The following is a 288,358-nucleotide window of genomic DNA, read 5'->3' on the forward strand; positions in this document are numbered from 1 at the left end:
TCCTTATTTCTGTATCTTAAAGTTTTTCGCTCGCTACGGGGTCTTTCAAGCTGACGAAGGTATATTTCAAGTGTTTTGTAGTCGCATAGTAGAAACAGAGTTGGCTGCCCTGTCACTCGCAAGCCTTGGTATTTTGAAAGATGCACCTAAGATGACGAACTCTAGTGCTTCATTTTCCATCTCTTTCATACTACCGAAGACAATTTCCAGTAAGACACTGGATTTTATGAATTATTAATATTTCGAACTTATTCCCACACTTCTTCATTTATGCAAAGCTTTAATTATCTTGATTAATTCGTCCTTTCGGAACCATATTAAAATTCAAGATTTTACCGCCCCCAAAAACCTGCCACCTGGATGGTGGTATGGTTCGGCCCCCTCCCCAAGCCGGCTTGGATAAAGAAGAAGACATTATTGAGTTTGTAGAACGCAGCCTTCAACAAGCACATGTAGAATTTATGCGTATATCGGCGTTCCACATACAACAGTTAGACGGGCAAACCATACTGTTCACAGCGGATTCAAGCCCTTCGAGAAGGAGATAGAGGTAGACGATCGGGATTTTGTACTCGTAGTTGGCTGGTTGCAAATCGCCGAGTAATCCCACTAATACTGTTTACTGATGAAGCCACTTCAATAACACTCGAATTTCACATCGGTGGTCCAACGAAAACCACATGCATTAGTGGAAACATATTTTTGATAACACTTTTCTCTAAATGAGTGTTGTGATAGACAATCAGCTGATTGTGTTACCACGTCGTCTTACAGGGCCTCGTTATCTAGACCTTCTTCAAGACGGTCTTACAAAATTATTGGAAGATGTTCCTTCGGCTACAAGGATGGGTGTGTTCACTTCTCCTCCAAATGACAGACCGGCATCCTTGGAGGACCTCATTGGCCGGTAACCTTCACTCTCCCCCCTCCCTTTCCACCACTATCTCTGCCTGGCTGTTGCTCAAACTGGGACTTTCACATTAATGTAAACAATAGTTTACCTGTTTTCCGCGCTGTGGTTGCGAGATGAGTCTATACTTACACTACTGGCCATTAAAATTGCTGCACCAAGAAGAAATGAAGGTAAAGGGTATTCATTGGACAAATATATTATACTAGAACTGACATATGATTACATTTTCACGCAATTTGGGTGCATAGGTACTGAGAAATCAGTACCCAGAACAACCACCTCTGGCCGTAATAACGGCCTTGATACGCCTGGGCATTGAGTCAGAGCTTGGATGGCGTACACAGGTACAGCTGCCCATGCAGCGTCAACACGATACCACAGTTCATCAAGAGTAGTGACTGGCGCATTGTGACGAGCTAGTTGCTCGGCCACCATTGAGCAGACGTTTTCAATTGGTGAGAGATCTGGAGAATGTGCTGGCCAGGGTAGCAGTCGAACATTTTCTGTATCCAGAAAGGCCCGTACAGGATCTGCAACATGCAGTCGTGCATTATCCTGCTGAAATGCAGGGTTTCGCAGGGATCGAATGAAGGGTAGCGCCACGGGTCGTAACACATCTGAAATGTAACGTCCACTTTTCACAGTTCCGTCAATGCAAACAAGAGGTGACCGAGACGTGTAACCAACGGCACCCCATACCATCACGCCGGGTGATACGCCAGTATAGCAATGACGAATACACGCTTCCAATGTGCATTCACCGCGATGTCGCCAAACACAGATGGGACCATCATGATGCTGTAGACAGTCCCTGGATTCATCCGAAAAAGTGACGTTTTGCCGTTCGTGCACCCAGGTTCGTCGTTGAGTACACCATCGTAGGCGCTCCTGTCTGTGATGCAGCGTCAAGGGTAACCTCAGCCATGGTCTCCGAGCTGATAGTCCATACTGCTGCAAACGTCGTCGAACTGTTCGTGCAGATGGTTGTTGTCTTGCAAACGTCCCCATCTGTTGACTCAGGGATCGAGACGTGGCTGTACTATCCGTTACAGCCATGCGGATATGATGCCTGCCATCTCGACTGCTAGTGATACGAGGCCGTTGGGACTGAGCACGGCGTTCCGTATTACCCTCCTGTACCCACCGATTCCGACCATTCCTGCTAATTGTCATTGGATCTCGACCAACGCGAGCAGCAATGTCTCGATACGATAAACCGCAACGGCGATAGGCTACAATCCGACCTTTATCAAAGTCGGAAACGTGATGGTACATATTTCTCCTCCTTACACGAAGCATCACAACAACATTTCACCAGGCAACGCCGGTCAACTGCTGTTTATGTATGAGAAATCGTTTGGAAACTTTCCTCATGTCAGCACGTTGTAGGTGTCGCCACCGGCGCCAACCTTGTGTGAATGCTCTGAAAAGCTAATCATTTGCATATCACAGCATCTTCTTCCTGTCGGTTAAATTTGGCGTCTGTAGCACGTCATCTTCGTGGTGTAGCAGCTGTAATGGCCAGTAGTGTAGGTATGCACTTCCATTCTGTCCCTGTAGCCGCACATAATTTCGAAACTGTTTTCGGTGCAAGATTTTGTGCACGTGTTATTTTCGATTATGTCTCATAAATGTTCGAAAGGATTCATATCAGGCAGTCTCTGTGGCCATATCAACAGTTCAGTTGTCCAGAATCGTCTTCAAACTAGTCGTGAACAACTGTGACCTAGTGACCTGGCGCATTATCATCCATAAAAATTCCAACTTTGTTTGGGAACATAACCGATTATTGTAGAACCTAAAGAACACCGTCATTTTTATTGTAGGTATGCACTTCCGTGCTTTAAATGAGCAACCTAGCGGAATCGTCACAACCAATAATTTTCCGTGCTAGGAAAGAATAAAAGTGTGAAACATAATGTTCAAAAAATGCACTGAGGTAACAAAAGTTATGGGATACCTCCTAATATCGTGTCTGACCTCCTCCTGCCCAGCATAGTGCAGCAGATCGTCGTGGCATGGACGCAATTAACCGTTGGAAGTTCCCTGTAGAAATATTGAGCCATTCTGTCCCTGTAGCCGCACATAATTTCGAAAGTGTTTTCGGTGCAAGATTTTGTGCACGTGTTATTTTCGATTATGTCTCATAAATGTTCGAAAGGATTCATATCAGGCAGTCTCTGTGGCCATATCAACAGTTCAGTTGTCCAGAATCTTCTTCAAACTAGTCGTGAACAACTGTGACCTAGTGACCTGGCGCATTATCATCCATAAAAATTCCAACTTTGTTTGGGAACATAATGTCCATGAATCCGAACATAGTCATTTCCACTCAATGATCGGTTTAGTTAGACCAGAGAAGCAAATATATGCCATGTAAACAGAGCCCACACCATTATGGAGCCACAATCAGTTTGCACAGTGCCTTGTTGACTGACAAATTCGGTCCAAGGTTCAAATGGCTCTAAGGCCAGTATTATGCTATCAAATTTCTTTCTCCAATATCTTTGTCAAAGAAAGTTGATGGTGTAAAAGGGAACTTTATCGAATGTCGTCAAATATATGATCAAATCTAGGGCATCGCTGTAGATTTGATCAAAGAAGTCGCTTGTCTTCTGTTCACTGTAATATGACATGTTACCACGTGGAGCGCTAGCGTCGCTGCAGCGTTCTATCATCTGTAGTGTTTTTATAAACATTGCCGGTAAATACAATTGGTGTGTACCAACAACTACAAAATTAATAGAGATGTATAAATCTGAAGAGGCGCTTTACAACGTGAGGCACCCTGAATACAAAAATGGATTAAGGGGATTGGAGACCTAACCTAACCCAATCCTCTCCTGTAGCAAGGAATCGGAGTGTTACAGTGAGCCTGTCTTCTGCAGATGTAGCAGTTCTTAAGTGAATATTGTGCTTTGTGATATGAGGATACACTTCACTGAGCACATACAGAAATGCATGCTCATCCATTCTTAAGTAATTGATGTACGACTTGACGTCCCCCACTATAAGCTCACGTAATAAGTTTTGTTAAATGCTTTTATCGTGTCGTCGTAAAACCCACGGCTACGTCCAGGTACGTTTCCTTTTTTTTTCCCACTTCTCTTCCGCAGGTGCACAGTGCAATTGTGGTACATGCAACTGCTGCGGTTAATAACAAGTTGTTGTTGTCAGCCATCTTGAACTTTGACGAAAAATATGATGACAGTGTAATACCCCTACTAGCGCTACGTCAAAGATCTTTGTCAAATATATTTGACGGAATATTTGATCACATCTTTGATAAAGAAATTTGATAGTGTAATACCGGCCTAAGTACTATGGAACTTAACATCTGAGGCCATCAGTCCCCTAGACTTAGAACTACTTAAACCTGACTAACCTAAGGACATCACACACATCCATGCCCGAGGCAGGATTCGAACCTGCGACCGTAGCATGCGCGCAGTTCCGGACTGAAGCGCCTAGAACCGCTCGGCCACAACGGCCGACTCGGTCCAAGGCTTCGTGGAGTCTGTACTACGCTCGAATCCTACTATCAGCTCTTATCAACTGAAATCTGGACTCAGCTGACTAAGCAACGGTTTTCGAGTCGTCTACGGTCCAACTGATACGACCAAGTGCTGCAGGCGATGTCGTGCTGTTGGCAAAAGCAATCAGTTCGGTCCTTGGCTGCCATAGCCCATTAACGCCAAATTTCGCCGCACTATCCTAACAAGGGAACCTCCCCATCGCACCCCCCTCAGATTTAGTTATAAGTTGGCACAGTGGATAGGCCTTGAAGAACTGCACACAGATCAATCGAGAAAACAGGAAGAAGTTGTGTGGAACTATGAAAAAATAAGCAAAATATACAGAGTAGTCCATGTGCAAGACAGGTAACATCTAGGGTGGTTTGAGCTCATGAGCGCCGTGGTCCTGTGATTAGCGTGAGCAGCTGCGAAACGAGAGGTCCTTGGTTCAAGTCTTCCCTCGAGTGAATAGTTTACTTTCTTCATTTTCGCAAAGTTATGATCTCTGTTCACTGTAATAAGTTTAGTTTCTGTGTTTTGCGAACGCACCGCAAAACCGTGCGATTAGTAGACGAAAGGACGTACCTCTCCAATGGGAACCGAAAACATTTGATCACAAGGTCATAGGTCAACCGATTCCTCCACAGGAAAACACGTCTGATATATTCTATACGACACTGGTGACGGCATGTGCGTCACATGACAGGAATATGTTGTCGACCCACCTAACTTGTACACTTGGCGAATGGGTAAAAAGATTCTTCTACCTTGCCCGATTTAGTTTTTCTTGTGGATGTGATAATCACTCCCAAAAAAGTGATCGCATCGGACGGACGACGGACAGATAATAATTGTCTGAAAATAAGTTTTCGCTCGAGGGAAGACTTGAACCAAGGACCCCTCGTCCCGCAGCTACTCACGCTAACGACGGGACCACGGCGCTCCTGCGCTCACATTATCCTTGATGTTACCTATACTGTATTGCGCATGGACTACTCAGTTTGTATATTTTGCTTATTTTTTTCGTAATTCCACAGAACTTCTTCCTGTTTTCTCGATTGATCTGTGTTCAGTTTTTCAAGGCCTATCCACTGTGCCAACTTATAACTAAATCTGAGGGGGGTGCGATGGGGAGGTTCCCTTGTAGGATATACGTTCGTCGCCTGTCTCGTGTTAATTCCTGCGGTTATTTCACACTGCGTTGCTTGTCTGTTAGCACTGAAAACAATGGTATTCTGCACACTTTTGACACTGTTGGTCTCCGAATATTGAATTCCCTAAAGATTTTCGAAGTGGAATGTCCTATGTCTCTAGCTCCAGTTACCGTTCCGCGTTCAGAGAGAGTCTGTTGATTTCCGTCCTGCGGCCATAATCACGTCGGATACCTTTTCTCATGGAACACCTGAGTACAAATGACAGCTCCACCAATACACTTCTCTTTTATACGCTTTTATGCGATACTACTGGCAGCTGTGTATGTGCATATTGCTGTCCCGTGAACTTCGTTACCTCAGCGTATGTCCGCTCCAGGAGTAGGCGCCATCTCAACTGGTATGGAGTGCATCAAAGTGAAGCATGCAGCTATACAGGTACGAATACTGAAACCCAGTTGGCATGGCTGCAGAACATGTCAGGCTGGGGAGACCTAGGCCGGTATGCCATTTCTATCAGCCAACTTGCAGGTAGTTTGGGAGCTTCTCCGCATTCATCTAGTAAAGCTGAATGCTGGCCACAGGTTACTCATTACACAAGCAACCCAGCAATGTAGCTTTAATTATGCATTTTGTTCAACTTTAATTACGACAGTCGACATTAAAAAAAATAGATGGCATGACTGATACCCAATACATCTATTAACATGAACCAAAGTGCAGTTTAGTAAGGAAATTATTACAGATGGAATGAAAGTCCTATAAGCAATTTTGTAAAAATTTTGTCTCTTGTTTCTACACTTTGAACAGTGATATTTCTTGCTGATTATTTTTGTTGATATCCAATATGATTTTCTCCAAAAAGGTGACATACATAATCCTATAAATAACACAAAAACAAATTTATTGGATAGAAAACTGTAATTTTAATATATATTCTTACAGATTTAATTCTTGGAGCACGGCACGATATGTCTTCCTCTTCACGAGCCTTGTAAGTCAAAAGCGACAATTTTAGATTCCCGAATCCTCTTGGGAAAAATTCTGCTGACGGCCGTACTTTATATACGAAGTTACAGCTTACAGCATAAAAAAGCACAGGAAATGATAGATTGTTTGAGCACTGACTACCTACAAAGACAAAAGTTACCAGGAATAAGTAGGAACAAAACATGTTAAGGAAATAATCACTGAAACTATAACACTTTTCATCTGCCATGGGCTTGTTATTGGTGGACGTTAAATTCAATGGGCCCTGACTAGCGGTCTCATACATTTAACATTTAGAACCTAGCATATTTAAATAACCCCATTGTCCACACTGACACACTCACTACAAAGTGTGTTGCAGATAACCAGGTTTTGCACATTGACTCACATTGATAATCTGGTTTGAAGAATGCCGCCTATGACCGTTACGAAAATTTAGTTAGCATAAGCAAACCACCATTCTAGCAAACATCATCGCATCGCTAACTAGCTTCTCTACCCTACCTGCTCTCTTACATTCGTAGATTCCTAATGTGAAGCGTTTTAACCGCGTTTGGTGTTGTTCTTGAAAGAAATGTCTCTATCCGTACAAAATTACAGTTTTGATCCAGAAAAGAAAATAACAGGGTAGAAAAAGAACGTTTGAATATAAATTTTCAACAATTATGAACAGTTTCATGCAGGAAGTAGAAATAAGAAAACATGCTAAATAAGTATATCGACGGTGATCACTGGAACTATAAGTCAAGACATGTATAAAAACTTAAGAAAGAGGAAAACGTTGCTACGTAGGAAGAATTTTTAACATATTAAAATTTCTTTCCCAGTTATTATTCAAGGCAATGATGACTACCAGCTTTTAATGACGCGCTTATTAATGCTGATCAAGCTGAAAGTATTGTCTAACAAAATGGAATAAGCGTCACTCAGCGACATCTAAGTTAGACTTTCTGAGCTTTATGTTTGATGTCGCCTTGTCACTAGTTTTAGATTATTCTTCTAAAAACAGCTACAACAAATGTCAGGAAGCTTATTTCATGTAAAACACTTCAGAAATCTGGTCATTTCCTTGTCACTGCTGAAATGATCAGTATAAGACATTCCTGTCATTTTCTAATACACACACAGTCACACACAAAGAAAAAGGCTTTAAACTGTTGTAACCGCGCAAATAATTGCCCTTGTAGTCTAGGGTTTCCCAGGGGTCATGTTACAAAAGAAAATACGGATCCCCACGTAGGAGGTTCGAGTCCACCCTCGAACCCTGGGTGTGTGTGTTGTCCATAGCGTAAGTTAGTTTAAGTTAGATTAAGTAGTGTGTAGGCTTAGGGACCGATGACCTCGGCAGTTTGGTCCCATAAGACCTTACCATAAATTTCCAAAAAAATACGGAATCAGGTAGCCCCACGAATATCAGGCATATATTAGACTGGTGCGTAAGTTCGTAGCGTTTTTGTTTTGCGTGTTGGATTTCCGGTTGCTATGGGTTTATTCATCGATTATCATTTTTGTTTGTAGTTCACTGTTGCTGTTTGAATTCACATATTGTCATTTTTTCATTCGGAGATAGTGAGTGGAGTTGTGGACGCTAGAAAAGGGAGTCCCAAGTGGAGAAATCGGAACTTTTCCAACATATTCATATGTTTGAGTTCACTAGAGGAGTGACAGCACCCAGAGGAGGCAACCGAAACATTTTCGTCGTGTATGGGGATAATGCCGTTGGACAGAGCACGACAAGGAAATGGTTTCCTTGTTTTAAGGAGGATCGCTTTGATGTTAGTGACTCTCCACGTTCAAGAAGACCTTCGTGGTTTGATGAAGATCGTTTAAACATATTAATCCACAATGAACCACGATAGTGTAATCAAGAATTGGCAAATGTGATGAAATGTCATCATTGCAGCATCGTGCGACATTTGCATGCAATGGAGAAGATTCAACAATCAAGTGTGTGGGTACCGCATGCATCTGTGCATCACTGCATCATCATCAATTGGCTCGTGAAGAGCACCGACCATTCCTATCCTGTATCGTTACTGGTAACGAAAATGGTGTTTTTATGCTAACATAATGAAAAGAAAGGAATGGTTGAGTCCAAACAAGGCAGCAACTCCCCGTACAAAGATCTGCGTGCATTCGCAAAAGATAACATGCCTCTGGTGGAACAGCGACGGAGTGGTGTATACGAATTGCTCCCCAATGGGTAACCATCACTGCTAACATTTGTTGTCAGTAACTGAGACGTCTTGCAGACGCATTCCAAGAACAACGACGAGGAAGACGGTAATGCCAACCTGCATTCTACTGGACTGACAAAAAACACTATGCAGGTTGACAAAAAACACTTTACAGAAGTTGGGTTGGGAATTCATTCCGCACTCTCCTTATTCACCTGAAATTTCGCCCTCTATATTTTCAGCTTTTCCGCTCTTTGTCGAACAACATTCAAGGAACTTCCTTTCCGGATCAAAATGCGCTCCGAACATGGCTTAACATGGCTCGACGAGTTCTTCGCTTTAAAACCACGTGAATTCTACAGTAGCGGAATCGGGAAGTTACCTCATCGTTGCGAAGCTGTTATAAATAGTGAAGGAGAATATACATATTAGATGACTAAAGTGTTATGTGTGGCTAACGGCCTCGCCGCAGTGGTAACACCGGTTCCCGTCAGATCACCAAAGTTAAGCGCTGTCGAGCTGGGCTAGCACTTAGATGGATGACCATCGGATCTGTCCAGCGCTTTTGGCAAGCGGGGTGCACTCAGCCCTTGTGAGGCAAACTGGGGAGCTACTTGACTGAGAAGTAGCGGCTCAGGTCTCATAAACTGACATATGGCCGGGAGAGCGGTGTGCTGACCACTTGCCCTCCATATCCCTATCCAGTGATGCCTGTGGGCTCAGGATGACACGGTAGCCGTCGGTGCCATTGGGCCTTCATGGCCTGTTCGGACGGAGTTTAGTTTAGTTTTTTAAAGAGTTATTTGTACCTGTTGTGTTTATGATTATGGAAAAACGCTACGAACTTTTTCCACCAACCCAGTAGCATTGACTCGCACGCTGTGCAGAACCGCGATTCATCGCTGAACAAAATGCGACACTGTTCATCAGCAGTCGATGCTCTTCGGTCAGAGAACCACTCCAAATGTAGCACTGTGGTGTTATATACATGGGACGGTAATTTACTAGTCTCCAATGCCGGCCGCTGTGGCCGAGCGGTTCTAGGCGCTTCAGTCCGGAACCGCGCTGCTGCTACGGTCGCAGGTTCGAATACTGCCTCGGGCATTGATGTGTGTGATGTTCTTAGGCTAGTTAGATTCAAGTAGTTCTAAGTCTAGGGGATTGATGACCTCAGATGTTCAAGTCCCATAGTGCTCAGAGCCATTTGAACCAGTTGAACTAGTCTCCAATCAATGGTAGCGGGATGGAACACCTATAAAGTCGTCACCAGATGATGATGAATGAAATCTATTTATACAATGAAGAGCCAAAGCAACTGGTACACCTGCCTAATATCGTGTAGAGCCGCCGCGAGCACTCAGAATTTCTGCAACACGACGTGGCATGCACTCGACTTATGTCTGAAGTAGTGCTGGAGGGAATTGACTCCATGAATCTTGCAGGGCTGTCCATAAATCCGTAAGAGTACGAGGGGCTGGAGATCTCTTCTCAATAGCACGTTGCAAGGCATCCCAGATACGCTCAATAATGTTCATGTCTTGGGAGTTTGGTGGCCGGCGGAAATGTTTAAACTCAGAAGACTGTTCCTGGAGCCACTCTGTAGCAATTCTGGATGTGTGGGGTGTCGCGTTGTTCTGCTGGAATGCACAATGGACATGAATGGATGCGGGTGATCAGACAGGATGCTTACGTGCGTGTCAACTGTCAAAGTCGTATCTAGACGTATCGGTAGTCCCGTATCACTCCAACTACACACGGCCCCACACCATTGCAGAGCTTGCACCAGCTTGAACAGTCCACTGCTGACATGCAGGGTCTATGGATTCATGAGGTTGCCTCCATACCCGTACACCTCTATCCGCTCGGTACAGTTTAAAACGAGACTCGTCCGACCAGGAAACATATTTCCAGTCATCAGCAGTCCAATGTCGGTGTTGAGGGGCCAAGGCGACGCGAAGGCTTTGCGTCTAGCAGCCATCAAGGGTGGAACCCATATCGAAGATGTTTCATTGAATGGTTCGCACGCTGACACTTGTTGATGGCCCAGCATTGAAATCTGCATCAATTTGCGGAAGGGTTGCCTTCTGTCACGTTAAACGATTCTCTTCAGTCGTCATTGGTCCCGGTCTTACAGGATCTTTTTCCGGCCGCATCGATGTCTCAGATCTGATGTTTTACCAGATTCCTGATATTCACGGTACACTCGTGAAATGGTCGTACGGGAAAAATTCCCACTTTATCGCTACCTCGGAGATACTGTGCCCCATCGCTCGTGCGTTGACTATAACAGCACATCGAAACTGACTTAAATCTTGAAAACCTGCCATTGTAGCAGCAGTAACCAATCTCAAATGTTCAAATGTGTGAGAATTCCTAAGGGACCAAGCTGCTGAGGTCATCGGTCCCTAGCCTTACACACTACTTAAACTGACTTAACGCTAAGGACAACACACACACACACATACCCGAGGGAGGACTCGAACCTCCGGCGGGAGGGGCCGCACGCTTCGTGACACGGCGCCTCTAACCTCGCGGCCACTCCGCGCGGCTTTAACCGATCCAACAACTGCGCCAGATACTTGTCTTAAATAGGCGTTGCCGACCGCACCGCCGTATTCTGGCTGTTTACATATCTCTGTGTTTGAATACGCCAACTTATACCAGTTTTTTTGGCGCCTCAGTGTTATGAATAGAAAGAAAGCTGTATTTATTCCCATAATAATGGCCGTAGAAATTATTTTCATTCTGTAGTACTACGGAATTTACTTAATAAAGAAAACATCACGTATAATTATTTGCTTCTTTCTGAGAAGAAATTATGTTCGGTACGTGAACATAAAGCAGTGGACACACAACAAACATGCACTGTGTGAGACCTACTTGGCAAATACACTCCTGGAAATGGAAAAAAGAACACATTGACACCGGTGTGTCAGACCCACCATACTTGCTCCGGACACTGCGAGAGGGCTGTACAAGCAATGATCACACGCACGGCACAGCGGACACACCAGGAACCGCGGTGTTGGCCGTCGAATGGCGCTTGCTGTGCAGCATTTGTGCACCGCCGCCGTCAGTGTCAGCCAGTTTGTCGTGGCATACGGAGCCCCATCGCAGTCTTTAACACTGGTAGCATGCCGCGACAGCGTGGACGTGAACCGTATGTGCAGTTGACGGACTTTGAGCGAGGGCGTATAGTGGGCATGCGGGAGGCCGGGTGGACGTACCGCCGAATTGCTCAACACGTGGGGCGTGAGGTCTCCACAGTACATCGATGTTGTCGCCAGTGGTCGGCGGAAGGTGCACGTGCCCGTCGACCTGGGACCGGACCGCAGCGACGCACGGATGCACGCCAAGACCGTAGGATCCTACGCAGTGCCGTAGGGGACCGCACCGCCACTTCCCAGCAAATTAGGGACACTGTTGCTCCTGGGGTATCGGCGAGGACCATTCGCAACCGTCTCCATGAAGCTGGGCTACGGTCCCGCACACCGTTAGGCCGTCTTCCGCTCACGCCCCAACATCGTGCAGCCCGCCTCCAGTGGTGTCGCGACAGGCGTGAATGGAGGGACGAATGGAGACGTGTCGTCTTCAGCGATGAGAGTCGCTTCTGCCTTGGTGCCAATGATGGTCGTATGCGTGTTTGGCGCCGTGCAGGTGAGCGCCACAATCAGGACTGCATACGACCGAGGCACACAGGGCCAACACCCGGCATCATGGTGTGGGGAGCGATCTCCTACACTGGCCGTACACCACTGGTGATCGTCGAGGGGACACTGAATAGTGCACGGTACATCCAAACCGTCATCGAACCCATCGTTCTACCATTCCTAGACCGGCAAGGGAACTTGCTGTTCCAACAGGACAATGCACGTCCGCATGCATCCCGTGCCACCCAACGTGCTCTAGAAGGTGTAAGTCAACTACCCTGGCCAGCAAGATCTCCGGATCTGTCCCCCGTTGAGCATGTTTGGGACTGGATGAAGCGTCGTCTCACGCGGTCTGCACGTCCAGCACGAACGCTGGTCCAACTGAGGCGCCAGGTGGAAATGGCATGGCAAGCCGTTCCACAGGACTACATCCAGCATCTCTACGATCGTCTCCATGGGAGAATAGCAGCCTGCATTGCTGCGAAAGGTGGATATACACTGTACTAGTGCCGACATTGTGCATGCTCTGTTGCCTGTGTCTATGTGCCTGTGGTTCTGTCAGTGTGATCATGTGATGTATCTGACCCCAGGAATGTGTCAATAAAGTTTCCCCTTCCTGGGACAATGAATTCACGGTGTTCTTATTTCAATTTCCAGGAGTGTACTATGGAAATGATGGGGCGTGAACATTATGTTACTTTGAGTGCGTTTCCTTAAAATTGTGTATTTCCTCCAAGAAAAAAACATTTTGCCATGTACAGTGAGTACATCAGTTCCAATAGGCATTCTTGAAAAGGAACTGACAATGTAGCAGCGTTTGTGGTCGATGTCAGTAACTGAATGTGCGAACCTAGCAACTCGTGAGAGATGCAGAAGACGTTTCTATGCAGAAGTCGTTTCTGGTCTTAGTCACTTATTCTAAAAAAAACTTTGCTTCCAAGTGAGCGCTGCAGAATATAGTCTGCCGTTCTGTCGCTAAGTATCTCGTTAAAGCTACACCTACGACCCCATGCAGGAGCCGTAAGAGAAAAGCCTTGAAATCGTGATTGCTGCGTCAGTATCCATGTCTCCATATCAGTACAGAGATAAGATAATATACTGCTCATAGAACACACAATTCCATTCCACGTGTCACTGAAGGCTGCAAACAAAAGACAGATAAAGAGGAGTTGGAACCAATAAAGGCTTACCCATTATTCACTAAAAAGATTTTCGTCGCTATACATGGGGTTGTATGAATAAAAACGAGATCATTCTTAGAGGAAGAATATCAGAGCAAAAAACATTCTCTGAGGAAGTTCTCAATTCCGCATGAATAAAAAATTCGAGGCATATTCCCTGACGAGGGAGTTCGTTCTCACTACCTCCCTCCTCCTTGGAGAAGGTTCTTGGTGTGTGTCGTCTGCTACGCCCGCGTTATCTTAATTTCATTCAACTCGCTCAAACAGGCAAACTATTCGTTGTACAAATACGGGACTGGCATCAGTGTGTTCTGGAAGAGCTGCTCTCTGTTTCAGTTGTAAGTGCGGCTACAAATTATTAAGAAGTTACGGACATTTTACGAAAATGCGTTTTCTGACGATGTTACAGAATTTTCGACATGCTGGAATCTTCTTTGTTTTTGAAGTTAGGAGAACTGATTATGCTAAATAAATCTTAACTATACATCACATTTTCGTCTACTACAAACCGAAACTCTCAAAGTTTTCTACTATCAGATTATTTTGGTTAAATAAGACGAATAACAATTCGCTGACACCTCAAGTATTTAAGGGATCGCCCGTGCGCTTTTATTACAGGAGACAGATCGCTGGGTTTGTAATAAAACTGTTATTATTTTTTCTGAATCGCCTAACTATTTCTAACGTAATAAAATATAAGATATAGCTTAACTGTTCTCCTACACCTGTGTAAAAACATCGATCTGCTAAATAGGACAAAAATGTTTTCATTTTCGCTTCGTCTGAAACGTGAGCCGGCCTTCTTTCACGATTTTCGCTAAGGAAGTTTGCCACCCAAATAGTGTTTTTGATGTTAAACCTGTATAAACTAATACAGTTTCCCTCTTGGGTATTTCTTCGGCCTACGTATATCCTTTTTGGCTTTAGACCAAAAGAAATTCTGCCATTTTACTAAAAAAACCTCGGTAAAACTTAATCTCAACAGAGCCAACAGCTCGAAGTACGCTACAGAGCTCATTTCAAAAAACCCATAATGTTGTCCGCTTGTGAGGAACTTCTGTAGTTTTATTCAAGCGAAGTTTGAGAATGTTCTACGCGTTGAGCGATTTCCTCCATCCTTTTACTGAAATTGAGAACATTGTCAGGTGAGGTATATTTTTTGACTCGTTTTATACTAGCGAACCTTAGAATGTTCTCCGAAATTCCGAGAATAAAGCACATTCTCCGTTTTATTCATACGACCGATGAAGCGAAAGGTTAAAAAGTTTTTATATAACACAGGAAATGATGTGTGTAATAAATGCTATATTTCTAAACCAGTGACAATAGAGCAACTATCGTATAAATCTGTATTCGAGGGTCTCCGTTTTAGTGACGTTTTCCCGTATCTTTGCGGAATCTGCATTTTAAATTGGATTTGGCAATGTTTGGTTGTAGAAAGTGGGCGGATGCCCTTCCTGTCGCTTTCTCCCCCCCCCCCTCTCCGTCGCCACCCCCCCCCCCCCCCCCCACTCATTCCAGTGCCACGATGCTAAGAATGAAGAAGTTTTCCCCTAAGGCGAGATTTAGACGGAATCAGCATATCTGTATTAACAAAGTTACTGGTAAAAAAGAAGTAAAAAGACCTACATGTGTGTCTGTTGACGATTACAAGCAAGTCACGAGTGCATAAAGGAAGAATAACTTCATTCTGTTTACGGCTCTGACTAGCATATCGAAAATGGAGAAAACTTCCGAAATAGTATAACCTGCAGCGTGGTTAAATTAAACTTTCAATACGTGAGCCAGTGTAAACGGAAAACTATTTACCATATCGGAACCCAACTTTTTAAGAATGATGTTCAGACTGTGCGCTGTAGGATTTGCGTCGTTAGTAGTATTAGTGTCATGACTTGCCGTTAGCCGACAGTACTAGTACGGCGACGTAGGGCTGAAACGCAAGCATCATACATTACGCTGAGGTGAAAAATTTCATAAGATATCTCCTAATATAGTGTCCGACCTTCTTTCGCCCGTAGTGCAGCAACTGAAGTGTTTGGGAGTACCCTGCAGAAATACTGAGCCATGTGACAGTAATGCTGGTGCAGGATGCTGTACACGAACTGACCTCTCGATTATATCCCATAAAAGTTCGATGAACTTCATGCCAGGCAATCTGTGTAGCCAAATCATTCGCTCGAATTGTCCGGAATGTTCTTCAAACCAAACGCGAATAACTGTGGCCCGGTGACATGACATGGTTGCTTGGGAATATTTGAAGCACATGAATGGCTGCAAATTGTCTCCAAGTAGCCGAACATAAAATGATCGGTTCACCTGGACCAGGACGGTCGGTTTAGTTGGACCGGAGGACCCAGTCCGTTCCACGTAAACAAAGTCCTCACCATTATGGAGCCACCACCAGCTTGCAGAGTGCCTTGTTGACAACTTGGGTCCATGACTTCGTGAGATACGCGCCACACTCTAATCCTATCATCACCTCTTACCGACTGAAATCGTGACTTATCTGACCAAGCCACGGTTTTCCAGTTGTCGAGGGTCCAACCGATACGGTCACGAGCCCAGGAGAGGCACTGCAGGCGATGTCGTCCTGTTAGCAAAGACGCTCCCGTCGGCCATCTGCTACCGTAGCCCATTAACGATTTCTGCCCACTGTTCTAACGGATACGTTCTTCGTACGTCCCACATCGCTACACAAACGCCGCTGCTCTCGGTCGTTAAGTGAAGGCCGTCCGCCGCTACGTTGTCTGCGGTGAGAGATAATGCCTGAAATTTGGTATTCTTGGCGCGCTTTTGACACTGAATTCCATAACGATTTCCGAAATGGAAGGTCCCAAGCGTCTAGTTCCGACTACCATTCCTCGTTCGAAGCCTGTTAATCGCCGTGGTGTGGCCACAACCACGTCGGACACCTTTTCGCGAATAATTTGAGTACAAATTACAGCTTCGCCAATGCACTGACCCTTTATGCCTTCTGTACTCTATATTACCGTCGCCATTTGTTTATGTGTATGTCGTTATCCCGTGACTTTTGTCACCTCAGTGAATAGTGGCATTCACCACGGGTCTCCGCGCGCCCGCTACGGTCGCATGTTCGAATCCTGCTTCGGGCATGGATGTGTGTGATGTCCTTAGGTTAGTTAGGTTTAAGTAGTTCTGAGTTCTAGGGGACTGATGACCCCAGAAGTTAAGTCCCATAGTGCTCAGAGCCATTTTTGAACCACGGGTCTGGACACTGTGATCAGGGCCTTACTTGTAAAGTTGTTACATCAAAACAACAGCAGAAGTGTTGCTGCTCTTTGCCAGTACCAACATATTAAAGGAATACGGAATGGTCCTCTTTCCGTACTTGGTTCAAATGGCTCTGACCACTATGGGACTTAACTTCTAAGGTCATCAGTCCCCTAGAACTTAGAACTACTTAAACCTAACTAGCCTAAGGACAGCACACACATCCATGCCCGAGGCAGGATTCGAACCTGCGACCGTAGCGGTCACGCGGTTCCAGACTGTAGCGCCTAGAACCGGTCGACCACCCCGGCCGGCCCGTACTTGGGCTGAAGAACATGATTCGCAAGTTCGATTTAACTGGCGACTTGAGAATTGCTCCGGGTAGAGGCCGACGGCCAGTTGCGCTACAGATAATCGCAGTAGTTACTGTTGCGATGGGTGAGAATGCCGGACGCAATGTGCGATCTTCGAGTAGTGCACGAACTGTGTAGCGACAGTTGAACGTCCCATGGTCTACCTTCCGAAAAGTGCTGCGAACATTTGTGAAATGGAATCTCTAGGGCAGTTCCAGACTGACGTGGATGCAGATGGTCGTCCCATTGAGAAATGTTTGTAACCTGGAACTTAAACGTGGAACATAGTTAGCAAATGTTAACTTCTCACGTGGAAATTAAAATGCGTTCTTTCAATGGTTTAATCGTTATTTCTCTTCTCTACGTCCCTACCAATGTTTCCACAAAGTTCCACTGTACTATTATCACTCGTTTCTCATGGAGGCCCTCTTAAGTAGCGAAAGTTTAATTACAACCATCCAGTAATTCAAGAGCCAGAAGAAATTTATCTGGTCAACTGTGCAGTGGAATAAGTGTTCAGATGTTTTTCTAAAGCATAAAATGTGAAATATTCGAATGGGGATTGCGAGGCAGGTAAAATTTTCAAAATGCAGGTATTCTGCCACGTCCATGACATTTAAATTAGGTAATAGCATATACCTCGCAAATGGTCTAAAATCGATAGGTAAAGTTCTGCTTGTAGGAAAAAATGGGTTTTGCAATGTTAGACGCACCTCAACTTGCCACATGTTTTTCAGTTTGTAATAAAATAATTGGTTCTTCTGACGCTATCGGGTATTGCGTTTCTTTGGAACAGGCAACGCAGGAAGCAATACGTGAAAAAAGTCACACTTACTTCACACAGATAATGCAGTGTTTCGTGATCGTGACAGAAACATAAGCACACTTTTCTCGATGCCATTGTTTCTGTCACAGATTTTGGTATCGGAAATATTTTATATGGAGAAGTGGATGAGGAAATTTTGCTTTGTGAGCTAAAACGGTAAACAATTACGAAGCACCTACCAAGAAAAGCTTCCTGAACTAAGTGGCAGAGTGGAGGTGACTCGAGCGCGAAAGACATATCAAGGGTCTCTCAAATTTCTAAGTTACAGTTATCTGGAAGGTAGTCCAAGTACTTGGTTTTGGTTACTTTTTGTACTTGCATGCTGGCCACGGTGGCCAAGCGGTTCTAGGAGCTTCAGTCCGGAACCGCGCGACTGCTACGGTCGCAGGTTCGAATCCTGCCTCGGGCATGGATGTGTGTGATGTCCTTAGGTTAGTTAGGTTTAAGTAGTTCTAAGTTCTAGGGGACTGATGACCTCAGCAGTTAAGTCCCATAGCGCTCAGAGCCATTTGAACCTTTTTTTTTTTTTTTTTTTTGTACTTGCATCTCAAACAATAACATGTTATTATAGTTCATAGGAGAACCAATATGAAGTAAAGTATGTGGAATTTTCTATCTTGCATTCAAGTAACTGACAAATTGTGTAGGTTATACATACTAACTGTGAACTCTGCATTCAAAGAAAATGACAACCTTTTTTATTTTAGTATCTCTGTTTGGTTTACAAAATGCTTTCCAGGCCGTTTTTACTCCTCTAAGTATTATTTTCCTGGCCATTCTATCACTGTCTTCAGCTACGCTAAAAAAAATCTAAAATCTCATCAACAAGTTTTATGAATTCATTGTTAACCTCTATGATGTTCTTCAATATGTGTTGGTTATAGAGCAGTGGGGCTCAGTGACGTTAATTTTCTGATCTCCTTACAATACTGATTTGTTAAGTTCCGCTAGTCTATTAACGTTTTCCTTCAATTTCCCAGATCAAAATTCATAAAATTTCTCTCAGTTCTGTTGTGAACAGCACTGCTTGATTGATTCCTCTTGCAGTTCTGAATTTCGCACTATCCTAATTACATATAATGTAAGCCATTTTCTAACATAGGCGTTGTCTCTCAAAGGTAGCTAAGAGATATTTTACTGATACGGAGTCAACATCTTTTACAAAGTCTATGAAACCAAGATGAAGCAATAATTTAGACTTATCCTTCTGTTCTATAAATTCATTCATGACCCGCTACTGCTTTGGGGTGACCGCAGTATTCACTAACCACAAGGGGTGTAGGCGCCTGCCCAGCATTCAATTGTCACAGAGATGGTCGCTTCCCAACTTCTACCAAACTGCCCGTATCCTCAGAGGAAGCCCTGTTGACCTAACGAGATTCACAGATGGTCTTCTACCGACAGAAAGGCCATACAGACATTTCTGGTGTCACACCGCCCCGGCATGGTGACAGGAAGGCTGCCTTTCCAGTAGCTACGCTCCGTGTACTCACTAAAATAACCGCGAAATTGAGGCAGAAAATTAATTACTATTGCATAACGACGTATGACACTATTGTCACATCGTGCGACTAACGTCACTATACTTTTGTTGTTGGGTCTTCAGTCCAAAGACTGGGAAGATGCAGCTCTCCATGTTACACTATCCTGTGCGAGCCTCTTCATGTGCTTACTGTATTCATCTCTTGGTCTCCCTCTACGACTTCAGACCCACCCCCCCCCCCTCCCCTCACTACCTTGGTGTCTCGCAAAGTGACATATCAACTGATTCCTTCTTTTGGTCAGCATGTGCCACAAATTTCTTGTATCTTCAGTTCCATTCGGTACCTCCTCATAAGTTACGTGATCGACCCGTCTAACTTTCAACATTCTTCTGTAGCCCACATCTCGAAAGCTTCTATTCTCTTTTTGTCTAAACTGTTTATCGTCCATATTTCACTTCCATGTATTGCTACACTCCAGACAGCTTCATTCAGAAAAGACTTCCTCACACTTAAGTCTATATTCTATGTTAACAAATTTCTCTGCTTCAGAAATGCTTTTCTTGCCGTTGCCAGTCTATATCGGCCATTATCAGTTAATTTGCTGCCCAAATAGCAAAACTCATCTTCTATTTTAAGTGTCTCGTTTCCTATTCTAATTCTCTAAGCATTATCTGATTCAATTCGACTACATTCCATTACCCTTGTTTTAGTTTTGTTGATAAACATCTTATACCCTCCTTTCAAGACAGTGTCCATTTCATTCAACTGCATTTCCAAGTCCTTTGCTGTCTCTGGCAGAATCACAATCTCATCGGTAAACCTCAAAGGTTTAATTTCTTTTCCATGAACTTAAATTCCTACTCCAGAATTTTCTTTGGTTTCCTTGCCTCTTAGTACAATATACAGATTGAATAGCATCGGGGATATGCTACAACCCCGTCTCATTGCCTTCTCAACGACTGCTTCCCTTTCATGCCCCTCGATTCTTCTAACTGCCGTCTGGTTTCTGTACAAGTTGTATATTGCCTTTCGCTCCCTGTATTTTACTCCGTGTACCTTCAGAACTTCAAAGAGAGTATTCCAGTCAACATTGTCAAAAGATTTCTCTAAGTCTACATAAGCTGTAAACTTAGGTTTACCTTTCCTTAACCTATATTCGAAAATAAGTCGTAGGGTCAGTGCTGCCTTGCATGTTCCTATATTTCTCCGGAATTCAAACTGATCTTTCCCGAGGTTGGCTTCCACCAGTTTTCGATTCTTCTGTAATAATCCGTGTTAGTATTTTGCAACCATGAGGTATTAAATTGATAGTTTGGTAATTTTCATAACTGTTAGCAACAGTCTTCTTTGGAATTGGTGTCGCTACTTTCTTCTTGAAGTCTGAGGGCATTTCGCCTTTTTCATACATCTTGCACACCAGATGGAATAGTTTTGTCATGGCTGGCTCTCCCAAGGCTATCAGCAGTTTTCACGAAATATGGTCTACTCCCGGGGCCTTGTTTCGACTTACATTTTCTAGAGATGTGTCAAATTCTTACGCCTCTTTAATTTTCCTGTAGGTGGTATCTATGTTTCCCCTAGTGAAACATGCTTCTACATCCTTACATTTGTCCCGTAGCCATTCCTGCTTAGCCATTTTGCACTTCCTGTCAATCTCATTTTTTAGAAGTCTGTATTCCCTTTCGATTGCTTCATGTGCTGAATTTTTACATTTTCTCCTTTCATCAACTAAATTCAATATCTCTTGGGTCATCCAAGGACTTCTACAAGGCCTTGTCATTTTATCTATTTGATTCTCTGCTGCCTTCACTATTTCATCTCTTACAGCTACTCATTTGTCTTATACTGTATCCCTTTCTCCATTTCTATTCAACCGTTGCCTAATGCTTCCTCTGAAACGCTCAAAAACCTCTGGTTCTTTCAACTTATCCAGGTCGCATCTCCATAATTTCCAACCTTTTGCCAATTTCTTCAGTTTTGATCTGCGGTTCATAACAAATACATTGTGCTCAGAGTCCCCCAAGCATGTGCATTTTGGTGTGAAGACTGTGGAGATGGCGACTTTCCTGGCAGTGAGCAGCTTCAACGAAGGGTATTCAGCAATTCTGAAGACGATGACGACGATGGACGTCACCCTGGGACTCTATTCGACGCAATTCGCCAAGCATCCGGACGACCACCGGATTCAAGAGGCCGAAAACCGCTTGGCACCGGCCGTACGAGCGGCTCTGGAGCAGCGTAGGATGCCCCAGATCGAGCAGAATGCCCTCTTCAAATGGTTCAAATGGCTCTGAGCACTATGGGACTTAAGTTCTGAGGTCATCAGTCGCCTAGAACTTAGAACTACTTAAACCTAACTAACCTAAGGACATCACACACACCCATGCCCGAGGCAGGATTCGAACCTGCGACCATAGCGGTCGCGCGGTTCCAGACTGTAGCGCCTAGAACCGCTCGGCCACCCCGGCCGGCAGAATGCCCTCTATGAGGAAGAGGAAGGACTAGTTTATGGACCCGGAATAGCAGATCGAACGTAAGTTGCAAAATATTGCATTTATATGCAGTCAAAACTTCAAACGCGTATTTCTCGAAATGACTTTTTTTATCGCGCGGTATGGTAACTTCAAATCTGCTGAAACGATTGGCATGATTCTTTGTTTCCGACGAAGCTAACTAAATTGTCTAGGAGTTGTACCACTTTTATTCCGATCCATCAACTATAAATATTTTTACTTTACGTGGACCGCTGCAGGGCGTACAGGAAGAGAGTCAGTGAAGTTCTGGAAGGTACCGAGAGGTATGTGGAGCCATGACGTCTCCAGTGGAGTGGCCAGCTGCGCTAAGTTTCTCGGCTGAGCATCCAAGACGCCAACAGCCCTATCGAAGTAGTCCCACAGATTCTCGATTGTGTTTAAATCCGAGGAATTTGGTCGTAGGTGGAGTAGAGTAAACTCATCGTGGTTCTCTTCGAACCATACACGTGCACTGCGAGCTGTGTGACAAGTTACATTGTCCTGCTGGAAAGTGCCATCGTGCAAAGGAAAAACGCACTGCATCTAACCGTGGACACGGTCCCCAAGGATAGGTCCATAATTGTGTTGATCCACTGTGGCTTCCAGAATGACGAGATCAACCAGTGAATTCCATGAAAATGTTCCCTAAACCATAACGCTCCCTCCTCCGCCCTGGACCCTTCCGACGATTGTTGCAGTGTGTTTTCGATCAGTCCGATTGAGCACTAAACGTGATTCGTGAGAAAAGGCCACCTGTCGCCACTCAGTGGTCGTGCAACTGCGGCATCGCTGTGCAAATTCCGGCCTTCGTCGCCTATGAAAAACAACGGTCAGCATAGACGCTTTAACCAGGCTCCTGTGCTGCAGGGGCCCTTACGCAGCAACGTTCACTGAACGGTCGGTTGGGGGAGACCGTTGGAAGCCGCTTCGTTTGTCTGGGCGGTCAGCTGCTCAACAGTTGCACACCTATTCGCCCGTATACATCTCGCAGCCTTAGTCCACCCGTGTCATCTAGGGCCCGTGGTGCACCACAATTGCCTCGGTGGCGGTTTTGGGTAGCGCCATTTTTCCCATACACGGAATACTTTAACCACGGCGGCACGCGAACGGTTAGCAAACTTAGCCATTTCGGAAACGCTTCCATCCTTGGCGCGAAGGCCATGATCATTCCCTCTCGGATGATAGATAATTCGCTACGTTTCCGCATGAAGACAGCGACTGCACTGATTACCGCGTCGCTCTTAACACGCTTTATATTCCTTCCACTGCTAGTGCTGCCACCTTCCATCTGTGAGTGGTTATTGCACGTTGACGTCGAACATAAGCGGCAGTCACATTAATTTGACTGGATCGTGTGTATCGCTTTGTCAGTAGAGAGGTGCTTATGGACATCAAACTGAACTTCTGTTTGAAGGTTATTCTCACAGAGACGGTTCAATATTCTGTTGTAACCCACTTTTTCAAAAATTTTTGAGAAAAAGGGAGTGAAAGAAATGGGTATATACACTACTGGCCATTAAAATTGCTACACCAAGAAGAAATGCAGATGATAAACGAGTATTCACTGGACAAATATACTCGAACTGACAGGTGATTACATTTTCACGCAATTTGGGTGCATAGATCCTGAGAAATCAGTACCCATAACAACCACCTCTGGCCATAATAACGGCCTTGATACGCCTGGGCACTGAGTCAAACAGAGCTTGGATGGCGTGTACGGGTACAGCTGCCCATACAGCTTCAACACGATACCGCACTTCATCAAGAGTACTGACTGGCGTATTGTGACGAGCCAGTTGCTCGGCCACCATTAACCAGACGTTTTCGATTGGTGAGAGATCTGGAGAATGTGTGGACCAGGGCAACAGTCGAACATCTTCTGTATCCAGAAAGGCCCGAACAGGACCTGCAACGTGCGGTCGTGCATTATCCTGCTGAAATGTAGGGTTTCGCAGGGATCGAATGAAGGGTAGAGCCACGGGTCGTAACACATCTGAAATGTAACGTCCACTGTTCAAAGTGCCGTCAATGCGAACAAGAGGTGACCGAGACGTGTAACCAATGGCACCCCATACCATCACGCCGGGTGATACGTTAGTATGGCGATGACGAATACACGCTTGCAATGTGCGTTCACCGCGATGTCGCCAAACACGGATGCGACAATCATGATGCTGTAAACAGAACCTGAATGCATCCGAAAAAATGACGTTTTGCCATTCGTGCACCCAGGTTCGTCGTTGAGTACAACATCGCAGGCGCTCCTGTCTCTGATGCAGCGTCAAGGGTAACCGCAGCCGTGGTCTCCGAGCTGCTAGTGCATGCTGCTGCAAACGTCGTCGAACTGTTCGTGCAGATGGTTGTTGTCTTGCAAACGTCCCTATCTGTTGACTCAGGGATCGAGACGTAGCTGCACGATCCGTTACAGCCATGCGCTAAAGATGCCTGTCATCTCGACTGCTAGTGATACGAGGCCGTTGGGATACAGCACGGCGCTCCGTATTACCCTCCTGAACCCACCGATCCCATATTCTGCTAACAGTCACTGGATCTCGACCAACGCGAGCAGCAATGTCGCGTTACGATAAACCGCAATCGCGATAGGCTGCAATCCGACCTTTATCAAAGTCGGAAACGTGATGGTACGCATTTCTCCTCCTTACACGTGGCATCACAACAACGTTTCGCCAGACAACGCCGGTCAACTGCTGTATGTGTATGAGAAATGTCAGCACGTTGTAGGTGTCGCCACCGGCGCCAACCTTGTGTGAATGCTCTGAAAAGCTAATCATTTGCATATCACAGCATCTTCTTCCTGTCGGTTGAACTTCGCGTCTGTAGCACATCATCTTCGTGGTGCAGCAATTTTAATGGCCAGTAGTGTAGTTTGAGGTCACTTTCGTAGCTCCACTTGTATGAATGAATGTTACTACTGCTTACGTCCGTCTATCAGGAAATACGGCTTGACTAACCGAGTAAATGTTAACTCTACGAAGGTGGTACCAAGTCAGCACAAGCTTTTAGTACTTTGGCTGAAATAGCATTCAAGTCAGAAGAGTTATTGCTTTTCAGTAACCGAATTATTTCTGTGGTCTTTTTTACTGTAGATTTCCCAAAATCGAAGTTCGCAATGCCCATTTAAGTAAATCTTATAGATCTCCTTTCATTGATCCACATATTGTTCCTGGGTTTTCAGTTACTGTCTGGAAGCATTCATTGGATTTAGTAGCCTATTATATGCATTTAAAATCATTTTTCTCACTGCTACTTTCGCCAGGGAACCGAATATCAGCTACCTTACTGAGTGTATTGGTTGCATGCCTAATAATGCTCCAAACTGCTCTCGAATTTTTTTTGTGCTTGGTTTTTGCCTTTTTCATGGCATGGTAAATGATGTTGGAACACTGCCAGTACGTCTCTTTAATTTCTGATTAGAGCTACACGTCCTTTGGTACAAGGTACTGTAATTTCAGATGCTTGTCACCCTATCTCTAGACTTCCACCGCAATTGTTACTTACTCTTTGTAAAGGGAACTGGATTCATACTGTTGTCAGAATATTTTTAATAAAAAAGAATTAGAATTCCCATCTATTGTGTATCCTTAGTAAATTATTTCTCGTTGTTCGCCACTACAAATTCTAACTGAATAGTGTAACTGAGTCGGCATTTTCATTTCTGTGAAATGTTACTTTCCCTTCTTAGTTAAACCAGATTAAAGGGGATAATTTGTTACTGCCATTTGACCACTATGCTCAGAGAAACCATTTATTATCGGGCTCACATCTATTTCATGTAAGACATTTGGATTTAGAAATAATTTGTAAATGACAGTTGCGCTGTGTCCTATTCTTCTTGATAGAAATGTTACTGTCGGAATCAAAACCAGAATGGACAGTGCCTTCGATCAAAAGCACAACATAAGATCAGCATTGAAATTTCCGCCCACAGTTACTGCCCTGTTAGTTTCATTGCTTAATGAGGTTTCATACATTTGCTCTAGTGCACCTGTAAACTCACGTAACGACTAACTTATGCTTTTCTATTACTAAAGCACAGCACTCAAAGAGCCGTTCAATGTAGTATTTGTGGCCTGGGAATTTATTCCACTTTTTGTGTATATAGGCGCTACCTCATTCCTCATATTACAACTAACTGTACCCGCCTAGGTGCATCCACACAAAGTGTGACTTCCACATGATATCTATTACACATATAATATCTGCAGAAATATCTTTAAGCCGCGCGGTCTTGGGCGCCTTGCCACGGTTCGCGCGGCTCCCCCCGTCGGAGGTTCGAGTCCTCCCTGGGGCATTGCTGTGTGTTGTCCTTAGCGTAAGTTAAAGTTAGATTAAGTAGTGTGTAAGTCTAGCGACCGATGACCTCAGCAGTTTGGTCCCATAGGAACTTACCACAAATTAAAAAAAAAAAAAAGAAAAAAGAGCTTTCGGAATTTTCGCTTACTTTTAATAATGTGAGAACGTCACTTTCCTGGGAAGATTCGAAAGAGCGCACACTCTGCTGCTGAGCGAAATATTAATTCATGTTTCTTGTTCAACGAGCTTCTTATGTTGTATTGCAAAAGTCCAAATTTATTATGACTCTTGCCTTTTGTGCTATCCAAATGGTTGGTTTTTGCTTCTACACTTATTTAGTAAATGTGTCGATAGTTGTTTAGCAGCTCGTCTTTCAGAAAAACATACCCTAAAAATGCCTAGTGAATATATTGGTAATCACGGTGCTCGGACACACAGTGCCCTTGTCACATTAAATGTTCCTGGAAATTAGTCGTGCAAGTAACTTCTTATTGTAAACATACGGATGTAGACCATGGCGTATGTGGTGCGACCGTGTGAGAGGCGAATCATATCACACACATGTGTTTCAGGCTATCCCCAACGCCTCTAATAATAGCTAAATTATTTTCTTTGTCAAGATATTTCCCCATGGAACTTAAATAACAGATGTCATCACTAAGTCCTGCAATGCTTTTAAAAATACCACTTACCTTGTAATCCCTGTCCAGGTTGGGCATTTCTTACTTACTTGGACATTTTCTTGCTTTCCAGGAAAAACCTGCTTCTTGGTCTTTTGAAACTTATGGCTACTAATAGCTTTAACTTGCGTTTTTTTCCTGTTTCGACAGTGTTTCCCAACGTCTTGGGTTGTCTTTACACTTTTGTCGACAGTCTCCAGAGCAGTGAAGCTGATGGAAACGTCTAATCTGAGTTTAAGCAGACTTGCATCTTTTCTCAAACCACGTGCCTTATTTAACAGATCTGATCACAGTCCAATCATCTACCCTGTAGTTAAGCTTACTTCTGTTAAGTGCAGCTCTCAGCTGTTCTAATTCTGTTCTTAACGCTGCCAGATCAGCTATGACTTTTAAAATCAGTTGCTTCTTCTCCATAATCGCGGAGCGATAAGAGCAATTATTACAGGATCAACGTCTAGTCACATCGCCATGCAAGATGGTTGCTTCACAACATCCAACATGCAAAAACTGTAGACAGTCTCTCTCACTCCTCAGCGGTAGTTTCCACATTTATTCACTGGGAAGATATTTTTGTTAGTCGACACAGATGTTCAACGATAAACAGCGATTACGCGAGATTTGGTTGTTAATTTAATGTAAACAATTGGCCAATTTTATAGAAGAAATGCGTTTATGTAATATACAAATATCACTGATTTAGCTAAATATTATGTTATTAACCCCGTACCGCCGGGCGTCGCGTATTCGTCGCGAATACGCATCATACCAGTGCGGCTAGTAAGTGTAAGATTGACTGTTTTCGAGCGCCAGCGACAGTGGGTGCAAATTCTACAAGAAGCTACCAACGCTTCTGAAGTGAGCTGCCATGTCCTAAGCGTTTCGGGTGTTTCTAGAGCGACTTTTTTTTTTTTTTTTTTTTTTTTGTAGTCCCTGAAGAAATGTGTTCAGACATTGTGGGTTAAATATTTATATGTTTTTAACTGTAAAGAAGCATATGCTAAAACTACACCTACAGATGCACAAAAATAAACTTTTTTGTCACTAAAATATCGAATTTAGCGGCGCTTGCGAACTTCAACGATCTTTCTGTTATCAGTGTTGCCAACGAGCACCTACAAGTTATAAAACCCGTTGTTACATTGTGTTTGGTTAGGCAGCTTCATTTTCTTCCATTTGACGTTTACACTTACTGTGTTTCAACAACGGCATGTCCAGTGCTGTGCGAGGAGACCGCACTCGTTGAGATAGGGATGAATTTGCATAAAGCGTAAGCGTAGTTATCCGCGTGAACTTCGAACTCGGCGCTAATTTTCTTGGATGACGTAGATGCTACCGTAGTTCCTCGAGCGGCCGTGTGAGGCACTGCCGTCGAGCTCCGCCTGCAGGCCAGCTGTTGCAAGCAAAAGCAAAGTCGTTGATAGCGGAGAGGCATTTCAGTGCCGATATCTGTAGGTCGTTGGTGGTGGAAGTTGTGGAGTTGTGCGGCTTAACTAGTGCGTGTTTACGTGTGGAGGGACTGGTAGTAAATTCTTTGTTATTTCTCTCTCGCCCGTAAATTCCGGACGGTAGTGAAGTCAAACAAAAGTCAACGACGTAACATTAGCATATCAAGATTGCACTCTCCGGACGTGGGGAACATCTTTGATACTGAAGAGCAAACAACATCTTAGGTAATGTATTTGTAATAAACAGTTACGGAACGTTTAAGGGTATTGAATTGTAACAATATGTGCAAACATAACCTAACAAATTACGCTCATGTACGTTGATAGTTCTTCGAAGAGCAATCATCCTGTTCCATACATTAAGCACTTGACGTTTATTATAGCCCTGAGAAGAACAGAGTTTTTCTTCCTATGTGTATGCAAATGATAAAGTGTGACGTGTAGTAGGAAACAAGGCGATATATTTGTCAGCATAAAAGTTTTTTGACATGAATATATTAAATTCCTGTACATGTTTGTCTTAAAATTTGCAGATGCTTTGTATTATAATGTGAGCGAAAACTTGGTATCTTTATATTGTTGTACCGGTTGCGACTTAAATACGTCAACATTTGTAGCAAGAAAAGAGGTAGATCGCGAAGTTCGAAATGTAGGAAGACACCGACGTACCACTTGCTGTTGTACGCGAGAGAATTCAATCTGGCGTCAGTCCATGTTCGGTACTTTCTCCCCGTGGAGAAAGCAGGATACTAACTTATAGTTACTGTTATTCCACAGGGCTACGAAATAATATGAAAGTAAGCTGGGCTCAGAATTAAAGGCTTTCTCACGTCAATATAATTTTTTGCTACAAAAACCGAAATTTTCATAGTGAATCGTTGAATCCCTCAGTTCCCTGAAGATCGGTATACCTTTGCGCTAGCAAAGATCATTCGAGAAACAGGTAACATGTTACGTAATCGAGAGCTTGTCTAGCTACCAGCCGAACAGCGCAAATATTTTGTATTAAATTGAGAGAAGAAAATCGACTACGGCACTGTTTGAGAACATTTGTCAACAGCATAGTTCCTGGAACCCGTAGACATTGTCCCACAGAACGTGCAAATGTTTGTATGCTAAATCGTAGTTTCTCAAAGCGTCTCTTTGGCATTAGAAAAAAAAAATCACGAGGAAACATTTACTTGCTTGTTTACGAGTAATGATTACTTTTGGAACTGGCCTAGTCTCTTGCTTGTTACTTAAGTTATCCCTGGTCCCATCTTTCACTTTCCCCGCGTCATGTCTGCCCGCGTAAGATTTGCCCTTGACTTAATCTATATCTGCGTCCCGAATTTAATTTTTGCCGGAATCTATTCTGTATTAGTTTCTTAACTGTTCTTGGAAGATTATTTGTACAACAGCCAGACAGCGAGTTGATAGTGAAAGTAAGTGGATGGACTACTTTGAGTAAAGCTATTTTCGAGAAAAGCAGTTTGCCATTTTTCTTGTCGGTTTCCCCCTTCAGTTTCGGAGCACTTAGTAGAGTTGGTGTTTGCTGTGTTCAGGCAATTCCACTGGACTGCCCTCTGACAGACTTACAAATCTTCTCTAGTGACTTCGGTGGTGTCGACAGTTTTTGATACGTACATCTCACATGGGAGAAATAAGCAGTAATTAAGGATCGTTCTAATCTGCTGCTGCAAAAGTACCAAGGCTGTGTACATTGTGCTGAGATAAAATTCCGAAGGAAAGTTTTACATAATAAGCTCTAAATTGTCAAACAAAGTAGTCTGGTCTCGGCGGACTTGAACAGTTTGTATAAGCAAACAACAATCAGAGATCAATATACAACTCGAGTTACCATTCCACGGAGATATTCATTCTAATCTCATATTAACATTTGGATGCATCTATAGTCAGGATGTTCGACAATATTCGTGTATCAGACAGACTGCAAATCGGTATGTCACTGAATGTCGACCATACGGGGACCAAGCTGTTTCATACATCCCCGCTAAGAAGGCAATTGCGCGGAGATGAGCAAGGGGATACAGACGTCATTCTGTTTGATGGTGGCATTTCACCGTCATCGTTATCGTTAGTTGCTTTTTACCCGATCTGCCAAAGGCGTTTGATTGTGTGCATCGGGATACTCTAGGAAAGCTTTATAGAATTCGTGCTTTTACAAACAACGGATTTGCGCTGAGTACCGGTACAAGTAATGCTGGATGGGCAGAAAATTTTAAAAATCATGGAGGGGCGATTTTGAGTCCAGTGATACCTTTTTATACTGTATATTTGATTTATTATTCATCCAAAGTTCATCTCACAAAGACCTAGAATTTTTCATCATAATAATCAAAATACACATATAGAGTATAAAAGAATGTTTTTAGGAGGATAGGACGGGTGGTTGACCGTGCCTCTGATCAAGGAATCATCATGGGTTTTGCTTGAAATTATTTAGGAATAGCGTAGACAACCTAAATCGGATGGCTAGGCGGAGCAAACTCCATTCTTCTGCACAGCCTCATTCTTTTGGCCCCTATTGTGCAATATCATTTGATTTTCACGAGATAGCCTGTAATGTGAATGACCTACTTAACATACATCGAGCAGAGTTAGTAATTTTGCATGGTATTTAATGCCGTCAGAGAGAAATCGACAAAAGAAACTGTTAAAAATGTGTTACAAAGAATTATTAAGTAAGTCCTCGAAATTAAAAATGGACTCGCTCGCAAACAACAAATAGAATAACTCCCATACAGGTGAATCATATGAATAGGAGTCAATAAATAAGGTGCAGTGGTCCAATTTTTTTCTGTGTGCGTGTTGAAGAAGAAACAATTATACTGAAGTGCTCAAACGACTACCTTCGGCAACTTTTGTTCCTCATGTCATTGTTTTCATATTATTACTAGTCTTGAGAAAGAAACAACACCTCAACATATTTAGAATATTTCCGTTTATTATAAAATGTTTTATAACTGCCTGGGGCAACTCAAACCTTAGAAGTGTTCATGCTTAACGTGACACTTTGATGTAATTCCATTTGTCTAGCTAAGCGACACATTGAGTTGCTATGTTAGCTCTGTACATTGGAAGCTGGGTATGGGGGGACATTTCATTCACTTAATAGGAATAGCATGTTTTACCTCTCACTTACAAGGAAGTTTTGAACTGTGCAGTAGGGACAAGTCTTAAATTTTACGAAATAGCTACTGCGTCGAATACCTCTATTCTTAAAATGATTGTTGTTATCGAATTCTGATGTGCTGTGGTCAGTCAGTAAATTTGTTTCTGTTTCTATCAATCATGTCATTACTACTTTTGAGGCAGCGTGGAAGGTATTCCTTATTTATTGGGTGACTATGTACCCATTACTATCCTCTTATCTTCATAGAGTGAGTGCAAGAGAAGACAATCCTGCGCTGTAAAAAAACTACTCATTTCATTGTTACAATAGTCCGTTATGCAGAAGACACTGCTTATCCTTCCCACCCATGAGACAGAATATCAATTTCCGAATGTCTCATGAGGGACCTATGAAGTGTCTGCCCCTAAGACTATTGGGAAAAGCCCCGTAAATTAGGTGGGAATCGTGCAATATACAAAGTGCGCGTACGAAATCAGATTCAAACGTTTATGTATGTTGTGTAATTTTCAAATATTAGGTAAAGAAATAAAACTACATTCATCAGTGTGTATGAGAGAGTGATGTTATAGTTTTGGTGGGTAAGAGGAGAAGCGGAAAGCTTAACTGGAACTTCTTTGACGCTTGAAACATTTTATCGGGCCGGGACTCGAACTGTGTTTTACTACTTACAGAGCTACTAAGCACTAATGGGAACCTGTTCTAAGGCTTCATTCTGCCAGTTCGTTGTAGCTTACAGTATGAATGGCTTTCACCACTGGCAATGCTGCTTGCATTAAGAATGTCGAACTTATTTCCTCTTCCCTCCTCTCCTCGTCGTTGAACGATAAATCTTGTGTTCCGAAAAGTACTTCTGAGCAGAAGACAGGGGTACTAGTTTAAGTGAAACAGAACTTAATCCTCTTTAGGTGTTCGTTGCAAGTCGGACAGCTCTCTATTTGCGGCGGCATGCCTACACTGTGAGCAGCGTTTAGTTATGCCAGTCGTCACCAAGTGACGTCTGGTCGAGCGTTACGCCGAATCTTGTGCCTTAGCACGTGCTGGACTCGCAGCTATCAGAACGCAGAGGTCCCGCGTTCAAGGTGACACGGCGGCGCACAGTCAGGGTCATGTGCCTCTCCCTTCCAGTGGCACAGACGCATTAAGAAGCGCTTCTTCGCTGCAACACTGAGGCACAAATTGGAACACTGACAGAAAGTGAAAGTGACGCTTTGTGGTCATTCATTAGTGATAACACTGAAACATCTCAACCATCCGGTGCTTCCCATTAATGAGAAGGCCTCATCACGAAAAAAAAAGCTCGTTCACATATACAAGCAACCTTGTAAACAGCCTATGTGATAATAAATGGAAATGTCGTGTGGCTAGGGCCTCCCGTCGGGTAGACCGTTCGCCTGGTGCAGATCTTTCGATTTGACGCCACTTCGGCGACCTGCGCGTCGATGGGGATGAAATGATGATGATGAGGACAACACAACACACAGTCCCTGAGCGGAGAAAATCTCCGACCCAGCCGGGAATCGAACCCGGGCCCTTAGGATTGACAGTCTGTCACGCTGGCCACTCCGCTACCGGGGCGGACGCCTATGTGATAACGCATTCGTTCGATAAGCGATTTTTCTACTTTCGTGGCATTTCGCGATCATTAAGAACGACTGAGAGAGGCGTAGTAGTGTCCACCGAGTCGTCACATTTACCACCAACTAGACAATGTGGAATGTAAATGGCGTTAAGCTTTTGTAAGTTTATATGTTAGAGCCAGAAACTATCCTAGGATCAACATTAGACTGCCGAAACTCTGCATTTGTTGCTTAACCCACGTACAGTTGCCGAGCTCCGCCTCTGTAACATGAACGTTGACGAAAAAATGTCTGATAGCCCTTGAGACTAGGGATATGCTCGTAGTCATATGCGAGAACCGTAGTGGTGGATTGAGACGTGTGAGAGATGACAGACTCGCAGCCATAAATTCGACTCAGCTGAGCAGTAGTGAGTTGAGTTAAAGCGAAAAATAGTAGCAAGCAAGATCACTTCAGACCGGCCATGGAATTGAGCCATGTTGTGGGAGGGATGAAAGGTACTACCATACGTGGTCTGTGGTTTCCCTTGTTAGGCGAAGCTGAACGAAAATATTAAACATTATCTGCAATGTTTGCTGGCTGTTAATATTTATTTTTATTTTATATGAGCGAGGTTTCTACGGCTGCCGCCGCCTCTCGCACCCCAATCTCCATCGTTCACCGTCATTCCAGTCTCCTTCATTAAGACCTCTCGCCGCCATTGCTTCGTTGACGTCTTTCCAGCATCTCGCAGGTCTACCGCGCTTTCGTCTTTGATGTGGAGTCCATTGCCATACCCGTTTTGGCCATCTTGTGTCTGGCATACGCTGTAAGTGACAATACCAGAGTAGGCCCTTCCTTTCTATGTAGTCTAGGATTGTGCTTTTGACATTGATAACCTCTCTGATCCTATCATGTCCATTATGGTCAAGTCTGGAGTATCCACAACTCCGTCTCCAGAAATCCATCTCGACAGCCAGCAGGCGATCTTTCTGCCTCTGAGTTAGTTCCCACAACTCTGCACCATATGTTGTGATACTTTCAATCATTGTGTGGTAGATGGTATGTTTTGTTCAGCGCGTTATGTTTTTGTTCCAGAGAATACCATTTAGTTGTTTTATGGCTCGCTTGCCCTGGCCTATTTTATTGTTTACATCATCCACACTTCTACCTTTGGATGACAGTGTCACTCCCAAGCACTTAAAAATATGACACCCTTTAACAGAATCAGAACCGAGCTGTAAGTCGTTAACAGTATTTTCTCCCACTTTCAGATATTCTGTTTAAGATACGTTTATGACAAGATCCCATTTTTCATATTCGTCTTTTAATTTGCGGAGCATGTAATTTGCATCTTCCTCATCTCCAGTTACTAACACTTGGTCGTCAGCAAAACAGAGTGAACAAGATCTCGTAGTCTATAGGGACACCCATTCTTCCGCATTTCCTTTTCCATGATTTTAGTGTCTCCTCTAGGTAGATCTTAAAGAGTGTAGGGGCAGTGTGCATCCCTGGCATATTCCATTTGTCACCTTAAACTCTTGAGGTAGTTGATTTCTCACTTTAACCATTGCCGTACAACCGTGGTAGAAGAGTCTGACAGCTTTCACATAGCTCGGTGACACACCATTATCAATTAGACTTGACCATATCTTGTTCTGTGGAACTGTGTCATAAGCTTTCTGGAGGTCTACAAAGACAAGGTGGGTTGTAAGGCCCCTTGCTGTCCTTTTCTCCACTAGGTTTTTGAGGGTACATACTCCATCAGTACAGGAGCGACCAGATCTGGATCCATTTTGTTCTTCAGATTCAGTTATTTCTTCTTCTATCCTCCTTTTTAGGATACGGCCATAGACTCTCGCATTGGATGGCATCACACTAATACCACGATAGTTGCACAATTCCTCCTGTTGCCCTTCTTAAATATTGTTGCCTTTTTCCACTCCTTTGGGGCTTCGTCACCTCTAAGGCATTTATCAAAAATCACTGCCAATATCTCAGAGTTTTGACGGTGCTGCTTTAACCAGTTCTATATAAATATTTATATGTATTTATCTATATAAATATTTATTATAATTATATTAATATATTGCTGAGACTTTCGGGTGTTGCGATGGATATCGCAGAAATTTCCCCTTAGTAAGACAGACAAACTGCTTGTCGTGGTCTACTTGAAGTATGTCCCATATGTAGAAGTATTTGTACTTTGTACACGAGGTGTACCAACGTGTAGGTAGGCTTATCAATACATATGAGCTTCCCGAAGTTTCGACCGTTCAGTAACCGCAAACATACCAACAAAGTTAATCTGTCTGTCCTATGAATGTAGTTAGCTGAGGTGCTTGTGTGTAGCTTTCCCTATTTTCTGATAGAGAACTTTTGAGGCGGCGACCTATTTCAGCACTTTCACTTCACATTTCATCCTACTTCCATAGGAGACACTTCCGCTTCCGATTCTGCTTTATTTGTCGACTTTTCACCTGTACTGCGCATTGATTACATGAGTGGCTAGCGTGTGGCAATGTAGGTAACCGACCCTCTGTACCTGATCTAACATTTCATTCTTGTAGTAGTTTTTTCAATTAAGTCTACCAGGTTTTGACCAGCAGAAGTCTTTTTCGCCGAGGAACAGGAGGAACTTGCACACTCAGTAAAACGTATTTATTCCGAGGTAATTCAGCTGCTACATTCAATCTGGGTTGGGCTGTTTTAAAACTCTGAAGCAAAGTCTTATTTCTGTTGTAAGAAAAACAGTTTTTCAATAATTCGTCAAATATGTAGCAAAACTTCATCCTTCTACGACTATCTTCGACTGACGAATATCATCTGACACATTTTACAGGTCAAAGTTGAATGAACTACCTGCCCATGATTACAATATGCTCCAAGTATGCAAGTAAAACACTGGAACCAAGTGGGCCTGTTACATGGCACGGCGTCATCTAGCATACAACCACATGACTGTAGTACAGAATATCGAAGCTGCAAATAACTATTTAAAGATTTTGTTATTTCTGTTTTGCATTGTTCATTTTTACTGTTACACTTATTTTGTTTTTGATTGGGGTATTGCTTGTTACATTGTGTGCCGCATAAATTTTTTATTGCATTATTAACTTGAGTGCATAGGTGTCCGCAAGAGGATGGGTGGGGAGCAAGAGGAGCACTTGCTGCCCTCTGCCCCCCCCCCTCCCCCCCCACTTTCGAATGTGCTCCAGCACACAGTTTTAATCTGCCAGGAAGTTTCATATCAGCGCACACTCCGCTGTAGAGTCAGAATTTCATTCTAGAAATATCCCCCAGGCTGTGGCTAAGCCATGTTTCCGCAATATCCTTTCTTCCAGGAGTGCTAATTCTGCAAGTTCGCAGGAGAGCTTCTGTGAAGTTTTGAAGGTAGGAGACGAGGTACTGGCGGAATTAAGGCTGTGAGGACGGGGCGTGAGTCGTGCTTGGGTAGCTCAGTTGGTAGAGCACTTGCCCGCAAAAGGCAAAGGTCCCGAGTTCGAGTCTCGGTCCGGCACACAGTTTTAATCTGCCAGGAAGTTTCATTACAGCACGTATTTGTTTTAGTTTGTGACAGAGAAACTATTCCTCGTGACACACTCAAGAAACACTGACTTCGTGAGGATACCATGGAGAACTGCGTCTAACTTCAGAACTGATGCTATGTAGAGGTGTCAGATACAGATTTGAGGGGTGATTTTTGACTATTCTCAAACGAGTACACAAAACGATAACTTGAAGACGTAAATTGGCTTATGGCCGTACGCACACACAATATATATTTAAGTGCGTTGCAGACGGTACTTCTCATTGTCATATATTAGGATTTTTTTTAGTTTCCCTCACGGATGGAACGTTGGACAAGTAATTTACTTTCTCATTCGCTATTGAAACAGTCTGTGGGGAGCTGAAGATTATTCGTGGATTCCACCCTGAAAGCAGTTCCTTGGAATTTTCTCAACATGTTTTCCTGAGTATTTGCCTGCCAGTCGACGTTTTAACATTCCTCCGAACATCCCGTGACTCAACCCTTTAATCATTTTCTCTGTCCTTCGCATTGTAGACCGGTTGATAGCTGTTAGTGAACCTGCTGTGCATCCCACACGCTTGAGCACATTATTCCATTCCAGCATCCTCGTGGAGGGTCTAGGAAAACCACGGAAAACGTCACTCAGTGTTGTTGGACGGGAATTCAAAGTCCGCTCTTCCAGAATGCGAGTCCAGGTGTCTTGAGAAAATTCTCTCGGTACGACATAATCACATCTCGAAATGAAACTAAAGGAGTACGCCACGTAGTTCAGAATGTGTTTCCTCCAGTCTGCAACGCTGGCAGTGGTTGGGCGTCGTGCCCAGAGTACGAGGGAGGCAGCCAGTTACGCCGAGGGCAGTCAAGCGAGGTGTCGCCGCCGCGGAGGCCCGCCTGGACATCGCTGGCCGGTGGCTGCTGACCATTGGCTTCTGGCCACTGGCTAGCAGGCGTGGCAACGCTGCACACCCGAAACACGGGATGCACGCGTCTGCGGAAATATCCGCTCTGCTCGTCCGGCCGCTGCGTTGAACCCTATTGACAGCCACAGGGTGAGGCATGCGGCTCCTGGTCATGTCCGCCAGTAAGCTCACTGAACTGTACAGGACCTATGGTGTCAGTAGCCCAGCTACTAAGGCTTTGTCGTTCAATACGAATGTCCGGAACCTCATGCTACAGCAGAGCTTTATTCATGAACTAGCTGTATACCTGGCGTTGCCCGGGTGTATATTTATTCCAATGTTCCATTAGTCCATCTCCTCCTCCTCCCCCCCCCCCCCTCTGTCCGCCTCCCCCACCGCCAATCTGACCTTCTCTTCCCGCCCCGTATCTATGCTCATCTCCTCCTTCACTCTTACTGTCTGTCCATCTCCTCCTGCCCCGAATCTCTCCACGTTATCACTCTAACCCCAATAGGAGGCTGGTAGTTCTTACCCCCACAGTATTTCTTTTCTAATTGTAACTAATATGTGTGCCAAATTTGGTTAAAATTGTTCAGGCGTTTAGGATGAGCTTTTTATCCATGGCTTTGCCCGCCTACGCACATGTCAAGCGTATTTCGCGTCTTCATACATGTGCAAGTAGCTCTGTCTTTTTACGCTTTCACGACTAAAGCACTGAACTGATTTCCATAAAATTTGGTAGCGGAATAGCTTGAACGCTGAGGATTTGAAGAATATAACGCAAAATATGGAACAAAAATTGCTCATTGAAAAAGTGTTTACTATTTGACTTTTGACCTTTATCATGTTCGTGAAGATGCTTTTATTGGTTGTGTTCTACGTAATACGATTCAATGTAATGCTTACACAATCCTCTACGTGTTTAACCGATACTTTCATACTAATATCACTCAAAAGTCCGCCACGTATTAGCCGCTGAGCGTCATGTCTCTCTTAACTTCCACGATTCGGTCAAACACGTGCGAATAGGTTGTGGTCATGTCGTTAGCGTTCCTGCGTTGCCGGGCTCGATCCCTTCCCGGTCCTTTTTCTTCTCTCTCTCTCTCTCTCTCTCTCTCTCTCTCTCTCTCTCTATATATATATATATATATATATATATATATATATATATATATATATATATATATATATATAATTTCCGAACATCCCAACCGGTATCGCCTGGCCAGTAAAGCCATACGTACACTTCATCTTATTTTACTGTTTCGCGAGCGCAGCAGTGGGTAACAGCTAGAGTACAATGCTTATGTAATCATCAACGTATTTAATTCATGCCATCCACATTAAATTATAAATGCGAAAGTAGCTCTGTTACATTTTCACGACTCTACCGCTAAACCGATTCCGATTAAATTTGGCATAAGAATAGCTTGAACAGTGAGGAAGAGCTAGGTCACGTTATAAAGTTGTATCTTTTTGGGTATTATTCACCTTTTCAAATATGGTGTACGTGAGTAGGACGCAGATGACGCTGGCGCGCTGGTCGGTAACTCTTAGGTTTTGTAGATTATTCAGTGCCAGTGAAAAACCTTTGTTATTGAGAGCGTGGTTTATGATATTCATGTGCTACACCACTTGGCATTGCTGAAGAGTTCTGCTGCAGATACAACAATAAAATAGGACGGTGAGCCCGAGAACTGTATTTAAAACTAATACTGTGAGCCTTGCAAACGTAAGTGTGATTAACAGCATGGTTTCAAAACAACTCAAGCGGCGAATGTTACTCGGATCCTGTAAACCTCAGAACAATCTGATGTCTGCCGGAACTTAGATTCGGAACATCAGGTGTTTTAAGGGCTACACAGACATTAGAACAGTCACAAGCGGTCGCATTTTAGACGCTGAGGGTCAGGCGCGTCTTTTCCGAGACGCGTGAAGACCTAAAAAGAGCCATGCGGTTACATGTGGAACGTCGGGAGCCCCATGTCAGACTGCATTTATCTAGCATCTATTAACTGACTATGTTAATCATAAATTAGTCATCTAAGGGAAGGATAAAAAATGTAAAAATGTAGACGTTATAATGCATTGAAATGGAAGGAAGAAGTGGTTGGCGTTTGCTGTTCTGGTGGCAAAACCTCACATCCAGTCCCAGGCGAACCAAAGGAACTCCTGTAACTCTACTTCTGCACGAATGTAATGAAACGAGGCCTGTCTTAAATGTAATTAGAAAATATAATGCTTTCAGATTCGACATACAGCAAAGTAATACACACATTCATTATGTACCTACATGCCAGCTCTGCGTACATTTCTTATACATACGTCTCTAAACCAGTATATATGCAGACATCTCGAAAAATTACTTGCTTGCTTACTCACTGTAAGTTATAACAAAACCACTGATATGCGAGCGAAGCAAAAGGCAACAGCCGGCATTTAATATATTTCAACGCATTTGTGCACATGTTTCACCTGTATCTGACGCAGCTCGAACTTATGACTTCGTATCTGCTGAACTATATGCTGTACAGTGATACAATTTTGCAGGTACATCTAGTGGTATATCTGCCTAATGTCTGCAAAATGTGTTGTGAATAGACTTAAAAATACAGAAGTAGTACGTTAAAAGATCGTTCACGGTGCGACAGTTTTCACGCATCTCACTATTTGACATCATATCTCCTGAATTGTGTGTGTCGTACAATGATACATTTTTGGAGGTACATTCAGCAACATACGTAGATACTGTTTGTGAAACGTGTTGCGAATAAAGTTCGTAGTAAAGAAGCAATAAATTAAATCGTCATGCTTTCTTGCGTCAGTTTTATTGCATGTACAGCGAAAATTTAATCAGCCTTAAACGTTTTTCCTTTCATTTTGTTGGGGTCGTCAGCGAGAAAAAGTTTCGTAAGTGTTTGAAATTGTGTGTAAAGTTTGTTGAGATCTCTTAGTGCTCTCATTCTCAAATACTGGATGACAGAAGTATAGTCACTTGCGCGTCCTGGGCTATGCTGCTTTTTCACCCTCACCCCTTTGATAAATGATTCGTTCCCCCCCCCCCCCCCCCCCCCCCCCCTCCCCATCACGCGGTTTTTGAGAAAGTCAGCAGTGAAGTTGTTTCTGTTTTGTGTTTCGAAAATGGAACAGCAGTCTTTTCAGCAACGTTATGCCATCAAGTTTTGTGTTAAACTCGGGGAATCCGCGAGTGTAACTTTTGAAAAGTTTAAATAGGTGTATGGCGCAAATTCGTTATCGAGAGCACAAGTTTTTCGCTGGTACAAATGTTTTGAAAGGCTTTGAACACGATGAAAATGAACCCCTCGCTCAGGGAGACCTTTGACTTGAAAACCGACGAAAACGTTGAACTCGTGCGTGCTCTTGTGGCATCAAGGCGACGCTTAACAATAAGGGTGATGTACTTAAAAGGCTCAGGAAAAGGGTGAATCGGGTGAGACGGGATATTGCAGGCAAGTGGGTGCTGCATCATGACAACGCCCCGTGTCACGTGGCCACTTCCGTCACGTAATTTTCGACCTCAAAAGATATTCCTGTTGTTCCACAGCCCCTCTAGTCACCTGACCTGAGTCCTTGTGACTTTTTCTTTCCCCGAAATTGAAAATGTCTGAAAAGGACTTCATTTTGGGACTCTGGAGAACAGTCAAGCGAATGTAACAAACATGTTAAAAGCCCTACCGACTGAAGCATTTCAGCGCTGCTTCCAAGACTGGGAACGACGACTCCGCCAGTGAGTAGCTGCCGAACGGAACTACTTTTAAAGAAACAATATTTTGTTTGAAAAAATAAAAACTTAGGCAGATAAAAAATGTCTCATTACTTTTCACACACACCTCGTATAGGACGATGCAGAAATAGATGACTAGATCGTATTAAGGAAGGTCTGAGGACTCGAAGAGAAAACTGGGAAACAATATCAACAGCAGTGTGTCAAGATAGAGCAAATGGAGGCAAATTGTCCATAAACACCCTTCCGTGCTCGCTGTAAGGATACGTAGATAGCCGGCCGGAGTGACCGTGCGGTTCTAGGCGCTACAGTCTGGAACCGCGTGACCGCTACGGTCGCAGGTTCGAATCCTGCCTCGGGCATGGATGTGTGTGATGTCTTTAGGTTAGTTAGGTTTAAGTGGTTCTAAGTTCTAGGGGACTTATGACCACAGCAGTTAAGTCCCATAGTGCTCAGAGCCATTTGAACCATTTGATACGTAGATGATTGTGACTGCTTCCAGTAATCATACATTTATAGGAAGCTCTTCTGTTTACGCGCAGTACGTTAAATTGTTTTTGTTAAGGGTCACGAAATGATACAGGCCATGATGGCTGTTTTCGGCCATTAAAAAGCATCATGCGATCTCAATTGTTTGGTGACTATACGGCATATACAGCATGTCAGTTGTAAATTAGAGCGGCGATTGTAACGTGTTGCAGTGTAGCCAACCAATCGGGATCTCAGGATGGCCTCTAATGCCCGAAACCAGCCACTTAAATCATTTAGCTGCTGTGATTTAAATAAATACACTAGATTTTGAAATAAAAGTACGTCATTACCTTCTCAATTGTCAACGGCATCAAAAAAATGAAATCCATCCAGTTGTATGTGACGTAAAGCTCACCTGGCTGCTTTAATGGCATTTAATTGGCAGGGAGCAGAATACGTAAGTTATCTGTACACTTAATTAGACACCAAGACGCTCTTTTCCTATTTACTGTAATAGTTATTCGACAGAATTTCTACAAATCTGTGAGTTATCAACATTGACATTGTTCTGACAAAAGCCACCACCATTAACGTCTGTTGTTATTATTATTATTATTATTATTATTATTATTATTATTATTATTATTATTATTTCATGAAGTAACACAAGGGTGTACAGACCAGGATCGGTGTGCCAATCGGGCAAAATCGTCGTGAGTATTGAGACAAACATCTCACCGACGCACCGGCTTGAGGATGCCTTTTTGGTTAAACACGTGCCCTCCTGCGTAAATAATTCCGTTAACTGCCAGCTGCACATCCTCGTGCGATAGGAATCGTCGACCCTTCAAGACCCTTTTTTTAAGGGACCGAAAGCATGGTATTCGCATGTGGAGAGATGAGGACAAAAGGGCGGGTGCTCGAGTGTCTTCCACTTAAGTTTGCCTAACTTCTGCGTTACGACATTTGCGATTTTGGTGCGTCTTGAGTCGAATCGCGACCAACACTTAACCTGGCTCACCATTCCAAAATGGTGGCTTTCGACAGACATGAAGCTCCGTAAACATTCATCGTTCTCCGATGGATGGCTGTACTTCATGTTTTCCACATTTACCGCACGCAAGTCGGACAGACAGGAATGGCACACTGATCTCTTGCCCGTATGTCTCTGCTTATATACCCGCATCGGAGTTGCTCTACATTGCGTATACGCCGCAGCAACGCCCTCGAACGCAAACCTTTTGATTGCCGCCCCCCACCCCCTCTGCACTCACGTCCTTTACGAAATATGAAATGGATATAGTGGAATATTTTCGCAGCGTGTACAGATTTCCAGTGACAGTTTTTTTTACAGGGGGCTGCTGAAATACGATCTGCTTTCGTCTACCATCAAGCCTCATTTAAGTTCCTTCACAATTTCCAAAAAAACTCATGTTGTTTAAAGGAGGGAAGCAGCACACTTCGGAATTACTTTGACGTCGTTCGTACCTCTCTGAGTTTCTATATTACCTCCCCCGCCTCCTCTACTTTTTCTCTACGTTCTTGTCTGAGAATGTAGCGGAAGCTGGAAGCCCAAACTAGAAGAGAGACGAAATACTTCTGAATCATTACGTCAGCATATGGCATTTGAAGCATGGTGTAGCAAACAATTTTCAATCGTGAAACAAGTGATAATGATACTTGTCTATACACTGGTGGTAAAAATGGCTCTGAGCACTATGGGACTTAACTTCTGAGGTCATCAGTCCCCTAGAACTCAGAACTACTTAAACCTAACTAACCTAAGGACATCACACACATCCATGCCCGAGGCAGGATTCGAACCTGCGACCGTAGCGGTCGCGCGTTTCCAGACTGCATCGCCTAGAACGGCTCGGCCACTCCGGCCGGCCACTGGTGGTAAAAAAAATGCAGCACCAAGGAGTAGGTATGCGACACAATCGAAAGTTTGTAGGCGTGTTTTTACATCTGAAGTTGTCTATTCAAATGTCGCGCCAGTTGCGTGAGAGTGGCGCTCGTAGCACCACAGTCAGGATGCAAATCAGATTTGCTTTATGTACACGCTGTAACGGCCGTCAGCGTTAATTACCTTTGGGATCGGACGTGGTGATTTTAGTCAAGAATGCCTTTAAGGAGACGAAAACGGCAGTAACAACACATCATCGAGTTTGGTCGAGGTCATATAATAGGGCTACTGTACCTGATTGCTGGCAGCGGTGATTACGGGAATGTATTGTCGCCAGAAGACCGGGCTCCGGATGGCCAGTTGGCATTGGCAAGAGGGAAAGGAAAACGATCGTGTTGGGAGGATTGTTCTGGCTCATCGTGCTGCATCTGCAGCAGCAATTTGAGCAGCAGCTGGCACCACAGAGACACAAAGAACTGTTAAAAGTCGGTTACTTAAAGGCCAGCTTTGAGCCAGACGCCCTGTAACGTGCATTCCACAGGCCTCAAACCGCCTCCATTTGCGACTTCAGTGGTGTCAAGCAAGAGCTCATTGGAGGGCAGGCTGGTGGTCTGTTGTTTCTGGTAAAAACTGGTTCCGCCTCAGTGCCAGTGAAGGCGTTGAGTTGGTTAGGAGGAAGCCAATTCAGGGCCTGCGACAAACCTGTCTCTGTGGTAGTCACATTCAACCTACAGCTGGAGTAATGGTCTGGGGTGCGATTTCGTATGACAGTAGGAATACTCTCGTGGTTATCCCACGCACCTCGACTGCAAAATTGTCGTCCGTCGGGTGATTCGACCTGCTGTGCTGCCACTCACGAACAGCATTCGAGGGGGTGTTTTTCAACAGAATAACGCTCGCCCACATTCCGCCGTTGTAACCCAACATGCTCTACAGTGTGTCGACATGTTGCCTTGGCTTGCTCGATCACCAGATCTGTCTCCAGTCGAGCACATATGGGACATCATCGGACAACACCAGCGTCATCCATAACCAGCATTAACCGTCCCCGCATTGACCGAGCAAGTGCAACAGGCAAGGAACTCGACCAACGAACTGACGTCCGGCACTTGTACAACACAATTCATTCATGTCTGGATGCTTTCATTCAATATTTTGCCGGTTATACAGGTTATTAATTTACCATTTAATTTATCCGTTAAACTTTGGTTACACGATAAATCAGTCAAATCTAAAGGCCATAATTCAACTAAATACCTAGGAATTTCAATTACGAACAACTTAAATGGGAAGGAACATACAGAAAATGTTTTGGTGAAGGCTAACGGAAGACTGCATTTTATTGGTAGGACATTTAGAAAAGGTAACAGATCTACTAAGAGGTTGCCTATACTACGCTTCTCCGTCCTCTTTTTAGAATATTGCTGCGCGTGTGGGATCCTTACCAGATAGGACTGCCGGAGTGCATCCAAAAAGTTCAAAGAGGGCAGCACGTTTTACATTATCTCGAAATAGGGGAGAAATTGTCACTGAAATGATACAGGACTTGGGGTGGTCATCGTCAAAACATATGCGTGTTGCGTTGCGACGGTATCTTCTCACGAAATTCCAATCAGCAACTTTCTTCTGCGAATGCGAAAATATTTTGCTGACGCCGACCTACATAGGAAGAAACGATCACCATGATAAAATAAGGAAAATCAGAGGTCGTACGGAAAGATACAGGTGTTCGTTCTCTCCGCGCGCTATACGAGATTGGAATAATGGAGAATAGTGAAGGTGCTTCGATGAACCCTCTGCCAGGCACTTAAATGTGATTCGGAAAGTATCCCATGTGAATGTAGATGTATCAGCATTTCAAAATTGCAGTTGCTAATCTCACGCTTACATGAACCTGTGATATTGCAATATTACCCACTTTCATGGTACCTAGAGAAATGTATTCTCGAAATTTCATTACTCGACGCTAATTATTCGGTGGTGATGCGGTTTTTTTCCTCGATAGTGTATGTTTTCCGAGTCAGTGAATGACGATGAGGATGACCTTATCTTGTAGTGCAAAAATGAACTTCCGCTTCGACGATTCCACGTCAACGTGCGAAATGGCTCGAGGTAATTGTCTCTTGTATCACTGAGTTTCTAATTAATGCCTACACTTGAGAGATAGACTAACAGTTCGTTTTTGGCCAGTTCGTTTCCTACACTTCCGAAGTAACGAAGTAGCGCTATTACGCTACGGGAAACAATAGTCGCATCCTCATTATGTTGGAATCGCTTGCATATTCATTGTACGTACGCGGACTTTTAAATCGTTAGTCTATTGTTACGGCGAGCTAAACAAGCGCCGGAAACGAGCGTGTCCCTGCCACGTTGACGTTAGTACCAGTTGTGAGTTAAAGCGCTGCATCACTCCACGCAGCCAGCGTGGCACATCAAGGTCATCGTCATTCGGGTCTGTAACTCGACTGCTCATACTGTATTATGCTCTTGTGCGCACCCAAATAACTGTACGGAAGACGGAAAACTTTGAAATTAAGAGGCTTGTAGCTCATTCGAGCCACCTGTAAAAATGGCACGCAGGAAGATTCGCACGCGCGACCACATGGTTGCATGTTGAAAATTACATTATGAAACTACAGAAACTTTACGAAACATTTCGGTGCTATGGTCACCACCATACAGATTATCAGACTGAAGAATAGGGTTTCTTTGAAAAGGAGACGCCCCTTTCGCATTTCCTTCGCTGTCCTAACCCAGTCAACGCTTGTGCTCGGGCTCTAATGACGACGCCCTCAGTGGTACAGTAAACCGTAATAAGTAGAGCCCGGAATGTCAGGCACTGTCAGATCGTGAAACATGCATGCGTTCATGCAGTACCATTATCATTAAACATGTAAAATGGCGAAGCAAAACAATAAGAACATGCGGCATCAAAATTCATTTCAGTATTTGTTAATATTTTCTTCTAAAACAGTACGCAACTAATTTCTCCAGACTTTCTTCACTTAGGCTCAGCCGTGTATCAGGCAGATATTTTCGCACACAGAAAATGACCTTTCTAAGTCACTAGTCGTAACACGTGAGTTCTTTAGTGAAGAAATTTCAGACAATCCGATCAAGTTGAAAGTCTTCTATATTTTAGCCAGAAAATAGTTGTTTTCGGCTTCATAAACTCAGAATCGGGATTTGATCCGATTCTTTTCTTATCTTTTGCTGCAACAATCCCTTCTCCGTAGGATGACCACATAGATTTCTCAACCTCTTCAGTAATGGAGATATGCCACCAACCTGTGGCTTTCAACTGTGCGCAAAATTTTATTTTATGTAAATTAGGTCTCGCTTCAAATGTGCTTTTCTTGACTGCCACTTCTTCGTGTTTAATGGTTCAAATGTCTCTGAGCACTATGGGACTTAACTGCTGAGGTCATCAATCCCCTAGAACTTGGGACTACTTAAACCTAACTAACCTAAGGACATCACACACATCCATACCCGAGGCAGGATTCGAACCTGCGACCGTAGCGGTCGCGCGGTTCCAGACTGTAGCGCCTAGAACCGCTCGGCCACAACGGCCGGCCGTGTTTAATGCAATCCGCACTAATGGTTTCGAAAAGGTCTACGACCCCCCCCCCCCCCCCCAAATCACCCCCAGAGAAAGATGCAGAGGCCGACGGACTTCATTTAACGAGAGCAGCGGCGTTTGCGTAGTAGAGTTGACAGCACTAAGCAACATTGCGTGAAATAACCTCAGAAACAGATGTCGGACGTACGACGAACGTATGTGTAAGAACAGTGCGTCGAAATTTGGCGTTAATGGGCTGTGGCAGCGATGCGAATGCCTTTGCTGAAAGCACGACATCGTCTGCAGCCCCTTTTGGGCTCGTGACCATATTGGTTGGGCTCTAGACGACTGGAAAACCGTATCCAGGTCAGATGAGTACCGATTTCAGTTGGTAAGAGGTGAGATCAGGGTTAGTGTGTGGCGCAAACCACACGGAGCCATGGACGTAAGTTGCCAACAAGGCACTGTGCAAACGGATGGTGGCTCCATAATGGTGAGGCCTGTGTTTACATGGAATGTATTGTGTCCTCTGGTCCAACTGAACCGATAAGACTGGAAATGGTTATGTTCAGCTACGTGAAGGCCAGTTGCAACCATTCATAGACATCATGTTCCCAAACAACGATGGAATTTTTATGCACGATAAAGCGCCATGCCGGAGCGCAGTTATTGAGTTTTGGTTTTGAAGAACATTCTGGACAGTTCGAGCGGATGGTTTGACCACTCAGATCGCCCGACATGAATCCCATCGAATATTTATAGGCCATAATCGGGAAGTAAGTTCGTGTACAAAATCGTGCACTGGCAATACTTTCGCAATTATGGATGGCTATAGAGGCAGCTTGGTACAATATTTCTGTAAGGAACTTCGAACTAATTATTTTGCCCATGACTCGCCCAGTTGCTGCACTACGCCGGGCAAAGAGGGATCGGACACTATATTAGAAGGTATCCCATGACTTTCGTCATTTCATTGTAGGTTAGGATATAATATTTTAATTCCTCACCGGCCTTCATCATATGCAGGCAGCATCACTGAACAATAGGACCGTGCTTTATTTAAATTTACTGGTATGTGAAGTAGATTGACTTTTATCTACGTCTACTGAGCCGAATGAGGGCGCTTGAGCTCACTACGAAGTGCAACAAAATTCGCAAAATTACTCATTTTCTGTACTTTCGTCGTAATTTTCGTCCGTAATTCATACGGAAAAAAACCACCAATAAAAGGTGCTGGTATTAAACTGATTGCATTATATTACTGAGGCGAGAAAAATAATGTAATACGCATTATAAATGTCTAAATTCATGCCGTTATGTCGATGAAATCTTCGAAATACGGATTTACTCCCCAAATGACCAAAAATGTAATCATCCATGCAACGATTCGGGCTTTGTTAAAAACCTTTCTTTTTATCGTGGTGTCACCAATAATTGTTCAGTTAAAATTTTGTTGAATGCTTGCTTTTACGTTCAGACGCAACGTAAGAGGTTAGGTGTAGGATGCGTCAAGGGTATTAAGTGGTCCATCACACAGATATGGGCTGGACAATAGAATGCAAGCACCGAAGTGCAGATAGCGTATCACTGTGGCCATTGGCCACGGTCAGGTGGCGATAAGTGCTGATAACGAGGACCGTATCGTGCATTTACTGAACTAACATTTCAGCGTTCCGGGGATCAACACTCCCATCTGCGAGCTTAAACGTGGGAAAATTAAGCGCTGCATGGAATGTTTTTGAAAGGACAGTGTCACAATACTGATGGAAGTGACAAAACTATAAAAAAAAAGCTGTAATATCTGGCCAGCTGGAAACATTTTAACATGAAACATGTGTCGTGCCTTCCATTTCCGGAAATGCAGAGAGATAAAAAGAATTTTGTAGAACTATCCAACTTGAACTATGCAACAACTGTTTTAATTCGTAAGAAAAATAGGAAAAAAAACAAAGTATCGACACATCAGCCTCTACTCCATAGGGCAGTAGATACCCACTAAGAATCACCCATAGCCTAATGTTCAGAGAGAGGTTGGATTTAATCCACCAAGGGAAAGAGATGGTCATAGAAGAGTATACAGCGCTATCGACCATTTGCAAGCCTGAAACGAAATTACGGAACGGTGTTGCGAGTATTTATTACCACTTTGGCTTGGTATTCATAGATTTTGAGAAAACCTGAGGCTCAAATTACAATAAAATCTGTACCGACGACTCTTAAGAACCAAGAAATTCATTCCTTTAGCGTTAATATTCTGAAGACAGTATACATCATCTCATTTCAGCAAGATTGTGGGAAATTCCGGATGGATAAAGAGATTCCTTATTATAATTTTTTCCAGCTACCGTAGAGCAAGTGTGTAGATTCATAAAATGAAATAAACGAAGGAAAAAAGTGTGTTAATGGATCACATATGTATATCTTTCATTCTTCTGATGACTATTATGCATTTGGCTCCATAGTGTGGATGAAATTCAACGATAGACGAAAGGATTTATTAGAATTAATTTTAAAGAGATCAGAAAATCAATTGCAGTAAGACTAAAATAATATGCAATCAGCTGTCGATAAAAACAAATTGCCAATGATGTAGTAGAGCCAGACAACTGTTTTTACCACGATTTCTTTACGTTGTTTTCTTGTCTGCCTGCTCGGTAAAAATTTTGCAATTGATTTTAAACTAACTTGCAGTCAGTTAGTCTTTAAATTTTAAACATAGCTTAGCACGGGATGATGATGCATTATTAACTTGCTTTCTCGTGTATTATGTGGCGGTGAGTACCGTTTACCACTGTCGAATCTGTCTCGTTTTTAACTTCACGGCCTTTCCGCGAGATATGCCTTGGATGAAGCACTGTGTTGGTTGAGTCAGATGACGAGAATTTGAGAAGTAAACAAGAAATTCACCGCATGTCTCCATTGTAATCTCATGTCTGAATTCGACTGAAAAATTTGGCACACGCAAGACTAAGTAAAAGTAACTGTAAATGCACCTGATGATGGCAGCATGCTGCCGAAACGCGTCTTGCTAATAAATACCATATAAAATTGAGTTAACAATACTTGAAAATGAGTGAGATTATGGGTTGTGAGAATTACTCAATGACTTATAAGTAAACAACAGAATTCTGCCAGTTTGTGTTGGCGACAATAAGAGATCTGTTTTACTCCTAACTTTGCAATAAATGCTAAATATTCTTGGCGTGTGTCGTTCGACAACCCACTTTGGTGTGAGAATGCTATAAAATGCCACTAGATTACAATATTGTTAACAAACTTGTGTAATGCAAATGAAATGGCCAATCACCATGGTCAGGGCCAACTGAAGCAGAGCGTTGAAACATCATTGACTCGCAAGTCGCCGAAGTGGCGTCAACTCAAAAGGACTTGCAATACGGCGGCCGAACTCCCCCGAATGGGGCCTCCCGGCCAACAATGCCATACGATCATTTCCATTTTTGTTACGGATGAATGTGAAAAAAGGATGAAACTCTCTCTCTCTCTCTCTCTCTCTCTCTCTCACACACACACACACACACACACACACACCCTGCTCCTGCCGAATAGGGAAAAATAAAAATAAAGAGAAAGCCTGCCGAGTGTCTGACCAAATTTGTGATTGGATTCAGAACTCCATTGCAGATAGAACTGAACACGGCGCTCTCAACGGAACAAATTCGGCTAATGTAATTTCAGGAGTATCTCTAGGAGCTGTGACAGGACAGTTACTGTATACGGTATGTAGATATAAATGACCTAGTGTACGAGTAGGGAACAGGCGGCCCCGGGATGTACCGTCTCCTGATCTGTTTGTCAGGCCAGCGCAAGAAATTCATGGGAAGGAGATACAGGGTTGAATGGCTCTGAGCACTATGCGACTTAACTTCTGAGGTCATCCGTCGCCTAGAACTTAGAACTAATTAAACCTAACTAACCTAAGGACACCACACACATCCATGCCCAAGGCAGGATTCGAACCCGCGACCGTAGCGGTCGCTCGGCTCCAGACTGTAGCGCCTAGAACCGCACGGAGACTCCGGCCGGAGATACAGGGGTTCACATTGTACTTCGCCCGTGACACAGTTCCGGATGTTCATCATTCTGTTGTTCCTAGTCATCCGAACTATTATTCGACAAATATTTAAAAAATGCATGCCAACACTGTTTGTGGATATTGACCTCTCTGTGGCCAAAAATCGCGAAGATACTTCTAATCACTTGTGGACTGGGACCGCCTGTCGTATTGTATTTTATTTTTCTATTCTTTCTCATATCAACGTTAGTAAATAATTCTTGTCCATTGTGGACGTATTAGAACGCTGCAGTTCTTGAAACTGAAGATAATTTATAGTGAATAAGCAACAAATATTTGCTTTTATAGGCGTTTATTATTCCGTGATGAATCGTCAAGATGCCTGGCATCCTTTTTTCAGATGTTTACATTTATATACTCGTCGTGAACATTGTTCCTTTACTTACGATGTTCTACAATAGCTGTCTTAAAAATTTCCGTTGCCATAGTAAAGAAACAATGTTTTAAAGATATTAAATGTAAACATCTGAAGATGAGATGAACATAATACGAATGTACCATCAGAAACGCGTGTTTTGAGAACCAATTAGTTGTCGTGTGGTATCGGGAAATGGGTGCAGTTCGTATCGGTACGTTACTCCATAGGCATCAATGTCGCGAGCGCTACGGTTTTGACCTTAGGAACGCTGTTGCCACGTCACGCAACGAGCCTGCCTGCGGGCTTATGTACTTGTATGTGAATCAGGCGTGCGGTTCACCACAGGTTGCCGATGCCTTATCTAGTGGATAACGTGGAAAGCTTCACATCGTTCTTCGCAGACAATGTGGTTGTCTATAAGAAGGTGACAACGCCAGAAGATGACAGCAAACTGCAGGATGTTCAGCAAAGAACTGACCATTGATGGAGGGACTTCCAGGTGACCCCGAGAGAAAATAAATGTTACGTATCGCGAATGAAGTGGCGAAGAAATAGTCTACTGTACACGACTACACTATAGGTGACAAATCACTGGAAACAGTAATTACCACGAAATACCTAGAAATAGCCATTCGGATCGACCTAAATGGGAATGGCTACATAAAAAGGTAGTAGGAAAAGCATATGCCAGGCTAAGACTCTTACCAAGAATCTTAAGGAAATGTGATTCATCCATCAAAGAAGTTGTTGTTGTTGTTGTTGTGGTCTTCAGTCCTGAGACTGGTTTGATGCAGCTCTCCATGCTACTCTATCCTGTGCAAGCCTTTTCATCTCCCAGTACCTACTGCAACCTACATCCTTCTGAATCTGCTTAGTGTATTCATCTCTTGGTCTCCCTCTAAGATTTTTACCCTCCACGCTGCCCTCCAATACTAAGTTGGTGATCCCTTGATGCCTCAGAACATGTCCTACCAACCGATCCCTTCTTCTGGTCAAGTTGTGCCACAAACTTCTCTTCTCCCCAATCCTATTCAATACTTCCTCATTAGTTATGTGATCTACCCATCTAATCTTCAGCATTCTTCTGTAGCACCACATTTCAAAAGCTTCTATTCTCTTCTTGTCCAAACTATTTATCGTCCATGTTTCACTTCCATACATGGCTACACGCCATACGAATACTTTCAGAAATGACTTCCTGACACTTAAATCAATACTGGATGTTAACAAATTCCTCTTCTTCAGAAACGCTTTCCTTGCCATTACCAGCCTACATTTTATTTCCTCTCTACTTCGACCATCATCAGTTATTTTGCTCCCCAAATAGCAAAACTCCTTTACTACTTTAAGTGCCTCATTTCCTAATCTAATTCCCTCAGCATCACCCAACTTAATAAGACTACATTCCATTATCCTTGTTTTGCTTTTGTTGATGTTTATCTTATATCCTCCTTTCAAGACACTATCCATTCCATTCAACTGCTCTTCAAAGTCCTTTGCTGTCTCTGACAGAATTACAATGTCATTGGCGAACCTCAAAGTTTTTATTTCTTCTCCATGGATTTTAATACCTACTCCGAATTTTTCTTTTGTTTCCTTCACTGCTTGCTCAATGTACAGATTGAACAACATCGGAGAGAGGCTACAGCCCTGTCTTACTCCATTCCCAACCACTGCTTCCCTTTCATGTCCCTCGACTCTTATAACTGCCATCTGGTTTCTGTACAAATTGTAAATAGCCTTTCGCTCCCTGTATTTTACCCCTGCCACCTTCAGAATTTGAAAGAGAGTATTCCAGTCAACATTGTCAAAAGCTTTCAATAAGTCTGCAAATGCTAGAAACGTAGGTTTGCCTTTCCTTAATCTTTGTTCTAAGATAAGTCGTAAGGTCAGTATTGCCTCACGTGTTCCAGTGTTTCTACGGAATCCAAACTGATCTTCCCCGAGGTTGGCTTCTACTAGTTTTTCCATTCGTCTGTAAAGAATTCGTGTTAGTATTTTGCAGCTGTGACTTATTAAGCTGATAGTTCGGTAATTTTCACATCTGTCAACACCTGCTTTCTTTGGGATTGGAATTATTATGTTCTTCTTGAAGTCTGAGGGTATTTCCCCTGTTTCATACATCTTGCTCACCAGATGGTAGAGTTTTGTCAGGACTGGCTCTCCCGAGGCCGTCAGTAGTTCCAATGGAATGTTGTCAACTCCGGGGGCCTTGTTTCGACTCAGAGGTCTTTCAGTGCTCTGTCAAACTCTTCACGCAGTATCATATCTCCCATTTCATCTTCATCTACATCCTCTTCCATTTCCATAATATTGTCCTCAAGTACATCGCCCTTGTAGAGACCCTCTATATACTCCTTCCACTTTTCTGCTTTCCCTTCTTTGCTTAGAACTGGGTTTCCATCTGAGCTCTTGATATTCATGCAAGTGGTTCTCTTTTCTCCAAAGGTCTCTTTAATTTTCCTGTAGGCAGTATCTATCTTACCCCTAGTGAGATAGGCCTCTACACCCTTACATTTGTCCTCTAGCCATCCCTGCTTAGCCATTTTGCACTTATTGTCGATCTCATTTTTGAAACGTTCGTATTCCTTTTTGCCTGCTTCATTTACTGCATTTTTATATTTTCTCCTTTCATCAATTAAATTCAATATTTCTTCTGTTACCCAAGGATTTCTACTAGCCCTCGTCTTTTTACCTACTTGATCCTCTGCTACCTTCGCTACTTCGTCCCTCAAAGCTACCCATTCTTCTTCTACTGTATTTCTTTCCCCCATTCCTGTCAATTGTTCCCTTATGCTCTCCCTGAAACTCTGTACAACCTCTGGTTCTTTCAGTTTATCCAGGTCTCATCTCCTTAAATTCCCACCTTTTTGCAGTTTCTTCAGTTTTAACCTACAGGTCATAACCAATAGATTGTGGTCAGAGTCCACATCTGCCCCTGGAAATGTCTTACAATTTAAAACCTGGTTCCTAAATCTCTGTCTTACCATTATATAATCTATCTGATACCTTTTAGTATCTCCAGGGTTCTTCCATGTATACAACCTTCTTTCATGATTCTTAAACAAAGTGTTAGTTATGATTATGTTGTGCTCTGTGCAAAATTCTACCAGGCGGCTTCCTCTTTCATTTCTTAGCCCCAATCCATATTCACCTACTATGTTTCCTTCTCTCCCTTTTCCTACACTCGAATTCCAGTCACCCATGACTATTAAATTTTCGTCTCCCTTCACAATCTGAATGATTTCTTTTATTTCATCATACATTTCTTCAATTTCTTCATCATCTGCAGAGCTAGTTGGCATATAAGCTTGTACTACTGTAGTAGGTGTGGGCTTCGTATCTATCTTGGCCACAATAATGCGTTCACTATGCTGTTTGTAGTAGCTTACCCGCATTCCTATTTTCCTATTCATTATTAAACCTACTCCTGCATGACCCCTATTTGATGTAGCTCACAAAATTCGTGTCAGACTGATTCTTCAGTATTACTGGAACCGTTACCTGGTTGTTTGACGGACGACGTAGAGAAGATCCAGCGAAGAACGGCGCGTTTCGTCACGTGACCGGTTAGTCGGCGCGAGAGCGTTACAAAGATCTACAACAAACTCCGGTGACAGACGCTACAAGAGAGGCGTTGTGCTTCATGTAGATGTTTATTATTGAAAATCTTAGAGTACGTTCCACGAAGAGTTCGGCAACGTATTGCTTCCTCCACGTATGTCTCGCGAAATGACCGCAACGAAGTGATATATACAGGGTGAGTCACCTAACGTTACCGCTGGATATATTTCGTAAACCACATCAAATACTGACGAACCGATTCCACAGACCGAACGTGAGGAGAGGGGCTAGTGTAATTGTTTAATACAAACCATACAAAAATGCACCGAAGTATGTTTTTTAACACAAACCTACGTTTTTTTAAGTGGAACCACGTTAGTTTTGTTAGCACATCTGAACATACAAACAAATACGTAATCAGTGCCGTTTGTTGCATTGCAAAATGTTAATTACATCCGGAGATATTGTAACCTAAAGTTGACGCTTGAAACATTGTCCTCACTTCATTGCAGGGGCCCAAACAGCTGCAACATACATCGCGTTTCTACAGAATGATCTGCCAACGTTGCTCGAAACTATCCCACTGAAACGCGTCGACGTAAGTGGTATCAGCATGATGGTGCACCTGCACATTCCGCAATTAACACTAGACTGACCCTTGACAGGATGATCGACGGGCGTTTCATAGGACGTGGAGGACGCATTAATTGGCCAGCCCGTTCTCCTGATCTTACACCTCTGGACTTCTTTCTGTGGGGTACGTTAAAGGAGAATGTGTACCGTGATGTGCCTACAACCCCAGAGGATATGAAACAACGTATTGTAGCAGCCTGCGGCGACATTACACCAGATGTACTGCGGCGTGTACGACATTCATTACGCCAGAGATTGCAATTGTGTGCAGCAAATGATGGCCACCACATTGAACATCTATTGGCCTGACATGTCGGGACACACTCTATTCCACTCCGTAATTGAAAACGGAAACCACGTGTGTACGTGTACCTCACCCCTCATGGTAATGTACATGTGCGTCAGTGAAAAAGACCAATAAAAAGGTGTTAGCATGTGGACGTAATGTGCTGTTCCAGTCTCTTCTGTACCTAAGGTCCATCACCGTCCCCTTTGAATCCCTACGTAATTCGGTGCTCTCCGATACACACGATCGAACAGCGGAGGAGTGGTACTCAAGCGTCAACTTTAGGTTACAATATCTCCGGATGTAATTCACATTTTACAATGCAACAAACGGCACTGATTACGTATTTGTTTATATGTTCAGATGTGCTAACAAAACGAACGGGGTTCCATTTAAAAAAAGGTAGGTTTGTGTTAAAAAACATACTTCGGTGCATTTATGTATGGTTTGTATTAAACAATTACACTAGCCCCTCTCCTCACGTTCGGTCTGTGGAATCGATTCCTCAGTATTTGATGTGGTTTACGAAATATATCCAGCGGTAATGTTAGGTGACTCACCCTATAAACTTGCCAACAACCACTCCTCTCACGCGCTCTTCGCAAATAGAACAGGGGAGGGATATCAGATAGTGTTACCAGTAAGTACCCTTTATAGATGTAGATTCAGAAGAGGGGTGCGGGATCAGCATCTACAGTGTCACATGTCCTCACTCAATTGGACACTGAAGAGTAGTTCTGTACGTAGTATGGTTACCATTACTTCATGCCACCATATCTTCTCACTTTTCCGGCCTAATACTGGCGTTACTAAAATAACTCAAATTGACAGGATTCGAATCTGTTACATGTGGACTGAAAACAGTTGCCATAGCGAGGATCAGTATCTTCATCTGTGGAGATGTTGTTGTTGTTGTGGTCTTCAGTCCTGAGACTGGTTTGATGCAGCTCTCCATGCTACTCTATCCTGTGCAAGCTTCTCCATCTCCCAGTAACTACTGCAACCTACATCCTTCTGAATCTGCTTAGTGTATTCATCTCTTGGTCTCCCTCTACGATTTTTACCCTCCACGCTGCCCTCCAATACTAAATTGGTGATCCCTTGATGCCTCAAGACATGTCCTACCAACCGATCCCTTCTTCTTGTCAAGTTGTGCCAAAAACTCCTTCTCCCCAATTCTATTCTATACCTCCTCATTAGTTATGTGATCTACCCATATAATCTTCAGGATTCTTCTGTAGCACCACATTTCGAAAGCTTCTATTCTCTCCTTGTCCAAACTATTTATCGTCCATATTTCACTTCCATACATGGCTACGCTGTGGAGATATAAAGGAAGAACATGGATCAAACCTGTAGGGGTGGTGAGATTAAAATGCGTGCGTTACACTTTGTCAGCAACTTTTATCCATAGTTAGCTCTATGTAATAATCGTGTAACACTGCTCGATAGCTTCATAACTGTTCTTGTCTGTTACAAAGTACGGTATATCTGAACACTGGTGTACGAGGCTTAAGGTTTTGTTGTAGTACGTTCTTGTGCATTCCCTGTTGTTTGTTTTTATAGGACTGTGTTGAAAGGCATGTCTTATTTGTTCTCGAGTAATTTAAGTGTGTCATTATAAATTATCGTGCCCTGGAGTTGTACTCCGAAGTAAGGGGTATAAAAATTACAAGCGACTATCTTCAGTAGGCTTTCTGGACTAAAATAAGTTAGACTTAATCATCCGTATCAGACATTCTGATTTAGATACTGCGTATTCGTAACTCAGATTGCCACAGACTAGTTCATTATCACAGCATGATAACCGAAACTGATAGGTGAGGATAATTATCTTCTCTTCTATCTTTTGGAGGCAATTAGTCGCGTAAGGTCGCTTGTAAGTAGTATCGAAGGAGGATAATATCAAGAGTCCGCGTGAGATTTCAAAAGAGCAGCACCTTGTACTTTCGATGTGATAAGATTTGACACGCTAACTTACTGACCGCTCATTACATGCAACACCACCTGCATCTAGAAGGCTTTGTTACGTGACCATGTGAGAGCTTTGGTAAGCTTGGTTTGGTTATAAGGTTGTCACGAAAGTGTCTTGGCTTTGAAAAGATAATGATACACACAAAGCAATGGAGAGCAGTCATCATTGTGAAAATTGGTTTAAATATCACCCTATTTTACTAGGTAAGGTTCTTTGGACGTGAGACGCCGTAGCCTTCCTCGAACATGAAGACTAACTCATCTGGGTTGACCTGATTGGCCATACAAACGCAAAGTGCAACATTGTCCGTTTGGAAGTGAAAGACTAGTTCTGTCTCAAAACAAAAAAAAGTATGTTTGACGTACTCAACTGTTAGGTCAAAGGGCTGTCTAACGGTTTTCCATTATATATATTCTTCCACGGAAAATTATCCAGCGCCAAAGCATCTTGTGGAAAAGTTCAAGGTCCTGATGAGTTTCTTCTTTTTGTAATACAAGCCTGTCTTTGTTCCGCCAGCTAGCTCATACAACTAGCGTAATATTCACAAGTTATCGACTTATCCTTTTATGACCTAATCAATAGGAAAGATTTCTTTCTCATACCAGGAGTTAAGACTACGAAACAGGTACGTTTAAAACAGCTAAAAAATTAATGCGAAGTTATTTTATGCATTTCGATTGAACAAATGCGGCACCCATCTTGCACAAAACCCTCTCGATAGTGAGTGTTTGTGTAAATTGTTCAGTTTTATTTCCTTCTGATACGCCAATGATGTCAACTATCTCGTAAACTTTCAATCGTTGATCGTCCACGACTATATTCTGTTCTTTCTCGATGTTTCCATCATTGTTTCCTGTTTTTAGGAAAACTCGCGACTTCAGTTACGGGGACGCAAGTAACAATACAACAAGAACAATTTTTCATCTATACTGGCACCATAAATGTCAACCTGAAACTTTAGACGAACTTTCAGACAGGGAGTGTCACGTGTCAAAATTTGCATCAGGTAAAATTTGAATTATTGCACAGATAGGAGCGAGACAGTAACTTGTTATTTACTCACACCTGCCTCTACTGAATTTGATGGGTTCATCAGGAACAGCTAAGGATGATTTACCGTATTTCTGAAATAAGTCTTTACAAAGAAGTAGACATGTGACAGCAGCTAGGGAAGCATCCCCTTGACGATGCAAAGGAGTTTTTACTGTTGGGGCTTAGACATTAATTTTCTTTTTGATTTGTTCAAGCAGTGCATCATCTGTCTCTCTGTTAATGTTGTTGTAGACGTTTACCACTAACAAAGTATAAGGAAAACACGTAAAAAATAACAATCGATAAATTACTTTTATCGTAGATCATATAGCATGGCCAGTTAAGTGTACATCGCTCAACGTTAAACGGTATGCGGACACAGCGTCTAAGAAATTATGGTGATGAATATGAAAACCGATCTTAATACAGCCCTAGTTGCAACTTGTTTGCTTTAGACAACTGCCTGATAAATAGTATAAGGTATAAATTCATATATGAAGGAAACCAGACATTTTTGCCTGAAGATCGTTACATAACCGAAACCGGTCGCCGAATATAAATAAAAACAGCGTGAACCTCCAGGACAGTAGTCGAAAAAAGAATTGCGTTGCTGGCTTTTACTTCAAGTGTATAATCATAAGTTTCTGAAATAATTTGAATTGGGATAATATTAATGTTCCATTTCATTACATATAAAACTAATCAAATTTGAGCATGATCATTGTACTACTACGAGAACACTGTTGCACAACAGTAATATTAAAAGTCCTTTCGATGGTTGAAATTCTATTAAACCCTCAGGGAATTTGCGACATATTCGTTTATGTTGAATCAGACTTGTAATAGCATGCATTGTCTTCATATGCGCCAATATTACGTTCCCAGGCATGTATAACTCCGTCCGAACAGGCCTTGGAAGGCCCAACGGTACAGTCTCATCCTCAGCCCACAGGCGGTAGCGTATATGATACTACGGAATAAAATCAGACAACTCCAAAGGAATCATGCCGTCGTCTTTTCAACAGGAAAATATCGTCAAATCTAAATGTTAAGTTTGTATGCTCTGCTTTTATGTTAAAGCACTTGAAATAAACGTGCGACAGCTTACACAACGTTATTTGCGCTCGCTAATGACATATCCGATTTGCCTCGACACATCTGTAATATGGTTTTGCCCCATATGCAGCTCCCTCTATCAGAAGTCGGAAAGTCCGCATTGTTTGGTAATTAGACAGTGTCATCTTATCAATCTTTGTGATCTACACTGAAACTGCAGATGCTTACAAGGCAAACATGCCTTTAACGACTACACGCTTCGCCCATATCATGCTTTGTAGCAATTATTATGATCCCCTTTTTTTAATCACTCCAATTATGTCGAAAGCTAAACCCTCGCTCTAGCAATGTATGCTTTGGTACACCTTTTCTATCACTGTTGGTAAACCGATAATACGTAACGCAACAGGTACAGCGCATTATTCTAAACTAGCTGTCTCCGTAAGATTGTTTGATCCAACTGAACTTGTAGTACAACATTTAAATCTGTATATCAGCTTCTTGTAAGTATTTCGGTATCAAATTATACTTACTTACATCGAATCTGTAGAGGAAGGCGGTAGGCGGTAACACTCATAGATAGGTGAAAACCCCATGCAGCCAATTTCTTGTGTGTTTTTGCACTTCGTGCGTTTGACAGTATTATATGATTCAGAACGGCCACGTCAGATTTACCTTGACCACAACTTCCAGAAAGTAGAATTTTTTACCCAGAACAACCACCTCTGGCCGTAATAACGGCCTTGATACGCCTGGGCATGGAGTCAGAGCTTGGATGGCGTGTACAGGTACAGGTGCCCATGCAGCTTCAACACGATACCACAGTTCATCAAGAGTAGTGACTGGCGTATGGTGACGGGCCAGTTGATCGGCCACCATTGACCAGAAGTTTTCAGTTCGTGAGAGATCTGGAGAATGTGCTGGCCAGGGCAGCAGTCGAACATTTTCTGTATCCAGAAAGGCCCGTACAGGACCTGCAACACGCGGTCGTGCATTATCCTGCTGAAATGTAGGGTTTCACAGGGATCGAGTGAAGGGTAAAGCCACAGGTCGTAACACATCTGAAATGTAACGTCCACTGTTCAAAGTGCCGTCAATGCGAACAAGAGGTTACCGGGACGTGTAACCAATGGCACCCCATACCATCACGCCGGGTGCTACGTTAGTATGTCGATGACGAATACACGCTTCCAATGTGCGTTCACCGCGATGTCGCCGAACACGGATGAGACCATCATGATGCTGTAAACAGAACCTGGATTTATCCGAAAAAATGACGTTTGCCAGGTTCAGCGTTGAGTACACCATCGCAGGCGCTCCTGTCTGTGATGCAGCGTCAAGGGTAACAGCAGCCATGGTCTCCGAGATGATAGTCCATGCTGCTGCAAACGTCGTCGAACTGTTCGTGCAGATGGTTGTCTTGCAAACTTCCCCATCTGTTGACTCAGGGATCGAGATGTGGCTGCACGATCTGTTACAGCTATGCGGATAAGATGACTGTCATCTAGAGTGCTAGTGATATGAGGCCGTTGGGATCTAGCACGGCGTTCCGTATTATCCTCCTGAACCCACCGATTCCATATTCTAACAGTCATTGGATCTCGACCAACGGGAGCAGCAATGTCGCGATACGATAAACCGCAATCGCGATAGGCTACAATCCGACCTTTATCAAAGTCGGAAACGTGATGGTACGCATTTCTTCTCCTTACACGAGGCATCACAGCAACGTTTCACCAGGCAACGCCGGTCAACTGCTGTCTGTGTATGAGAAATCGGTTGGAAACTTTCCTCATGTACCGTTGTAGGTGTCGCCACCGGCGCCAACCTTGTGTGAATGCTCTGAAAAGCTAATCATTTACATATCACAGTATCATCTTCCTGTCGGTTAAATTTCGCGTCTGTATCACGTCATCTTGGTGGTGTAGCAATTTTAATGGCCAGTAGTGTATGTAGGTTCCCGTACCATACACGGCGTGTATGTCTCCACCACAGGTGATGCCTTAAAGCCTGAGGTGATTGCGCCGCCCGCAGTAGAACACCGGCGTCAACGATGTATCGCACTCAAGACTCTGGCCAGAGCACCGAACAACATATTTTGGTGCGAGGCAGCAAATGGTTCCATCTCAATCTAAGAAGAAAATGCTTGTCTCGATTAATAAAGTTCTCTCTCCAGCCTAACTTAAAGTGCCTCCTTATAAACCCTGTCCCAGAAACCGGACGTACCGGAGAACTATCAGTGCCTCGTCCCTCATTTATGCTATGTTCCGCTACCGTCGATTTTTCAGACGCAGGCGCTACAAGCAGAGCCTATGATGAACGGCGCACATACCGTCAGTCAGTTTTCATTAATGATGGGACAACCGGTTGCTTTTAACAACCGATTGACCAGTCGATTGTTTTTTCGTTCAGTCGATTTTTTTTCACTCGATTTAAACAACCGAATGAAACTAGTCTCCGCGGCCATGTCACCTGTGTGAATAGTTTCAATCTGTGTGTGGGTTAGAGTGGTTTCATTTACATTCTTTCTCAGCCTTTACGTTTATACTAGGGTTGCCAACGTTTTCTGAGATTAATACCGATTTTACATCAACGTGAGACGAATAAGCGTATATCTCCAAAACTGAAGTGTTTTCGAAATTTATGTACGTGAGGCAATACTGACCTTACGACTTATCTTAGAAGAAAGATTAAGGAAAGGCAAACCTACGTTTCTAGCATTTGTAGACTTAGAGAAAGCTTTTGACAATGTTGACTGGAATACTCTCTTTCAAATTCTAAAGGTGGCAGGGGTAAAATACAGGGAGCGAAAGGCTATTTACAATTTGTACAGAAACCAGATGGCAGTTATAAGAGTCGAGGGGCATGAAAGGGAAGCAGTGGTTGGGAAGGGAGTAAGACAGGGTTGTAGCCTCTCCCCGATGTTGTTCAATCTGTATATTGAGCAAGCAGTAAAGGAAACAAAAGAAAAATTCGGAATAGGTATTAAAATTCATGGAGAAGAAATAAAAACTTTGAGGTTCGCCGATGACATTGTAATTCTGTCAGAGACAGCAAAGGACTTGGAAGAGCAGTTGAATGGAATGGACAGTGTCTTGAAAGGAGGATATAAGATGAACATCAACAAAAGCAAAACAAGGATAATGGAATGTAGTCAAATTAAATCGGGTGATGCTGAGGGAATTAGATTAGGAAATGAGGCACTTAAAGTAGTAAAGGAGTTTTGCTATTTGGGGAGCAAAATAACTGATGATGGTCGAAGTAGAGAGGATATAAAACGTAGGCTGGCAATGGCAAGGAAAGCGTTTTTGAAGAAGAGAAATTTGTTAACATCCAGTATTGATTTAAGTGTCAGGAAGTCGTTTCTGAAAGTATTTGTATGGAGTGTAGCCATGTATGGAAGTGAAACATGGACGATAAATAGTTTGGACAAGAAGAGAATAGAAGCTTTCGAAATGTGGTGCTACAGAAGAATGCTGAAGATTAGATGGGTAGATCACATAACTAATGAGGAGGTATTGACTGGAATTGGGGAGAAGAGGAGTTTGTGGCACAATTTGACCAGAAGAAGGGATCGGTTGGTAGGACATGTTCTGAGGCATCAAGGGATCACCAATTTAGTATTGGAGTGCAGCGTGGAGGGTAAAAATCGTAGAGGGAGACCAAGAGATGAATACACTAAGCAGATTCAGAAGGATGTAGGTTGCAGTAGGTACTGGGAGATGAAAAAGCTTGCACAGGATAGAGTAGCATGGAGGGCTGCATCAAACCAGTCTCAGGACTGAAGACCACAACAACAACAAATAAATGCGAATTTTGTCATTGAATGTGTATGTTTAGTTGGTTTAAAAAGTTAATAACAGGTGCTACATTATAATTTTACATTTAAATATATTAAAATAACTATTTACTGATTTTTATCAAACCTCTGTCTCCTTCCATCTAGTTTGCATCTGTCACCGCTAATTTTATTTCCGTAACTGTTGAGGTGAAGTGAAGAGAAAGCTTACAAATTTTTTTCAGTGGTTTGGTAACACAGTTTTTATGCGTTTATTATTACTTCCTGGATGTTTTTTCTTTTTCTGCTAGCAATATTTGTCTTCATTGAATTTATCTTGATCGCTTTTCATCCAGTCTTATGGTTTCTTTCATACCCGCGCCACTGAGCGCTCAGAATTCTGATCCACACACTAAGTTAACTATTAAGAAGGTTACGGACCGAAAATTGAATTAATAGATACTTATTGGCACTCGGTAAAAAGCAGATATCGGCGATAACAGCGACGACAGGCGATAACAGAGCTTAGTCAATTATAATGGTTTATCTGTGGCAAAACGATCGAATGTTTCAGCTCAGAACTGAACGCTCCAGACTGCGCAGACTGTTTTCATTCGGTTGCTCCCACAGACTGTTTTCGCTCGAATGAATCCCTAGTTTCCAGCGGAGTCACGTTGATTTTAGGATGCGGCAGCATACCCGGCGACACTACCCAAGAAATATTACGCCAAGAAAGCTTACGGTTCAGCTCATCGGCGTATCCTTTGTCCGTCTCTTAGCTGAGTGGTCATTGCGCCTGCCATGCAGCGGGCCCGGGTTTGATTCCTGCCGGGCCGGGGACTTTTTCCGCTCGGTGACTGGGTATTGTGTTGTCGCCATCATCATCTCATCGATACCTAAGTTGCGTAATCTGGAATCAGCTGATAACATTTGCGACTTCTGGCTAGCAGTGCCATGCCTTCATCTCATTTCAGTGTATCCTTTAGGTGGCATTTCCCGCCGAAGTGTCCGTCGGCCAACAGAGGCTGTCAGCTACTGAACTGCGCTCAGCGCGAGGCTGTGCGCTCAAGGTCGGCAACGCGGTTGGCTGCAGGTGCACCGGTTCGGCCCAGACGGCTTGCGTGCGTGCACATCGCGGCCTCTCCCATGGCGCCCAGTCGCACCCCTTCCGAGGAACTGTGGAACTTCCTTACTTCTTCACAGCTTTGCCAGTCTTTTTCTCGCGTCCACTCTGGTATTTCTTTTCATTCATTGCCTTTTTCTTGACGTCTGCTTCTTTTCTACAGGGTGCGCACCTGTTATCTTTCAGTGCACCTACCCCAGTTTCCCCATTTACATACCAACGCGATCAGATTCTGCATGTTAAACTGTTACATTTGGAAAGCAAATACGTGCAGCTGTACAATGAATTACAGGTTTTATAAACATGTTCAGGTAAAAGTACATCAGTACTTACCTTCTTATTTTCTGTCTGCTGGAAATAAGAAAAAGTTGGCCTTTTTTATTTACCTCACAAACTGGCATCCCACAATTGAAACCGCATCTTTTCGTCTTCCTTCTGCCCGTTCATATAAATCAGGGAAAAAAAGCAGCAACCAACGAAAACCTTCTAGTGCAATTTCCATTCTTTCCGTAGTACTGTTTCTTTAGACGTTCATTCTAAACCAATCAATCGGCCAATTTCTGAACAGTCATTTTTCAACGGTAACAGACTGGCTTGCAAATAATGGTGATAGCGCATCCCAGTGGAGTTCGCTTAATAAAAAAACTTGGGAGGGCGACCTGCGATCTTGGTATTTCCTCGACGTATTTTTATTACGCTCTGTGTGTGTGTTTCATTAATAGGAGATCCTGCGTTTGTGACACAAAGATATGGGACCTCGACATAGAGTAAGCTGTTAATACTGATAAGCAACTACTTGCTGCCGTGTGTCAGTGTGCGTTGTGTTGAACTGTCGCCACGCTATGACGAACTGCATATAACTCGATCTACCCAGTGGCATTGGACGAGCAATACTCTGTACACATGTTATTGTGTTCTGACGGAAGGCAAAAAATTATGGAGGTGTTCTGCAGCCTCGCCGGCCGGTGTGGCCGTGCGGTTCTAGGCGCTTCAGTCTGGAACCGCGTGACCGCTACGGTCGCAGGTTCGAATCCTGCCTCGGGCATGGATGTGTGTGAGGTCCTTAGGTTAGTTAGGTTTAAGTAGTTCTAAGTTCTCGGGGACTGATGACCACAGATGTTCAGTCCCATAGTGCTCAGAGCCACATCTGCAGCATCACGAATAACGGTTGAGATGTGACCCGTGGATCGAACGATTGCATACATGTGTTGACTCTCCTTTGAAGACAACAGCCACAACTGTCTCCGTCATCAACTTCACACCGAAGAGTGGTTTGATTCAGCTGTCCAGGCTGGTCTAGGGTGGCGAGGCTCTTCATCTGTGCGTAACTACTGCAGCTTACAGCCTTTCGAACCTCCTTGCTGTAGCCCTGAGTTGGCTCCCCTGCACACGCGCGCGCCTGCGCCCATCCATTATTAAATTAACTATTCATTGATGCCTCTGGATCTGCCCTAACACCTTGTCACTTATTTAGGTTAAGTCAAATTGTGCCATCAAGTTCTTTCCTCCGCGACTCGGTCCATTGCCACATCATTGGCTACCCTATCTACCGATCTAATCTTCATCACATTGCAAGAGCTTCCATAGTTTTCTTTTGTACATCGTCTGTCGTCAATGTTTCGCGTCCATGTGATGCTATGCTCAAGGCAAACATTTTGAGAAAAGACTTCGAAACACTTTACTTTTCATGGCACCTCATTTCTCTGTTTCAGAAAGCTCTCTTTGCTATGTTAGTTGTTCGCTTCTGCAATCAGTTACTTTTGCTGCGCAAATATCATAACTGTTCTACCATTTTCAACGTCTCTTTTACTAATCAGCTTCGCCTGATTTAATTAGACTACATTACAATAGCTTTGATGAATTTCATCTTGCAACATTTCAAGACAATATAAATCCCGTTCAGATGATCTTCCAAGTTCTTTGCACCCTATGCCAGAATTGTGGCATGTAAGTAAATAACTGGTCAAGCGCCAGAAAAGGAAAACGTGAGTTATTGGTGAAATTCCGCGTAAATGCCAAGGCCACAGTCATCAGACAAGCCAGAACAACGGGAAACAGTGTATAAAGCAGTCTGAAGATGACATTCGTGTCTAAGACCAACATCGACGTTCAAATGATGAGTCATGTGACAACACTCTGTTAGTGCTTTGGCGTGCACTTGTATGAATTGCTTACAAATGAATTGCTCTGTGGTTTGCTTGTAACAGTAGGGCATTGTTGAAGTAATTATTATTTGTAAATAATACACAGTAATGCAAAATGGAAAGGAAAACTGCACCATAACGGAGGAAGAGAGGTGAAGGTAGAGCTCAGAGTGAAAGAAGAAACTAGGCAACGAAGAAAGGTATATTCTCGAAAAGACAATATTTTAGTTCCAGCTGAAGAGGCCACAAGCACCAGGTAGATCTTGACTGTCAAACCTTGGAATCTACGTAAGTAGGGTTAAAGTATTTTAATGCGTTTAATTCATCATTGAAAGGAATTTAGTTTCGACAAAAATCGTCATTCTGATTATGAGGTTATAGTTCACTACTTACATGGAGTCATTTACTTACCTAACAGAAAAGGGTAACTGTACGGAAACAGAACACAACTTGTTGGTGAAAGGACATTCTTTTGTCTTGCGATCGTGATTCTGCCCACATTGACAAACGAAAGAGACCAATTGTGTGTGACGTTCCGAAAGATTGTTAGTCTCATCATTGAATTTACGCGCGCAACACCATTCACGGTTACTGTTACGCAAGAAAGAGATTTTTACGACTTTGTCAGCTGCTGAAAAATACGAAGTCCACCAATGTGCATATTTCAAAAGCACAATGACTGCTGAACGGCTAGGGGTACTGTAAGTTCTGTCAAATCCCAATGCAGTAGAAGAATTGAAGTGACATGTTCAACAAGTACAGCTGGAAACTCTACACTGTGAACCTAGGTTATCTGGAGAAAAGAGAAGGGATTTAGCTTAAATGATTCCATTTGTAAAAGAGGTGAATAAGTGTGAGGTGGATATAATGGCGCCTGTATCGGTATTTATGTTAAAGTCACTGCATACAGAACGTTTCATTTTCTTAAAATTTTTTATCGCTTTCGGTTTATTATGAAACAGTTAACCACCGACCACACCACAATAAGTTGAGAAACAAAACCTTGAAAACTAGACACCAACAACGGAGCAGAATCTTTGGTCACTGTATTCGGCAGGAAATGTCTTAATAGATTGCTGAATGCTCGTGTTAGGTATCAAATGTGTTAAAACAGTCCGTGGATTCTACTATTTATACTTTTGTGCAGCCGTAGCAGGAAAGAAGAGCGAATAAATTACAACGCAAATAGAGAGCTCCTCTCCAGGCCGTACAGGCCCAAGAGATGTCGACTGGCTGCCGTCATAGTGATGGAGAGCTCGTGAATGAGTCGTTCAAATGAACGCTTCACTCCAGTGAAGTGTGAACTAACCACTCAGTTTCAATGAACTGGTACTTCAAACTCTTCACAGGTAGCACAGTCCACATTTTTTTCTAGTTCACTCACACTCTTCCCCTCTCCCACTACATCGGCGCTACGTCACTCATTCTCTCTTCACTTCAGTCCTCCCTCTACTGCCTGTCGACGAATCGCACGGTGTTTGTGGGGAACGATAGGTTTCGGATGGGTTGTGGGCGTGAGGGGCGAGGGGAAGGCAGCGTCAGCTGCTTCCTGCAGTGCTGACAACATTACTCTTGACTATTTGTGCAGTTATACTTCGCGTCTACGGGTAGCCTACCGTTGGCAACACTTGCAGACAAATGAATGTTGAAGATACAAACGAAGAGGCACGCACAGCCAACATGAAAATAAAATGCTTACTTTGTGAGTGTGGAACTGAAGCATGCGTGAAACCCACGCTTGAAAGATAATCGTTCATGTAGGAATGTTTATCTCGTACACATTTCTGAAATAATTACACTAAATGTCAATTTGAGGATTGTCCTAATTAAATTTAAAAAAATATATTTATAAATAAACACCAACGGATTTGGTGAATGTTCAGAGATTTCCGTTTAAAAACATGATTTGTTCCACTTCTTTCCTGTCAGGCGATTTCTTCTGTCAGTTATAAGGTGTCCTGCCTTCGAGAACACTCTTTCACACGGCGTGGAGGTTGCAACAATACACAGTCGTATTTTTGCAAGTTCAAAGAGCGGCGGGTATACTGACAGCCGTTCAGACCACCACTGAAGAGGATTGCCTTGTCTCTGTAACAGGGGCTCTTGAAATATTTGTCCACTGCCACTACTGCAGCAGCTCTCGGGTGTGGATTACTCTGCAGCCTGGAAAACACTTCATCAAATTCGAGCCAAAGACTAGAAGTAGATTCAGTGGTTGGAACTGAGATTGTTGCAGTAGCAGTGGATATGTTAGTCAGAAATTTCTCACAGAGCATGATCTGCTTTGATTTCACCTTCTCAGCAGAATTTTTATCAGAAAACCATGTAATTTGAGCCGAGGATCCAATGAAGTTGCTTTTGCGAAAATGGGATTTTCCTCTATATTTCAAAACCGTTGTTTTAGGTCTTGAGCTAACTTTTCGACCATCCTTTGCATGTCTAAATGAATTTCAGTGTTATTAACAAACCTGCAACACCATTTTTTCAACGGGCGACTAAGGAGTGTAACTTCAGAAGCAGTGACAACATTTTCTCTTGACATTTCCTCGGTGCAGTCTTCGAAAACTTTCAATATGTCACAGGCTTGTGTTACACTTGCAATGTCTCTGCAGTCAGATTTGGAAGATCCGAACATTTCAGAGTGATAACTGTCATTAGGAAATTCTTAACCTTGATTATTCTTCGCAGCATATCATAGGTTGAATTCCATCTGGTAACAGTGTCCTGCTTTAGTGTCAGAACTGGCTCTTTCAACTCTTCCTTCATCTTTTTCAGTTTCGTGCAGGCCTGCGAACTGCTTTAAAAAAAATTCAACAATTGTTTTTACTTTATTCAGAATGGGTTGAATGTGCGGAAGCCCATTCTGAACAATTAGTGTGTGTGTGTGTGTGCAAAGCAGGGGATGTGTTTCCAGGCTGTGTCTTATAGCTGCCATAATATTAGCAGCTTCGTCGCTAACAACACACACGACTTTTTCTTGACTGCCCCATTCCCTTGTGACATGTCACAGTTCTTCAGAGTTTTTCTGACGTTGCCTTTCGTCGTATTTAAAAGCACTCTAGGAGGGAAGACGCCAGCTCCAGGTCTTTAAAGTAGTGTGCTATCACCGACAAATAACTCTCACTCGTGGTTGAGGTCCACCCATCTACTGTCAGCACAACCGCTTCTGCAGGATTAATTTTGACTCACAATTTCTTTCATCCTGGCGTACTGTTGTTGTAGTAGTGTATTGGTAATGGTCTTGAGTTGGCATTCTGTGAGCACCATTCAGTTTGCCTACAAAACTTTGGAAATGTTTGCTTTCCACTTTATTGAAGGGCAAATAATCCTTTACAACAGTTTCCAGAAGTGAGAAATCTATCTCCTGATTTCTTTTGTTCGAAAGAGATTTCGGAAAATACATAGGTAATGTTCCGTGATATTGATGTCTGCTGTCTGATAATGAAGTGATACTGTTATTTTCTGGCACCGACTTCTGTTCGCTTCTGGCAATTGCTGATGTTGGTTCCGGATTGTCCGGGTAATTTGTTCAAGAAATATCGAAAGATGCAGGAGCAGGGGGCGCTATGCGCCTGATTGACAATGACACTGTTGGATGCAGCACTCGAACATGACGCACTAGATTAAATATATTTCCTCCTTTATATGAAATACATTTAGAACAACAGTTGCACTTTGCTTACCCATCACCTAAATCGGCGAAGAAACCCCAAATTTCACTACTTTTACAAAAATAAAATCCACAGGAAAACTTCTGAATAATTACTTAACGTAGGTATATAGAGTTTGTGACAGTGGTAAACATGCTCATTCTATTTTGGATTAAATTTTAAAAGGATCATAAAATTGGACTGCATTTTGTTGGTAGCCCTAGTTTTCTGTCCATGAATACAACAAATAAGGTTTCACTTGTCAGATAAAAGACTTTTGGTCGCTTCATGAGGAAATGTCGAGCAAGATTAAAAAACCTTCTTTATATGTGACAGGCTTCTCTGTTTATCTTTCCTTTGTCCCATTCGACCATGTTCTGTTAAAGTTAACTCATTGTCAGACGCTGTAAGAGCGTAAAACGATGCGTGCACGTTACTGCATAGTTCGGCCATCTGTTGGTAAAATTATGAAGTATTACGAAGCTTTGTTGTACGAGCGAGGCGAAGCGAGCGTAGCCGCGGCTGAGCGGCGAAATGGGCAACTTCGCCAGGCTTCGGTACTTCATGAATGAACTACTTCATTTGAACGCTTCACGGCAAAGAGTGAAATGACTGAAGTAGTTCACGGGAATGAACGAGTTCGACCCATCTCTACAGTGCCGTGATATGCTCGGCCTTGCGGTTTCATGCGGAAGCGGTACGGAGGGGCATGTGGACAGCACGCCACTCTGCTGGCCGTTTTGGAGATCGCCTAGACCGTGGAGCCGCTACTGTTCGGTCAAGTAGATCTGTCGGCATGACGAAGCTGAGTGCTTCCTGCACCAGGAAAAACCCTTAGCAGTGCCAGAATCGAACCCGGGCTCTTTGCTTGGCGGCAGGTTGGTTGCAGGTTGTCAACTGGCCTCATCCTACGGCTGGATTTACATTATCATATTTCTTTACCAAAGATCTTTATCAAAAGATCTTTATCAAAAGATCTTTATCAAAAGATCTTTGACGTGCCGCTAAAAAGGGGCATTACACTGTCACCGTATTTTTCGCCAAAGTAAAGATGGCGGGCAACAATAACTGGCTATTATGCGCTGCAGTTGCTTGTACAACAATTGCATTGTATATTCATCTGGAAGAGAAGCGCCGGAAAAAAAGGAAACACACTTCAGCAAAACTTGTTAAGAGAGCTGCAAGTGGAGGACGTCAAGTCTTACATAAACAATTCACGAATGGAGAGAGTGCATTTCAGTATTTGCTGAATAAAGTGGCTCCTGATATTACAAATAAGAATACTCGCTTGAGTAATGCTATATGTGGAGAAGACAGGTACTCTTACCATACAGCACTCAATTTATCCAAAATAATTCGAGACACGTGTGAAGTGATTTATAAAGCACTGAAGTAGGAATGGCTGGCTCGGAGCACTATGGGACTTAACATCTATGGTCATCAGTCCCCTAGAACTTAGAACTACTTAAACCTAACTAACCTAAGGACATCACACAACACCCAGTCGTCACGAGACAGAGAAAATCCCTGACCCCGCCGGGAATCGAACACTGAAGTAGGAGTATCTGAAGATAAATAAACGTTTAGTGCACTATATGGGCATTAAGAACTATTTTTTAAAATTTAATTAATAGAATTAATATTCCAAATATTACAAAATTAATGAAAATGTGCGAAACAGATCAAGCACTTTTTACCTTGTTTGGCACCCAGAGTTCAAAAATAGACAAACTAGAATGGAGAGCATAGAAAGTTTTATTTTATTTTAGTGTGTGTTGTAATCTATCGCGGCTTGCTGAAAAGCTGCCTTGGTGTTTCCCGAAGTAGAATTGTGTGGCTGTAACTGATTGTGGAGTTGAAGTCTTGAAGTCACTTACAGGATATCCCGTCAGTACACGATTAACTGCATGCACTGTGCCTCTTGGTCACTCTCCCACCCGTGTCGAAGCATAGCCGCTATAAAGAGACGAGGGAACACACCATCTAAACTTTGCAGCCTTATTTACAAAGACACAGACGTCACATAGCTGTTACGATGCCAGCACTCCAAGCGGTTACATTTCACACTGCTATGAACAGAAGACTACTGACTTTTATGATCAAGTCTACGGCGAGGCCCTACATTTGATCACATTTCTTTGACGAAAGGCGATATTTCACAAAATTCCCTATTGCAGCACCAAATTTCTTTGACAGTAATATTTGACGTATCAACTTTGACAAAGAAATATGATAGTGCAGTACAGGCCTAAACAACATACGGCCGTCACTGGCACCGACTTTCATCAGAAAAAGCAACATACCTCCAGACTGCCCTGCAGTGAGCTCTCGCTTAACACCACTGAAGTCGCAAATGGTGGTGGTTTGGGGTCAGTTGAATGGATGTTACTGGACGTTTGGCTCGGAGCTGTCGTTCCTGTCTTCTTGAACTGTATATTCTTGTGACCACCGTTGCTTGCAATCAATACAGTGACTATACCACTTCCAAGTCTTTCTGCAGTATCGCGGGAAGAACATACAGCCTGTCGTAACTCTATTACACGACCTCGTTTAAACTAGCGGGGTGTTGATAATGACGTCTTTGTCGCCTTAAAGATTTTCTTGACTAAGCGTATACTTTAAGCAAACCTGATTTGCATTCTCGTAGTGGCGTTTCTAGCGCCACTCTTATACAACTGGCCCGAAATTTGAATAGACCTCATCTTTCGGATGTACAGACACGCCTACCAACTTTCGGTTATATCCTTGGTGCTACGATTTTTTTTTTTTTTTTTCGCGTCAGTATATTTCATTAAAATATCAGACTGGTTCCTGCTGCTAATGACATATTCATGGATACAGATTCATTTCTTTTTCTTCTTTAGGAAACTACAGTTTGCTTTATATTATGAAGACTGGTGGTAACGCAATGATGGCGTAAAAAAAAAAAAACTTCAGATGTGGGGGCAGTCTCGTTCCTTCTGTCAGTGTAGCATATACCAGACGGCAATACCACAGTGTTAGAGAGGAGAGAGAAATCGTAATTCATGGTGTACCTGAAGAGTTACATGTGTAATCTTTTAGTCCAGGTTAGCATAGATAGGACGATAAGTAGTTGTTTTTTCATGGGCACATTTTGCAGGCGAGATTAAATCCTGTCGTAGTGAATGTAGTACATTGGACTTCGTTCAGTTATCATCGCCGGCGAGCACTGAAACTCTGCAGTGGTGAATTGCGGCAGCTTTTGTAGCTGAGGAAACTCGATGCGGCGCAAAAGCCAAAGGCTATCGCTCAGTTTGCTCGTACTTTTGACCAGGAGCGGCTCGAGTTTTGATGTACTCCCAACTCATAGCGGCCGCCTCCCTTGACCCGAATCTCTGGCAACTTTCAGCGCTGCTGGATTTGGTGACACTTCATTTAGATCCGATTTTCATGTTACCGAACCAAAGGAACTATTGGAAAATTTTCTGATGTTGCACTATCCCAAGAAGAAAAATTGTTCCATATTGTTTTCATTACAGGACTAGATATGTACATATACAGAGTGTTTCACAATTCCTGTTGCAGGCTGTTAGGGGCTGTAGAAGGGACCGTGAAGGTATTGTGTGTGCTTCACAGGAGCTGCGCCGCTGTTTGTTGAACAAACTGCGCGTCTGTGGGGCACCACAGTCAGTAGTCGTGAGCGCACCCGTTTCTCGCAGCCGTATGTGATGATGGACTGAGGCGGCCCGATATGATAACAAGCGTTCTGCAGCTCTGCTATTATTTTACGTACCGTAAAGCGGGACATTTGAAAGTGTTATGGTCTTCAAGCATAGTTTACGTCCAAACGGTACATTTCCAGACTTTGGTTCCTTATCAGACCTTTATCTTTGAGAGCTTTTTTTTCTTTTTTCTTTTTTTTTTTCACCCTCGGATCGGTAGCTAAATGGAAACCACGGCGAAAATTGAAAATAAAACATTCAGTTATACCTACAACTACTTCTCTACATAGTAGCCACTCCGACTTTCGGCATTTTCCGAACAGAGCGAGGTGGTGCAGTGGTTAGCTCACTGGACTCGCATGCGGGAGGACGACGGTTCATACCCACGTCCGGCCATCCTGATTTAGATTTTCCGTGATTTCCCTAGATCGCTTCAGGCAAATTCTGGGATGGTTCCTTCGAGAGGGCATAGCCGCCTCCCTTCCCAATCCTTCCCTAATCCGATGCAACCGATGACCTCGCGGTTTGGTCCCTTCCCCTAAATCAATCAACCCACCAACATTTTCCGTATCGTGGTACCAGCTTCCAATGCTCTCATCTTACAAGCTACCGCTAGTGCCCTCCGCCAATTCCCTACGCTGGCCTGCAGCTCTTTTGTGTCAAAATGCTGTTCTCATGGCCGGCGGATCAACCGAGCGAAGAGGGCCGTATGGAAAGGGTTAATGAAACATTTCCCATCGGAAACGGTGCACGAGCGGCTTTTTTTGCAGCTGCAGTGTGCGGCCGAAAATTGTGATGAAGAAAGAAACGCATCACAGTTTGGTGGGCTGCATGAAATCAGGCGGAACCCCTCAGAGCCGACCGCTGTGGCCAAGCGGTTCTAGGCGCATCAGTCTGGAACCGCGCTGCTGCTACGGTCGCAGGTTCGAATCCTGCTTCGGGCATGGATGTGTGTGATGTCCTTAGGTTAGTTAGGTTTAAGTAGTTCTAAGTCTTGGGGACTGATGACCTCAGATGTTAAGTCCCATAGTGCTTGGAGCAATTTGGACCATTTTTGAACCCCTCAGCAGGCATTTCACATTTTGCAGCCCCGCGGAGTGGCTGTGTGGTTTGTGGCGCCATGTCACGGATTGCGCGCCTCCCTCCCGCCGGAGGGTCGAGTCCTCCCTCGGGCATGGGCGTGTGTGTTGTTCTTAGCATAATTTTGTTTAAGTTAGTTAGTGTGTAAGTCTAGGGACCTATGACCTCAGCAGTTTGGTTCCTTAGGAATTCACACACATTTGCACATCATGAATATTTTGCAGGAGATTCCATTGTTGTAAATATCTTTACGTGCGCACTGTGCACTCAGAACTGGGAAGTGCGACGTGACGCGATCAACGGGTATACCTAGAGACAAATGTACAACCCATCTGCCCAAAGCTTCATCGGACTTTCGCTGTGGTTTTAATTTCGCAGCCGATCAGAGGTTGTAAAAATAACCCTCGTACCAAGTCCCCTCTAAAACTCCCAGGAGCCTGCAGGCTAATACGAATTGTGGAACAGCCTGTATGTTCCACAAGTCATTGTAAAGTGCATGGCGTTTGCTGATTTTCAACGGTATGAAAATCGCATTGATTGGATAGTTTATGGATTGATGTATCTTCATATGTTGTGATCTCCAGTCTGAAGACTGGTTTGATGTAGCTGTCTTGTGTGACGGAAGGAGGTAAAATGCTTTAACATTTAGAATTATTTGAGAAGTCAGTGACGGCCGTGACTGCAGTAAGCCACTCAGTTGGTAAAATGGATTCTTGGCTACAGCTATAAATGAGACAATGTAACTGTCAGCTCCTCTCACATAGTGTGTACTAACGCAACTAGGCTTCAGTTACCAGCCGGCCGCGGTGGTCTCGCGGTTCTAGGCGCTCAGTCCGGAGCCGCGCGACCGCTACGGTCGCAGGTTCGAATCCTGCCTCGGGCATGGATGTGTGTGATGTCCTTAGGTTAGTTAGGTTTAAGTAGTTCTAAGTTCTAGGGGACTGATGACCACAGATGTTAAGTCCCATAGTGCTCAGAGCCATTTGCTTCAGTTACCCACTATGTGACGTAGTTTTATATTTCAACACAGACTAGTGTGGAAGTGGTCTGACTGTATCTGAGGTCGAAGCAACGCCACCTGGGTGTAAGGTGGCGTTGGCCTCAAGTAACATGGGACCCGGGTCTCGGTTCGTATGGTGTAACATATTAACTATTTTTATATATGTACGTAGCCTCCCAAGATGTGATATCATTTACGTTTTCCTGGAGTCCTAACTTCTACTTCTGGATTGCTAGCTTTTGTTTGTCCTTTGGAGTCGTTACTTTTTGTCAACAACGTGCTTGCTTAGGAACTTTTATTGTCCAGAAAGTGATCTGAATAAAACTGACGCCTGAATAACAGCAAAGTTTTTTCTTTTCAGTTTAGTATGAGGTATAATGCAAATACCGCAGTCAGGGAGGAAACACAGGAGTGGATAAGGATAGGACTGAAAATGGGCTATATCACTTCTTGGGACAATCGAACACTTCAGTGGACTGATTTAGGAGAAATTGTTGAACTCCTAAATCAGGAATGGTGAATCTTTGTTAATCTACGAAAAACCTATGTTATGAGTAGAAATGTTAAAGTAGTGACTGATACGTTCAAATGGGTCTAAACACTATAGGACTTAACATCTGAGGTCATCACTCCCCCAGACTTAGAACTACAGAAACCTAACTAACCTAAGGACATTACACACATCCATGCCCGAGGCAGGATTCGAACCGGCGACCGTAGCAGCCGCTTGGTTCCCGACTGAAGCGCCTAGTTCCCGACTGAAGCGCCTAGAACCGCTCGACCACAGTGGCCGGCAGTGACTGGTAACTTTCATTTATGTGTGCATAGCGAAGTTAATGGATAGAGATTGAGATTACTTTATTATTCGTCTCGAAGCTTTAAAAGTGTTTAAAGGAAGCCCTCATAGCGTAAAATTCCAGTAAGAGAAGCGCTGATATCTCTGCATCGCAGGTTTGACAAGGTCATGTCAGAGCGCTTGACTCCTGCTGTTAGCGTTACGCAACCCGTCCGTCGGAATTGTACAAGCTCGTAGTAGAACATAATCTGATACGATGTTTTATTCTGACAGGTCGCTACTTGTGGAGGTCTCGGTCTGGGTGAAGATCGACGGTGTTAAAAGCTGTTATGATTGACTATCTCTCTAGTGCAGTCTTCGCTGTTTGGATTTCAGCAGCCAAGTTCTATTGTGATCGTTTTGATTAGTAGCAGTGCAACATCTTTATTAAACTTTGGCATTTCGTCTCATTTCTTTAAGTGCATTGTACTGCTTTAGGAAACTGTTGTCTGGCCTCTGATCTTCAAAATCGAAGAGGACTAGTGTGTAAGGTTCTCTTGTGAGATGTGACTTCCACATTTTCATTTTCTTGAACAGTTTGTGGGTTCACCAATCAAAGTCACATTCGTCGTCGGGCAGAGAATTAGTACTTACTGAAGCTACATCCCATTCATTGACTCGTTCTTGGGACTTGCGGGTGACATTTGGCTCGAGTGACTGTTTTTGCAGACGATCCGCCCTCCGTCACCGCACCTGCACTGCTACTGGACTCTACATCAACACTCGGACAGCGGAAATGAGAGCCTTGATATACACATGTAAGCGGGAGCATTAGGCCCACTCCTCTGTTTTGAGAATGAACAGCTCCGCGAAGGTTATATGATGCTGTACGACAGGTGTTAACAACTGCAGAACAGTCGGAGAAATAATTTTATCCACTCTGTGCAGCGAGTTAACGTTCTTGCCAAAAATCAGAATGCGATAGCCCTGCGGTTCCGGTCTAGTAACACGGACTTTGACGTCTGTGCCTCACGTAACAACGTGTCAGATCATTGTCTCCCCAGTAAATCAGAAAAGCTGGAAGCTGTGTAGTAACTGATAGTGGAGCTTAAAGCTAGAAGGCACATGCATTCTGGAGCGCAGCGCTCATTTACTACACGTTTTTGCAGATTACTGTTCTCAGATGATGAACCACTGTGTGTAGTCTCGTTGAGAAATTACACTTTCAAACTTCCAGCATACTGTAATAATTGTAGGTCAGCAACTTCTGTTAATCAGTACAACGAAAAACCAACTAAAGTTGCAAATTTCACTTCTTTTTATTCACTCGATGACCAGTTTGGGGCCGCGACCTGTTTTCAAATCATCGTACCACAGTCAAAATGGTATTCCAGAAAATGCAAAAATCATGTCAAAAATGTGCAAACGAAGTTACAGCGAATACAGATAACTCTGTTACCATCATTTGAAAATTGGTACTGGCCTGAAACTAGCCATCGAGTGATTAAAAAAGATAAGGTGAAATTTTGCAACTTCGGCTGGTTTCTTTCTTTGTACTGAACTACATTTTCAATTAATTGTTATACATTTTCAATTAATTGTTATACATTTTCAATTAATTGTTATACATTTTCAATTAATTGTTATACATTTTCAATTAATTGTTATACATTTTCAATTGTTACTGCAATTGACGGAGGAGAATCGCGATTGCGCCGTCTTCATCATCCTCAGTCTATCGATTGGCTAGTAACTTTCCATCTGAATCTATTACAGGACATAACTCCTTCATTTCGGTACACTTATTGAGCCCCGTATTATTTACGGTTTGATCATTCAGTCCGATTTATCGCGGCCGATATTCCCATCCTTGGTGATTTGTTTTATTGCTATTGCGTGTTTATGTTCAAAAAATTAGCCAACTACCTCGTTACAGCCTCTGAGGACGTCTCCAGCATTAGGAGACGAAGTATTAGGTACAGAAACATGTTTAGGCCACGCACAAATGGCCACAAAACAGAAATGTCCAAGGATATTTCTGGGTTTTGTAAAAATGTCAATCAATGCTTCCATCGTGCTTTCGTTCCTTGTAATTATTCCTTGTAGAATGCTTACAAAGAACCGATTGTGGCGCAAAATGTGACCACTCATGTCGTCGCCGTTCAATTGTATTCTCTATCATTTCCTCACAAATTCTTTGAAAGACTTTTTTCTTTTTTTTTTTTTTTTTTTTGTTTCTGGTTCCGTCCGTCCCTTTTATATATAGCTAACACCTCCAACGCTTCAAGAAAATTTCATTTAGTTTTTGCTTTAGGTCTACATTTTACACTCAAGATCTCTTACAGATACAACTTTTAACTAGTTTTCTTCTGACTTAAATATTTGTGTTTTGAACAAAACATTTTTCTTCTTTTCATAAACATTAATTTTTGCCCTTAACTCTTTGATGTATTTCATCAGGTTTGCTGTTGCTATATCATTTGACGTATCGTCGCACGTAGAGAAACTCAAAAAGTTTTTTTTCATATGAAAGTTTTCCATATCCTCCCCCCCCCCTCCTAATGATTCAGCAAATATTAAGTCGATAATCAAATTCTAAATTCTTCCCTTAAGTTCGGCGCTGCATGTTCCTATCACTCTCTTCAAAGGCTCTGTTCATACGAACTCGCAATTCTGGAGGTTTGTTGGTAGAGGAGGCATAAACCCTGAACCTTTCACATAACCACACAAAACAAAAAGAAAATAGCGGTGTCAGGCTAGCGCGGAGGCCATGACATGAATTACTGATCATCAACCCCACCATGGCGGACCCATCGGTTTCTCAATTTCCTGTTCGAAAATTCACGACGAAAGTTGTGGCATGAGCCAATTTTCCAACGTGTCCAGATACAGGTGTCCTCCAACGGTCTTTATGCAGAAGAAAGTGCGTCCGTAAACTGTGAGACTGCACAGAACACACAAACTTTTACGATACTGCAGTGCCTTTGTTATTCCGAATTACGATGCAAAGTTCCTCTGGAGATGCATGCATGCCCGAAGGAACGGGCACTGTGACGTCCACAGCCGTTATGAAATACAGAAATGTATTCGGAGTTGCGAATATGGGCAACCATCAATTGTACAATGGAATGGCGACAGTGGAAATTTGTGCCGGACCAAGACTTGAACCCGGATTTCCCGCTTATCGCGATCGGTCGTCTTATCATTTGGCTATCAAAACACGATTATAAAATACATATACGAACTTCCATATGTCGTCAACAGCGCGTCTACAACCTGTATTCGTATATCCATTATGTGTATTCTCGCACAGGGGAGACATTTTATTTGAAACTCCCTTGTTCGGTGTCGGCGGATAAATACGATATTGCAGTGCCTGAGCAAGCAACTTCAGTGCCCAGGCACTGCAATATAATAGTTATACGCAGACACGTGGCAAGCTACTTTAAAATGTCTCCCCTGTACGGGAATATACGTAAAGGATGTACAAATGGCTCTGAGCACTGTGGGACTTAACATCTTAGGTCATCAGTCCGCTAGACTTAGAACTACTTAAACCGAACTAACCTAAGGACATCACACACATCCATGCCCGAGGCAGAATTCGAACCTGCGACCGTAGGAGCAGCGCGGTCCCAGACTGAAGCGCCCAGAACCGCTCGTCCACAGTGGCCGGCAAAGGACGTACAAGTACAGGTTGCAGATAGATGGTTGATGACATATGGAAGCTTGGATCTGACGGTGAGTCGTGATCGGATAGCCAAATGAGTCGACACGGTAGCTCAGCGTGTTCGGTCAGAGGGCTGCCAGCCCTCTATAATAAAAGAAACTGAGTAAAGGAATCAACGATCAACCTGAACGGATGTCTTGTGACGTCCGCCCAGACCAAACGCAACGAACAATACCGAACAAAATGGAAAAAAATAGAAAAAAATAAAATAAAATGGTAAGGCGACCGCTCGCGATAAGCGAGAACTCAGAGTTCGAGTCCCGGTCTGGCACAAATTTCCACTGTCGTCATTCCATTATACAGGCTATGGTTGTTCATATTTGGAACTTCGAATACATTTCATGTACATTGACTTTCGGTGAATCTCGAATTTGCTGCACAATAGCGTTATGACGCTCTGTCCCTCATATTGGGACATTGTGCCCATTCACAAAAAGGTCTTGCTTCGTCATAAGTTTCTCACAAAGCCCATCCTCTTCCGTAAGCTGTTGCAACGGTGCTAAAAATTCAAAGCGTCTGACTATGTAATCGGTAGTCGGGGCTTGTAGCAATTGCAAGCGGAAGGACTTCAGCTCCAGTCGGTTCCTTAAGATCTCCCAAACGGTCGGTGTGATATGTTCAGCTCTCTGCTTGTTCTGTTGGTCGACTTCTGTGGGCTACGTGCGAAACTCGCCCGCAAGCGGTCAAACGTTTTTTCATTCACTGCAGAGGCATCCCGAAGTGTTTAAACTGCGAATCAGCGCATGGCAACAGTACAAAACTTTTTGCGTTTTTCTGTATGAGTGCTGCGTTTTGGACAATGTCATTGTAACTATAGTGAATTTATGAAATCGCTTCGATCATTTACAGTAACGCTGTATTGACGTACGTTTCCATCTACCAACGACATCATGGGTAGGTGTTGTAGAACGCATAACGTAAAGAATTTCTGCTGCTTCGCGTGACAGCTAATACGAACCAATACGAAAATGCGTCAGTGGTCGTTAGGTTGTGGTAACTGTGCGTACGTAACATCATTGGCGTCATGAAGTGGGCTAGAAAACTTTCATAACTCTGTACCGTTCCTAAAACAAACAGGAACGATCTGGATATCACGACTGAAACACAGCTTTGAGCTGTGGAACAAATAATGAAAATTTTGTTCTTGTACTGTTTCTGAAAGTTCCCAAAGATGCGATTAAAATAAAAAGATCATCGCTTTCTGCAAATATTTAAACCAAGAAAATTAAACATTGCGAATCCTAAGTTCTGAAAAATAGTTGCGGTGATTATTTTGCAGGATTTATTTATTATTAATATGACGAAGATGATGCTGGTGGGGGAATCGATTCTAATACAAGCACATTTTATTAAAATAGTTTTGACTCACGTCACGAGGATTAAAAGATTGTTTAGTGGTTGTTTTAACTGCAATTACGCCGTAAAATAATCTTCTTTACCACTTATGAGGCTTTCTGCGTAACACACAGGAACTTTAAGTGTAGTCCGCCTGCTTAACTGGGTGGTAACGTGCTTGCCTCCCATGCAGCGGGCCCGGGTTCGATTCTCGGCCGGGCTGGAGAATTCCCGCTCGTGGACTGTGTGATGTGTTGTCCTCATCATATTGTCATTCTCATCACCAGCACGCGAGTCGCCCAATGTGGCGTCGACTGCAATAAAACTTGCACTCGGCGGCCGAACTTTCCCGGATGGCGCCTCTCGCCCAACAATGCCACACTTTCATTTCATTGTCAAATGTATTGACTTCCGTTGTCAGGTTCCTACTTATCTACATAAGTACATAAGATTTCAACATATTCGTAGTTCTTGGAACCTATTTTGTATTAAGTTGCCTGCAGAAATTAACTATTGAAATGTTTGTTGGTTAATTGTCCGCTGTTTGTGTTACCACATTCGGTTAACAAGGTCAAAGCTTTAGGCAGCTAAAGACGAAGAATGAAAACAATATTTTCTTTCTTGCTTTCTGAACATGTAGACAGTGTAAAATGAAGAGAAACGGAAAGAGGATTTCCGTTTGCAAGGTTAAGTCAAGAGGTCTCCATTTCGTTAACATTCGAGTCGCGGTACAGTACTTCCCTTGACATCTTTTGAGTCTATAGAGTCCACACTCCCCCTTAAAAACTACTCGAGAGGGTGGGGGCAGGAGAAGGGGAGCAGACCTGGCTGAAAATTGATAAGTGGATATGTGCGGCGTTCGCATTGAGTTACTAGACAAGCTGCTGGATGTGACAGGCCGATAATGAAAACTTTTTTGTTTCTTTAACTGCGATAAACGTCAATAGGTGAAACGTTAAATCTTTGAGTCAAAACACTTTAATTTACTTGCACGCCTCAGTGTTTTGTGTTGTTCGTGGTAATGTGAATTTATGCGTGCCTGCGTGATCTAATATAGTCAGCTGGCATGAAAATAAATTTTAATAAGACTAAAATTATGTATAATTAACACATCGAAAAGAAAATTGAACAGAATAACAATAAAGTCAAAGAACGAGTTGAGTTTGAGTATTTAGGACAGTTCAAATTCAGTGGGTGAACAAGCAAATAAATACGGAGTTTATATGACCCCGAGCGGTTCTAGGCGCTTCAGTTTGGAACCGCGCGACCGTTACGGTCGCAGGTTCGAATCCTGCCTCGGGCATGGATGTGTGTGATGTCCTTAGATTAGTTAGGTTTAAGTAGTTCTAAGTTCTAAGGGACTGATGACCTTAGATGTTAAGTCCCGTAGTGCTCAGAGCCATTTCATTTTATTTGACCCGGATTTAAAAACCAAACTTCCTATTTGTCTGCAGCGAGAAGTTTACAATCGGCGTACACTACAAGTTTTGGTAGATATGGGTTTTTAATGCGAAATTGCTGAAAAATGAGGGTTGTCCAGTCGACAGTGGAGAGTGTATTTCGAGAATAACTAGGAGACATAGTGGATGTGTGGTAAAAGATGTCAAGAAGACTGTAACGGAAGTAAAATAGGTTGGGCCAGGTATGCAGCTAGGCGAAGAGATGGTAAATGGAACAAGTAAATTAGTTGCTTATTCTAACAGGTAAGTGCGAGGCGATGACTTATTGTAGAGTACGTTGACATCGTTAGGAAATACATAATAACGAAATGGATGCGTATAACTGAAGAGCATAATGAATGGAGAAGTATGGGAAAGGCTGGATGTTAAACTGCAGTGGTTGCTGCTGAAAAGTAACTGTGGTCGTTGTTACAGAATCAAGCATCAGATGAGCAGATTTAGAGTAAAGCATTTGAATCTCTTTAAATAAAACTGAACTACATACGGAGACTGAAGGAACGAATGAAAATTTGTACCAAGGCTTGGATTCGAACCCAGGTCTCCTGCTCACTTGGCAGATGCGATAACGACTACGACACCCTGGCACAGTGGCCTCGCAGAACTGCACGGACTACCCTAGCAGGCCTTCCTCAATCCAAATTCCAATTCCCGTTCAGCCCACTTGGTATTACCCCTAAACATAAACAGCATTGCGGAGGCTCTCCAACTGCACTGAAACAGCACTTCAACTTCGAAAGAAATGGGGGATCCTGCCTGAAACCCAGACACAGGTGCTTCAATCAAATGAACCTATATGGTTCCAGAGGCATTTTAAAGTCTGAAGCACCTATGACTTACACAAGCAGACTGAATCGACGAATGAAATGATTGAGGAGGGATGCGTGCTAGGGTAGTCTGTGCAGTTATGCAAGGCCCCGGTGGCTTAGTGGTTAACGCGCTGCCTAGTGAGCAAGAGACCTGGGATCGAATCCCAGCATTGGTACAAATGTTCAATCGTCGCTTGAGCCTGCATACACACATCATAGATGTTCGAGACTTGAAAAGGTCTCTGGAACCATACAGTTTCATTTGAATAAAGAAATTGATCTGGCTGTCTGACAGTTATGTTGTTGAAGTTGCATCTGGATTCTGCGTGTAGCTCCACTTCGGGATACTGTAAAACGCACAATCTGTAGCGAAAGATTGAATTGCTTCACTCATCCATGCGTTTCAGCGTGACTGTGAAGCTGACAATGTGAGAAGCTTTGTAGTTGTGAAGTTTTGCACTCATTCATTAAAAATAAACTAGTCATGGACACTCTCGGATTGTGGCTGGACTTTCCGTTCGATAAATTAGTAGCAGAAGGGCCAGTGGTGGCTGGCTGCCGATTCCAGGATCTTAAATGTCTTTTGGAGTATGACAGTACGTCTAATCATTACTCGTAATACGTTATGACTTACACGGAGTGTTTTCCTCCTCCTAAAGTCAGTTTCCATCGAAATACGGAGCACAGAGCTGCAAGGAGAGACAGGAATTAAATCGTTAGTTGACAACTAACGGAGGATCTCACCCGGTATTATACGGCAAGTATTTTTAATCATTAGCAGCTGGATTGAAGCCATTGTGGGAGGCTGTAGAGGTTGCGCCAGAAGATGGTTTACATTGCGATCGGTACGTTTTAGTTCCCGCGAGTCTTGCAGCTGCCTAAATTATTACGCAACGTGGTGGTACCCTGCGCGCCCGGGCGGTTGCTCATCTGGAAACGTGGAAACTACTGGAAGGCGAGCCAGTTCTACACCAGGAGGGACAGGTTCTGTGCCGCGGTCATGGCCCACAGGCTACCGTGTCGAAGTTACGTCACGACAGCCAGCTTCTCTCTTCGCCTCTCATTGCAGCCACGTCAGTTATGGTTGCCATGTCCTTTCTCTCCCCAACCACCTCCCCCCACCCCAGCCCCTCACTCACGTGACAGGCGTTGAGCTGATAGCGAAAAGACGTACAGTAGTAGCTTACTAAAGGTAGTGTGCCACGAGAATTGAACGAATAAGCGATAGGCCTACATCTCATTTCGCTGTGCCATTATAATGCCAACAGGCTAGTAAACGTACCCATATTTTTGGGCTAGCATTCGTGACGTGGTTGTTGTGGTAAATGACGCTGATCTACCAATTCATATTGTGGACTGTTATCGTTCAGGCAGCAGTTATTCACCTCGAGCCCTGACGAATTATTAGATTTGGCGCCTGGAGCTAGAGGAATTGTTAATCACTTCCCTCTCTTAGTCTAATTATTTTCCATCTCCCTACGGGCCAGTGGAATATAAATCCATATGCTCATCCTTCAAAAATGGTTCAAATGGCTCTGAGCACTATGGGACTTAACTTCTGAGGTCATCAGTCCCCTAGAACTTAGAGCTACTTAAACGTAACTAACCTAAGGACATCTCACACATCCATGCCCGAGGCAGGATTCGAACCTGCGACCGTAGCGGTCGCGCGGTTCCAGACTGTAGCGCCTAGAACCGCTCGGCCGCCCCGGCCGGCTGCTCATCCTTCATGTAAAACACAACAGCATAGGTGTGTGCTGGAGAACTTATTGTCTGTCGAGCACTGGGTTCGGTCTCCGAAACTATTGTCATTAACAAATGAAACGAAGAAAACGTTTTGTAAGTTGATTTTAGTGGTGTTCCTTACATAGAGCTGACGTTTTCGGTGCCAGTATAATTATTTCTCAGTATCTGCTGCGTCATCACCTTATTAATCTTCGCCACATTTTGCAATCCTTAAAGCTCCACTTCTCTCCACCAGGATGCTCTTTGCACTGTGCGTTTATGCATCAACGATCTACATTCTTGCTGTTATCTCCCAACTGATTTATTCTTCAGTTCTTGTCAATGTGTCTTCATTTCATAATTTCTGTCCATTTGAGTTTTAATATGAACTACAGGTTTCAAATGTTCCCTTTTTTTTTTCTTGCTTTCCCAAAGTGAACTTTATCTGTAGCCGAAATCTGCATTCTTTTAAGGACTGTAACTGACATTAGAAAATAATTTGGGGTGCCTTTTTTACACGTTTTTTCAGTGTTTCTATGATTCAGTCGCCCTATATGTATTTTGTCATAAATAGTATTTCAATTACTCGTAGTATTTCGCTCGCCACTTCCATTGAAGTTTTCGGTTTCCAGTAAAAGACGATTTTTATTTAGTTCCTTAAGCTCTGCGTTTTCATCCCGTTTTTATTGATTCAGTTTCTTCTACAAATTTCTTTGCTATATTTCGTCCTTAAAGGACTGAGCACATGTACTTTTCTGGTGGCAGTCACGTTTCGTAAAGATCAGACTTAAATAATTTATAAACATTAGGGACTGAGTGATGCGGTGGTAAAATTATTTAGAAACCATCAGTTGCGTAATTTATACGTGTTCGCTGGCTAATGAAAGTGGCAAATAATGCCAACGAGCTACCCCGTGGACAGACAAAACGTGCTGTACGTTTCACGGATGTGAAAATTTAAAGTAATGCCTAAGACGGTTGTGTTAAGTGCAATGGACCCAGCTGTGAACTCTGTTAGGCCGCTTTGCAAACTATTTACTCTGATGAAGCCCTACCTGTGATGTTTCCTTGTGTTTCCGTGGGGATAATTTGTCGCTGCACTCAGTTACTTTTACATTTATTGATTTATTTTTTTGCTTGGTTCATTGTTTAGTTTTTGTAGCTTATAAAGTGATCATGTTACGAAACAAACGAGTACGACTGATAATATGAAAATTAAAGCCCACGTCAAAGTTGTGATGTTGTTTTGAAAATCTCGGGAAAGAAACTGAGCGCTCTAGCGAAAGGCAGCTGTGCAGTTGGCACGAACATGGAAGTTTTTGCGCGATTACCTGCAATACAAACATGTCACGGAGTTTTTCCACTACATGCAGTGCTGGTTAAAGCCCAAGCCGCCTCTTGGGGCGCCATGGGCACCGAAGTGCAAGATTTGTATAGAATGTGTATCACGATTAGTAGGGAAAACCGACAGGAGTGACAGTCTTTGACGAGAAAGGGGGGGGGGGGGGGGGTTGGCGTTTGTGTGGAAAAATTTTCTCGAACCGGTCCGTGCTACGTGACTGGAACAAGTTTCCGAACCTTGTAACGTTAACCTCCGATTACGCTAAGTTGAGTAAGAGACCCACAAAATGTGTTCTGCGTACGCCATCCCCCTTCGTGCTGAGACGACGGTACCGACTGTGATGAAAACGACGCTCTTGTAGAGACTAGTTAAAAACTCGGCAAACAAAATACCCACCTACTGTTCGGCTGTCTGCATACCTCATAGATTCGGTTCAAACCCGAGTCCGGTCATCCTGATTTAGGTTTCCCGTGATTTCCGTAAATCGCTTCAGGCAAATGCCGGGATGGTTCTTTTGAAAAAGTGCGGCCGCCTTCTTTCCCCATCCTTCCCTAATCATGTGGGACCGATGTCCTTGCTGTTTGGTCCCATCCCCCGAATCAATCAATCAATCAATCAACCAACCAACCAACCTCATAGATTCTATATGACTTTCGTCAGTCTCTGTCTACATTTAAGCTCACACGTAACAGGGCTATCAACCTAATATACAGGATGTTTCAAAAATAATGACCTGACGTCAAAAACTTTATATTCATTGATAAAAACATATGACGAACAAGGTATGTATTGAAAAATACTCACAAAATCTTGAAGTTTTAGTTAGGCTATTACAGATGCTCTACGTGTCCAACAACAACAGCAGCAGCAGCAGCAGCAGCAGCACCAGCACGAACAACATCCAGATGATAGTTAAATTCATCTGCTGTTACAGAAGTTATGGCAGCTGTTATTCTGTTCTTCGCTTCTTCTATGTCACGACGAAAAGGGGAGACGAACACACTTTCCTTCACATATCACCACAAGGAAAAATCGCATGGGGTCGTATCTGGCAATGTGGAAGGTCACGAATGAATTGCAGTATCTCGGGGTCCCGCGCACCCCATCTTCAAATACTGCGGAATTGGCTTTCTTCTCAACATCAGGAGGACTCCGATGACTTCATTTTCCAACAGGATGAAGCTCCACCACAAAGGCGGAACAACGTACGTCAGTTTCTCAATGGGACTCTGTCCTCTGCCTCAACGCTGAATAGAACACACCCTAGAGACTGCCCGCCTGCATTCTTAGTCTCAAAGGTCGCCAGACATGACCCCATGAGGTTTTTTCTTATGGGGATATGTGAAGCAAAGGGTCTTTTTCTCCCCTTTACCTCGTGACACAGAATTGAAGAACAGAATAACACCATCATACCGTCTGTAAAAGCACACACATAATGTAAAGTTTACTACGAATTTAGCCATCGTCTAGATGTTGTTCGCTCTCATATTGGTGGCCACACAGAGCATTTGTTAATAGCTAAGCTAAAAGTTTTCAGTATTTTGCGATTCAGCCCTTGTTTTGTTCAAAAATGGTTCAAATGGCTCTTAGCACTATGGGACTTAACTGCTGTGGTCATCAGTCCCCTAGAACTTAGAACTATTTAAACCTAACTAACTTAAGGACATCACGCACATCCATGCCCGAGGCGGGATTCGCACCTGCGACGGTAGCGGTCGCGCGGTTCCAGGCTGTAGCGCCTAGAACCGCTCGCCCACCCCGGCCGGCCCTTATTTTGTAGTTTTTTGTCAATAGATATGGAGTTTCGTAATCAGGTAATTCTTTTTGAAACATCCTGCACTTTTTCAGGACGTCTGACTACTGCAGTTTGGAGCATCTGCGCCTAGTTAGATCGATGAAATGCAGAGAGGTAATAAATTAGAGAAGCTCGACCACAAGAAAATGTACGAGGGTCGTTCGATAAGTAATGCCCCACTTTTTTTTTAAAAAAAAAGCCACTAGTGTACATAGACAAACGTGATTGTTGGTGCTTCACATTTGATGTTTGTTCTGTGCGTCGGTGAAGTTTCGAACCGTTCTGTCAGATAGCAGAGCCTTAGTACAGCGTCAAAATGACGTCTAAATACGACAAGTAGCGTACTGCAGTTAATTATTGTGTGCAGAAAAACAGTGTTCAACATCCATAAACGCGTGTGTGCAGTGTATGGCGATGCTGCAGCTGATAGGAGTACAGTTGGGCGATGGGTAAAGTAAGTTACAGCCTCAGGAAATGCAGAAACAGAGCTCCATGATCAGCCACGCTTGGGACGTCCTGTCACAGCCACTGCTCCAGAATGCAAAATCGTGCGGATGCCATTGTTCGCGCCGAGCGGCGCATCACAACTCGACGATTGGCTCTACAGTTGTCGGTCAACATTAGAAGTGCGTCTGCAATGATCGAGATTCTCGGATATTCAAAGAGGTGCTCACGACGGGTTCCATGAATGCTCACAGTTGACCCCAAGATTCAGAGAAAGGCCATTTCATCTGAATTGTTGGAGCGTTTTGAGACCGACGGAGAGACCTTTCTGTCACGGATCGTTACGGGGGACGAAAGCTGGGTGCACTACTTTGCGCCGGAAACAAAAAGGCAGTTCATGGAGTGGCATAATCCTCATTTACCACAAAATAAAAAAATTCAAGACAACCCTCTCAGCCGGAAAACAGATGGTGACAGTCTTCTGGGATTGTGATGGCGCCGTTTTCGTGAATGAGATGCCAAAAGGGTCAACCATCAATTCAGAGGCATATATGAAGACTAAACTATAGAACCGTTTCCGTCGAGTTCGATCGGACAAGAATCCATCAGAAATCTTGCTCCAATACGAAAATGCACGCCTACACCCAAGTCTGAGAGCCCGCCAAATTGGGTTGGACAACATTGACTCCTCCACCCTAAAGCCCAGACCTGGCACCCTCGGATTTCTATCTCTTTGGGCCGCGTTAATATTCTCTACGGGGAACAGACTTTGAAGATGACGAGAGAGTCAGTAATGCAGTGACAACGTGGTTACGCCTACAGGACAAGAATTTTTACCAGCAGGGATTACAAGCTCTTCGTGAACGTTGGCATATGACCATGGAACGTGATGGAGACTACGTAGAAAAATAGGACATGAAGACATGTCGATGTATATTATCACCAAATTCTGGCTCTTAAGAATAAATGTTATGAGAAAAAAATGTGGGGCATTACTTATTGAACGACCCTCGTAGAAAAACGCTTAAAGCAACTACAAGAATAGACTAATTAAAACGAAGTTAACAAATCACTAGAAACAAAACTTCAAAATTACATTCACTTATCGGTACTTCATAACAACTGGACTGCTTGTCCTCTTAACGAAATATGAGCACGTTTTCGCCTCGCTTGACAGCGCCGATGCAAAACTAGAAACTTATTTTTTAAAAGTTGCATCTCTCCACGCTGCTATCGAAAGCTGCACCATTTAGCCCTCTCATCCCTCCCTGTGCTGCAATGCCACAGTAAACTCACAAGACTAAATATTAGTCACCCTTCCCATAAAAGAGCTGACTGGTAACTAGGCAGAGCTATAGGCAGTACAAAGCTGGTACAGGCGTTCATGCAGTCCATCACCGCTGACAGAAGTCATGGGAGTGAAGTAATATTAACATACCAGTTGACTGTATGGAACCAGCGCAGTAAGATGGGTCCACGTTGACGTGAAAGAATGGCAGAAAGGAGTATCGCGTTTTGACGTTCCCATTACCCCACCATGAGTGAAACTACCCGATTTGTTTGTGTATCAACGCAGACTGTCCAACGTGTCTACAATGAATAGTTAACCGCTCCCAGGCATGTAACTCGCCATAAGAACGGTGGTTGTAAAAAGATGCGCCATCAAGGAGAGCACACATGAGTGGAAACCTTCTCTGCGGGCTTCCCGCAGGGTCTCTGTGGTCCTCTGCCGCCTTCGCATCGGCCACACTTGGCTGAGGCATGGCTATCTTCTGCGGCGTGAGGCCCCACCATGTCGTCGCTGAGGTTCCCGTCTGACAGTGGTCCACATTTTGTTGGACTGTCCACGGAATTTTAATCTTCCTGACGCACTTCCTTCGATTGTAGGAGACGATGCCTACACTTTTTCTACATGACGCTGGGTTTTATTCTTCGGCTTAAGTTTTGGTTCCTGTCCCTTGTCTCCCTGTGCTTTCTACCCTAGTTCGTTTAGGTTAGAGATTTTAATGTGTTGCAGAGTGGCTGTCTCATCCTTTTTTATCCTTGTGATCGGTCAGCCCAGGACATCTGCTTTCCTGTTTTAAGCTCGTCTGCCTATTTCTTGCGTGTCTGTGCTTTTCTTGTCTTCTGTTGTCCCCGGTGTGTTCCATCTAGAATTCCTGTGGTGCGTACTGTTGTACTGTTTTCCGTTTTATCCCATGGACTTGGTTCAGTGGAACAAGGGACCGATGACCACGCAGTTAAAAATCAAAGCTACCGACCAAGCTAATCGACAGGGACCGTAGACAAATGTCACGCCTTGTCGATGACAATCGGTGTCAAAGGAACTGCTGGTGAAAGTGAATACAGGTTAATTTCGAACAATTTACAAGCCAACATTGCGAAGGGAAAGACATGCAGTTGTCGTTTGGACTCTGCTACCTCACAAAAGGTAATTGCTCACAATCTCTACGTACAAGGTGCTCAGAAAGAGGGATTGTGGATGGTGCCTCGAGGAAAAAATAAGGTATAGGAACCCACGTCAGGAAACAACATCCAACGACGCTGGAGCTCGTCGAAATCACGGGCTCCCGTGCCTGCCACTACGCCACCCTTTCGGCAGAAAACTTGACTTTGTTCACTGACGGTCCAGACCATAAGCAGAAGGCCTCGCTGTGTCGTCTGTTATTCAGGGATCGCGACTGATTGTTGCGATTGCCAATGGATAAGATATTGCTAGCTGTTGCGTAGAAACACTTTGTCTCATATTATTGTGATGCTCTGTTCCCTCGGTGGACTGACGTTTTCGGACATGGGTTTCCATCCGCAGTTTTTCTCCTGGAACCCTCTAAAATCTCAAATGGTTTTCGGTATACAGGAGGAAAATAAACTGCAGATGGAAACAGTCATCCACCAAGGCAAAAGAGCATCACATCAAAGGACACAAGGCTTGTCTCGACGCAGCAGCTGTCTCCATATTTTCCACTGTCGGTCGTTGCTATCAATCGTGATCACCGAGTAACGAGCAACATTGCGAGACCTTCCACTTAGTCTGTCAGCGAACAAAGTTATGTTTGCTGCCTAGGGGCAGGCGCCGACGCCTGTGAATTAGACGCTCCGTAGCGTATTTGGATGACTTTTCCGGACACAGGTTCCCATACTCGATTTGCTCCTCAAGACACCTTCTACAACCTCTCGAAGCTCGTTGCAACATTCTAGGACACTCAGTATAGAAGGAAATGTCCTGACAGATTGGCTCATCACGGTCCAGTCCCAACTGGTAAGGAAAGAAACTTGAAATCTGGAGAAGAAATTGATCTTATATTGTAGAAATCATTTAAGAAGGAAGTTTTTCGAACTTCCACCCTTAGATGAAATAGGGGATGAAAAGTATTCTGAAAATATGTCGATATAAGGTAATCTTTATGGTAGCACTACGAAAATTGGTTTTTGGCTTCTCAGACAAAAATAATAAATACGTCTTTCAGCATTTTTGGAAATTCAACCCCATAAGGGCGTGTAATAGTGGATGAAAGTTTCTTTTTTAATATAAATCATTATTTTTACGGGAATATTTCGCTACATTAAAACATTTTTAATGCTAAATTAATGAAACTTGGTATTTGACTTCTCAGTTGTAAATAAAGAAATTTGTGTTAAGGGATGAAAGTTCCTATGGGAATCACATCAAGAACTGAAAAGGAAGAAGTAACCAAAACCTCACACTCAAGCTACCAGAATCGCTTCGCACGGCTCATGCAGAATACCGTGAACATGAAGCAGGATGTGTGTCAACATTATCGATAACAGGATTGCCGTTGCTTCTACATCTTCACGACTAGCATGCTGAGGACACTCCCTTCTATAAATATGACAACAGCCATGTTTACATTTCTGCATGCATACGTTGCTAGTTTGATGACGACTAAGACGTGCTATCGAACTGCAACTGGCCCGCTAAACTACCCCATCTTAATCCACAGAAAATTTGTGGAACATATTGGAACAGTGGCTGAAAGTCAGCAGTCATCGTTCCCACATTTTGGTAGTTCTATGGGATCTAATCATAGTGCGTCTTCATCATTACACGGCGTAAACGAAGAAACTTGTGGACGCTCTTCCTCAAGGAACCGAGGCCATATCAAGATTAGTCTGCACGGTATTAGAGTGAAGTCACCATAGCGTGACTAATTTTTTTGTGCAGCGTGCGTATTTTCCGATCAACCAGACTCGTCTAATACGTATGAAGTGGTTCAGTATCTTCCCTTTGTGTCAGACGGATGGTTGATCACAAAGCTGCGCTCGTGCACCACGTCATCGTTCTCTCACCATCAGCGCACATCACGTGTCCCGTCGTCTGTCCATCTCTCTCTCTCTTCCTCTGCCCCCCCCCCCCCTCCTTCTCTGTCTCTTTTCCCCCGTTCTTGAACATCAACTGCTTCACTGCTTCCCTCTCACTATTGCAAAACAATCCGATTGAGTGCCTCCGATTTGTTTGTAAATATCGCCTACATTTTGCTGTCCGTAGTCTCCTCTGCAAAACTTCGGAGACACGCTCTGACAATCCCCGTATTTAGGTCGTGTCGACGCTGAGATTCTCGTTTGGCAGCGGCTTTGGCATGCTATTGGAAGTCTGTTATCCTGGCTAGCTGTTATCGTGTTAATTTGCCGGGGTTCGCTAAACCGGCTGGAATATCCGCAAGGCCCTCTGCCTAGCTTGTCTGAGAGCTCCTGCAGACACACTCACAAAAAGAGCCATCTGCTGAAAATACCCATGGCACTTCTTTTCTACTTGTCGCTGATCATTTCCTTTCGAATTACCAAAGCTCCAGTTGCTTTCTCCCTCGTGTGATAATGCTGATGTATTAAAATATGGTGGTGCTCTCGGGGCGAAGACAGCGAAATTGAAAGTGATGCTGGAGGTTTTAGGCTAATGTCTGTCCTAAAAATACGAGCTGTTCTGTCAAATCGAACCAAAAGTTTCATCGAATGGTTGCGTTCATGAACTGTCTGAAAACTACAGCTCTTTAGTTTATTAGAGCTATAAGGATAGTCTGAAAAGTGCGCAGGTGTAATGACCGTAAATGCCGAGGAAAATGTCACGAGAAAGATACAGCACCGTATCTGAAGAAGCGACCTGGCTCGACGAGATAACGGGAACGCAGCACAGTTCGTGGAATAGCCAAGGCGCACGGCGACTTAATTGGGATCCGTGACGTACAGTAAGAGAAACGCGACGCGTTGATGGGAGCGAATTTTCCTGCACTCGAGGATGCCAGTTCTAAGTACATTTAGTTTGTATACGCACGAAAACGCAGTAAAAATAGTTCCGTGTTTCTTAGGAATTGTCCGTCCATTCTTCCTCCATACTTTAAAACTATGCATGAGGGCGTCCGAATTTTCCACGTGAAAAATCTTTAAGCGTTTTAAATAAAGCAAACTCTATTAACAGTCTACATCTGTATTCTTCATTTCTCCATGTCTGCAGCCCTCTGCCGCCAGGGGGCTCTGAATTGTAGCATGTAACATGGCGGTGTCACGTAACTATGTTGGTGGGTGAGAAATTCCATTCTGTAATAGAGTTTCGAATTCGAAGACTTCGTCCACATGGAGCACACTCAACTTCAGCATCGCAGTGCACACGAGCGCTACATCAGCAGCAGCAATCCGACGCCTTGGATTCACTGTCATCAGTCATCCTCCATACTGTCCCGGCTTCGCCCCCATGAGATTTTAATCTGTCTCCAAAACTTAAAGAACACCATCGAGGACTTCACTTTCGTAGAGATGAAGCGATGCAACCAGGTGAGGTTAAGGCTCCGTCAACAAAGTCAAAAATTCTACCGTAACGCTATCAACAAACTGACAATTTCTAAGGCGAACTTTGTTCATCGTTAGGGCGACTATGTTGAGAAATAAATTGTAGACGTGAAGAATAAAGATGTAGAATGAGAATAAAATTTGTTTTGTTTTAGAAGCTTTAAGAGTTTTCGCATAAAAACTTTGGAGGCGTTACTTTTCAGCACACCCTCGTTTATTGGTATTACAGCAGATGACACTTTAACAGTTCATGTTTGTACTCGAATGGAAACTTACTCATTTTTCTTGATTTCTCTACCAAAACATGTTTCATCACCATTCGATAATTGTTTTCATTTCTAAAATTTTTGAGTCTGTTTGAAATGTACCAGTATGATATACTACAATTTTTGCTGTTGTTATATTTTTTTTTTATCCAAACCTCTCTTCTCATTTCTTGTAGAAATGTTATTTGGTCTGGATAGCTTCCCTGGTGCATGCAAAAAAAGATTGTTTAATATAATTTAACTTAATGAAACTGACTACAAACTGCATGCACTGTGCTAAAAATTTTTGGAAGTATTTGCTACTTTTGTCGATGTTATTCCTTCTTGCATTGTTACGCGTCACTTAACATGTATTTTTGGTGGCACGTGAATCTATTAAATGTTGGACTGTTGTACCAGTTTCACATTCCATGTGAAGGGAAGGGGAGATTGTTCTGTTTATCGTATTATGAAAACTAAATTTGTGCAGGAAAAATAAAATGCCCTATACGAATTGCTGGCTGAGGAACAAAATCTTATTCCTTAAAATCCCAAACAAGTACAATGTGTTATCAACAATCCGTAACTCTTTCCGTAGATAACAAAACTATTTTGTGAGTAGTTTTTAAATATCCCGTTCTAGGCCTAAATGCTTCTGTTCCTGGTATAATTTGTAACGGTGACACCGCTGTAACATGGGATTGTATTAGACAGGCCGACAGTTTGACGCAAACAATTTGTGTGTCTTAGCGCGTATGACAACTAAGCCATAAACATAAATTCAGTGCTGATAAAATGGCGGAGTTAGTAGGTCTGAGTCCCTGCTTGGTCCCAGTGTTGTATTCCAAATCCATAGCCAACGTGCACACTTTAAAGGAGCTCCCGTAACGATGTCATAATCCCAAACAGAACCGAGATGTTGGAAGCAATGTATGTATTAACGGTTTTGAATGAAATTTTTCTGTATCTCTTGTGATAATCTATCGTAGTGATAAAATTGTTGCAAAATGTAAAAAAGGGATGCTAAAAAGGGTCATTTTTAAGTGGCAATATGTAGGTGAACTTGTGAAGTATTGAAATGGTATGTGCAAGGATACTTGACTCGATACCAGCGAAACCAGATCGAAAGCAGCACAAATGTGGGGGACAAATATCTGGATGAAATCCTAATTTGAACTAAGAGGATTTAAAATAGAAAAAACATATACACCAATATATCTTCATAATATGCAAGCGGGGGCCAACATGCTTAGTTTAAATACAGTCCATTAGAGATTGTGAAGTAATAAAGAGAACCTAACATAAACTTTAATAGTCGCAGAGATACGCTATAAAAAAAATTAAAAAAATGGGGTGGACAAGAGTTCTTGTATAAGGACTGTATGAGAGACGTACAAAAAGAAGTTAGTATAATTCGCCATGATTAATTCCCAACGCCACTGGAAGCTGAAAATAGACTATACAAAGCTTTAAATAAAAACAGAAAATATGCAATTCCCAACCGTTTCATGGGAAGCAGCTGGTATTAGCACACTTTCAGCGAGAAAGGAAGAAAAATTATGGTTTAACGTTCCAACAACGATATGGCCATTGGAGACAGAACAGTAGTTCGGGGTGAGGGAAGCACAGGGAAGGGAATTTGCCATGTCCTTTCCAAAGAAACCATTCTAGTAATTTAAGGAAACCGCGGAAAAACCAAAACTAAATGGCCGACGGGGTTTCGAACTGCCTTATTCGCACTGTACCCGTGGTCTAGGGGTAGCGTGTTTGATTCATAATCAAAAACGTCTTCGGTCCCGGGTTCGATCCCCGCCACTGCCTAAATTTTGATAAATAATCAGCATTGGCGGCCGAAGACTTCCGGCATAAGAAGACAGCTTCATTCTGCCAACGGCCTTGTTAAAGAGGGCGGAGGAGCGGATAGAGATTCAGGGCACTCTCTTATCCTAGGGGTGGGAAATTGCCCCTAAAGGCGGAAGAATCAGCAATGATCAACGACATGAGGATGCAGAAGGCAATGGAAACCACTGCATTAAAGACACGTAACGTGTATCCACAGGACATGTGGCCTGTAATTGAAGAAGTGTCATGATGATCTCTCCATTGGCAAAAGATTCCGGAATAGTCACCCATTCGGATCTCTGGGAGGGGACTGCCAAGGGGGAGGTTACCATGAGAAAAAGACTGAATAATCAACGAAAGGATAACGTTCTAAGAGTCGGGGCGTGGAATGTCGGAAGCTTGAACATGTTAGGGAAACTAGAAAATCTGAAAAGGGAAATGCAAAGGCTCAATCTAGATATAGTGGGCGTCAGTGAAGCGAAGTGGAAAGAAGACAAGGATTTCTGGTCAGATGAGTATCGGGTAATATCAACAGCAGCAGAAAATGGTATAACAGGTGTAGGATTCGTTATGAATATTAAGGTAGGGCAGAGGGTGTGTTACTGTGAACAGTTCAGTGACCGGGTTGTTCTAATCAGAATCGACAGCAGACCAACACCGACAACGATAGTTCAGGTATACATGCCGACGTCGCAAGCTGAAGATGAACAAATAGAGAAAGTGTATGAGGATATTGAAAGGGTAATGCAGTATGTAAAGGGGGACGAAAATCTAATAGTCATGGGCGACTGGAATGCAGTTGTAGGGGAAGAAGTAGAAGAAAAGGTTACAGGAGAATATGGGCTTGGGACAAGGAATGAAAGAGGAGAAAGACTAATTGAGTTCTGTAACAAGTTTCAGCTAGTAATAGCGAATACCCTGTTCAAGATTCACGAGAGGAGGAGGTATACTTGGAAAAGGCCGGGAGATACGGGAAGATTTCAATTAGATTACATCATGGTCAGACAGAGATTCCGAAATCAGATACTGGATTGTAAGGCGTACCCAGGAGCAGATATAGACTCAGATCACAATATAGTAGTGATGAAGAGTAGGCTGAAGTTCAAAACATCAGTCAGGAAGAATCAATACGCAAAGAAGTGGGATACGGAAATACTAAGGAATGACGAGATACGTTTGAAGTTCTCTAACGCTATAGATACAGCAATAAGGAATAGCGCAGTAGGCAGTACAGTTGAAGAGGAATGGACATCTCTAAAAAGGGCCATCACAGATGTTGGGATGGAAAACATAGGTACAAAGAAGGTAGCTGCGAAGAACCCATTGGTAACAGAAGAAATACTTCAGTTGATTGATGAAAGGAGGAAGTACAAACATGTTCCGGGAAAATCAGGAATACAGAAATAAGTCACTGAGGAATGAAATAAATAGGAAGTGCAGGGAAGCTAAGACGAAATGGCTGCAGGAAAAATGTGAAGACATCGAAAAAGATATGATTGTCGGAAGGACAGACTCAGCATACAGGAAAGGGAAAACAACCTTTGGTGACATTAAAAGCAACGGTGGTAACATTAAAAGTGCAACAGGAATTCCACTGTTCAATGCAGAGGAGAGAGCATATAGGTGGAGAGAATACATTGAAAGCCTCTATGAGGGTGAAGATTTGTCTGATGTGATAGAAGAAGAAACAGGAGTCGATTTAGACGAGATAGGGGATCCAGTATTAGAATCGGAATTTAAAAGAGCTTTGGAGGACTTGCGGTCAAATAAGGCAGAAGGGATAGATAACATTTCATCAGAATTTCTAAAATCATTGGGGGAAGTGGCAACAAAACGACTATGCACGTTGGTGTGAAGAATATGAGTATGGCGACATAGCAACCGACTTTTGGAAAAGCATCATCCACACAACTTCGAAGATGGCAAGAGCTGACAAGTGCGAGAATTATCGCACAATCAGCTTAACAGCTCATGCATCGAAGCTGCTTACAAGAATAATATACAGAAGAATGGAAAATAAAATTGAGAATGCGCTAGGTGACGCTCAGTTTGGCTTTAGGAAAAGTAAAGGGACGAGAGAGGCAATTCTGACGTTACGGCTAATAATGGAAGCAAGGCTAAAGAAAAATCAAGACACTTTCATAGGATTTGTCGACCTGGAAAAAGCGTTCGACAATATAAAATGGTGCAAGCTGTTAGAGATTCTGAAAAAAGTAGCTATAGGGAGAGACGGGTCATATTCAATATGTACAACAACCAAGAGGGAATGAAATGAAATGTTGTGTGGCTAGGGCCTCCCGTCGGGTAGACCGTTCGCCTGGTGCAAGTCTTTCGATTTGACGCCACTTCGGCGACTTGCGCGTCGATGGGGATGAAATGAAGATGATTAGGACAAAACACAACACCCAGTCCCTGAGCGGACCCAGCCGGGAATCGAACCCGGGCCCTTAGGATTGACAGTCTGTCGCGCTGACCACTCAGCTACCGGGGGCGGACACAAAGACGGAATAATAAGGGAATAATAAGAGTGGACGATCAAAAACGAAGTGCTCGTATTAAGAAGGGTGTAAGACAAGGCTGTAGCCTTTCGCCCCTACTCTTCAATCTGTATATCGAGGAAGCAATGATGGAAATAAAAGAAAGGTTCAGGAGTGGAATTAAAATACAAGGTGAAAGTATATCAATGATACGATTCGCTGATGACATTGCTATCCCGAGTGAAAGTGAAGAAGAATTAAATGATCTGCTGAACGGAATGAACAGTCTAATGAGTACACAGTATGGTTTGAGAGTAAATTTGAGAAAGACGAAGGTAATGAGAAGTAGTAGAAATGAGAACAGCGAGAAACTTAACATCAGGATTGATGGTCACGAAGTCAATGAAGTTAAGGAATTCTGCTACCTAGGCAGTAAAATAACCAATGACGGACGGAGCAAGGAGGACATCAAAAGCAGACTCGCTATGGCAAAAAAGGCATTTCTGACCAAGAGAAGTCTACTAATATGAAATACCGGCCTTAATTTGAGGAAGAAATTTCTGAGGATGTACGTCTGGAGTACAGCATTGTATGGTAGTGAAACATGGACTGTGGGAAAACCGGAACAGAAGAGAATCGAAGCATTTGAGATGTGGTGCTATAGACGAATGTTGAAAATTAGGTGGACTGATAAGGTAAGGAATGAGGAGGTTCTGCACAGAATCGGAGAGGAAAGGAATATGTGGAAAACACTGATAAGGAGAAGGGACAGGATGGTAGGACATCTGCTTAGACATGAGGGAATGACTTCCATGGTACTAGAGGGAGCTGTAGAGGGCAAAAACTGTAGAGGAAGACAGAGATTGGAATACGTCAAGCAAATAATTGAAGACGTAGGTTGCAAGTGCTACTCTGAGATGAAGAGGTTAGCACAGGAAAGGAATTCGTGGCGGGCCGCATCAAACCAGTCAGTAGACTGATGACAAAAAAATCCCACATATGAATTTAGTGTACTAACATCTGTGACTCCTCGTTCCGTACTTTTGAGTGAACACAATCAGTATCTCATTTTTGCGGAAAATTGTGAGCAAACTGTCGAAGAATCTTCGTTAAACCACGACAGCTGGAGACGGGACGAACCCAGGCGATTTTTCACGGAAACAGACCTCCCGTTGGGTTTTCCCGGTCGTGAATGACAGTTCTGTGAAAACCTCCTCCTTGGAGTTGGCACACAGCGCCCCGAAGGGAGGTCTTAAAGGGTCTCAGCACTCCGTTGTCCCGTGGGACGAGGTGGTGGTGTTGGTGGGAGGGGCCGGGAGGGGGGGGGGGGGGAGGAGGATAACTGTGAACCGAAGGGAAACGGAAGTGGCGGCACCACTTCAGTAGGTGGCTGACGGAACTGCCTAAATTCTCATTCCGCGACCATCGTCTTTGTGATGCTACTTGACCATTTCTTTTCAGTTCGAACTTGGTTATTAAAAGATGTCCTTTCTTCCAGTTCCTCTAGTGATTTCTGCTTGGAGACGATGACGATAAGGCGAAATGAGATCAAAACGAATTCACACAACTTGGTACCTCTCGTCCCTGCGCGATGTCACTAGCATACGGCAGATCTCGACACGGAAGAAAATTGTTCTAATTTATTTTTACGTAAGAAACTTTGTCAAAATGTAGCTGGCTTGTGAATAGAAATTGACAGCATATTGTTACTTAGTATAGCAATGCTCGACTTCCCTCAATTGTAACGGGCAATCAAAAAATTTTAACTATCATCACGAAAAAATGAAGTTACATAATTAATTTTTTTGTTTGCATGTACGTGTGTGCACTCGTGGCACAGAAGTCGCGACGTCAATGTACTCAGCATGCCGATAGAGCATCCAGCAGCAACAGTCTTCCTCGAGTTTGTCAATGGCTTGCTTTTCACTACTAATAATTTTTTCATAATGCGGGGCCATAGACGTAATATATTTTTTAAAGTCAGTACCGCCATTAGGCTGTTGTTTATTTGCAGTGTTACGTTTACACGATCATGATTTAGGCCTCAAAGTGCCATTATCAAGCGTATAAGTGTTACACAGTGCCCAAGATGGCATACTGTCGTACTTAAAATACACGTTGTTATTGTTGTTGTTGTTGTCGTTGTGGTCTTCAGTCCTGTAACTGGTTTGATGCAGCTATGCATGCTACCGTATCCTGTGCAAGCTTCATCATCTCCCAGTACCTACTGCAACCTACATCCTTTTGAATCTGCGTAGTGTATGTATCTCTTGGTCTCCCTCTACGATTTTTACCCTCCACGCTGCCCTCCAATGCTAAATTTGTGATCCCTTGATGCCTCAGAACATGTCCTACCAACCGGTCCCTTCTTTTTGTCGAGTTGTGCCACAAACTTCTCTTCTCCCCAATCCTATTCAGCACCTCCTCATTAGTTATGTGATCTACCCATCTAATCTTCAGCATTCTTCTGTAGCACCACATTTCAAAAGCTTCTATTCTCTTCTTGTCCAAACTATTTATCGTCCATGTTTCACTTCCGTACATGGCTACACTCCATACAAATACTTTCAGAAACGACTTCCTGACACTTAAATCCATACTCGATGTTAACAAATTTCTCTTCTTCAGAAACGCTTTCCTTGCCATTGCCAGTCTAGACACATTGTCTAAGGGTCGATATTTCTGGTAAAGCCTACTGCTTCGTTTTATCACTGAGTATACCACCTTGACTCAGATGGTATCCTCAAGATGGTATACTCAAGATGGTATACTCAAGATGGTATACTCAAGATGGTATACTCAAGATGGTATACTCAAGATGGTATACTCAAGATGGTATACTCAAGATGGTATACTCAGTGATAAAACAAAGCAGTAGGCTTACCAGAAATATCGACCCTAGACAATGCGTCTAATCGTGTATTTTAAATACGACAGTATGCCATCGTAGGCACTGTATAACACTTAAAACTCTTGGTAATGGCACTTTGAAGCAGAAATATTGATCGGTTAACTGTAACACTGCAAATAAACAAGTCTAATGGCGGTACTGACTTTAAAGAAACTTTTCACTACTGTTTCAAGGAACCAACACTGGAGTAAGTCAAGACTTAGAGATATCTGGGATATGAAATTCAGCTGTGAAAGAAGGCTCCATCTTAGGCTACGTAAATTCGACTGACGCCTTCCTGGAAAACTCCAGAGAGCGTGTACCGAAGAACCACCACGGAAAGTAATACATTGTTAACTGACTGTAAGACGTTACGGGAAGCTGTGCCCGCTCAGTTTTCAAGATAGCGAATATTTCCCAGAAACCTCTTGTGCTACCTCGTACGTTTTCTTTCCGTAACGGTTGTGGAGACGAACTAAGAATATTACATCTCGAACATACACGTATTTGATTTGTAGCAGAATGAAACTGTCCTTGCTGCACGCTTCAGTAATTGTCGAAGGTCCTCAGTCAGCAGGTTGGCTTAGAGTATAGCATTTCACTGGGAGGCATATTTCTGTTGAAGGTCGTAAGCCGTTGATTTCTCCGGTCTCCGAAGTGACTTAACCAGCCAGTTGTAACACGTAAACGTGGATTCAACTCAATGTTTTCCGCATTCACTAATCGTTGCCAGAATGAAAGAATCGGTAAATCGTGGAAAAACAAATCCTAGGACCCACTGGAAAACGACCCAGATATTTTGGGTTTGTAGCCCGAAGTGGTGAGCTGCTGCTTACTGAATAACTAGAAAAGTGCTGAGAAAGATGTTTGGAGTGTATGCTGGTCTTGGGCTGGAAAGATTTGAGAGATAGTGCTCTCGGTCCTCATTGAGATAAAGCGGGGCTCCTGTGGACGTCTTTTGTCGCAAAGTAAAGTTTCTTGGATCATCACGATCCGATTACAGACCTAATCTTATTTCTGTATTTACATGAAACTACATACTTCGCAAGGCACCGTAAGCTGCGTGGCGGAGGGTACTTTGCACCACTACTAGCCAATCCTTTCCTGTTCCACACGCAGATACAGCGAGGAAAAAACGGCTATATGCATCCGTACGAGCCCTAAGTTCTCTTATCTCCATGTTCCTTACCAGTACTGTGTAGACCGAGCGAGGTGGCGCAGTGGTTAGCACACTGGACTCGCATTCGGGAGGACGACGGTTCAATCCCGTCTCCGGCCATCCTGATTTAGGTTTTCCGTGATTTCCCTAAATCGTTTCAGGCAAATGCCGGGATGGTTCCTTTCAAAGGGCACGGCCGATTTCCTTCCCCATCCTTCCCTAACTCGAGCTTGCGCTCCGTCTCTAATGACCTCGTTGTCGACGGGACGTTACACACCACTAACCTAACCTAACCTACTGTGTAGAATCGTTCTGCAACTAGCTTCAAATGCAGGTTCTCTCCCTAAGTTTTTGAATAGTGTTCCGCAGAAAGAATATTGTCTTCTTTCCAGAGATTCTCATTTGAATTTACGAAGTATCTGCGTAGCACTCGCGTGATGATCGAATCTACTCTTAACAAATCCACCAGCAACATTCCAAATTGCTTCGATATCTTGTCTTAAACCGATCTGGTGTGCATCCCAAACACTCGAGCGCTACTCAAGGATGGGCCGCACCAGCGTTCTATTGACGGCCTCCTTCACAGATGAACCACACTTTACTCAAATCCGTCCAGTAAACCGAAGTCGAGCATTCCAATCTCAAGCTACCGTCCTTACGTAACCTTGGATTTTAAGTGCGGGCGCCTTTCGCGCCTGCGGGAAAATCAGTAGCCAACCATCTCGCGAGTGTGTCTATGGCGTCAGCAATCCACGAACTCTGCCGAGTGTGGACTTACAAATTTCAGAGTATGCTGCACGCTGCGCATGCTCGGAAACAGAGGGCTATTGCGGCGGCTGCGAACTTCCGAAGTTAACCTATTCTTGTCGAGCTCACTGCTATAACAGAAATGGATTTTGTGCTTTCATGTCTACTTAATCTCTCTTGTTTGCTTTGTTTTCGTGACACACTGGAATGGTTCCACGAGGTCGTGGTATATTTCCTACTAGTATTCTAATACAAGACGAAATATCTGAAGTAGAAAGGAATTTACTTTTTACAGAGGAAAAGCCTGCATTATGCATAAATAAGAACGTAAATAGTTAAGTTTTTAAATCAAAGTTATTTCAGCATCGAAAAAGTCAGTTATTTGACGAGCAGAGTAATTTTCGAGGTTATATGGCACTTAGCAAGAAAACAAGCTGCAGAGAATACAGCGCTCTAGATAATGTTTGATGCTTTTACAAGTTTGTCTTTTCTAGAGCAAATAAATGTATATGTTTTGAAATGTTTGGACGACACTTTTAATATTCTTTCACTTCACAGGTGTGTAAAGAATTTACCACCCGAACTTCCACTTTGAATTTTGCTTTCTTAATTAATAAATTGTATTATTATTGCTTCTTCCTATATTTTGCTACTACTGGGTGGTTAAAATTAAAGTGTAACTACCATAGAGCTCCACTGTGGGCTGCAATTATCGTATGGCATATTAATTTGATAGATATTATAATGCGTTAAATGTGGAATCGATTTTGGCTGGAAAAAAATTAGTTCCAATTTTGGCCACAAATTGCACATCTGGCCTGTACATCTCGTCTCCGCTGCTCAGATTGAACAAATTGTGTAAGCGGCGGCTAACAGTATCAATACTATGCCTTTCTCACTTGTCTGACCTTTTCTGTTCACGTCACGTTCCTAATGTATTTATTACACATGGAAACAACATTTCTATACGTCTTTCTTGCATTCACGGTACCAGATTTCCACCTGGTGGCCATAATTGGAACTAATATTTTCCCAGCGTAAATTGTTTCCGCAATAACGCATTACAATATCTACTACATTTCGCTGTCATACGATAATCACAGCCCACAACGAACCTCTGTGAGTAGCTGCACTTTAATTATGACCTCCCGGTTTATTTCGATTTTTTCCTAAAAAGGATAGCCCCCTCATAACCTCCTTTTCACCGTTCAGGTGCCCAGCTGCACAGCACGGAGCTCTCTCAACAAGCACAATTTTCGTGCTGACGTGCAAACGAATCTGTCGAGTAGTCAGTTGAGACAAGAAGATCGATCGCGTAATGTTACAGTAATTCTCCACACATTGCCTGCACCGAGGAAACCTGTTTTATCATACTTGATTAAGGCAGTACCCTCCAAAAGCGAAACGACGACGATAAACATTCACTGGATTAATAGAGAACGTGGTAGAATATCATGTAATTCCAAGCTGTGGCGCTGCAGAACATCATTTACGGGACCGAGCGTGGTGGCACAAATGTGAGAAACTGGACTCGTTTTCGGAAGCACGGAGGTTCACATCCCGTCCGGCCATCCAGGTAAGGGTGTTCCACATGATTTCCCTATCGCTTAACCCAACTGTCTGGGCGGTTCCTTTGAAAGAGCCTATTTCTTTCTCACCCTTCCCCAATTTGAACTAGTGCGCACACCACTTACAATGATGACGACGGGACGTTAAACACTGAACAGTTTTTCTTCCTTCAACATTCAGAGGATACGGTGTGTCAAATACATACTGATAAGTCACCACGAAGATGGCCTTCGTCAGATCTATCCGCGTGATAATAGCGTAAAACCGAATCACTTCTTTCCCTGCGAAAGACTCACTGTGGACCTGTGTACTGCTCACAGAAGCGTATCCGAAAAAAAAAAAAAACACTATTACTAGTAGTGGGAAAATCCGGCCCCTGTGAGCAATCAAGTACATATTTCACCAAGAAATGAGCAGAAACGAGTATACCAGAAAAACAACTTACAATAATGATGAGTCTTAAAACTAGTCTAGTCTATTAGCACAAGAAGTTGCATGGTTCGGTATACTGTGTTGCATTGATCTAATTTCAAAGACGTTACGTGTTTCACAATTAAAAGAAATACCCTGAAAGGTTGAACGCCAAACGAGATAATCATCACAGGTTGCAGCCGAAATGACGATGAGAAAACGGCTTAAATTCGTGAAGTGCAGTGTTTAATACATTGAGGTGACAGTCTTAAGATAGCGATATGCACATATACTGATGGCCACCATGGGCAACGCAGTGGCCGACGACCCTCAGATAACGACAGAGAGCAGCGGCGTTTGCTTAGAGCTGTCAGCGCTAAGGAACAAGCAACACTGCATGAAATAGCCACAGAAATCGTTCTGGGACGTACGACGAACGTATCCGCTAGGCCAGCTCGGCGAAATCCAGCGTTAATGGGCTGTGGCAGCAGACGACCGACGCGAGTGCCTTTGCTAACAGCACGACATTGCCTGCCGCGTCTCTTCTGGGATCGTGACCATACTGGTTGGACCCCAGACGACTGGAAAACCGTGACCAGGTCAGGTGAGTCTAGATTTCAGTTGGTAAGAGCTGACGGTAGGGTTCGAGCCGGGAGCAGACCCCCGCGAAGCCATGGACCCATGCTGTCACCAACACACTGTGCAGGTTGGTGGTGGCCCCGAGTTGGTGTGGCCTGTGTTTATGCAGAATGGACTGGGTCCTCTGGTCCAATTGAACCGATCATTGGCTGGAAATGGTTATGATCGGCTATTTGGAGACTATTGCAGCCATTCATGGACATGTTACCAAACAACGATGGAGTTTTTATGGACGACAATGCGCCATGTCACTGGGCCACAGTTGTTCGCGATTGGTTTGAAGAACGTTCTGGACAGTTCTTGCGAAGGGTTTGGGCACCCAGATCGCCCGACATGAATCCCGTCGAACATTTATGGGACATAATCTCAAGGTCAGTCCGTGCATAAAATCCTGCACCAGCAACACTTTCGCAGTTATGGACGGCTTTAGAGGCAGCATGGCTCAATATTCCTAAAGGGGGCTTCCAGCGGCTTTTTGAGTCCATTCCATGTAGAGTTGCAGCACTATTTCGGGCACAATGAGGCCTGACACGATATCAGGAGGTATCCCATGACTTTGTCACCTCAGTGTTGTAGCTAAGGTTATAAGGTTATGCACAGGATCTCTCTCTCTCTCTCTCTCTCTCTCTCTCTCTCTCTCTCTCTCTCTCTCTCTCTCCCTCTCTCCCCCCTTCCCCCCCCCCCCCCCCTTCTAGGTATTAATACTGAACCATTGTTTGTCGTAGGCTGACCAATAATGTTTAAACTCGCGAAAGCATCGACTCTTTTCTATTCTAATGACAATCACTCATTAAGAACGCCCCTGGATTTTGTGAAATACAATTTAAGAAAGCCTCAAACACTATTGACAGCTGATCGCAGTAGAATTAACGGAGTGGTGTTTATGTGGCGCTGCAGCCATTATGGTAATACGTTCAACGGGAAATACTTTACAATTGTCGTCTAAGTTGAAACCTACGGTACTAATGCTGTAGTAGTCGTTCGTTTATTATTGGTTTACGTTGACACATGTAGAAAAATCTGGCAATGGCTCGTTGAAGAGTTCTGCAGCTCAAACTTTACCACAATAGTCTGAACACTGGTAAGAACTGTATATATTTAATGCCACCTTTTACACATCTTTAATTTTTCAAGAATTAAGTTTCACTGTACAATGGTGCGTGCGCTGGTTTAAAACTTATTGGTAGATTAAAAATTGTGAGCTGTACTAGGTTTCGAACCCGGAACCTTTGCCTTTCGGTGGCCAAATGCTCAATCGATACCGAATGAGCAGACTATTTACGGCGCGTCCTCACAAGTGGTATAGAAGTACTGGAATAGTGCTTGTCAATCTGGGATCCGTACTAGGTAGGACTGGCAGAGGAAGTAGAAGATCCAGAGGAGGACAGCGCGTTTTGTTACAGGTTCACTTTGTAAGCACGGAAGTGTCCCAGAGATGCCCATCCAACTACGTTGACAGACACTGAAAGAGAGGAGTTTTGCAATACGGTGTGTTTGTTGTTTAAGTTCCGAGAGCGTTAGTTCCTATAAGAGCAACCAATATATTGTATCCTCCTGCTTGCATCTCGCGGAAAGACCATGAAGGTAAAATTAGGAGAGATTCGAGCCTACATCGAATCTTACCGGGAGTCGTTCTTCCCGCGAACTGCTCGCGAGTAGAACAGGGTATGACGGTGGTACATAAAGCTCTCTCCGCCACACACCGCAAAGTGTAATAATGCAGTGAGGGCGGGTCGTAGGCGTGTCTGGATAGCTCGGCTTCTATCCAGCGTGTGTGTGTGTGTGTGTGTGTGTGTGTGTGTGTGTGTGTTTAGAGGCCTGTTCACATTTAGGAACCGAAGGAGTGTTCACTTGAGTAAATAGTGCTAAAGATTTCTTACAAGCTCGTACTTTCTTTGGTTCATGCCATTACTCGGTGTTGTTATAAAAGGATGTACTAGAATATAAGACGACAGCTCTGCAGCAGCCATTCCAAACAGTTTTCTTTAGATTTACGTCTGAGACTGATAAAACACCTCCATATTTAAACAAAACGTGGAAGTCTACCACGTCGAAGGCTAGAAACAAGTGTTTCTCAGTAATAATACCAGCAGCAGGTAACTCTTACCCGTCTAGCCAGCTTATTAACGCGTCATGGACCATGCCGTCGACTTTAAAACTCTCTATGGAGGTTTCCTTTGATGTCAACACGGGACGAGAAGCTTCCTGCGCAGTGGATGACGCGAAATTTTCCACTTCTGCGAGGCATGCTTATTCAAGGGACAGTATGGGTACACGACAAAGCTGAATAAATGTTATCGTTGTTCCTTAAACGCCAAGGTAATTTATCTGATACTTATGGTAGCAGAACAACTTGCCAAGCTATCTTGTAATTGCAAGTCTTCAGAAGTTTCTCCGTCCACTCATTTAGTTCCTCTGATTTTATGTAGGCGCTACGAACCATTTCTTGAAAGTTTCCTATTTTATTTTCTTCCTGGAAAAATTTCTATTTTTTGATACAGAGTATAACGCACACAGTTTTAGAAAGGCATATATCGCCTACATCTAAAGACTTACTCCGGAAGCAAGTGTATGGTACATATTCGGAGGTACTTCGTACGAATGTTAACGATTATCCTATCTTCCATTCGCCTGTGGTGTAGGGAAAAGTGCTTCTGCAGTGGACTAATCTCTCATAACCTAACGCGAGATATACATTGGTAGCTGTCTTCTTCCAATACGGGTTCTCTCTCGCGAGAACTGCGTGATAGTTCTTCCAAGGATTCTTATTTAAGCCTGACAGTGACCAGAAAATTCATCACATTGGACATTGATTTTTTATGATTGCTCACTGCGTTTGGAAGCAAGACTTTAGTTGACTGTTATGGCAATGTTAAAAATCTTTCTCTATTTGCAGATTCTCTCAATAACTTGAAGCTTTATCTAAAAGCTGGTACTGAGCAGAAATCAAAAGCAGCGTGACAATTGATGGTAAGGTCTTAGTAGAAATACTTAAGACCACAACTGCAATCACGCCTAATATTATGAGATTATTACAACAGCCCGAGCACTGTGAAGAGGGAAACAGATGATTGCATTGCCTGTAGTTGGAATGTAAAAGTGTGACTGATATAAAGACACAAAGGAAATGCAAACATTGGATGCGAGCGGACATCGATTGAAACCAGTGGGGAAAGTTTAAAATTTGTGTCAGATTAGGATTCGAACCCGGATCTCATGCTGTCTAGGCAGATGCTCTGACCACCGAGACATCGGGACATAGTGGTCATCGCAAATGCACGGACTACCCTAGCACACTTCCCGTCAGACCAAAATTCACAACTTAGTCACACACTATTAACGTAGTGCCCCTTGCCCATTATCATTATTACTCGCGGCATTTCGCCGATTCCACTAAGAGTTCGAGCCCGACGTGCATCCACGCTGAAGACGTCAGCAGCTGTATTCACCTTGATAACAAAATGTTCAAATGTGTGTGAAATCTTATGGGACTTAACTGCTAAGATCATCCGTCCTTAAGCTTACACACTACTGAACCTAAATTATCCTAAGGACACACACACACACACACACACACATGCCCGAGGGAGGACTCGAACCTCCGCCGGGACCAGCCGCACAGTCCATGACTGCAGCGCCCAAGACCGCTCGGCTAATGCCGCGCGGCCACCTTGATTATATGAAGAGGACGAGCAAGGCGCATTATATTAGCAGTGTGTGGATAAGTTGATAATTTGTCTGACGAGAGGCGTGCTAGGGTAGTCCGTGCACATGGGACGATCACTGTGTCCCGATGGCTCAATGGTCAGAGCAACTTCCTACAGAGCAAGAGACCCGGGTTCGAATCACAGTTCAGCACAAGTTTTCACCTTCCCCAGCGATTTCAATCACTGACCACATGGAGCCAATGTCTATACTTCCTGTGTGTCTTAATTCATAGTGGCTGCTGGATCAAAATTCTGTTCTTTCGGATACCACATACATACACACATCAACAAAGTTTTGCATCACCTTGGTTCCGAGAGTTCCGGAACCTCTACAGAAAATTGGAAAAATGATAAACATAAACATCATTTCCGCCCTTTTTATTGCTCATGAAAACCGCACATTGCATGTTGTACCACCATACATAGACTTTCGGAGTTGGTGGTCCAGATTGCTCTACACACCAGAATCTCTAATACCTGGTAGCACGTCTTCTTGCACTGATGCATGCCTGTATTCGTCGTGGCATACTATCCACGAGTTCATCAAGGCACTGTTGGTCCAGATCGTCCCACTCCTCAACGGCGATTCGGCGTAGATTCCTCAGAGTGGTTGCTGGTTCACGTCGTCCATAAACAGCCCTTTTCTATCTAGCCCAGGCATGTTCGATAGGATTCGTGTCTGCAGAACATGCTGAAGAGTCATTTACAAGATGTGCATGATGGAGACGCGAATTGTCGCCCATGAAGACTAACGTCTCGCTCATATGCTGCCGATATGGTTGCACTGTCGGTCGGAGGATGGCATTCCCTATCGTGCAGCCATTACGGCGCCTTCCATGACCACCAGCGGCATACGTCGGTCCCATATAATGCCACCCCAAAACAGCAGGGAACCTCCACAGTGCTCCATTCGCTGGTCAGCATGTCCAAGGCGCTCAGCCTGACCGGGTTGTCTCCAAACACGTCTCGGACGATTTTCTGGTTGGAAGGCATATGTGACACTCATTGTTGAAGAGAACGTGATGCCAGTCCTGAGCGGTCCATTCGGCATGTTGTTGGGCCCATCAGTACCGCGCTGCATGGAGTCGTGGTTGCAAAGATGGACGTCGCCATAGACGTCGGGAGTGAAGTTGCTCGTCCCTATTGCGCACAGTTTGAGTCGTAACATGACGTCCTGTGGCTGCACGAAAAGCATTATTCAATATGGTGGCTTTGCTGTCAGGGTTCCTCCGAGCCATAATCCGTAGGTCGGTCATCCACTGCAGTAGTAGCCCTTGGGCGGCCTGAGCGACGCATGTCATCGACAGTTCCTGTCTCTCAGTATCTTCTCCATGTCCGAACATCATCACTTTGGTTCATTCCGAGACGCCTGGCACAAAGTAACACTGCGGACGCAGTCAAACCGCGGTGTTGACCGTCTAGGCCTGGTTGAACTGCAGACAACATGAGCCGTGTACCTCCTTCCTGGTGGAATGACTGGAACTGATCGGTTGTCGGACCTCCTCCATCTAATAGACGCTGATCATGCATGGTTGTTTACATCTTTGGGCGGGTTTAGTGACATCTCAGAACAGTCAAAGGGACTGTGTCTGTGATAAAATATACACAGCCAACGTTTATTTTGAGGAGTTCTGGGAACAGGGGTGATGCAAAACTCTTTTTGATGTGTGTGTGTGTGTGTGTGTGTGTGTATGGTTAATATAGTTTCGTCTCTATCTTCAGCAATAGCAATACTGTCTAGTGTTAGTATGAGGAATAATTCGCAACCTTTCCTACATTAGCAGTCAAATCTAAGGATTTGCTCTTCAGTTACCAGCCATACGCTTCGTAAGTCATTACTGGGTGAAAGTGTTTCCACTTTATTCCCCTCCGGCGACTACCGCCACACCAATGGTATAATATGTCAGGCGTATAGTTTTGCAGTGCACATGTCTGGTAGGAGAATGTATGCTGTATGATTGTATTTCTGAATGTAAAGATAACATTCGGAAACCTTAAGAGTGCCTGAGGTGTTGACAGATGTGAAAATTACCGAACTATCAGTTTAATAAGTCACAGCTACAAAATACTAACGCGAATTCTTTACAGACGAATGGAAAAACTGATAGAAGCCGACCTCGGCGAAGATCAGTTTGGATTCCGCAGAAATGTTGGAACACGTGAGGCAATACTGACCCTGCGACTTACCTTAGAAAATAGATTAATGAAAGGGAAACCTACATTTCTAGCATTTGTAGACTTAGAGAAAGCTTTTGACAATGTTGACTGGAATACTCTCTTTCAAATTCTGAAGGTGGCAGGGGTAAAATACAGGGAGCGTAAGGCTATTTACAATTTGTACAGGAACCAGATGGCAGTTATAAGAGTCGAGGGGCATGAAAGGGAAGCAGCGGTTGGGAAGGGAGTGAGACAGGGTTGTAGCCTATGCCCGATGTTATTCAATCTGTATATTGAGCAAGTAGTAAAGGAAACAAAAGAAAAATTCGGAGTAGGTATTAAAATACATGGAGAAGAAATAAAAACTTTGAGGTTCGCCGATGACATTGTAATTCTGTCAGAGACAGCAAAGGACTTGGAGGAGCAGTTGAACGGAATGGACAGTGTCTTGAAAGGAGGATATAAGATGAACATCAACAAAAGCAAAACGAGGATACTGGAATGTAGTCAAATTAAGTCGGGTGATGCTGAGGGAATTAGATTAGGAAATGAGACACTTAAAGTAGTAAAGGAGTTTTACTATTTGGGGAGCAAAATAACTGATGATGGTCGAAGTAGAGAGGATATAAAATGTAGACTGGCAATGGCAAGGAAAGCGTTTCTGAAGAAGAGAAAGTTGTTAACATCGAGTATAGATTTAAGTGTCAGGAAGTTGTTTCTGAAAGTACTTGTATGGAGTGTAGCCATGTATGGAAGTGAAACATGGACGATAAATAGTTTGGACAAGAAGAGAATAGAAACTTTCGAAATGTGGTGCTACAGAAGAATGCTGAAGATTAGATGGGTAGATCACATAACTAATGATGAGGTATTGAATAGAATTGGGGAGGAGTTTGTGGCACAACTTGACTAGAAGAAGGGACCGGTTGGTAGGACATGTTCTGAGGCATCAAGGGGTCACAAATTTAGCATTGGAGGGCAGCGTGGAGGGTAAAAATCGTAGAGGGAGACCAAGAGATGAATACACTAAGCAGGTTCAGAAGGCTGTAGGTCGCAGTAAGTACTGGGAGATGAAGCTTGCACAGGATAGAGTAGCATGGAGAGCTGCATCAAACCAGTCTCAGGACTGAAGAAGACAACAACAACAACACAAGAGTACCTGAGGCGTCCTCTGGAACAACGACTTAACGGAAATATACTGAGATCGGGATACGAAGCGTTAACAGTTTTAAACCGTTTGAAACTCTCGTACATAGATAAAATTTCAGTCCAATATCAGCGAAATATAGTGGTTTTAGAATAAATGACGTGGTACAGTAATACTCGTAGATAAGACTTACTGATTTGGATTTCAGTTACGTCGTTCTGGGGAACGCCCGAGTTTTTATGTGGCTCACGCGCTCTAGGCAAACACCTTCAGCCTGTCTCCACGTGTTCGGTATGTGTCGAAATCACGTTTCTTGTGTTCGGTATGTGTCGAAATCACGTTTCTTATGCATTCAAACGGGTTCTTAGTGTGCTAGATGAGACTGAGCGGAGCGTGTCCAAGACCTTCCCAGGCTGTTACGAGGAACTGAACTTCGGTTCTCTGTCAGTAGCCGGTCATGCTACCGGTTAGAATACGAAGACCGCCGAGAGAAGGGTTAAATGAGAAACATACTCCTTTCGAAAGTAAAAAGGATTAAGAAAGAAAGAAAATATTTGAAAGAATGAAGTGTTGGATACACAGAAGAGCAAAACACCCTTCCTATAATAATAAACTGTAATAACCCTTGTATAACGACCGCGCTATTGAATTGTCTTATTGAATTAGTATTGAACTGAATTGCATTATTGAATAATAACAACCTGTATTAAACTTTGTTCAACTAAATAAGAGTGGTCTAATGAAGACAGTAAAATACATAAGTAAATAAATAAATAAATAGGTGATGATGATGACGATGATGAAGAAAAGGTGTGTCACGTTAGGGTTCAACTTACTACAGACGATGAGCTCATTAGAAACGGAGCGCAAGCTCGGGTTGGGAAAGAAAATTTTAGTGATTCATGTGTCATACAATTGACTGAAGATCTGTAAGAGCAACAGACTTACACAACTTCAGCAACTTCTTAATTGACACGATATAATCAGTGTGCCATCACCATTATCACCATTATCACCATTTCACATAGCGCTAACACTGAATACACATCTCCGGACTGCGCCTACGACAGCCTGTACTTAGGAAGAACGCTATTTGTTTAGGTTTTTTCCGCCTACTTGTGGGAAAAGTGATCTTACTCAGCTTCCTTGTATTCAGGAATATGTCGCATTTGTTACTGACGGCAGCAGGTACTGTCCGCCTATTTACGGGTACTTCCAGCTGGCTGGAATGTTTGATTTAGTTATTCACGCTGCAAGCCCATTAACGTGGCTTAGCTCTCGGGGGCACTTTCTAAAAAGTGGAATTCCGTGCCATTACCGAGACTGTTAATTTTCATGCTAAGTTGTTCTCCAAGAGACGACTTTCGACAACTGATACAGAAGATGGACGTTAATAACACCGACAAACTAAAGGGACGAATTCCGTACTGGAAATTGAAGAATAAAGTCCTATGAACATGTGTTCGGAAATTAACGGTGTGCATGCAACGACAACATATCGTCCTGGAACACAATAGAGCTGCATCGCATCCATGTCACAACAGCTATTCAAAACGGTCTCCATGGAATGCAGCGCACGCGTTCACACAGGGCATCATCGATTGCCGCACTCTTTCGAACGTTCGTGTCCCTCTTCGAATCACATTAGAGCGTGAACGCGCTTTTGAAGGGTCTGTACATCAGCAACTGGTTCAGCACGCACAACGCTTTTTCAGATGCCCCCAGAGGCAAAACTCCAGGGCGTAAACTAGGAGGCCACGCCACGGAGACTCCACGTCCTATGCAACATTCGGGGAGGATGTTGAGGTGTTTGCGAACTGTAATGCGGAAGAGGGGTGGTGCTCCGTCATGCAGAAACCACATAACCTGTCATATTGCCAAAGGCACATTCTGAAACAGCCTAGGTAGAGTATTCCGCAGGAAATCCAGGCACGTTCCTCCGTCGAGGCGTTATGGAATAATAACCGGTCCAAGTATGTGGTCGCCAGAATTCCTGCCCACATATTGCTGCTGATGAGACGCCTCAGTCATTCCTCGAGGATAGTCTATAGCCCACAGATGACGATTATGTGGCCGAGCGGTTCTAGGCGCTTCAGTCTGGAACCGCACGACCGCTACGGTCGCAGGTTCGAAACCTGCCTCGGGCATGGATGTGTGTGATGTCCTTAGGTTAGTTAGGTTTAAGTAGTTCTAAGTCTAGGGACTGATGACCTCAGATGTTAAGTCCCATAGTACTCAGAGCCATTTGAACCATTTTTTGACGATTATGCAAATTGATGATGCCTGTTCTGTTAAAGGTTGCCTCATCTGTAAAGAAAACTGATGACAGAAAATCCTTGCACTCGTTGCAGGTGATAGGGATAGAAGCGGTCGAAATGCAGGATACACATAATCGTACTTTGGCTTAGACCATATTGGCGGGCCACATGCCTGGAGTTTGTACTAGGGTTCGTCTAAATGTCCTGTAGAACATAGTCCTCCAAATTTGTTGCCCCCACATTCCGCCGCCTCTCTCCACGTTCGTCTGTCTAAAAGGAGCCATGGTCATGCAAACGCCCAAAAAGGTCTTGAAATGTTGTGTGATGTAGTTGGTGCCTGTGAGGCTACTTTTTTTTTTTTTGTATTGCCTTGCTGCCTCTCGACCGTTTCCATCTGCTTGGTTCTACACAAACACCATATCGGCTTGTTCTTGTTACCGACATGAATACCGGACCATTCTGCTGCTTACAGTACGCTGCTTCAATTACACAACATAAAACACTCAAGAAAAACACGGCGCGTGGTAGGAGGAATTTTCATTCGTCAGCGCCATCTACCGTGCCAACGATGCATTTCAGGAAGTGTGTTTACAGGAACTTTTTTCCACCATTTCCAGTCAGGAATCCGCCCCTGCAGTTTTTCGGTTTTTTTGACGTTCACGCTGCATATGTAACTGCATTTCATGTGAGTAAATTGTTCTTAGGAGGATGTCGTGACCTCGTTAAAGTCCCGTTGGATCAGCATCTGTTCCTTCGTGTAAAAGGGTTCAGCGTTACGCCATGGCACCTCCTAGTCACAATGATTTTTCTCGTCTTTGTTATCAATATCGTGTGTCTCAAGTGCCGGTGCAAAGTCAGTTCGACGCCACTTTGCGACTTGCTTGTACCTAACCTAGCTCAACTGTCTAACCATGGAAAGGGAGCCCACAGTCCCACGTGAAATCCGAACCGACTGTGGTAGATGGATCTGCCCGAGAGGTGTGGTATTCTCAGGCCGTGCAAGTGTTAATGGATAGTGATATTCCAGCAGCTTACCATGTGCATCGCGCTTGGCACAGGTTCTACGAGAGTAGTTTCCAAACTTTGAGACCATGACCCCTGAGCTCAATCAGATTTACATAGTAATCCACCCCCTCCCCCCTACTCTACCCCCACCGTGATCAACACTAGCGCCTAACAAAACTTCAGAAAGAGGAAGAATATTCTTTGAAAATACTTTCATTTTAAAATTGCAAAAGGTAAATTAAATTTAATTTTTGTAGGTGCTTTATTAAACCGCGAAGTAATGAGTCAGTTGGCACAGTTCGTACTGCTCATTTGTAGAAAGCTTTTCTTACGGAATAATGAAGTAATTCTCAGTACACTGCCAAGTGCTACCTACTACACCTCAGAAATGAAAGTGAACTATCCGCACTGAGGGTAGACGCTTGTTGCAAAACATGTTCCCTCTGCGCCACTCATCTCGCAAGCAATATTTTCTTGACCCACTCTCCACCTGCGTTTAAAATCAAGTAAATTAAAATGTTTACACCATACTTAGGCACGTTCTATCTAAATCACTTGATTACTGGAGTCCTTGCTTCTGAACAGGCAGTAATTAGATGACTTCAGGCTACCAATGCTTTGTATTTGACCGCTGCCGCAAATCACTACTACTACTACTACTACTACTGATGATGATGATGATGATGATAGAACTAAAGAAGCCTCGGACAAGCGCCGTCATGGTCGGGGACGACGCTTGAACCCTATGCCCGCCCACAATGGTAACGACACTGCTAGCCAACTGGAAAATGATTTAAATCCAAATAGAGGTGTTTTGCAGGATATGCTTCCTACAACCACCCTAGAAGGAAAACAGACACAGGATGAGATGGTTAATCGACACCTCATGTTCTGTTATTACCAAGCAACAAACCTAGGAACCAACACAACTGGATACAGATCACAAGTATACACAACATTTATTACCAGATACCCGGAATTAAAATTTTTAACAGAACAAAGACTAGCTGATCAGATCCGTGTAATAATCAAAAATAACACGATACCCCAGTCAGAATTAGAACACATCAAACAACAAGTACAACAAATACTGGAACAAAATAATGTGCAACCAGAAGAAGAAGAAAATACAGTAATGGACTCAAACATCCCAGAGCAAACAAACAAAGAACAACACGCATCAATTAAACAGAGGAAAACGAAATCTTAAGACAGCCACCAGAACAAGCACAAATAGAACACGAAGTGACACACATGTTAGATATAGAAGAAAAATTTCAGCTGACATATATAGAATACAAAGACACAAATACAGACATTAGACCATTCTTGCATAGACCGCCAAATAACTCACAAGTCGAAACAACAATAACAACTGTCAACACAGTCATACACAACAAACTAAATGAAAATACAACTATGGAAGAGTTACAACTACTGGTTTATATAGGAGCACTCACTACACTAAATATACACACTAGGCAGAGATCAGAACCATCCAACACACAGAAGAAACCCACAAAACCAGCATGGCAACACAGGCTACAGATCAGAATAGAAAAACTGAGAAAAGACATCGGACAGCTAACACAATTTATAAGAAATGAAATGTCAGAAAAAAACGAGAGAGGTTAGGTAAAATCTCACAACAAGAAGTGATAGAGCAATTAGATGAAAAGAAGCAGAAATTACAAGCATTGGCCGAACGACTTAGAAGATACAAAAAAAGTGAAAATAGAAGGAAACAAAACCAAACATTCAACACAAACCAAAAGAAATTTTACCAGACGATAGATAACACACACATTAAAATAGAATATCCACCAAAAATAACAGACATGGAACACTTCTGGAGCAACATATGATCAAACCCGGTACAACATAACAGGCATGCACGGTGGATACAAGCAGAAACAGATACATACAAGATGACACCACAAATGCCTGAAGTGATAATTTTGCAACATGAAGTCCCCAAGCAATTAATTCTACTCACAATTGGAAAGCCCCTGGAAAAGATAAAATAGCAAATTTCTGGCTAAAGAAATTCACCTCAACACATTCACATCTAACTAAATTATTTAACAGTTACATTGCAGACCCATACACATTCCCTGATACACTTACACATGGAATAACTTATCTGAAACCTAAAGATCAAGCAGACACAGCAAACCCAGCTAAATATCGCCCCATAACGTGCCTACCAACAATATACAAAATATTAACTTCAGTCATTACACAGAAATTAATGACACATACAACACAGAACAAAATTATAAAGGAAGAACAAAAAGGCTGTTGCAAAGGAGCACGAGGATGTAAAGAGCAACTGATAACAGATGCAGAGGTGACATGTCAATCTAAAACTAAACAAAAGTCGCTACACTATGCATACATTGATTACCAAAAAGCTTTTGATAGTGTACCCCACTCATGGTTACTACAAATATTGCAAATATACAAAGTAGATCCTAAATTGATACAGTTCCTAAACATAGTAATGAAAAATTGGAAAACCACACTTAATATCCAAACAAATTCTAATAATATCACATCACAGCCAATACAGATTAAGCGTGGAATATACCAAGGAGACTCATTAAGTCCTTTCTGGTTCTGCCTTGCTCTGAACCCACTATCCAACATGCTAAATAATACAAATTATGGATACAATATTACTGGAACATACCCACACAATCACACATCTGCTATACATGGATGATCTAAAACTACTGGCAGCAGCAAATCAACAACTCAACCAATTACTAAAAATAACAGAAGTATTCAGCAATGATATAAATATGGCTTTTGGAACAGACAAATGTAAGAAAAATAGCATAGTCAAGGGAAAACACACTAAACAAGAAGATTACATATTGGATAACCACAGCAACTGCATAGAAGCGATGGAAAAAACAGATGCCTATAAATATCTAGGATACAGACAAAAAATAGGAATAGATAATACAAATATTAAAGAAGAACTAAAAGAAAAATATAGACAAAGACTAACAAAAATACTGAAAACCGAATTGACAGCAAGAAACAAGACAAAAGCTATAAATACTTATGCTATACCAATATTGACCTACTCATTTGGAGTAGTGGAATGGAGTAACACAGACCTAGAAGCACTCAATACACTTACACGACCACAATGCCACAAATATAGAATACATCACATACATTCAGCAACAGAAATATTCACATTAAGCAGAAAGGAAGGAGGAAGAGGATTTATCGACATAAAAAAACCTACATTATGGACAGGTAGACAATTTAAGAAAATTCTTTCTAGAACAAGCAGAAACTAGCAAAATACACAAAGCAATCACTCATATAAATACATCGGCTACACCATTGCAATTTCATAACCACTTCTACAACCCTTTAGATCACATAACATCAACAGATACGAAGAAAGTAAATTGGAAAAAGAAAACACTACATGGTAAGCACCCGTATCATCTAACACAGCCACACATCGATCAAGACGCATCCAACACATGGCTAAGAAAAGGCAATATATACAGTGAGACGGAAGGATTCAAGATTGCAATACAGGATCAAACAATAAACACCAGATATTACAGCAAGCATATTATTAAAGATCCCAATACCACAACAGATAAATGCAGACTTTGCAAACAACAAATAGAAACAGTAGATCACATCACAAACGGATGTACAATACTAGCAAATACAGAACACCCCAGAAGACATGACAATGTAGCAAAAATAATACATCAACAGCTTGCCTTACAACATAAACTTATAAAACAACACGTTCCCACATACAAGTATGCACCACAAAATGTACTGGAGAATGATGAATACAAATTATACTGGAACAGAACCATTGTAACAGATAAAACAACACCACATAACAAACCTGACATCATACTCACCAATAAAAAAAAGAAATTAACACAACTAATCGAAATATCCATACCCAAAACAACAAATATACAGAAGAAAACAGGAGAAAAAATTGAAAAATACATCCAACTGGCTGAGGAAGTCAAGGACATGTGGCATCAGGATAAAGTTGACATCATACCAATTATACTATCAACTACAGGAGTCATACCACACAATATCCACCAGTACATCAACGCAATACAGCTACATCCAAACGTATATATACAGCTACAGAAATCTGTAATTATTGACACTTGTTCAATTACCCGAAAGTTCTAAATGCAATGTAACATATACCGTACAGTTAAAAGGAAGTCACGCTTGATCAATGTCCGCGTCACCTTCCGTTTTTAACCAGACATAACGACTGAGACAAGAAAGAAATAATAATAATAATAATAATAATAATAATAATAATAATAATTCAGTGAGGCCTTACCGCAGTGTAGAAGTCATTGCGCACTTACTGTTGAGTTGTGCTGTCACTTAGGTCTTTTATTGTTGCAACATGAATAATGAAGGAATTTATGGTCCATTCCTGAACTTCTTACAACTGGTAGAGGGAATTTGCTTCAGGTATTTAAGCATCTGTCATGTGTGTGTGTGTGTGTCTCAATTTCACTGTCTTAGACGCACGGTACAAGTACACCTTATGTGTAGTGAGTTCACTGTGTGAGGTGGATGATAGTCATACATGGGTTTTGCAAGCTGTAATCTCCACCACACTGCGTCACGCTTAACGGCTAGTATTTGAAACAAATGTAATTACTGTTAACTTTCTTAATCAGTACAGTGATGTGACAAAATTCATCGGATAGCGATATGCAGATATACAGCTGGCGATAGTATCGCGTAACAGAGTATGAAAGGCAAGTACATTGGTGGAGCTATTTGTACTCAAGTGATTCATGTGAAAAAGTTTCCGGTCTGATTAAGACCACCCGACGGGAATCGACATAGTTAAAACGCGGAACAGTAGTTGGAGCTAGACACATGGGACATTCAATTTCGGAAATAGTTAGGGAGTGCAGTATTTCGAGATCATAGTGTAAGGAGTGTGCCGAAAATATCAAATTTTAGGCATTACCCCTAACCTCGGTTAATGCAGTGGCCTAGAGCCTTCACTTAAAAACAGAGAGCAGCGGCGTTTGCTTAGTGTGTGGTAACAGACAAGCGACATTGCGCGAAATAACCGCAGAAATCAATGTGGGACGAACGAAGAGCGTATTCGTTAGGACAGTGCGGCGAAATTTGTTGTTAATATGCTATGGCAGCAGGCGACAATTGCGAGTGCCTTTATTAACAGCACGACAACGCCTGTAGCGGCGCTCCTGGCCTCGTGACCATACCGGTTGGACCCTAGACGGTTGGAAAACCATGGCCTGGTCAGATTAGTCCTGATTTTAGTTGGTAAGAACTGATAGTAGGGTTCGAGTGTGGCGCAGACCCCTCAAAGCGATGGACCCAATTTGTCACCGAGGCACTGTGCAAGCTGGTGGTGGCTCATAATGGTGTGCTGTGGTCACATGGAATGGACTGGGTCCTCTGGTCACTGACAAGAAATGGTTATGTTCGGCTACTTCGAGAACATTTACAGCCATTCGTGAACTTCATCTACCCAAACAACAATGGAATTATTATGGATGATAATGCGCCATGTCACAGTTGTTCGCGATTGGTTTGAAGAACACTCTAGACAGATCTGGCGATTGGTTTTGCCACCCAGATCGCCCAACATGAATCTTATCGAACACTTATGCGGCATAATCAGGAGGCCACATCATGCATATAATCCCGCACCGGCAACGCTTTTGCAGTTATGAACAGTTAAGAGGGGCATTTGAAAAGTCCGTACAAAAATAAACACAACTTACGTGTTTGGGGTAAACCTTTTTTAATTTTCGACATAGTGTCCTTTTAGATTTATACACTTCGTCCAACGCCGTTCTAATTTGTTGATCCCTTCCGAATAATAGAAAATGACCAAGTCTGCAAAATAGCTATTAGTTGCTGCAATCACTTCCTCGTTTCAATAAAATCTTTGTCCCGCCAGCCATTTCTTCAAATTGGGGAACAAATAGTAGTCCGAGGGAGCCAAGTCTGGAGAATAGGGGGATGTGAAAAGAGTTGGAATCCTGTTTCCATTAATTTTACGACCACAACTGCTGAGGTGTGTGCTGGTGCATTGTCGTGATGGAAAAGGACTTTTTTGCGGTCCAATCGCCAGCGTTTTTCTTGCAGCTCGGTTTTCAAACGGTCCAATAACCATGAATAACATTCACCTCTAATAGTTTTACCCTTTTCCAGATAGTCGATGAGGATTATCCTTTGCGAATCCCAAAAGACAGTCGCCATAACTTTTCCGGCCGAAGGAACGGTCTTCGCCTTTTTTGGTGCAGATTCTGCCTTGGTAACCCATTGTTTAGATTGTTGTTTGATCTCAGGAGTCTAGTAATGTATCTATGTTTCATCCACAGTGACGAAACGACGCTTCAAGTCCTGCGGATTCTTCCTGAGCAGCTGCAAACCATCCTTGCAACACTTCACAGGATTCCGTTTTTGGTCAAGCGTGAGCAATCTCGGACCCGATCTTGCGGATATCTTTCTCATGTCCAAATGTTCATGCAAAATATTATGTACCAGTTTATTAGAGATGCCCACAGCACTAGCAATCTCATGCACCGTAAGTCTTCTGTCATCCATCACCATGCCATCATCAATCACCATGCCATGGATTTTATCAATGGTTTCTGGAGTCGTAACCTCCACAGGGCGTCCAGAACGTTCATCACCACTTGTGCCCATATGGCCACTCCGAAAATTTTGAAACCACTTATTAACTGTTCTAATCGAAGGTGCAGAGTCACCGTAATGTTTATCAAGCTTCTCTTTAGTCTTCTGAGGCGTTTTGCCTTTCATAAAGTAATCACCACACGAAATTCTTTTTCGTTCATTTTTTGACAATCAGACGACTTCCTTGATTCGCGAATGCCAAACGCAAAGAAATAGACTAATATGGCTGAAACTTGGTGTACGTTCTTTCCAAAGATGCTACTAACTAAACATGACTTCGATACGCACCGGTGGTGCCATCTCTCGGACTTTGCACGGACTTTTCAAACGCCCCTCGTATAGAAGCAGCATGGGTCAGTATTTCTGCAGGGGATTTCCAACGACTTGTTGAGTCCATGCCACGTAGAGTTGCTGCACTATCCTGGGTAAAAGGCGGTCCGACACGATGTTGTGTGTCCCATGACTTTTGTCTCCTCGGTGTGTTACAGGCGCACAAAATATTGATAATTACTTTGTTTTTACCACTCAGAAAATTACATTTTACCCCTCAGAAAATTACATTTTACCCCTCAGAAAATTACATTTTACCCCTCAGAAAATTACATTTTACCCCTCGGGGGTAATTATCCGCAGCTGGGGGACCACTGCTCTAAGATGTGCTCAGAAGTCGAAGAAAGCTCTGCTCGAATCTTTCATTTCAGAAACTCTTAATGTCGCTGTTGAGAAGCTGAAAACTGGCAGCCGTCGCGTGAGTCTGCGAGACTTCGAGTAGCAACGCAGGCATCTGCGGCTCCGTTGGCAACGCGTTGCTGCGTCATGCAGGGTCACCGCCAGGGTCGGGAGGCTGGCAATTACACGCCAGATTCGTGTATAGCGACTGTTAGTTCGCAATTACGTCAGCATGCTTGCAATTTCAGCTTCCGCTGCTAGCTGGTCATTCGCCAACTGCCCTGCTTTCCCATGATTTCGGTTTCCATGTTGCTAATCAGCGGCTGAGGCCAACGTATGTCACCATGTCATTATTACAACATGCAGCTCCTTCCACACCACTCACTGAAACATGAGGATTTCTTCAAATTGTGTGAATTGGAAGAAAGCTTTAAAAGTTGGATGTAATATTTGTCATCCGTATGCCAAATGGGCTCAAGGGTAATGGAAATTTAATTCCGAGGCTTCTGGCGGCAGTGTGGAAGAAGTAAAGAAAATAGTTCCAGAAAATCGCCGAATCACCATTGGAGAGGTTACTGATGATGTCTGCATATCATTTAGCTCACGCCAAGCAATTTTTTCTGATGTATTGGTTCAAATGGCTCTGAGCACTATGGGACTCAACTTCTGAGGTCATTAGTCCCCTAGAACTTAGAACTAGTTAAACCTACCTAACCTAAGGACATCACAAACATCCATGCCCGAGGCAGGATTCGAACCTGCGACCGTAGCGGTCTTGCGGTTCCAGACTGCAGCGCCTTTAACCGCACGGCCACTTCGGCCGGCCTGATGTATTGGGCATGAAACTTGTAGCAGTAAAGTTTTCTCGAAAATTGTTGAATTTCGACGAAAAACGACGTCGCACAGACATCGCTCAGGAATTGCTGAACGAAGTCTACAACTATTCAGAACTTCTAAAGGAGGTAGTAACAGGTGACGAAACACGGGTATGCTGGTGTGACATCGAAAGCAAGGCCCAATAGCTCCAGTGGAAACTACCTGGAGAGCCAAGACTGAAAGCAATTTGACAGGTTCGATCACATGTGAAGGCTGTCCTCACTGTTTTCGTCGATTAAAATTGGACAGACCTTATCGTCGTATGGTCAGTAAGGAATAGTACCTGGAAGTTATGGGCCGCATGCGCGAAGTAGTCCGACGAAAACGACTAGAATTGTGGCAAAAGCATTCGAGGAATTTGCTTCACGATAATGCTCCCGCTCACGCCTCCATGCCTGTTCGTGATTTTTTGGCAAAAAAAGTTAAATTTCCTCATCCATCGTATCCGCCAGACATAGCCTCCTGTAACTTCTTTCCATTCCCGAGGCTGCAGAGAACCATGATACGACGTCGTTTTGCCACCATTGATGCGATAAAAATGGAGTCACTGAAGTAGCTGAACATCATACCGAAAAGTGAGTTCCAGAAGAGCTTCCAAGATCGGAAAAAAACGCTGACACAAGTGTATTATATGTGAGGGGCATTACTTTGAAGGGGCCAAAGTTGATGATCAATAAATAAAGGTATTTAAACAAAAACAAATTCCCGTTACTTTTTGATCACACCTCGTAACTTAGTGTTCTTCGAAGGTAAAAAAATGTAGATTTTTTACTCACTCTTTTATGCTATTCATACACTGTTAAAGACAGGTCATTATCATATATCTATACTGCTTCTCATATTTATGCCACACATCCAGAGATTCAGGTTGCGCCGACATTTTCATTTAAATATACCAGAATGGCTATATCGGGTGCATTTGTGAGACACTTCATACTGTAAGCTACAAAAACCTCCCCAAATGCTCCCTTTAGATAATTTCACCATGATAAACAGACTTTAAGGAATGCCATTATATGATCCATTCAGCCTCATTCTCGATTGCAGTTCAGAAATTTACCGTTTCAAGTGCAAAAGAGTGTCCGGTCCACTTACAGTACGGCATGTCGATATTCGTATACCTCGTGTCTCGGTCAAGCGATGAGCAGCTCGAGAATTACTTCAGCCATAATTAGAAATTGCAGCTCGAAATATTAGCGACCTGTTTTCCACTGACACAAGGAAGAGCCAATCAAGTGAGTCGATTTGCAGGTTCCCGCGTACATGAAGCTCGAAAGCCAGCTGCTGAACCTACAGTCACGTTAAATGTCAGAGGAAGCCGTACAGCCCTCGGTAATCGACACCGAGGCAATCCTAATCTTAATGTAGCCAAATGGTGATGAAAGATTTAGAGATATAGAGGAATGGTACAGTTAAACGAAGCGTCTTGTAAATGGTATGCTGTGATTGAAACACTGTGGTAATCGTAAAACTAGGTCGTCCTCCAGAATGCACCTATCATTGAACTACCATTATCACATGTTTGCGAGTCACCAAATACAGCCGAGCTGGCTTACGTCAGACTTCATCGTTATCTAAGAGCCAGGCTTGTAACGAGACATACTGCCCTTCCACTGTGCGTTGGTTTCGTTGAATTCGTCGACCTATCAGTCGGTCGGAACGACGAGCAGACATCGCGTTAAAGTTGTCGGCTTCAGGGACTGATGACCATTGATGTTAAGTCCCATAGTGCTCAGAGCCATTTTTTGTCGGCTTCAGTTCTCTATTTTTATAAGTTGGGTTTCTAATCCTGGTGGAATTTCATAGCAGACTAAAAGCTCTTCAACACCCGCTCCCAACCCCATTTTTTATCCAAATTGAAAGCTAGCAACTTGAGAATAAAACAGTGGCCGGATGAACTCGTCAATAACCACCGATATTGGAACAAGTAACCCACAAGTCATTTTCAAGGCGTGGACCGCAGTCTAAGCTGCCGGTGCTCTGCAATGTGAATTCGCGGTGTGCGGAGTTGCGCAGGAACAGTCAGTATGAGATTCTTTGCAGAATGATCTGCTACACGTACTGGACACCAGCGATTCGGCCTGCCAACTCTACCGCCGAAATGCGTGGCTATAGACGGAGCTGTACTGACTTCCTCCCTATTCTATTTCACTAGAGAAAGAGCACACGAGCAGATCCGTCCCCATCCCCTCCGACCCTCTTAAATAATCTACACACTAATTTAATTTCAACAAATTAGCTTATAATGCTGTCCCAGTCGTCGGAAGCGTACGCTAAAAAACTCGTGTTCTCAGATTCCATGTTATTAGCAATATAGAGGCACTGTTTCGCAATCACAGATTTGTTGGGCTGTTGTAAGCGTGTGTACCTTGAATGTTCCACACAGCAGCCTTCCTCATGGTCCGACCGACATGTACCAAGCTGCACAGCAATTAAAGTTATCTCATAGACACATCTGCTTTGCACAGACCTACAGTATCTTTCACGGGCTGGAAAGAGCCCTGATCTTGAGGTGGGAAAACACACCTTACAACACTTTTTTCCTTCGGTGTACATTGTATGTGAAATCTCCGAAATATATGCGCTATTTCTGAAGTTGTCACAGCCCACAGCTTCAAGATTTGTTTTCACATCGTTCCCAAAATTCTGCTTGCCTCAAATTTTTGTTAGCGTGAAGAACAAAGGAAATTCTGTGTAGCCAATTATCATAGCAGATAATGAATCGCTTAGCCAGTGATCTCCTTGATGTGGACAATTTGTGATCTGTTGCTGTCTGGGAAAATTTTTGCTCATCTGCAATAAAAATTGTAGTGGCTTCCGCGAGCCTTTCGTGACAGTCGTCAAATTGTTTACCGTTGTTAAACCGACGATGCCTTGAAGATTAGTCACAGGGAAGAGAATTCTACAGCAGGGCATAGAAGTTCGTACATAAAAGCAGATGAAGGCTTCCGAGAAAACAAACTGTGAAATGTTCTCTCACATTTTCCACATTCTCAAAACGTGATTACGCAAGACTTTTTACCTTCTCCGTCCATTCAAGAAGCCAGGCTACGAACTTTTTGTCTAAAATATAGAAGAGATATGGGATCGAGTATTAGAATCAGAATTTGAGCTTTGGAAGACTTAAGATCAAATAAGGCAGAACAACAGTCCATAAGGCTTTCTAAAGTCATTGGGGGAAGTGGCAACAAGACGACTATTCACGTTGGTGTGTAGAATGTATGAGTCTGGCGATATAGCATCTGACTTCCAGAGAAAATACCTTACAACAGTTCCGAATGTTGCAACAGCTGACAACAGCGAAAATTATCGCACAATTAGCTTAACAACTCGTACATCCAAGTTGATGTCAAGAAAAAATATACAGAAGAATGGAAAAGAAAATTGAGGATGTGTTGGATGAGGATCAGTTTGGCTTTAGGAAAGGTAAAGGCACCAGAGAGAGTGAATTGAAGAAAGACGAGAGTGATGAGAAGTAACAGGAACGAGAACTGCGAGAATCTTAGCACCAGGATTTGTGGTCACGAAGTAGATGAAGTTAAGGAATTCTGCTACCTAGGCGGCAAAATAACCAATGATGGACGGAGCAAGGAGTAGAAGAGAATCAACGTGTATGAGGTGTGGTGCTACAGAAGAATATGGAAAATTAGATAAACTGACCAAGTAAGCAATCAGGAGGTTCTTCGTAGTATCGTCGAGGAAAGGAATATACGGAGAACTCTGACGACCATAAGAAGGAACAAGATGGTAAGACTTCTGTTAAGACATAATGGAATAACTTCCATGGTACTAGAGGGAGCTGTTGGAAGTAAAAGCTATAGAGGAAGACAAAGATTTGGAATACATCCAGCAAACAGAGGACGCAAGTTGCAAGTTCTACTCTTGAGATGAAGAGGTTGGCACAAGAAAGGAATTCTTGGCGAGCCGCATCAAACCAGTCAGACGACTGGTGACTAAAAAAAATTTTTTTACGGTTGCTGAAATATATGCTAATGTATTGTACAAAATTTCACTACCTCTGTGCAGTAGGGGCCTAAGTATATGTTGAAAGCATAAGTAAACTCATGGTCCCCTGTGATAAAAACATGCACCTTACGGACAATAATGTAAATAATGGACAAGGTGTTCACTTGCTTACCTTCCTGACTTGTTGAATATGTTCATTTTTATAATATTGGCCTTCGCGTTGTGCATTAGACCTCGTCTTTAGATTTAAGATTTCTTAGCTGTGGAGCGCTTAGTAAAAAATTCGTGCGCTACCGGAAACGTGTCAGCGACATATGCTTTCAGTGGTAACCGGAGTCGACGGCACACTTCTTGAATGTTTCATTAATAGCGTCGAAATGACGCGGAAACCTAATTTTTTTGGTACATAGATATCTGCTCAATGTTTTCTCTCGTACGACTTTTATAATCCTCACATTTCATTTTTCTTTTAAAACACGTACCGCTCGATTACTGCAACAAAACATTACCCGGGATACAGTTCCGGGTCTGCTGATGTACAGTAGGAAGGAACACGTCTGGAAAGGTACCAGTAGCGCTGCCGTGAAAGTTGTGTTGCTACAAAGAATGCATTCGTATTACACGCGCCCGGACGCTCGAAGACTCGCTCATCCTTGTGAAGAGCACGTGTGCGGAATTAACTTGACGAACGTGCAACGCTTGAAAAGTGTTGATGAAAGCGTAGCGTCAGACCTGCACTGAAATTGCACACTTACTTAAGGTGTTACTTAATCTTTTGAATTCTTAAACACCTGTGAGCGTTGCTTTTGTTTCCAAATATTTTTCTTCTTCGCTTACGCCCGTATTCCGCAAGCCACCAAGCAACAAGACAGAGCGTACTTGTTAGCAGTATTAGAGATTTTCAACCCCTATTCATTCACGCAGGGGCTCAGGGAAAGTGCCTATATACCTCGGTACACAAATTATATGGGAAAAGCAACGCAACTAGTGCACAATTTTCCTCGAATTCCTGTTCTCTTGATTTACCCAATAGGGTTGCGTGAGAACGTCACCTTTCTTTCAGAGTTTCCGCGCGACCGCTACGGTCGCAGGTTCGAGTCCTGCCTCGGGTATGGATGTGTGTGAAGTCCTTAGGTTAGTTAGGTTTAAGTAGTTTTAAGTCTAGGTGACTCATGACCTCAGAGTTTAAGTCCCATAGTGCTCAGAGCCGTTTGAACCATTTTTGATCTGTCGCTTATGTATAAAGTAAAACTAGCAATAAGTAGCTATGAGTACAAATTAATACACACTCAGAAATAAAAAACACGTCATCGGCCTGGCATTGCATTCACTGGAGTAGAACTGTCAATGACGACGTGTCTGGAGACACCCTGGACAGCAGTGGGGTACCAGCCTGTTATCCGACCCGGCAGCCAGGAGTGATGGTCTGGGGTGTCATTTCTTTTCACAGCAAGACTCCTTTAGTTGCCATCCTTGGCACACTTACAGCACAGCTGTACGTCGACGATATTCTACGCCCCGTTTTGTTGCCCTTCATGGAAAGCCATCCTGGGCTTACATTTCGGCATGATAATGACGAACCGCACGTGGCGAGAGTTTCTACTGCTTGTCTTGTGCTTGCCAAACCTTACTTGGCCAGCAAGAACGCCGGATCTCTCCCCAGTAGAGAGCGTTTGGAGCATTATGGTTAGAGCCCTCCAACTAGCTCGGAATTCTGACGACGCAAATTGAACAGAATCCCTCAGGAGGACATCCAGTAACTCTGTCAGTCAATGCAAAGCCGAATAACTGCTTGCATAAGGGCGAGAGGTGGACCAATGCATTATCGACTTGCTCAATTTGTGAAGCTCCATCTCTTGAATAAATGATCCATTTTTCTGAAACTAAAATCATTCGTTTGTCTGTAAATGTACATCACATTTACCAACTTCCATCCCAATCAGATAGTTCCTTTGTGCTACGTCGATCTTTTTCTCCTTTGAGTGTAACTAGCTCTACGACGGATTGTGCGCTCCGCGGTCACCGCCTCTGGATTCATACACTACTGGCCATTAGAATTGCTACACTACGTATATGACGTGCTACAGACGCGGAATTTGACAGGAAGAAGATGCTGTGATATGCAAATGATTAGCTTTTCAGAACATTCACACAAGGTTGGCGCCGGTGGCGACACCTAAAACGTGCTGACATGGGGAAAGTTTCCAAACGATTTCTCATACACAGACAGCAGTTGACCAGCGTTGCCTGGTGAAACATTGTTGTGATGCCTCGTGTAAGGAGGAGAAATGCGTACCATCGCGTTTCAGACTTCGATAAAGGTCGGATTGTAGCATATCGCGATTGCGGTTTATCGTATCGCGACATTGCTGGTCGCATTGGTCGAGATCCAATGACTGTTAGCAGAATATGGAATCGATGGGTTCAGGAGAGTATTACGGAACGCCGTGCTGGATCCCATCGGCCTCGTATCACTAGCAGTCGAGATGACAGGCATCTTATCCGCATGGCTGTAACGGATCGTGCAGCCACGTCTCGATCCCTGAGTCAACAGATGGGTACGTTTGCAAGACAACAACCATCTGCACGAACAGTTCGACCACGTTTGCAGCAGCATGGACTATCAGCTCGGAGACCATAGCTGCGGTTATCCTTGACGCTGCATCACAAACAGGATCGCCTGCGATGGTGTACTCAACGACGAACCCGGGTGCGCTAATGGCAAAACGTCATTTTCTCGGATGAATCCAGGTTCTGTGTACAGCATCATGACTGTCGCATCCGTGTTTGGCTACATCGCGGTGAACGCACATTGGAAGCGTGTATTCGTCATCGCCATACTTGCGTATCACCCGGCGTGATGGTATGGGGTGCCATTGGTTACACGTCTCGGCACCTCTTGTTCGCATTGACGCCACTTTGAGCAGTGGACGTTACATTTCAGATGTGTTACTTCCGTGGCTCTACCCTTCATTCGATCCCTGTAAAACCCTACATTTCAGCAGGGTAATGCACGACCGCATGTTGCAGGTTGCGGGCCTTTCTGGATACAGAAAATGTTCGACTGCTGCCCTGGCCAGCACATTCTCCAGATCTGTCACCAATTGAAAACGTGTCGTCAGTGGTGGCCGAGCAACTGGCTCGTCACAATACGCCAGTCACTACTCTTGATGAACTGTGGTATCATGTTGAAGCTGCATGGGCAGCTGTACCTGTACACCCCATCCAAGCTCTGTTTGACTCAATGTTCAGGCGTATCAAGGCAATTATTATGGCCAGAGGTGGTTGTTCTGGGTACTGATTTTTCAGGATGTGTGCACCCAGTTTGCGTGAAAATGTAATCACATGTCAGTTCTAGTATATTTGTCCAATGAATACCCGTTTATCATCTGCATTTTTTCTTGGTGTAACAATTTTAATGGCCAGTAGTGTATTTAAGTTCTTTTAATTCGGGAAACAAGTCTACATACAAAGACATACTTATCGCAAGTGACCATACGGCGAATGAGCGAGTGTATCTCGCACCATTGCTTGTCGGTCCCCCTCCTCTACCACTAGCAAATGGAGGGAGGAAAAAAGATTCACACACACACACACACACACACACACACACACACACACACACACACACACACATATATATATATATATACACGCTTCGGCATTAGCCCTGATTACTCTTATCGGCTCTTGCGGTCCGTACGCGTGATAAATACTGGTGGCAGTAAGATCGTTCCTTTCTGTACTCTGTTGTAAATGCTGGTATCTCCAAACTTCGTCATGAGTGTTTTTTGAAAAGGACAATACCTTCGCTACCGGGAAACCCATTGGTCTTATCGAAGCATCTCCGTGGTAATTGGTTGTTGGTTGGACCTGTCGTTAACAAATTTTGCAGCGCTCCTCCGAACTGCTTCGATGGCTTTCTTAAAGCTACCTGGAGGGATCCCAAACACTCGTGAAGTATTCAAGAATAAGTCATACAAGTGTTTGGTTTGCTGTCTTCTTTATAGATGACCTACACTTTCCTAGGATTTTCCCAACAAATCGAAGTCTACAATTCGCCATCCCTACGACCGGCCCTGCACGCTTGTTTCATTTTATGTTGCTTTCAACCGTTACGGCTAGTTATTCGGTCGACGTGACTGTGTTAAGCGGCATACCATTAATGTTAAAAGATTGTTTTTCCTACTCATCTGCATTAAGATTAATTTTTCCGTACTTAGATCAGTATGCTATTCACTGTCCCAAACACAAATAGTGAACTTCCAGTAGCTGTTCGTAACACACAGGAGGAGAGGATTAGGAGTAGCACGTGTGTGTGTGTGTGTGTGTGTGTGTGTGTGTGTGTGTGTGTGTGTGTTAGCATCATGCATCATAAGTATATAGACCGAAGGTATAACTAAGTTGATACAATTAGTTTAACATTGTTGTGACAACTTTTACAACGTCTGCTTCTCAAGACATGGGTGTTGCCTTCCTTTATCGTGCAGAAAACTAAAATGCCCTGGAAGTTTTGTGCCTGCTTCCATGTTGTCAGTAGTGTTGTCAAAATGGTCAGAAAATCTAGCAGGATGGAGGTTTAAAATATCTAGGGCGTGTTGGGCAAAGAAGTTAGAACATGTTCTTCACCGGGACTTATTTCACCGAACTCACAGAAGAATAACAGTTAATTCTTCTTCCGTGCATTGAAATTCGTGCGTACTTTATAAATCTGGGGTCGGTTCTAGAACCATTATTTATTTTTAATACATTTTTCACGTTCGGTAGTACCTTGACTATGTGATGAATGAATGCTTGGTAGATTTATAATTCGAGTTTGAACGCTAAAACCTTACGCTTTTTGATGACCGCCGTACAAAATTACATTCTGACCTTCATTCGTGAAGAATTGTTAGTTAACAGTGAGAGGCTCGGAGGAAATACTCTTTACGATCACCCCTCTAATCAGTGTACAGAGTAGTAGGAAATCTAGAAAAACGAAAAATAACTGATCACCTGCGTTCTCTAGTCCGTCTCGGTAGCAGTGTGGTCAGCGTGGCTGACTGTCATATGGAGGACCCGGGTTCAACTCCGGGTACTGCCAAAAATTTTTCCTTAGAGGGAGGACTTGAACATGACGCCATTGGCAGAGGATGACACGGCAGTCGGTCGGTGCCGATTGACCTGCCTGTGACCAGAATGGCGGAGAGAGTGAAGCGAGTGCAAATAAATCAGATTAGCAAAATCTGTCTGCCTCTGCGTACTGAGAGCCCTCTTCGCTGTTAGTTGACGTTTAGTGGAGAACTTTCACTGCATGCTAGCAAAAGAGCACGGAGGCTCAGAAATTGGCTATAAATCTTACGTCAGTCGCATTGTGAAATTACTTCAAAATGCGGCAGTTAGTTTTCGAAAGACAAATTATTTATGCTCCTGTCTTCTTTCACAGTTCTTCCGTTTATCGTTTTCAGTTGTCCTAAATCCACGAATTCATGGGTTAATTCACCACCCTAACTGCTAATCTAAAGTTCACCTTTGAGTGTGCTGCCTAAGCTGAACTTACTTTAATTACTCAAGTTCTAGACTCATGCGAACTTACAAAATCTACGATTATCACGAAAGAAAGAGCTCGTTTTCCCACTTCACTAAAAACAACCGCCAGAAGTATTCAAGTTCTTGGCGCTTTCGTAATAGCTAGTCGCCTTATTAGCCAGTAGCGTACAAGGTTTCTCTACCGAAGAACTCTGTCCTTAATTTCTAGAAAAACACCACTTTGCCTCCGCCGTAAAGCGACGGCGTGCGCTCGCCGGCGCTCCGAGAGGTAAGGCATGACGCACGAAAACTAGCCTTCACTGTGGAAATACCAAATCCTTCAAAATTCTGCAAGGAGAGGCAAAATCACTGGAGCCGCCCCTGCGCTGTAGGCTTCAACAGTCTCTCTGAAGTACCAGTAATAAATATTTAGTACCAGAACAAAACAACAGATCATTCCATATCTTCGTAAATAATAGAATTAATTACACAATAAAATTCTTTTCCTTTGCGTACTTGTCGTATTGTTTCCATAGTTTGATCCATCCTTAAAATATTACTTCTGTCGACATTACGAGCCACACTCATACGTCGGTGGAAATGTGTGTGTACTGTTTTGTAGCGAAGTATTTGGAGGTCAAAAGCTAAATAAATACCGGCACCTTAATTATCGTGAACCTATCAGCCGGCTAGAGTGGCCGAGCGGTTCTAGGCGCTACAGTCTTGAACCGTGTGACAGCTACGGTCGCAGGTTCGAATCCTGCCTCGGGCATGGATGTGTGTGACGTCCTTAGGTTAGTTAGGTTTAAGTAGTTCTAAGTTCTAGGGGACTGATGACCTCAGAAGTTAAGTCCCATAGTGCTCGGAGCCATTTGAACCATTTTTTGAAGCTATCATCGGTCAGAAAGATCATCCGCTGTTACAACAAGGTGCCTGAACCTGTGAGGATTTAGGGCCACTTCTTTCACTGTCTTAAAATGCCCAATTTGTTGTACCATTCTCCCGCACGTATTCTCGCACTGTCAAGGAGGAGCGGTTTTTATAGCTGTCCCGCCAAATCTCCAGGCATTGCGTTCTCACATGTTCTCGCCTCACGCTAATGTGCTGGAGTCTCTTGTTTCTCAATGCATTTATGATCCACTGACTTCCCGTCACGCCACTCGTCGTCCTCTCAGCTGCCTGGTTGTAATACAAAGAAGACAACACGTTTGCCCTCTTCCTTACTGGCTGTCCATCAGAGGCAGTGAGAATTACGACCCCCCATCCCACCCCACCCCACCCCGCAACGAGCATGTGACGTCACAGCAGTCGCCTTGTCCACCATACCTCGCGAACACTCCGTTCCGTGCAGGGCCCATGAGAAATCAAAATATCAGTGAAAAGATACACATTTGTCGTGTGCTAATGAGAGCTTGCATGCATGTAAACGCATTGTTAAACTCGTCTGGAGTAGTTACTTGCTCCCGCTGGAGACGGCTGCTAGCACTCGTAAGATCTGCAGTGTCACGTGCTGTGACGTATGTGCCACGGTCTGTTTTTCTTGTGGGCCTCGCTTTCCATGTTACTACGCCGTAGAAAACAACTGGGCAAATGATGAGGATGTCTTGAGTTTAGTCTTGTGTGTAATAGCGTTGAACCTAGTGTATTTCTCAGGATTGAGTAACACCTGCCAGTCTGTGTGAAGACAGCGTGACCTGACTTGATCTTGCTCTGTGCGTGATACAAGTAGTTGTTCAGTCTAGTTTTCATTGATCTGTAAACCCAGTTTCGTCGCCTCTACCATGACGCCTTTTGCCATATTTCTCAGCCCATTCTCGTTCTGGCTGACAAGTAAAATGTCGTCTGCATAGGCTTTTGATTTATGATGAGACATCATTTGACGTATACTGCTGATCTATCCGCCCGCTTGGAGCTAAATTAATCTCTTCGACCAGATGTAATTTCGAAACCCTCTGATATCTCTTCCTCATGCAGCACTGCGGCTAAAGGTCCCTATTTAGACATTACAGACTTCCTAACCAAGAGGGAACAATAAGACTGGAAGGCTAAGAACGAAGTGCTCTGACTAGAAAGGGTATAAGACAAGGATGTAGTCTTTCGCCCTTACTGTTCAATCCGTACGTCGAAGAAACATGGACGGAAATAAACGAAAGGTTCAAGAGTAGGATTAAAATTCAGAGTGAACGGATATCAACGATAAGATTCGCTGACAACATTGTTGTCTCAGTGAATGTGAAGGAGAATTGCAGAATGTGTTGAACGGAATGAAGAGTCTAAAGGGTACAGAATACGGAAAGATGAAAGTAATAAGAAGGAGCAGAATTGACAACAGCGAGAAACTAAAAGTTAGCATCGGGGATCGTGGAGTAAACAGAGTTAAGGAATTCTGCTACGTAGGCAGCAAAATACTCCAATAGTGTATTTTGACCCGGGAAAAGGTATATTTTAAACGGTATTTTTAACCAGGAAAAGTCTGGAACTATTTTTTTCTGTTTGTCCACGTTACACCTTGTGGTTGCGTTTGCACTACTGGCCATTAAAATTGCTACACCACGAAGATGACGTGCTACAGACGCGAAATTTAACCGACAGGAAGATGATGCTGCGATATGCGAATGATTAGCTTTTCAGAGCATTCACACAAGGTTGGCGCCGGTGGCGACACCTACAACACACTGACATGAGGGAATTTTCCAACCGATTTCTCACACACACACACAGCAGTTGACCGGCGTTGCCTGGTGAAACGTTAATGTGACGCCTCGTGTAAGGAGGAGAAATGCGTACCATCACGTTTCCGACTTTGAGAAAGGTTGGATTGTAGCCTACCGCGATTGCGGTTTATTGTATCGCGCCACTGCTGCTCGCGTTGGTCGAGATCCAATGACTGTTAGCAGAATATGGAATCGGTGGGTTCAGAAGGGTAATACGGAACGCCGTGCTGGATCGCATCGGCCTCGTATCACTAGCAGTCGAGATGACAGGCATCTTATCCGCATGGCTGTAACGGATCTTGTAGCCACGTCTCGATCCCTGAGTCAACAGATGGGGACGTTTGCAAGACAACAACCATCTGCACGAACAGTTAGACGACGTTTGCAGTAGCGTGGACTATCAGCTCGGAGACCACGGCTGCGATTACCCGACGCTACATGACAGGAGCGCCTGCGATGGTGACTCAACGACGAACATGGGTGCAGGAATGGCAAAACGTCATTTTTTCGAATGAATCCAGGTTCTGTTTACAACATCATGATGGTCGCATCCGCGTTTGGCGACATGGCGGTGAACGCACATTGGAAGCGTGTATTCGTCATCGCCATACTGGCATATCGCCCGGCGTGATGGTATGGGGTGCCATTGGTTACACGTCTCGGTCACCTCTTGTTCGCATTGGCGGCACTTTGAACAGTGGACGTTACATTTCAGACGCGTGGCTCTACCCTTCATTCGATCCCTACGAAACCCTACATTTCAGCAGGATACTGCACGACCGCATGTTGCAGGTCCTGTACGGGCCTTTCTGGATACAGAAAATGTTCGACTGCTGCCCTGGCCAGCACATTCTCCAGTTCTCTCACCAGTTGAAAACGTCTGGTCAATAGTGGCCGAGCAACTGGCTCGTCACAATTCGCCAGTCACTATTCTTGATGAACTGTGGTATGGTGTTGAAGCAGCATGGGCAGCTGTACCTGTACACGCCATCCAAGCTCTGTTTGACTCAATGCCCACGCGTATCAAGGCCGTTATTACGGCCAGAGGTGGTTGTTCTGGGTACTGATTTCTCAGGATCTATGCACCCAAACTGCGTGAAAATGTAATCACATGTCAGTTCCAGTATAATATATTTGTCCAGTGAATACTCGTTTATCATCTGCATTTCTTCTTGGTGTACTAATTTTAATGGCCAGTAGTGTAGTACTAAGCAAAGATTACTTTCGATACAAATTTCTGTATTCAACTTTGGTTGCATATAGCGGTATAATATACAGTGCCGCCCCGTGGTCGCCATCGTTTTTGACGTGTCCGTGTGTGCGGCTGTTGCAGGATGGAGGCAGAGGCCGGAGGCAACGAGTTGGGTGCGCAGCCGGTGGAGGAGGAACCGCTGCTCGGCGCCGTAGACATCCTGCTGCTGGCCGCGCTGCTGGGGCTCGCCGTCTGGTACCTGCGCAGCCGCAAGGCCAAGAAGGAGGCCCAGCTGGCCGCCTTCTCCACAAAGTCCTACACCATACAGTGAGTACACGCCACGGCAGTGTATACAGAGCGAACACTAATAATTTTTGGATGTGAGGTCCGCCAGTTATGCAAAACACCGTTTATCTCAGTACCCAAACACGTTTCGGCACCACTGTGCCATCATCAGTGGGTTTTCGTTTTTATTTATTCTTCAATGCGAACATTTTCGTTAAATGATTGTAAAATTATGTGCATTTTTAGTTTAAACAACAGAACATTAATAAAACCGTCAAACTTCACGATCGGATACCTGGCTGGAAATGGAGGAAAAAGGTCCTATGAACATGTCTGGAAATGCATAGTTGCCACGGTAGATGGCGCTGACAAATGACAGTTCCTCGTGTCGTGTATTCCTTGTGTGTTGTAGGCTGTGTGATTGGCGCAACGTACTGTAAGCAGCAGAATGGCCCAGTATTCCTGTTGGGAACACGCCGAGGTGGTGTTTGTGTACGGCCAAGCAGATGGGAGCAGTCGAGAAGCATCACGGCTATACCAAAACAAGTACCCTCACAGACCCAACCACATCACACATTTCAAGCCCTTTTCTGGCGTTTGTGTGATCATGGGTTCTTTGAGACAGACGAACGAGCAGGGAGGCGGAGGACTTTGCGTACACTAGATTTGGAAGACTGGATTGCACAGGCTGATGTGACGAACCCCCGGCACAAGCTACAGGCAAGTGGCCCGTCAACGTGGTGTAAGCCAAAGTACGATTATGTGTATCCTGTATGACACCTGCTAGTATCCCTATCACATGCAATGGGCGTAAGGATTATCTGCAGCGGATTTATCTCTACGGGAAGGATTTTGTCAATTGTTTTGCGCCAGACCATCACAATTATAGGATTTAAGTCATCAGTCCTCTTTAGTCAGAAAGCAACCCTTACCAGAACTGGAATCATAAATCTGCATAATCGTCACCGTTGGGGTTCAGACGCTCCTCAGGGAATGGTTGATGCGTTTCATCAGCATCGGTTCAGCGTCAATGTGTAGGCAGGGGTTCTTGTCGACTACATACGAGTACTTGGCCGCTTACTATTCCACAACGCCTCGAGGGAGGAACGAACGTACCTGGACTTCCTGCGGAAAACTCTGCCTCGGCTGCTGGAGAATGTGCCTTTGGCATTACGACGGGTTATGTGATTTCTTAATGACGGAGCACCACCCCGCTTCCGCATTACAGTTTGCCAGCACCTCAACATCTTCCCCGGACGTTGGATGGGACGTGGAGCCTCTGTAGCGTGGCTTGCTAGATCACCGTACTTAAACCCCTTTGATTTTTTTTTTTTTTTTTTTTTTTTTTTTTTTTTTTTTTTTTCGTTGGGGGCATTTGAAAAAGCGTTGTGCGTGCTGAACCCGTTGCCGGTGTGCAGACCCTTCAACAGCGTGTTCACACTCTAACGCGATTCGGAGAGCGGCAGGAACGTTGCAAAGAGTGCGGCAATCGATGATGGATGGGTAAACGCGTGCACTGCATTCCATGGAGACCACTTTGAATACCTGCTGTGACATGGATGCGATGCAACTCTGTACTGTGTTGCAGGACGATATGTTGTCTTTGCACGCACACCATCCAATTCCGGACACGGGTTGACAGGACCTTTTCTCTTGCATTTCAAGTCAGGACTCTGTCCCTGCAGTTTGTCGGTTTCATTAGTATTCACCCTGCATAGTGCGTTTGAAAATTCCTGTTACTAGCTCCTTGAGGTTGTAGAGGAACTTCGTAGTTAAAATTTTGATTAGGAAGCCATATCCGAAAATGTGCTCTTTGTATGTGAAAAAAGTTTGAAGGACTGATGTTTTGGCTGTCAAGAAGGGCTATAGGTCATACGCTCCCACGCGTTTGTTAGCCGTGGGCGTGACCCGTCATAACTGACTGTGCCGGCTGCCACACGTTTATGTTTCCATAATTATTTGGCGGCACCTGAACATGAAGCCTTAGGCGTGGAAACTGTTCGCGCAATAAGAAAGAAGTTACTGGCAACAGGATCGGATTTTTATTCTATCAAAAGCGTTACATTCTATTTCTTGTCCCATCCTTCTCAGAAATGAGACGGTGCTAAGTCATTAATAACGTCGGGTTTGTCAGTAAGTGAAAGCTAATAAGAAGAAAATAAATACTCTCCAACATAATACCAATTAGGTAGGTTTGATACACGTGATTTGCTGCAGGGTGAGAAATTTTGTCGTTGCCTGTATTTTTTCTGGCAACATCAGTTCGACAACCACCTTTATTTTTATTTTGATGGTTTATATTTCATTCGTTGTGAGCACATCGGAGTGGCAGACACAGTCTCGAACGCTGCTGCATAAAAATAATGCATAAACAGTGAGTCTCAGCATAAAGATACAAATTTTGGTAAATTATAACAATATTATACCGCCGTTAATGTGTGTAATAGACGATGGACCATAAATCCATACAAAGTATGAAGTACATTTTAAATTTACAAATAGTGACGTTATCTCTAAGAATATAGCTATATACTCATAGAAAAAAATTTAACTGCGCGTTTCTAAAGAAGAGAAATTTCTTAACATAGAATATAGATTTAAGTGTTAGGAATTCTTTTCTGAAGGTTTTTGTATGGAGTTTAGGCATAATGGGAGTGAAATGTGGACAACAAACAGTTTAGACAAGACAATAGAAACTTTCGAAATGTGTTGCCATTGAAGCATGCTTAAGATTAGATCTGTAGATCACGTAACTAATAAGAAGGTACTGAATAGAAGTGGAGAGAAAAGAAATTTGTGGGAGGATCTGACTAAAAGGAGGGATCAGTTGATAGGACGCAGTCTGAGACATCAAGAGATCAACAGTTCAGTATTGGAGAAGTAAAAATCGTAGAGGAAGAAAAGAAAAAGAATATAGTATGCAGATTGAGAATGATATATGTTGCAGTAGTTATTCGGAGATGATGAGGCTTGCACAGGATAGAGTAGATGGAGAGCTACATGAAACCAGTCTTTGACGGAAGACAAAAACAACAACAACAACAGTTCCGTTTTATTACTGTAGTTGTGGTGTGTGTGAGCATGTTTACTATTCTGTACTTTAGTATGTCTGTGTTGCAATGCGAACCTGAATAATGCAAGTGGTGTCCTTACGTAAACTCTATCCATCAGAAACAGTATAATTGTGTTACAATTAACTTCTACTTAAAAATAAATAAAAAACGTAAATCTGTATAGTAAAGAAACAGTCCTGTGAAATGCTGTACTGCGCAGTGCAGTCAATAGTGCTACAGGGCGTGACATCACAGTGCGTGTCTTGCAATTCCAACACACAAAGCCCGGTAGAGTAAAAATCTGAGCCTCGGGCATGGATGTGTGTGATGTCCTCAGGTTAGTTGGGCTTAAGTAGTTCTAAGTTCTAGGGGACTGATGACCACAGTAGTTAAGTCCCACAGTGCTCAGAGCCATAATAAAAATCTGAAAGAACTATCCAAAATTTTCCCGTGATAATGCCCTGTAAATTTATGTGCGCAAACTGATTGGTTAAAATCCCGTAAACTAAATGATGTACGCGCCAATGCAATATTGCACTGTAAGAGTAAGATTATCAGCATAAGAAAAGTGGTCTGAACTGGTCTTCACTGAATCGACCCTGAAGACCATTTTGAAATGCAATGCATCACTGGTATTAAATCGGCGCTAACAAATTTTGTGGTTACGAAAACTCGATAATGCTCGAAAGTGGTGAATATTAGACGCAGCAGCAAACTAGCTATAGAAAGTAACGTTGTCGAAGTGCAATGCAAGGAAAAGCGACTATGCTAACCACATCATACACCAAGTGTGAGCAACTGTGTTCCACTAGGAGCAATGCGGCAACACATGACTAGAAAATGAAACTTCCGTGAGGAGACGACGGGAGGAACTTACTCAATGACTGAAAAGAGGCTATCATCAAAAATGTATTGTGAATCTATTCCTTAAAAATCACAACCATCGTCAGAAAAATCACTTTTTATACAAAATACAATATTATCATCAAATTAGTTAATGAAATGGTAAGGGAGTGGTAAATCTATAACTCTTGAGTCCTAGCTGTGTGGGTAGATAACTTTGTTTAATCACGTCTCAACAATCCATCAAACTGACCCGAACCGATAAAGAAAAATCGTGCTAAATATTTCCCTTTCTCAAACTGATGGTAAATTACGCGCGAGCAAGCAATTCAGCAACAACATCGGCAGACTATCTTTACACTTCTCAACTTAATCTTTATAAATTCGTATCTTCAAAAAGCAACATCCTCTGCGTCCCTATTTCTGTGACCAACACCTGACTTTCAATTAATTTTCAGTGGCAATGACAATGCTGCCGACAACCAAAGATCACTTTGCTTGTTATCAGAATCTCTTTCGGGTGACGTATCGACCATTGAAGACTTCGTATTTGTACACTGGATATTTTTCAAATAGTAGTGTGACATATCGAATAAAAGAGAGCTCACATCTCCTTTGTTGAATACCAAAGTAAGCTACACTGCTATTTGTAAAAAGTGAAACGCTCAGGAGTAATGATTGCAACACGCCACGATAAGACGGCGTGTAGAACAACGGAACCATAAGAAGCGGTTTAAATGGCAGAGAGGTGGCGTGCACGTTGGTTCAACAAGGTCCTCTTTCTGTGACCAGAGAGGTCAGTGTTAAGCAATGCTCAGCCGATGTGGAGCCATCACACGAAATGGAAACGGGTACTCAATTGCCACTATGCCTCGCCTACATCACAGGGAGGAATATCTGCATGTGAATGCATTCGAACGTGGCAGAATGGTTGATGTCAGGGAGGCGGTCCGTCTTTCCTTAACACTGCAGCTCGCACAGGGCATGCTGCTTAAATAGTGAGGCGTATGTAGAACTAGTGGAGGGAAGAGGGCCGTACACAGCACTGATCTTTACACGGGCTACAGACACCGGAGTACGTAAATAGATTTTCCAATACCGCTTTTGGTTGGTCATGTAAACCCTCCAAAATGTCTGGAAATCCGCTTCTTGCTGACGGTTTTCCTCTTCCAAAATCGATTTTCGCTACCGTGTAAAAGCGCAATTGTTTTTGAAGTGCGCTTGGGCTGCTAGTTAACGACTTGTTTTTAAAAAAATTCGGCTAATATAGACGGAGCGACTTTCTACAGTGTGAAGGAAAAGTAGAAATATTACACTGAGCATGAAGCTACTTCTAATATTTAACCGAAGAGAAATTGCAATTAGAATTTTAGTAATACCGTCAGCTGCCGGCGGGCGTTGATTAAATCAACAGACAGGTGAAAATGTGTGCCCCGACCGGTACTCGAACCCGGGATCTCCTGCTTACATGGCAGACGATCTATCCATCTTTTTTTTATTTTTTATTCTCATTTTGTTCGTTTTCTTTCGTTGTATCTGCTCGGGGCGGACGTCGCAAGACACACGTTTCAGTTCGTCGTTGATCCATTAACTCAGTTTTTTTTTATTACAGAGGGAAGCTAACCCTCTGACCGAATCCATCTGAGCCACCGAGGGCACAGAGGATAGCGCGACTGCAGGGACTATCTCGCGCACGCCTCCCGTGAGACCCACATTCTCACCTTGTATGTCCCAACACAGCATTCGTAGTGTCTCACCCCAACACACTCATTACTCGTGGAAGACATTCTTACCAGGTCCTGTAAGAGTTCGAGGAATATGTGTGCATCCGCACAGAAGAAAAAGGTCATGGCCGGTATTGCCAGAACTATATACCGGGTGATCAAAAAGTCAGTAAAAATTTGAAAACTGAATAAATCACGGAATAATGTAGATAGAGAGGTACAAATTGACACACATGCTTGGAATGACATGGGGTTTTATTAGAACAAAAAATATAAAAGTTCACAAAATGCCCGACAGATGGCGCTTCATCTGATCACAATAGCAATAGTTAGCATAACATAGTAAGACAAAGCAAAGACTATGTTCTTTACAGTAAATGCTCAATATGTCCACCATCATTCCTCAACAATAGCTGTAGTCGAGGAATAATGTTGTGAACAGCACTGTAAAGCATGTCCGGAGTTATTGTGAGGCATTGGCGTCGGATGTTGTCTTTCAGCATCCCTAGAGATGTAGGTCGATCACAATACAGTTGCGACTTCGGGTAACCCCAAAGCCAATAATCGCACGGACTGAGGTCTGGGGACCTGGGAGGCCAAGCATGACGAAAGTGGCGGCTGAGCACACGATCACCACCAAACGACGCGCGCAAGAGATCTTTCACGCGTCTAGCAATTTTTATTTTTTGTTCTAATAAAACCCCATGTCATTCCAAGCATGTGTGTCAATATTTCCCCTCTATCTACATTATTCTGTGGTTTATTAAGTTTTCAAATTTATACTGACTTTTTGATCGCCCGATACTTACATGGATATGGTGTCCGTTCTTTCGAACATGTCCGAAAGAACAGACACCATATCCATATAAGAAATAGCAATTGTGCCGACTACATCAGAAACTGGAACAGCTGATTTCCAGACGCCGTATTTGAATGGGCCAGCAAATCCGCTTCAGGTCTTAACAAGTAAACACGACAGCGAAAAACGCTTTCCGAAATTGTTTCCGGCTCCCGAAAGATGTTTCGGATGTAAACTTAGTGACAGTGTACTGGATGACACACTGTAGCGGACGGAACAGCTTCGCCTACAGCATTGGCGCAACGTTGGGATACTGCAACGGGTGTGGGCATTTCTGCGTCGACGGTTTGACGCCGTATTCTGCGCGCTATACTAGAGGAAAGCATGACATTGCGTCAGCTTCCATCGACCAGCACCCACCAATGCCTCTGACTATAATGGGCACGTGAACGCTAACACTGACGTGCTTAGTGGCAAAATTTTCTGTTTTCGGACGAGTCCAGCTTCAGCTTGTCCTACAATGATGGCCGCATACCCATTCGAAACCGCCGTGGTGAACGCAATGGGGCAGTCTGTATTGTTGAGCGGCATGCCGCCAAACGCGAAGTGTGATGGTTTGGGGCGCCGTTGCCTATAAAGTGTGATCTCGCCTCCTACGTCGTGAGGGCAGTCTGAACAGCTACCGCTACATCAGGGAGATTTTACAGCCCGGGACACTGCCACTCCTGCAGACTGTTCCACATGCCGTATTTCAGCAGGACAATACCTAGCCACATGTGGCGAGGAATGTGCAAACCTTCTTCGAAGAATTGCGGGCACCGCTGCTTCCTTGGCGAGCCCGTTCGTCTAACATTTCGCCCATCGAACATGTCTCGGATACAGTCGGTCAGCAACTTGTCCGTTTAGGTCCTCCTGCAACCTTTGTGAACGCGCCTACAAACAGCGTGGTCAGTAGCATATTCAGGCGCTCTTTGATTCATCCCATGACGTCTAGCAGCTCTGATTGCAGCACGAGGTGGCGCTACTATATACTGATTTTCGTCATCACAGCGCATGTACAGATCTATAATCCTAATCTTCCAATCGGTGGAATAAATTTCATTGTGCACCCATCTCTCGATCTCGGTGTTTCACTTTCTTCAAAGAGTAGTGTAGAAACCTTAGACAGTAGTCATGGACTCGAAGGGAGTGAAACTGCCTAGACGGAACATTAGCTGTAAACCACATAATCTAAATAATATTTTAACTAACGTTTGCTGGTCAAAGCAGAACTTGATGGTTTATAATTATTGTTACCTCTTTGCACTTTCTTCCTGAGTGTGTATTGTATCTGTATTACTCCTATGACGAAATTCTATTATTAGCTTGCAGATTATGTAACTATGTATCATGTAAACTACATTATACCCATGTAGTGATTAACCTCTCTTTATGTTACGTAAATCAAATGCCAATGGCCTTGCCTCGTGGAACACCTGTACACTGGCTCCCGTACGCTCACCGAGGTCAGAGATGTTGCGTGTGGCCAGTGCTTGGATGGGTGATCGCCCGCGTACGCCACGTGCTGTTGGTTGCTTACACTTTGTCCTTACGGCAAAGAGGGTGAGCGGGGGTTGGCATCAAGTTCCTGAACACTAAACTTTGCACCAGTGTCCTTCTCCGCGGTATCTCATGAAGTGAGATGGTCCGTCCGTCGGATGGGGATGGTTAAGCTGCGCTGCATCCTTGGTGCTGTTAGAGAGGAGTAGGCTACATGCCGGCACAAGTTTTCACCCGCTCCCTTCTCACATCATCATCATCATCATCATCCAACACAAGACATGACATCATACTACACACACCCATTAGTTGCCTCCACTTACCACGTACGGCACACTTCAACACACTTTTCATCTTCGCGAAGGAAGGTGCCATTGTGCACGAAGGATAGATAAACCCTACAAATTAGGCTACTGAACCTGCCCTTCCAGGTCTCCCAGCCAACAATGCTGTACGCCATTTTTCCACAAATTATTGGTATTATAATGCTATTACAATGTAATTTGTCAAAATTTGTATCTTTATGCCGAAAGTTACTCTTCACGTATTATTTTTATACCAGAGCGCATGAAAATGGAGGTGAGTCAAAAGAATGAAATATAAATAAAAATAATAAGCCGTGGGCCTTATGTTCCTAATAATATACTTCATCAATTACGGAATCAGAAATAAAATTTTCATGGTAAAGAATGAAGGAGAAGGTGAAACTTCACTGTTGGAAAAACGATCGCAACAAGAGGGTTTTGCGCGACGTAAACGAAAAGTTGGTAGATGTGCTTCTACGTCTGAAGGTGTCTATTCAAATTTCACGCCAGTCGCACAAGAGTGGCGCTATGAGGATGAAAAACAGGTTTTTTTAATAGGCTCTGTAACGGTCGTTACCTTTGAGATTGGGCATGGTGAGCTGATGTTAATCAAGAATGACCTTAAGGCGACAAAGACGCCACGATCAACACCTCACCGAATTTGAACGAGGTCGCGTAATAACGGAAACGGGAAGCTGGATGTCCCTTCTGCGATATTGCAGAAAGACTTGCCAGGAATGTAGCCACTGTACATGATTGCCGGCAGCGGTGGTCAAAAGAAGACCAGTCCCGGGACAGCTACGTGGCAGTATCGGGTGGGAAGACCACCGTGTCTGGCGTATGGCTCTGGCCCATTTTACTGCATCTGCAGCAGCAATCAGGGCAGTATTTGTCACCACAGCGACAGAACGAACTGCTCCGAATCTGTCATTTCAAGAGCAGCTCGGAGCCAGGCGCCCTATAACGTGCATTCCACGGACTCCATTTGAGACTTCAGTCATGTCAAGGAAGAGCTCATTGGAGGGTACGGAGGAGGTCTGCTATGATTTCTCATGGAAGCTGGTTCTGCCTCAGTGCCAGTGATGGCCATTTGTTGGTCAGGAGGAGGCCAGTTTAGGGCCTAAGACCAACTTGTCTGCATGCTAGACACATTGGACTTACACCTGGATTTATGGTCTGGTGTGCTGTTTGGTATGACTGCAGCAGTACTCTCTTGTGGTTATCCCACGCACCCTGATTGCAGATCAGAACGGAGATCTGGTGATTCTATCTGTTGTGCTGTCATTCGTGATCAGCATTCCTGGAGGTGGTTTCCAACACACTAACACTCGCTCGCATACCGCTGTTGTAGCTTAACGTGCTCTACAGAGTGTCGACATGTTACATTGGCCTGCTCCATCATCTGATCTGTCTCCAATCGGTCACAATGGGACATCATCGGACGGAAACTTCAGCGTCATCCACGAACAGGACTGACCGTCCCAGTATTGACAGACCTAGCGCAACAGGCATGGAATTCCATCCCATAAACGAACACCCGCATGTGTTTTGCATTCAACATTCTGGCGGTTACACAACTTATTAATGTACCAGCATTTCACATTTGCACTGGCTTATCTCGTGCTTACATAATCCTGTGAGCTCGCAGTGTTAATCAGTTAATTATGTTACCTAGACAAATGTATTCGAAATTTCATTTCTGTACATTGTTTTTTTTTGTGTTGCAACTTTTTTCCGTCCTTATATTTTGCCAATATATTCTGTGAGCGGTAGGAAGGAAAGGTGACTTGCCTCGTTGGTTGCAGACCAACGGCAATGACGGCGCCTGCGTCCGACCAGTCGTTCATCCAGAAGCTGAAGACGTCGGGTCGCAGCCTGGTGGTGTTCTATGGCAGCCAGACGGGCACCGCAGAGGAGTTCGCCGGCCGGCTCGCCAAGGAGGGAGCGCGCTATCGCCTCAAGGGCATGGTGGCGGACCCCGAGGAATGCGACATGGTCTGTGGCTGGCACTACATCTATTTTATTAGAGAATTAAGCTATAATTTAAAATTAAAAAACCTGGCTCCATACTTTCCGTGTTCTTCTCCCCTCCCCCTCCCCTGCCGCAACCCCTCCTCACCCCCCCCTCTCTCCCTCCCCATCTCGAGACGAGAAATTGGAAATTTGTGGTAAGTTCTGTGGGACCAGACTGGTGAGGTCATGGGTCCCTAGGCTTACACACTACTTAATCTAACTTAAACTAGCTTACGCTAACGGCTTCCCTGCGCGGCTTCGAGACGAGAGTCGTACGGGAATTAATGAACTTTATTTCCTCTGTGCAGGAGTAATTTAGGTCCCGCCTTTGACCAGTAATTATTGGTGGTCACCTTGATAGCAGTCACTCTCGGAGAAGCTCCTCCTTTTGAAGAAGGGCACCGTAGACGAAGCATGGCTATAAAATAAAGGGACCGTTGCTGTAAAACATTTTCTTAAAAAAAAAACACATTTAATTATTGTCACCCTCAGTAGATTCCCCTCCTCGCTACGCGAATTTTGGATTGATGGAAGCAGTGCTGGAAGTCATTCTATGTGAGCTTCTTGATGACGCGTACCGCTTCAACGGATTGGAATCTCTTTCCTTTAATGCAGATTTGACCTTGGGGACTACGTAAGTCACAGGTTGCTAGGTCAGGCGAATAAGGTGGATGATCTAAACACTGAGATGCTTCACTTTGCGAGAAATCTTAACAGATAATGTGGTAAGAGCCGGTGCGTTGTCTTGATGTAGAACAAACGACTCGTTCTCGCCTTTTTTTTTTTAGGGTTCCGTACCTCAATCGGTAAAAACGGAACCCTTAAGGGATCGCTTTCTTGTCTCTCTCTGTCCGTCCGATTGTTAAAAACTCTTTCTCAGGAACGGTTGGATGTATTAGGTTCAAATTTGTCGCGTACTGAGGTATATGGTCCTTTGACTATGTTTATAAATGTAAGGTTCTAAGTAAATGCAATCAAAAGATACGGCCATTGTCAGATATTTTAACACTCGCGAAGTCACTCATCAAAACCTATAACGTTATTCTCATTGGCCAAGAATCGTCAAATCTGGCAAGAAGGAATATTTCATAATACAACAAAACAAAAAATACAGAAACTGTAAATTTGTAGCTGTACCACACGAATTATTTTTTTTTTCATTTCTTATCTGACAGTCTGTTAGTCCGTCTGTTAAGACCCCTTTTTTCTCAGGAACGGTGTGAAGTTGAAATTTGTCACATACTACCATCTATAGATCCTTAGCTGTTAAGTCAATGCAACCAAAGGCTCGGCATTTTATGTCGCATATTTTAATACTCATAAACTCACTCATCAAAGCCTATATTGTATATCCCATTGACCTAGAATCATGAAATTTGGTAAGAAGGAAGATGTCACAGTACAAGTAATGGAAAAAATTGTTAATTTGTAATTATATTTTGCGAAAAAGTATTTATTTTATCATTAGTTATCCAACGTCAACTTGAAATTAAAACAATGAGTATTTTTACGTTCACATTGACTGGGTCGCAATGGTAAGTCAAACATCAGGCACGGAATGACTTGTATGTAGATATGGCGTTTCAAGTTGTATGTGAAACAAATCATGCATGCCTGATGTTTGGCTTTTACCATTGCGACCCAGTCAGCCTGACTGGAGAACTCCTGATCATTGTAATGATGGTCACTTGCTTCCTGCATAACTTCCAGACATTCATATTATCGAAATTAAAATATTCTCGAAAATCTTGGAACACCTGGGATCTATATCTCGCCAGTATCAATCTTGATAAAAGGCAAAAATGGTAGTTTCTTGAATTGTCTACGTACATAATTTTGCACGGAATCCTTAGTGCGCAGATCCTACTCGCACCTGGCCAATTTGTTCTTATTTCGTCTCGTAGTTGAGCAGGAACGTCAAGGTAGTAATGTCATTAATAGTTTGACCTTCAGGAACCCAGTGAAGATACACCGTTCCATAAATACCGAAAAAAAATCCTTATCGCTGTGAATCTTGTTGTGCTCATTCGAGCTTTCTTCGCTCTCGGTGAAACTGGGCCCTTCCAGTGCACGGATTGGTGCTAAGTTTGTGGTTTCGTCACATTTTATCACTTAAAATAAGAATCATTTTAGTGGTATTCAAAGTGTCAGTACAAACATTTACAGGTATTTTTTTTTTTTTTGTTCGAAAATGAGAATTTTTGGCACCAGTTTCGCTCACACACTACCCATGTTAAGCATGTTATGTAACATTTGCCTTACGCAGCCATCAGCAGTTCCTACAGGTTCAGCAGTCGATCGAATACTCAACTTTCAGATCGAATATTACCTTCTTTTTCGATATTTTAATCAGTTTTTGATGTTGGAGGGCGCCCTGGGCGTGAGTTACCTACAATATCTTCTCCGGCCGCGCGGGGTAGCCGCGTGGTCTCAGGCGCCTTGCACGGTTCGCGCGGCTTCCCCCGTTAGATATTAGAGTCCTCCCTCGGATATATATATATATATATATATATATATATATATATATATATATATATAATGTTTGTGTTTGTTGACCTTAGCGTAAGTTAGCTTAAGTAGGATTAAGTAGTGTAAGTCTAGGGACCAATGACGTCAGCAGTTTCGTGCCATAGGCCCTTACCACAAATGTCTTCTCGGTCATCTTGAAACCGCTTGAGCCACTGAGAAACTGGCGTATGTGATAAACAGTCTTCACCCCATACTTCAATTTAGTAAAAGATAGGTTTCAGTAGCAGTTTTTTCTAAGTTTCATGTGCAAGTTCAAGACAATCGTTATTCCGTTATTATACTTGTCATTTTTTCGGCAAAACAAAATAACAGCTCCGACACAAACGAAGCATACGGCCGCGCTGATATATCTACAGACACCAGAGATTTCGCATTCGGCTGAAATGCCGTCACGCTTCAGATATTGGTCGTGCGTGTATACTTCCTTTAGAACTTCATCAGTCCCTTTTACTTTATAGCCACACCTCGTATTCATGGGAGGTAGTTAGCGGTTAAGACCAGCTAGGTAATGGCAAAGCAGAGGATGTAGAGTGTTGTCTCAGAACTCGCTGGTGAGAAACAACTTTGTGTAGGAAGGGCTGTTTACAGTGGCAATATAAAACAATGCCTACCCTGACAGTCTGCTGTTTTCTTGCTTGGGCCCAGTTTTCTAAACGCCATCCAATAGGGTCACTCACTGTCAGTCTTTTTGTCGGTGCCCCGGGGCAGTCGACACATGTCCATCACAGTTGACCTCCCAGACAAACGCAAGTCACTGTCGGCACATCACTCCCAGGCTAGGTAATGCGCCATCATGCTGCAATGTAGTATCTCCTCATTGCTAGCATTTGTCTCTCACTCGTCTCTACCGTACAGGGACTTCATTGGTTACATTTTTGTAATTTTTATTTTAACTGATGTATGATAAAGTGTGTTCTGCACACTAATCCACTCAGTCCTCCCGATTTGAGTGCTTAAGATTAGTTTTCTATTGCCTTGTAAACCTTACCGCAAAAGATACCGCAATGAAAGAGTGCAATCTGGACTGATAGTGGTACTGCCCCTCCTGTTCTTGTACATTTCCATTTCTAGCACCGATTAGTCAGTGATCAGAATGACGACTTGAATAACAGCTGCAAGTAGCGTCGAGGGACAGCCATCCATAATCTTCATTGGGTTCCATTGGTTAGCTGAATTGCTCGGCCGGCGAGATGTAGCACCGCAGCACCTCGCTCTAACGACAGGGCGTAAAACATCTGTCCATGCTTATAGGAACGCCTGGCTTCCATTACTCGTAGAGATACAATAGAAATATGGGATGACAGAGAACTAAACAAAAGTCACCCACTTGCAGTTAATCAATAACTAACAATAAAGCACGAGAGAAAGGAAATTACATACAGTAAGGTGTCAAAACTCATGGGTTACATTCTAATAGCGTGTCGGACCTCCTTTTGCCCTGCATAGTGCAGTACCTCGATGTGGCATGGACTCAACAAGTCGTTGGATGTCCCCTGCAGAAATATTGAGCCATGCTGCCTGTATAGCCGTACGTAATTGTGAAAGTGTAACCGGTGCAGAATGTAGGGCCTGAACTTACCTCTCGATTATGTCCCATAAATGATCGATGGGATTTATGTTGGGCGATCTGGATGACCAAATCATTCAGCTGAATTGCTCAGAATTTTTCTTCAAATCAATCGCGAATGATTGTGGCCCAGTGACATGGCGCATTCTGATTCATAAAAATTCCATGGCTTTTTGGAAACATGAAGTCCATCAATGGCTACAAAGGGTCTCCAGGTACCCAAACATAACCATTTCCAGTCAATAATAAACTCTGTTTCACGTAAATAGAACCCGCACCATTGTGGGGTCACTACCAACTTGCACAGTGCCTTTTTGACAACCTGGGTCCATAGCTTCATGGCGTCTGCGCCACACTCGAATCCTACCACCTGCACTTACCAAGTGAAACCGGGGCTCATCTGACCTGACCGCGGTTTTCCAGTCGTGTGTGGGACCCAACTGATACGACCAGTCGCTGCAGGCGATGTCGTGCTGTTGGCAAAGGCACTCGCTTTGGTCGTCTGCTAGCCTATTAACGCCAGATTTCGCCGCGCCATCCTAGCCGACATGTTCTTCTTACGCCCCACATTGAATTCACGCATTGTTGCTTGTCTGTTAGCGCTGACAACTCTACTCAAACGCCGCTGACCTCTGTTATTAACTGGAGGCCGTCCGCCACTGTGTTGTCCGTTGTGAGAGGGGATGCCTCAAATTTGGTATTCTCGTACACTTTTGATACTGTGGATCTCGAAATCCTGAATTCTCTAACGATTTCCGAAATGGGTTGCTCCATGCATCTAGCTCAAACTACCATTCTGCGTTCAAAATCTGTTAATTCGCGTCATGCGGTCCAATTGGAGTCGGAAACTTTCTCACATGAGTACAAATGACAGCTCCACCAATGCACTGCCCTATTAAACAATGTGTACGCTGTACTAGCCTAATATGTATATGTTCATATCGCCATCCCATGACTTCTGTCATCTCAGTACAACTGATCTTTCAAAGTTCCTTTTTGTCTATATGCCAGGAACTAGATGTCGAAACCACATATTACAAACGTTCTCAAATACTTGCGTTCAGCAACATTTTCTCTTCGTATAATTTCTGTTCTACATCTACATGGATACTCTGTAAATCACATTCAAGTGTCTGCAGAGGGTTCATAGAACCACCTTCACAATTCTCTATTATTCCAATCTCGTATAGCGCGCGGAAAGAATGAACACCTATATATTTCCGTACGAGCTCTCATTTCCCTTATTTTATCGTGGTGATAGTTCCTCGATGTCAACAAAATATTTTCGCATTCGGAGGAGAAAGTTGGTTATTGGAATTTCGTCGCAACGAAAAACGTTTTTCTTTTAATGATGTCCAGTCCAAATCCTGTATCATTTCTGTGACACACTCTCCCATATTTCGCGATAATGCGAAACGTGTTGCCCTTCTTTGAACTTTTTCGATGTACTCCGTCAGTCCTATCTGGTAAGGATCCCACACCGCGCAGCAGTATTCTTAAAGATGACGGACAAGCGTAGTGTAGGCAGTCTGCTTAGTAGGTCTGTTACATTTTCTAAGCGTCCTTCCAATAAACCGCAATCTTTGGTTAGCCTTACCCACAACATTTTCTGTGTTCCTTACAGTTTAAGTTGTTCGTAATTGTAATACCTAGTATTTAGTTGAATTTACGGCCTTTACATTAGACTGATTTATCGTGTAACCGAAGTTTGAATTCCTTTTAGCACTCATATGAATGACCTCACACTTTTCGTTATTTAGGATCAACCGTCACTTTTCGCACCATTCAGATATCTTTTCTGAATCGTTTTGCAGTTTGTTTTGATCTTCTGATGACTTTATTAGTCGATAAACGACAGCGTCATCCGCAAACAACCGAAGACGGCTGCTCAGATTGTCTCCCAAATCGTTTATACAGATAAGGAACAGCAAAGGGTCTATAACACTACCTTGGGGAACGCTAGAAATCACTTCTATTTGACTCGACGACTTTCCGTTAGTTACTACGAACTGTGACTTCTCCGACAGGAAATCACAGATCCAGTCACATAACTCAGACGATATTCCAGAAGCACGCAATTTCACTACGAGCCGCTTGTGTGGTACAGTGTCAAAAGCCTTCCGGAAATCCAGAAATACGGAATCGACGTGAAATCCCTTGTCAATAGCACTCAACACTTCATGTGAATAAAGAGCTAGTTGTGTTTCACAGGAACGATGTTTTCTAAACCCATGTTGACTGTGTGTAAATAGACCGTTTTCTTCGAGGTAATTCATAATGTTCGAACACAATATGTGTTCCAAAATCCTACTGCATATCGACGTTAACGATATGGGCCTGTAATTTGGTGGATTACTCCTACTACCCTTCTTGAATATTGGTGTGACCTGTGCAACTTTCCAGTCTTTGTGTACGGATCTTCCGTCGAGCGAACGGTTGTAGCCGGCCGATGTGACCGAGCTGTTCTAGGCGCTTCAGTGTGGAACCGCGCGACCGCTACGGTCGCAGGTTCGAATTCTGCCTCAGACATGGATGTGTGTGATGTCCTTAGGTTAGTTAGGTTTAAGTAGTTCTAAGTTCTAGGGGACTGATGACCTCAAAAGGTAAGTCCCATAGTGCTCAGAGCCATTTGAACCATTTTTCTTATGAAGTTTGTTAGGATTAATAAGGCGCAATCCGAAAATAACTGTAGCATTTATAAATGTAACACTAGGGGACAAAAATTGCCTACACTGACTATAGTTTAACCTTACTCTTGGAAAGAAATGAGCAAAACGTGCAGCTATAAAAATAATTGACGTACTCCCATGAGAGTTAAAGGTGCTCGCAGATAATGAAAGTATTAAAAACGGTTTTAAATTATTTCCGCTCGCAACTCATTTTTACTCCGTAACTGAATTTCTAAGTAGAGAGTAGGTAGTGGTAGACTTAAATGTATCGATTTTTCTATTTAAAAGTACAGTTACGGAAAAGAATGTAGCATATTATGATGGAGAGGCTTCACAGGAGAGCTGACATGGAGAGGTACACCAAACCAGAGAGAGAGAGAGAGAGAGAGAGAGAGAGAGAGAGAGAGAGAGAGAGAGAAAACGTCGCAAATTGCATTTAAAGGCGTTTACTAGTGCCTGTGAAGGGAAGTCAAAGCCACTCAAATTATTTTATGCCAGTGGCTGCTGCCAGCAACACCTGCAGAAAAGGAAGTGCTCAGCTTTCGGTAATCCAAACAAATTGGCAGTATGCAGCACTATGCTGTAACCTACACAAATGAAAGAACCTTAATTAGGAAGTTTCAGATCAAATGTTGTCGTTACTTTTTTTTTCAGCTGGGTGTCTGGAAGTCAGGGAATCCCCAAATTGACAGGTTACTCATACCTGTACCGTAACACTTCACTTCATTAAAGCAATACACACACGAAGGAAGAAAATTCCAAATGGTTTTCAGTAGGTGTTAATTTTAAAATGTGCTGCTGTGTGTTATTGTCGTATTGCCATTTTCTTTAAACTGATTCTGCAATAGTGTAACGGCGACCTCCACTGCTATATTGAGGTTGTAGGTTTCGTTAAAATCTGATGGTAATTTTCATACTTGCTTTAGCTTTGTATGCATTCTGTTTCATTTCAATCCAAAATTTGCTTTAATTGCTCCACCTTTTTTGTACTTCATCATTTTACACTTTTTATTTTCGTGTATTATGATTTGTTCAACATGTGGTGCATGTCAAGACTATGGATTCAAGGCTCGATCCGCATTCTGACTCACGATTTTTTTCTTTTCTGACATTTAATTAGTGTTTGGCCTTTGTCAATACGCTTTGTGAAAAAAAAAGTTTCTCCGTGCTTAAGATTCCATGTGAAATAAACGGGATATTTTTTCGTAAGATCACTCCTTGTAGGACAGCAAGGGCACAGCACCACAAATTTTATCACGCGTAGTAAAACACTTAATTTTCAGATTGTTTACAGCCTTGGCGAACAAAGTAAAATGTAATTGCTCGGTGTTTTATACTGTTCGTACCTGACGATAAGTAATGGATTACGCTTCACATCATCCCATCACAAAGATGTTTTCGTTCCGCGTCGTACGTGACTGCATAATGTGATTAGAATACCCGTGAGAAAGAGTCACAGCTGCTGCTGGTGCTCCTGCTCCTGTGTGTGTGTGTGGTGTGTGTGATATCTTGAGTCTGCGAGGGTTTCCAAATAATATGCCGTAATGCACTGAATAACTCATGGTTTTAAAACATTTCTACGTCTAGAGCTGTATTCTGCAGGCCACCTTATGGTGACTTTATCTCTCGAAAATAGAATTACTGAGTTCACAATATGCAACCAACGGTCTTGCCGCAGTGGTAACATCGGCTCCTGTCAGATCACCAGAGTTACGTGCTGTCGGGCTTGGCTAGTACTTGGATGTGGCACTGTGCAGTGCTGCCGAGTGCTGTTGGCAAGTGGGGTGCACTCAGCCCTTGTGAGGCCAGTTGAGGAGATACTTCATTGAGAAGTAGCGGCATGAAAACTGACATACGGCCGGGAGAGCGGTGTCCTGACCACATGCCCCCTCCATATGCACATCCAGTGACGCCTAAAGGCTGAGGATGACACGGCGGCCGGTCGTACTGTTGGGCCTTCAAGGCCTTTTCGGACGGTGTTTGTTGTTGAGTTCAGTAAGTTTAGCGTATGTGTGTAATTTCTTGGGCAGTAATTAAATAATTATTAAACAGAGTGGTTGTAACACAGTATCTGGAGACATTAGACCATACTGACGTAAAAGTCGTGTGCGAGAGCAGCCCATCTGCCTGCGAGTAAACAGAAATACGTATCCACCATAGATTTAAATTAGTTAAAAATGGGAAGATAGGGAAGACATGCAGTTTACTAGAACCACACTCATTTTCAAATTTCTACCAGCTCGGAGCGGTTCACGCTTTTCTAGGTTTCCCTAGCGGCTCAGCCATCTCGCCCGTATGCTGGAATGATTCGGCAGATAAATTTTACGGCTGATGTCATGTCGTGCCCTTGTCCAACTGGCCTAATTGTTCCGTTCCGCGTTCTCCGCGGTCGTGAAGTGTGGCCTATGCTCTCTAGCAATGAAACCTTGAGCGTCTAGTGTTGTGATCTTCAGCCCGAAGACCGGTTTGATGCAGCTCCACACAGTAATCTCCCTTCACTTCCGAATACAAGGGGTGTGAGAAAAGTAATGGAACTGATTTTCTTTTCTACCAAAGTTTTTATTTTTTGAAACAACAACGTTGTCTCCTTCAAAGTAATTCCCTTCGGGAGCTGTACATCAGCAGAGTCGTTGTTCCCACTCTTGGTAGTTGCCTGAAGGGCTTCAAACTGCTGGGTCCTTTAACATGGCGGTCACATTCTTTTGAATGTTCTCTAGAGCCCCAAAATGACGTTCTTTTAAGACATTTTTCGCTTTTGGGAAAAGAAAAGAGTCACAGGGACTCAGGTGAATAGGGGGGCTGTAGAACAGCAGCAATGACTTTAGAGGGGGGGGGGGGGGGGGGGACCGTGCGAAAGTGGCTGTGTGACATGAGACGTTGTCATGATGCAACATCCACTTGTCTGCAATGTTCAGTCTCATTCGATTCTCCCTTTTCCTGAGACGTTCAAGGAAATCTGTGAAAAACACTTCGTTGACAATTTGTCCTGGAGTAACAAATTCGTAATGTACGATACCACTGCTGTGGAAAAAAGGAAATCAGAATTGTTTTGATCCTTGATTTACTCATTGGATATTTTTTCGGTCGAGGAGATATCCCAGTGCGCCACTCCTCACTTTGCCGCTTTGTCTCACGATTATACTGAAAAATCAAGGATTCATCTTACCTGTGATCGCACGATTGAACCATTCGTGGTCATTGACAATACTCTCAAGAAGTTCAACGCACACGTTTCTTCGCTTGCCCCTCTGCTCACAAGGGAACCTCCCCATCGCTCCCACCCCCCTTCAGATTTAGTTATAAGTTGGCACAGTGGATAGGCCTTGAAAAACTGAACACAAATCAATCGAGAAAACCGGAAGAAGTTGTGTGGAACTATTAAAAAAATTAGTAAAATATACAAACTGAGTAGGCTACGCGAAGATAGGCAACATCAAGGAGAATGGGTGTCACGGAGCGCCGTGGTCCCGTGGTTAGCGAGAGCAGCTACCAAACGAGAGGTCCTAGGTTCAAGTCTTCCCTCGAGTGAAAAGTTTAAATTTTTATTTTCAGTTTATGTGACAAACTCTTGTGTTTTCATCACTTTTTTCGGAGTGATTATCACATCCACAAGGAGACCTAAATCAGGCAAGGTAGAAGAATCTTTTTACCCATTCGCTAAGTGTACAAGTTAGGTGGGTCGACAACATATTCCTGTCATGTGACGCACATGCCGTCACCAGTGTCGTATAGAATATATCAGATGTTTTCCTGTGGAGGAATCGGTTGAACTATGACCTTGCGATAAAATGTTTTAGGTTCCCATTGGAGAGGCACGTCCTTTCGTCTACTAATCGCACGGTTTTGCGGTGCGGTCGCTAAACACCGACGCTAAACTTCTTACAGTGAACAGAGGCGTCAATGAACGAACGGACAGATCATAACTTTGCGAAAATAAAGAAAGTAAAATTTTCAGTCGAGGCAAGACTTGAACCAAGGACCTCCCGTTCCGCAGCTACTCACGCTAACCACGGGACCACTGCTCTCCTTATGCTAGAACCTCCTTGATGTTGCATATATTGCACATGGACTACTCAGTTTGTATATTTTACTAATTTTTTTCCATAGTTCCACACAACTTCTTCCTGTTTTCTCGATTGATCTGTGTCCAGTTGGACAAGGCCTATCCACTGTGCCAACTTATAACTAAATCTGAGGGGGGTGCGATGGGGAGGTTCCATTGTCAGTTGAGATTTTTTGGGCACCATTTTGGCACAAACCTTTCGCATGTGCAAAATGCAAACCTTCGGCCAAAATTTGATGCATGCTGAAAGTGTTTAACAGGTCACCTGTTATGCTAATTCTAAAACGTCTGTCTGATCCCACAAGAGCACGCACCCGTTCTTATAGTCGATTTTCGAAGTTGAACGTCTCCCTGAGCGTGGTTCATCTTCAGCGTGTTCTCGACCTTCCAAAAATGATTTGTGCTAGCGATAAACTTGTGCTCTTGATAAGGAATGTTCCCCATATGCCTATTTCAACTTTTCAAAGGTCATACTCGCGGATTCCCCGAGTTTAATACAAAACTTGATTGCATAACATTGCCCTAAATTTTGCTGTTCCATTTTCGTGACACACACACACACACACACACACACACACACACACACACACACACACACACTCACTTCTTTCCACTTCCAAATTGACGTTTCCCTGGTGCTTCAGGATGTGTCCTACCGAGTGATCCCTGCATTTAGACAATTTGTGCCCGCCAGTTCGATTCACTACCACCTTATTGATTATTCCATCTAACCATCTGTAATTTTCTACATTCTTCTGTAGCACCACATTTTAAAATCTTCTTTTCTTTCCTCAGTAGCCTATCGTCTACGTTTCACTTCCTTATAAGGCTGCATTTCATACAACTACCTTTAGAAAAGATAGATATAAATATATTGCTCTTTCCTACCATCGGTCATATTGCTGGCCAAGTAAAACTCGTGTTCTTCTTTTAGTGTGTCACATGCTAATCTAATTCCCTCGCTCCGCCTGATTGAATTAGATTACATTCAAGTTACCTGTCTTTCACTTTCGTTGATATAAATCTCATAACTTCTTTTCAATACACTGTCTATGCCATTCATCTTCTCTGTCAAGTCCTTTGCCGTCTCTTCCAGGCCGGCCGAAGTGGCCGTGCGGTTAAAGGCGCTGCAGTCTGGAACAGCAAGACCGCTACGGTCGCAGGTTCGAATCCTGCCTCGGGCATGGATGTTTGTGATGTCCTTAGGTTAGTTAGGTTTAACTAGTTCTAAGTTCTAGGGGACTAATGACCTCAGCAGTTGAGTCCCATAGTGCTCAGAGCCATTTGAACCATTCGTCTCTTCCAGAATCACAGGGTCTTTGCCTAAAGCTTTTTTTTCTCCCTCAATTTTAATTATCTTTCTGGATTTCGCCTTGGTTTCCTTTAATGATTGCTCAATGTACGTATTAAATAATACGGGGTGGAGGGGGGGGGGGGGAGGCTACAACCCTGTATTACTTCATTCTCGTCTACAGCTTCTCTTTCATGTCCTTAAACTCTTAAAACTGCAGTCTAATTTTTGCCCAAGTTGTGAATAACGTTTTATTCCCTGTATTTTATCCCCACTACCTTCAAAATGTCAGTGTGTCCCAGTAAACATTGTCGAAAGCATTCTCTAAATCTACAAATACTATAAACGTTATTTATCTTTCCTTAATGTATTTTGTAAGTGGAAGGGTCAGTAAGGCTTCGTGTGTTACTGAATTTCGTCACATCCCAAACTGATCTTTACCATTCTTCTGTTAATAATTCGTGACAATTTTGGAGCGTCTAGTAGAACATTAACAAGTACGGTGTTTGTGGGGATCTGTGTTATTTTTTTTTGGTTCGTGAAAGGTTGAGATTTTTTCTTATGTTTATTATGTTGAATGTTTGTATTTTGCTGCAGCTCATGTCTCGTTGATTGTATCTTGCTGCACTTTGTTACGTCTGATGATAATACAGTGTGGGATTTCAAAAACGTTACACTTGTTCTCTGCAAGCCAGGTAAGGGTGTATAGTGGAGGGTACCTACGATACCACTACTATTCATTCTCCCTGTCTCCCACACTCCCTCATTTTTCCTGTTTCATTTGCGAACAGTGTGTGCGGAGAACTATTATCGGTAATCCTCCACGTGAATTATAATTTCTCTTATCTTTATCATTGTGGTCATTTGGGGATATATATGTAGGACGATGTAATATGTTGCCTGAATTTTGAGGTTTTATTTATAGACGGTGGATCGCATGCCCCTCTGCCATGTCCCATCCGTTGCGGAAGAGGCAGAGGAACTTGAGATCCAACGTCCATAAAGATAAGAGGTGGACGTGAACCCGGAAACTTGTTGAAACGTTGCCGCAGAACGACGCCTTGAACTGGCTGGAAACACGAAAATAATTCGCCGAGAAAGCCTGTATCCCCATACAGGACACTGAATATTTAAAAACAAATGATAACTTAAAAAAAGTAATCAGCGCCACCAGCGAGCTGAATATGAAAAACACTTTAAATGATTATTTTGATAAAATATTACACTCTTTAACACTACCTAAAAGGCACACAGTAGCGGCACATGTAACCCAATACTAAACATTAACCTTATTACTAAATCACAAGCAAAGGGGAACGAGGAAGAATCTTTTTTAGTAAAGCCAGACACCTCAGAACTTAGACTACACACAAATACACTAAACTGAACAGCTTGAAGATAGACTGTTTTATTCTAGGAGGCAACTTCATACCTGACCAAAGACGACACCATCCTGCCCGGGGCCACAACTAAGAAAAAGAAAGCCGTGGAGAAAGCGAATGATTCAAGAATAAAGACGTCCATAAGCTGATCCGGCAAAATATAACATTCTCCCGCTGCAGTAATCAACATGAAAAATACTTGGTAGTGGACACTTCATGAGCGCTCAACGTCACTCCCGAACCGCTCGCCATTGCCAAACTACCACAACGATTAGCAGTTCGCTTCAAAGTCCTTGCCCGGCATTCTTTCTTAATGTGTTTGGATCCCAAATCGTGGGTCTGACATTTTTATTTCGTATTTCATCACACACACACACACACACACACACACACACACACACCATGCTAATGATGGGCGCTTATGGCCTCAGTTGTTTTGGCTACCTAAAACAAAACAAATGAACGATGCTAATGAAATACACACGTTTCATTCACAGCGTTGACCCAACACTACTGGATACTTGCATAAGACGCCATTCAGCGCCACTTACACAGTTCTAATCACAGAGATCGGCTTACGATAGATAAAAGTGGCACGACATTGCCTGAACCAGACTTTTTAAGGCTACTATTCATCGTTGCGACTGGCTCACCATAGTTGTAAAAACAACTTCCCAGCGCTGTAGCGTAGCATATTCTATCTTGCTTTTTTTTTTTTAAAAAAAAAAAAAGCTGCCTGTGTCGTCTGTAATTATGCAATTAAGTGCCAACGAGGACTGCTCAGCAGTTGGTAACGGGCAGCTCGTGTAGCCAGCATGGGGCTAGTTTCAGGTAATCAAATGATAGCGGGAAATTGCAGTTCGCTTTTAGCGTTGAATATAATTTTCTTCTACCTTGAATTTGCTCGTAAAGGCTAGCTCTAATCGCCGTGAACATAGCGATCGTGATTTAGGTTCTGCTGCAGATTGTTGGCCACCGTTTTCTCGGATATATTGCACATCACAAGGTTGTGGCTAGCTTAGGCTACGAAACGCGTCGGCTGCCGCAGTTCAGTCATCGGTGACTGAAAATCAGCGGTCGGCAGAGCATCCTGCACTTCCATCATACCTCGCCGCTGCCACTTTCATCATTGCTCCGAGTTACACATTAACAGCATTTGCGAAGTGATCCCACGTATTTTTGTGTCACCCAAAACCGAGCGGTAACCGGTAGCTGCTGTGGCGACACCTTACCGGCAAGTGACAGACGCAAACCGTCAAGTGATTTTAATCAAATGGCTCTGAGCACTATGGGACTTAACATGTGAGGTCATGAGTCCCCTAGAATTAGAACTACTTAAATCTAATTCACCTAAGGACATTAAACACATCCATGCTCGAGGCAGGATTCGAACCTGCGACCGTAGCAGCAGCGCGGTTCCGGACTGAAGCGCCTAGAACCGCTCGTCCACAGTGGCCGGCGTAATTTTAATCGCACTGTAGCAAACAAATTTCACTCCGCCACTTTCCGTAGGCTAATTCCACTGGCAACCACAGCTGATATCCATGCTAGCATGTAACTGTCATTTCTACATAATTACTGCCTTATCGGAAGGTAACATGCATAGCTTGCAGCAGCGCAGCGTCCTCTGTGCCCAGACTATGTAGAGAGCTCTCTCTCTCTCTCTCTCTCTCTCTCTCTCTCTCTCTCTCTGCTGTGTACGGAGCTACCTAGCCAGCCAACCAGCTCGGCGCTGGATGCATGTCACTACGTAAAGTACTACTACTGTTTTCTCGCGGCACACAGAGGCTTCACTCCGTGCTTCTCGTTCACCGGCTGAGTGACTGCTGACTGGCGACCCCGACCTACGTCCACCTCTTCGTCGTCCGAAGAGAATACTCAGCCACAACAGCACTTGCAGCGACACTTCTCTGGAATCGATAACCAGAGTCGTTTCTCGAACGGCTCAGTGACAATGTTTATAGATCTTCCTTGGCATTATGACGGGGAATAAACTAGTACAAGGTCGACGCTTGTTGTGGAATCGACGCGTGATCTTAGAGGTCGTTGTTCGCCGGAGACGGAGAACGGATTGTGATAAAATGGTGTATTGCTGAGAGACTGTAGGATGTGTTTAGGTGGTAAAAGCAGTAACGAAATAAAATAAATACCTTGACCACCCCTGGCTTTCGAGTAGTTCATATCGGATGGGATCAGACAATCTACAAACCAATTTTAGATGTCAGGCTAGATTATAGTATTAGTTTTGAACGAGACACAGGGACAGTTGGTTCAAGGACATACTGTCTTTCGTGACCTAACGCTTTTTTTACGTTTACAGAAGTTATGTTTGTAAACAGAATAAGTATTTGTGTGTCTCATATTTCGTGCAAAGACGTCATTAAATGAAGGGAGAGGGGTGAAGCTGTGCCAAAACATGGAGTTATTCCTAATCATGTAATCTGTTAGCATGTCATAAATTAGTACTGATTTTAATTTTCCGTGCTTAAGAATAAAATTATTTATTAAATGCAGAGTGAAAATAATGTAATGCAAAATGGACATGAATGTACTTGTTTCGTGTTTTGATGAGCGTTTGCAGTTCTGTTGCATAGTGTTCTGTTTTTTTAATTGCAACGAATTATAAAATTATGTGGTGATAAATGTGTGTAAAATTATGTAATGTATTTAGGTTTAAGTATTTAAATCTTATAAAATTGTAAACGAATTGTGTCCATGTTTAGGAACTATTTTGATTAATGTAGTGTCACGTGATCCGACTCAGGGCTGGGGATATGAGCGGGAAAATCGGGTCTTTGTCCGTTGTGGTGGTAAGTTCGGAGCGGCAAAGTGCCGCGACTGTAAGCATGGACGCCAGTGGATGCGAATAAACTGTGAAGGAACAACGTGAAAGTGTGCAGGTGCGAGACAATAAACCATGTGCACGAATTACACCGATTATTATTTATCCAAATCGGATTTATTTGTGCACTTAAAAACGCATGGCCACAAAGTTAGAAGGGTTTCTTTTTTAAATAAATAAGTTTCAATCTGAACTTGTATAGTGTACCTCATTTTCGCAAGGTTGTGGTAGAGACAATTGTGTATTGAATTCACTGCTGTTCAAAGGCTAGCCAATATATGACTCAGTATTAGGGACGCAAATGCAACCGTTCACTACCAACCCCCTCTGCAGATGAACCACGTGTAAAAATAGGTAGTGAACGAGCCCGAGTACCGTTGCACACGTCGTTCTTAACGCACAGAAATCTTAAGAAGTAAAAGTCCGTACATCACGTGAGTGTTCTAGAACCATCACTGATCACAACACACATAGATCGCCTACTGGATAACGTTGGAAGCTCTATAGTTCTTTTCTAAAGCGATTCTGTTGTATGTAGACAAGTTGCAACGCCATAAAATTGTAGTGGCAGTAAGCCTAAAATGGCGAAAGAATCAGTTTTTCGTCTATTGCAGGACTGCCGATTAATGTCTGGACCGAGCCACAGCCATTAAATATATGGGAGCAACCCTATGGAGTGATGAAAAGTGGAACGATCGCATAAAATTAACAGAGGGAAGGCAGATACCAGACTAAGATTCATAGGGAGAATTCTTAGAAAGCGTATTCCGCCTTCGAAGGGGTTAAAAAAAATCTTCGATGTACCGGCACTTGAATATTTAACCTCAGTCTGGAAAACTTACGATGTGTGATTCGTGGAGGAAATAGGGAAGCCGGCCGGGGTGGCCGATCGGTTCTAGGCGGTACACTCTGGAACCGCGCGACCGCTACGGGGACTGATGACCTCAGAAGTTAAGTCCCATAGTGTTCAGAGCCATTTGAACCACTTCTTTTTTTTTAATAGGGAAGACTCAAAGTACAGCAGCGCGTTTTGTTAAGAGTTTAGTGTAATAAAGACGAAAGCGCCACAGAAATGCTCTCCAACTCCTGTGACAGTCACAACAGAGGCACAGTAATCCACGGTGTGATGTAGTCTTAAAATTCCCAAAGCGTAAGTTCATTTTACAGTCAGCTTCATATTTCTTCCTCATGAGTCGTGAGGGGGAGTGGGGGGGGGGGGGAGGAGATGTTCGCAGTAAAATTCATAGTAATTCAGAAATATTTTTTTAGATATTTATTCCAGCTATCGAGTGCAATATCTTACACTGGATAATTAATTTTGCTCTAGGATGACCAACTCGAAGAAAATATTTTCAATTACATTGACGCAACACTTGTAAATATGGTACAGTCAGAAAGTAATAAGGCAAAAAGCTTCGTTGTCGTAGTTTTATGTGCAAATGTAAACACCACATACGAGCCGTTGCAGCTCTTCAGTCTGCTAAGGCGTACAGGATCAACATGCATTTTCAACACACACACACACACACACACACACACACACACACACACACACAGAGAGAGAGAGAGAGAGAGAGAGAGAGAGAGAGAGAGAGAGAGAGAGAGAGAGAGAGAGAGAGAGAGAGCAACACAATTTATACTATTTTTTGTCAGAGTTTGATCGGAGCTGTTTACAAACTAGGTTTGGACAAATATTTGTAGTGTTTGGGTGTGCTTCACAACTGCGCAAGAGAATACAGATGAAAAAAGAGATTTGTAAGTAATTGCAAATATAGTCTGCAAATATCGTAGTACAACAGGATTACTTTTGTATATAAAGTGATGACTTAACTCGCGAATCAAAAAATTTAGTTGCAGATGACAAACCTACCAATACATGAGAATGTAGAGAGGGTCCTGCATAATCCCATAATGTAAAATTAAGGTAATGCCAACAAAACTGTTTTAGGATTAATTTTCGTAGCTTAGTTATCACTTAAAACATTCAAATTTTCCGGTTTGAAATAAAGAAAACCCACTGAGGACGGCACGGAGGTGCTGAAACGTGTTTCGGTCTATATGAAAAAACCATGTCTCGGATAACAGGCGAATCTTATAACTAATAATACTTATTACTTTCTTACTGTACCATATTTACATATGTGGCGCGATGTGATTCACAATTTGTTTGCGCTCGGGTTATCACAGACCAAAATTAAATGGTTGGTGTTAAATATTGTTGTACGAAACTGGACCAAATAGAAAAAAATATTGCTTCTTAGTACACAGAGATTTCGAAAAGAAATTGATAATAAGATTAGAGATATTAGAGCTCACCTGAAAGGTTGTAAGCAGATCTTCCCGCGGATCTTCCCGCGGACTGTTTGCGACTGGAACAGAAGGGGACTGGGTAGTGGGAAGCGGGGGGAGGGGAGGGGGGGGAGGAGGACAGTGATGCACAGAGCACCCTCTGTTACACACCGTTCTTCACCACTTTAATGCTTACTGTATGTTTAAGTAACGTGTTCATATTCAGTTAAAGTAGACTCGCGCTAGTGTGTTAGGGCTGAGAAAAATAGAGTGGTTAAAATCGATACCAGTATTTTAGTTCTCAATAACCTGTATTTTTCGGTATTTGCTTGTTCTCATTTATTTCATTTCTTAAAAAATGAGTAATCTTTATTTGTAAAATTTGCATCGGTTTCAAATATTGCGTTGTAATAGAAAACGAGAAAAGCGATCAGTGCTATTTTAATAACAATGCTGACAGAAACGAGCGACAGAAACGAGCGACAGAAACGAAACGAGCGACAGAAACGAAACGAGCGACAGAAACGAAACGAGCGACAGAAACGAAACGAGCGACAGAAACGAAACGAGCGACAGAAACGAAACGAGCGACAAACACGTGGCATAAAAACTGGTGTGGCACTGCTGAGACAGTAATGAACTTGTTAACATATAGTGTTGCTATTAAACGGTACTCGCGTGCAAGCATTGAGCAAGACTTGCCCCATCTGGTCCATATGGTAGTTCCTCACTGTCGTCGGACGGCAGTTGTTCAAATGGTTCAAATGGCTCTGAGCACTATGCGACTTAACTTCTGAGGTCATCAGTCGCCTAGAACTTAGAACTCCTTAAACCTAACTAACCTAAGGCATCACACACATCCATGCCCGAGGCAGGATTCGAACCTGCGACCGTAGCGGTCACGCGGTTCCAGACTGAAGCGCCTTTAACCGCACGGCCACACCGGCCGGCGGACGTCAGTTGCATTACAGAATGGAACCATCCCTAGTTGGGAAGTATTTTACGAAGTGCGATACCAGTTCATTCGCTTTCCGCAATTGAAAACGGGATGGGTCACAAAAACTTGACATAAAATGAAGAGAGAACTTAAAAACTTAGCAGTTCATTCGTGGTTTACAATAAAAACAGAAATCAGCTGATCGTGTGCCTGTGTCTACGTAACACGCCTTTTATCTCCTTGTAGCCTTTGAAAACGGACAAATTAACATGAAAAATAGTTCTTCAATCTCAATTTTTACCCTTTAGCACTGACTATTCGTAATGTCCAATCCGCGATTACAACTTGAGTTTTGAGCAGAATTGGAATCAATACAACACTGGTAATTTTTTTTATTGTAGTCATCCCCATATCACCTTTCTAGAAGAGTGGCGAACAGTGGACGGACTAAGTTTTCTTTCATTTACCTATTTAATTTAATAATTCCGTTCTGTATGTTTTGAAACTGAGAGACACAAAATTTTTCAATCTTTGTTCGATTTCTACTTTCAAATAGCAGCACGTAAAAACCGAAAATAGGTTATTTCATAAGTGGCAACGGCCTTGCCACAGTGGATACACCGATTCCCGTGAGATCGCCGAAGTTCAGCGCTGTCGGGCGTGGTCGTTACTTGGATGGGTGACCATCCAGGCCGCCATGCTCTGTTGCCATTTTTCGGGGTGCACTCAGCCTCGTGATGGCAATTGATGAGCTACTCGATCGAATAGTAGCGGCTTCGATCAAGAATAGCATCATAACGACCGGGAGAGCGGTGTGCTGACCCCACGTCCCTCCTGTTCGCATTCTGAAGATGAGACGGCGGTCGGATGGTCCCGGTAAGTCACTCGTGGCCTAAAGACGGAGGTTATTTCATAAACCGGTTATTTTGAGCAGTTTTAACAAAAAAAAGTTCAAATGTGTGTGAAGTCTTATGGGACTTACTAAGGTCCTCAGTCCCTAACTTACACACTACTTAACCTAAACTATCCTAAGGACAAACACACACACTCATGCCCGAGAGAGGACTCGAACCTCCGCCGGGACCAGCCGCACAGTCCATGACTGCAGCGCCTGAGACCGCTCGGCTAATTCCGCGCGGCTAATTCCGCGTGGCGTGGAGCTTGAAATGTGCCCTCTTCCACAGTTCTACGAAATCGTAACTTCTGACAGATAGGTGAACAATACACCTCAACCTTGTTCAAAGAACTAATAACTAGCCCTAAGACCGACAATCATTTCACGTAAGGCAATAGAAAAACCCACACCGCTAACGCGTCTTTTTCTTGTTTCCTTTCCCTAGAGTTTATCCCGTCTAGTATGAAGTCGGCTTTTACGGGATTTAGTGGATTTTATGTTTTAATTTTGTGGCTGGATGCTTTCCGTTACGTCACAGTCATTAAGGTCCTCTAAGAGAGGGAAGTGGTTTGTGCCACCTGCCTGCGAATCGTGGAAACTTCGTTCTGTGTATTTTAATTGTTTGCGGATGGTAATGTGGGGACTGTAGTTCCTTCTCTAAATTGTCGCACAGATGACAAAATGGTAGATATCTAAATGGACGACAGAGGATAGAGAAACAATTAAAATCGCTCAAAAGAGGAAAGGCCGCTGGACCTGATGATGGGATACCAGTTCGATTTTACACAGAGTACGCGAACGAACTTGCCCGCCCCCCTTCTTGCAGCGGTGTACCGTAGGTCTCTAGAAGAGCGTAGCGTTCCAAAGGATTGGAAAAGGGCACAGGTCATCCCCTTTTCAAGAAGGGACGTCGAACAGATGTGCGGAACTATAGACCTATATCTCTAACGACGATCAGTTGTAGAATTTTGGAACACGTATTATGTTCGAGTATAATGACTTTTCTGGACACTAGAAATCTACTCTGTAGGAATCAGCATAGGTTTCGAAAAAGACGATCGTGTGAACCCCAGCTCGCGCTATTCGTCCACGAGACTCAGAGGGCCATAGACACGGGTTCACAGGTAGATGCCGTGTTTCTTGACTTCCGCAAGGCGTTCGATACAGTTCCCCACAGTCGTTTAGTGAACAAAGAGCATATGGACTATCAGGCCAATTGTGTGATTGTGTTCCTAGTTAACAGAACGCAGCATGTCATTCTGAATGGAGAGAAGTCTTCCGAAGTAAGTGATTTCAGATGTGCCGCAGGGAAGTGTCGTAGGAACGTTGCTATTCACAATATACATAAATGACCTTGTGGATGCCATCGGAAGTTCACTGAGGCTTTAGGTTGTAACAACGGAAAATTGTACTGAAATGCAGGAGGATCTGCAGCGAATTGACACATGGTGCTGGGAATGGCAATTGAATCTCAATGTAGGCAAGTGTGTGCTGCGAATACATAGAAAGAAAGATCCCATATCATTTAGCTACAATATAGCAGGTCAGCAACTGGAAGCAGTTTATTCCATAAATTATCTGGGATTACGCATTAGGAGTGATTTAAAGTGGAGTGATCATATAAAGTTGATCGTCGGTAAAGCAGATGCCAGACTGAGATTCATTGGAAGAATCCTAAGGAAATGCAATCCGAAAACAAAGGAAGTAGGTTACAGTACGCTTGTTCGCCCACTGCTTGAATACTGCTTAACAGTATGGGATCCGTACCAGATTGGGTTGGTTGAAGAGATAGAGAAGATCCAACGGAGAGCAGCTCGCTTCGTTACAGGATCATTTAATAATCGCGAAAGCGTTACGGAGATGATAAACTCCAGTGGAAGACTCTGCAGGAGAGACGCTCAGTAGCTCGGTACGGGCTTTTGTTGAAATTTCGAGAACACACCTTCACCGAGAAGTCAAGCAGTATATTGCTCCCTCCTACATATATCTCGCGAAGAGACCATGAGGATAAAATCAGAGAGATTAGAGCCCACACAGAGGCATACCGACAATCCTCCTTTCCACGAACAATACGAGACTGGAATAGAAGGGAGAACCGATAGAGGTACTCAAGGTACCCTCCGCCACACAGCGTCAGGTGGCTTGCGGAGTATGGATGTAGGTGTAGACCAGCGCAGCATTTGCCTAAACGAATGTGGGAAACCGCCTAAAACCCACACTTTTGCTGCCCTGTGTACCAGCCTACTCTGGTTATCCTGCCGCGTGGATTCGAACCAGTAGTAGCTAACGTCGCTGGGCGGCAAGTTAGCGCGCTGCGCGTTACGCCATGCGAGCAGGTCGTTGTTAGTGTGTATATGATGGTGTGTATATGATGGTGTGTATATGATGGTGTGTATATGATGGTGTGTATATGATGGTGTGTATATGATGGTGTGTATATGATGGTGTGTATATGATGGTGTGTATATGATGGTGTGTATATGATGGTGTGTATATGATGGTGTGTATATGATGGTTTTTACAGTTTGGTTAAACTGGCATTGAAAAAAAGATTTAACCGAAAACCAGTTGTTTCAGCGATAACCGCCATTGTGCGGAGACGTGGCGTCGTGGCCCGCAGACAGAGGCCGGCAAAAGCGGACTCACGGCCATTAGGTGCTAGCCCGTGCTGCAGGCAGCGCGTGATGAGATAATGTCTCCCAATCAGCAGCGTCAGCTTGCCTCGCAGATTCGCTGTCATGATGATGTCGCCCCCAGCGTAGAGTCGACACAAACACGTCCAGGGACACGCTAGCGGCTCGTGGCGAGGACGCAGCGCGTGGGACCGCGGCGCGGAGAGGATGTTGCGCCAGTACGACGGGGCTCTGCCTGACCTTCCTCCACTCCCGGAATAGCCTCGCCTCTCCAGTGTCCAACAGCGCCCGCCATTCGGCCTGGACACAGGCGCCGTCAACAATGACGTAGCCCGGCCCGCGCCGTGGCTCTCACGTTAAACGCCTGTGACTACCGAATACAAAGTACGCACGAAAATGCCACCTAACGGCAGCGCGGACAACGGAAATAACGCGCAGTGGCATGAATTTGAAACATTCAAAGAAATTTACAGCTGTTTTTGTGTTTCCCCTAGACTCGTAGTACACCCGGAAGTGTGTGGGAAGCTGTCATCGATGGGTGACTGTAAGAAGATACAGGATGGTTTGGTGCCACGAATGACAAGTTTCGCCAAATTTGAAAGGAAAAAAAAAGTAAGTTAATTGTGGCTATGTTTCCGAACCGTGATTGTGTGGCATAGTTAATTGTATTTTCTGCTACCAATCACTTTTATTTGTATTAAGTATAATTTAACATAACGCGACGCATTTCGAGCATGTTCTGTCCGTCTTCTGGCCCTTATGCATACAGAAAACTATTATTTAAAAGTAAATTGACTTAACCTGACAAGGGGAGGCAACGACGTTTGGAACGCGGATTTATTACAAACTTCGTACACTCTTAGTACTCCATTAGTACAACAAAATGTGTAACCAGTAGCGCGTACTTCTCAAGCGTTATTTAGAAAATCGCAAGATAATTTCGGTCGTGAAGTATTTACCTGCGCGTGGCCATTTTTACCATGAAGCGCCGGCAGCCGAGTGGTTAGTGTTCAAGCTCTGTGATCGCTGGGTTGATGGATCGAGTCCCGCTCGTCATTTTTTTTTTTTAATTTCTAACACTGTCGTTTTCTTTACTATCTATATTACAATTGATGTGCCGGCCGTTGTGGTCGAGCGGTTCTAGGTGCTTCAGTCCGGAACCGCGCTGCTACTACGGTCGCAGGTTCGAATTCTGCCTCGGGCATGGATGTGTATTATGTCCTTAGGTTAGTTAGGTTTAAGTAGTTCTAAGTCTAGGGGACTGATGACCTCAGATGTTAAGTCCCATAGTGCTTAGAGCCATTTTGAACCATTTGAACAATTGATGTAATGGGAAAAATACGTGTAATCGGATGAACTTCATTAAATTTACAATGTTATTTGGCAGTCTACAAATTTTTATTATCACAAATAATATAATATTCATAACTACCGACTAGTAAACGACCAAACACATAAAGTGATACTGAAAATGTGTGCTTGTCCGTGTCTTCAAAATTGTTCGTATTTAATCGAAAGACAACGAGAAATTGCTTCTCTTGAAGACGCTATTAAAATGCACTCGATACTGCTTGACAAATGATCAGCGCCTATATTTAAGGAAATTGCTGCGTTATGCATGGTTTGCTTCCAAATTATCGGCTGAAAGAGAGGTTTTTGAAAATGTTAAGAGGTTTGTTTTTCCACGGAAAATCTCAAAAGACCTCGCGTGTGCGGAAACAAGCATTTATTCAATGCAGCTGGTGCCGTTTAACTTTGTTTTTCATGTTTTTACGAAAAATACCATCCCGCAACTTGTACCCGTAATGTCGAAAGCGACGATTAATTGTACATCTTTCGAAAGCAGTCTGTGCCGGTCAAAACTTGGAGGTAACAAGTCGTTTCGGGTCCTTCCGGGTATAAGTGATTCCTCAAATCACGCATAAGCATACATTTTCAGTATCACTTCATGCGTTTGGCCGTTTAATAGTCGATAGTTACGAATATTATATTATTTGTGATAATAAAAATTTGTAGACTGCCAAATAACATTGTAAATTTAATAAAAGTTCCGATTACACATATTTTCCCATTACATCAATTGTAATATAAACATCTACATCTACATTTATACTCCGCAAGCCACCCAACGGTGTGTGGCGGAGGGCACTTTACGTGCCACTGTCATTACCTCCCTTTCCTGTTCCAGTCGCGTATGGTTCGCGGAAAGAACGACTGTCTGAAAGCCTCCGTGCGCGCTCTAATCTCTCTAATTTTACATTCGTGATCTCCTCGGGAGGTATAAGTAGGGGGAAGCAATATATTCGATACCTCATGCAGAAACGCACCCTCTCGCAACCTGGCGAGCAAGCTACACCGCGATGCAGAGCGCCTCTCTTGTAGAGTCTGCCACTTGAGTTTATTAAACATCTCCGTAACGCTATCACGGTTACCAAATAACCCTGTGACGAAACGCGCCGCTCTTCTTTGGATCTTCTCTATCTCCTCCGTCAAACCGATCTGGTACGGATCCCACACTGATGAGCAATACTCAAGTATAGGTTGAACGAGTGATTTGTTTTGTTGATGGACTACATTTTCTAAGCACTCTCCCAATGAATCTCAACCTGGTACCCGCCTTACCAACAATTAATTTTATATGATCATTCCACTTCAAATCGTTCCGCACGCATACTCCCAGATATTTTACGGAAGTAACTGCTACCACTGTTTGTTCCGCTATCATATAATCATACAATACAGGATCCTTCTTTCTATGTATTCGCAATACATTACATTTGTCTATGTTAAGGGACAGTTGCAACTCCCTGCACCAAGCGCCTATCCGCTGCAGATCTTCCTGCATTTCGCTACAATTTTCTAATGCTGCAACTTCTCTGTATACTACAGCATCATCCGCGAAAAGCCGCATGGAACTTCCGACACTATCTACTAGGTCATTTATATATATTGTGAAAAGCAATGATCCTATAACACTCCCCTGTGGCACGCCAGAGGTTACTTTAATGTCTGTAGACGTCTCTCCATTGATAATAACATGCTGTGTTCTGTTTGCTAAAAACTCTTCAATCCAGCCACACAGCTGGTCTGATATTCCGTAGGCTCTTACTTTATCAGGCGACAGTGCGGAACTGTATCGAACGCCTTCCGGAAGTCAAGAAAAATAGCATCTACCTGGGAGCCTGTATCTAATATTTTCTGGGTCTCATGAACAAATAAAGCGAGTTGGGTCTCACACGATCGCTGTTTCCGGAATCCATGTTGATTCCTACATAGTAGATTCTGGGTTTCCAAAAACGACATGATACTCGAGCAAAAAACATGTTCTAAAATTCTACAACAGATCGACGTCAGAGATATAGGTCTATAGTTTTGCGCATCTGCTCGACGACCCTTCTTGAAGACTGGGACTACCTGTGCTCTTTTCCAATCATTTGGAACCCTCCGTTCCTCTAGAGACTTGCGGTACACGGCTGTTAGAAGGGGGCAAGTTCTTTCGCGTACTCTGTGTACAATTGAATTGGTATCCCGTCAGGTCCAGTGGACTTTCCTCTATTGAGTGATTCCAGTTGCTTTTCTATTCCTTGGACACTTATTTCGATGTCAGCCATTTTTTCGTTTGTGCGAGGATTTAGAGAAGGAACTGCAGTGCGGTCTTCTTCTGTGAAACAGCTTTGGAAAAAGGTGTTTAATATTTCAGCTTTACGCGTGTCATCCTCTGTTTCAATGCCATCATCATCCCGGAGTGTCTGGATATGCTGTTTCGAGCCACTTACTGATTTAACGTAAGACCAGAACTTCCTAGGATTTTCTGTCAAGTCGGTACATAATATAAATATAAATATAATATAAATATAAATATAATATAAATATAAATATAATATAAATAGTAGAGAAAATGACTTTGTTAGAAATAAAAAAAAACTGACGAGCGGGACTAGATCCAGCGACCCAGGGATTACAGGGCTTGAACGCTAACCACTCGGCTGCCGGCGCTTCATGGTAAAAATGGCCACTCACAGGTATATGTTTGACGGCCGAAATTATCTTGCAATTTTCTCAATAACGCTTGAGAAGAACGCGCTACTGCTTACACATTTTGTTGTCCTCGTGGAGTACTGCCATTGTACGAAGTTTGCTGTAAATCTGCGTTCCAAACGTCGTGGCCTCCCCTTGTGAGTTACTATAGAACTTTTTGTTCACTGTTGGTTGCTGAATGCGCTGTTGCGGTTTTTGGCAGGAAAGGGCGGGGGGGCGCAGTGGTTGGGGAGAAATTGATGTTCAGTGATCTCTTCTGCTTTTGTGGGCTGTCTCTCGTTGTTTGTTACAGGGTTGGTTTGTTTTGGGGGAGGAGACCAGACAGCGAGGTCATCGGTCTCATCGGATTAGGGAAGGACGGGGAAGGAAGTCGGCCGTCCCCTTTCAAAGGAACCATCCCGGCATTTGCCTGGAGCGATTTAGGGAAATCGCGGAAAACCTAAATCAGGATGGCCGGACGCGGGATTGAACCGTCGTCCTTCCCAATACGAGTCCAGTGTGCACACCACTGCGCCACCTCGCTCGGTGGTTTGTTACAATTGACACCACAGCCATTTTGGCGTCCCAAAGCTTCGTTTTTCGTTCTTGGTACTCTGGCGGAAATATTACGTAACATTAAACTCGCACAACTCACTTTTTCACTGTTTTTTACGTAGTTACGCTATTGTGTAACGTTATTCTTTGTAATATTTATTTTATCACATTTTTTGACGCAATTTCGTCAAAAGAAGTGACAAAATAAATGGTACAAAGTTTAATGTTACACAACAGTTCCGCCGGCGTACGAAGGATGAAAAAAGGAAGCTTTGGATGCCAAAATCGGTGTTGTTTCAATTATAATTAACAACAAGACACAACCCACTCAAGCAGAAAACATCAGTGTGTATCAATTTTTGGCCGAACAATGTCCGCCCTCCGTCCAAATACCACAACAGCCCCTCCAGCAACGAACAGTAAACAAAATGTTCCATGTTAACTTAGTTTGTCAACTCCTTTTCAAGTAAGAATTTTCTGTCTGCATAAACGCCTGAAGATGGGCAGAACGTGCTCGAAACGCGTTGCGTAATTTTAAACACAACAAAAATAGAAGTGACCAATAGCATAAAATGCAAATGAACAATTAAAAAATGTAGGTTAATGCTGACTACTAGGAAAAAAGAAGCATCTAATGCTACCGTGCGGCGTTAGTGCTGCGCAGCTTGGTACACTCGGGTCGATTAAATACCAGGCGTTACGTTGCAAAGCGAGATGAAATGGAACGAGCAAGTAAGATCCGTTGCAGGGGAGGCGAATGGTCGTCTTCAGTTTACCGGAACGATTTTGGAAACGTTGTGCCCCACCTAAAAAGGAGACCGCGCACAGACCACCTGTGGGACCGATTTTCGAGTGCTGCCCGAGTGTTCGAGATATACGCGAGACCAGGTTAAAGGAAGACATCGAAACAATTCAGAGGTGTGCTGGTAGATTAGTACCCGGTAGGTTCCATCAGCACGCGAACATTCCGGAAGTTCTACGCGAACTCAGAATAGGAATCCCTTACGGCAAGAAGGCTTTCATTGCACAAAACACAGTTGAGAAGGATTAGAGAACGGGTATGTCCTGCAGACTGCACAACCATTCTACTGCCACCATTATATCAGGGCGTGTTGAAAAGTTCACATGGCTCTGAGCACTATGGGACTTAACATCTGAGGTCATCAGTCCCGTGGAACTTAGAACTACTTAAACCTAACTAGCGTAAGGACATCACACACATCCATGCCCGAGGCAGGATTCGAACTTGCGACCGTAGCGGTCGCGCGGTTCCAGACCGTAACGCCTAGAACCGCCCGGCAGTCGTTTAGAAATAAGTGCGAATGTGTGACGATGAGCAGACACCAATTTCAGTGTGAAATATTGTGCTTGTTTGGAGAAACGTATTTGATTAAGTTTCCGTCTAATTAGGCTCAAATTTCTCTCATGGCGTACTGTAATAAGAAGTACATAAGAAAAACAGGACATATTTGTCAGGAGGAAGTGATTCGTGATCCTTATTTCTGCAAAATACAGTCATGTTCAGTCTGTCGATTGCTGTTTTATTATCTCAAAATTATTGGTTTTGGACATTGTTGCTATCTTCAGATCATTCTTGGTTGGAGTAAGCGGTGTTCTGCAGAAACATTCGCAGTTTCACTTGTTACGGTGCACGTCGCCTGCTACCCAAAGGATGTGATGACGTAACGTGTGGCCTTGAAAGCGTCTGACTCGATGCTACTTCCAGGCGTAAATCAAGCAGTCAGTTTGAACATCGACCAACCAAAGGTTATCATGCAGATGTAGGTGAACCGAAAGGGCCGCACCATATTCATAACGATGGGAGGAGTCCAAATTTGCCTAATCATCGAAAATGTATTATGCATTTAAGATTTGAAAACATATAGGAAAACGAAAATTAAGCACTGAAATCGAGAAGCAAGAGTGCACTGGTATCCAACATCAGGTGATGAAGCATCAATTAGTACTAAAAGCTACAAAACGATATCAAGGCAGCCATTTTAGGGCTGAGACGAGGGGGAGAGAAATACTAGCAATGGGTAGAGACTTTGGCCTTACTCTCCCACACATTACTATTAAAATTCTCATTCTGTGAACAAATTTTGGAAGCTTAGAGAGGCGTAAGACATACAAAGGAATAACTTTTTACTTATCTTCATTATCTGTTTGTTGTTTTCGATGAGTCAGTCTTGTCCAGCAGTACATTCTTGCAGCTGAAATTTCGATTTTGTAGGTTCTTGATGACTAAATAACTAATGAAAATTTGCCTGTGTTATTCTTGAATTTTATTCTTTGTTACATCTTTCAACATCACACCGTTTTTACAGTTTCCACATTCAATAAAAAACAATTACATTGTTGGTGACAAACTTAGTAAACGTCTACCACCATCACAGGTATGCCCATCACTTCTTACATTCTGCACTACTCACATTATTCCAGAGTGTTTACAAAGCAAAAGAGTTTACAAATTTTGTTTACTAAAGAAGAATCTTCATCAAATTATATCATTATTTTATAAATAAATTCAGAAATAAATTTAATAATTGGATTTAGATTGTGGAATTAATAATATGAATTTTAAGTATACCAGAAATTTCGTAATTTCAAATATTTTTGAAGAGTAGTTTTAACGGTTTATACATATCGACTGTAACACATTAATTTCTTTTTATACATTTTAGTCTGAAATATAATACATCTTATACAAAATCATATGAATTCTTTTAATGAAACAGCTGAGATAATTTTAACCTATGCAAGAATCGATAGTATACATGGTGTCGCCTATCTCTATATAAAAAATGGTAGTGTTAAGAGGACGGTGATTTATTATAGCCTGTAGGACGTAGCATCTCGCTGTGTTATTCAGACGGTGGCCGGATGTTGTGTTCCGATCGCGTGAGTCAAGTACATCATTTACGCCTCGCGAATATTAAACTTCATACTCTGTTTCAAAGGCTCTCCTACGACTGTTAAGTGCGTGAAGTGTTAAAACCACATGGCGCCAGTACGAGGTCCTCCGTGATGGACACGCGGTTACGCGGACGCTGAGTGTTGTCTGCTGCTGCATACAAACACGAGTGTGGCAGAGTGATCCTGCTGGAGCCCATTTAAAAAGTCGGTCGCAGCAAGGAAACGGCGGATTTTCTGTTGCCATCCTAAACGGCCGTTCCTTCAAGAAGCTGTGTCCGTCTTAACAGCGAGTTCTGAGGGAACGCCCCAGATCTGTGGGTTGCCATTACGTTGTTGGTCCTGAATGCCAACAACCTCCCAGTAAGGTATCCCTGCATTCCTGGCGCCTTTCTTCAGACCAACGAATGTGTCTAACGGTCACTGCCATCTTGTGACCTCCAATAATTACAACTTGAAAAGGCGTTGATTTTAATTTAACAATTTACACCTATACCGATCGTATGGAGGTCTGTAATTCCAGTCTCTCTCTCTCACCTCAGGGACACTCAGAAAATCGGGAGGGAAGCTTTTTTTAAAATTAATTTATAACTTAACTACCTAATAAAATAAATGTATTGTGGTAGTGTTTCCGTTAAGACTGGTCGCTCCAACTACAACAAAATTGGCCAAATGCGAGTAGGACTCGAGGTTTGAGGGTTCCGTACAAACTTAATTATGTATATTCATAGTTAATACACCTCGGGAATCGGGAACATCTAAAATTTTTGCTTGTTACCGATGTCGCTACTGGCAAGATATCGGTCCCGGAATTCCAAGATTTTCGAGAATATTTTGAGTTTCAAGTTTAAATTATTTGTGCAATTTCGCATTTGCTTTTGGAATTTTTCATTTATTTGATTAATTTAAGGGTTATATTCACATGCTATGCTAATTAGTAACATCTCTTATTTAAAATTGAAAAAAATTCGTTATTGAATGTTTGAATTAGCCGAATCAATGTGTAAAGATCAGCGAACGTAAGTTGTTGGAATCCTTTGCGCTCTGGACTCATTTAAATCGTTTAAATTATAACACTAAAAGTAATCTAATTATGAGAGAAATTGACTAATAGATGCTGACATCTGATATTTCACTTGAAACCACAGGGGAATTTCGAAATTTAGTTAAATTCTCGCCGAAACTAGAAGTAGGTATTGTACTAATACATTTTTTCGCACAAAAACAGTCTCCGGAATGTATATCTACAGCACTGAGATTGCGGTGAAACGCGGTTTCAGAGTTCTTATGAAAATCGAAAATTAAATAAAAATGATTGCTTAATTATTATATTTGAAACAGATTTGTAAGTGATGGTTGAAATACGGACTCGGTATTACTGCATTGTGTATCAGATTGGAAAATACGTGTCAATAATCATGTTAACTCTTGTACCGGCCAAATTTCATGATTCAGGTTCAGCGGGAAGTACACTACAGGTTTTGATGAGTGAGTTTGCGACTATCAAAAGAGCTGACATAAATGGCCGTATCTTTTTGTTGCCCTAAGCTGCAAGCAAATTTGAACATGATACGCCTATCCATTTCAGAGAAAAAGGATCTTCAGTGTCGGACAGCCCTAAAAAATGGCTTTGAGCACTATGGGACTTAACTTCTGAGGTCATCAGTCCCCTATGGAACCCTAAAAATGATCTGAAGTTTGGAACATTGCTGGAAACTAGTAATATTGAGACAATAAAAAAACGGTCGACAGACTAAAAAAAGGATATTTTCAGGAAATATGTCTTCATCGCATTGCATTTTACAATTTACTGTACACTCACATCTTTTAAAAGATGTTTCCCGTTTTGTCATCTAATTTTGATGTGATTCTCCACTCGTCTCTGCACTGAGTTAGGAATTTTTTCAGATCACTCCAGATTATCTCGTGCATCTAAACAAGACTGAACAACACGCTGCTGCAATTCAACAGTCTCAAAGGGAGTGCCGCGAACTTAATTTCTGAGATGACCCTAGACAGAAAAGTCCAGAGAACTGAGGCCAGGTGAACGTGCAAGCCAAGTCATAGGCCATGCTCAACCTCTCCATCTCTCACCGTATTGGCTCGTTAGATGCCGTCTTAAATTAATGAGCTTAAACGTGACAGCGCCCCATCATGCAATTCTCTCCGGAAAACACGGTGCGCAGCAGAAGAAATATGAAGACCACAGATAGTGCACCACAGAATTCCTTCTTCTTAGTTTTTGTCATTTTGCACCCCATCTCTTCATAAAGGACAAACGATATTGATATATATCAGATACAGGGTGACACTTATTGAACTGTATGAAAAAAAACCTAAATTAGCTACAGTACGGTGTGCAAACACTCGATTCAACAAGTAGATATCACTAGAAATATTCGGATTTAGGTTAGGAGATGTTCGATATGCCTATCATCATTGGTGGTGATATGGCGCAGACGAATAGCGAAATTCTTCATGACCCGCTGGAGTGCCGGAACATCGATGGTGTCGATGACATCATGAATGGCTATTTTCAGCTCAGCAATGGTTTTGGGGTTATTTCTGTACACCTTGTCCCTAATATAGCCCCACAAAAAGGAGTCGCATGTGTCCAGATCCGGAGAATATGGCGGCCAATCGAGGCCACGCCAGTGCCCTCCTGGTTCCCCTAGAGCCAGAGTGCGAGCCCCAGAGTGCTCCTCCAGGACATTAAAGTAAGTCAGTCGGTCGGGGTCGGTCGGGGTCGGTCGGGGTCGGTCGGTCTCCTACTGGGATGGGGGTCGAGCTCCGTCTTGCATGAACCGCATCTTGCCTAAATCAGGGTGACTTTGGATAATGGGGTGGAGAGCCGGCCGGTGTGGCCGTGCGGTTCTAGGCGCTACAGTCTAGAGCCGAGCGACCACTACGGTTGCAGGTTCGAATCCTTCCTCGGGCATGGATGTGTGTGATGTCCTTAGGTTAGTTAGGTTTAAGTAGTTCTAAGTTCTAGGCGACTGATGACCTGTGAAGTTAAGTCGCACAGTGCTCAGAGCCATTTGAACCATTTTGATAATGGGGTGGAATCATGTTCCAAAACCTTTACGTACCGTTCGGTAGTCACTGTGCCATCAAGGAATGTCGCACCGGTTATTCCGTGAATAGACATTGCGCGCCAGCCACCCGTCGAGGGTGAAGAGACTTCTCCATCGCGAAATGCGGATTCTCAGATCCCCAAATGCGCCAATTTTGCTTACTGACGAACCCATCCAAATGAAAGTGTACTTCGTCGCTAAACCAGGCCATGCATGCGCATACTAATTCCCATCGTACTCCGCGGCCTACCATGCGGTTTGAACGTCCTAATGCAAATCGTTCAGAAGTTATGACGATTTTCTTTCATATAGTTCAATAGTTGTCACCCTGCACTTAAAAAAAAAAAAAAAAAAAAAAAAAAAAAAGTTAAGAGCTGGATGAATCATTAGTAAGTGGGATGTGCTATGTAGGGGCTGACGTTTAATACGAGGGCAGTTCAATAAGTAATGCAACACATTTTTTTTTTTTGAAACAGAGGTTGTTTTATTCAGCATTGAAATACACCAGGTTATTCCCCAATCTTTTAGCTACACAACACTATTTTTCAACGTAATCTCCATTCAATGCTACGGCCTTACGCCACCTTGAAATGAGGGCCTGTATGCCTGCACGGTACCATTCCACTGGTCGATGTCGGAGTCAACGTCGTACTGCATCAATAACTTCTTCATCATCTGCGTAGTGCCTCCCACGGATTGCGTCCTTCATTGGGCCAAACATATGGAAATCCGACGGTGCGAGATCGGGGCTGTAGGGTGCATGAGGAAGAACAGTCCACTGAAGTTTTGTGAGCTCCTCTCGGATGCGAAGACTTGTGTGAGGTCTTGCGTTGTCATGAAGAAGGAGAAGTTCGTTCAGATTTTTGTGCCTACGAACACGCTGAAGTCGTTTCTTCAATTTCTGAAGAGTAGCACAATACACTTCAGAGTTGATCGTTTGACCATGGGGAAGGACATCGAACAGAATAACCCCTTCAGCGTCCCAGAAGACTGTAACCATGACTTTACCGGCTGAGGGTATGGCTTTAAACTTTTTCTTGGTAGGGGAGTGGGTGTGGCGCCACTCCATTGATTGCCGTTTTGTTTCAGGTTCGAAGTGATGAACCCATGTTTCATCGCCTGTAACAATCTTTGACAAGAAATTGTCACCCTCAGCCACATGACGAGCAAGCAATTCCGCACAGATGGTTCTCCTTTGCTCTTTATGGTGTTCGGTTAGACGACGAGGGACCCAGCGGGAACAAACCTTTGAATATCCCAACTGGTGAACAACTGTGACAGCACTACCAACAGAGGTGTCAAGTTGAGCACTGAGTTGTTTGATGGTGATCCGTCGATCATCTCGAACGAGTGTGTTCGCACGCTCCGCCATTGCAGGAGTCACAGCTGTGCACGGCCGGCCCGCACGCGGGAGATCAGACAGTCTTGCTTGACCTTGCGGCGATGATGACACACGCTTTGCCCAACGACTCACCGTGCTTTTGTCCACTGCCAGATCACCGTAGACATTCTGCAAGCGCCTATGAATATCTGAGATGCCCTGGTTTTCCGCCAAAAGAAACTCGATCACTGCCCGTTGTTTGCAACGCACATCCGTTACAGACGCCATTTTAACAGCTCCGTACAGCGCTGCCAACTGTGGGAAGTCAATGAAACTATACGAGACGAAGCGGGAATGTTTGAAAATATTCCACAAGAAATTTCCGGTTTTTTCAACCAAAATTGGCCGAGAAAAAAAATGTGTTGCATTACTTATTGAACTGCCCTCGTATTAGTGCGATTGACAGTCTTAATGGCTGATACGTGGCAATTTACAAATCATGTGTTCCTCAATTGTCTGCGCACGGAAGCGTCTCCTAATTGAACGAATTAGTTCAGTCAGCCAGTCTTGTGCTAAATGAGCCCGTCCTGCTTGCAGGAAGAGCTGACGAGCCTCAAGGACATCCCCAACTCCCTGGCTGTGTTCTGCATGGCTACGTACGGCGAGGGCGACCCCACGGACAACGCCATGGAGTTCTACGAGTGGCTGCAGAACGGAGACCCCGACCTCACCGGCCTCAACTACGCGGTAAGTGCTCGTCACACACACCACCTTCATTTCTTCTCCTCTTAGTGTTTTTTTTTCTTTCCTTTCCTACGTGCCCTGCATATATCCCTTTTATGCGAAAAAAAATCGCTGTAACCGTAACAACCGTCGTATCTTTTCGAAAATAGCAGTTCCGTAGCTGCAGTGCATTATTTTTATTTCTTTGCTAGCGGTCGTTGCCATATTCTCAAGCCGTCGTTCTTGTAATCAGCATCCTGTCAAAAGCTCAGTTTTTAGCCCTGCTGTTGTCAGTGTCGATGCCACTATCCAGCTTGAGGGTGTCTCCTTAGAGAAATGACCGCTTGAGAATAGAGCTACGACCGCTAAAGTAATAGCAAATAAAAAAAATAAACACAATACATTGCAGTTCAGCAATTGCTCTTTCCGGGAAGATACTTGTTCAGTAGTTTTTTTATCAGTCTTCTGATTCGTTGAAGCAGCCCGCCACAAATTCCTTCCTTGTGCCAACCTCTTCATCTCACAGTAGCACTTGGACCCTACGTCCTCAATTGTTTGTCGGCTATATGCCAATCTCTGAATTCCCCTACAGTTTTTATCCTCTGCAGTTTCCACAAGTACCGTGGAAGTTGTTCCTGAAGCCTTAACGCTATCCTACCATCCTGTCCCTTCTTCTTCTCATCGTTTTGTGTTTCTCTCCTTAACGCTTCTGCACACCTCTTCATTTATTATGTTGCCAGATCACTCAATTTTCAACATTCTTGTGTAGCACTACATCCCGAATTCTTCTATTCTCCTCTCCTCCGCTTTCTCCACAGTTCATCATTCACTTACGTATAGTGCTCTGCTCTAAACGTACATTCTCAGAAATGCATTTCTCAGATTAAGGCGGATGTTTCACGCCAACAGACATCTTTTGGCCAGGAAAGCCCTTTCTCTGCTCCTGTCTTATTTTGTGTTCTCCTCGCTTAATGAGTCGTTTGTTATTTCTTATTTTATTAGCTATCGAACCAGAAAGGTTTCCTTGTAAAACAGTGGAGAGAATAGTGAAAAAATTAACGTATCGTATAGTTATTTTCAAGAACTATTGATGCGACTGCCTCTCTAGGTGTTGTGTTCATGAGGTGCGACACAAACCCAACGATATACTTTGAAAACTCTGAAGCTGTCTTTTTTGAGGAGACCAAACACCGCAAGTAGCTTGTGGAGCGCCAACGAAGATGTAGATTTGTCTAGGAATTGGGAGGAGGGAACCAAGACCATCGCTTCTTATACCTACTTTCAGTAAGTTTCCGATTACATTTAAATTTGTTGCCTCATTGGTTCACGGGCGTCACATCGGATACTGTTGTGAAAGCTGCACAATATATCAACGAGACAGCTGCTCATCATCTTCAGGTGCTTAATGTCGTGTTGTTGCTCTGGCTCGCCAACACATCCGCTGGCTTGCTAGAAAAGCGCACGTGCGAAGGAGTGAGGCATGACGTCATTGTAGACGAATCATGGTGCACGGCGAAAGCTGTTCGCATGAATGCAAGTCAGTGCTGTATTTGTGTGCAGTGAAACTGTAATCGGCTCTTCACTTAATTTAATCACAGTAACTAAAACCTCTAAGGGGGTAAAACGTACTCTCTGTGGACTTCTCGCACTCTGCAGAACGTAGTATTCTCTGCACAGCCTCCAGGTCAACATTGCTGCCGCACGTTTTGGCCGCGTGGTTTGAGGCGCCATGTCACGGATTGCGCGGTCCCGCCAGAGGTACGAGTCCTCCCTCGTGTGTGTGTGTGTGTGTGTGTGTGTGTGTGTGTACCATAAGTTAGTTTAAGTAGTGTGTAAGTCTAGGGACCGATGACCTCTGCAGTTTGGTCGCTCAGAAATTCACGCATTTGAACACTTCACCATTGCTAGAAGGTACTGGTTATTGAAGTTATAGTGACAGGGTAAAACCTCCGGTTGCATGCAAATTATCATTATTTCATATAAAAGTAGTATCCTGCGTCACGGTTGAAATCTGAAATACGTAATATCAACAGTTGTGATCAGTTCATTTGCCGAATGTAGCATGACATTTCTTGTAAACACGCTGTTATGAAATGTGTCAGTGTGATGACGCACAACCGAGACAAGCTGTCATGATAAGTAGTGGGTCTTACGTATGGCGCTAGTTTATCAGACAGTTTTTTTTTTTTTGTTTTAATAAATTTCTTATACTACAGTTTCATGTAGATTATTCGGAAGATTTCTGTTTGTTTACATATAGCTCAACCCTGTTGACTAATCTTGGTGAACCGGTATTCGAAAAATACCGAACGATAATTGGTCTTATGTTATATCAGTAAACAGATCGAAGCAATCTGTCTAGTCATTCAGTGACTGTAATGGCATCGAAACAGAGGATGACACAGAAGGTCAAAATACTAACAGTTTTTTCCAAAACTGTTTGGCTTAGCGAAATGATGCTGTAGTTTCTCCTTTAAATAGTCCGGAATGGCCGCGCGGTATGAGGCTCCATGTCACGGACTGCGTGGCCCGTCCCGCCGGAGGTTCGAGTCCTCCCTCGGGCATGGGTGTGTGTGTTGTTCTAAGCATAAGGTAGTTTAAGTAGTGTGTAAGTCTAGGGAACGATGACCTCTGCAGTTTGGTCGCTTTGGAGTTCACACACATTTGGAATTTTTTTTTTTTTTTGTAATAGCCGCACGAATGTCAAAAACACATATCTAAATTAGAGATCGTGGGATAGAAAAGCAACTGAAATCACTCCACAGAGCAAACGCCACGGGACTTTACGTAATTCCAATCGTTAGGGAATTCAATATTCTGAGATCCACGGTGACAAGAGTGTACCGAGAATACAAAATTTCAAACATTATCGCTTGCCACAGGCAACACAGCGGCCGACGGCCCTAAATTAACAACTGAGAGGAGGAGCGTTTGCTTAGAGCTGTCAGTGCTAACAGACACGCAACACTGCGTGAAATAACCGCAGAAATCAATGTGGGACTCACGACGAGCGTATCCGTTATGACAATACGCCAAAATTTGGCGTTAATGGACTATGGCATCAGACGACCGACGCGAGTGCCTTTGCTAACAACACGACATTGCCTGCTGCGCCGCTCCTGCGCTCGTGACCACGTTGGTTGTACCCTAGACGACTGGAAAACCGTGACCAGGTCAGATGAGTCCCTATTTCGATTGGCGAGAGCTGATGGTGGGTTAGTGTGGTGCAGACTCCACGAAGTAATGGACCCAAGTTGTCAACAAGGCACTGTGCAAGCTGGTACTGGCTCCATAATGATGTGGGCCGTGTTTACATGGAATGGAATGGATCCTCTTATCCAACTGATGCGATCATTGCCTGGAAATGGTTGTGTTCGGCTACTTGGAGATCATTTGCAACAATTCATGGACTTCGTGTTCGCAAACAACGATGAAATTTTTATGAATGACAAAGCGCCATGTGACAGCGCCGCAATTGTTCACGATTGGTTTGAAGAACATTGTGGTCATTTCGAGCGAATGATTTGCCCAGCCAGATCGCCCGACATGAATGCCATCGAACATCTATGGGACATAATCTAGAGGTCAGTTCGTGCAAAAAACCAGCATCGGCATCACTTTCGTAAGTATAGACGGCTATAGAGGCGGCATGGCTCAATATTTCTTCAGGGGACATCCAACGGCTAATTGAGTACAAGCTACGTCGAGTTTCTGCGCTACGCCGGGCAAAAAGTGGTCTGATACGATATTAGGAGTTATCCCAAGATTTTTGTTACCTCAGTGTATAGTTGTGCATTACCAACTGTGTATCTTATAGACCTCAAGAACGTAGACGAACGAAGTTGCGCAGTGGTTAAGGAGACGGACTCTGATTTGAGAGAAACAGCTTTCAATCCACCTTGTAGTTTACCGCGGTTTTTGTAAATAGCGATGATTCCTTCCGAAAGGAAACAGATAACTTCAAATTTCTTTCCCCATCACTCAGTTCGAGCCTTTTCAGAGCTCATTGCGCGTAGGAGGAGCCACTGGCAGTTATTGTAGGTTGATAAAATTCGAGTAATTTTGAGGAAACTAAGAAGTAATCTGGAGCTGTGGGACCTGACAAAGTGCTCTCGGGACAGCCAAGAATGGGAATAAGGAACGGTCGTCATATATGTATGCCTCCATAGGAAGAAAGAGCCAAAGAAACTGGTACATCTGCCTAATATCTTGTAGGGCCCCAGCGAGCACGCAGAAGTGCCACAGCACATGGCATGGACTCGACTCATATCTGAAGTAGTGCTGGAGGGAATTGACACCATGAATCCGGCAGGGCTGTCCATAAATCTGTAAGAGTACGTGAGGGTGGAGATCTCTTCTGTACAGCACGTTGTAATTCATCCCAGATATGCTCAGTAATGTTCATATCTGGGGAGTTTGGTGGTCAGCGGAAGTGTTTAAACTAAGAAGAGTGTTCCTGGAGCCATTCTGTAGCAATTCTAGACGTGTGGGGAGTCGCATTGTTCTGCTGGAATTGCCCAAGTCCGTCGGAATGCGCAAAGGACACGAATGGATGCAGATGTTCAGACAGGATGCTTACGTACGTGTCAACAGAGTCGTATCTAGACATATCAGGCGTCCCATATCACTCGAGCTGCACGAGCGCCACACCATTACAGAGCCTTCACCAGTTTGATCAGCCCACCTGACACGCAGGGTCCATGGATTAATGAGGTTGTCTCCATACCCGTACACGCCCATCCGATCGATACAATTTGAAACGAGACTCGTCCGACATTTTTCCAGTCATCAGCAGTCCATTGTCGGTGTTGAGGGGCCCAGGCGGGGCGTAAGGCTTTGCGTCGTGCGGTCATCAAGGGTGGAGCCCATATCGAAGGCCGGCCGGAGTGGCCGTGCGGTTCTACGCGCTGCAGTCTGGAACCGAGCGACCGCTCCGGTCGCAGGTTCGAATCCTGCCTCGGGCATGGATGTGTGTGATGTCGTTAGGTTAGTTAGGTTTAATTAGTTCTAAGTTCTAGGCGACTGATGACCTCAGAAGTTAAGTCGCATAGTGCTCAGAGCCATTTGAACCCATATCGAAGATGTTTCGTTGAATGGCTTGCACGCTGACACTTGTTGATGGCCCAGCATTGGAATCTGCTGCAATTTGCGGAAGGGTTGGTCTTCTGTCACGTTGAGCGATTCTCTTCAGTCGTCATTGGTCCCGGTCTTACCGGATCTTTTTCCAGCCGCAGCGATGTCGCAGATTTGATGTTTTACCGGATTCCTGATATTCACGGTATACTCGTGAAACGGTTGTACGGGAAAATCCCAACTTCATCGCTACCTTGGAGATGCAGCGTCCCATCGCTCGTGCGCTGACTGTAACACCACTTTCAAACTCACTTAAATCTTGATAACCTACCATTGTAGCAGCAGTAACCGATCCAGCAGCTGCGCTAGACACTTGTTGTCTTATACATACAGGGTGTTACAAAAAGGTACGGCCAAACTTTCAGGAAACATTCCTCACACACAAAGAAAGAAAATATGTTATGTGGACATGTGTCCGGAAACGCTTACTTTCCATGTTAGAGCTCATTTTATTACTTCTCTTCAAATCACATTAATCATGGAATGGAAACACACAGCAACAGAACGTACCAGCGTGACTTCAAACACTTTGTTGCAGGAAATGTTCAAAATGTCCTCCGTGAGCGAGGATACATGCATCCACCCTCCGTCGCATGGAATCCCTGATGCGCTGATGCAGCCCTGGAGAACCACAGCCGTCCACAATACGAGCACGAAGAGTCTCTACATTTGGTACCGGGGTTGCGTAGACAAGAGCTTTCAAATGCCCCCATAAATGAAAGTCAAGAGGGTTGAGGTCAGGAGAGCCGTGGATGCCATGGAATTGGTCCGCCTCTACCAATCCATCGGTCACCGAATCTGTTGTTGAGAAGCGTACGAACACTCCGACTGAAATGTGCAGGAACTCCAGCGTGCATAAACCACATGTTGTGTCGTACTTGTAAAGGCACATGTTCTAGCAGCACAGGTAGAGTGTCCCGTATGAAATCATGGCGGTAAATCGAGGAAGAACAGTACATACTGACGAAACTAAACTGAGCTCTAACATGGAAATTCAGCGTTTCCGGACACATGTCCACATAACATCTTTTCCTTATTTGTGTGTGAGGAATGTTTCCTGAAAGTTTGGCAGTACCTTTTTGTAACACCCTGTATAGGCGCTGCCGTCAGCGGCACCGTATTTACCTATTTACATATTCTGTGTTTGAATACGCGTGCCTGTACCAGTTTCTTTGGCACTTCAGTGTACAATTATCGGATGCCAACAAAGGTCACGTCGATCCTAGCATGTCACCACACTGATTAACCCTTGGCCCGAAGTTCGCGCGCCGTACCGTCCGATCCGTTTGCCTGCTAGCTCTTGCTCTTACTTCTAAAATTTGCAGTTGTCACGGCGGTCGGATGGTCCCGATGGGCCACTTGTGGCCTGAAGACGGAGTGCCTTTATTACTATAAACGGGTCCGCCTCCGTAGTTGAGTGGTCAGCGCGGCCGACTGTCATGCGGAGAACCCGGTTTCGGTTGTCGATAATTCCAAGGATTCTTCCTCAGTGGGAGGACGGGAACGGGGTTCACTCAGCCTCGTGATACCAGATGAGGAGCTACTTGACCGAGCAGTAGCGGCTCCAGGTCACGAAAACTGACAACGGCCGGGAGAGCGGTGCGCTGACCCTACGGCCCTCCATTCCCGCATTCATTGACTGCCACGATTTGTCGAGGATGAACGGAGGTCAGTCAGCACCATTGAGCCTTCCGAGGCCTGTTCGGACGGAGTTTAGTTTTTAATTTAGAGAGTAGCACGGATAAATATCACTCTTTCTCTGCGCGCGCTGTATTCCCGATCTTTTACGTTTTGCTGATTGTCATGCGGTGATGTGCAATTGCATTGCAGTTCGTGCTAAAGCCCTCACACTACTGTTATCCGTTTGTTCACCGGGTGTAGCTCATCAAGTCCAAACATGAAGTACAGAGAACACTATTCTCAACTGACAGTTCTCGCTGCCGGAGTGGAAAGTTGTTTCCCACCAGCTATTGCACATAACTCACTACACCCTGCGCAGTCTGATTTCATGAACTTAAGTCAAATCGTATAGCAGGATGTCTCGTGATAGATTAATAACCAAGACACATTTTTCCCTACCCTCACTTAGCCCTTGTTTTATTGTGTTTGGCCGGCCGGTGTGGCCAAGCGGTTAAAGGCGCTACAGTCTGGAACCGCGCGACCGCTACGGTCGCAGGTTCGAGTCCTGCCTCGGGCATGGATGTGTGTGATGTCCTTAGGTTAGTTACGTTTAAGTAGTTTTAAGTTCTAGGGGACTGATGACCTCAGAAGTTAAGTCCCATAGTGCTCAGAGCCATTTGAACCATTTTATTTTGTTTGTTTTTGGGCTTTACACACTAGTAAACACAACTATGAGAAGCAAACTAGCTGAGACAAATAGGCCCACCCTCCCTCAAAGAAATCAACCAGCAACATACGTAGGAATAAATTTCTGTGAGAGAGCGGCCTGGAGAGTACAGCTTTGTACAGAAGTGAATCGCGCACTGTGGGAAAAGCAGAACAGAAGAAAATTGTAGCGGTTCAGATGTGGGCTTATAAGAAATGACGAGATTCTTCTCAGAAACGGCGAGAAAAAGAATGTGTAGTAAACACTGACTGGGAGGAGGGGCAGTCTATTAGGACATCAGTAAAGACGTCAAGAAATAGCTTTCACGTTACTAGAGGGAATTGTAGAGGTAAAAGAAACTGTAGGGGAAAACAGAGATTCGAATGTAGCCAACAAATAACAGAGGACCCTTTCAACCCTTCCGTATTTCAAAGGCCCGGAAAAAAAGGTAGGTATGATAATGAAATGGCACCATATGCTAGAGCTTTCCAAAGAATTTATTAAATAATCATCAGTACACCACTGCATGTGAACCATTTGTAGCACGAAGAATATAGTCTATTCAATTTCTTGCCATGTTATTCGTAACATGTCCTCTGTCACTGTTGCAATCGCATCAGTAATACTACATCTTAACATAGGAATAGCATCCACTTTGGTCGCATACATACGTTACTTCACGAATCCCTCACAAGTAGAAATCCAGCGGCTTATGTTGGGGAAATGTGGTGGCCAGACAAATATTCCTCCGCGTGCGATCCGGCGATTGGGAAATTTCGTATTCAGGAACTTGGGAAGAGCCGTTCACCAATGTGGCGGAGCCCCATTTTGTGGAAAGGAGATGTTGCGTTGCCAAATCTTGTGTCTGAGGGTATACAAACTGCTCCAACATGTCCAAATACAATGAACCATTCACTGTGTTTTCTTCAAAGAACGGTTCAGCAATCATGTCGTGCAGTATCCCGCACAAGACGTTCAGTCTAGAGCAATTACGAACATGGTCAATAACTGCGTGCGGATGTTGCGACCCCTAAATCCGTACATTATGCCCATTATCCTTTCCTGAAACACCAAAGGTTGCCTCATCTGAGAATAAACATCTTTGCAGAAACCTGGCACTCATGTCAGTACGCCGCAGTATATTCGTAGCAAACCGTTGTAGGCGTGGTTTGTCGTTCGGCATCAGATGCTCCGGAATTTGCAGTTAGTGAGCATACGCTGGTGTTAACGTACTACACAGTGCGATGTTACTTGAGGTACGTTAAGATGGCTAGATGCCTGCCGAATTGACTTTGGTGGGCTTCTTAGAAAAGCTTGTCTGATGTCCTCCACTGTCTCTTCTGAAACACTGTAACATTTCAGAACAGTTCAAATTGCCAGAAACTAAAATTCCTTAGTCGTTTTCAGATCCGGTAACTCACATCTACATCACCTGCGACGGTTTCTTTGCACAATAATCGGCTATTTAGTTCCTGCAAACCGTACTACTGCTTGCGGGCGCTACTGTGAATCGCCATTTTCATTTTACGTAATCGTGCTGCATTCTGGCGACAGTAGTTGCACGTTTGGCACGGAAATATAAATCCCTTGAGATGCTCTGGCATATGGTGCAGTTTCATTCTCATATCTATTCTTTTCTTCAAGGGCGTCTGAACTGTGGAAGGTTTGGAAGGGACACCTTGTACTGTTTTTGGGTAAGTAATATTGCTTTATTGCTCTGAACGGGTGGGCGCTTTGCATACCTTTGGGTGTGTACATACTTCCGACCATTACTTTATCAATAAAAAACACAAACTGTGGAAATTATACAGTATTGATTTACTTCCCGAACTGGCTTTTGGTTTAAAACGCCATAGAAAGCTAGCCATCGCTTAACGACTGCATTGTAACCTGAAAACCAATTAGCGAAATAAATCTGTACTGTAAAAATTCCGTAAATTTGTGTCGTGCTGCGAATAAGTATGAAACTATCACACGGAGCAGCGATGGAAGAATCCATTAACCAACCTTAACAGATAATGCCTTCATGCTGCTGCAAATCCGCCAACAGTACAGCAGGCTACATTGCAAGGATTCATGAAAATCCAAAAAACACTGTGAGAAAAATTAAATTGTTTGTGCTGTCAGCCGGGAGAAGCACGTATTGGCTACTGAATCCGTTTAGTGTATTCATCTCTTGGTCTCCCTCTACGATTTTTACCCTCCACCAATACTAAATTGGTGATCCCTTGTTGTCTCAGAATATGCCCTACCAACCGATCCCTTCTTCTAATCAAGTTGTGCCACAAATATCTCTCCTCTCCAATTCTATTCAATACCTCCTCATTAGTTATGTGATCTACCCATCTAATCTTCAGCATTCTTCTGTAACATCACATTTCGAAAGCTTCTATTCTCTTCTTGTCCAAACTATTTATCGTCCATGTTTCACTTCCATACATGGCTACACTCCATACAAATGCTTTCAGAAACGACTTCATCACACTTAAATCAATACTGGATGTTAACAAATTTCTCTTCTTCAGAAACGCTTTCCTTGCCATTGCCATTCTACATTTTATATCCTCACTACTTCGACCATCGTCAGTTATTCTGCTCCCCAAATAGCAAAACTCCTTTACTACTTTAAGTGTCTCATTTCCTAATCTAATTCCCTCAGCATCACCCGATTTAATTAGACTACACTCCATTATCCTCGTTTTGCTTTTGTTGATGTTCATCTTATATCCTCCTTTCAAGACACTGTCCATTCCGTTCAGCTGCTCTTCCAGGTCCTTTGTTGTCTCCAACAGAATTACAGTGTCATCGGCGAACCTCAAGGTTTTTATTTCTTCTCCATGGATTTTAATTCCTACTCCAAATTTTTCTTTTGTTTCCTTCACTGCTTGCTCAGTATACAGATTGAATAACATAGGGCATAGGCTACAACTCTCTCACTCCCTTCCCAACCACTGCTTCCCTTTCATGCCCCTCGGCTCTGCCATCTGGTTTCTGTACAAATTGTAAATAGCCTTGCGCTCCCTGTATTTTACCCCTGCCACCTTCAGAATTTGAAAGAGAATATTCCAGTCAACATTGTCAAAAGCTTTCTCTACATCTACAAATGCTAGAAACGTAGGTTTGCCTTTCCATAATCTATTTTCTAAGATACGTCGTAGGGTCAGTATTGCCTCACGTGTTTCTAAGGAATCCAAACTGATGTTCCCCGAGGTCCGCTTCTACCAGTTTTTCCATTCGTCTGTAAAGAATTTGTCTTAGTACACTACTGGCCACTAAAATTGCTACACTACGAAGATGACGTGCTACAGACGCGAAATTTAACCGACGGAAAGGAGATGCTGTGATATGCATTTATTAGTGCTTCAGAGCATTCACACAAGGTTAGCGCCGGTGGCGACACCTACAACGTGCTGACATGAGGTAAGTTTCCAACCGATTTCTCCTACACAAACAGCAGTTGGCCGGCGTTGCCTGGTGAAACGTTGTTGTGATGCCTCGTGTGAGGAGGAGAAATGCGTACCATCACGTTTCCGACTTTGATAAAGTTTGATTGTGACCTGTCGCGATTGCGGTTTTGTCAGCAGAATCTGGAATCGGTGGGTTCAGGAGGGTAATATGGAACGCCGTGCTGGATCCCAACGGCCTCGTATCACTAGCAGTCGAGATGACATGCATCTTATCCGCATGGCTGTAACGGATCGTGCAGCCACGTCTCGTTCCCTGAGCCAACGGATGGGGACATTTGGAAGAAAACAGCCTGCACGAACAGTTCGACGACATTTGCAGCAGCATGGACTATCAGCTCGGGGACCATGGCTGCGGTTACCCTTGACGCTGCATCACAGACACGAGCGCCTGCGATGGTGTAATCAACGACGAACCTGGGTGCACGAATGGCAAAACGTCATTTTTTCGGATGCATTCAGGTTCTGTTTACAGCATCATGATTGTCGCATCCGTGTTTGGCGACATCGCGGTGAACGCACATTGGAAGCGTGTATTCGTCATCGCCATACTGGCGTATCACCCGGCGTGATGCTATGGGGTGCCATTGGTTACACGTCTCGGTCACCTCTTGTTCGCATTGACGGCACTTCGAACAGTGGACGTTACATTTCAGATATGTTACGACCCGTGGCTCTACCCTTCATTCGATCCCTGCGAAACCCTACATTTCAGCAGGGTAATGCACGACCGCATGTTGCAGGTCCTGTACGGGCCTTTCTGGATACAGAAAATGTTCGACTGCTGCCCTGGCCAGCACATTCTCCAGATCTCTCACCAACTGAAATCGTCTGGTCAATGGTGACCGAGCAACTGGCTCGCCACAATACGCCAGTCACTACACTTGATGAACTTTGGTATCGTGTTGAAGCTGCATGGGCAGCTGTACCTGTACACGCCATCCAAGCTCTGTTTGACTCAATGCCCAGGCGTATCACGGCCGTTATTACGGCCAGAGGTGGTTGTTCTGGGTACAGATTTCTCAGGATCTATGCACCCAGATTGCGTGAAAATGTAATCACATGTCAGTTCTGTTATAATATATTTGTCCAATGAATACCCATTTATCATCTGCATTTCTTCTTGGTGTAGCAATTTTAATGGCCAGTAGTGTATTTTGTAGCCGTGGCTTACTAAACTGATAGTTTGGTAATTTTCACATCTGTCAACACCTGTTTTCCTTGGGATTGGAATTATTATATTCTTCTTGAAGTCGGAGGGTATTTCGCCTGTCTCATACATCTTGCTCACTAGATGGTAGAGTTTTGTGAGGCCTGGCTCTCCCGAGGTGCCGGCCGGTGTGGCCGAGCGGTTCTAGGCGCTACAGTCTGGAACCGCGTGACCGCTACGGTCGCAGGTTCGAATCCTGACTCGGGCATGGATGTGTGTGATGTCTTTAGGTTAGTTAGGTTTAAGTAGTTCTAAGTTCTAGGGGACTGATGACCTCAGAAGTTAAGTCCCATAGTGCTCAGAGCCATTTGAACCATTTCTCCCAAGGCTGTCAGTATTTGTAATGGAATGTTGTCTATTCCCGGGGCCTTGTTTCATTAAGTAAAAATATAACATAATAATCTCAACACAGACCAGACGAAGTTTCAGGTATCAATCCGAAACAAACTTAAGAAAATAATCAAAACGTAACCGAATTTCCACACATCACCTACTTGGAGCGGTAACGATGTAAACATGTGATATCGCTGATGTCGTATCAACCAAGGTGCAAGAAGGAAAGTAACGCACAAAAACTTAGTAATCTATATCTGAAAATCAGATAGAACAGTACGTCTACATCGTACGTCCAAGTAAGATCTAAATACAAATTTCAAGAAAGACGGCGTGTAGAGGCATCGATATTGCCCGTAAGGTAAAAACATCAATCGGATATATATAATGCCTTTACGATCATAGTTACAGGTTAGTCTTGATATTCTATCACCTATTAATGTATTTACAGGACACCTGCCGATGGCAATGTGCCGAAATGATCTCATTGTGATTTACGAAACAAAACTCATCAAAAGAGCAGTCTAAACGGTGTGTCATTGTCCTAATTATGTCACTACAAAATATATTGTTCACTGCGGGCCCCAAGAAACAAAGTTCACTAACCAGTTTAAAAAGTTCTGTGCGCTTGCTGTGTCGCACAAACGAAAATGCTTGACACCGATAAAAAGAGCCACAGCTTGTCCTCAGTTACAGACCCATTCGGCCAATGTTTTGTTAAGAATAATTTTTAAAAAATCTTTCGAACATTTTTTTGTGTCCCTTGATGAGTAACAAGAGCTGTACCCTCATCAGGTAACGCGTGCAGTCGTTAAATACCGAACCGTACCCTGAAAGCTCATAGCCTATTCAGGTCTCCCTTGTATGCTCTTGGCCTGGCGTATAACACTGTCGTTTACAAGTCGATGAGCATCTTTTTGGATGTTAATAGCACAGCAGCCATAGGGCAGCGGAGCAAGAGTCGTTATCCATGCGGCTTCACGCCTTTGACATCAGAAACAGCGCCTTCTGTCTATAGTTACGAAACCTGCACGTCGCTCGGCTCCTCTTAATTCTCAATCCGAAGACTGGTTGCCAGACAGCAGTTGTTCTTTTTCGTTCCACTATGTTCATTTTTTGTCTCTTTATTACCTCGTACGGACTTGCTAATCATCGTATCTGATCTTTGTCGAATACTGCAATCTAGATCTTCTTTTCCCCCCTCTTGCATTGAATCATTTCTTCCATTACATAAGCTACGAAATTTTTGTGTCGGTAGAGGTGCCCAGTTAACTGAACTCATCTTTTTCTTGCCATTGATAGTAGAGATCTTTTCTCCACAGATTATCCTAAGAATTTCTTCACTTGTAAGTTTACTGCCTACGAGCTGTGTTTCACCCTCCTCCAGCGCCGCATTTAAAGTGCCTCCAGACATCTCTTGTCGCATGCATCAATAATCAGGGTTTCCGGGTAATACAACGGCACACTCCACACAACTCCCTTATTGCGTTTCCAATTCTTTACTTTATGTCCGCAGAACTTTTGCCAACTGAGATTGTTTGACTAAGTAGTTACAGGTACTTATTTGTCAGAGTGGTATCATTAACTCCGTCTGCTGCGCTATGTTGCTGCAGCATACCATATTTAGACTTCTTTTAAATTTTCGTATTTAGTTCTTACTAGCACATCGTTTTTGCTAACTTATTTATAATTTCTTTTCGTTCTCCTCAGTGTCGGGTATATCGTCAGCAAATATTACCATTTTGATTCTGGCTCCATCAAACTTATTCCTTCCATATCCCTTTTACATTCCTTAGAGCACTTCTCAGTACACAGGCCGAACAAAACTGATAATAAGTTAAATCGCTGACATACTTCTTTGTGTGTCACCCTCTTGTACTTCAACATTTGTGTGTATGATGCTTCTTCTGTTTTAATGCATTGCTTACACTATTTGTCTGCCTCGGAATTACCAGACATAATTTTTATTAGCACATCTTGTTCACGAGTTCACGTTACCGAAGGCTTTCTACAGCGCAACGAATGCGATAAATTGTGGTTTTCGTAAGTACAGTATTTTGTCAGCAACCTTTCGTAACATTAAGATACAGGGTGTTTCAAAAATGACCGGTATATTTGAAACTGCAATAAAACCTAAACGAGCAGCGATAGAAATACAGTTTGTTGCAATATGCTTGGGACAACAGTACATTTTCAGGCGGACAAACTTTCGAAATTACAGTAATTACAATTTTCAACAACAGATGGCGCTGCAAGTGATGTGAAAGATATAGAAGACAACGCAGTCTGTGGGTGCGCCATTCTGTACGTCGTCTTTCTGCTGTAAGCGTGTGCTGTTCACAACGTGCAGGTGTGCTGTAGACAACATGGTTTATTCCTTAGAACAGAGGATTTTTCTGGTGTTGGAATTCCACCGCCTAGAACACAGTGTTGTTGCAACAAGACGAAGTTTTCAACGGAGGTTTAATGTAACCAAAGGACCGAAAAGCGATACAATAAAGGATCTGTTTGAAAAATTTCAACGGACTGGGAACGTGACGGATGAACGTGCTGGAAAGGTAGGACGACCGCGTACGGCAACCACAGAGGGCAACGCGCAGCTAGTGCAGCAGGTGATCCAACAGCGGCCTCAGGTTTCCGTTCGCCGTGTTGCAGCTGCGGTCCAAATGACGCCAACGTCCACGTATCGTCTCATGCGCCAGAGTTTACACCTCTATCCATACAAAATTCAAACGCGGCAACCCCTCAGCGCCCCTACCATTGCTGCACGAGAGACATTCGCTAACGATATAGTGCACAGGATTGATGACGGCGATATGCATGTGGGCAGCATTTGGTTTACTGACGAAGCTTATTTTTACCTGGACGGCTTCGTCAATAAATAGAACTGGCGCATATGGGGAACCGAAAAGCTCCATGTTGCAGTCCCATCGTCCCTGCATCCTCAAAAAGTACTGGTCTGGGCAGCCATTTCTTGCAAAGGAATCATTGGCCCATTTTTCAGATCCGAAACGATTACTGCATCACGCTATCTGGACATTCTTCGTGAATTTGTGGCGGTACAAACTGCCTTAGACGACACTGCGAACACCTCATGGTTTATGCAAGATGGTGCCCGGCCACATCGCACGGCCGATGTCTTTAATTTCCTGAATGAATATTTCGATGATCGTGTGATTGCTTTGGGCTATCCGAAACATACAGGAGGCGGCGTGGATTGGCCTCCCTATTCTCCAGACATGAACCCCTGTGACTTCTTTCTGTGAGGACACTTGAAAGACCAGGTGTACCGCCAGAATCCAGAAACAATTGAACAGCTGAAGCAGTACATCTCATCTGCATGTGAAGCCATTCCGCCAGACACGTTGTCAAAGGTTTCGGGTAATTTCATTCAGAGACTACGCCATATTATTGTTACGCGTGGTGGATATGTGGAAAATATCGTACTATAGAGTTTCCCAGACCGCAGCGCCATCTGTTGTTGAAAATTGTAACTACTGTAATTTCGAAAGTTTGTCTGCCTGAAAATGTACTGTTGTCCCAAGCATATTGCAACAAACGGTGTATTTCTATCGCTGCTCGTTTAGTTTTTATTGCCGTTTCAAATATACCGGTCATTTTTGAAACACCCTGTAGCTTCACTTTTGCCTCTTTTCCGTCTAAATCCAAACTGCTGTTCAACTGGATTTGGTTCAGTTTTATTGCCTATTCGATTATAAAGAGTACTTTTTTTACGTAAAAAGAAAGTGCCACTTATTCCTATAGAAGGCAAATTGATCAAAACTAGAAGAAAAGTTCGTATAATGATATGCCCGGAGATAAATACTTGTTGATATGTGGGCCAATCTGTTCTCTCACTCCTGTCTGTCTGTTACGTAGTAGTATACATCACAGGTAGTGCTGCATCCTGACATATCCTTCAGCCCTGGTGCCTCACTTCCATGATTACTCGAGAATTTGCGTCTGCCTATACGTGCGTATTGCGGCAATTTAGTATACCATCTTGTGAATCCTGAATACTACACATTACTCGCCTAAAACGAATGACGCACTCTTTGAAATACACATGGCTCCATTCAGATTGCCTCACATGCATTGCTCACATGCTCTTGTAACGCCTGCACATTGTCGATGGGCTGGGCATACACCAAGCCTTTAAAGGTCTCCATAGCCAGAAAACCTACGGATTCAGGTCTGATGCATAGGGAAGTCAAGTAATTCATCGCCCAGAAATCGGTGATACTCAGTATCTGTTAATCTGTTTGGTAAAGTGTATGGACTTAGTCCCACTGACAATTCCTGCCCATACACTGATCGTAATGCTTCATTTACACTATTTCTCGAGGATTTGCGCCTGCCACAATGTGCGAATTGTGGTAATTTAGTATGCCACCTCTTGTGACTCCGGAACACAACATATTACTCGTCACAACTAAAACGGCCCGTATCTCCGCAGATATTTATTTCCGGAGGAATTTTCCTTCCATTTTTGACCAGTACTGCCCCATGTAGGAATATCTGACACTGTTTTGAACACTCTGTATATTTACTCAAACATATTTTCGACATGTGCTAAAACAGGGTGACATATCCTTCACATTTGGACCTTCTTTGTTACTGAGATTATGAGGAATTTTTTGAAACATTCTGGAATGGCTACACAAAAAAAAAAATAGTAGGGAAAGTAGACACCAGACCGAGAGAGGAGCAATCTTAAGGAAATGTAACTCATCCACCAAGGAAGTGGCTTATAAGGTGCTTGTTCGACTAGTTCTCGAGTACTTCTCATTAATATGGGATCCTTAACAGGTAAGACTGATATAAGAAACAGAGAAGACTCAACGAAGAGCGGCGCGCTTGTTTAGTCGGCGCGAGAGCTTCATCGAGACGCTCAATAGATTCCAGTGGCAGACGTTACAACAGACGTCGTTCATCATGGAGAGGTTTGCTATTAAAATTTCGAGAGAGCACTTTCCGGGAAGAATCTGACAACATATTACACTACTGGTCATTAAAATTCCTGCACCAAGAGGAAATACAGATGATAAACGGGTATTCATTGGACAAATATATTATACTAGAACTGACATGTGATTACATTTTCACGCAAATTGGGTGCATACATCCTGAAAAATCAGTACCCAGAACAACCACCTCTGGCCGTAATAACGGCCTTGATACGCCTGGACATTGAGTCAAACAGAGCTTGGATGGGGTGTACAGGTACAGCTGCCCATGCAGCTTCAACATGATACCACAGTTCATCAAGAGTAGTGACTGGCGTATTGTGATGAGCCAGTTGCTCGGCCACCACTGACCACACGTTTTCAATTGGTGACAGATCTGGAGAATGTGCTGGCCAGGGCAGCAGTGGAACATTTTCTGTATCCAGAAAGGCCCGCAACCTGCAACATGCGGTCGTGCATTACCCTGCTGAAATGTAGGGTTTCGCAGGGATCGAATGAAGGGTAGAGCCACAGAAGTAACACATCTGAAATGGAACGTCCACTGTTCAAAGTGCCGTCAATGCGAACTAGAGGTTCAAAAAATCAAATGTGTGTGAAATCTTATGGGACTTAACTGCTAAGGTCATCAGTCCCTAAGCTTACACACTACTTAACCTAAATTATCCTAAGGACAAACATACACACCCATGCCCGAGGGAGGACTCGAACCTCCGCCGGGACCAGCCGCACAGTCCATGACTGCAGCGCCTTAGACCGTTCGGCTAGAACAAGAGGTGACAGAGACCTGTAACCAAGGGCACCCCATACCATCACGCCGGGTGATACGCCAGTATAGCGATGACGAATACACGCTTCCAATGTGCGTTCACCGCGATGTCGCCAAACACGGATGCGACCATCATGATGCTGTAAACAGAACCTGGATTCATCCGAAAAAATGACATTGACATTTTGCCATTCGTGCACCCAGGTTCCTCGTTGAATACACCATCGCAGGCGCTCCTGTCTGTGATGCAGTGTCAAGGGTAACCGCAGCCGTGGTCTCCGAGCTGATGCTGCTTCAAACGTCGTCGAACTGTTGGTGCAGATGGTTGTTGTCTTGCAAACGTCCCCATCTGTTGGCTCAGGTATCGAGACGTGGCTGCACGATCCGTTACAGGCATGCGGGTAAGATTCCTGTCATCTCGACTGCTAGTGATACGAGGCCGTTGGGATCCAGCACAGCGTTCCGTATTACCCTCCTTAACCCAACGATTCCATATTCTGCTGACAGTCATTGGATCTCGAGCAACGCGATAAACCGCAATCGCGACAGGCTACAATCCGACCTTTATCAAAGTCGGAAACGTGATGGTACGCATTTCTCCTCCTTACACGAGGCATCACAACAACGTTTCACCAGGCAACGCCGGTCAACTGCTGTTTGTGTATGAGAGATCGGTTGGAAACTTTCCTCATGTCAGCACGTTGTAGGTGTCGCCACCGGCGCTAACCTTGTGTGAATGCTCTGAAACACTATTAAATGCATATCAGAGCATCTCCTTTCTGTCGGTAAAATTTCGCGTCTGTAGCACGTCATCTTCGTGGTGTAGCAATTTTAATGGCCAGTAGTGTACTTCAGCGTGTTCGTCGCCACATAAACGCAAATGAACTAATCCTTTTCCATGGCAACGCAAGGCCTCAAAGAAGTTCGCGCAATAGAGACGAGCTCAAAAATCTGTATTGGACTGTTGTTCCTTGTCCACCGCGCAGCCCGGATCTCGCGCCTTCCGACTCCCATGTGTTTGGCCCGTGGAAGGATACACTCCCCGGGAAGCATTACGTGGATAACGAGGACGTTATTGATGCAACAAGCCGTTGGCTCAGCATCGACGTGCAGGCATACAGGCTGTCCCAGTAGGATGGCTTAAGGCTGTCGCCTTGAACGGATCGGATGTGTTAAAAAGTAGTGCTTTGTAGCTAAAGGAAGGGGGAGTAATATGTTGTATTAGAATCCTGAATAAAACCAATCTACTTTCAGGAAATAAAAATCAGTTCTCCAGTCACATAATCACATTCTGGTGCTATATCAGTTTTCACTCCTTTTACAACCTTTAGATGCTCTTCCTTTTCTTGCAGCGTGCCCTAGCATCTTTCTTGCTATGCTGTTTTCAAGATTTTTCATATAATTTTCCTTGTTTCTTTCTCCCACTTGCAGAAGAAACATCAGCACCTAAAAGGATGTTTCCTGCGTACATTAACGACTGTATTAATAATAGTATTATGAATAATATTACAAGTCTTATTTATTGAAAGGCTCTAGTAAAACGAAGCAAATTAAAATCCTAACGCTAATGCTAGAATGTATTGTACTTCTCCACATATTCTTAAATGCGTGCGAACCAAAAGCGAAGCCTTCGAAAACGTTCAGTGTCAAAAGTCGCCGTCTCGATTTTGGAAGCAGTGTTGCAAAGACATGACAAATTGTGCATGTTGTTAAGGTCGCCACGGTTTCTTCAGGTTAGTAACGTATAATGGGCACCCCCCACCCCCGCAGTGTGTACTCTCGGGATTACCGGTAGTTTCCCGCTTAAGCGTTTGGCATAGATAACCTGCGCACTGATGAAGGTGACACGCATTAACATTACTGTAGGCAAGAGTGCGGCGTTTAAAGTATAAGCGTCAGAAGTTTTGAAACAGACAGTTTCATACTGCCGCTCCGGTGTGCTATCTGAGGAAGCATCAGCCGTTGACCTCGCGAGCCGGTGGCAGCTCGGGCAACGCACCGAGGAGACATCTGACCATCGCGAAGACCGCAGCTGACCCGACCTGCTTATCTCTCTCTACCTTTTCTTAGACTACAGCTTCTGACGACTCGCCCGTACTCTTTCCAGTATCAGCACACCCCTGTCAGTCGAAAGTGATGGGTTTACAGATTCTACGAGGGGCACTCATAAAGTTTTAACAATCGCTTTGAAAAAAAATTAAGCTGCGATCATGAAACTTGGTGATGGTGTTAGAGCATTTCTATATATCCGTCCTTCAGTGTGGCACAATTTTCCGACGACGGATGACCTGTCGGGGATCTTGGTTACAGAGGTCTGCATTTTGACCTTTCACGGAACATTCCACCCAAGAAAGCATATCGTTGTCATTATGGACATGCCTGCCACGCAATGATTTCTTCACATGAAGAAAGAAAAAGTCACTAGGTGCCATATCAGAATAATACCGGGAGGGGGTAGGAGGGGGGGGGATTTGAAAGCCCAAAGAAAGCAGTATGTGTGTTCTGTGCAGAATGAACTGTGGCAGTGTCGTGAAGCAAAAACACTGGTTCTGTTGATGCTTTGTCTTGACGACTTCTCGCAAAAAACAAAAAAAAAAACCTCAGCATCTCCGTTGTCTACGGAGCTTGGGCCTTGTTTCATTTTCGTCAGTGACGAATCCACGGATTTACGCCGCTTACTGTGCTCCTTCGTCTCGTGATAGGCTCTTTACTTGTCCATGATAATCACGCGGCCAAAGAAGTCATTTGGACTGACCTGGCAGTTGCATTTCCTGTGAGCAGTGCAGAACACTGTGACCTTTTTCATGTTCAAAATGTAAGAGATTTCAAAATGTAATTATTTTTCACTTTCCCCCCTTCTTCTGGATAACGATACGCCGGTCTTCGAGCACCAGGATATCCACTTCCCTTGCGATTCCCGGTTCTTCACGGAGAGATGGACTGCCGCGTCGTTCTTCGGACTTGCTTGACCACTCAGTGCCGAATTAAGCCAGCAGGAAGCCTGTAGCAAAGGCTACGAAGAAACCACTGATTTGCTTTACACTCAAAGTTTAGGATATAAAATGAAACAGTAGTTTACAAAAAAGACTTTTCCTGATTATTGATTATGCAAGTCAAATCAATGTCTCTAATCAAAACCCATTACATGTTCATTAAGGTGAGATCGTCCAGACATTCTTGTCCGACGGTGACTGTTAACTCATTTTTAATGCGCTTTGTTGAAACAACGTTCTCCATTGTCCTTAATGATCATCAGACAAGTAAATGCGCAAGATTATTTGTACATTTGGGAAACAAGATTCTAATGAATTTTCTATCAAAAGTTTGCAAAATTGCAGTTTCAGTGGCTCGTGCTTCATGCTGTCAGCAGCACTCACATCCGTTTTGAGCAGCTCAACGAACTGCCCCAGTTTGTCAGCTAAGTTTTCTTCCAAATCGACTGGGTAAGCACTGACGATAATTTGAGTGCTTTTCAATATCTCTTCTGCTATCAAGGTTAAATTGAAGAGGTATTCCATCTCACAGATGGTCAGCACTTTGCCTTTCGCTTCAATGTCTCAGATGTGAAGCACATTGCTTGGGCGTATCTGTGTTCGTAAAGGCTGTAACTCGTGGTGTCTTGATCAGACTACTGCAGCGAAAGGCAGCGCTAGTTGCTTAGAAGCGTTCTAGGGTTTCATTCCAAGCGATAGTCATTATTATCGTATTCTGAAGTAAATTAATTACAACGATAACATTTTATCATCAGATCAAACACTGTTAGCTGTAGAAATTACTTGTGTGTTTTTACTCGGTAACGTATATAAACAAAACAAATAAGCTCACCTTATTCTTCAGTGCTTCTCGTGTTTTCGTCGGCACAGTCTTAATACCTTCTACTGTTGGTGAACGGTAGTATATATTCTATTATTCCACAGTCACCTGGAAAGAAACAACAAAACATAAGAAACGCAGGAACCGCTAAACAACACGTTGTACAACAAAGGTCCAGCAAGAAAGCAACCAACACTCTAGACGACTCATATCAAAAGTAATGTAAGAAAAGCAGGTTTATCCTAGTAGTAATGAACGACTTACAGAAATAACTACGGCGTCCGTTAATTACTTTCTTACTGGAAATCAATGGAACCATCTTCCAAGTATCGTCGTGTGTCGACTTATGACACACAATGTATGATGTGGCTAACGCTCAGATTTTGAAATGAGCTAAAATTGTTAGTACTCATTTTAATTAAATTTGGACACCGCTGTATTTCCATTGGACGGCAGGTAGAATACCACTCATATCTATCTTGACATGTTTTTTTTTACACCCAAGCCCGGGACCTGCAGCTTCTGGTAACTCTGGCTACATGGCTTTATCCCGCACTTTAACCACTGTGTCATACGATGGCGCGTTGTTGCCATACACTTCCAGCATTTCGGCGTGAATTTCTGCAGCGTTTTTCACCTTCAAACTCGGGAAGCGAATTCCGGCGCGATATTTCACTTCAACAAAATGGGGTGCTCCGTTTCGTTTGGGCCCTAGTGCCATGCTACGGAACAGTGGCGCTTGGATTTCTATGCTTATCACGACCTTACGCATGTTCCTGCAAACCCACACACAATATAATTTTTTTGTTTTTCGACGTGATAAAACTTTGATGAACACTTGTACCATGATATTTTCAACTCCCTCTTTACCAGAAACATGCTGCACAAGATTCTGTTTGTTGCGAGTTCAGGGTTCGAATCAGTTTAAGGTCCAAACGAAACAAGCAGACGCTTCGGGCGCCAAGCCGAGACGCTCGAGCGAGAAAGAGGGGGGGGGGGGGGGGAGGGGGGTTTAGTGCTAAAAGATAAATTGCTATGTGGAAAAATTTATTCGAACCGGCTCTGTGAGAGTGCATCAGATTTCCCACGTATCTTTTGTTCCTGTTGCACTGTCCCTCGCTACTGTTCACAAAATGGCAATTTGATGGAACCAGATGACGGGGTGGGGGCCCTTCTCCTAAAGGAGGGAAATTGAATCAAGACTTCAAGGAAACTTCCTCAGTGTGAATATTCTGTTGAACTGTAGCTGCAGCTGAAGACAATCGCTGTCAAATGACGGAATTATTTTGTTGATTCTTGATGGTTGAATTATTCTTGCAGAAGAAGAAGACTGGTAAAGCAGGAGGATGTCATTGAAGACCTTGAGAGCTATAAAATCCTACCGATTAAATTGCAAAGTGTGATACATGACATGACTCTTACGCATGATGTCTTCCTGGTATGCAGCCATTTCCTTGAGTGTTTCTTGGCACAATATTTTGCAAACGTAATTCACCATCGTCATAAGGTGCTCCCCAGTGGTTGTTCAATGGTACCGACTGCTGAGAAAAACCAATGCCATGTACTGAACCTTCGAGTTTTGATGAGGACTAAATCTCATGACTTCCTTCAGATGTTGCTGGTAATACTTGTTTCTCCATTATTCTGGTTGTTTTCTGTTTTCTTTCTGTGGGCTGATGACAGAACATTTCTGGTGTTAGCTGACACCAAATAAGGCTACTCTTTGAGGTCTTCTAGTTGTCTCTATACTCCACGGGGGGGGGGGGGGGGGGGGCTGGTTTATGAGACCTGATGACAGTTTTTCATTCTACTTTTCGCTGGCATTGGTGGCCATTGCTTTCCACATCTCACTTTCGGCAGTGAAAGCACCTCGTAGGAAGTACCTCCTCAGTAATATCAGGTTCAAACTTACCTCTGTGTGGATGGTATCTGACATGGAAGTTGATTTGATATTGAACAAAACAAGCAATCTCCTTAAATATTAAAAATCACTTCAACTTGTGAAATGTTGCAATTTACAGTATTCCACTACAGTTCAGCATATCATTCATCAACCTAACAACTAGGATGAGGAAGGTACAATGTATGGTGTATGAACACATCCATCATCTGGAGCAACCGTGCAGTTCAGATGTCAGTAAACATGGTATAGAGCTTCATCATTTCATATTAAAATGTAACAAAATCTCTGGCACAGATGCCAGTACTCTGGGTTAGTGTAACCAGTTGCAGTTTGTCAAATTGGCAGAAATCCATAGGAGTGAGACAGTGGGTATGAACTCAGCAAATTCTGGGATTATGCCATAAAATCGTTGAAAGGGCAGAAGTGAGATCAGATAATTCCAATAGTAGCGTAAGCTCTTGACAGTTCATCTGGCCACCAGCCTTCACCTGTGGGATTAGACATGGTGCAGAAAACCTTGGATGGTCCAGAAGCACCTGGAAACAGTGACTGCAGGACCTCGAAATGCCAAAAAGGGAATGGCAGTGTGTGGTAATCATCTACATCTACATCCATATTCCGCAAGCCACCTGACTGTGTGGCGGAGGGTACCTTGAGTACCTCTATCGGTTCTCCCTTCTATTCCATTCTCGTATTGTTCGTGGAAAGGAGGATTGTCGGTATGCCTCTGTGTGGGCTCTAATCTCTCTGATTTTATCCTCATGGTCTCTTCGCGAGATATACGTAGGAGGGAGCAATATACTGCTTGACTCTTCGGTGAAGGTATGTTCTCGAAACTTTGACAAAAGCCCGTACCGAGCTACTGAGCGTCTCTCCTGCAGAGTCTTCCACTGGAGTTTATCTATCATCTCCGTAACGCTTTCGCGATTACTAAATGATCCTGTAACTAAGCGCGCTGCTCTCCGTTGGATCTTCTCTATATCTTCTATCAACCCTATCTGGTACGGATCCCACACTGCTGAGCAGTATTCAAGCAGTGGGCGAACAAGCGTACTGTAACCTACGTCCTTTGTTTTCGGATTGCATTTCCTTAGGATTCTTCCAGTGAATCTGTCTGGCATCTGCTTTACCGACGATCAACATTATATGATCATTCCATTTTAAATCACTCCTAATGTGTACTCCCAGTAATCACCACATATAAAAAGATTGCCAAATTATCTGTGATTTAGTGCAGTAGGGAACACTAGATGACATCTAAGTTTTATGCATCAAAATATTGTGCCAAGAAGACCAAGGAACTGGTGGCATACCCTAATGGAATACACATGTTTAGAACAGCAACAGATGTGTCCAATACCTACAGTATATAGAATGATACTATGTTACTCTGTATTAACTAGTACTCAAAAGCTTGCGAAATCTGATCTCATATAGTTTTCTGACACATCATTGTCCATATCTTATCAAACAAAAGCTCTGTTACTTAGGGGACGGTGTTGAACTATTGCTTTTGTGCTTATTGCTAATGGTCAGAATCGAAGGAAGCAATTATTTGTGCCTGTGAACCATACTCTTTTTCACATTTCTGATTTCTTTCTTGATGAGTTTCCCCACTCATTGCTTCCCCGCATGTAAACCAAACTTCTTTTTTTTTTATTGCAAGGCTACACATGCCCAGGCACACAAATACTACCACTTGCACACTTGTGCACACACGCAAAATACATTTCTCGTTGTCATCAATGAAATTTGAATACTTTTCCTTCCTTCTAATTTAGTATGTGTGAACTTCCTCTGACCATTTTTTGAGCTGGCCTAGAGATTTCTGCACTTTTGTTGTTTATATCACTCGCTTTTCTGTTGCAGGTGTTTGGGCTGGGCAATAAGACATACGAGCACTACAATGAGGTGGCCAAGTACATTGACAAGAGGCTGGAAGACCTAGGCGCAACACGTGTCTACGAAATGGGCCTTGGCGACGATGATGCCAAGTGAGTACAATCACTTTGTTAAAATACAGGCTTAGTCTCACGAATCAGAGCACCAAACTTTTGGTGGCAATTGTTAAAGCACGTAGTGGCCATGAAAGTGTGGACTTGTGGCAGAACCTCCACATTATTTGCTTAAGAGGTGGCGCAGGATGACTAGCTAACAATTTACACAAATAATATTGACTTTAACTGGACGTTATCTCTTTGCTGCCTCATTTTATGGACATTGTTAGTACCTGATTATGCTGAAGTGGCAGTACCTGCAATTTCACTGCTGTAATTTGCATACAACCATTTGATGTGACTTGCCTGAAATGTAATTATGGAGAACAACAGATCAAGGGAACATTGCTTAGGTGTTGTGCCACATTTATTCATACTGTAGTGAATGTGATCACCATCCAACAATGAGTCCTGGAGCTTCAATACTTTACTGTTGAACCTTTAAACAGGTGTGTGTCTGATTGATATGGCTAACTGAGTGGAAAGGTCTTTTTATTCTCTGAGTGGTGTTGTGGCTACTGTACATCATGTGAGATAAATGCATGGAGGGAGGGAAGAGGGGGGGGGGGGGAGTGAGTGAGTGAGTTAGTTAGTTAGTTAGTTAGTTAGTTAGTTAGTTAGTTAGTTAGTTAGTTAGTTAGTTAGTTAGTTAGTTAGTTAGTTAGTTAGTTAGTTAGTTAGTTAGTTAGTTAGTTAGTTAGTTAGTTAGTTAGTTAGTTAGTTAGTTAGTTAGTTAGTTAGTTAGTTAGTTAGTTAGTTAGTTAGTTAGTTAGTTAGTTAGTTAGTTAGTTGTTTTACTCATCTTATCTTATTCTCATTCTCACAGTATTGAAGACGATTTTATCACATGGAAGGATCAGTTTTGGCCAGCTGTTTGTGAATTCTTTGGTATAGAATCCACTGGTGAAGATGTTAGTGTGCGGCAATATCGACTCACTGAGCACGACTCCATTTCACCTGATAAGATCTACACAGGAGAAGTAGCACGGCTGCATTCACTTGCAAACCAGAGACCGTGAGTAGAAGATTTTCATTTTCAGGTTTCTTAATGTTCCAATACTTTCAGTTTATAAGCTAAATTATATTTTGAGCAACCTCTGAGGACATAAACATAATTTTTTATTTTAAAAATCTTTATTGCTTCCTTGGTTGTACGGTAATAATAGGAACATGTACAAACAAAACACACTCTTTCCAGCTCAGCAATTTTGTGACTTGTGTCCTTTCCCTGTGTCTGAACAACAATTGCAGCTTTCTTTTGATGCAAGCTGTAAGCTGCGTATCATATTCATGTAATAACACGAACACAGATGAGTTTCTTTCATGATCTTTCTTACTTTATGGTGCATCAGTCTTCTTTACTTCTTTTATGGCAATATGTTAAAAATGAAGTACAAGGGTTGGAACTTCAATAGTGGCAACTATTTATTCACAACTAATACAAGAGTGTTACATGTTTGCACCTGTTATTGTCCTTCAAAGCAGTCACCAACATTGTGTAGAACCAGTTGCCAGCGATGTGGAAGGCATAGTAAACCGTTAGCAGAGCCTGTTCTATTGATGGTGCAAATGGAGTGGTCTAAAGTTATGGTGATTCTCGTGTATGACTGTGATGGTGTTATCCCAATGCATTACGTTCCTCCACGGCAGACCATCAGTGCACAGTATTACTGTTCATTTTTGGAGCATCACCTGCGACCAGCTTTGCGAAAGAAGTGGCGACACTTTCTGCGCAATCCACCCATCATTTTGCACGACAGTGCGCGGGCACATACAGCGCAAGCTGTGGCCGCTCTGTTTGGTCGATGGAACTGGGAAGTACTGTACCATCCACCATATTCCCTGGACTCGAGTCCTTGTGACTTTGATTTGATTCCGAAGATGAAGGAAGCACTTCATGGCATTCGCTTCAGAACTGTTCCAGAGATTCGACAGGCAGTAGACTGCTCCATTCACACCATCAACAGAACAGATTCTGCTAATGGTATATTATGCCTTCCACATCGCTGGCAATGAGTTCTACACAATGCTGGTGACTACTTCGAAGGACAGTAACAGATGCAAACATGTAAATTTTGTGTATCAGTTGTGAATAAATAGTTGCCACTATTTAAGTTCCAACCTTCGTATATAATAATAGTGTTATTATTGATTCCTCATGTTAAGAACAATAATTTTAATGTTTAATGGGTACATGACAGTACAAAAATAGTAACAACACTTAAATATTAAGATTAGATGAAGAGATAAATGAATACTTTTATTTTTCAGCCCATATGATGCAAAGAACCCGTTTCTTGCACCAGTTAAAGTCAACAGAGAACTTCATAAGGCTGGTGATCGATCCTGCATGCATATAGAATTTGATATTGAGGGATCCAAAATGAGATACGATTCAGGTACAGTGAACATTCGGTATTTCTTTTATTGACTACATCGAATAAATCTCCCTGAATGATAAATGTGCATTACTTTATGAATACTTCTTTTATTTTGCCAAAGGTGTAACCAGGACCTGGATGGGAAGGGTGGGAAGAGGGGGGAGCAAATCACTTCAGCTGAAAGGAAAACCTCATAAATATCTTTATACCAGGAAAAAACAATTGGGTTCTAGCAGGGCAGGAAGATGTGACAGCTGAAGTTACACAAAAAAATGATTATCATAATCAATATTCTTATTTATATTTACTTTAATTGGAATATTTTATTATAAATTTATCTACTTAGAACTGCATATCTTGTTATGTGATCCTGCCATCTATTCTTCAGCAGTACCTCTGTAGTACAAGTTTTCAAAAACTTCTATTTTCTTCTTCTATATACTGTCCGTTGTTCACATTTCATTTATGTATAAGCTTACATTGCAGGCATATAGCTTCAGAAAAGATCTCCAAACACTTACATTTATTTTAAATGTCAGCTTCTTTTAAACACTTTCCTTGCTGCTTCCTGTTTGCATTTTATATCCTCTCTTCGTTGGCCGACATCAGTTATTTTGCTGCCTGAATAGTAAAACTCATGTTCTACTTTGTGTCTCATTCCTTAATTTAATTACTTCAGCAGTACCTTATTTAATTCAACTACATACCAATACTCGTGTATAGCTTTTGTCGTTCATCTTATAATTTCATTTCAAGACACTATCCATCCCATTCAACCACTCTTCCAAATCCTTTGCACTGCTGGAATTGCTCTATGTTATTACCAAACCACAAAGAGTGTTATATCTTCTCCCTGAACTTTAATTCCCTTCCTGTGTTTCTCCTTGCTCAGTTTACAGTTTGAATAACATCAGGGATAGTCTACAACCCTGTCTCACTCCCTTTTCAAGTATTGCTCCCAGTTCATGTCCTTTGACTCTTATAACTGCAGTCTGGTTGCTGTAAAAGTTGGAGATAACCTTTCACTCCTTGTATATTATCACTGCTACCTTCAGAAATTCAGAGAGTGTGTTCCAGTCAACAGTGTCAAAAGTTTTCTCTAACTCTACAAATGCTGTAAATGTAGGTTTGCCTTTCTTCTATGTCGTAGAGTCAGTATTGCCTTGTATGTAGCTGCATCTCTGCTGAAGCCGGACTGACCTTCACCAAAGTCAGCTTCTACCATTCTTCTGTAAATTATTTGACAGTAGTTTGCAATGATGACTTATTAAACTGATGGTATAATAATATTCACACCTGTCTCCTTTGGAATCGGAATTATTGCAGTCTAAAAGAAGATAGATTGCTACTTATGTACCACAAAGATAACACACTAAGTTACAGACAGGCATAATTACGACACTTATGCATAACCTTTCGGCCACAGCATTCATCGAAAAAAGAGAAATGCACACCATTCATTTACATAAGCAAGCGCACCTCATTCACACATGACCGCCAACTCCAACCACTCGGGCCAGAATTATTATTATTATTATTGAAATCTGAAGATATTTCACTTGTCCCATATATTTTGGATAGCAGGTGAAATAGTTTTGTCATGGTATGTTATTCTGTGAATATCAGTAATTCTGTGTGAATGTAGTGTACTCTAGGGGTGTTGTTTAGGCTTGTTTAGAATTCAGTGCTCTTGTCAGATTCTTAAAGTGTGATCAATCTCCAATCTCATCTTCCCTTTCCATGATGTTATCTTCAAGTTTGATTTCTTTTATATATGTCTGCCACCTTACCAGCTTTTCCCTAATTGATTATTACTGCCCACCATCTCAACTCGTGATGTTCATACAGTTCACTTGAATGATATAAAGATATTTGGGAAACACAAAAAAGCTCATTGCACTTAATTTAATATTACTCATATTATACTTATTTTCAAATTGTTGTTACAGACAAATCGATTTCTCAGAGTACTTGATGCTAATAAAAATATTGTTGCAGTTTACTGGGATGGGATTATCAACTGAAGTCTTGCAGTTGGACATACCTAGTAATGAACAGAATACCTATTAAAGTTTCAAACTTTGTCCTAGTGCAGTGTGGTGTATTGATGCACAAATTTCAAGAAACATTTATCTTGTACTTGCGATGACCGCATGATGCTGTAATGGTATGCATGTGAGAAGGCAGATGGTGGGATGTTGCAATGTAGAAAGGAGCAGTGTACCACATGACACTCCAGGCAATAGCAGATTCTATCTTGTCTGTATATAGCATGCATTGCAAGGTGCACATACTACTATTGGCAATGGTTTTCATGTTGGTTTAGGTATTGTGAGGATACTTAGCCACTATAGTGTTAATTATGTATGACATTATGTAAACATGACAGAGCAAGGTATTCTCCGCCTATTCTACATGGAATGCGTCACGCAGCTGACTTCTTAGTTGCACATTATTATAACACAGTCTTCGGGTCTCTCCATCCTTTAAAGATGACCTTTAAATGCATGCTATGTATGGTTCATTATGAAACTGCACATTTTTATCCTGTACTGTGCAAATTTATTACCTGCATTTATGCATGATGATTTTCTGTTGATATGTATAATACAGTAAGCAAAGAAAGCAGATGCAGGACAAACTGCAAAAGTGTCTTGAAAGGTAGGATTAATTGATACATTTACCACTAAATGAGAAAATGGTCTCTGAGGACCTTAATGTCGATGCAGAGCTAAATCCTGATCTCCCTTAAAGTGGAAAAATATGTCTACATCTACATCTACATCTACATCTACATTGATACTCCGCAAGCCACCCAACGGTGTGTGGCGGAGGGCACTTTACGTGCCACTGTCATTACCTCCCTTTCCTGTTCCAGTCGCGTATGGTTCGCGGGAAGAACGACTGTCTGAAAGCCTCCGTGCGCGCTCTAATCTCTCTAATTTTACATTCGTGATCTCCTCGGGAAGTATAAGTAGGGGGAAGCAATATATTCGATACCTCATCCAGAAACGCACCCTCTCGAAACCTGGCGAGCAAGCTACACCGCGATGCAGAGCGCCTCTCTTGCAGAGTCTGCCACTTGAGTTTATTAAACATCTCCGTAACGCTATCACGGTTACCAAATAACCCAGTGACGAAACGCGCCGCTCTTCTTTGGATCTTCTCTATTTCCTCCGTCAACCCGACCTGGTACGGATCTCACACTGATGAGCAATACTCAAGTATAGGTCGAACGAGTGTTTTGTAAGCCACCTCCTTTGTTGATGGACTACATTTTCTAAGCACTCTCCCAATGAATCTCAACCTGGTACCCGCCTTACCAACAATTAGTTTTATATGATCATTCCACTTCAAATCGTTCCGTACGCATACTCCCAGATATTTTACAGAAGTAACTGCTACCAGTGTTTGTTCCGCTATCATATAATCATACAATAAAGGATCCTTCTTTCTATGTATTCGCAATACATTACATTTGTCTATGTTAAGGGTCAGTTGCCACTCCCTGCACCAAGTGCCTATCCGCTGCAGATCTTCCTGTATTTCGCTACAATTTTCTAATGCAGCAATTAAGAATTAAACTATGTAACAAATGAGTGAGCTAGGAGTATACGACTTGCTGCTGCAGCTGCTTATCCAACGCATTTTGGGTAGTGGGAATGGGGTAACAGGATGTTTCTTAATCCTTCGGTTTCTATAAAAAGAATTTATGTGGAAGGTATCGGTTAGTTGCTCTTCTTTTTAAACCGGGCTATGTTCTCCCATCTCTTCATTTTCCCATTCATTTATCTAAAAGTAATACAATCCTTTGTTATTAAAATCAGTTTCAAAAATGATATACAATAATTCTTTCAAGTGTCTAGTAGATGTTTTTTGTAACATTATGCGACATTTGTTGTGCTTGTTGCAGGTGACCATGTGGCTGTGTATCCCATGAATGATGAAGCACTTGTGAACAGGATAGGTGAACTGTTGAATATTGACTTGGACACTGTGATCACATTGACAAATACTGATGGTACGTAAACTTACATATTCTTAAAGAATTTTTCTTGTTGGTTTCAGATTTATTATTCTCATTATATTTTTCAATATTTACTTGGACCTTGATGGCTTGCCTAATATAATGAATTACATGTCAGAAAATTTTATATCCTTGTTCCTGGTCCCACCAGTGAATAGAAACCCTTTATTATCTTTACTCAGTGTAGCTGAGGGTCTCTTTTGTTACAGACATCTTACTTTCTTTATGATAAAAATAGCTTATTAAAACTTAACTGGCTTCTTAAATTGCCTTAAAGGAACTTTTTCCAAAGTTTTGTCTTTCCTTATTGCTAACTTGATTTAATAGTAACAATGTACCTTACGTCTGTTACAGAGGAATCAACTAAGAAGCACCCATTCCCTTGTCCTTGTTCATATCGTACAGCTCTGAGGCATTACTTGGACATCACTTCTAATCCCCGCACTCACATTTTGAAGGAACTCATAGAGTATACCAAGGATCCAGAGGTAATTTTATTTTAAAATATCTGTAACACACTAGTTTGAAATTATGATTAGAATTTTATTATTACTTGCTGTGTTTTCTACATATGCTATCTTTGGAAGGTGATTCTCATAGTTAATTGGAAAGCTTAGTATGGCATTTTCAAAGATTTGAATCTCTGGTTACTGGGATACTTAAAGTTCAGTTGGGATGTTGATTCTACTTGCAGATATCAGAAATCTTAATTTTCTTTTCTTACTTCTGGCTGTGCAAATTAGCCATGATGACAAATTTCAAAAATTCTGCATGATCTAAAAATAATTTTAGCCCTGTTCAAATTTAACATAGTGGTAACTGATACCCCTGTGGGACAGTTATAGTCAGTCAGATCAGTGTTGTTGTTTCAACAGAATCTTCATGTATTAATCGTTTTATGATGCTATTACAAGGTACACAAATTTCAATGCATCCTCATTAATACTTTCTTAACAATTCTGTTTTTATATGAACTGACAAATAGATTTTGATTGTTTATGCCTTCAGAAAAGAATGTCTTATCAGATGAGTAGTGATAATTTTTTTTATTGTGTGGCTGTCTGTCTTCATATTATCTTTGATACTGAGATGTTGCAGCACAGCCTTTTGCACCAGAAAAACATATAAAAAGCCTTCAATTTTTATCATAAATTTTTTTCTCTCATTGCATCATTTTTAGATATGTTTTTAAAGAGGTTGTTTGATTTTAAATTTTTGTCCCCTACAGTTAAGTTCATCTACATCTATGTGAATACTCTGCAATTCACACTAAAGTACTGGCAGAGTTAATTGAACTTCAAGCCATTCTCAAACAAAGCATGGGGAAAACAAAAGCTTAAATCTTTCAGTGAAAGCTTTAATTTCTGTAATTTTATTATGGTTATTGTATCATCCTATGTAGGTGGTCACCAACAAAATATGTTAGCATTCATAGGAGAAAGTTGGTGATAGCAATTTCATGAAAAGATCTCACCCCAAAGAAAAACACGTTGGTTTTAATGATTGCCATCCCAACAAGTGCACCATATTCGTGATAAGCTCATTCTTATTTCATGATAATAGAAAAAGTGCTATCCTTCTTTGAAATGTTTCAGTGTCCTCCATAAGTTCTATCTCGTAAGGATCCCATACCATCCAGCAGTACTCAAGAAGAGGATGTCTTGTTCAATGAATGAATGGACCTTCGTTGAGCTGAAGCTTCTAATTATCACATTACTTCTCGCTATATCCAAACTGATCTTACTAATCACATTTTTTTCAAACAAGCAAAACAAAAATCTTCTTTAGGTGTTGCCACCGAACTAAATCGCCTGCACTCACACTACATATGAGATGAGAATTAAAATATGCCCCTTTTAATATTTTCCCACCTATTAGCATAAACATAAACTACCTTACATATCTGCCAATTCTGGTCACAACTTTATTTGATAAAAACTTGTGTAGGCCATTTTCCGTGGAGGAAGGAGTGTCTTTTAATTCACTACAGTCATTATAATAGTAACAGCCTCTGCTGATAGAGGCCGGATATTCTCCCATTTATGGTGTAGGTGCCCAGCAGCTTATGTGGTCCAGGTTATCACTAGTAGGTGGGTTTGCTATTCCCCCAGCTCTCTCGAGCAGCTTAAGATACATGCAATGTAATAATTCCAACTACAATTAATGTAAATTACTAACAAACTTGACTGTGCTTTGCACTTGCTAAATATGTATGGGAATTATATATACATCCTAATCTCCTTCTCCCTCCCCCGTCAATCCATCACCCCTTCTCCCCTCTCTCTGACCTTGAGCGTTGTTTATTATTGCTAATGAAACCTTGATTGGGAATTGAAGTTGGGTAAAGTGATTAGGGTTGTTGGGAGTATATGGCATATGAGACTTCTCATGCTGCTGGATCTGTGAAAATAGTAGCTTCAATAACAGTTTTTCACATAATTTTAGTATGTGAATGTATAGTAACTCCGTTTTGTACGAACAGATTCCTTAGTAGCAGTCTAATCATAACCCAGTATGCCACAAAACAACTTTCCTGTTTTCTGTTAAAACCAACTGCAAGAAAGAGAAAAAACAGCATTCAGTTGTTTATACAACTTTTGTTTGAAGTTATGTATAAGAAGAAAGAATATATATGGGAGAAACTATTTGTCTAATGGTTTAAATGCCCAGCTATCAAAGTTAGAACTGACTGTGAGAAAAGAAATGATACCTCACATGTTCAGAACACATCATTTTAGTTTTAACAGAGAACCTCTACATTGTTGTTTAAAAAATATGTAGCCTGTGTCTGTCAGAACTTTTTATTTGAGTATCATGTAAAAACTTTGAAACAAATAGGTTGAGAACCTTTCAAGATTTTTGATAACAACATTAAACAATCACTTACTTTTAAATAGTAGTATAGATAAGACAAAAATTTGTCCATTGCAAAATACTGTACAGAAAAAACCACAAACATTATTTAATTATTGAGTTGACATTCTGAGCGGTGGAAATGCGTAATAACAAACACTCTCTGAAATTGGGAGGAAAGTGGTTTCTTACACATTCTTTTTTTTTTTTTTTTTTTTTTTTTTTTTTTTTTTTTTTTTTTTTTGCAGTGCTTGCTGTCAGCACTTTTGTTTAACAAGCATTATAAAAAGATCTAGCTTTTTTATGGGTTGATTACAGTTTTGGGGCATTAGCTGTTATTTGTTGGATTCAAGTGTATTGGTATTGCTAAATTATAGGATTACACTGGAAAAATTTTCATCTTCGATTATCACTGGTAAACATGTCAGACACATAACAGGTCTCAAAACACTGGCTCTATTATTGGTCAGTGTTGTCCAATTACTAGAAGACATGAAAACTACCTGAAAACTCTTCTGAATGATATTGTAGACTGCTGATAAGACAGTCTGAAGAACAGAATGAATGTGCTACAATGTAATGCAAATTTCCTCTTTGAGAAGATTGCTTTCATATCATTGAACCAAATACAATCACAGAAGGGACGGATTCACATCCAAACTCCTCTATGGAACTGTGAAACATCTTTTGCACAGAAATGACAGAGGACATGGGACCATATAGCAGTTGTTTTACTGCTGTCCCCTTGCCCCTTCTGCTCTTCCTCCTGGATTATGAGACTACATTTCTTTTGTTTACATATATTTATGTGACTTCTGCAATTCTTTTCATGATCTTATACCCTTGTAATGTTGTGTATTTTCAGCAGTGCCCATATATTTGAAGGAAAAGAATTTATATAAAGTCTCAGAAATATATGATAGTTTCAGTCTTTAAATAATTAAACATGATCAGATATTGTGTTTCAAAATGAGAAGCTATTATGCTTCCTGTTCGCTGTTACATTAAGAGGAATGCAAATCCCCTCTAAGTTATTCTGAGTTGTAGGATGAATACAAATCATAATCAAAATGTTTGTTGGCATTTTTTAAAAGGAAGAAATCCAAGATGGACTTAAACATCAAGGTCATTGGATGCTCTAATAATGATTATTACATTGCCTTTAGAGAAACTGGATGAAGGCAATAGTGTTGCATGACACCACTGTTGGTGAAAGGTCGTAGCTACTGAGGAGATAACTGTCTAATTGAAAGTTCCATCTCTGATGGTTGCTGGAAATCTTGCTCACAATTGTCAGAGGAGTATACCAAATTAGAGGTGAAGAGGTGAAGTACAACAAGGGACAAGAATGAGAAAGAAAATCACTTGTGACCTTGTCGAAGAAATCATCACAGAATTCACTGGCAGAATTTTGTAGAAACAATGAGAAACCTAAATCAGGGAGACAGGACATGGATTTGAACACCCTTTCAGAATAAATATGCAGTATCTTGACCGCAATACCTTCTAGTTCTGCATTGACTGTTTAGTATATTATTTTCTTGCAGTAAACTCATCAGAGTAAATTTGTATTTGAAGATGTGCTTCCTAGCCCAACAACAAATTAAAAAAAAATCCCAGAAAAAAGTCCAGAGTATAAATAACTTTTTCATAAATTAAGGAGGTAAAAAATTTTAAGATTCTTGGGTGATTTTATTGATGCAATCAATGTTGACAGAAATGAATTTAACCAGAAGTAACATTATGTGGTTGTTGTATTTACTTTATGAACTATACAAATGGGTGAAATTGGTGTATCACTGTATAATGATAGGAGACTGATGCTTCATTTACAAACTGCACTGTAACTGTCTTTGTTTGAAATACTCCAATTCTCAAAACTGTACTGTCATGCTCATGAGAGAACGTAATGAACAATGAGTAACCATTAAGATTAGACAAATGCTGTGAGATCTATATATGTTGTTCTATTGTGCAATACACTTCTAAACTGGTGCTTGTAATGATGACACTCAACAATATTTCATAAAGGTAAACATCTTTATTGTCGTATGGTGTCTGTGCTCTTTTATCTTGCATGCAAGAGAAACTGTTAACTGTATGAAGTTTACTTTTGACGACTAGTGGAAGTCTTTCAGTTAATTATCAGATATTTAAAATAAATTTTCTTCTTTTTCAGGAACAAGAGAAACTGAAGCTAATGTCAAGCACATCTCCTGAAGGAAAGTCATTGTACAATCAATGGATAATTAAAGACAACCGTAACATTGTTCATATACTGGAAGATCTGCCCTCTTGCAAGCCTGCTCTTGATCACTTGTGTGAACTGCTTCCCCGCCTGCAGGCGAGATACTACTCCATTTCATCATCTCCAAAGGTACATGAGCTATATTTACATACTGTAGTAATAAAGATGCAGTTGAATCTTAATGGTGTGTTCAAACTGTATCTTTAGTTAAGGTTAAAATTCAGGTAGAACACTACTAACAGTGAAGAGTAGAAAAATTCATGTTACAGTCCTGATCTGGATAAAGTTTTAACTCCTTAATCACTAATTTCAATACACTGTATCCTGTGGAATGAACATTTGACTAGGAGATTATTTATTATACCTGCATAATATTGATAAATTCTGACTTGTCCATGAGACATCCTTAGAACCCCAGAATAACACTCTCTCTTCCTTTTGATATAAGTACTGATGTGGTTGAAATAATGCCAAAATGCAAAGGAATCAATCACAAGTTTCAAACAACTTGTGGCAGCTCATCCTAATAGTCTAATATTGCAGCTGTTTCTTATTCAGTGACATGACGCGTTCCATACTTTCCTTATGTGTTCAGCTTTATGTTGTTTCTATCTTTTTGTCAATTGTGGTTAACAACTCTCTCATTCTACTCTCTCCTATTTCTTGATTTACTCATTCTTCAATCATTCCTTGTAAAATGTAGGTAAATCCAATTTGTGAGCACAGTTCTTCCACTGCAGTTGTCTTTTGGGTTTTGCCTGATCGAACATTGTACTACATCTAGTTTTCTTCCTTCTCATCCATTTTTACCACTCTGTATCATTCACCCAACATGTCATGTTTGTAACTGTATTAACTGCTTCTGAACATGGAGTGTTAAGTTCCCTATCCTTTTTGGTATGGTAGTAAAGTATTATTTGGCAGCTGGACTGTGCACATAAAACTTGTGTGGGGTGCATTATAAATAAAGTGCATGGGCGTACACAGTCTCTGGAGGATGAGAATGGTTCATCAAAGTCATTCATCTTTGCAATAGTTTACAGTTAAGCCACGGGCCATTCCACTTTTGCACAACACCTGCAGTTTCACTACACTACTTGTATGGAAAGTGTGCTAAATAGTATTCTGCAATTTATGGGCATACTTGCATTATATTCTGAAAGTGCTCCTCCCAAATTATTTAGCTATACTTTGGCTTGGCTGCTGGTACATCAATGTGTTTAGAAGTGTGGTGACCATTGGCAGACCATTATTGGAGTGAGGTTCCAAGTTCGATTATTGAAATCCTATTATATTTCAGTCAGTCCTGACATGGTTGAATAGACATAATTTTTAGTTTGTTTGTCTGTTTATGTTACAAAAATATTTCAGAGTTTATGCTGTTGTTGGTCTGGCTGTATAGTAAGAGTGCATATACACTGAAGAGCCAAAGAAACTGGTACACCTGCCTAATTGATGTAGGGCCCCCACAAGCACGCAGAGGTGCTGCAACATGACGTGACGTGGACTCGACTAAACTAATGTCTGGAGTAATGTTGGAGGGAACTGACCCCATGAATCCTGCGGTCGGTCCATAAATGTGTAGGAGTATGAGGGGGTGGAGATCTCTTCTGAACAGCACATTACAAGGCATGCCAGCCAGATATGCTCAATATTGTTTATGTCTGGGAAGTTTGGTAGCCAGTGGAAGTGTTTAAACTCGGGAGAGTTTAGCAATACTGGACAATGGGGTTTTGTATTGTTCTGCTGCAATTGCCCAAGTCAGTCGGGAGGCACAATGGGTTGCAGGTGATCAGAAAGGATGCGTACATACATGTCACCTGTCAGTCATATTTAGGCATGTCATGTGTCCCATATCACTCAAACTGCACACGCCTGAGGCCATTACAGAGCCTCCTCCAGCTTGAAAAATCCCCTGCTGACATGCAGGGTCCATGGCTTCATAAGGTTGTCTCCATACCTGTATGCGTCTATCTGCTCAATACAATTTGAAACGAGACTCGTCCGACCAGGAAACATGTTTCCAGCCATCAACAGTCCAATGTCGGTGTTGGTGGGCCCAGGCGAAGCATAAAGCTTTTCGTCGTGCAGTTGTCAAGGGTACACGAGTGGGCCTTCGGCTCCAAAAGCCCATACCGATGACGTTTCATTGAATGGTTTGCACGCTGACACTTGTTGATGGCCCAGCTTTAAAATCTGCAGCAATGTGCTGAAAGATTACACTTCTGTCATGTTGATCCCCACTTCATCACTACCTCGGAGATGCTGTGTCCAATCACTCGTGTGCCGACTGTAACACCACATTCAAACTCACTTAAATCGTGATAACCTTCCATTGTAGCTGCAGTAACTGATCTAACAACTGTGCCATACACTCGTTGTCTTGTATAGGGATTGCCGACTGCAGCTCCATATTCTGCCTGTTTGGATATCTCTGTATTTGAATATGCATGCCTATACCAGTTTTTTTGGTGCTTCAGTGCATATTTCTCCTACAATCAGTCACTTTCTATATATCAGATCATACTAGAACACACTTACCTAAAATACATCACGTGTTTCTACACTGTTATCAGAATATTTAAACCATACTTTGTACTTAATAGTAACACCATGGTACTTGTGTAGACTTGCCTGGCTTACTCTGACCTGGACTGCTAGTGCTTAGTCAGTGACAAAGCTAATAATGTGTCAACAATGCCCAGTTGCATTCAACACTGTGGGTGCATAACTTCAGATGTTCAAGGCTAAGGCTACATAAGAATGACAAAATGCTCACACGCTGACATTTCTGTAAGTCTGCCATAAAAGGAAAAACTGAAGTAGTTTTGGTATTATATTACTGCCTGATCATTGACAAAATTTGATACTTTCACATCTTACAGATTGATATCTTTACTCAGAGGGCTGAATCTCTTTTCATTATTCATCATAGTAATTATGCTGCATGAAACTAAATAAATAACTGCACAAAATTTGGGGACAGGTCATTTGTGGCACACCAAATTCCATCCCTGCACATCCAGAACTGTGTGGCTATATAAAGTGTCACATTTCATAAATGATAAAAAATACCCAATGTTTTAGTGCAGACACATGAGTCTATAAATTACACAATGGGTTTTTGCCCAAATTTTCATATACATACAAAGAGTGGGAAATAAACAAATAGGATACGGAACTGACCAGTCTAGTTTTGCAAAGAAATATTTAGTTACTTGAAAGTAATCAGGTAGTTAAGAAAAACTTAGTGATTTTAGGGAACATTTAAATATTTCACAAACAATTGCTGCTGGCTATGAAAATGAAGTGTCAAAAAGTTCATCTCTTCAAGGCCTAGCTATTTTGCACATAAAATGATACATTGTTGTGATATTTAAGTGCCAAAAAGGCTTCCTTTCAATCATATATTAAATATAAGACTTTTTGGGAACAGAAGATGCTAGGAAAGCAAACAAGGTGTCAGTACCCCCCAGGGTCTCAGCATTTAGTTGCTGGTTTTGGGCTTGGTGACCCCAGGTTCCTGAGCTCTGGACTGGTAAACGCCATCAGTCCTCTGTTACCATAAACTCCAGGCATGCTTCAGCAACCACTGTGTGGTGCAGCGGTGGAATCTTGTGTGCTTTGCAGAACGTAGATTTGCTTCACTGCCTGGACCGCAAGGAAGGTACACACATCTATAAGAAAACCCTCAGCATCAAGGTGTGCGTGCCATCCCCCAAGTTGTATAAAGATTGCTCAGTCATGCAGAGCTCTGACTTGGTCAAGGGTTGTTTTCCTAGCATCTCATGGGATCCCTATGGAATGGTCCCATCAAACTACTACTACTACTACTACTGATGGGATGGGTGTATTCTCAGGTAGTACCTACACCCACTCATCAAAGAGAGCTCAGTTGTTTAATCCTCCCAAAAAGAAGTTGCAGAATTATGTAAAACAGCATTAGTGTGCCATAACACTTTCATTGTAATGAAGAAACAGGGGAAATCTTTGAGATGGTCTCCCCTTTCTATATTCACAAGGCATTGGAAAGTATTGCTGGGTCCCTAAAAAGTGTCAAACGACTTTGTAATGGAACACTTCTAGCTGAAACAGCGACTCGTATGTGCCTTCTAACCTCGGGGTCAGATGACACACTTTTCCACAGCTACAGTGTCTTTCTCAGCCATTGACCTTTGTTTTTGTTTCCCAGCTATTGCAGACTCAGTTCAGTGGGAAGTGGCTACAGATTTACATAGGCTATTTTTGAACAAAAGGATTGTGCAGAGGAGATGGTGACCCATATAACTTGTGAGATCCAGCGGGCTGGTGCAGAGTCCACCCCCCAGTCTAGTAACCATCTCGGACGACGGCCTGTACCTTTGTGAATGATAACTGTCGATTGGCAATCAGAGCCAGACAAACAGCTCTGCGGAACTTCAAACTCCATCCAACTTCAGAAAAACCTTCATGTTTTCAAATTTCTATGAGAATAGAAGAGGGCTTCCTGGAAGGACTTCCATTAATCGATCTACTTCCACTGAGCAAGTTTGAGAATCAATAAGGTGGATTTCAGGCAAGGGCAGTGCACATCCCCTTACAGCCTTCTCAAGTAATGGGGTCTTGGTGGATGTGCCAGAAGATATGGCTCAGGTCTTAGCCGAACACTTTTTTGCTGGCGCTACGTAATCCATACAAGCTCCTGCTTTTCAGGTGTTCCATAGGACTGCAGAGATGAGGGAACTCTCATTTCGTCTCACATAATGAGTAAGTCTACAAGCTTCAGCTTTCCATGTGGGAACTGGAATCAGCTCTGCCTGCAGCCAGAGACACTGTTCCAGGACCTGGTGAGATTCATTATGCCATGCTTCGTCATCTGTGCCCTGAAGTGAAAGGACAGCTCCTCTCTTGTTTCAATCAGATCAGGTTTGATGGACAGTACCCCAAAACTTGGGAGGAGGCGATATTAATTCCATTCTGGAAATCAGGAAAGGACCGAATTGCTCCCAACAGTTACCAGTGTGTGGCCCTTGATCGTATGGTTGACTGCCACTTCATCTGGATGCTTGAATCCTGAGGTCATCTGAGCTGCTCCCAGTGCGGTTTCAGGTGCTACTGTTCTGCCCTTGACAACTTAATTCTACTGGAGATTGTGATACAGGGTTCCTACTTATGCTGAAACCGTTTGGTTTGTGTGGTTTTTTGACCATGAAAAAGTATAAGACACTACCTGGAGGTACAACAACCTTTGCCAACTTCGTGAAAGGGGACTACATGGTCGCCTGCCACTTCTTATCCAATCCTTTCTTGAGGACCGGTGTTTTCAATATTGCTTTGGCGATGCCTTGTCTGACTGCTATGTTCCAGACAATGGGATCCCCCGAGGCAGTGTACTCGGTGTCACGTTGTTTGCCATCACTATCAATGGCATTTCCTCCGCAGTCAATGCTCTTTGTTTGTAGATGACTTTGCAATCTTCTACTCTTCCTTTGATCTTATAATGATGATGAGGCAGCTTCAGCTGACCATTAGAAGGCCGGAAACCTGGACCAGGCCAACTGGTTTTCGGTTCTCACCAGAGAAGACTACATGTGCCAATCTTAACTGTGCTCGTTGAAGTTTTAACCAACCAGTGCTCACAGTGGGGAACAATATTTTACGTTTTTAAGAAACTGTGTGCTTTTTGGGTTTATTATTTGACTCCCAGTTAACTCCGCTCCCACACCTGAAAGACCTATATACAAAGGGCTTCCAGTCATTGAATATTTTGAAATGGGCTTAGTGGAAAAACATGGGGAGCTGACAGGTCCCGCCTCCTACAGTTTTATAGGGCATTTGGTCGATCACATTTAGATTATGGCAGCGTGGTCTATAGGTCAGCTCATATTTCCTACCTCAAGACGTTAGACGCTATCCACCATGAGAGCATTCGTATATCGACTGGAGCCTTTCGGACCAGCCCAGTTTAGAGTCTGTGTGCAGAGGCTTGTGAACCATCACTCTGGATTTGGCACTGTATCCTTTTGGCTCAACAGGCATTGAAAATCTCAGCATCACCTCAGTCATTGTCATTTAGTGCAGTGGTCCAACCTGCCTTTGAATGGCTGTTCAGGAGTCGGCCCCATGTGACCAAGCCATTTGGGATACATGCTGTTGACTGTCTCAAGGATCTGGATCTATCAGACCTCCAAATACACATCTGGGGATGCAACCCTTTACTACCTTGGTGTCTTCAGAGGCCTAAAGTTATTTCAAACTTGGCAATGCCTTTGAATCATGTACAACGAATAAGATACATCAAATATTTCTCTAATATATTTTATTCCTTACTTTTAGAAAAAGCAATTTGTAAAACATTTGACCTTCTCTTTATGCAGACTATTTAGATTAACTGAAACACGTGGAATTAACATTGATTGCTGATGAATTATGTTCTCAACAATCAAAAATCAGTAACACTTCTTGGTTGTTCAGTGTGTTTTATTAGGAATTTAATGTGTATGATATATTGGGATAGGTGTGTATACACTTAAAGATAAAGTACTTTGACAAGACCTTAAAAATATATTTTGTGATGCAGTCTAAGTGTATAGATAAAACTTTGTACATTTAACAGGTTATAGTTGAGGCTGTTAAAATTTAAGGTGTAACCAGGCCCAAACCTGAGACCCATGACAAAGTAGATTGCTAGTCAAAGATGCTACTGCTACCCTAAGGACAACTTGTTGCTTAATGAGTCAGTCTTCTTTACTAGCAGTGGTCAGTCATTCTTGTGTAGTTATTGGTCACTGAACATTCATGGTCATGTAAGAAACACTTGATTTAATTCATTGATGAGATAGTTAAACATATGTCCTCATTCTCATATATTTCAAGAATTTGTCCAGTGATCTTCATATTTAATGATATAAATGATGTAATTCTCCATGAAGAGCACCCCCCCCCCCCTTCCCCCCTCCCAACTGTTGTAAATTTCAGCACAGTGCTCCTTTATCACCTTATTTTCCTAAGTAAAGCTAATTTTCCTGGCTTACTTATGAGGTACAACAACATTTCACAATGTATGAACACATTTTTATAGAATCATTTGGTTGGCTTTTGTAGCCATCTTGTAGCAGTGTTTCTGACTAACACACCGATCAATAGGGCATAATCCCTGATGCTGCTGTCTATAGCTGGATTGTCACCCATCCGTATGTCACATGCTGTTGGTCGCCTCTGTCACTCACATAGGACATAGCCTAAGGTGGAAAACCATAAGAAAACAGTCACTCGTTGAACAAAGTGCAAAGACAGTATTATCAGAGTACCATACTGTAGTGGCTCTGATTTATTGGTTTTGGTGTAGTAGTAGTACGGGAGCATCCCCACACTTGTGAAAATAATCCAAATCTTCTCAATTTACATGCAAGAAAACCTAATAATACTACTATTAGTATAATAATATAAAAATATCCTGTGGCAAATGGAGCATAAGAAAGTGATAAAAGAAGGAAGATGTGAGTTAAAGTAAAACTGATTTCTAGAGAAAGATACATTGTACAATCGAAAAATTAATATGTGCAAGTACATCACAGGAAGTATGTATCCAATTACCAATAAGCAAACAAGTCTGACCACGGATAAAACTATTTTTCATTTATTTCATACACATGCAGCTTCATGTAATCATAATTTTACTCTTTATTTGTATCACATTCCTGCTAGTTCATTATAATATTAATAACTACTGTGTGCTCTTCTAGGTGTATCCAAATTCAGTGCATGTGACAGCAGTGTTGGTGGATTATACGACACCTACTGGTCGCCACAACAAGGGTGTTGCAACAAGTTGGCTGAAGAAGAAGCAACCAAAAGAAGATTTTACACCCACTACTCCAATCTACATTAGAAGATCACAGTTCAGGTAATAGTGCAAATGCTTAATCTGGCTCTAGTGAAATTAGCATTGTATGGTTCTTTTTTAATCTGTTCCAAGGCAACTGGATGCCTGTTCACTGCTTAATGATGTAGTTACATCTCTTGTTTTAGGTCTCGTAACTGATTAAAAATTAACATGAGGACTTGTGCTTGAATGTGATTTGGGTTAAATTTATCTGTAAAACATTCCAACTAACTTCTATTACTGCTGCTGCTTGATTGTCAAGGCAGTTGAAATTGTTCTGTGGGAATAAGCAATCACACAGTTAACTAAAATATTCACATTTCACTTCAGTATCTCTCCTTGTAGCCTTCTTTCGAATGTAAATAGTTACTTTATAACTGTAGCAAAGAGATAAGTTTACATAGGAAATCGCAGACATAGAGAACAAAATTCTCCTTTAACCTTATGACTGAACATTCTTCAGCAACAACTGAGATGACTTGAGATAAATATATTGGTTTTTCTGGCTACATGATATTGGTTTTTCTGGCTACATGGTAACCAGCTTACTGCACTGTACTCCATATATAGAACACAAAGGGAGAGCTGATGTAAGGCATAAACTGGGGAAGGGGTAAAATACCGATTTACAAATTGGCAGCCGAAAGATAAAACTTCGCCAAGTAGCGTCTAGATTCAGTGTTATTATTATTATTGGCAATATGCATCTGCACCAGTTGATCCTTTGACATACACTTAGTTTTTATTTTCCAATTTTGCTCATTACTTTGCCTCTTTTAAAGAAAAGCAATACTAGTTAATGATAGCATAGACAATAAATATATTCAAAAAACCCAGTCAAGGTGACAGTGATTTAGCTGATGGTCACTTTCAGGGGGAATAGTGTTCAAATTGGGGTTCAAATCACTGTCTACTGACCCAGATTAAGGTTTCCTGTAGTTTTCATAAATTGATTTGGATGAAGCTTGGGATAGGTCCTTTGAAGAGGACACTGCCAATTTCCGAACCTCTTCCTTATTCAATCAGAGATTGTGCCCAGTCTCTGATGACCTTGTTGTCAGTAGGAAGTTAAACTGTAATCTTTCTTAATTACTTTCAGGCTTATTTTGTATTAATGTTACAGCCATATCAATCCTCATTTGTTATGCAGTTGGGCTCTTTGAATGTGATTTTGTTCTTCTGTTTGAAGTCATTCCTGTTTGTAACTGAATTAAACAAATATTTCTGACTATCTAAGGAAAGCAGGTTGTGCTTATTATATTTTTCTACAGTGAACTGACATTATTCCAGTGCCTGGATAAGTTAGTCAAAATGCTCAATTCTACCTGATTTGTACTTGCAAATATCTCACATTGTGTTAACTTGGGGATGGGACTGCTATTGTACTTTGCATACTTTGACTCAGAAATGTCCAATGGCATAATATTTTGAAGCAGTGTAACAGAGGTCAAAAATTATTACCATACAGTAGTCTGCAGTACGTGTGCAATGTAAATCAAATAAAGATCTGGCAGATGCATTTCAGGGACTTTGGGGTTCTTACAATCATGTGCCAGTATACAGGGTGTTTCATTTATCCGATGAGTGCATGTACAGCACAGTAGATAGCAGGCAGTAAGGGCACTTTTGCCCTGTGAATGAGATGCTGTGTTGCCTCACTACTACTGCAGTACTAGATTAAAAATATATGCAAATTTTGTACTCACCCATGTCATACAAGGAGGTGGTGGAACTGCGTGCCATAGTTTTCCTCACATTTCTGATATCTACTCAAGAAATTATTCATCACACGATGTAATTCTCTTTGAGAAATAGAATTAATTGACTTGCAGATCTTATTGTTGAGTTTCTGTAACGTCTGTGGATTTGTTGTATGCACTTTATCCTTTAGTGCTCCCCTCAAATGGAAAACACACAGAGTTGAACTGGGAATACGCTTGGGCCAGATATTGTTGCTAATGACTCTGGCATGGAACACATCGTGAATTATGTGCAAATTGGCTGTATGAGCCCTTGTCAAAACCTACGGAAAAAGTGCAAAGCTTCATACTCTTGCACTTATTTAATTAAAAATGGTTGCAAAATCTTTTGCACTTATTTTTCACTTTTAACTGTGTTATTAAAAAAAACTGGACCTATTATTCTGTCAGCACTAACTGCACACCACACTCCTATTTTTTGATCATGAAGTGCTTCAATGGAATAGGTCTGTCAGTGCTACAATTCTGAGAGTTTTGGGAATTGACATACTCTTGTATATGGAACCAAGCCTTGTCTGGAAACAGAAGAGGTGAGGATCCATTTCACCATCATGCACTTGTTTCAACACACGTTCACAAAATATAACCCTGTGCACAGAATCACCAGGTTTAAGTACTTGCACTGATGTTACTTTATATGGCCTTAGTCCAAGTAACTTAGTTGTTCTTTGAACAGATGTGTAAGAAATTTGGATTTGCTGTGAAAGACATCTGAGAGACTTAATAATGCAATTTTCCAGGCATTATGCAATGTCATCAAGATTAACTTCTGTGACCACTGTATGATGTCATTTACACTTCTTGTCATGAAAACTTCCCATATCATTAAGTTTATTCATTAATTTGTGAATTACATCACAACTCAGAATTCAAACACCTGGCAACCTCTGTTCAAACAATCTCTGGACAGTAAGACTGAACTCCGTACAGGCATACAAATTGTAAATAAACACTCATTGTGGAATGGAACAATTTGGTATTGCCATTGCTGCATTCATAGACTTCACTGTTACACCCATGATGTTTGTTTTACTGCTTGAATGACACAGGCTTCAGGGGTTTGCAGTGCAGTATTGAGAGGGAGACATGGAACCCATTCGACCAGGCTATGTGGTTCCGGTTCATGATGAACACAACCCCATGCACACGGTCATCACATAAATGGATACACTGTATTTACCTCCTAATGATATTTGTGGTTAATGGTTAGCTAGTGAATTTAACATTAATTGTAAAATTAACTGCCACAATGCTTAAATTAAGAATGCTTCTGTAGACTTCGCATTCCTGCCTACTACTTTGAATGGAGTTTTATGTTCTGGTGCAAAAGCCATTAACAGGTTGCTGGTAAACATCAAGGGTACCAGCTGATTGGAAAAAAACTGAAGGTAATTCAGCTTTCAAGAATAGTTGTTAGAACTTCTTTATGCTAAGGCATTGACCTTTTTAGAAAACAACAGTCACCTCTATAAATTCCGCCTGCTTAGCTGAGTGGTAATGGGTCTGCCTGCCATGCAGTGGGTTTGATTCCTGGCCAGGTTGGAGATTTTCTCTGCTTGTGGACTGGGTGTTGTGTTGTCCTCATCATCACTTCATTGTTACCAACACGCAAGTCACCCAATGTGGCATCACCTGAAATAAGACTTGCAACTCGTTGGCCAAACTTCCCTAGTTGGGGCCTCCCAGCCATCAATGCCACACGCTCATTTCATTTACCTTCATAAAAATTGTTCCGGCGTAACCACAAACACCGGAATGAAGAGGTGGCATGCAAGAGCAGAGAAGGTGATGAAAAAAGGGCAGCCAATGGTGCGCATAATCGGATGGTGCCGCACCAGGCGCGCCCCCTGCAGCAAGTGAATATATCCGCAGCTCCTGCTAGCCTCTGCTGCCTAGATCAGCCCAAGCCTGCAGTGTGTTTAGTGCTTCACTATCAGACTGTATTGTTTTGATGCCGCCTCTCTCTAGCAACATTGGCTATAGTCAAGTTAAGTATTGTCAATTTGCTTTCTGGGAATAAAACTCCTAATGTTATTTGACTGAATTGTTGTATAGCACTCCGAGAACACTGCATCCCATAGGCACCCTATTAGTAATGAGTGGGGCAAGACACCATTAAAATAATTATGGATTCTACAAATAGATATCATGTGAAACTCAGCTGACTCTGTTCCTCCATGAGCACCAGAAGATGATGTGTAACAACAGCCAAGTTAATTTCATCATCTTAAACTTCCAGAATGTACTCGGTACAATTACACACTGCAATGTAGTGAACAAAATAAAAGTTTACTCATTACTGGATGAAATTTGTAACTGAATTAAGGACTTCCTAGAAGACATAATTTGACAGGAAAGAACATTGAAATAATAGAAGATTGCAGAGAGAAACGCAGGATGACCTGCAGAGGATAGACAACAAAAGCAAGGATTTGCTTTTTGGCACTGAATGTTAAATAAGCAAAGAGATCCATTACTTTTCAGTTATGCTATTAACTATAAATCACTGAGAGAAAAGTAACAGCCATAAAATACCTAGGACTAATGATCCAGAGTGACCTGGAGTGGAACAACTCCTAGCTGTAGGAAAAGCAGAGGGTCAGGCTGAGGTTCAGTGGAAAAAGTGACTTACAAAACATTTGTAGACTAATTCTTGAGTACAAACAATCCTGTCTGAGGAATATCCACAACTGAGCATTGTACCAGAGGTTGAAAATACTGCTGCAGTTGTAAGGTTCTATTATTTAGAACACGACCAGCTTCAGGCTCTTATATGTCCATCTTCAGGTGTTATAACTTAGTGCTGTGACCCCAGGTGCCATAGTGGACAAGTACAGAACACAGTGTATTGCCAGTGAACGTGCTCTGCGCACGCTGGTAATTCACCACATCCTGTACTTATCCACCGTGATGCTCGGGGTCACAGCATGAAGTTACACCACCTGAAGATGGGCGTATAGGAACCTGAAACCAGTCATATTCTAAATAAAAGAACCTTTCAACCTCTGGTATTTCTTGAGTATTGCTCATCAGACTGAGACCCTTACCAGGCTGAATTAATAGAACAGATAGAGAAGATCAACGATAAGTGACATTTCATACATACTCTTTTGATCTGGATGAGTGTTATGGAGGTGCTCCACAAACTTCAGCAGCAGTCACTGCAAGAGGGGCATTGTGCATCACAGAGATTTACTGTTGAAATTGTGTGAATGTACATTCCAAGAAGAATCAGGGAACTATTACCTCTACTTGCTTCATTCCTGAAATGACCACGAAAAGAATATCTGAGAAATTAGATCTTGCTTGCAGTTGTTCTTCCCATTATCATTCACAAATAAAACAAGGAAAGGAAGTCAAAATATCCACGGGTGTGCTGCCGGTCTATAGTGTCCAACGGGCACAATATTTCGGCGATCATACATGTCGCCATCATCAGGTGATGATGACGACATGTATGATCGCCGAAATATTGTGCCCGTTGGACACTATAGACCGGCAGCACACCCGTGGATATTTTGACTATCAAATACGCCGGGAGAAACTCAAGAATCACAAGGAAAGGAAGGTTGGGGAGGAGGGGGGACGATATGGTACCAGTAACACCATCCACCACACCACGCACTCTAAGGTGGACATGGTGTATAGATGTAGATACAGAAATTTATCAGAATATTTGGACTCGTGGTTTTTTTTTTTTTCTGGTTAACACATGTGTTCATATTAAAGTTGTAACTTTTCCAGTATACAGACTGCTGAATATCTTCTTTGCTGAATATCTTCTTTCTAATCAATAAAATGAAGCAAATACGTGTGTGTGTGTGTGTGTGTGTGTGTGTGTGTGTGTGTGTGTGTGTGTTATTAACTTGTTTTGTGTGTTCTGAAAACTTAGTTATGATTTTTTTTGATGTCCCTATTGTCAACTCAATGCTTCAAGGGTACAGTGAGTAGTTACTTTTAATCCTCGTCTTGTCTGTATTCCTCCCAGGACAATTTTAATGCATATTGTCGGTCACTCCAGATCCTTAAGGCTCCCTTTGATGATGAGATTTATGGAATGAATGAAGCAATCAATTAATCTGATTATAAATTCTTCTCTAAAAGCTAGTTTTCCCATTTATTTGGAAAAAATATATAATTTTGTCAAGTGCTAATTTCCACCAACCCCTCATTTCTCATACTGAGTGAATATTAACTATAAAATGAGTCTGCAGGAATTATTGCTAAAACTGTTGCTTCCTAGTGAGATGGAGCTCTGTCATTCACAGTCCAAATTTGATGGGACAAACCATAACAGTTTATCAGTCACGGATTCTGTAGAGTTGTTTCATTGGTCTTTAGCCCCAGAGAACTCAGACTTTTCAGTCTCTTGGCTACTGAAATCATTAAGTTTTTCATTCATGTCTGTATTGATCTGAAACAATTATTCATGTCTGTATTTCTTTGCAGGCTGCCAACAAGAACTCAGACACCCATTATAATGATTGGTCCAGGGACAGGTCTGGCACCTTTCCGTGGGTTTATTCAAGAACGGCATCTTTCAAAAAAAGAAGGTAGAGCCACTTATCTGTTGTTGTCGATATTTTTGTTTATCTGCTATGGTTAACCTGCAATTAATAACTACTGAAAATTGCTTTTGCTAGAATGATAGCTTATGCGGTATAGAAGTTGAACTAGATGTTGATAAATAAAAGCATTGATGTTCACATATAATGCTGACAGGAAGGCAGTACACACACAGATACTATGAATACTGAAGTTGAGGTGTCCAAAATGGGAATTCCAATCTTTCATGATGTGTGAGGTTACATGAAAGATTACCAGTAAAAATTCAAAACTTGCATCGATGAGTAAATCATGGGTTGACTCACCCTTAACAGTGTTGTGTTTCAATACTTAAAGATGCATTATAGAGAGGTTTGGATTCACCCTAGCACATTGTCACACAGGCTGGTAATCGGCAACTGGGCACGATCACTTCTCGTAATCTTGGCATGAGAAAAATTGATAAAAGGAGTCATTAGGCATTAAGAAGCACACCTATGGAGAATGTACAATATTGGTATTATTGTGGCTGCATTATCTTTCTCGTTCTAATACAGGACATAGAGTACTTTTGCTTTGCAGCCATCCCACCTGGTACGCCTGTGTGCTTGTCTCCTGCAGCTTTACAAAAGAGAATATTTGATTTTGATATTGAAACAGATTCCCATTTGTCAGAATGTGTGCTTCAGGTTCACCATGTGCAACTTACTATTACTCATATTAACTTTTTTTAACACAGAGTATTGATATTTGGATTATTTTACAGGGAAGCCAGTTGGTGACACTATACTGTATTTTGGCTGTCGTAAGAAATCTGAAGATTTTATCTATCAAGATGAACTGGAACAGTATGTCAGTGATGGTTCACTTAAGGTATGGATCATAGTTTGACCTCAGGGGGTTTTATACTGCATTAATTGTGGGTATAGTGCTGAGCAAATTGAATCAGTCAGGTTGCTCAATTTTGATTAACTGTTCACAGATCTATGTTGCATTCTCAAGAGACCAAGCAGAGAAAGTCTATGTTACCCACCTACTACAGAAGAACAAAGATGAAATCTGGAATATCATTGGAGAAAATAATGGGCACTTATATGTTTGTGGGTAGGTAATCCTGAACACTATATTTTGAGAATACTGGTGTAAATTTGTTATAAAAAGCGATTACAGGCATTTCTTTTTGTCATTTACAGAGATGCAAAGAATATGGCACGCGATGTGCATGACATTGTTGTGAAAGTTGTCATGGAAAAAGGAAACATGTCAGAGTCAGAAGCTATGGCCTATGTGAAGAAGATGGAGAACCAGAAAAGATACTCTTCAGATGTATGGAGCTGAAGCTGCTGGTTCAGAAGTCAAGGCATGTGATATCACTACAGAAAGCACAGATGAAATGAACTGTGACATTCCCATGAGAATCATTTTTGTTTCCATAAAGTGGCAGTGTCTGCAGCATTTTCGTTTTGTAAAATGTTGAAACTGCCCAGATTTTCATCAGTAGGGACAGACATTTATGTGATCATTTTAATGTGAAACTACAATTATTTTTTTTATGAAGAGAGACTTTGTATTTATAGTAAATAGATGTGAATTGTTAATCATGTGCAACTTTAAACCTGCGAAACCCTCTTTGTCTATACTGCAGAAATGCAAACCTCACCATTTAGTTTTTTGTGCAAGGTTCCAGAATGAAATTTGTGTTGTTTGACAGAATAAGAAGGCACAAGTTTTCAAAATGAATTTCATGAGGTTTGACAGAATAATGACGATACTCAATTTCTTTGTAATAATTCTGGCCCTGTGTTCACAATTTTCTAGTTCAGGTGACTGGAAAAATATCTCACAAAGGCAGCTGTGATCTATAGTCTTTATATCAAATTGCTTTTATATAAATTTCAAATCTTTAGATTCCTGGCTTGTTTGACACATTTTGCATAGATAACTGTGATATATTTTGCAGCATTCTTTGTCTAAACAGTTTTGCCTTAAGCCAAGATCACACCAGTCTACTGTTTTAAGTATCACTGTAAGTTATTCCCTTGAGTACGGTAACTATTGAATAAGAAATGTTTTAATATTCGATCAAATGTAAAAAAGAAAAACATTGATCCAGAAATAATCTGGGTGCTAAAATATTTATGTGAAATTCACTGGAAGTGATATTTAAAGTATTAAAGTATTGTTTAAAATAAGTCTTTATGCTAATGTTTTATTTTCCTTGTGGTATTGCCATCCAAATAAATGATATTGAAACTTTTTGCAGTTGTTGTGCACATGCCAGTATTCCAGTTTACAAGAGTGACACTGTTGGAGAGATGATGATGCACTAGAAGGATCAGTTGACAAAACAGTAAAATGGAACAAGGCAGCATAATATTAAAATTTTCATCTGTTTACTGAAAATTTAAATTTATATCATTTATAAGAAAACAACCACACATCAAAAATGAAATTAGCCTGTTAACGGACTTTTAAAGATTTCACTTCATATACTAAAACATGATACCATAAGTTTACAACATAAGTGTACAACAATGGTGACACCTTCGTGTAATGCAACAGATAGTTTTTGAGGGAAAAAATTTTTATTTAGGGTGAAAAATTGTGTACACCACAAAACAACTGTTGTTTCTTGGAGTGCTTTCTTCTTCTGCAATTATTAATTCTGGCATTTAGTTTTATGTGTACTGTTGGAGTAGAAAATGTACACACCTTATGTAATAGGTAATATTTGAAGGTAGTTTAGCACAAAAGGAAAAAGTCCATTTATTTAAGTATTAATTTGTCAAGAGATATTCGGTCCGTCAAGCCCTGTTTCAAGTAAGTATGGGGGTGGGGGTGGGGGGGAAATCAGGGCCTACAGCCAGCAATCTGTGTGAACTGACACAGTATCCATTTCAAGAATATCAACGAGTTCCTCAGGATGACATTTGGAGGCTGTTTGCTTCCGTATCACAGTGAATACAAGACTGTATTTGTGTCTGCAGCAGTCACACCTCCTACTGATGATAAGACATCAGTCCTCAAGGGACTGAAAGTTAAGTCATTTAATATCAATTATGTGATGAACAACTCCACAATGATTGATAAATACTGGATTAGTACTTCTTGGTGTAACCCTACCCACTTCCATTAGTGCAAAAAAATTGTGTGTTTACGGACCTATTCCTCTATTATTTGCTACTATAAGGGAGTGAAGAAAAGAGTTACTGTGAAGAAATGCTGAGACTGGAGAAATTAACATAAATTAAGGTAATATGGGTGGCAAGAACCAAGGACATGTTATAGTGCCACTTTCCACCTGCGGAGTTCTGAAAAACTGGTGTCTGGGGGAAGAATCTAGATGGCACATTTGGTGGAATAGGACTACAAAATGTCATTCATTCTCACCACCCACCTGGCCTTAATTTTCATTAATTTCTTTGCGCATAGCATTTCTTCACAGTAACTGTTTCTTTCTTCACTCCCTTTTAATTTTCTGCATCTTTCATTTCCTGAACTGTCCATTACCCCCCCCCCCCCCCCCTTTTCACACTTCTATCACATACAATGCAATTAGCTTTCCAATCTTATTATCTCATGTATGATGTTTTGGCAGTAATCTCTGTCTTGCATGTTACCCAATCTTCCAGCTTTAAGCTCTCAGATTTTCAAATCTCATCTGGTGCAGTCCCCATCAATCAGACTGTCCTTCTCCTCCTGTCTGGTAAGACTCCCATGACCCAGGGTTCTGGGTGACTTTCCAAACACTATCCCTTTCCCTAAACTTCACGAGTCCTTTCCCTTCAACCCTTCTGCCAGAAGGAGCCTTCAATCCCGTCTCCGGCCATCCTGATTTAGGTTTTCCGTGATTTCCCTAAAATCGCTTCAGGCAAATGCCGGGATGGTTCCTTTGAAAGGGCACGGCCGATTTCCTTCCCCATCCTTCCCTAACACGAGCTTGCGCTCCGTCTCTAATGGCCTCGTTGTCGACGGGACGTTAAACACTAATCTCCCCCTCCTCCAGAAGGAGCCACAGTCTCCGAAATCTTGAAAACATGAATACCTTTCTATGTGTTTCCTCCTGCTGCTGCTTGATGAGTAGATTTTACATCTATCCAGTAACTTTATATTTTCAAGATTTGATTATTTTCATTGATATCCTATAATTAAATTTCAATTTCTGCCTCATAATACCTAAAATTCCAAAAGAAAGTTATCCACCTTCATTCATGGTGAATGGAATATGCACAAAACAAGCCAGTTTCTTCTCCAGCAGATTTGTATACTTATATCTGTGCAGTTTATAATCTGATGTGCATTGTTTGCTACCTTTATATGTTATTGCAACTCGAGCACTTCAGAGTGTTCTCTACTTCAATAATATGCCATTCTTCTGTGCAGCTTTTTTCCATATAGTTCCTGTATAGAGAACTACATTTTTTGCAAAAAGTCTGATGTTGCTGTTATCATTGTTCACTCACTCCTTAATATACAAAGTGAACAGTTAGCTACCGAGCACTTCCCAGGGGAATTCCTGAAGTTTCTTCACCTTCTTCTGATGACTTCCCATCTGTGATAACATGCTGAGTCTTTACCTTCAAGAAACCCTCGTTCCAGTCAAAAATTTTGTTGGATGCCTCATGTAATCATATTTCTCTTTATAAAAGTCGGTGTAGTACTGAGTTAAATGCTTTTCGGAAATCAAGAAATAATGCAGCCAACTGATACATTTGTTTTATTCATACATGATAATTTTCAAACAGATGCAAAAGAAAAGGCAGATTCTCCATTTCCAGATTTTAGAACAATATTGGACATCATACTACATCACTATTAGCCAGGATGTCATCTTCTGGAATATCTTTGCAAATATGCAATATTCTGTATAGAAAGACAAATGTTCCACAGAAACAATTGCAACATCTGGTGTAGCACAAGGAAGTGTAATAAGATCTCTAATGTTCTCAATATCCATAACTAGTTCTCCTTTGAAGGAAAGATAAACAAACAAATCTGTGGTGCAGCCATGGTCATCTGCATAAGACCCTTCTATGCCAAACTTGTGGGCAATTTAGGCTAAACCTTTCTAGCCTCCCAGAACTCCAAACCCCTGGTCTGGTTCATGTACATTGATGATATCTTCGTGATGTGAATTCAGGGCCAAGACATCCTATCCTCTTTCGTTCACAGCCTCAACACCTTCTCTGCCATTCATTTCACCTGATCCTTGTCAACACAGCGTACCACCTTCCTGGGCATTGACCACCTCCCCTGTGATGGATCCATCTACACCTCTGTCCACATTAAGCCCGCCAATCACCAACAGTACCTGCATTTTGATGGCTGCCATCCCTTACACACCTAAAAAATCCCATATGGCTTGACCACCAGGGAATGGTGTATCTGCATTGACAAGAACTTCCTTGGTCAGTATACTGAAGATCTCACAAAGGCCTTCACAGATAGGCACTACCCCCAGACCTAGTCCGCAAACAGATTTCCTGTGCCATATCCCCATACACCCCCAATCCTCCCACCACCCCCAAGAAACAGCTGCAAAGAAGTGCCCCCTTTGTCACCCAATACTACCCTGGACTGGAAAAATTGAACAACATCCTTCGCCGGGGTTATGATTATCTGTCTTCTCACCTGAAATGGACATCCTATCCTCCTACAATTGTGTTCCATCACCCACCCAACCTCCACAGCATCCTAGTCCATCCCTATGCCACTCCCAATCCCAACCCCTGTCACAGGGATCATGTCCTCATGGAAGACCCAGGTGTAAGACCTGCCCAATTCAACCAACCAGCACTTCCTGTTACAATCCTGTCACCTGCTTGTCTTAACCCATCAGAGGCCAGGCCACCTGTGAAAGAAGTCATGTCACATACCAGCTCTGCTGGAATCATTGCAGAGCTCTTTATGCTGGTACAGGTACCAACTACTGTCTACCAGAATGAGTGGTCACTGCCAAACTGTGGCCAAGAGCACGGTATCCCACCCTGTGGCTCAACATGCAGCTGAACATAAATTGCTTGATTTTGGTGGCTGCTTCACAACAGGGGATATATGGATTCTCTCCTCGACCAGCACTTTTCTGAACTGCACAGATGGGAGTTACGCTTACACCCAATCTCTGCTCCCAAATCTGACCTTGGTTTACAGTAACCTACTAACTCCACACCCTCCACCCAACACTTTCCATCCCTCCTGTCCTATTACTTTCTCCCTAATCATGTCCCTCACTGTCATTGTGTGCCACCCTCTGCCAATGCAGTTACCCATCTTCCTCTATGCTGTTCCTCTCCTTTTCTGTTCCACACTTACCTTCCCCACAGCCTCTTGACACTGCACATGGCAGTCTTGTCATACCTCCCTTTAGTCCCCTCACCTCTGCCAGACAGCACCTTCCCCTCCCCCACCCATGCTCTACTATCCCTCCCCCATTTCTGCCCCACTCCAGATTGCCACTCAGTGTGACAATTGCATTCCGATCTGAGGTGCCGGTGATGATCACGTGTGTATGATGTGGGCTTGCTTTTGTGAATGTGCATGTGTTATTTTTTCTTTTCTGAAGAAGGCTTTGACTATAAGCTAAATATGTAAAAGTCAGTCCATTGTGCGTGCCTGCAACTTAACATGTCGTCTTTACTATGAGTAGCAATCTATCCTTTTTGCTAACATTGTTGATATTCCAACCTGCAGTTTCCATTGTTCAGTATCCATAAGTGAGTTATCAGACTGGATTAGCAGTACTATAAGATCACTTGCTGATGATACTGTTGTGTACAGGAAAGTACCATCAGGACAATCTTAAGGGGATTGGCTGTAATGACCAAAAGTTCTCTTTAAATATGAATAAATGTAAGATAATGCCTGTAACAATGAGAAATGATCCTGCAGTTACTGAATAAATGGTTAGTGATTAACTTCTTGAGCACATCATATTGTATAAGCACTTAGCGATAATACGAGGGCAGTTCAGTAGGTAATGCAACACATTTTTTTTCTCGGCCAATTTTGGTTGAAAAAACCGGAAATTTCTTGTGGAATATTTTCAAACATTCCTGCTTCGTCTCGTATAGTTTCATTGACTTCCGGCAGGTGGCAGCGCTGTACGGATCTGTTAAAATGGCGTCTGTAACGGATGTGCGTTGCAAACAACGGGCAGTGATCGAGTTTCTTTTGGCGGAAAACCAGGGCATCTCAGATATTCATAGGCGCTTGCAGAATGTCTACGGTGATCTGGCAGTGGACAAAAGCATGGTGAGTCGTTGGGCAAAGCGTGTGTCATCATCGCCGCAAGGTCAAGCAAGACTGTCTGATCTCCCGCGTGCGGGCCAGCCGTGCACAGCTGTGACTCCTGCAATGGCGGAGCGTGCGAACACACTCGTTCGAGATGATCGACGGATCACCATCAAACAACTCGGTGCTCAACTTGACATCTCTGTTGGTAGTGCTGTCACAATTGTTTACCAGTTGGGATATTCAAAGGTTTGTTCCCGCTGGGTCCCTCGTTGTCTAAACGAACACCATAAAGAGCAAAGGAGAACCATCTGTGCAGAATTGCTTGCTCGTCATGTGGCTGAGGGTGACAATTTCTTGTCAAAGATTGTTACAGGCGATGAAACATGGGTTCATCACTTCGAACCTGAAACAAAACGGCAATCAATGGAGTGGCGCCACACCCACTCCCCTACCAAGAAAAAGTTTAAAGCCATACCCTCAGCCGGTAAAGTCATGGTTACAGTCTTCTGGGACGCTGAAGGGGTTATTCTGTTCGATGTCCTTCCCCATGGTCAAACGATCAACTCTGAAGTGTATTGTGCTACTCTTCAGAAATTGAAGAAACGACTTCAGCGTGTTCGTAGGCACAAAAATCTGAACGAACTTCTCCTTCTTCATGACAACACAAGACCTCACACAAGTCTTCGCACCTGAGAGGAGCTCACAAAACTTCAGTGGACTGTTCTTCCTCATGCACCCTACAGCCCCGATCTCGCACCGTCGGATTTCCATATGTTTGGCCCAATGAAGGACGCAATCCGTGGGAGGCACTACGCGGATGATGAAGAAGTTATTGATGCAGTACGACGTTGGCTCCGACATCGACCAGTGGAATGGTACCGTGCAGGCATACAGGCCCTCATTTCAAGGTGGCGTAAGGCCGTAGCATTGAATGGAGATTACGTTGAAAAATAATGTTGTGTAGCTAAAAGTTTGGGGAATAACCTGGTGTATTTCAATGCTGAATAAAACAACCCCTGTTTCAGAAAAAAAATGTGTTGCATTACTTATTGAACTGCCCTCGTAGTTGCTGGAAGGGTTCTTGAAGAATGCAATATATCTTCTTCTCCCTTCATGGATTAGGTGATTTCACCTGTTCTGGTCAACAAGATCTAGCCATCTCTTCCATGGCCTCCCATTTGTCTTTTCCCTCATGGTTTGTAGTCAAGAATTAATTTTGAAACTTTTCTTTGAGGTATTCTGTCTGCATGTTCCCACCATCTGTTTTTATATAGGTCTATTTCTTGTTCATTGCATCAACTTGTAATTCATTCCTAATGTCTTCATTGCTGAACTGATTTTCTCTAGTGCACTCTTTAATACTGCAGAGAAATCTCATTTCTGCAGCCTGTATCCCTGCTTATATCCTTTTGTCTGTGAACCCAGGTTTCAGATCCATACAACATAGTATGTTTTTTGCCCCTTCACAAAACGCATTAAATTTTAGGATCTTGTTGTCAATTTCATTGTTGAAATTTAATTCCTTGTTACAGCTGAGATAGTGAAAGTAGGTTACCTGTTCCACTACTACATTATTTACTACAATTTTAGATCTGATAGGTAATTTTCCCTTGAATGCCATAACTTCAGTTTTATTAGTCTGTTGATATGTATGCCATAGGTGACGATGTCTTGTATGTAGATGTTGTCTAATTCCCTGTGCAGTTGTTAACTGTTTCGAAAAGTTACCTCCATCTTCGATTACCCTTCTAAAACGAAAACAAGTGGCTAAACAGAAATTTAAAATAGAGTAGTGTGGGATGGTGAGGGGTGATGGAACGTGTGGAGCTATGTTACCACATTGCGGCTATTCTGGAAGCTAGAATCTGCAATGCAACTTGTAATTATCACTAGAAAAAGTTTGCATTGTACTATTGTGGAGACACCACAGTGATCTGTATGTTCTGAGTATGTGAATAATACAATCTGTGTCACAACTTCTATTATTTTTTTATAACTGGTTTCAGCCAGTATAGGCCGTCTCTAGATCTAAAAACTCATTGCAGCTGTTATTGTGCATTGTCAACAGTTGCTGCAATGAGTTTTTAGATATGAAACTAGCCTATACTTGGTGAAAGTGATTTTCAAAAAATTAGTAAAAATTGTGATGGACACTTTTTATTATTATTATTATTATTGAAAGAAGGTCATGTTATGTGTCAAACAGATGAGAATTTTATGAGCAAAATAAATGTCTTTCATTTGAGTGTACCTTACATCATTCTCAAGTTATGTACAGAACCAGGATGTTGGGGTGTTGCCTAGCACATTGTAAGGTGCTTGTTATATAATTACTCATGCACTTTAAACAATGTGAGTACCAGAATGTGAGCACAAGCTTCAAGAGTGTGCTCCCTGAGGTGCATAAGATTTCTGATGTTCACTGCATGCACAGTTGTCTTAACATACCCCACAGATAAAAATTTAATGGACTTACATCCAGGAAAACTAGTTATCCATGTAAGCCTGGACAGCTAGCTCATAATGAGTTGTGGCACCATTGTGCTAAAAGCAAAATGGAAATGTCACATCTTCAGACAACAGCGGCGGCAGCACATTTTCATCTAACAGCTGCAGACAACAGACTGCTGTTAATTTACCTTGAATGAAGAAGGACCTAACAAGAGAAGAATCCCATATTCCATGCCAAACCATCACGTTTGATGTACCAACTCCTTTTAATGGATTCATCTAATGTGGTTCGATTTCTGACCAGCGTCTGTGATGGTGTTAGTCTCTCCATTTACATAGAAATTAGCTACATATGTAAAGGGTGTGTCACAGGGGAAACAACATTTTTTTGTCAGCTTGTGTGTCACAGGGGAAACAACATTTTTTTGTCAGCTTGTGTGTCACTCTTCCTGCAGACTGGATCGTTCATGGTGAGATAGTGTAACATCTGCATTTTGTAAAGGTGCCATTTATGTAAGGCCAAAATTACCATTATTGATGTATAACGGACTCACTTTCCTGCAAGATGTGAGGAGTACTGCACTCTGGACTCCTTACTGAATGATGCCAGAACAATGGTTGATGTTGCTTCAGCCAGTCATTTTTGATCATCCATTTTTTGGTTCGTCTGTGACAGAGCCAGATTTACGGAATTTTGCAAGCAGTTTCACCACCACAGTGTGGGTTATGAGTGGTTTGTCTGGGTTACAGTCGTTGAAACCCTCTGTGATAACAAAGATGCTCCTCTCTCCTAATAGTTGGAGCATCTCAGTGTGTTCAGCTTGTGTTAATATCACCTGCTTCCAGGCCAACCGTAAAGAAGAAACTTGAGCCGTACCTTGAGTCACTAAATCTATATTCAAATGAGTCACCATTGATTTTCTTGTTTGTCTGTTTGATGAGTCATATGGCTTTCCATTTGAAAATTATGAGTTGTATCCAAGATAGTGGTTTCCAAAAGAAAATGAGCACCATTTTGGAAACAAAACTCACAGCACAGGTTCGTTCTCTCTCTCTCTCTCTCTCTCTCTCTCTCTCTCTCTCTTCCCCCCCCCCCCCCCCCTTACTACCTGACTTTAACTTTCTGTTTATTTGCCTGTTTTTATTTTAGAAGCATGAATCAACACCTATGGACTACACTGTATGTATCAGCTTCAATATTTGTACAAAATATATTCACATAAATCTTGAGGACAAAATGTTTCACTGACTCCTCTGTGCTGTGAGGCTATACCCTCTACTGGAAGGGCGACCTGACTGGAGAAAGTGCCAAGGGCGGGATATTGTATTTGTAAACAGCACATGCCACTCCCTTGCTGTATCCCTAGTTGCAGTTTGAACCAACATTGGTCGAAAGATCACTATATGCTCTACCTGATCTCACAAATCTTATACATCTACATCTACATGATTACTCTGCTATTCACAATTAAGTGCCTGGCAGAGGGTTCAATGAACCACCTTAAAGATGAAACTTCCTGGCTGATTAAAACTGTGTGCCGGACCGAGGCTCGAACTCGGGACCCTTGCCATTCACAGGCTAGTGCTCTACCATCTGAGCTACCCAAGCATGACTCGGGGCCCCATCCTCACAGCTTCACTACAGAGTGAAAATCTCATTCTGGAAACATCCCCCAGGCTGTAGCTAAGCCATGTCTCCACAATATCCTTTCTTCCAGGAGTGCTAGTTCTGCAAGGTTTGCAGGAGAGCTTCTGTAAAGTTTGGAAGGTAGGAGATGAGATACTGGCGATGAGATACTGGCAGAAGTAAAGCTGTGAGGACGGGGCATGAGTCGTGCTTGTGTAGCTCAGATGGTAGAGCACTTGCCCATGAAAGGCAATGGTTCCGAGTTCGAGTCTCGGTCTGGCACACAGTTTTAATCCGCCAGGAAGTTTCATATCAGCACACACTCTGTTGCGGAGTGAAAATCTCATTCTCACCTTAAAGCTGTCACTCTACCATTCCACTCTTGAATGGTGCGCGGGAAAAATGAGCACTTAAATTTTTCTGTGTGGCCCTGATTCCTCTTATTTTATTGTGATGATCATTTCTCCCTATGTAGGTTGGTGCTACAGAATGTTGTTGCAATTGGAGTACAAAATTGGTGATTGAAATTTCATGAGAAGATCCTGTCGCTACGAAAAATGCCTTTGTTTTGATGATTACAACTCCAATTCACGTATCATGTCTGTGGCACTATCTCCCCTATTTCATGATAATACAAAATGAGCTGCCCTTCTCTGAACTTTTTCAATGTTATCTGTCAGTCCCATCTGATGCGAATCCCACATCACACAGCAGTACTCCAGCATAGGGTGGACAAGCGTGGTGTAAGCAGTCCCTTTAGTGGACCCGTTGCACCTTCTAAGTGTTCTGCCAATGAATTGGTCGCTCTACCCACAACAATATCTATGTGATCATTCCAATTTAGGTTACTTGTAATTGTAATCCCTAAGCATTTAGTCGAACTTACAACCTTCAGATTGGTGTGACTTATCCCATAATTGAAATTTAGCAGATTCCTTTTAGTACTTATGTGAATAACTTCACACTTTTCTTTATTCAGGGTCAATTGCCACTTTTTGCACCATACAGATATCTTATCTAAATCATTTTGCAGTCCATTTTGGTCATCTGATGACTTTACAAGATGGTAAATGACAGCAGCATCTGCAACCAATCTAACAGAGCTACTCAGATTGTCTCCTATGTCGCTAATATAGATCAGGAACAACAGAGGGTGTATAACACTTTCTTGGGGAATGCCGGATATATTGATTGTGTTTTACTTGATGACTTCCCGTCTATTACTATGAGCTGTGACCTTTCTGACAGGAAATCGCTAATCCAGTCGCACAAATGAGGCAATATTCCATAGGCACACAGTTTGATTAGAAGACAGTTGTGAGGAATGGTTTCGAAAGCCTTCTGGAAATCTAAAAATATGGAATCAATTTGACATCCCATTTTGATAACACTCATTACTTCCTGAGTATAAAGAGATAGTTGTGTTTCACAAGAATGATATTTTCTGAATCCGTGCTGATTGTGTCAATAAAATGTTTTCTTCTAGGTAATTTATAATGTTCGAACACACTATATATTCCAAAACCCTACTGCAAATTGACGTTAATTATATGGGCCTGTAATTCAGCAGATTACTCCTATCTCCCTTTTTGGGTATTGGTGTGACTTAAGGGATTTTTCAGTCTTTAGGTATGGATGTTTCTATGATTGAGCATTTGTATAAGATTGCTAAATATGGAGCTATTGAATCAGCACACTCTGAAAGGAATCTGTCTGGTATACTATCTAGACCGGAGGCCTTGCCTTTATTAAGTGATTTAAGCTTCTTTGCTACACCAAGGACATCTGATACTATGTTTCTCATCTTGGCAGTTGTTCTTGATAGGAATTCACGAATATTTACTTCATCTTCTTTGGTGAAGGAGTTTCGGAAAATCGTGTTTCATAACTCTGTCTCAGTGGCACTGTCATCAGTGACTTCAACATTGTTATCATGCAGTGAAGGTATTGATTGCGACTTGCCATGGTGTGTTTTATGTACGACCAGAATATTTTTGTGTTATCTGCTAGATTCTGAGACAGAGTTTTGTTGTGGAAATTATTAAAAGCATCTCGATTTGAAGTATGCACTGTATTTTGAACTCCTGCAAAACTTTGCCAATCTTGGACATTTTGCATTCTTTTAAATCTGGCATGCTTTTTTCGTTGCTTCTGCAACAATGATCTGACCCTTTTTATGTACCACGGGGGATCAGTACTAACACTTATTAGTTTATGTGGTGTATATCTCTCAATTGCCATCAATACTATCTCTTTGAAATCATTCCAAATCTTTTTTACAGTTACATGATCAGATTGGAAGGAGTGTAGCCAGTCTCTTAAAAAGGCATTACGAGCATTTTTATCAGCTTTTTAAATAGATGTACTTTGTGTTTCTTTTAGATGGTTGTGCGTGTTAAAGTATTCAGCCTAGCAGCAACTGCCTTGTGGTCGCCAATCCCTGTGTCTGTCATGATACTCCCTATTTGTCCAGGATTTATTGTTTCAGAGAGATCAAGTATGCTTTCGCAACCATTTACGCTTCGAGTGGGCTCATCAACTAATTGTTCAAAATAATTTTCTGAGAAAGTATTCAGTACAATTTATAGTATAATTTATAGACCATCTTCCTCAACCATTCCTCCTATTGGGAGACATACAAGCTGATAATGTTTAAAGGGCCCACACTCTAGTGCCGAATTTTAAGGAGCTACAAGATGTCTCTGGTGCTTGCAGCCTCAATAAAGCCAGTCCCACTCATTGCAACACTGCTACTGTGTTATCCTCAGACAAGGACATCTCTTTCTGCTCTCCAGGCCTCACAGATTCTGCTCACTGGGAAGCAGCTGATGATCTTAATTTCAGTGACTACTTGCCACTCTGGGTCTACTTACCGGATGGAGGAGTCCTTGACAGGAAGCTGCTGAGAAGGATAATCAGCAGAGGAAACTGGATTCTGTTCAGCCATATGACTGTCTGAATACTGAGGAAAGCATCCAAAACTAGGTAGATCACATTGCACATGTGGTTCAGGGTGCCACCGACTTGTCTTCTTACAAGGTGGCCCGTATCTTGGTGGGCCAATGAGTGCTGCTTAGTAAACTGTGAAGGATGTGGACCATATAGGTGATCTAAATGACTAATGGAAAATCTCATATAAAGATGTGAAACAAATACTAACAAAGAGATAGAGGGGCTGGCCAGTACTTACCTCAGCTCAGTACAGCCGATAGATACACAAAAAACAGAACCAAAAATTTATGTTCCTAGCTTTCGGAATAAATGTTCCTTCATCAGGGAGGAGAGAGGGGAAAGAAAGGGAAGACAGGAAAGTGGATTTAGTTACTCACAGCCCAGGTTATGAAGCAACAGGGAAAGGAAAACAGGGAGGGTAGCAAGGATGGAGGCATGGTTGTCAGAGGGAAGCCAAAGATATTCTACTGTAAGTACTGTGCCAGCTTCAAACCAAAGAGGATGCATACAGAAGTAAAGAGGTATATAGCATAAAGATAAACACAACTACGTAGGATGAAAAGATGCATGAATGGCTAAAGAGGAAAGGGAAAGAGGAGAAGACTGAAGAGTAAATGGGAGTGAGGTTGTTTAACGTAGGTTCAGGGGGGATGGCGGGATGAAAGGATGTGTTGGAGTACAAGTTCCCAACTCCGCAGTTCAGAGGGTGGGAGAAGCCAAATGCCACATACGGTGTAGCAGGTTCCTAGGTCCCTAAAATTATGCTGGAGGGCATGCTCCGCTACTGGGTATTGGACATCTCCTAGGCGGATAGTTCATCTGTGTCCGTTCATGCGCTCAGCCAGTTTAGTTGTTGTCATACCGATGTAAAAGGCTGTGCAGTGCAGGCATGTCAGCTGATAAATGACATGTGTAGTTTCACACGTGGCCCTGCCTTGAATTGTGTATGTTTTCCCAGTAGCGGGGCTGGAGTAGGTGGTTGTGGGGGGATGCATGGGGCAGGTTTTGCAGCGGGGTCGGTTACAGGGGTAGGAACCGCTGGGTAGAGAAGGTAGTCTGGAAATATTTTAGGGTTTAACAAGGATGTTATGGAGGTTAGGGGGGCGAGGAAAGGCAACTCTGGGTGGTGTGGGGAGAATTTTGTCAAGGGATGATCTCATTTCAGGGGTTGACTTGAGAAAGTCATATCCCTGGCGGAGTAATTTGTTGATGTATTCGAGGCCAGGATAATATTGGGTGACAAGGGGGATGCTTCTGTGTGGTCTGGGGGTAGGAACATTGTTGTTGGACGGGGAGGAATGTATTGCTCGGGAGATCTGTTTGTGGACAAGGTCTGCAGGATAGTTGCGGGAGAGGAAAGCAGTGGCCAGGTTATTGCTGTAATTGTTGAGGGATTCGTCACTGGAGCAGATACGTTTGCCACGAATACCTAGGCTGTAGGGAAGGGAGCGTTTGATGTGGAATGGATGGCAGCTATCAAAGTGAAGGTACTGTTGTTTGTTTGTGGGTTTGAGATGGACAGAGGTGTGGATGTGAGCTTCAACAAGATGAAGGTCAACATCCAGGAAGGTGGCTTTGGTTTTGGAGAAGGACCAGGTGAAATTCAGATTCGAAAAGGAGTTGAGATTATGGAGGAAATTAAGGAGTGTTTCTTCACCATGAGTCCAGACCACAAAGATGTCATCTATAAACCTATACCAGGCCAGGGGAAGCAGCTGTTGGGTCTTCAGGAAAGCCTCCTCCATGCGGCCCATGAAGAGGTTGGCATAGGACGGAGCCATCCTTTTTCCCATGGCCGTTCCCCTGATTTGTTTGTAGGTCTGGCCTTCAAAAGTGAAGTAATTATGGGTGAGGATGAAGTTGGTAAGTGTGATAAGGAACGAGTTTTTTGGAAGATCTTCGAGTGGGCTTTGGGAGAGGTAGTGCTCAAGGGCAGAGAGACTGGGCATGTGGGATGTTTGTGTAAAGGGATGTAGCATCTATGGTGACAAGAAAGGTTTCAGGTGGGAGAGGAGTGGGAATGGATTTGAGCATTCTAGGGAGTGGTTTCTTTGATGTGGGATGGGAGTCTGCGGGTGATAGGTTGGAGGTGTTGGTCTACCAGAGCTGAGATACATTCTGTTGGGGCTTTGAAGCCTGTTACAATGGGGTGGCCAGGATGTTTCTCTTTGTGGATTTTGGGTAATAGGTAGAAGGTAGGGATACGTGGCTCAGGTGGAGTGAGTAAGTCTATGGAAGCCGTTGTGAGGCCTTGTGAGGGTCCTTAAATTTTTAGGATTTTCTGCAGCTCAGTCTGGATGGAGGGAATGGGATCTTGGGTAACAGCTTTGTAGGTTGAGGTGTCGGAGAGTTGACGCAGTCCTCCTGCCACATACTCCACACGGTCAAGTACCACAGTTGTGGAGCCTTTATCCGCCAGGAGGATGACAATAGAGCGGTCTGTTTTCAGCTCCTTAATGGCACGGGATTCAGCTGGGGTGATGTTGGGGGTTGTCGGGATGTTCTTCAAGAAGGACTGGGAGGCAACACTGGATGTGAGGAATTCCTGGAATGTCTGCAAGGGATGGTTTTGGGGGAGGGGAGGAGGATCCCTTTGAGAAGGCGGTCGGAACTGTTCTAGACAAGGTTCAACACTGGGTCTAGTATTTGGGGGCTGTGTTTGGGTAGTGAAGTGATATTTCCAGTTGAGGTTCTGGGTGAATGAGAGGAGATCTTTAACCAGGGCAGTGTGGTTGAATTTAGGTGTTGGGCTAAAGGTTAAGCCTTTTGATAGAACAGATGTCTCTGGAGGAGAGAGGGATCTGGATGAGAGGTTTAGAACTGAATTGCGACTGGTGATATGTGGTATTTGACTGTGGTTATAGTTGAGATTTGGTCTGTGTGGGGTATGTGCTGGGATGGGGAGATTGAGTAGGGTGGCTAGGCTATGTTTGTTGGCTGTGAGTGGGGTTTGTTGAAGGTTCTGTTGTGGTTGGTGTTTGTGAGGGATAGGGAGAGGGACCCCACTTCTTAGGTGTTGCACTAGCACTGTGGATAGTTTTTTCAGGTGGTGTGTGGCATGGAACTCAAGTTTGCAGCTGGCTTCTAGGATGATGTTCCTGAGTGTGTTCTCCAAGCAAGGGTTTGAGAGGTGGAGGACTTTGAAGAGAGATAGGAGCTGTTGGGAGTGGTGGTTACATGAAGTAGTGTAGAGATTCAGGACAAGTTGGGTAAACACTAAGGATTGAAGGTTCTGGAAGTCCAGGAGAGACTGGCGGATGGAGGAATTGCACCCAGAGATGGGAACTTTTAAGGTAAGTCCTTTAAGGGCAATTCCAACGGTTAAGCAGGACCAGAGGAAAAGTATGTGGGATTGCAGTTTGGCTACGGTGAATGCATGTTTCTGGAATGAATGTAAATAATGTGGTGTAGGATTAGGGTACATAGTGGGTAACTGGTGGGTAGGGAAATTATATAACTAAAGTTAAAATAGTAATCATAAGAAGGAATAAAACACGGAAGGAAGGACGAGAAAGAAAGAAATTACCAACACAATGTTCAATACCAAAGGAAGACCACTAAATAAAAAAAAAAAAAAAAAAAAAAAAAAAAAAAAAAAAAAAAAAAAAACGGAAAAAGTTGACCAGACCAAGCAAGTATGTCCAGATCAGGGGAAAAGAACACACGTTGCTCAAGAAAAAGATCGCGCGTGCCGCAAAAAAGTTCGCGGGTGGCGCAGAAATGTCCCAAAAAAATTTTTCTGTGGCAGAGAAAGATAGCCAATGGCACAAAAATATCACCAGGAACACGAAATCGACGGAAATGGATGATACTGGTAGGTGTGGAAGAGATTGTTGGCAGTGATTGTTGGCTGGAAAACAGCAAATAACGAACGTTAAAACTATGGAATGTTAAATAAATAAATCAATAAACTAAAAAAAGTGGACTATAAACGGAACAAGATAATAGGAGGAAAATGAAACTAGCACAGTTAGTGGCGAAAATATTTATCTATGTATAGTGGAGAGTGAAGAAAATACACGCACCTAAGGAAAAATCGATGTGAACCATTCGTTACGTCATTAAAACCTATGAAAATAAGTACATACCATACAATGGACATTTCTCCACAAATTCCAATCGTCTGTAAATAGTTATAAACAGTACCTTAATTTTGAACATTAAAATAAAAAAAGTGCAAATGCATGGTATTCCCCACCCCTGAGGGTAATGACATGCAAAGTACTGGGTAATAGCATGCAAAACAAACAAACCATAAAAATGTACAACACTTGCTATTTTTATTTGCTTATTAGTTGCTACAAATAGTAAACAGTATATTTAAGAATGAAATAATGTAATTCTACAAACATGTTTTATAATTTTCGTTTTTTACATTTTTATTGATGTGAAAAGAGTTCATTTTCTTATACAGCAAAAATCGCACTTGTAACTTTTGGAGTGTTCCAGCCACTACAGTCTTCATGACTCCATCTGCTACAAGAAATACATCGATACCATGGTTCTCCATCTTTCCCAAACTCTCCACAAACTAAACAGACATCTTCTGAAATCGCCAATGGATCAATATCATCCATTTCATCGTCATCACAAATGTTCTGCAAGTCCAGATTTAGGTCATCCTCAATGCTACTTTCACTTTCTTGGTAGTGTTTCTTTTTATATAATGTCCGTTTCTTCTTCGAGACCTTTTTAAGTTGCAGATTTCTCCACTTATCTGCTTTATTCTTAAGATTTCTTTTCTTGTTTCCTTCAGGTTTCTTTTTCATGGCTTCTTTCTGTTTCTTTATTGATAACTCTGTTAGCAGTTTATTCTTCTCTGGAGTTGCTGTAAGGATCACTGGCTTTCCCTTAGGCTTTCCCTTGGCTTGTTTCGTCTTAGGAAGAAGTTGTATTTGTTTTGGAACAGGAGGCACGTCAAATACGCTAACGTGCCTGACACATACACTATTAGTTGATGTTGTTGTGACCTCTTCTAGGCCTGCTATAAGTGGAACATCTTCTGCTGGAGATCCAGGAATCTGTTCCTGACGCCTTTTTGGAATATGTGGCTCGTTTGTAGATGCAACCACTTCATTTCCATTTCTTGCATTCGGAACCTCTTCATCTTCAAGGACAACATCTCTTAAGATCTAACATTGTTGTAAGTTGTCATGCTGAAATTTGTTTGGATTGAAAGAGCAAATCCCAACTGCCTTAAACCCTGACTGCCCTTTGTCCATGGTAATGACTTTAATATGTGCCTTATGAAAAAGTTCTGCTAACTCATATGGTGTAATTCTTTGGTACACCTGTGACTTCATATACATGTCACTTTCACGATTGAAGGCTGATTTCAAAGAAGAAAAGAATGTAACATCTAGTGGTTGAAGCTTGTGAGAAGTGTGTGGAGGTATGGTTATCATGACAATAGAATATTTTTTACAAAATTCAAAAATTTCAAGTGAAACGTGGCTGCTGTGATTATCAATAGTTGATTTTACATTATTCTGAAAATGTTGGATCCATTTGAAAAATAATGACTCATTGGACCAGCCATTGATGGAACAACCATATATTGCTCCAATTGGTCCACCTTTACTTAAGAGAGATGACATCCTCTTCGTGGGGAAGATAAACATAAGGGGGATGTAGGTACCAGCAGTACTGAAACAATGTATCATAGTCACGTTTTTCCCCCTTTCCCAAGACGTGGCCCCACCTATTTGTTTAACGCCTTTAGGAGCCAAAATTCTCACAGGCTTTTGTACAGTATTTATGCCCGTTTCATTGACGTTGAACACTCTCCCCTCTTTAAATTTATATTTTTCAAAGACATGTTCTACGTTTTTATAATATGCATTAACCTCTTCTTCATTAAATGCCTGTATTCTGTTAATGCTAGTTGCTTCAGGTTTTCCCATGCTAATACTTGGGTTTCTTTTTAAAAATAGAGCTAGCCAATCCTTTCCAGATAATCTAGATGACTTATCAAAATTGCTTGCAATGTTGTTAGCCTCTGCATTCTCAAATGCAATCTTTTGCAGCTGGATGCACGTAATGCCATAGAGCAGGTTGGCCATTGTAATAACATGATCCCTAATCTCATTTTCCTGTTCTGTCGAAAATGTTGGGTTTCTTCCAAGTTTTGGACCCTCGGTATTTTTAACGTTCATTCTCGTTCGCAGAGTAGTTTCATGAATCCCGAAAGCTCTTGATACTCCTCGTATTTTTCTTCCAGATTTGATGGCATCAAGAGCCTTACAAAGTTCCTCTTGCATCCATTTTGCTTTCTGGGTTTTTCTTTTATAATATCTACTCATCTGAAATTTAAAAAAAACTCGTTAGTATCGAAAATATAACCTGCAAGGGGGAATACTACGCACTTCAACATCTGCGTGGCATTACCCCACTGTAAGTTCGATGGCTAACCTAAGCATAACTCGGCACCTAATTCAAATAGCGGGACAAATCTACAATTAAATTGAAGGTTTCATCTAGGGGTAGTAGTTGATATGCAAGAATTACATTAAAGCAACTTATAGTAGCACTTACCTTGCAAAATACAGCTGACCAAAATTACATGAGACACGCCGAAAATAAACAATACTTCACTGCTCCAACAATGCCACTGGAAAATGGCTGGCGTAAGCCACATAGTAGTTGTTACTCCTGCCGGCGGGGTGTAGCACCAACTGGGAACAGCTTGCTCTTGAAAACTGCGTAAATCAGCCTGTGTGGGATTACCCACATGCGTGTAATTCCCCCACTTTCCCCTATATAAAACACTGAAGAAGAGAAAGTGTTTAGATGACAGATATAAGTGATAGCTAACAAAAGAGGCAAAACAATGAAGGATGTGGACCATATAGGTGATCTAAATGATTAATGAAAAATCTCACATGAAGATGTGAAACAAATACTAACACAGAGATAGAGGGGCTGATCAGTACTTACCTCAGCTCAGTACAGCCGATAGATACACAAAAAACAGAACCGAAAATTTACGTTCCTTGCTTTCGGAATAAATGTTCCTTCATCCTCCATGCGGCCCATGAAGAGGTTGGCATAGGACGGAGCCATCCTGGTTCCCATGGCCGTTCCCCTGATTTGTTTGTAGGTCTGGCCTTCAAAAGTGAAGTAATTCTGGGTGAGGATGAAGTTGGTAAGTGTGATAAGGAACGAGGTTTTTGGAAGATCTTCGGGTGGGCGTTGGGAGAGGTAGTGCTCAAGGGCAGAGAGACCATGGGTATGTGGGATGTTTGTGTAAAGGGATGTAGCATCTATGGTGACAAGAAAGGTTTCAGGTGGGAGAGGAGTGGGAATGGGCCGCATGGAGGAGGCTTTCCTGAAGACCCAACAGCTGCTTCCCCTGGCCTGGTATAGGTTTATAGATGACATCTTTGTGGTCTGGACTCATGGTGAAGAAACACTCCTTAATTTCCTCCATAACCTCAACTCCTTTTCGAATCTGAATTTCACCTGGTCCTTCTCCAAAACCAAAGCCACCTTCCTGGATGTTGACCTTCATCTTGTTGAAGCTCACATCCACACCTCTGTCCATATCAAACCCACAAACAAACAACAGTACCTTCACTTTGATAGCTGCCATCCATTCCACATCAAACGCTCCCTTCCCTACAGCCTAGGTATTCGTGGCAAACGTATCTGCTCCAGTGACGAATCCCTCAACAATTACAGCAATAACCTGACCAGTGCTTTCCTCTCCCGCAACTATCCTGCAGACTTTGTCCACAAACAGATCTCCTGAGCAATACATTCCTCCCCGTCCAACAACAATGTTCCTACCCCCAGACCACACAGAAGCATCCCCCTTGTCACCCAATATTATCCTGGCCTCGAATACATCAACAAATTACTCCGCCAGGGATATGACTTTCTCAAGTGAGCCCCTGAAATGAGATCATCCCTTGACAAAATTCTCCCCACACCACCCAGAGTTGCCTTTCGTTGCCCCCCTAACCTCCGTAACATCCTTGTTAAACCCCACAATATTCCCAGACTACCTTCTCTACCCAGCGGTTCCTACCCCTGTAACCGACCCCACTGCAAAACCTGCCCCATGCATCCCCCCACAACCACCTACTCTAGCCCCGCTATTGGTGAAACATACACAATTCAAGGCAGGGCCACGTTTGAGACTACACATGTCATTTATGAGCTGACATGCCTGCACTGCACAGCCTTTTACATCGGTATGACAACAACTAAACTGGCTGAGCGCATGAACGGACACAGATGAAATATCCGCCTAGGAGATGTCCAATACCCAGTAGCGGAGCATGCCCTCCAGCATAATTCTAGGGACCTAGGAACCTGCTACACCGTATGTGCCATTTGACTTCTCCCACCCAACACCAGTCCCTCTGAACTGCGGAGATGGGAACTTGCACTCCAACACATCCTTTCATCCCGCCATCCCCCTGGACTGAACCTACGTTAAACAACCTCACTCCCACTTACTCTTCAGTCTCCTCCTCTTTCCCTTTCCTCTTTAGCCATTCACACATCTTTTCATCCTACGTAGTTGTGTTTATCTTTATACTATATACCTCTTTACTTCTGTATGCATCCTCTTTGGTTTGAAGCTGGCACAGTACTTACAGTAGAATATCTTTGGCTTCCCTCTGACAACCATGCCTCCATCCTTGCTACCCTCCCTGTTTTCCTTTTCCTGTTGCTTCATAACCTGGGCTGTGAGTAACTAAATCCACTTTCCCGTCTTCCCTTTCTTTCCCCTCTCTCCTCCCTGACGAAGGAACATTTATTCCGAAAGCTAGGAACATAAATTTTTGGTTCTGTTTTTTGTGTATCTATCAGCTGTACTGAGCTGAGGTAAGTACTGGCCAGCCCCTCTATCTCTTTGTTAGTATTTGTTTCACAGCTTAGTAAACTGTGTCAGTCATGCAGCTTTGCAATGGTTTAAGTGCCACCTAACATCAGAAAACCTCACAGCCTTTAGAGTAGCAATAGACTAACCACAGCACATTATCAAGGTGAGCAAGAAAAGGTCATGGCAACCATTACAACCACTCCATAGGAAACCATCAGGATGATTTCTGGTAAGTGCAATTGGATACCTATAACACTTGTGCTAAAGCATTGCTTACAGACAATAGCCAGAGAATAACACAGAATTTTGTAATGACTGCTGCTACTGCCAGCCAGGATGCAGCATCCCACTGCTGATGTGCAACCATGGAGAGGGGTAAGTAACACTACAGATCCAACAATTCTGAGTCATACACTGGTTCTCTCCCATGTGTTACCTGGGTTTGGCACTTTCTGGGGCTAGTGATACTGCATCGGGTGATGACCAAATTGAATGCAGCATGTTGCGAAACTTGCAAACAGCATCAAAGTAATTCCTCCTAGAATGTGTTAATTCGATATGGTAGACAGGACAATTTCCAAACTTACGGAGGGAGGCAACTTTGATACCTATCCTCAAACAAGGAAAGGACCCAATAGTTACAGGACTGTTGAATTAACAAGGTGTACAAGAAACCTTAGAAAGCAAGTTCAACTGTCATCTGGTCTGGACGTTAGAGACCAGGCAATTCTTTAGCTGCTCTCACTGTGGATTTGAGAGATATCGATCCACTGTTGACAATGTCACCCTACTATAGGCAACTACTCAGCATGCTTTCCTATGTGGGCAATATTAGATATGGGTATTTTTTTAAAATCAATAAGGTGTACAGTCCACCCCCATGAGCCATGGACCTTGCCGTTGGTGGGGAGGCTTGCGTGCCTCAGCAATACAGATAGCCGTACTGTAGGTACAACCACAATGGAGGGGTATCTGTTGAGAGGTCAGACAAACGTGTGGTTCCTGAAGAGGGGCAGCATCCTTTTCAGTAGTTGCAGGGGCAACAGTCTGGATGATGGATTGACCTGGCCTTGTAACACTAACCAAAACGGCCTTGCTGTGCTGGTACTGTGAATGGCTGAAAGCAATGGGAACTACAGCCGTCATATTTCCCGAGGGCATGCAGCTTTACTGTATGGTTAAATGATGATGGCGTCCTCTTGGGTAAAATATTCCAGAGGTAAAATAGTCCCCCATTCGGATCTCCGGGCAGGGACTACTCAAGAGGACGTTGTTATCAGGAGAAAGAAAACTGGGGTTCTACAGATTGGAGCATCGAATGTCAGATCCCTTAATCAGGCAGGTAGGTTAGAAAATTTAAAAACGGAAATGGATAGGTTAAAGTTAGATACAGTGGGAATTAGTGAAGGTCGGTGGCAGGAGGAACAAGACTTTTGGTCAGGTGAATACAGGGTTACAAATACAAAATCAAATAGGAGTAATGCAGGAGTAGGTTTAATAACGAATAAAAAAATAAGAGTACGGGTTAGCTACAACAAACAGCATAGTGAATGCATTATTGTGGCCAAGATAGACACGAAGTCCATGCCTACTACAGTAGTACAAGTTTATATGCCAACTAGCTCTGCAGATGATGAAAAAATCGAAGAAATGTATGATGAAATAAAAGAAATTATTCAGATAGTGAAGGGAAACGAAAATTTAAGTCATTGGTGACTGGAATTCGATAGTAGGGAAAGGGAGAGAAGGAAACGTAGTAGGTGAAGATGGATTGGGGGTAAGAAATGACAGGAAGCCGCCTGGTAGAATTTTGCACAGAGCACAACTTAATCATAGCTAACAGTTGGTTCAAGAATCATAAAAGAAGGTGGTATACATGGAAGAAGCCTGGAGATAATGACAGATTTCAGATAGATTATATAATGGTAAGACAGAGATTTAGGAACCAGGTTTTAAATTGTAAGACATTTCCAGGGGCAGATGTGTACTCTGACCACAATCTATTGGTTATGAACTGTAGATTAAAACTGAAGAAATTGCAAAAAGGTGGGAATTTAAGGAGATGGGACGTGGATAAACTGGCTAAATCAGAGGTTGTACAGAGTTTCAGGGAGAGCGTAAGGGAACAACTGACAGGAATGGGGGAAAGAAATACAGTATAAGAAGAATGGGTAGCTTTGAGGGATGAAGTAGTGAAGGCAGCAGAGGATCAAGTAGGTAAAGAGACAAGGGCTAGTAGAAATCCTTGGGTAACAGAAGAAATATTGAATTTAATTGATAAAAGGAGAAAATATAAAAATGCAGTAAGTGAAACAGGTAAAAAGGAATACAAACGTCTCAAAAATGAGATCGACAGGAAGTGCAAAATGGCTAAGCAGGGATGGCTAGAGGACAAATGTAAGGATGTAGAGGCTTATCTCACTAGGGGTAAGATAGATACTGCCTACAGGAAAATTAGAGACCTTTGGAGGAAAGAGAACCACTTGTGTTTATACAAGAGCTCAGGTGGAAACCCAGTTCTAAGCAAAGAAGGGAAAGCAGAAAGGTGCAAGGAGTATATAGAGGTTCTATACAAGGGCGATGTACTTGAGGACAATATTATGGAATTGGAAGAGGATGTAGATGAAGATGAAATGGGAGATATGATACTGCGTGAAGAGTTTGACAGAGCACTGAAAGTCCTAAGTCGAAACAAGGCCTTGGGAGTAGACAACAACATTCCATTAGAACTACTGACAGCCTTGGGAGAGCCAGTCCTGACAAAACTCTACCATCTGGTGAGCAAGATGTAAGAGACAGGCGAAATACCCTCAGACTTCAAGAAGAATATAACAATTCCAATCCCAAAGAAAGCAGGTGTTGACAGATGTGAAAATTACCGAACTATCAGTTTAATAAGTCATGGCTGCAAAATACCTACACGAATTGTTTACAGACGAATGGAAAAAATGGTAGAAGTCGACCTCGGGGAAGATCAGTTTGGATTCCGTAGAAATATTGGAACACGTGAGGCAATACTGACCCTACGACTTATCTTAAAGCTAGATTAAGGAAAGGCAAACACACGTTTCTAGCATTTGTAGACTTAGAGAAAGCTTTTGACAATGTTGACTGGAATACTCTCTTTCAAATTCTGAATGTGGAAGGGGTAAAATACAGGGAGTGAAAGGCTATTTACAATTTATACAGAAAGCAGATGGCAGTTATAGGAGTCGAGGGACATGAAAGGGAAGCAGTGTTTGGGAAGGGAGTGAGACAGGGTTGTAGCCTCTCCCAGATACTATTCAAATCTGTATATTGAGCAAGCAGTGAAGGAAACAAAAGAAAAATTCAGAGTAGGTATTAAAATCCATGGAGAAGAAATAAAAACTTTGAGGTTCAACGATGACATTGTAATTCTGTCAGAGACATCAAAGGACTTGGAAGAGCAGTTGAATGGAATGGGTAGTGTCTTGAAAGGAGGATATAAGATGAACATCAACAAAAGTAAAACAAGGATAATGGAATGTAGTCGAATTAAGTTGGGTGCTGCTGAGGAAATTAGATTAGGAAATTAGACACTTAAAGTAGTAAAGGAGTTTTGCTATTTGGGGAGCAAAATAACTGATGATGGTCGAAGTAGAGAGGATATAAAACGTAGACTGGCAACGGCAAGGAAAGTGTTTCTGAAGAAAAGAAATTTGTTAGCATCGAGTGTAGATTTAAGTGTCTGGAAGTCGTTTCTGAAAGTATTTGTATGGAGTGTAGCCGTGTATGGAAGTGAAACATGGACGATAAATAGTTTGGACAAGAAGAGAATAGAAGCTTTCGAAATGTGGTGCTACAGAAGATTGCTAAAGATTATATGGGTAGATCACATAACTAATGAGGAGGTATTGAATAGGACTGGGGAAAAGAGAAGTTTGTGGCACAACTTGACTAGAAGAAGGGATCAGTTGGTAGGACATGTTCTGAAGCATTAAGGGATCACCAATTTAGTATTGGAGGGCAGCATGGAGGATAAAAATCGTAGAGGGAGACCAAGAGGTGAATACAATAAGTAAATTCAGAAGGATGTAGGTTGTAGTAGGTAATGGGAGATTAAGAAGCTTGCACAGAGTAAGGTTAAATGGAGAGCTGCATCAAACCAGTCTCAGGACTGAAGACAACAACAACAGGTGACCTGTGTTAACGTGCCACAGCAATGCCTCGACGACGTGCATGGCGACGTCGCTGGCGGCGCAGAGTTTCTGTGTATCGTGGTTTGAAGGCTATTGATATTGACTTGGCTGGACAGTTTAATAAACAACAACTGATTGGAGGTCCAAATGTGTTTCGAGGACTCTGCCTGAACTTCACGTGTGATGTACAAGCTCTGTTTGGAGGTAGTACATGGTTGACAATAGCTGTAGTGTGGGGTAATCATTGTGACTATGGTGGCCTTGAAGCATTTCCAGATGCTAACATTTTGGCTTGGAAGACTTGGAGTATACCTGAGACAACCATCATGTAGATGTAGTTGTAGAAACATTTAATATCTTAATGTGCCTTAGCAACAGGCTTTGGGTAGTGAACATGATGCATCTGCTCCAGTTTTGTAGGACTTTTGTGAGATCACAGGTAGACTGTGGATGCACAACATATGGGACTGTGAGACATTATCTGAAGATCATTGATGCTATCCACAATGAGAGGATCAGGCTGGCCATAGCGGGCCTGGCACCATACCCAATCTCTGTGCTGATGCTGGGAAACTGCCACTCACCATCTGGCAGCAACTTCTCAGGTACGTCAATCAAAAAAGATCCTCACTGTTCCCAATTCACCAGCATACCATACTGTTGTTCATTCAGCTATGGAACATCTTCCCCAATCTGTCCATGAGGAATAATGCCATTTGGGCTCTGTGCATACACTGGTGGATTCACTTGGTGTGGTGCAAGTACAAGCAAAATCCAGGGTTGGTTCCAACAGCTGCAATGATTACTGCAGATGCTCAAAGTAATTTTAGATTTAGCGTGTTACAGGAGAAGCTACATTCCTGCATCAATTTTTAATACAATATTTTACATCATTTTAAATGAGCACCACACTACACTCTTAAGACAAAAAAAGGACCATGGAGGAATTATCCCAATGGGACAGAAATCAGTAGATGTGATGCACAAGTACAGACATACAAATGATTACAGTTACAGAAAAAATGGGTGATTTATTCAAGAGAAAGGCCTTCACAAATTGGGCAGGCCAATAACACGTTGTTCCACCTCTGGCCTGTAAGCAAGCAATTGCTGAGCTTGGCATTGATTGAGAGAATTGTTGGATGTCCTTCTGAGGGATATTGTGCCACATTCTGTCCAATTGTGCATTAAACTGTCAGAATCCTGAGCTGGTTGGAGGGCCCTGCCCACAATACTCTCAAGTGTTCTCAATTACTGAGAGACCCAGTATCCTTGGTGGCCAAGGTAGCATTCGGCAAACACAAAGACGAGCAGCAGAAATTCTTCTTGTGCACGGTGGGCATTATCTTGCTGGAATTTAAACAAAGAATGACTTCCCATGGATGACCAGCAAAAGGCTCCTGCTATGAAATGAAATGACACTCCTGACCATCATTCATATCTTAGGCTGTATTGTGGGCGACAGTCAGGCTGGTATCCCATTGCTGTCAGAGGCATCTCCAGACATGTCTTCACTGGCCACCAGGGCTCAGTTTGAAGTTGGACTCATCAATGAAGACAACTCTACTCCAGTCAATGAGATTCCAGGCCAAAGATGTGTCTGGAGATGCCCCGGACAGTGATGGGGTTCCAACCTGACTGTCACCCACCAATGACCTGACAACCAGGGTTGATAGTCTCGGCTGCCACTTCTTTTCATAGCAGGATGCTTTTGGTTGTCATCCGTGGCACCCTTACAACACAGCGGTATCTCAATAATATTTTATGCCCCACTTTGTTGCCTGTCATGGCAAGCCATCTTGGGCTTACATTTCGGCAAGACAATGCCTGCCTGCAGATGTTAAGAGTTTCTGCTGCTTGTCTTCCTTTTTTGCCAGACCCTACCAGGGCCAGCAAAGTCACCAGATCTCTCCTCAATTGAGAACACTTGGAGCATTATGGACAGAGCCTTCCAACCAGCTTCAGATTTTAATTGGACAGAATTTCCCACAATATCTCTCAGGAAGACATTCAGGAACTCTATCAGTCAATGCCAAGCCAAATAACTGCTTGCAGGTGGGCCATAGGTGGACCAATGGGTTCTGCCGTGCTTAATTTGTGAAGCTCTTTCTCTTGAATAAATCATCCAATTTTTCTGAAATTGTAATTGTTTGTTTGTCTGTACGTGTACACCACATCTACCAATTTCCATCCCATTTGGATAATTCCTTCATGGTACATTGATTTTTTTGTCTTAGAGTGCATATAGCAGTATTCACAGAGGGAAGTAAACAAGGGGACTCCATTTACTGATCTTTTGTTTTCCCTGATCATGTCCTCAAGATCCAGTTACCATGAGAGTTCACTATGTTTTATGCACAGTCATAAATGATCCTGTGGTCACTGGATGAAATAAAATGTGTTGTGATTTCTAAATTCGTTATGTGTCCTGATTCCCTGAGTGCCATTCACTCTGTACAACACTTGTACGCAGCAGGGAAAGTGGTCCAGAACATCAAGGATAGCTTTCTCCATCTACAAAGAAAAGAAATGAAGTGGCAGGTGTAGCAGTCAAGGAGGCATGTTGTGATAATCAGACAGTTCAGTGTACTATCCCCCTACATACAACCACCTTACTCTTGAAGTATAGAGTCAAGTGTAAATGGGAAAAGGTGTGCATGGCAATGACAGACAGTAAGCTGTTCTTTAGCAAAGTAGACAACTTGGCAATGGCATACCTCATTTCAGCGACACAGATGAGATGAGGTCCTTCTTACTTGTCTTTGCATAGGATAAAGGCCTTTGATGCATAGCTGCTTCTTCCAGTGAGAAGACATCCTATGTGTGGTGATTGTGGCATATAGACTGCAATGAACCAATTTTTAGTATACTGTGTTTTATATTCTGCAAAAGAGCAGAAGATCATTTAGTGACAAATTTGCCTTCTATTGTATCTGCCTAGGACATGTGTGTGGTATGACTTTTAAGATCCTGTGCAATGTCCAACTTGTTCCCTAAATTTTTGTGAGCAGATTTTAATGTTTTGTTGGGGTGGTTGTCTCATCCATGCTTTTTTTTCTTTTTTTAAATGACCAGCCAGCCACATATTCCTGTATATTTATTTTAGCTTTCCTCTTGTATTACTTGCATTTTAATTGACAGTTTTAGGATCTCTGCCTATATTTGCGATATTTTAAAGAATGTGAAACAGTGCAACTGCGTGGATGACCACGTATGGGATTGGGAATATAATTATGTAAGAAATACTCTTTCTTGCTTTACAAAATTTTACGCATTTTAAGCATATTTGTTCTACTAATTTTCATAAGGGTGCTGATAACCTCACCACCAAGCACCTGTAAGCCACAAATGCACAAACACAAACAAAATATTTTACTTCTAATGTCCCTGCAGCTACCAGATTTGCACATGAATCAAGCATTCAGAACTGATAACATTTATATTCACTAACTTTTCAGCAGAACAATGCTTTAGTTGCTTTCATTGTAGTCTCTCTCACTTGAAGATGGGTATCAGGTGTACTTTTCTGTATCTTTTCAAATATGACTGCACATTTTACACCGAGTCTTTGCATCAAAATTAGTGGCTGGTAAACTGATACCAAGCTGAAGATGCTTAATTCTCTTCTGGTCAATCCAAAGACAAGTTTAATGCATTTCTCCACACTCTAGACCTGTGCAAACATCTTCATCTCTACATAACTACTACAAACTGCATCCATTTGAGCTCACTTACTATAGTCAGGCCTTGCTCTCCTCTACAGATTGTACCTCCCACTCTTCCATCCACTGCTGAAGTGGTGATTCCATGCTGCAGGATGTGTTCTATCAATTGATTCCCTCTTTTAGTCAACTCATGTGATGAATGTATTTTGCCCCCAGTTTGATTAGGTATCACTTCATTAGTTATCCCATATACCCATCTAATCTCCAGTGTTCTTGTGTAGCATTACCTTGCAAAACTTAAATTCTCTCTTATCTGAATTGTATTTCATTCATATTTTACTTCCGTACAAGGCTACACTCTACAGGGACATCTACACACACAGTACGCAAGCCATCATACGGTGCATGGTGGAGGATAACTTGTACCACTATTATTCATTCCCTTTCCCTTTTCTGTTCTGCTCACAAATGGGGTGAGGGACTCCAGATACCTTTAGAAAAATATTCCGTAACACATTCTGTACTGAAAAAAACTCACATTTTCAGAAACACTTTTCTCTTTATTGCCAGTCTGCATTTTATATCATCTCCACTTTGGCCCTCATCCAACTGACCTTCGAAGATGCTTAATATCTTTGACATTACAATGTCATCAGTGAACCTCAAATATATGGGGTGAATCACCAAATCTTGCACTGCAAATATGGAAAGGCTATGGATGTGTGGTATTCACAGAATGGATTGGTAGTCAGGGGCTTGTATCATTAGCCAGTAAAAAGATTATAATAATACTTAGAAAGTGCATTTTTGTGCAAACATACACTTTTAGTAAAAGGAAGAATGCCTATTGACATTAATAAATGAAAAGTAGGGCAAATTAGAGTGTCAGTGGTATTTGTTGTAGGATTATAGATTTAGAAGATATCATATTTTTAAAAGTTCCCACATAGACATTTGTACAATACCTGTGGTAACACACACTACAGAACAACTGAAGTGCATAAACTAGTTATGTGGATTATGACCAGTAACATAACCATTACAGGTTATGTCAAAATGATCACAGGCAAAGGCAATACACACTTCCAATCTGTTATGAGCATTTCAGAGATGTTCAAGCAGACTACAGTAATACATCATTGCGTATCATCGGGTGTAGTTGGTGTGTCCTTGTAGACAGTGTCTTTCAGCTTTCTCTGCAGAAAAAAGCCTACAGGCATTAAATCTGGGGAATGGGTCGGTCAAGGTGCAAGTTGTCTGCTTCCAATCCAATGATTTGGAAACAGTTTGTGAAGACATGCTGTAGTACTTCATGCATTATGGGCTGGAAAGCAATCATGTTGGTACCACAGGTGCTTCCTAGTCTGCAGAGGAATGTCTTCTAGATCCATGGAAGACAGTCTACTAGGAGGTTGTGATACTTTTGTGTGTTCAGTGTTCCACTAGGAAAAACGGGACTATGAGCAGAGGGATCATTGCCCACACCACACATTTACACTCCATGGATGCTGACATTCCACCTGACATAGTCAATGGGGATTGTCAAGTGACCAATAGTGCATATTTCAGCATTTTACCTGGCCATGGTAAATGTCACTTCACACAAAACAAGGTAAATAATGCACCTGGAGTATCCTATCTTAATGCCCATGTAAAGATTCAATATGAGTCTCAAAATAATTTCTATGCAGTTCTTGATGGAGAGAGATGTGATAGGAATGGCACCTATGTCGATGGAGAATGCAAAGGTCAATTACCTGATCCATGCCACTTCCTCAAGCAATTGCATGGGAGCTAACATGCAGATCCACTCCAACAGCAGCAAGAATATTAATTTCCCACTCTTCTCTCATCACTTTTTTCCTTCCCTTATATTGTTTAGGTGTTACAGTACCACTTTCATACAACTTGTTGAAGACATTCCTAAATAATTGCCAAGATGGTTGACATCTGTTGGGATAGCTTGCCCCCATATATCATACAAGAATGAACTGCAGTCTTCTTACACTCTCCATACACTATGAGCATATCAGCTTTTTCTGTGTTGGTATCCAATTGCCCATTCATGACCTACTGATTGGACTGTCACACACTGACCGACTAGTCCAGGAATACACAAGCACACTCGCTGTAAGCAAACATAACAACATCGTAACTAGCAACAACCTAGTCTGAATGGCACAACCAAGTGCCAGTGTGAGATATTTTCAAAATATATCTCATAAATGACTTGCCCTAGAATTCTGCAACAAACTCTATTGACATTCTAATTTATCCTACTTTTAGTTTGTTAATGTCAATTTGGTTTGTTCTTTTCAAAAAAGTGTATGTTTGCACAAAAAATATACTTGCTAAGTATTATTACAATCTGTTTATTGGTTAACAATATGAGCCCCTCATTACCAAACCATTCAATGAAAACTGCACATCAATAGCAATTTCCGTTTCTGCAGTATTTATGGCGCAAGTTTTTGGTCATTCACCCTGTATATCTTCTTCCTGGACTTCATTGCCCTTTTCAAATTACACTTTTGTTTCCACCACAGCTTGCTCAAAGCACAGACTGATTAAAATCTGGGATAGGCTACAACCTTGTCTCCCTCCCATCTCAACCACTGTTTTCCTTTATGTTTTTTGATTCTTATAACTGCTGTCTGGTTTCTTTAGAAGTAGCAGCTAAGCTTTTGCCCCCTATATTTTATCCCTGTCGCCTTCAGAGTTTCAAAGAGTCCAGTCAGTGCTATAAGTATATGTTAACCTTTCTTTAACCTGTCTTCTAAGATAAGTCACAGAATCAATATTGCTCCACATTGGTTGTGTAGGATTTGCTGTAGAGATAGGAAGATAGTAAAACAGGAGAAGAAGATTGCTGCCCTTCAGGTGGCCTAGATGAAGCAAAACAAGATCTCTAAAGGTCAAGGGAGGGGGGGGGGGGGGGAGGGAAAAAGAGAGGTGGGAAGTGACAACAGACTGTAGAAGAAATAGGAATAGTACTTTCTCAGGCAGTGTTGTTGTGAAAGTGGAAAACAGGTTTGATCTGTTGTCACAGTTGAAAACTGATGAGCCACAAGTAGACATAGTGGTAGACAGGACACAACAAACTTTCAGAAAGTGTTTGAAAAGTAAGAAGTCAGAATAAGTTGTGAAGAAGAAGAAAGTTTTGTTGTTAGGTATTTCACATGGTAGTGGTGTTGGCCAACTGTTGCAGGATAAACTAGGCTTAGGTTACAAGTTGTTTTAAACCTAGTGCAAGTCTGGGTTAGGTGATAGAGGATGTAGGTTCACTTTGCAAGACTTCACAAAGGAAGACACCATGGTAATAGTGGGTGGGGTGAGCAACAGCGTATACAAGAACCCTAATTATTCAATTGAGAGTGACCTGGTGAAGACAGCTACAGCAACAGGACATACTGGTGTTGGGCTTGTGTCTGTTCTGAGGCACCATGACCAGCCTCACAGCCTCATTTAAACTCTTCTGTTAGGAGAGTTAATTTAGAGATACAGAACAGCTACTTAGATCAGGTATAGGGTCTCACATCGGTGTGGCTCCTGTTGACTCTATTAGCAGGTGGGACTATACTAGGCATGGCCTTCACCTCAATGGGAAAGGGAAGGGAAAACTGTCTTGGCTAATAGCAAATAACTTAAGGGGAGGGGTGACACTATCACAAGTGGTAAAGTACCAGTGGTTACAATTGACAGAGCAGCAGTTTTTTTAGGGTAGAGAAGGCAGAAACAAAAGATGTTGAGATACAGGTTGAAAATGACATTCGAATTAATAAAACAAGCAGCCAGAAAGCAAATTTTAATATACACAATTTATGCAGACAACCTCTGATTGAAACTAGAGATGCTCAAAAATTGACAGGAAAACTAGGTTCCTCAGTTGTAATTCAGCCAGTGCAAAAAATTAGTTATCTTTATTGCATCAGAATGTCTGAGGACTAAGGGGTAAGCTTAATGAATTGCTTATTCATGTTGAAGAATTAGAGTTGAGCAAAGCAGTTGATATAATCTGCCTCTCTGAATATCTCTGGTATAGATATGTTAAATGTTACAGAATTCGAGTTAGCTTCTTATTTCTGTAGAGAAAATTTGGAGAAAGGAGGAGTTGCCAAATTTGTCAGAAAATGTTTAACCAAGTGTTAACAATTATTAAACTGTACCCATTTACAGTTATCTAAAGGTTATTTATGCCTTGTAAAGAAATGTGACTGCAATTGTAAGAGTTGTAGGACACAAAAGGAAAACAGTAGTTGAGAAGGAATGAGAAATGTTTTTACACTATTCCCAGTGCTATTCCTTTTTTACATTGAGCAAGTACTAAAGGAAACCAAATAAAAATATTGTGCAGTTATAAGAGCTGTAAGATGAGAAGTAACAAAAGTTGTATAAGGGTCATGGAATGAAGATGATTTAAATCAGGTGATGCTGAGGGAATTAAATTAGGAAATGAGACACTATAAGTAGTAGACAAGTTTTAATATTTGGGCAGCAAAATAACTGATGATGGCTGAAGCACAGACTATGGTGAGAAAAGAATTTATAAAGAAGAGGAATATGTTAACATCTGATATAATTTTAAGTGTTAGGAAGCCTTATGAAGGTATTTGCCTAGACTGTAGCTTTGTATGGAAGTGAAACATGGATGATAAGCAATTCACACAAGAGAACAGAAACTTTTGGACTGTCATGCTACAGAAGAATGCTGCAGATTAGATTGGAGGGGGGATCATGATAAGACATTGTAGAGGAGACCAAGGTTCAAATGGATGTACGTTGCAGTAGTTATTCAAAGACGAAGAGGATTGCACAGGATAGAGTAACATGGACAGCTGCATCAGACCAGTCTTCAGACTGAAGACCAAAATAACTACTCTGTGCAAAATTCTACCACCCAGCCTCCTCTGTCATTCCTTTTCCCCTGAGTTTGTTCACCCCTTATCAAATTCTAGCCCCCGCCTCCCCAAATCACAATTAGAGTTTCATCTCCTGTAACAGACTGAATAATTTCTCTAACTTCATCCTACATTTTTTCAGTACCTTCATCACCTGTAGAGATAGTAGGTAGATGTGTTTATTTTGGCTATAACAATGCATTCACTATGCTGTTTATAGTAATTCACTCATATTTCTCATTTTTCAGCCTTTAATAGACCTACTTCTGTATTACCCCCTTTGATTTTATGTTGGTAGGCCTGTACTCACATGACTGGACATCTTCTTCTTCCTGACAAAGCACTTCACTGATCAACACTATATCCAATTTGAACCTATCACTTCTCCTATTAGTTTCCCAAATCTATCTACCTTAAAAATGGATCTAACATTCTGTGCTCTGTCAGAAAGGCTGACAGATTTATTTTTCCCAGTGACACTATCCTCCCAAGTATACTCCATTCAGACATTCAAATGAGGGACAATTTTACCTCCAGAATATCTGTCCAAGACAATCCTATCATCATTAAATAACACAACTGATTTTCTCCATAATATAGGTGCAATTTAAAAAAGTCCAGAAATTCTATGTTTATTCTTCAGTAGTAGATATAGAAGGTGCATCTGAAAAGTTTGATGAATGGGCTCAGAAAATAAATGAAATTAGAGTTACAAACAAAATACATTATCAGCCTTCAAAGTAATCACCATTAACTACAACACACTTCTGACATTGGTTGTAAAGCTGTTGGAAACTGTCAGCTAACACTTCTTGTGGAATCACTTGAAGCACCATGGTCATGTGTTGCTGAATCTTGTGAACTGTGTTATATTCATCTCATGACATACATTTGCAATCCATTTGGTTTGCATACAGGAGACATGTCAAAAATTTATAATACAGTTACAATGATTTTTACATTAATAAATAATAGCACTACAATAAATAATAACACTATAAGGATATTTCTTGGAATGTGTAACACATTGTATCCAGCTCAAATTTCCAGTTGGTCCTGCATGAATTCATCCACTGAATAATAACACTTCTGTGTCAGTACCTCATAAAACTTTCTTTTAAGTGAACCTAAACTCATCTGCATCAACTTGTCCCCTTTTAATTTATTACAAATTTTCATTCCCATGTATTGAGGTCCCTGGGCATACAGTCTGAGGCAGTGGATGGGGAGCATAAAATTTTCTTTATTTCTAGTATCGTGTGAATTGACAAAATGGTTTCCCTCAAATAATTCATGTCTGGTGTACAAAAATATAATAATCTCATATATGTATAAGGAGACAGAGTTAATATTTTAAGTTTTCTAAATAATGGTCAACATGGTTCTTTGTGATTTGCAGTGCACATATTTCAAATGATTTTTTTCTGTATTTTTAGTATCCGCACTATGTTTGTCGAGTTACCCCAAAAAACACTACACCACACCTAATAATGGATTCAAAGTAGCTTGTATATGCTACTTTTCATGTGTCCATGTCTGTTGCAGTTGATAATATTGGCATTGCAAATGCAAAGCTTTTCAGTTTGTTAGCCAGGTATTCAATGTGTGCCTGCCAGCTCAAATATTTATCTATATTTAAACCTAAGAATTTGACTGAGTCAGCTTCTTCTATATCTTGGTTGTTGTGTACAGTCTTAATGGTAATCTGCTCACATTTTGACTGTTTGGTTTTGAACTGCATCACTTGAGTCTTAGATATGTTTAGTTTAGTTTCAGGACTGGAAAGGAAACAGAAGCAGCTATAGAAAAATTTTCAAGAGTAGTTCTAGAAACCCTAGATAAAGGAGAACAAGTAAGAGGCATTTTCCTAGATCTCAGTAAAGCATTTGACACAGTTGACCGTGAAATACTACTAGGTAAACTTGAAGCACTAGGAATCAGGGGGGTTGTAAATAAATGGTTTAGATCTTTCCTTGCGGACAGAGTGCAGAGGGTGGAGATATCTCAAATTTCAAGTAGCTCAAATTATTTAGTGAAAGATCTTTCAGATGAAGAATATTTGAACATTGGAGTACCTCAAGGGAGTGTGTTAGGCCCAGTACTATTTCTTATTTATATCAATGACTTCCCACAGAGGGTAACACAAGGTGAAACAGTGTTATTTGCTGATGACAGCAATATAATAATTACAGACAGGACACCAGAAATGTTAAATGTAAAAGCTGAAAAGGCACTTATGGCAGTTCACAACTGGTCAAATAACAACAAAGTAACCCATAATGTGAAAAAAGACTAATATCATAAACTTCCAAATATGACAAAACTTAAATTTCAAAATGAAACCATAGAGAGTGTAGCAAGCACAAAATTTTTGGTCATGTATGTTGATCAACAATTAAAATGGGATGAACATATTAGGTGTTTGAAAAAAAAAATTTGCACAACATGCTATGCCTTACAAATATTAGTCACTGTGTGCAATAGTTCATGCCAGAGAATGACATACTTTGCACACATACGTTCTAATGGAATAATGGAATGTAGCTGAATTAAATCGGGTGATGCTGAGGGTATTAGATTAGGAAATGAGACGCTTAAAGTAGTAAATGAGTTTTGCTATTTGGGGAGCAAAATAACTGAGGATGGTCGGAGTAGAGAGGATATAAAATGTAGACTGGCAATGGCAAGGAACGTGTTTCTGAACAAGAGAAATTTGTTAACATCAGGTATAGATTTAAGTGTCAGGAAGTCTTTTCTGAAAGTATTTGTATGGAGTGTAGCCATGTATGGAAGCGATACGTGGACAATAAATAGTTTAGACAAAAAGAGAATAGAAGCTTTCAAAATGTGGTACTACAGAAGGATGCTGAAGATCAGATGGGTAGATCACATGACTAATGAGGAGGTATTGAATAGAATTGGGGAGAAGAGGAGTTTGTGGCCCAACTTGACTAGAAGAAGGGATCGGTTGGTAGGACACTCTCTTCTTGTTCTGAGGCATCAAGGGATCACTAATTTAGTACTGGAGGGCAGCGTGGAGGGTAAAAATCGTAGAGGGAGACCATCAGATGAATACACTGAACAGATTCAGATGGAGGTTGGTTGCAATAGGTACTGGGAGATGAAGAGGCTTGCACAGGATAGAGTAGCATGGAGAGCTGCATCAACCAGTCTCTGGACTGAAGACCACAACAACATGACAACGTACTGTTAAAATTAAAATCGGGGTGTTTAACACTCCGCAATGTCTGCTCTCTTAGCATTTACTAAGTGTGTCTTACTAGGACTAAACACATGATTTTTTTATGTCAGTCACATGAATAAAAGTGTAAGCTCATTGGAAAAGTTGAAAAAATCAGTCCATCTGAAAACGATTTGTATTCAGATAGAGGTTGGGAACAATGGGAGCTGTACATTAAGCCATTGCCATAATTCAGAACTTTTTAACAATAAAGAAAATAACTAAAATAAAAGAATTTTCATTACCAATGTGCATTTATTTAATATAAAATGCTTTTTTAACTTTTTGGTCAATTGTACACCATTTGATGGTATATAAGTTAATCTCTCTAACTATGGAACACGTTAGAGATAATGTGCATTGAAAGAGTTACAAAGAAATAAACAATATAACAAGTGTGATAAGATTGTTAACTTAAAACTTGAACACAAAGGAGATTATGTCAGAACGTTACTTGTAATTATTTCATAATTTCAGATTTCCTTGTACTGTTTTCTGAAAGTAATCCGTGGTGCCTGCATCCAAGAATAGAATCCCTCTCAGCTATAAAGAAATAGGCAGTTAATAAAAGGTACACTTCATCGAAGAATAAGAATGCTGTTGATGTTGTGCCAGAGAATTTTCTACAAACAACTTTCTAGACTGTTAAAGGCATTCGGCATAAAGTGAGAGTGAGTGCAAGAATATCGTTAAATGCTTCTTATTGTGGTCAGGGTGCTAACCAAAGAAGAGCACACATGACATTGCAGTGGTGGTCGTAATCGTGCAAGCTGCCAATTTGCTAACTGTCCTCCTGGTGCACTGCCTCAAAGCCACCATCTTGAAACCCCCATAGTCAAAGCTGGTCATAACGTTTTGCCAGTACTGAAATGAAGATATTTCTAATTATTATTATTATCACAAACTGGAATTAAGTACATTGGTATTCACAAAACACACACAAGAATGGAGGCTACAATGCCAGTGAGTGCAATGAGACAAGAATATGTAAGTAATGTTAGTTTGGGGCTCTTTCGCCGTTGCTGAAGTTTATTTAGTGACCGATATGTTCGTGCTGTGAGAACTCCAAGCTGAAAGAAACGAGGAGTCATATCTTTTAAATGAGAAGACTGAGTGCAATGGATGCATTATCTCCAATGCAAATACTCAGTCGTACTTTCTTTAGATAAGATAGCTGGAAGACAAACGCAGTTTTATGATATGTTTAAAAGCAATGAGGCAGTTTTTTCTCTTATCATCCACAGTGTGCTTGCGTGAACTCTTCTTTTTAGACATTCAGATACTTCTGTTTGTGATAAAATCATGCTAGTTATTTGGTTGAAGATGGCAAACCAACAAAGTTGTGTGGCTGTACTGACTGTACAAGAGGATGTAATAACGTGCTACTGGAACAATTAACACCAAAAATCAATTTTCTTGGAATTCATTCCTTTATGTATTGCTTTTCATGTTGACAGATACTTTATTTCTGATATTTTTGGGTGATATTATCCTCTCACCAGATAATGACCAACTGGATTTCGATTTGCTTCGACACAGTGATGAATACAGCTGATTGCTTCGGGGGGGCTGGGAGGATGTTAAAGGTTTCAAATTTTGGTGGCAACATAGGGAAAAATACCAATGGTATTAATATTGAAAAACTTCCATTCATCTCTGATATTTAATTAAAGTAAAAGTAAAAGAATTTCTTCTTGGGCTCAGCATTTATGAAATTGATGAATTTTTAAGAGAGGCAAAGAATATGGTATGACTACACTTTTTGTGATCAGTTTGTATATGCTTCTATATCTGAGTAAGTCTGTAATTGGCGAAATTTACTATGCAATATCAATTTGTACCAGAAGTTTCTCTGTTTTGTATTTGTGTGAAAGTACTATAATTATTTGTGTAATATTTTTCTTGTTTTTACAATTATTTGTGTAACATTTATACTGTGTAATGTTGACTTTTGTAATGCCTCAGATGACCTCTGAGGTCTCTACAACAATAAAAATCAATCAGTCACTCAATCACTCAATCCATTAATGTGTAATGAAAGTTTTTCTGGGTTCCTCCTCCGCTTCTGTTGATGCATTCACACAAGCTTGAAGTGTATCCTGACTAGTCTATTTCTTAATTTTGTCATCACCATATTCATTGTGCTGAATGACCTTTCTACACTGTAACTGGAAACGGAAATACAAAGCTCACATTTCGGCCAGAGTCATTGCTGCTTCATAGTCAACGTCTGCCCTTAACATCAGAAGACGAATCTTTTGATTTATTATGAGTAATATACTTAAAGGAACGCAAGTCTGCAGGTCACTATCTGGTCGGCCCACAGCTACAGGACGCCTGTCTCGAGTTGCCCGATTTCCTGGCGTTCGCGATCCCCAGCAATAGGGAGAGGGGGCTGCCACTTGTTCCTGTGGGTCCATTTGGATGCACGCATCCTTCATTTCCCTCCTTCCATCTCTTCCTTCTGCAAGTGTTGCGAGGAACTGTTTGAACTGGGCTGCTCTTGCCGCATCCCTTCTCCTCTTGCATGGGGATTTTCTTTTAAGCATCCTGGGTGCTGAAATAGGCTCAGCCATAGTCAGTTCTTGATATTAACCTCTGTTCCAGCATCCTGTACATTGGGCAGTTGCGACCAGAGGCACTGCAAGTCTTTATGCCCCTTCTTGTGCAGGGGATACATGTTGCAGATCTAGTACAATTCTTTCTGATATGATTTTCTTCTCCACACCTGGAGCAAGCCGACTTCCTTTCGCAGTATTTGTGTATGTGATTGAGATCACCGCAATTGTAGCAGTGAGGTACCACCAAAAAGTCCTGCACATTGATGGCGTGGAAGCCAATGTAAATCTTACCCATTGAGATTAATTTTTTCCACATTTAACCAGAGACTTCTGCCACATGATGCACAACGTCTTTGTCTCTTGGTCCTGTTTTGAATTTGAGTTTGAATTCATTTTTGAAGCCTTCTATACTTATGTCGTCAAAGTTCTGATTTAGAACAGTTTCATAAAGCTCATTATTGTCAAATGTAACTTGTATATAATACATAATCACTAGCGGATTTCTCTTTTTCGGGGGTTCACATTTTACGGCCTTACATAGTTTTTGATTATTTAGTATTTTATTTCTGTCGTCCTCTGTTGCTACATCGACTATTACTACGTTCTTTGTAGCTTTTACTTTGTTCACTTTGATTTTGTCTTTTGCCGGATTGATCATTGTCGTGAAAATCTCTTGTACTTTCTTAGTATCTTGACCGGGCAATGGTCTCAGAAAGACAGCAGTGTCCGGTCTTTGTGATACTTTGACTATGGTATCCCTTATAGTTTGTCTCAGGTGTAGTTTGAGCAACTACACCAGCCCATGATTTTGTTGGCTGCTTGCGCAGCGTTTCATTTTCCTTTTGGAGTTCTTCGACCCACCCCTCGAGCTTTGCGTGAGCAATGGCCCAGGAGGCGAGTTCATTTTTTGAAGTCAGGCTCGCAGTCTGGCTTATCTTGCCATTTTTGACATTTGCTTTCAGGTATTGTGTGATCCGGGCATGCCTCTCACTGATGCTTTCCTCAGTCTGCCCCGTGTCCCCTGATGGGGAGGGAACAGTAAGCAAAGAAGCCTTCGAAGGTGCACATGAATCGCTTGTCTCTGCATCAGCCATATTGTCAACATGCGAAAAAGAATTGGGAGCCCGTCTCTTTCCCCAGATCGTCTCCTCTGGCATGGGGGGGGACAAGGAATGCAGCTAGCCCACCGACCTCACCCCAAGGCCAAGGGCACTCTCGAACTGCAGGGTTCAATGCGCCTTCGCCAGCGCACTGGTCACCATCGGTGGCCCCATCATCGACGATTTCACCTGACGCTCCTTGGCAAGTGCACCCTGCACTCTGGAGAGGCCGATGCACCCTTCGCCCTTCGCCGCTTACTAGCCCAAGCTTCCACCTCTCGGCCAAGGACCCACTCCTACTCGGGTGGTGGGCCGGTCACCCAGTCGTTCAGCGGTCTGGACCCAGCTAACTTGGCCCAGGCGATGTCACCACCTCCTGGGTTTGGCAGAACATGCCCCAGTTACCCAGGGGCGTGGTGAAGCACCCTTGCTGACTCGCGCCGTGATCCCACGTCGACAAACGAGGTCGCCGGCATGCAGAGCACCTGCTGGTCTGTGCCCTGCGAACAGAAAGGGACTGATGTTCGGTCCCTCGACACAGCTCCCCCTGTGCCACGCATCCTTCGCTTTCACATTGGGTTGGGTCGCAGCTCTCCCTTTTGTCGCAAGGCAAAATGCCAATCTTAACGTCTGGCACCACGGGAAGGTGGAAAGAGCCACTTGGGAAGGAGAGGCTATAAGAGGCACATCACTTCCCCTTGTGAGAATTGCCGCGGCACGCCCGACTAGAAGCGATACGCCCCAGTGCGAGCCTCCGTGCATGACGGCGTGCCGGCAACGGGCAGGGCCGCGACGAACGCGCCGTCAAGCGACCGACCTCACGCCGTCTTGTTTACCTGCAGTCAGCTGTGTCCGCCTGCATGCTGACTGGCTGCTCCTGTGCTCAGTGGCTGCTTCAATAGAACCCACTTGCTGATTGGCTGCTGTCATACTGTGGCCATGAAACACATGCATTGGTTAGTTGTTGCACCGCTACACTGTAAACTGCTGTCGAGTTCACTGCCAAAAATTTGTGAGTCCTTGTTTATTGTGCCTACGTACAATATTCCTCATATTGGGGCACCATATGTAGGGGTTTGCCTACTTTGTTTCTTCATTGACTGGTTGTCTTCAGTGTCGACATACTGCATTGCTACACTGGCTGAAAAATGGGCTTTGGAAGTAAAGACTGACTACTTTGAATGATGTAGCCAACAGATGCAAATTTGCATTTCACAGATGTTTACTTTCATTTTTCACACATTTAATATGACCAGTGCACTATTGTTTTAACTTGCCATAAGCCTCGTTAATAGTTTTCAGGCAAACGTCCACATACTGTTACCGTAGTTTACTATTGAATATCTATGAGCAGTAAAAACCTAGCAACAAATTTCACAGTTCTTGAAGAATAGAAAGGTATGTACGGAGCAGAGATTGTCACTGTTTTAACACACGCCCTAACTGTGTAACACTTATTTCACTGTTAAGTTCATGCATTGTCATCATTCTAACCAACACAGGTTCCTCGTCTGAAACTCATCCGTGTACTGACTGTCTCATGACCAAAAATCAGGCCCTTATACAGGGTGTTACAAAAAGGTACGGCCAAACTTTGAGGAAACATTCCTCGCACACAAATAAAGAAAAGATGTTATGTGGACATGTGTCCGGAAACGCTTAATTTCCATGTTAGAGCTCATTTTAGTTTCGTCATTATGTGCTGTGTACTTCCTCGATGCACCACCATGATTTCATACAGGATACTCTACCTGTGCTGCTAGAACATGTGCCTTTACAAGTACAACACAACATGTGGTTCATGCGCGATGGAGCTCCTGCACATTTCAGTCGAAGTGTTCGTACGCTTCTCAACAACAAATTCGGTGACTTATGGATTGGTAGAGGCGGACCAATTCCATGGCCTCCATGCTCTCCTGACCTCAACCCTCTTGACTTTCATTTATGGGGGCATTTGAAAGCTCTTGTCTATGCAACCCCGGTACCAAATGTAGAGACTCTTCGTGCTCGTATTGTGGCCGGCTGTGATACAATACACCATTCTCCAGGGCTGCATCAGCACATCAGGGATTCCATGCGAAAGAGGGTGGATGCATGTATCCTTGCTAACGGAGGGCATTTTGAACATTTCCTGTAACAAAGTGTTTGAAGTCATGCTGGTACATTCTGTTGCTGTGTGTTTCCATTCCATGATTAATGTGATTTGAAGAGAAGTAATAAAATGAGCTCTAACATGGAAAGTAAGCGTTTCCGGACACATGTCCACATAACATATTTTCTTTCTTTGTGTGTGAGGAATGTTTCGTGAAAGTTTGGCCGTACCTTTTTGTAACACCCTGTATATCATCAGAATTATAGGTACTGAAACTACAAACTGTTCAAAGTTAAATTTACAGAAATTACCATTAAAACTTAACTCATTAAATTAACTGAACGCATCGAAAAATTGGTTCTTTTAAATAGTTTCTTCTACTAGAAGAGAAAGGGTGACTTATTTGTTTAAATCATGAAATTAATAAATATAGTTACACAAACAATACCTTTGACAAAACTATTAATTACTTTGGAATTAATTAAGGGCTGGCTTTGCTAACATGTTTTGAATAGAGCTAAACAGATACTTTAATATTACTAGTATTTTGTCTTTGAAATGTTTATAATTAGTACAGAATTTATATTTCCTTATATGTCAATAATAGAATTTAAGTTAAGAAACAATTACTGATTTCACCCTACAACAAAAGATACTAACTATGAATAGTCGAAATAAATTAGAAAATTAATTACATACAGAAAACTAAGCACAAAATTAGATCTGGTGTTACATTCTTTAAAACTGAGGGCTAACCTTTCTCTTTTATGAAAATGCAGATTATATTCACGTATGTTAATGGTAATTAGTTAAAATTTTTAAAAAAGTGTTTTAAGGAGGCAGATGGCCAAACGAGAGGGGAAGTCAAAATATAAGTCAAAATATTCCAGCTTGCTTCATCACAATCTGGCTGGGCATCCAGAGTGACTGCAGAAACTGGGCCCTGTCCTGTATCCCATGCCAGTGCACCAAGGCAAGATGGTATGTTTGCCTCCCCAGCAGCCACCTTTACCCCCACACAACTTTGGTTCATGCATGTTCACCTCAACATTGTCAGCACTATCCTCCTCCAATGGGTATTGATATCTCTGACAATTATTGACAGATTTACTCGCTGGCCAGAAGCCATCCCTATCCCAACCATTTCAGCCGAAACTGTGGCTGCAGCTTTTGTTCACATATGGTTGTCCTGCTTCAGTTGTCCACATGACATCACTACAGATCACAGGTGCCACTTCACCTCGGTCCTCTTCCGATCTGTGGCAGCCACCTGTGGCTCCAATTTCCACAATGCCACCAGCTAACATACTGCAGCTAACGGTATGGTGGAGCAGTTCCACAGCACACTTAAAGCCACCCTCACATGTTATTTTTCTGAATGGTCTGCTGCCCTACCCCTGGTACTTCTAGGCCTGCAGAACACATACAACTGGCTTGGTAACTTCAGCTGCTGAGGTGGTATATGGACAGCCACTCGCCATTCCTGGCAATTTTTTAGAAGTGACCCCCACTCCCTCCTGACATCACTATCCCAGGTTTTGTGCAGCAGCTCCAGGGCTACATGGCCCATCCGTGACCAGCACCTCCACAACGGCATGGTGTGCATCATACTTTCATCCACTGTAACCGCACAGCATGCACACATGGCATGTTCAGGTGGATGCATACCAACCACCCCTATGCCCTCAGTATTTGGGCCCACACTTGGTGTTGCAATGCAGGGACAAGACATTCTTCATTCATCTGAACAGGGTCACAACAACTGTCTCTATACACAGGCTGAAGTCGGCCTATGTCCTAGAACCTCCTCCATCCATCAAACACAGCACCATCGAGGTAGAGTTGCCCCACCTACCACTGTAACCAGCCACAGCACCAACAACATCGCACCTGATATGACGCAGGCCAGCACCATCCCCTCTGCTGTCCCAGACGTGTCACCAGCTGATGCCACCCCTGACATATCACCAGCCAATGCTGCCTTGGTCCACCACCAACCAACTACGTGAGTGACACACCTCCCAGTGCCTGGGACTCTGATGTCGCCCCTGCACTACCATTTTCATATTCTCCGGCCAACATAGACAGTGCCCCAACTCCACAGGTGCCCATCACTCTCAACAGTGTGCCATCACCAACACCACCTCCAGCACCTGCACCATTGGAGCAGTGATCCTACTTAAGATACTCCCAATGCTGTGCACAGGACGTGCCTATGCCCCTCCTCTCACCGGAAACCACAGCATAAGCGCAATAGCGACAAGCATCAGCAGTCAGCTTCAAACACCTCACTGTGCAATTGACACTGATGTTTTCCTCTCAAAAGGGGTGAACTGTGTGGTGACTCCTTCCATCGCCTCCACTTGTAGCAGCAGACAACAGACTGTGTAGACTGGGAACCAGCCCCCCTAACGCCCTCACTGGTCGCTTCTGCAAGAGGAAGAACTTAGATGACCATGCTTTCCAGATGCTAGGCATGCAAAACCATCACTTGACTAGTCTCTTGTCCCTCTCTGATGAGTCAACATCCCCGGCCATGCTCTCAGCAGCTCACCCGCACAGCAGCACATGGCCCGCATTGTCGCCAGCTGCATTTTGATGAGGTTTGAGCAAACCACAGAATTCTTACCCCACGCTTGTTGTCATTGTCCTGTCATGGTCTGTTTAAGAACAGGAGGGCTGCCACCTTTTCTCCATGCTGCCTTCCTGGTCTGATTCTCCTCGAGGTGCTTCTACTGATGACAGACGTGTAAAGCCTGATGCCAGATGCCCAGTTTGTCCTCCCAGTATTGGCAATTAGAATACCACATGCTGTGTAGTGCAAATAGTGCAGTGAAGTGCAATATGCACCAGGACTATCAGGCTGATTTATTACTATTCTATCCACAGCCGTTTGGGCACCCCTTTGCCATGAAACGCGCAATTGAAATGGTTTCCCCATCACGCTGGACGACACCCAACAAAGTTTGTAAGCCACCCATGGTCCACCCAATTCACATTCTCCTTGATTAAGACATATTAGCTTGTTATGAATGTTACCAAAGTCATTAGCTTTTGGGCTAATATGTTAGAACCAGCCCGCACAGCTCTTGCAGCATGTCCTGTCATGTATTGCCATTTTCTTAACTTGCACACTGCTGAGGCACATACACCCCTTAGGTGTATAGAAGGGAAGGTAAATTTGTCCTTTCACCATAACCTATTGCTGTTTTTCTTCGTTACTATTTTCTAATGCATTACTATTTCCCAGTTTGTTTATCTGTTTTGTTTTGTTTTGTTTTAGGGCACAAGAACAACTTGGGTCATATGCGACCATGTAAAAAAGGTGAAACATGAAGACAAAGAGAGGAGTTAAAAACAACTATACATCAATCCCAATCAATCAAAGATAAAGCTAAAAACAGAGACATGGAGAAAGGTCTGTAAAATACGCCATACAGAAACAGAGGTCCTGAATTAAAAATAAAATGGCCTTCACCATATTGGCACAACAGGTAAAAAGTGAAACGCAGTTGACAGCCTACGTGTCGGCTGCTAAAATGGTCAGTACCTCAGGTGGCAAACCCAAATGGGAATGTAAATGGTTGAAGAAAGGGCATTCCGTCAGGAAATGGTGGAGAATTGAAAGTTGGGCGCAATGCGCGCAAAGTGGTGGGGGAACACCACTTAACAAATGGCAATGGCTAAAAAGGCAGTGCCCAATATGCAACCTAGTTAAAATCACCTCTTCATTGTGGGAGGGCTGAGAGGGGGTCGTCTGAGCTATTGGGGAAGCTTAATAACCCAGAGCCTACACTCATGAAGGGAGGACCAGTGGTGATGCCAATGTGACTCCACCTCCTGACAGACAGTGACACAGAAATCATTGGAGGGAATATAAAAACTAGTGGGCTAGCAAACTCATTTCCTGTCAAACTAACATGACCAGCAATCCACATAAACATCACAGTGGCTCCATCAAGATCAAGCTGTGTTTCCTGGACCTGTTGCACTGAGGAATGGACTGTGTAAAGTGCAAAGTGGCTTTGAAGGGCGCTGAGAGATTCTGAGTAGATGATGCAATTGAAAACCTTGTGTCCCAAGAAGTACTCTGTGGCCTGATAAGGGTGAAGAACTCTGCTATAAAAACTGAGCAGTGTGCCAGAAGCCGATACTGAAAAACGTCAGCACCAATGATGAAGGCACACCTATTCCCCAGTGTCCATCCTTCTTTCTCTTCTTTTCTGTGTTTCTCTTGTCACATTACAAACTGCACTGCATGCCCTACTTATGTGCCACACAGTATCAACCACCTCAGCTGTGCTCAACAGACTGCAACAAGACCATGCTGAATGTTTGTGAAGGATCTCACATCCCTCATTACTCCCACCAATGTCATTAATCCAATATCTTCAAACTGGTTACACTTCCTGCCTCACTATTCCGTATTTTCGTGAGTATGTTCCTGTGCCACATGAACTTGTATCTCATCCTACCAACCCCTAACCTCACTCCTCCTGTTCTCTATTCCAGTTCGCACATACTAACTTTACCTAACTAGTCACATTTGCTGTCTCCTTTCTTGACACTTATCCACCAACAACACTCTCTCATTACAGTCTTTTTTTTTTTTTTTCTTTGATCTCATTGTGACTTCATGCCAATTTCAGTTGGTTTCGCCTTTCACTATCGGCCTACTCCCTTAGATTTCATCTTGTTTGCCCTTACTCCATCTATTTCATCCTTCTGTGATTTTTTTCCACGTGTTTGGATGTACTTTTATACATTTTTTCGGATGTATTTCTACATTACTTATGTATTTTGATATGTTTTTATCCTCCACCATGGATCCTTACTCCTTCTATCTGTGTCAACACAGAAAATTTTCCTTATGCCTTGCCAGAACACAGTCCCATTTATTGTACCTGCAAAACTACATATATCATTCAGGCCCAAACCTCGTCACCATACCTCCTTCCATCCATAAAATTCTCCTGCTATGCAATCTCAAATTCATGGATCTCATATCACACATCGAAAGCCTTTCCCTCCAGGAACTAGAGTAAAATGCACAATGCCACCTCAAAAAAACTGTGAACCCAGTTCACTTACTACTCCCACCTTGGACTACCGCTATCCACCAACTCTACAACAACCTCCAAACCTCCCTCACAGCCCCTCATAGCTGACAAACCCTGCCTTGCAGACCTACATTTACCCCAACCTTCCATTCACCCCAAGTCCCTCCCACCGCCTTACATAGTCTAGAACCTAAATAGACCCGAAACACAGTCATGAATCTTTCCACCAAGATCCTTAGCCCTGCAGAAGTATCAGTCCTTTGCAGAGGCCTTGTATTTTTCCCCACTCCCAAATTCAGTGATGCAGGACTTGTTAAAGACCTTCCTCCTTCTCACAGTCCCTACAGTGGAAAAACTTTTCTGCCACCAACTCTACCAGTTAGATTCAACCAAAGACCAATGCTGAAACCTGCCTGCCTCCTCCATCCGACAGTGATTTTTTTATTTATTTTATTTACACAACAAGTTCCGTAGGACCAAGCTGAGAAGCAAATCTCCAAGGTTATGGAACGTGTCAGTACATGAAATTACAACATCAAAGTAATAACAGATAAAAATAAAATGTTTATGAATCCAAAAAAAGTCAAGCCATAAGTTTAAGTAAATGCAATCACTAATACAACAAACTCTTCAGTTTCGATTTGAAAGCATATGGATTACTACTAAGATTTTTGAATTCTAGTGGCAGCTTATTGAAAATGGATGCAGCGGTGTACTGCACATATTTCTGCACAAGAGTTAAGGAAGTTTGATCCAAATGCTGTTTTGATTTCTGCCGAGTATTAACCGAGTGAAAGCTGCTTATTCTTGGGAGTAAGCTAATACTGTTAACAAGAAATG

General features: G+C 42.6%; 1 protein-coding gene and 1 non-coding gene across 2 annotated transcripts; both read left to right on the top strand.

Annotated features, from left to right (window-relative positions):
* Positions 1-28,368: 28,368 nt before the first annotated feature.
* Positions 28,369-239,837, top strand: LOC124788151 (NADPH--cytochrome P450 reductase). Its single transcript, XM_047255298.1, has 15 exons — positions 28,369-28,651; positions 139,936-140,121; positions 150,148-150,337; positions 185,930-186,079; positions 211,840-211,964; positions 212,794-212,982; positions 214,239-214,366; positions 218,262-218,369; positions 218,730-218,863; positions 223,408-223,605; positions 231,201-231,361; positions 237,550-237,653; positions 238,412-238,518; positions 238,628-238,749; positions 238,839-239,837. The coding sequence occupies exons 2-15, from the start codon at positions 139,937-139,939 to the stop codon at positions 238,981-238,983; spliced, it is 2,046 nt and encodes a 681-aa protein (XP_047111254.1). The 5' UTR covers positions 28,369-28,651; position 139,936; the 3' UTR covers positions 238,984-239,837.
* Trnal-caa lies at positions 36,565-36,639 on the top strand. Its single transcript has one exon. It is a non-coding gene; the product is annotated as a tRNA-Leu (tRNA).
* Positions 239,838-288,358: the final 48,521 nt, after the last annotated feature.

The sequence above is a fragment of the Schistocerca piceifrons genome, chromosome 3, assembly GCF_021461385.2.
Source record: "Schistocerca piceifrons isolate TAMUIC-IGC-003096 chromosome 3, iqSchPice1.1, whole genome shotgun sequence".
Taxonomy (NCBI): Eukaryota; Metazoa; Arthropoda; class Insecta; order Orthoptera; family Acrididae; genus Schistocerca; species Schistocerca piceifrons.

Bases quoted from the DNA above. Each gene is read 5' to 3' on its own strand.
- LOC124788151 (XM_047255298.1), top strand. From the start codon at position 139,937: ATGGAGGCAGAGGCCGGAGGCAACGAGTTGGGTGCGCAGCCGGTGGAG. The intron at 186,080-211,839 runs GTAAGTGCTCGT...TTTCTGTTGCAG, and splicing joins TCACCGGCCTCAACTACGCG to GTGTTTGGGCTGGGCAATAA. The intron at 214,367-218,261 runs GTACAGTGAACA...TGCTTGTTGCAG, and splicing joins CAAAATGAGATACGATTCAG to GTGACCATGTGGCTGTGTAT.